The sequence below is a fragment of the Canis lupus genome, chromosome 4 (genome assembly GCF_003254725.2).
Source record: "Canis lupus dingo isolate Sandy chromosome 4, ASM325472v2, whole genome shotgun sequence".
NCBI lineage: Eukaryota > Metazoa > Chordata > Mammalia > Carnivora > Canidae > Canis > Canis lupus.
In genome coordinates this window covers 76,406,053-76,677,656 of record NC_064246.1, presented here as the reverse complement: position 1 = coordinate 76,677,656, position 271,604 = coordinate 76,406,053, and the positions used below count along the sequence as shown (strand labels likewise).

Genomic DNA, 271,604 nt, shown 5'->3' with positions numbered 1-271,604 from the left:
CCTGATTCTTTAAAATAACTTCTGAGCCACAGTAACCAAATAGAAAAGCATTTGCAAAATAAACAGTAAACACAAGAAAATAAAGGAACTTACAGGAAAATCATTTTTTCCTGAGATAAATTTCACAATATTAAAGAAATAAAAAGAGGCTTCCAACACACACACACACACACATGCACAAAATAACTTCTATTAACCAAGAATATACATAAAATAGTGTTCAATAATATAAAAATAAAATAAACCCAAGAAATCACTTTTGGAAACAATAAAAGTAGATATAAAACTGCAAAAAAATTAATTCAACAGTATAAGAAAAATAAACCAAGGATTAGGGGGAGAAAACTAAATGGAATGAGGAGGGAGATACTAGGCACAGAGAGGAGAGAAAACAGAGATGCAAAGTGAAAACACTATACTTCCCTAGTGAAGTTACAAGAGCAAACAATTTAGAAGTGATAGTCAAAGATACAGACAGAAACATTCCAGATGAGAACAAACTTTTAAAACCTGAAATTTTGCCTGCACATATTTAAATACATGTCAACAACAAGAAATATCTCAATAAAAGCTTAAATTTCAAGGATAAATAAGTAATCCAAGAAGCATCCTAGAAGAAAAAAATTAAAATAATGTTAGCCTCAGCCTTCTCCTCCATAAGAACAAATGTCTAAATGTAATTATATGTTTAAAAACCTTCATTTTTTTGGGCAGCCCAGGTGGCTCAGTGGTTTAGCACTGCCTCCAGCCCAGGGCGTGATCCTGGAGACCCAGGATAGAGTCCCACGTCAGGCTCCCTGCGTGGATTCTGCTTCTCCCTCTGCCTGTGTCTCTGCTTCCCTCTCTGTGTCTCTCATGAATAAATAAATAAAATCTTTTAAAAGAAACCTTCATTTTCAAAACAAGTGTTTCACTGAATAATTTTAGGCTAGCTAAACTACACTTTATACCAAAAAGATAACTGAAACTTATTGTAAAATCTGAAAGACTCAGAGTATTTATCACTACTATTTTTCTGTAGGAATCATACTTTTTTAGTTTATGTCCCATGCAATATCTGAGATACATTTATATAAAATAAAATTGTTTACTGAAATTTAAATTTGACTGAGCACCTTACATGTAATCTGGCAACCCATATTATGCATAAATGAACTGGACTGGAAAAAAGGAACCAAACTGGTTAATACTAAAGAATTTTAAAAATAGGTATGAATTTACTCTATGTAGAAACTATCACGTTGAAGTCACCATGGTGATACGAAGTAGCAACCTTTCCTCAATTAATTCTAAGATATCCAGATTCCCCACCACCACCACCACCAAGTATGGTTCTATTTTGCCTGGAATTTCTGAGCATTTGGGGTTTCCCTACACATTCAGGAATTTATTAAGACATATGAGAGAGGGGTGCCTGCGTGGCTCAGCAGTTAAGCATCTGCCTTCCTCTCAGGTCATGGTCTGGGGATCCTGTGACCCGGTGGCATCAGGCTCCCTGCTCAGCCGGGAGTTGGCTTCTCCCTCTCCCTCTGCACCTCCCCTCCCACCCCCCACCTCCACTCATGCCCTCTCTTCTCTCACATAAATAAAAAATCTTTAAAAAAAATGTATGAGAGAGCCTTATCCTAAATCATAGTCAGTTATCTGGAGCTGACTCCGAATGTCCAGAATTTGTTTTACCACCTACAGGACTCTCATGCTACATCATTGCTTTATTTCAGACAAAATTCTTAACAGAATCCACTTTTTTTATCTAGCACATAAGTCACGTTATTCTAAGAGTCCAAAGTAGAGCCTATACCCTCTTGCTTTCAAATTGAATATTCCCAAGGTCTTAATGCCTAGTTTACATTTGAACTACGTCTGCATCACCAGGTTCCGTCTTCCCCAAGGGGCTGAAGTCTTTGGCATTCTTTTTCTGTTTCCTGATAACTCCCCAAAGCCAAACTCACTTAATTCTCAGCATGCACCGAAGCACATTATCCCCACCGAATGGAACAAGTGCCAAACTATAGAAATAAATAAATAAGGACTCCCAACCAAAAACTACTACAAAGCTCATTATACAGTCCATGTCATAACAAAACAGCATCAAGCATCACAGCAGCTGTGAGTGTGCATCAAACTAAGAAAGTAAACCAAAACTAAATGCCAAGAATTTCACTTAGTTAACGTAAAATTCTCTAACAATCATGCTTTACTGTAACATGGGGGAAATACAGCTCTAATATTACTTACTAGTCGTGAGGTTTGTTCTAAGATTGCATTAAAATTATACTTTGCAGCTTTTTTAACATATAAGTATAATTTAACAAGATGGAAAAAACTCAATAAAATCATATGCTTTCTATAATACTTAATTGTACAATCTTAATTGATTAGATAATGATAATCCAGAAACTCTAAAATTTTGAAGTTTAATTCACTCAACATATACTGATCACCTGCTTTGTATGTAGGACTATGCTATGATCTTCAGAGATATCAAATACACGGCACTGCAATACAATCTTCCTTTGAATTATAATTATCAAAAGAAGAATGTATTATGATATGAATAAAAAGTGTCGAAATGTAAAATATCTTCAATGAAGTGCAACATGTTTCTAAAACTTTAAACTTTGGCTCTCAACATTTCCTACACAGGAGCTTTAAAAAAGAGAGATGTTAAGAAAAATTAATTAAGGATGGAATTAAGAATTCAGCAATGCACTTGCACCCTGCCATGCTTTCTGAAATGAGCTCTTCCTAATCTTACATATGCTTTTCTTCTTGCTCCTCTTGCATAACCAAGTTTGCTCAAGCCATAATTACTACAGAGTTTGCTATGTGGCTGCTGTATTGTGTCTGCTATTTTTCACAACATCTCTCACCTTTTTACAGCTGATGAGTTCGTCTTCAAATGTCTACATTTTCAATTCTGTTCTGTCAGGTTCAATTAACTACTGCTGGTAACAATATTGGATCTCATGACCTAGTTGCTTCTCCATCTCCTTAGTGACTGCCAAATGGAACAAATACACATAATCAGAAAATAAAGACTAGAGAACCTATTTGAGCAGCGGATAAATTAAGGGATAATCTACTACCAAACAGAGTAAGGAAAGCATCAGCATGCAGAGAATGCATTAATACCTTCTTAGAACTCCCTTAACATTTTCTGTGCCTCAAATGCCCCCCATGTGCCCATCAGGACCTCCAACATTTTCAGGCATAAGAAGATACTTTGAGTCTTTCCTGAAATTGAGGGATGCTTTTGCTTCTATCATCGCGTCTCCTACCCAGTACTATGTACTCAGAGGTCTATAGAAAATGTTTAAATTGAAAAGCTTTCCTGAGAAAAAAGACTATTGTGAACTGAGTAATTTAATTCTTTGATTTCTGGAAAAGTTTTAATTTTAAGGACAAATGGAAATGTGCATATCATGTTTCATGGTGTGATAAAAGACATTTGTCTATGCCCTTCAAAAATATATGTTTCATAATGCAAAAACGAAAAGAAGGTTTTTTTAATAGGTCACTTTCATGGCACTATCTCACTGTGCTCAAATCACATATTAGTTGGTCCTTGTATAAGTATTCATAGCCAGAAACTCACCTGTCAAGGTTAATATCCTAAATCAATTAAACTGTGAGTAAAACTCGGGCTAAATCTTACTGCGAAGCAGGAAAATATAATAATGTAATAAAAACTTCATACTTAGCTATAAAATTGCTAAATTTTCAAGTGCTCTAGTTGTTTAATGTAAATAAACATAACTCAGGCCCAAGCTCCCTCCTTTCACTCAACAGTATGATTTTTATCTAATTCACAGAATAATTGTCTCAGTTCCTCATTTCAAAATGCTGCTGGAGTTTGACTTAGCCAATTTTCACAGTGAGAAAATTTCTAAACTCCACTGGCCATATTTCAAAACAATAAAAAACAAAAACCAACCAAACAAAAAAATCTTCTTTGATAGTGATAGTACTTTTCTTAAATGTCATGCCATTCAAATAGTTAAAGAATCATTTAATTTACAGATACACTGATGACATACCAACTTAGATTCACAGCTGTAGTAAAAAGCAAACAAAAAGAAATGGTTTGCATATTTTAAAAATTCTTTTTGGAAGAGAACATGGGGGTCACAGATAGAGTCTAAGTTCTGGTGTCCAAGATGACACAAAACATTCTTTGATGAGGATCTTTATAAAAACATCAAAAAGTGCAAAATTTTCTACACAAGCTTTTTATTTATTATAGTAAAACCCAACTCATTTTAAAAGAGGAAATTCAGGACTCTCAATCAATGAAACAATTCTTGTTTTGTAAAAAAATTTGAGCTTTCACTTTTTTGAAAGGATGGAGCATTGCAAAGTTCACAAGGAGCAAATGGTATTTGAAGCCCTGGACCTCTTTGAAAAGTCTCCCCAGGAGCAGGGCAGATAGGCGCCTGCCAGTACCAGTTAGTGATACCATCCTACTGTGATGTTAATAAGATGAAGGATGCTAGTACAAAAAAGCCACAGTAATTGTAGAGGGAGGTAAATACTTTTTTTATTTTATGGACTGTCTCTCCATGTAGTCTGTACGTTAAGGCAAGAGCTTTTGTTATACTAAATGTACATGTTAATTAAACACTTTTTAAGAATTTTGCTCTTCACTAATAGGTCAGAGAAGAACCATGACAGGGACAAACCACTGTCAATTATATAAGATATTTAAAAATGCCTGACCTCTAAACCTTCTCATTTTTTTCATTCTGCCTTTCAAGAAAGTCGTTCTGCCACCAATTTTTCGAATACCTGTCACAAATGCAAATGCCAATAGGTTACCAGAAACAGCATGCAGATTAAAGGGGTAACAGACTAACTGGACAATTTTATGTGCACCTGGAAGTAAAATAAGGGATATGGGAAATGGAATACAGCTATGGAATTCCTATAAAAAATTATCTGGCTCTTGCACTGATTCTCTTCTGCAGGAAATTTATGTCAGAAAAGAGAGAGACAACCCTGGCAATCAGCCAAGTGTGAAATTCTGTATTTAGTCATTCTAAATTGTCACAATAATCACATGATTAGTTAGCTTAATATGGTTTCCCGAATATATAACTGAAAAGGAAAGAAGTGAATTCTGATTTGCTGAATCCAAGAATGCCTGAAATTCTAAAATGAAGTTCTTGTGCAGAATCTTGGCATGAGTGTATTCCCTAAATGTATCAAGTGAGAAGTTTGGGGATTGTCAGGAAGTAGGGATTTTTTGCAAAAGGAGCAAGCATATATTTAGATCCCCAGTTGCTTTGACTAATTGGTGTGTTGTGAAGTAAATTAGTGGCCCTAATGCAGACAGTTCAAAGCCTGATGATATGGGAGCACACAGGTTATGATCTGATGCTATATAATAGTAGCTGTGCCCTAGATACACATTCTGAAAAGACGTTAGATATAAAACAAGCATGTGTCCCTGACCCTAAGGAGAATCACTTCCAGTTCACTGTTTCAACCCTCTACATATAGGATTCCTTTAATATTGCCTGCCTTACAGAGCTTAAGAAATAGGATTTTTTTTCTCTTCAATGATAAAGGTTGAGTCACAGAGATGTGACCTGCTACAGATAATAAGTGAAAACAAGGGCTCAATACACCATAGACTCTCGCACAATTCTTCAGGAATATGCTCTGTGGTGTGCAATTGCTTCATAGGGTCAAGCTCAGAGGAGAAAAAGTATGGGGGTTACACTCAGGGTGAAGAGGTCAAAGGGAATGCCATTCTCATGGCAAGTTTCTGATTTCACTCTTATTGTAAGGAAAGCACATCTAGAGTATGCAGACATATAGAACCTCTTTAGAATAAAAAAAATTAGAATTGGAAAAGAAAGCAGTGGTCACCTAATCCAATCCCTCCCCATGAGCTGAAAATGACCGTAAAACATCCAGGATTTTATAGCACTTGTCACCCCCAGTGATGAAGAGCTCTCTGCCACTAACAGGCCCAAACCATTTTTGGACAATTTTAACCACGAGAAAGTGTAACCTTTTACAGAACAAATATCTGCCTCCCTGTGGCTTCTCGCCATTGGTTTATTCCCTGGACTTCATCCAAATTGCTGATGAAAGTATTGAACAGGGCAGGGTCAGTGGCCTCCCTCCAGATATGCAATGATCACTTGGTCAACATTCATTGCTTAATCACCTGCGGCTCACCTAATTGTACTGTTCTCTGTGTGAAAGCAGCTCCCTGAAATTCTTGAACTTCAGGGTAACAACCCTATCAGACTCAAGAGAGGGATTTGGCAAGACCATTCTGAGCAATTTCACTTTGGCTGTGAGTTATTAGCACTTTCTCTTTTAAGTACCAGTAGACCATCTTTCTAGAATTTGGCTGGGGATAAAGAAAGGGTGCCAAAACTGATTTCATACACTTCTCAATGTAGTCAGGGCTAACCTTGGGTATACAAAGAAAGGAAGAAAGATAGAAAGAAAAAAAAAGCAAGCTAGCTCACTCAAATATCAGCATTCTTACAAAGTTGTATTTATGGCATGGCTTGAGCATTTGAGAGAAAAAATTAATTTGACACTCAGTGTTTCCACATGGGAAAAAAATATCTTACAAGACTTTTAAGATGTCTTAAGATATTCTAAAACAATAACAACAAAAAATAAAAATCCTTCTGTGTTTTGGATGACCAAGTTTTCAGGATACTGGTTTAGACATATCTGCACAAAATATACATATCAACTGCTTGTTTTCTTCAGGCTCTCCCCTAAACTTCAGCATGTCTAGTCCTACTATTCTCCAGACTTTGCTTTGTTAGTCTCTCACTACCTTCTCTTCCTCCAACTATTAATTATTATTTTCTCCACATTCCTTCCTTCAAAGATGTCTTCCTAGAAAAAGTACCAAAAAATCAATAAATCCCCAAATCTGTATTTACAACCCCGACTACACCCTAGACTCATGAGTCTAAAATCCAATGCTGCTGGAACACCTGGGTGGCTCAATGGTTGAGCATCTGCCTTTGGCTCAGGTCGTGATCCCAGGGTCCTGGAATCGAGTCTTGCATCAGGCTCCCCGAAGGGAGCCTGCTTCTCCCTCTGCCTATGTCTCTGCCTCTCTGTATCGCTCATGAATACACAAAATCTTTTAAAATAAAATAAAATCCCATGATGCCTACAAAAAATAAATAAATTGAAATAAATAAAATAAAACAAAACAAAACCCCATGTTGGTCATCATGCTGGTCTCTTTATGGAAGGCTGTTTCCTCCCTTCCTACTAACATAATTTACCTCACTCTTCATAGGCAGCATAAATACATCCATTCACACATTCACATTTTTAAATTGGCTAATTTGTATCTCACTGCACTGTATCTACCTATACGAATGCTTTTCTCACCCCCAAACCATAAACGTCTTGAGGGCAAGAGCTGAACCATACTCATCTTTATATTTCTAAGATGCATAGCAATGAATGAATTATACTAGGGGCTTAATAAAATATTAGTTGAATGAAATAGAATATGAAATGAGTTTCTCATGAAGCAGTCAAGGAGCTACTGCTTACAACTCAATCACTGAAAAGCAAGTGCTTTTTCATAAGAGTATTTGGTGTGCATGCCTACAAAGCATGCATGGTTTATTCTATCAATGGCCTGTGCTTAATGCTCCTAGGTCCCCCGAGGCATGGTAATCTGTGAAAGCACTGCACCAAAGTTAAAATTCTAGCAAGCGTGCACAGATAATGGCATTTAAAGCTAGACCTTCGCCTTTCCATTAGAATAAGCCAACAACCTCATTCTCACAGTAAAACAGAATGTTTGTTAAAGTTCATATGATTTCTTGTGATATTCTGCAAGCGATGAAATGTAGCTACCTCTAAGTAAACAAATTGTTGCACTGAATCTCAGAGTAAAACAGAACCAGTCAGTATCTTTCAGGCAAGTTAACAGCGAGAATCCTCTGTCCTGCAAGACTCATGCTTTCTAAATTCCCAAGATTAAATGTTCCCAGTTTTTGTTTATTGGTGGAAATCACTGGATGTTAGTGACAGTGTTACAGTGAGAAACATGATAGCTCGGAGAGGACTCCAGGTCCTGAAGGGGCCACAGTGAAATGTGTGATGAGAGGTTGTAGGACAAGCTATTAAGGGCAGATGCTAAAATGATAGAGGAGATTTTCCAGGAAAAAGAACAGAAAGAGAGATTTGTGGCAGGATGAAGAGCATAAAAACAAAGAAAACCCACAGGTTATCCTAGGAAAGAATATCATATGTAATATGGGGCATATCATAGGCAATAATGGGAAACACAACAAAGTAAAAAGATGAAGGGGTTCGGAATCAAGAACAGTGGTGCTGCAGTTATGTGCTGGGCATAGACTGGGTGCTCGACACAGAGGCTCCATTTTTTAAATGAGAATATTTATTTTGAGAATAGCAACCTCCTCTCTAACAAATTTTTTTACAAATGTTTGTGTTTCCTCAAAATTTGTATATTAAAGTTCTTGTCCCCACTGTGATGGCATTTGGGGGTGGGGCCTCTGGGAGGTGTTTATACTTACTGAGGTTATGAGGGGGGAGCCCCCCCCATGATGGGATTTGTGCCCTTCTAAGAGTAAGAAAAGGTCAGAGCACTCTCTCCCTCCTGGATGTGGGAACACACAGAGAAGGTGACCATCCACAAGGCAAGAAAAGGGCTCTTACTCTGCCACCTGATCTTGGATATCTCAACCTCCAGAACTGTGACAAATAAATGTCTGTTGTTTAAGTCATCTAATCAATATTTTGTTATAGCAGCCCACACTGACTAAAACAAAGCCTCTGTATCCTACTGTTTGAGAAGCATGCTGCAATAGAAGGAAGAAGCCAATCAGTGTTTCTCTACCTCACCTACTTCCAACGTAGAGCTGGATATCTGGACTTTTCTTTCCTTTAAATTATGCCTATCTGGACAATATGGAAAGTATATGGCGGAGGATGAACAAGGTTATACATGAGCAAAATATATTCATTAGGAAAGAAGTTTACCATGTAGGATCAGCAATATTAGGTGGAACAATAAAATGAATGAATATATATATATATATATAACAGGAGGAAGTATTTCATTTATTTCTATTCCTTTTGGAACTTAAGTACACAAGGAATATGCTTTAAAGTCAGTGAGTGTCATCCATATTTGGAGGACATAGTATTAAGAACAATGCAAGAAAAAAAAGAACAATGCAAGAGCAGTTTCATTTTCTAAACTATAGATGAATAGCTTAAGAAATTAATAATGTACACAACACCACAGGTAAAAAATGAGCAATATAATTAAAAAACTTGAATATGCCATTATACGGCTTCAGATTTTTAACAATTATGCCTTCTTCAAACCTTGTTAGGGTTTAGGTATAATTGAAATGGCACTTATTGACAACAGTGATATTTTCCATCAGACATATGAAATAACAGCGGCAACGTAGTTGAGAATATACATAAAAATTATAATTAAAAGTGTCACATTCTACTTCATAGGAGGATAACTTCACATGATATTTCACAGATGGATAACTTTTTTTGAAAAAAAGTATCTCGGTGCGTACAATAATCAAGTAAATAAACATAAAACTTTCAGCTTAAGAATTCTCTAAGTGAGAAGAATGAATGCTGCTGTCAATTCTGTACTCCGTGTGACATTAGCAACCCTCTGAAATATGATGGCACTGGATTTTTCAACTTGATTTTATCAGCTTTTAGTGGTCCAAATGGAAGGAAATCCACACCAGGCCACTCTTAGACCAGGAATCCCTGGGGCCCAAGCTCAACTGTTGGCTCAGGATAGATGATTTTTTCCACTGTATTCTCTTCCAACCCATACCTTTTCCAGTTCTGAAAAGAGAGCTAAAATATCTAAGGCCAAAGTGAGCATGTTGCTTGCTTCTAATCAAGGTGTTTCATTGCTTTCTGAAACATAGACTGACCCCAGTTCTCCCTTCAAAAGGACACATCTTTCCTAATCTGCTTGTTGAAGGCATCACCATCCTCTACTCCGCACATCTTTCCGGGACAGGTAAGATAGCCCAGTACCGGAGAGCCTTTATGGATTTGCAACAAACATCACAGGATTATATTACCAAGGCTGCAAGCATGGTGAGGAAGTGCAAAGGCTAAATCTCCAGCCTACTGCCATTTCCTTTTATAACAACTTGCAGTTGTGCAAATTAGTATAATTCCTACATGCCTTGAAAGGAGCAGATAGGAGTTTAGTGGGAGTTGTGGCTCATTGACTTTAGTGAGAGCGTATGACTCAAATCCTCTGAGTTTTATAAGGTGATGAGTTAGGTTAGGTTAAAGCAAACCTTGGAGCATAATTTGATTGGTTTTTCCTCCATCAGTGATGGATGCCTGATAATCACTTTCTGCCTATTATATCAATAAATCAACTGCAATTCAATTTTAATCTGTAAATAAAGTTAAATCAGGGCTATGAGGATATTACACGCCTGCATTAGCTACTTAGAGGTGTCATTACTGTCTGTGGTTATTGAGCCAAATGTAGTCATTTGAGTTTTTAAGTTCTAGCCTTAAAGAAGCTTAGACAAATTTGCTAAATGGTATCTTACAAGAAACACCATACACTCTGAGAAATTTGTACCTGCCTGAAATTGCAAACATAAATTATATAATATCAGAACAAATAAGGGTTTCTAGCTTTAAGCACCAAGTGATATTATCTTCAGACTGTCAGCAGGTATGCAGGGAACACAACTTAGAATAAAGTTAAATGCTCCTCATGGAGAAGTGAAAATATAGGCCAATACTCCCATCTCAACCTAAGAAATTAAAATTAGAAAAAAATCCAGTCTGTCAACCTGCCACGCTATGCTATACTATGCTAGACACTGTCATGAGACAGTATTATAGCATGTAGCACATTACGGATACCTGATAAATGCCCACGGAATGCCATTAACCACTCCTTACACCATTGGCCAGGCACTGAGAACTCTCTCTGACATCATGGGATATGTCTATATAAATGTGAAGTACAGCAAGCTGGATGGAAGCAAATGTCAGTGCAGGAGACAGAAAGAGAGACTAGCCAACCCTCCATGAGGATGGTGAGAGAAGAAACAGCCAGAAGACAACGGAGACCTCTGCATTTGTCTCTGTCTGTGTCAGTGGATCAAACAACCTCATTTCTCAGCTAGGAAGATATCAAAGCAGAACTTTATACCTTTGACTCACTACACTTTTGTGTCAAATTACTAAGAGGTAAGCATTTTTATAATATTTATTTATGAGAGAGTGTGTGCGCACACACAGGGAGCAGGACAGAGGGAGAGGGAGAGAAAAGTCTTAGGGAGACTCTGAGCTGAGTACGGAGTCCAACATGGGGCTCAACATGGGGCTCAACCTCATGACCCTGAGATCACAACCCCAGCCGAAACCAAGAGTCCAATTCCCAAATGACTATGCCAACCAGATGCCCCACTAAGAAATAAACATTCTAGAATTGTAAGTATTTTGCACCTAAACTGGGCTATAGAAAGTCACACACTCACATTTAGAATAGGAATATAAACATTATATCATATGAATAAAATATTAAAAGATATCACCTATAACATCTGTTAACATATAATCCAAACTGAAACAAGAAGAAATAGAAAACTTGAACAGACCAATAACCAGCAAAAGAATTAATCTGTAATCAAAAAACTCCTAACAAGCAAAAGTCCAGGACCAGATGACTTCACAGGTGAATTCTACCAGATATTTAAAGAAGAGTTAATACCTATTCTCAAACTACTCTAAAAAGTAAAAAGGAAAGAAAACATCCAAATTCATTCTGTAAGATCAGCATTACCCTGATACAAAAACCTGATAAGGATACAAGATAGAGAAGTATAGGCCAATATCTCTGATGAACATAATTACAAAAATTTTCAACAAAATACTAACAAACCAAAGCCAGCAATACATTTTTAAAAAATCATTAACCATGATCAATTGGAATTTATTCCTGGGTTACCAGGGTGGTTCAATACTTGAAATCAATCGATATGATACATCACATTAATAAAAGAAAAGAACAATATGATCATTTTAATAGATGCAGGAATAACATTTGACAAAGTACAACATCCATTCATGATAAAAACCTTCAACAAGTAGGTCTAGAGAGAATATACTTCAAAATAATAAATCCCATATATGAAAACCCACAGCTAATATAATATCAGCCTCAAGGAAGAAAAACTGAGAGCTTTTATTCTATGGATAGGAACAAGACAAGAATGTCCACTCTGACCACTTTTATTCAACATAGTGTTGGAAGTATTAGCCACAGCAATCAGATAACAAAAAGAAATAAAAGTTATCCAATTTGTCGAGGAAGACGTAAAGCTTTCACTATTTGCAGATGGCATGATACCGTATATAGAAAACCTTAAAAATTCCACCAGAAACTTGCTAGAACTGATAAACGAATGGAGTAAAGTCACCATGATGCAAAATCACGTAATCTTGCATTTCTATACACCAATATTGAAGCAGTAGAAAGAAATATTAAGGAATCAGTTCCATTTACAATTACACTAAAAACAATAATATACCTAGGAATTAACCTAACCAAAGAAGTGAAAGACCTGAGCTCTGAAAACTACAAAACACTGATGAAAGAAATTGAAGATGACACAAAGAAATGGAAAGACAGTCCATGCTCATGGGTTGGAAGAACAAATATTGTTAAAATATCTACACTACCCAAAGCAATCTACACATTTAATGTAATTCCTATCAAAATACCACTAGCATTTTTCATAGCAGCTAGAACAAAAAATCCCAAAACTTGTACACAAAAGACTCCAAATAGCCAGAGAAATCTTGAAAAAGAAAAGCAGAGCTGGAGCCATCACAATTCTGGACTTCAAGTTATATTACAAAGCTATAATCATCAAAACAGTACAATACTGGCACAAAAACAGACACAATGATCAACAGAACAAAATAGAAAACCCTGAAATTAACCTTCAATTATATGGTCAATAAATGTTTCACAAAAGATGAATATCCAATGATAAAAAATACTCTTCACAAATGGTATTGGGAAACTGTACAGCAACATGCAAAAGACTGAAACTAGATCACTTTCTTACACTAAACACAAAAATAAAATTCAAAAAAAGATTAAAGACCTAAAATACCTAAATGAGACTTAAAACCCCAAAAATTCTAAGAGAGAGCACTGGCAATAACTTCTTTGACATCAGCCATCAGCCAAAGCAGTTTCTTTCTAGATAGGCCTCCTGAGGCAAGGGAAACAAAAACAAAAGAAAACTACTGGGACTTCATCAAAACAAAAAGCTTCTGCACAGCAAAGGAAATAATAAAACTAAAAGGAAACCTACAAAATGGGAGAAGGTATCTGTGAATGGCATACCCAATAAAGGATTAGTATCCAAAACGTATTAGGAACTTCTACCAAAATACCACCAGCATTTTTCACAGAGCTGGAACAAATAATTCTAAACTTTGTATGGAACCAGAAAAGACTCCAATTAGCCAAAGGAATGTTGAAAAAGAAAACCAAAGCTAGTGGCATCACAATTCCGGACTTCAAGCTATATTACAAAATTTTAATCATAACAACAGTATGGTACTGGCACAAAAATAGATACATAGATCAATGAACCAGAGAACCCAGAAATGGACCCTATTGTCAACTCATCTTTGGCAAAACAGCAAAGAATATTTAATGGAAAAAGACAGTTTCTTCAATAAATGGTATTGGGAAAATTAGATAGCCACATGAAGAAGAATGAAACTGGACCATTTTCTTACATCACACACAAAAAGAGACTCAAAATGGATGAAGGATCTAAACTTCAGACAGGAATCCATCAAAATCCTAGAGAAGAACATGACAGTGACCTCTGTGACCTCAGCCACAGCAACTCCTTACTAGACACGTCTCCAAAGACAAGGGGAAAAAGGCAAAAAAGAACGTTTGGGACTTCATCAAGGAAAAAAGCTTTTGCACAGCAAAGGAAACAGTTGACAAAACCAAAAGACAACCAACAGAATGGGAGAAGATGTTTGCAAATGCCTTGTCAGATAAAGGACTAGTATCCAAAAATCTATAAAGAACTTATCAAACTCAACACTCAAAGAACAAATAATCCAATTAAGAAATAGGCAGAAGACATGAACAGGTATTTCTCCCAAGAAGACATACTAATGGCCAACAGATACATGAAAAAGTGCTCAACATCACTTGGCATCAGGTAAACACAAATCAAAACTACAATGAGATCACCACTTATGCTGGTCAGAATGGCTAAAATTAAGTCAAGAAACGACAGATGTTGGTGAGGATGCAGAGAAAGGGAAACGCTCTTATACTGTTGGTGGAAATGCAAGCTGGTACAGCGACTCTGGAAAACAGTATGGAGGTTCCTCAAAATGTTGAAAATAGAGCTACCTTATGACCCAGCAATTGCACTACTGGGTATTTACCCCAAAGATACAAATGTAGTGATCCAAAAGGGCACCTGCATCCCAATGTTGATAGCAGCAATGTCCACAATAGCCAAACTATGGAAAGACCCAAGATGTCCATCAACAGATGAATGGATAAAGAAGAAGTGGTGTATATATATACAATAGAATACTACTCAGCCATCAGAAAAATGAAATATTGCCATTTGCAACAATGTGGATGGAACTAGAGGATATGCTAAGCAAAATAAGTCAATCAGAGAAAGATAATTATCATATGATCTCATTCATATGTGGAATTTAAGAAAGAAAATAGAGGCTCATAGGGGAAGGAAGGGAAAAATAAAACAAGATGAAATCAGAGAGGGAGAACAAACCATAAGCCACCCTTAATCATAGGAAACAAACTGAGGCTTGTTGCAGGGAAGGGGGTAAGTGCTTGATGGACATTGGGAGTGCATATGATATAATAAGCACTGGGTATTTATAAGACCTGATGAAACACTGAACTTTACCTCTGAAACTAATAATACACTATATGTTAAATAAATTTAAATTTAAAAAACATATATATAAAATATTAAGAACTTCTAAACTAAACACTCATAAACCAAAAAAAAAAATTTAAAAATGGACAAAAGACATGAACAGGCATTTTTCCAATGAAGACATACAGATGGCCAACAGACACATGAAAAGATTCTCAACATCATATATCATCAGACGAGTGCAAATCAAAACTACAGTGAGATATCACCTCACCCCTGTCAGAACAGCTAAAATCAGTAACACGAGAAACAACAGGTGTCGATGAGGATTCAGAGAAAGGGGAACCCTCTTCCACTGTGGGTGGGAATGCAAACTGGTAGAGACACTCTGAAAAACAGTATGGAGTTTCCTCAAAAAGTTAAAAATAGTGCTACCCTACAACCCAACAATTGCACTAGTAGGTACTTACCAAGAAATATAAAAATACTAATTCAAAAGAATTCATGCACCCTGATGTTTATAGCAGCATTACTTACAATAGCCAAATTAGGAAATAGCCTACGTCCATCGGTTAATGAATGGATAAAGAAGTTGTAGTGTGTTTACGTGTGTGTAGAGGGGGGTGTATTATAGCTCCATGGATGGAGCTAGACAGTATTATGCTAAGAGAAACAAGTCAGAGAAAGACAAATACGATTTCACTCATATGTGGAATTTAAGAAACAAAACAAATGAGCAAAGGGAAGAAAGAGAGGGAGGCAAACCAAGAAACATACTCAACTACAGAGAACAAACTGATGGTTCCCAGAGGGGAGGTCAGTGGGATAGGTGGTTAAATAGGTGATGGGGATCAAGGAGGGCACTTGTGATGAGCACTAGGCGATGTATGGAAGTGTTGAATCACTATATTATACATCTGAAACTAATATAACACTGTATGTTAACTGAAATTTAAATAAAACCTTTAAACAAGGACTTCTGGGTGGCTCAGTCGGTTAAGGGTCTGCCTTTGGCTCAGGTCATGATCCCAAGGTCCTTGGGGGTCCTTGGATCGAGTCCTGCATCAGGCTCCCTCCTTAGCAGGGAGTCTGCTTCTCCCTCTCCTACTCACCCTGCTTGTGCTTGCTCTCTCTCTCTCTCACTATCAAATAAATAAATACAATCTTTTTAATTTTTTTATTTTAAAAACCAGAAAAGAAAAAGCTGAATGTAGCACATTTATGTTCCAAATTATACTTGAATAAGACTTCATTCAGATTTCAGCATATTAACTAGAATTTATGTTAAAAAGAAAAATAGATCTGGATAGACAGTGAACTTTTAAGATAAATGTAATTTTCCTATATCCTATTTTTTTTTATTTTATTTATTTATTCATGAGAGACAGAGAAGGAGAGAGAGGCAGAGGGAGAAGCAGGCTCCATGCAGGAAACCCAATGTGGGACTCGATCCCAGGTCTCCAGGATCAGGCCCTGGGCTGAAGGCTGTGCTAAACCGCTGAGCCACCCGGGCTGCCCCATTTTTCCTTTATCCTATTTTAACTTTCATGTTGTCAAAACTATTTCTCTTTGAACTAATTATTTATCAAAACTTATACTTTGTTGTTGTTACATTATGAGCCAGAGTTAAGAAAAATAGAGCTCTGGAGATCCCTGGATGGCTCAGCGGCTTAGCACCTGCCTTCAGCCCAGGGTGTGATCCTGGAGACCCCGATCGAGTCCCACATCAGGCTCCCTGCAAGGGGCCTGCTTCTCCCCCTGCCTGTGTCTCTGCCTCTCTCTCTCTCTGTGTGTCTCTCATGAAAAAATAAATAAAATCGTCAAAAAAAATAGACCTCTTTAAAAAAGAAACAATAGAGCTCACCATCAGGATACTGGACACCAACGTCAACATACAGAACGTCTAATTCCAATGTTAAACCAGCAAAGAAAACAAACAATGACTTATGTGCAGAGTCTACAGCACAGGATAGAGAGCTTCTTTAAAAGAAATTAAAGAGTAGACTCAAAAGGGATTCACATCATCTGTATCTGGCTCTCTGGGTTACATGTTAATATGGATTCATGAATAAATCTTTAAGTGTATCTGTTGAAGACAAGCGGTTTTTATCCTAGGGCATGAAAAAAATAGTGGAAAGAAATGGAAAACATTATGTATATATAAAATCATATATATATATGATGTATGTATACACATATATACATATGAGGGATAGATATACGTATATTGGGAGATATATGATGAGATATTGAGAGAAACAAAAGCAGATAATCAGATATAATGATTAAACAAATTACAAGGTTCAAGTGGCCGACTCCACAACATTCAAGACAAGTTACATCCCACTCACCCCACAGAAATTCCTGGAGTTGATGTCTCTTAAGTTCTTGCTCAGACTGTTTACAAGCATGGCCCCTTTTCAAAATGTAATCAAAACAGCCAAAGCCCCAAAACAGCATTTGAGAGAGCAAATTTAAAATAGGATCATAAGAATGGTCCTAAAGCTGTGCCTCCCAAATTATCAAGGTCACATTATTACGTTAGGATTCCATACTGTTTGGGTACCAGGTATATTCAGTTTCACAGTCTAGGATACACCGTTAAAACCCTGGAATTACTAAGTCACCAGTGGGGCGAATCAAATTCCTTAGTTTTACTAATTTACCTCCAGTGGGAGGAAGGTGAGGCTCCCAGAGAGAAGAACCACTCCCCAATTCCGCTCGCTTCACCTACATTCAACAAATGTCGACTGTGTGATTTCTTTTTTTTTCTTTAATAAATCTATTTTTTATTGGTGTTCAATTTGCCAACATACAGAGGAACACCCAGTGCTCATCCCGTGAAGTGCCCTCGACTGTGTGATTTCTATGCATCAGGCTCGGTGCTCAGCACTGTCAGCACCTCCTCCCCCCACCTGCCCTGAAGTCCATCCTTCAGACCCCAGATCTCCACAGTGATTTCTTCGGGAAACAAACCATTCTTCAAACTAAGATGGGGCCACTTTTCACATCCAGTATTTTTTAGTTAGCTAGCATGTTAGCTTTGCCAGAAAACTCCAAAGCTTCAACTAATTTTGGAAAACTGGTATTTAACAAATTCATTCCTATTTTGCTTATCTGGCGTTCCTTACGCTCATGAGCAACCACAGCTTATATTCAAAATCTTCCATTCTCCTTCCTGGGAAAAGTGCCATAGAAAAAGAATCAATATACAATCTCCTTTCAGAGAAAAGAATATGATAATGCCCTCTGTTTCATGACACTAGCCACCAATCTTTGTCAAGTGTGGAACATTAACGAAAGTGGAAATGTCATATTCCATCTACATGATAGAACAAACTGAGAAAGGGTTCTAATTTCTCTTTACCATTACTCAAGTGGTCTCTACTCTGATATAAGAAAGTTAATGAGCAAAGGATATTGAAATCCCTCCCATTGGAGACCTCTCTGTTGCCTAGATATTCCAGCAACACTGAAAATAATAATTGCTTGCTTACAGCTTAGCTGATATATACCACACTCTTAATTTTTTCCTTAAAATAACAAAGGAAGTAATTCATAGACTGAGTTATAACACAAAACCTTAATTTTTACCAGAGATGTAGAATTTAAATATTGAAAGGGGTTGTAAAGGTCATCTTGCCCACATAATAACTCCAATAAGTTGTGGTTCAGCTCATCTAGGTAGGAAAATATTTCCCAGAAACGTCGATCATATCACTGGACAGCTTTAGTCACTAGAAGTCCTTTCCTTGAACCAGAATGCTAACTGTGGTTACCCCTAGGGAGGTGGGGTAGGGGAGCCCCGTGAAGAGGGCTTTCACTTATATATTATTTTAATTTTTCAGAAGGGTAATATAGTAGCCTGGAACTCAAAATAAGTGACTCAAAATCCGACTTAATTTACTTTCTACTCATTTATCCTTGTTTTACCTAATGAGAGCTCCAGGAAGCACAGATGAAATTCCACTTGGTTGCATGAAGACAGACATCAGATTCTCCTCAGTCTGCTTCTATATAGAGAAGAGTCTTAGTTCCTCCACAAGACATTTTGCTGGGTACTATCGGGAGACGGTTCTCTGTGGTTCTCGCACATTTCTGAACATCTTGCAAGCAGAGGCACTTGCTATAGCTGTTCCAGACAATTTTTTCCATAATGTTTGTATAATGAAGAATCTTAGAAGATAGAAACAACGCCTCCCTCCAGAACAAAAGGCAGGCATCCTTACTAGCCATTATAAAAAGCTTGGGTCCCCGGACCTTAGCGTTCTTCTCCTGTAAAGCAACACACTGTAAGTGCAGGTATTACCTGGCCCTCTCTGCATTGCCCTGTGGGAACTGGGGTCTGGGGAAAGTGCCAAAAAAATTCGATATTCTGGGTGCTACTACTCCCTTTAGTCGTAAAGTCCTTTATCTCCAGCCCAGGAGTCTCCCGCCTTCTGCCAGCATCCATGAAACTGTCAGGCTAACAAATAAGCTTGCAAGGATGGCAAAGTCTCAGACCTTTCCCAGTTTCAGGCAGGTGCTGTGCACGGTTGAGCTGAAAATGTGTTCTTGTTCTCTAGGAGATTCTAATCTAAAAATGTCAGACTTGTAAATTTTTGAGTGAGATGCGATTGAGAAGCTTAAAATTATACCCGAGCGCTTTAAAAATAAACAAAGTACAAAGAACTCATGGTGGTCAGAAAGTCTATCCAGCAAAAAAGTAAAACAGAGGCATCATATATATTAAGGTCATGAGAGGGGCATTTTTATTTCAATTATATAAGACAGACTGGAAAGGCTTTAGAAATGGCAATGATATTTTATCCCTGTAACCTAGAACTCAAAAGCTCCTAAACACCTTGCCCTTTTGATTGTCTAGAGGATATTCACGAGTCATATCCCAAATAACTCTTTCTCACCTGCCCTCCTGCTCCACATCCCAGTTACTACACCGCAAACCCCTCTGGTCTCCTGAGGTTTGCTAATGTAGCTCCTGCCACAAGCCCTTCCCCAGGGTCACCATGGGGGGTGGGGGGGTTGGAGATTGGGCAGTAGCTGACTTCAGTGACTCTCAGGACTTAAGTTTCAATCACACCTTACCACTGCTGAGCCATATCGCTTCTTGAACCAGCACTTGGGGTGCTCAAATTTCTTGAACTAACTGAGGACTTATAGCTGTATATCAGCTATAAATTAGTCACATTGAAATGGTGCTAATTATTTCATTAACTCCAAACCAACCCAATGTAAAGTGTCACTTCTTTAGAGCTCAACTGCTAGATTTCTTCTTTATTTAAACTACCGATTAAAAATATGCTATTGAATTACATATGCAGATAAATAAAGACTAAGTTTCTATTTAACTTTTGGGAGTTTCAGATAATGTGAAGGAGCATCTGTGTGTTTGATCCATTTTCTCTTCCGGCAGCACATCCAGCAGGAACTGTAGCTTGTAACCATGTGAATAAAGTGAGATCAGAACACATTTTCATCCCACTGGTCCCACAGCAGACTGATGAGCAAAAAGGCTCTTTGCTCTCTTTTTTTTCCCCCCTCTTTCCCCTGAACATCTTGACTGGCAGGTTGGTAGATAATCCTGTTCAGAGTTAATGTCTAGTAGCAGGATTGAGGGGAACTGATTTAAGAGGCTTTCATCTGGGTCGGGACACATCGATGCCATATTTAAATACGTTCTCTCTGTTCACCTTTGTGAGGATAAATATCTGAACATCGAGCTTAAAAACAAAAAGGAGAGAGGCACTCAAAGACGAGGGACGAATTGTCAAACTATGGGAAGGCGCTTTCACCAAAGAGGCATGCCTGCTTTGTAAAGAGGCATGGTGTAAAGGAGAAACGGGGAAGACAATTAAAATGCTCATCCTTCTCTGGGCTGTGTTCAGTGGAAACGAAACCCCTAACGTGAGTAGGAGAAGCTCAGCTATTTTAACTCATGAAGAGGGGTTCTCTTGAGCAACAAGGATGATCAAATTCATCCTCCTGTGCCCAATAAGATGGGCCAAAGACCTGGCCGAGCGATTCATCTGGCAATTCATCAGCTACTTTCCTGTGAAAAAAGCATCTATAAACACAAGATGCTATTTCAATCTTTTTGCAGCAGTTAACCTGATAAGTCGCTCTTATCTCAAGAGAATATACGAATCTCGAAAGGGACTGTCTAATGCATCTTTGCTTTCTTTCCCTTTAAAACCGAGCTCAATGGCTCTTCGTCAGGACAATTTCAACCAGCATAGGTCCATGTGATTTGCTGGTGGCATTTGAGAGTTTGCATATGGATTATTGGTGAGATTGAAACATTTAAGCAGGGAAATATAAAGGTGAGGATATATCCTCCTTTAAAACCCTATAAGCCACCAGTTACACATCTGGTTTGCCCAACCAAGCACAACTCTGAGTCCTGAAGAGACAGACCCAGCAAGAGGGTGGCATGGGGATTGTGGAAGCGAAAGCAGATGGGCACCAATACCCCCTAGTTTCCTTGAGGTCTGGATTCCCCATTATTCTGACAATATGTTGTTTCATTGTCCTATATTGGAATGAAATATGTTTTTTTTTTGTCAGTAAATACATTAACAGTAATCTTAATTAACTCCTCTCTGCAATAATCTGGCCTACTGCATCATCAGGGTATGTATAAACTTCTTGAATTCTCTGAATAAATCTATCTTATCATTTCACAATTCTCTCACTACCAGTTTTTGCTCTTAACTTTGGTGACTTTTTTTTTCAAAGACATGCCAGCCCCCATTTTTGGAGGTACATTTTAATCCTGCTAATATGCACCAAATTCCAACTTGCTAATGTGCTGCTAATGACATGAGGTCACATATATTATCACCATCTTTTCCCCCAGCATATAAATTGGTTGTACCATAAGCTTCATGAAAGCCGGCACTATGTATGCCTTATTTCCCTCTTAAGAACAAAGCACCCAGAATTGTACTTGACTCACATAAGTCACAATAAATATATACATGAATAAATAAATGAATGAAAGAGTGAGTTAAACTGATGTGATTGTATTTGTGATTTTTAAAACCCTGAATTAGTCTATTGTACTGGATAGACTTCGGCTATATCTAAATCGTCTTGAGAGCATTTCTGTATAAGGCATTTCCTTCCTGGAATTCCTCCAAAATTTGAGCTCTCTGAATCTGACAACTTCAAATATCTTTAATGATTTCTTTAAAGAGCAATAAAACGGCAGGCTACTAAAAAGGAGATAACTGTACCATCCCTGCTCGTGAATGGACTTAGCAAGCATTTAAGGAGCCTTAACATCAATCTTCCACAGCTAGATTTATAACGCATCCATTTTATGAATCGCTTTGACTTGGATCCTAAAGCCCCTAGGCACAATTTTGCAGGGAGTTCCTATGACACACATACATTAAACTGAGAAGCAGGAAATATGATTCTCCTAGAGGCTGGTATTCACCTACTTTGATTATTCTGCATAGTAAGTCAGGTTAGGTTGGCAGGTCATTATCTGATGGATATTGCCAACTATGGGAGAAAAATAGGGCAAAGGGGCCTGACACTGAATAAACCTACACATGTTCAAGTCATGGGGAATATGTTATCAAGCTAAAGGCAAAAATTAGCATTAGTGCTTTCAACATTTATTCTAACCTAATCACTGAATACTCATTTGTATCTAATGAATCCATGCTTTATGAAGAAAATAACATGATAAAATGAATAGACTTTCACTTTGCCTTTGAGATTGCAGACTGATTTAAGGTTCTCAGGTCTCCCTGAATAGGTAACAATTTCTAAAAGACACAGATGTACTGGCCAAATGTGACCTTAAAGGAGTTACTTGTCACAATTCATCTCTTAATAGTACACAAATCAAATATCTTTACCACATCTGTATAATTTTTAAAACAATGTTTTGATATATGCTCCTCGATATACATATTTGGCAAACCCGTCACCACTCCCTCCAAAGATGTTTTACAATTAAATACAACTGTAAATGAAACCAAAGGGTCAGGGAGGTTTATAGTTGGTAGACACCATGTAATCCTCTTGCCAATCATCACCTCCACTGTACTTGTCTCTCTATAGTGTGTCTGACAATTTCTGCTTTAATTTCCCCATATTTGGGAGCTTAGGAGTCAGCAAGATACCCTACTCCATTACTAAGCAGCAGGAGAGATGAAAAAGAATTTCTTGTAAAAAAATAACTTCCACTTTTACTGCACTGAAGTTTACAAAATGTTTTTATATCTATCTTCCTATTCTATCTTTATGACACTAATGCCAAGTAGAAATTATTAATCCCATTGTCCAGATAACAAAACTGAAGCTCAAAAACATAAAAATATAAAATAATAGAATGGCCTAACTTTCAAATTTTAAGCTACGTAATAAAACGGTTTCCAGAGCTGATAAATGTACACGTTTAGGATATACTTTCATTCCCTACAAAATGCACCCCTAGCTTCAGGCAATTATTGCTTATTTTAATTTTTATGGTGGCTCCAGAACCAGCATATCCTTCTACCTGCCAAAGGTAGGGAGTATAATTGCTACCACTGGAAGAAGCTTGGTACCAGAAGAGCTCTTTCTACAGAGACCAATATAGATTTGGCACGTGTATTTCAAATCCACAAAGAAACATATGACTGACTTATCCTCTCTTCACGAGTAAAGATGCTACATACAAAACAGTAAGCAAAACAGAATGATAGAAAATGCCCTTTTGGGAGGCTCTTCACAATCATTTTTAAGGAGACAAGCAATAAACGGTATCTCAAGTGCAATCACCATCTTAGAGTAAACTTCAAAGAGTAGATTCCATATTTTAAAGTATTTGCCCTCATCGTAGGTATTCTTGAATGTGTAATTGCTGTTCTACCATTCAGGCAGGAGTTACATATAGGAAGCCCAGTCACACGCTTACTGATTTTCCATCTTAGGATACAAAAGAAGTCACTTCTTCAATTAGAGTACAATGACACTAATGAATGCACTCTGGTTGTTCCCTTTCTTACAAGACTTTCTTATCTGGCAGCTCCAGTGATGTGATGAGAAGGCGATTTGCAAGTCTGATTTGGAAGTTTTTGATCACAAGAGACTAGGGAGTATAAAGTTTCTGCTTACCTTCTTAGGGACATTACAGAAAATTAGCTCTGGTAATGTATTGAAATTATTCAAATAGAAATAGACTCTTAACTTTGTGATCCTTCCTTCTTAACATGCACAAGGACTGTGATGTAAATGAAAACTCTTACAGTTATTCTCTAGGGACTTCTGTTTAGTAACTGAATCGCTTCAAATTTTGCATTATTCAGCTCTCTGGTCAGTGGGCAAGAATAGATATCAAGATTTTTTCACAGTTTCAAATATTCCATCCCCCCTCTTAACGGATTTGAATCAACAGGTTCTACACAAGTTTTAATAATCAATTGCAAGGTTTTTATGCAGAGAAGTGAGCTAGCTGATTTATTTTACCATTTTGCGCACACACAGGAGCATCCATCATATTACCCTCCCATATTATCTTGATTTTTTAAAAACTGAACATCTTGGAAGTAAAATAAACACTCACATCATTAAAAGAAGTGTTATCTCTGGTCCACATATATTAGAAGATAAAAAAATGTACTTAACTGGTGTATCAAGCAAGATACAATACTAAAGTATTATTCATGAAACTAGACATAATGATAAAAGCAATCTACTGATAATATCATGGGTAAGTAAATGTGGAAACAGTCAGGAAAATATTTCTTTGCTTTATGGTGCAAAACAAGAATATATGCAGCCTATTGGCCCCTGAAAGACAGATGCGTATAATGTAGACTGTTCCACTATAGAGCACATTCTATTAGACAGTGGTGAGGCTGAACCTCATCAGTTTTTGGAGGGGCCACCTAAACTCCCTTTCCATCTGGGTGATTGAGAGCACTGCCAGGTGGAGATTGGCCAGGTGCACTGAAGGAAAATAAGATGTCAGAAAGGCAAAAGGTAATTTGTTTTCTCCTCTGGGGTAACCTGGATATGTTCTTTTTCTCCAAACTGTTAAGTTTCAAGGAAATATGTCTATGCAAGTCTTGAATTATTAACAAGTTTAACATCCATGGGCCACCTAATGTGGATGCTTTTGGAGGTGGGTGAAGATCAATTTTCTGTTTCTAATTTTTAATTGAGTCTAATGACCAGAAATGACCTAGAAGGCCTTCAGCCTTGGGAGGAAAAGCATTAAGCAGATCTGGGGAATGAGATACTTCTACTTGCATGAATATTTTTTATTTCAGACTCTGTCCCTGAATCTGCCAACATGACAATGTTCTTCAATAATAAAAAAGACATGTTCCGGACTTTTGCAAAGATGACACCTGCTTGACTGACAGCCTACTCCTGCACATCAGTTCCTTGGCTCTAGTTACACAGCAATCTGTCAGCCATTTAGAAGACACGAACTCTTTAAACTATTAAAGAGTTAACATATTTTTTAATCTCTCCATAATTCTTGGGGTGGCAAAATTGCTCTCCAACATAAATAACACTATTTAAAGGTTAATTGCTTGATTAATGTATGGCTTTTAGGACACTTGCTCTTTATTTACACAGACAGAAGAATCTCCCACTGTATCTTGTTTTGAATCTCCTTATTCACTGCTTTTGTTTGATCCAAGAGATAGTTTTTCGTGGGTTCTCAACAAAGAAATCAAAACATTATCCTACTTTTCTGTTATTGTGGTTGTTTAAAAGATCTGTTTGTATTACTGACATACAAAAACTTGATTGAAAATGAATCAGCCATTTTCACTGCTCTCCAGGTGGGTAGAGCTGGAAATTATTTCTCATCATTAAGTAAAAAACATTTTACTTTTGGTTGGCATGACAATGACATAAGGGCTCTCGTTGGCTCTTTCCAAGGCAGCTGGAAAGTGAAAACCTTTCAGCTCAAGACACGGAGTCAATCTTTTACACTCTCATTAACATTAAAGGAGACCACGTGGGCAAATCCATACACATAAGAGTATGATTCATTCGGAATCAAATTAATAACCAGTATTGGGTTGTTTTTCCAGAGCAAAATTAAAAGCATAAAATAATGCCACAGACTCAGGTTGTATGTCTGGAAAGCATTACAGACATTAAGGGCAAGATAGTATTTATTTATTCCATCTGAAGATTTTCCCAAGATCAGCGGTAACTCTATAAGAAGACTCAAAATCGCCTATAATGTTGTAATGAATAGAATCCTTAAATAAAAGTGGTCTTCCTTTGCCTTCCTCTATCTCCAAAGACTCTGAAACTTTCTGAAGAAATGGACAACATATATGCTGGTATGAGCTATCAAGGGGAACTTTCACTTTGTAGATTATACTTCATAAGAAAATATCCTTTATATCACTTGAATAGTATAGATCTGCCAACTCTGGGTGATGAAACGTAATATGGTAGACTGGGAATGAGGGGAAAAAAAACTGGAAGAAGCAAAAGACAATGGGGAAGAGAGTAACGTGAGCAGAAGGGTACTGGATTTATTTTATATTTCTAAAGGAACCAATAGAGCATGGTCACTTATGATAGCAATGTCATCTTTTTTTCTCTGAAACATCTACAGAGCTTCCTCTCTCAATATAATAAATCCAGTGAGAACACACATTTTTATTGCCCTAAAAATCTGATTTCCTCTTTTATTTCTTGAAGAAATAATATATGTATGTGTGTATATCAATAGTAAGAACTAAGGGTAAAAGACCAGACAACTAAGAAACGAAAAAAAAACACTCAGAAATATCTTTTCTAGATAAATAGAAAACCTGGATAAACATTAAAAAATATTTTGGAAGGACAGAACCTAGGAAACTTCAAAATAACATAATTTGCATCCTTCAGCTTTTAGAGATCATGTTTTCCTGCCATGTGACCCTGTCTCAGTCTGTTTGGGCTGCTAGAACAAATTATCAGACTGGGTAGTTTATAAACAGTAGAAATGTTATTACTCACAGGAGTAATGATCACCTTGGAGGTTGGAAAGTCCAAAGTCAAGGTGCCAGGAGATTCAGTGTCTGGAAGGAGCCGGCTTCCTGGTTCACAAATAGCTGCCATCTTTTTCCTATGCCCTCACCTGATTGAAGAGGCAAGGGGATCTCTCTGGGGTCCCTTTTATAAGGGCATTACTTCTATCTAATCTACTCCTAAAGGCTCCGCCTCCAAATACCATCATCCCAGGGGTTAGGATTTCAACATATGGTTTTGAGAAACACACATTCAGTCTATAACAGACCCTCTTCATAGGCAGTTCCTATTATAGCACCTTGTTTTTCAAGGGTATCAGAAGAGTCTTTTTTTTTTTAACGTTCTTAGTTTATTAATCCTCTCATGAAAAATCTACACAATCACCACAGATAAAGCCACTGCAGAATCTTTACTCCTTCTGTTGTCCAATCTCCAGCTCACTTTTTGCCAGCACCAACGTTGGCTTTTGCAGTCCCCCTGACTTTCTTCATTCTGTTTTTGCATTCTTTGTGCTGTTTTCTTGAAGTCTTTTTCTCCTCATACAGGCCATGTCTTGCAAGTCTGTGTTTGGGTTCATTTTTCTTTGCATAATCCAAGGAATCATAAATCATGCCAAAGCCAGTTGTCTTGCCACCACCAAAATGGGTTCTGAATCCAAATACAAATATGACATCTGGTGTGGTCTTGTACATTTTGGCTAGTTTTTCCCGAATTTCTGTCTTAGGTACTGTTGCCTTCCCGGGGTGAAGAACATCAATGACCATCTGTTTCCACTGAAGCAGTCGGTTGGTCATGAACTTCCTGGTCCAGATAGTTACTGTGTCGTTCATGATGGCGGCCGAGCTTCAAGCAGCCAGGGAGGAAAAGAGCCAGAAGAGTCTCTTTACTGCATGCCAACAAGACACAATTATATGTGGAAGGAAGAGATAGATAGATAAATCTAATTACGGGAGAAACATCCCTTCACTTTTGCCATGTTCTGTTGGTAAGAAGCAAGTCACAGGTCCTGTCCACACTCAAGGATAGGAGATTATACAGAGCATTTCCAAGGTCTATCTGCCACACCTATGAAAAGAATTTTCCATAAGCTCATACTACAGAGAGGATTCCTAAGATTCCTAATTGTCCAAGGAGTCTTTTCCTGGCAAGCAACCTTCCATTTAAAGGTCAAATCAGTCCCACAAAAATAACTTATTTCTTGTTCTGACCACTTCTCAAAACAAAATGAGAAGTATTTTAGTAGCCAATGGAATATAGCTGTTCACCATGGTGTAACATTACTAAACAATGGTGATAAACCTAGGTGATAACTGTGTTTCCAAATCACTTCTGTTTGATATTATTCCAAGATTACTCAAAATGCCTCCCTAATGTTTCCTTTCTCTGATAGGAATGGTTTATTATGTGAACAGAGCTGTAAACATGCAATTAAACAATCTTACGAGGAAGTTAATGTCTCTATCTAGGGCCAGTATGGTAAAGGCTAGAGCCCAGTGGTGTGCTTGAACAGTTATTAAGGAATGTCCACGCCTCTGTTTAATTGCTAATGTACACTTCCTTAATATGTGTTGCTCTCACTGGATCTCTTGTCCATGACATTGAAACTATCACCTGACAGTTTGTTCAAAACTAAAATAGTTAAGTCAGAAATTTTCTAAATAGTGCATATTTTTCATAAACCAGAAATTTTCTAAATAGTGCATATCTTCATAAACATTTTATTTAATCCAAAACCAAAGATCTTTTGCTATTATTTTGATACAAGGCCAAGACTATTTTTAGTGTGTATATGACTAGTGATTAGATTTCCCCGTTGTCTTTCATCAACAAATTCATCCATAATGCATCATCGATGATTTCTGGTTTAGTTTTCTTCAAAACAGAACAAAAATATACAAACACTAACAAAATAAGAATTTGAAGTAAATCTTCTAGTTTCACTATTTATTTCACATATGTTTTATTCACATCTATTTGGATAGTAATTATTAGCAACTCATATCTACTGAGTCTTTCAAACGTATTTGACATGATTTTCAGAGAAATCATCTCCCTTACATTTTATATTTATATTTTATTAATACAATGTAATTAATTTTCAAAACCATTACAACCACTTAAAATGACATTATCAGGTTTGGGACCAAGCCCAATTCGTTTTTCATAAGGATTCAATGTGAGCAAGTAGCCTAGAGAGTAGTCTTAGCCAAGGCACTCAAAGTTTTTTGGGCAACAGTGGGCCTGCTTTAAGAAGGAATTAAGTGTTATTTAACCAGTAGATTGGTTAAGAGATCATTTTTAAAAGCTTCTGCCATTAATTGTCAAAGATGTAAGCAATATGCACAAATTAACAAATATTCTTAACCCCTACTCTGTGCTAAATTATGGAGGAAGATGCTAACTGCCCCCACATAAAAGGAAAAAAAAAATGTGATTTCAATTACTGTGTGAGGTACTCCTACACTTATGTAATGTTTACAGCATAGGAAGCATTGCTTCCTTAACCCTAAAAAGCTTTTGATGTTAGCCTGGAATTCCAGTAGGTGTTAAAGAATAGTGAAAAATTCACCAAGGTCCCAAGGTTATTGCTTAATGATTTATGACTCATCAGTCCTTAGTTGAATGTGCCCTGTCAAATTCATTTTTTAACAACAACAAACATGAGGTTGAATTGTAAAATAGTTTCCATTTAATCCAATTTATTTTATGCAGTTATGCTCAAGAATGCATGCCTAGAAAAGCTATAGTGGTAAATTCAACTCCCCTCTCCTGTACCCCATATATAATCAACCACCAAGTCAGCCACTCAAAACTGTCCATTTTTCTCCCCAACTTTATCATGTCACTGCTTTAATATATTCCTTCTAATCTCCTGAAAAATTCTCTATCCTTCTTCCTGACACCAACCTTCCCCTCTAGTCTATATCCACACTGCTTCTAAAGTTCACAAATCTGCTTCTACAATTCCTATTTTTAAAACCTACTCTGGATTTCTACATTCCAAAGAGTAGTTCCAAAGCTCCTTTAAATAGAGCCAAACAGGACCACACACTCTAGATTCACCATATTTACCATCATCATCTATGATTGTTCCCAGAGTCTCAAGTCCAACATCATAAACCTATCTCCATTCCTTCTTCAAGTGAACAAACACTGTGTAAGTTTGTATCATGGCAAGTCTGTTCTTGTTTCTAAAAAACCCTATTTCCTTAAAATCTTTGCATACATTCACTCATCCTTCAAGATCAACTCTTTAAACCCTTACTCAAATCTTCATGTAGTTTGTCAACAATATTTTGGGCACCTTTTTTTATTGCCCAAATGTTTTTGATGAATAGTTACTGAGTCCCAAACACTGGACTGAGTTCTAGTGCTATTATGCCATAAACTCCTTGACAGTGGGCATCATATCTTACTCATATTTATACCACTTCCAATTGTCTAATGCAGTATGTGCATACCAGGCACTGTATTTAAGTTCACTGCTTGAATGAATAAACATCAATGCCATTAAACATACCAATAAAGTAGTTTTGGAGATTTTATTAGAAAGTTCCCTATGCATTGTCCTCCGAGTGTTAGGAAATAAATGGGATCAACATCCTAAGTTGAACAGCCTCTTGGCTACCTTGGGCTTTTTGCTGTAATACAATGTTTCTATTCTTGCAGAGTTAAGATAATATGTCTCTGTTCATTTATTTAAGATTTTATTTATTTATATGAGAGAAAGAGCAAGCAGGAGCAAGGGGAGGGGCAAAGGGAGAGGGACAAGCAAACTCCCCACTCAGTGGGGAGCTGGACATGGGGCTTGATCCTAGGACCTGAGATCATGACCTGAGCCAAAGTCAGACACTTAGCCTACTGAGCCACCCACGCACCTCTGCCTCGGTTAATTTAAACATCTAAATGGATAAATATGTCTTCACACTATTCCCTCAATGTATTAAAGAATAGAAATTATAGTAACCAATCCACTTCTTGATATTACATACACATGGTAAATAATTAGGTTGACATAAATAAATTTTCAGTGAATTGGCCATTTCTTTTTTAACCAGCAGACTACAAGTCACGTTTACCCTTTCTATGTCTCCTATTTTAGTTGGGGTAGAAGATAAATTAGTTCCATTCCCTAATACAAATATAAAAGTTTCCATGTCAATTTCAATTCAAGGACATAACAAATTTCTTCATTTTTATGTCATGTACCACTTTTACTGATATTTACTATATTGACGGTATAATTGACAGGTGGTCAGAAGTTGTCTGTTCATTTTCCTTCTTAGTCTACTGAGGTTTACATCAAAGCTTTTAAAGATAATTGAAGATCACAACTTTGAGTACTCAATTTCTTTAAAATCTCATTCACCTGTGATTGTTATTTGGCAAACTTTTAAGGATAGGTGTTAATATACTGTATATGTTAATATCTTGCCATGAGTGTAGTCAGTAGTTTTAAGATAATCCTTTCTCTTTCAAAAAAGTAGAGAAGAGAAGGGGTAAAGAGCCAAACCTTCTAAATTAAGCTATAATAAAGATGAATTTTGTTATTTCTAAATATTTTGACAGAAAACTGCAGTGAAACAGTAGCTGTGAACACGAAGATGTTTTAGTGACTTGGAAACATAGATCGCAAGACCAACTACTATTAAAAATGTGCAGTTCTTTAAGCACTGCTTAAATAACAATTTGCGATATATTTGTTATTCAGTTAAATCCCCAAAGATGTTGGGACATTTTGATCATAAGAGCTTGTTATGGCCATTTATTTTCCAGTACTATTTCCAAACACTTGAATCAGTGTCACAATGGACACTCTGAAAAGCAGGATTATAAAATCTAGAATTTTGCTGAGGATAATGTTAGCAAAAAGACTTCTTGAAGTCTTTTTAAGTGGGGGCCCAGGCAGTGTATCATAATAGCTATTTGGCAACAAGGAGCAGAGTGATCTTTCTAAAACCAATTTTATCCTCATCAATAACCTAGCTATCTAGAAATTAAAATGTATAAAACTATCCTTGTTGAAAGTCAAGAACTGATGAATTGATAGTACCATTGAAAGGAACAGTGGAAAAATAAGCCCTGGATTATCCCAGCAGGATAATGCACATGTGGTAAAGGAGCATGGAAGACAGGGCGTATGAGGGAAGCACTGAGAGAGGTTGACAGTTCCAACAAGCCTGTCTAGTTGCACCCAACGTTCATCACCCCCCTCCCTTGGTAGACAAGCCAATATCTATAGCATAGTTTCTGTTTTTTTTAATTGAAATATAGTTGACATACAATATTATAGTAGTTTCAGGTGTACAACGTATGATTCAACAAGTTTATATATCATGCTGTGTTCACCACATGTATAGCTACCATCTGTCACCAAACAATGCTATTACAATATCATTGGTTCTATGCCCCATTGTATCTTTTATTCTTATGATTTATTCATTTCATAACTGGAAGTCTATTGTGCCCCCCCACCCCGCCTGCTGACTTTGCCAACCCTCTACTCCCAACCCCCCTGGCAACCATCAGTTTGTTCTCTGCATTTAGGAGTATGATTCTGCTTTTTGTTTGTTTGTTAAATCATTTGTTTGGTTTTTTTTAGACCTCATATGTAAGTAAAATCATACGGTATTTGTCTTTCTCTCTTTTATTTAACTTAGCATAATAGCCTCTAGGTCCAGCCAAGTTGTCACATATGGCAAGATCTCATGCTTTTCTGTGGCTGAGTAATATTCTGTTGTATATGTACCATATCTTCTTTATCCATTCATCAATCAATGAACACTTAGGTTGTTTCCATACATTGTAAACAATTATTGTAAACTTGTAATTGTAAATTTGTATCGTAATTATCATAACTACTGTAAATAATCCTGCAATAAACATGGAGCTGCATGTATCTTCAAATTAGTGTTTTCATTCTCTTTGGGTAAATAGCCCAGTAATGGAATTATCATATCATTCTATTTTAAATTTTTTGAGGAATTTCCATACTATTTTCCACAACAACTGTACCAATTTACATTCCCATCGACAGTGCATAAGTGTTCCTTCTCCAAATCCTCACCAATACTTGTTATTTCTTGTCTTTTTGATTCTAGCCATTTTGACAGATGTAAGGTGATATCTCATTGTGGTTTTGATTTGCATTTCCCTGATGATTAGTGTTATTGCATATCTCTTCATGTGCCTGTTGGCCATGTATGTCTTCTCTGGAAAAATATCTGTTCAGATCCTCTGCCCATTTCTAATCAGATTATTTGGGGGTTTTTTATGTTGAGTTGTATAAGTTCTTTACATATTTTGGACATTTACTCTTTACCAGATATATCATTAGCAAATATCCAATTCAGCTTTTTTACCTTGTTGATGGTTTCCTTTGCTATGCAAATGTTTTTATTTTGGTGTAGTTCCAGAGTTTATTTTTGCTTATGTTTCCCTTGTCATAAGAAACATATTTAGAAAAATGTTATGGCGATGTCAAAAAAAATATTGCCTATGTTCTCTTCCAGTTCTATTCTAGAAATCTTATGGTTTCAGGTCTCATATTTAGATCTTTAGTCCATTTTGAGTTTATTTTTGTATGTAGTGTAATAAAGTAGTTCAGTCTCATCCTTTTGCATATTGTTGTTCAGTTTTCCCAGAACCATTTATTGAAGAGACTGTCTTTTTACCCATTGTATATTCTTTCCTCCTTTGTCAAAGATTGATTGACCATATAAGTGTAGGTTTATTTCTGGACTCTCTATCCTGTTCCATTAATGTATGTGATGTGTCTATTTTTGTGTCAGCACCATACTGCTTTGATTACCACAGCTTTGTAGTATACTTTGAAATATGGAATTGTGATACCTCCAGCTTTGTTCTTCTTTCTTGATGTTGCTTGGCCATTTGGGGTATTTTGTGGTATTATACAAATTTTAATATTATTTGTTCTAGTTCTGTGAAAATGCTATTAGTATTTTGATAGGAATTGCACTGAATCTGCAGATTGCGTTGGGTAGGATGGACATTTTAACAACATTTAATTCTTTCAATCCATGAGCATGGAATATTTCTTTCATCAATGGTTTTCAGAGTATGGGTCCATACTCTTAACCACTTTGGTTAAGTTTATTTCTAGGTATCTTATCCTTTTTGGTGCAATTGTAAATGGAACTGTTTTCTTAATTTCTCTTTCTGCTACTTTGCTATTAGTGTATAGAAACACAATTGATTTTTTAATTTTGTACACTACAACTTTGTCAAATTCGTGTATTACTTCTAATAGTTTTTTGGTGGAGTCCTTAGAGTTTTATATGTACAGTATCATGTTATCTGCAAATAGTGATAGTTTTACCTCCTTACCAATATGGTTGTTTTTATTTCTTTTTCTTGTCTGATTGCTGTGACTAAGACTGTTGAATAAAAGCAGCAAGAGTGCATATCCTTGTGTTTTTCCTGATCTTAGAAGAAAAGTTCTCAGTTTTTCACCATTGAGCATGATGTTTGCTGTGGATTTTTCATATACAGCTTTTTTTATGTTAGGTATGTTCCCTCTATACCCACTTTGTTAAGAATTTTTATCATGAGCAGATGTTGACTTTTGTCATATGCTTTTTCTACATTTATTGAAATGTTCATGTGATTTTTTCCTTCATTTTTGTTACTGTGCTGTATCATGTTGATTGATTTGTGAATATTGAGGCAAATGAAGAAATTAAAGAAGAAACAAAAAATATAGGGAGACAAATGAAAATGAAAACACAACAGTCTGCAGCATAGTTATTTAAATGACTAAATGAAGGGTAGCATAAATAAGAGAGAAAGCTGCTGCAGATCCTTGAGCTGAAAATTACATAAAAAACAAAACTGTTTTAAAATACTTACAGCCTTTGCACTGCCCAAGCTTAGAATTCTTACATACTAAACTAGAGACAAGTTTCCAGAGGAGATGTGCAAGTGATTATCTAAACTGGACCACATTTGAGATTTCTCTTCAAAACTTTTTTAATCAGATACATCCATACATAACCTCTCAATCTCCACCCCTGCCTTCTTCATATAGACAGACAATGAAAAAGGAAAGAAGCAAAAACCACCAAAGTTGAGATGCTGCTTTATATAATAAAGACATTAGAGAATAGAATGGAGCTTAGTAAAATCTCACTGATACTTATCATCCAATTTCATTGGCAGTCTTGGGGTATAAAACTAAATTGTTTTATTGTGTTCATATTTATTTAGTAACTTGATCTAGGTTACTAATATGTTTCCTGGCTAAAGTATGGGGATAATGTATGAATAACATTTCTTAAATAATAGCACAATCTAAAGCATTGTTGACTACTATGCATCTGTCAGTTGCGTTGCCTATATGTGAGTCTATCCTTCTAAAATACTTAAAAATGTATTTGCTTTGGCTATTAAGTACTCCAAGCATTAGTCAGGACTTTTTTGGCTACAACTAATCATAAACTAATTTGAATTAACTAAAGTAAAGAGGAATCACTGGAAAGATAGTAAGATAGCTTTCTGAATCAAAGGAAGAGATACACAATAGGAGAACATCCCTCAGATACTCCAAATAACAAGAGCGCATTTGCCACCAAGTGCATGATCCTGTAAAGAGCTATTCAAACTGCTACGAAGTGGAAAGTCACCCTGGATGTATGCACTATAGGTCTCTTCATATCCTAGTTACTATTTCCTGATGACATTTTCCTTTGTTACTTCAAATTTTGGAGGGACAAAAACTAAAAACATACGCATATTTAGAAGACAGAGAAAAAATCTATCCTTCTTTCCATACCCCCTCTTTCTACCCCACTCTATATTGTACAAATTTGTACAAAGGCAAATATTAAAGGAAATTTTGTCTGATTTAACACAAATACTAAGGAAATAAAAATCCACATAGTAAGATAAATATGCTATTTATGCTCCATAAATTTATTCTTCATTCCTCATTTTACTCCCACTAAATATTTTCTCTTCTATGTGTTTTAGTTAATGTCTTTCTTCAAATGGTGTGTATACTTATAACAATATAAAAATGTACATATCACATACATTTGTATTTAGCACTTTTCTGTTATTCTCTAATAAAAAATAAAAGAGAAACTATTCTCTCTAACTTCTGCTACATGCAGCAGCCATGAGCTATACTCAGATGTCCAAAGAAAATGTAGTTTCTTTCTTATACAGTAGTTCTTATCCAGGATTTCACTTTTCATTACCTATGGTCAACCACTGCCTGGAAGCTGATGGTCACAGGCTACCTCACAATGCCTACATTATTCACCACACATCAAGTAGACATTTTATCATCCCATGTCATCACAAGAAGAAGGATGAGTATAGTAAGATATTTTGACAGAGAAGACACATATAACTTTTATCACAGTATATTGTCATAATTATTCTATTTCATAATTATTGTTATTAATCTCTGTGCCTAATTTATAAAATAAACTTTATCATAAGTATGTATGTACAGGGAAAAACAGAGTATATATGGGGTTTGATACTATCCACAGTTTTAGACATCCACTAGAGGTTTAAAATGTGTACTCCTTGGGGCTCCCTGAGTGGCTCGGTGGTTTAGAGCCTGCTTCAGCCTAGGGCGTGATCCTGGAGACCTGGAATCGAGTCCCACATCAGACTCCCGGCATGAAGCCTGCTTCTCCCTCAGCCTGTGTCTCTACCTCTCTCTCTCTCTCTCTCTCATAAATAAATCTTTAAAAAGAAAAAAAAAATAATTAAATTTAAAAATAAAATAAAATGTGTCCCCTTGAATAAGGGGAGACAACTGTATTTGATCATCCCCACAAGCTGCTAGATAGTCTAGGGGCAAACTTTACCTCCATTGGTACCCTTTAGGATAAATGCTGAAGCTTCTAGTTTTCTGCTCCCCACTCCATTTCCCCTGTTCTTGTTTGACATGACACCAAGGCATTTGGGGAGGGTGTGTTGAGGGATCTTCACTGGCCCCTGTTGGAGAATATCTAGTCAGGTCTGCTTAAAGGATCAACAAGGTGTCTGGTCCACATGGACCTGGCTGTCTGCCCTGTGCAAGTTGCCCACATTCTGGAACCTTCAATCCTATGCCAGGTCATGTTGGGCCCCTGGATCTTCTCAGGCTCATCTGTCTCACCGTTCCCCTTCCAGAACACCAGCCTATTGTCTTCCTGAGATGCTTGAGAGCTATTAAGGATGGGGGGCTCTTGTTGAGAAAACATGTCATTGACCTCTCCAGCCCCCAAGAGTCTTTGCTTCCCTCATGCTTTTGGAAATATTAAGCACCCCCATAAGTGAAGTAAAGTGGGGGATCTGAGAGCCTGAGCTCCCCTTATTTCTGGGTTTTTCTCACCACAATTTTCAAAATTGGGTAGGGTAAAGGTAAGCTTCCTCTTTGGTATCATTAGTTCTTTTTCTAGAAGAGAAAAAAACTCTGTGATATGAACACCCTATTTAAAGGAAACAGGTTTTGGATTAACAGATTGTTCTAAAATTGTCCTTGTTATAGCTATCATCTTTCAATGCATGCTCTAAGTTCCAGCCACCTTAAACCTTGACTTTTGCTCGTTTTCCCCCTTCTTAGAATATACCTGGCTCATTTTCCCACCTAAGTGATTCTTCCCTGTCCTCTGAGACACATCTGAAGAGGATCCCCTTGCCCCCAGATAACTTTTCTTTCTTTGTCCACGCTAGAATAGCAGCTCCAGTCAAAGCATCCTGAACTTTGCTCTCACAGTGGTGGGGCTGCTGTCTATAACAATGCCAAGCATTAGAAATGTAAGACAAGCCACAAATCATAGCTGCATATCTAATTTTACATTTTCTAATAGCCATTTTTAATTACAAAGCAATAGGTGAATTAATTTTAATAATATATTTTATTTAACACAATATATCAAAAGTATTACCATCTTGGGTGCATGGGCGGCTCAGTTGGTTAAGCAGATGACTCTTTATTTCAGCTCAGGTCAGGATCTCAGGGATGTGAGATTGAGCCCCACACTGGGCTCCTTGCTCAGCAGTCTTTTGAGATTCTTTCCCTCCCTCTCCCTTTGCCCCTCTCCCCATTTGCACATTCATGCACATGCATGTTCTCGCAAATAAATAAATAAATAAATAAATAAATAAATAAATAAAATCTTTTAAAAAACATATTACCATCTCAACAGGTTATCATTAGAAATTGTGAGTGAGATTTTGGGGGCTTTCCAATCTCCAAAATCCAGTATGTATTGACATGTATAGCATATCTCAATTCAGGCTCACCACCTTTCAAGGGCTCAATAGCTACGTGAGACTAATGGCTACCATACTAGACAACTAAGTCTCTCTGTGGTAGAGTCTTTGGAAGCTTGATTAGCACCATAAACAATCAGAACATGTTTACAGAATGAAGTGTAAAGAAAAGTTTCTTTGAATAAAAAGTTACAAATCTGGGTGAATTATTAAACACTTCTAGGAGTTCTAGTTCCAGGAAAGAATCCTGATTCAGTGTTAATTAAGTCATTCACAGGGGAAAAAAGTGAGAGAAATCCAAAAGAAAAATAGCAAAGAACAAAATCAGGCTAATATGGTATCTTTCCCACTCAAAAAATTCTGTTGCAAAACATTCAGAACACTGAGAGGGTTGGTCTGCTCAAAAGAGATAGGAGGCTGTATTGTTTTTCTATATCTTTCTGTTCTGACTTGGAAGAGGAAGAAAATTTACTGATGTGGTTGGCAAAAATATGTAGCAAATTAGAAATCTTGCTGGAATTAGCAGAAGACAGTTCTCCAGAAAGGTGTTAGCTCATGTGTGGGGTAAGCTCCTAATTACGGATCTGCTGCCAGAGGGAACAGACTGGAGTTCGCACAAGAGCCTTTGAACACATGGGATTTTTCAAGAGAGGCATTAAGGCCTCTCAAATTTAAAGTTGTTTGAGGCTACAAGGTTGTTTTTGCCCAGGTTATACGAGTGAAGCTCTTTGAAACTCTGGGCTCAGGAGGTAAAGGTATTCTAACTAAAATAAATGTGTTTAAAGTTTTAATTACATATGAATGGAATAGAAGGCAGATGCGATATTAGGGGAGAAGGCTCATTTGTGCCTTGGTTTTTACTTTATTGTTCTTATTTTAAATTGTTAATTTCTATAACATTTTCATCGTAATATTTTGAAACACTTATGCTATCCAGTAAAGTCATACCTTTGTATACGAAAAGCAAAAATTAAAAGCATGGGGTGGTTTTATCTGGAGGATGTTGAGTCTTTCTTTCGAAATTCTTGACATAAATAGGAAAAGAGCCAACTACTGGCGAATACCTACCACCTGCAGCTATAATTCTTTATATGAGTTTAAGGGAAGTCGTAACAAATTCAATCCATTTCATTTCTGGATAACATCACTGAATTTTCTCTAGTAAATGCCCTGCTAATTTTAGTAAAAGTGTTTGATTTGCTTTGTTTGCCAAATGCCAACATTTATTCAACTCTACAGAGGGAAAAAACAGGCCATTGTTTGGGTATTATATATTCATAGACAGCCTGATTAAAGTACCTTTATTTTCAAAATGCAGCAAGGCCCTTATCTGTTTATGTATCCAACTTTTAGTTGTTGAGAAAAAAAATGGGAACTGGAATAGCATAGTAATTGAAATCTATAAACAATCTAAATTTTCACTCTAGCAAAATGTTTTCTATCACTACTAAGAAGCAGCAAAAAGGACTGATTTAAATTCCACCATGGATTTCTTATGGACTCCATTACCCTTGTTATCATTGTCCCCATTAGCACAGATAATTGAGAAGTATGTGTATCTCACCACTAAATGATGAAATCTCATTCTTTACCTCCCACCCAGCACAAATTGCTGCTCATCCTTAGTAAATAGCTATTTACAAAAATGATTTACATGCTTATTCACAAAGCTGCATGCTTTATATTATGGTGACACTCTTTTTAAAATGTTTCTTAAAACTAGTGATATGGAAACTGGAGTAATAAGAGTCCTCCTGAATTAGAAGGTTAATTGCTTAAGAGAGATGCTCCCTTGGAAAAATGTCAAAGATTTTTATTCCATAAGGCACAGTGGCATGTGGGATGCGAGTCAATATGGAATGTGGGTCAAAAAAATCTTGTATTTAAACAGAGTCCAAGGCAGAAAAGGGTAAGAGAAAGAACTAGCTAATTAGGAAAGGCTCATGCAAAAAAAAAAAAAAAAAAAAGGAAAGGCTCATGTTACTCTTTTAATATATTGTTCATAATTTTGTCCTAAAAAATGGCCATCTGAGATGGTCTTGTCACTCTGCACAAGACTTTAGACATGAGCTAGTAATGATATTTTGTTGGAAGTTCAGGAAGGATCCTAAAAGAGCAATCCTATGAGGCAAACTCTGGGGAGGAGAGGTCCCAAGTGAGAGTATGACAGGCCATTGGTGGCTGGCAATAAGACTCAGTCATGAGTGTGTTTTAGAAAATCAGTAACAGATGGGGAATTGATCACTTAAGCGCAGGCCTTCATGGTAATAAATAAATCTAGGATATTACTACAAACCTAGGTCTGAAGCAGAGGAAATAACTGAAGGAGTTTCCAAGAGACCCGCGAAGTATGAGTCTTGTGTAAAAGTGGTTTAATTATTTTTCTGGCTTAAGTGAAAGATCCTGGCTCTCATGAAAACTGCTCAAATCCCTTCCGATATTTTAGCTATCCACACTCTGATAATCATCTTCTATGATCTATACAATGGTGATGCCTGCCTTTACTTGAAAAGTTTTAGGTTGGTATGGTGAAATAAGGCCAGACTTTGGGGTCCAACATCCTGCAGTCTCATCCCAGCCCTGCTCCTTTACGAGCTCTGTTGAGACTCAGGGTGTCACTACTGTCCTGTGTAGAGTGGGGATACTAACATCGATCTCACGGGATTGCTGGTGGAATTAAATGAGATCAATCTCTCTGGCAGATGATGAAAAGTACCCAGGTACTTTTTCTTCCCTCCTTTATCTGGTTTATCACTTTGGTGTCCCTATCCTTGTACTGAGTTAGGATTTTCTACATTTCAACATCTTTCTAGACTTGCCCTCCCATGTTTAAAACAATCCCCTAAATGACATTCCTTCCAGTCCATAAGGCTTTGCTCAGTTAAATGGATCAGAACCTTAGAATCACAGACATTTCCTTCCCAGCACAACCAGCCAGCCTCTGTGAACTACAACTCCACCTTTGAATCAAGTGGGATGATGGCTCTTTCTTTCTACTCCTCCCAGCCCAATTAGGCCCTTTAAACAAGTGAAGCTAGGGAGAAGGTACTAAAGGCATCAGAGTCTGGGTAAAGGCCAAGACTTTTTATTTTCCCTCCCTCCATCTGCTTCCAGTTGTTGCCAGGAAACACCTAGGGGAAGGAGTATCTGCAGGTTATAGTGATGAATATATAGCTTCCCTTTAATAGAATTTTTTTCAGAGGGTAGATAATTTAATGTGTTAACCCTTTTAGGAAGATATCTCAACTATAAGAGTTCTTGTCCAGAACCACAGATTTCTTAGTACAATTTCCTATAAATCAGCTCATTGAGTTCTTAGAAACTGTCTGTGTAGGTTTTGAGAGTCACAATTTCCCATTCAGTTGTTGTGATAGTTTTAACCTGTCAGGTTATAAATATCCAAGTGAGCTCTTCCCTATTTTTAAATAATTTTTTCAATCAGTTGCCCTAAAAATATAGTCAAGATACAAAGCCAGCAAATCTAGTAAATTCTTCCAGTTGCCGTTTTTCAGAAAAGTCATTTTTTATAGTTTATAGCTTGTGTATTCCTCATGAATCTGAATTAATCATAAATCCACATAAATGCTGTAACCAATGGAGGATAATTAATTAGATTCATTGATTTATTCATTCAGTACCATGTGAAGAACCTTTGTAACAAATACTAATTGCTTTCAGAGTGTATGCTAAGGGCAAATGGCAAACGTAAAGCTGAAAGTCACTAACATACAAATCCTAATCCTTTGTTCCAGGACTGCTTAAGTGTGGTCCTTGGAATCCCAGCATCGGAATCATCTGGGACTTGCCAGAAATGCAAATTCCAAGGACCAAGCCCAGATCCACTGAATGAAAAACAAACAAAAACAAAACAACAACAACCAAAAAAAAGAAAAAAGAAAAAAGAAACCTCTAGGGTTAGGGTCAAGCAATCCGCTATAATAAAGCCTTCAGTGATTTTGAATTTCAGAATTTCACACTAGAACTTTAGAACTATTGCTCTAAGAGTCTTTTCCTTATAAAAAGTGTTTCTTTTTCTTAATATCTCTATATCTACATGACAAATACACTTGCAGACTTATCAGAATTGAACTGTTTAAGAGTCTACATATTTCTCTGGGTTCCAGGCAGAACCAACACAGCACCTTCCTCATGATGCTGCATCTCAGGGGCAGTCCTGTGGCATACCTAAATCCTGCCCTGTCTTTCAGGGCACTTCCAAAGAAAAGTCCTTATGCCCGGTGGACTCTGTGGGGTCCCTTCCCCCCACATTCTCTCACTACTCGTGTACTAACCCCATCTTGGCAATTACTGCAATTCCTAATAATTTCTCTGTAATGGTACAAACTCTACATTGCTCCCCACTGAATCTCTAATGTCTACTGTAATGCTTAACATATTATAAGTGGTCAGTATATAATAATGAATAAATGTTGATATATAAGCAAGCAGATGTAGTCATGAGATTTACAGTTCAGGTATAGTAAAAGTTATATAAACTGTTTTCAGAAACTCTAGGATTAGAGGAAATAATGACTTCATTTAAGCATTTTAATCTGTTGTTTTTTCCCTCTAACAATTCGCTGTTTTGCTCTATTTTTTAAATTCAGTCAGCATTCAAAAAATAATTTATTTGAGTGTAATATTTGACTCTAGAGAAGTCAGTTTTCCTTGTGAAGCTTCAATAATAATTTGAACCAGGACACAGTTTGATTTTACCAACATCAAAAGATAATGAAAGTGGTAGGTATATGATATGGAAAATGACCCTGCTTGGATCCCAAAATATAGATTTCAGTCTTGTTTCCAATACTAGTAGTCTGTCTTGTTACTTTGGGAAAGTCAATTAACCTCAATTTATTCCATCTCAAGATGAGATTTAATGATATCTACCCAATCCACAATAAAAATCAAAGAAAGTGGTGAATATGAAATTGCTCTGCAATTTGAAAGCACAATACAAGATGAGGTATCATTATTTGTTACCATTTGGAAAATGGTCTAGTTGAGCTAACCAAAGCTTAATTAGCTTATTCAGAAGTAGAGCATCAAGACTGCACAAGGAGACAGACTCATTTTCTCTATGGTGGAAGATTATATCTAGCAAAATGCACTAATGGACTATTGGACTATTTATGTAGAAGATCCCATCCTTTTCATTACTAACACAACTGGTCTTCCACAACATGCCATTTTTTCCCAAACTTCCAGGCCTAAATGTTGCCTAAACTGTTCTAACAGTCTTTGATTAGTAACCATAAGCCCCTGCTGAGTTTTTAATGAAAATTCTACGCTAAACTAAATAAATGAATTTTCATTATACTCTAGATTTTTAAAAAATATCAAGCAGCATAAGTAAAATTATGAATCTGAAAGTTATATAGAAGCTAGAAAATAATCTTATATGAAGTCAGAGCTTAATTATATTTTAGATCAAGAAATGACTGGAATCTCTTCTTTCTCATTATCTAAATTCTAACCTTGTTTTAAATTCAGCTTAAGCCCCATTTCTGCCATAAAGCTTCCCACAACTCTGCCACCTGATAATATCATTTTCTTTTTACTATGTTCTTTAATGTTTTGTGGCTCAGATTGTTAATGTTCTCCAAATATCAGCATTTGGCCCTATATTTCCAAATCTTCCTCAGAGTTAGAGTCAATGAACTCTACGAAGAGGTGATATGTGGGATATTATGTCTCCTCCTCTTCTCTCCTCCTCTGATAAGCCCTGGAAGGCACAGATGGAATTCTCTGAAAATATAGAAGCAGAATGGAGCCTGGACATCTGCACAGAGGAGAGATGCCCTAGAAAACTGCCCCCAACATCACTGACTGTGTGTGAGTGGGAAATACACTTTATCATGCAAACTCACTAAATTTAGGGATGTATTTATCATCACAGCATAACCTTTGCTATCCTCACTAAGAGAAGTAATAGGCCCTACACAAATTTTCAGTTAAATGTATGTTATTCTGCAATCTACTCAACTTCAAAACGTTAACAGAAATGAATAGCTTGATGTTTGTCCTTAAGAATATAGGCTAATAGAGGAGACAGATTTATAAATTAATGGATTGATCATGCAAAGTTATATGTGACCATGGATATATACATATGGTAACCAAAGAAGTACTATGAGAAAGCATTTAACTTCCTCTATAATGATGAAAGGGAGAGATTCCAGAAAAGCTTACTAAAACAAGTAATACTAAATAAATGTTTATTCAATAAAATGGTAAAATGTGATGCTCACTTGCTTTGTGCCAAACACTGAGCTAGCTGTTAAATGCTGAGGAACAGAATTTACCAGAAGGAAAAAATAAAGAAGACATTCTAAGCACAGGAAGCAGTATGTACAAAAACTAGAAGATCAGAAACAAGAGGGCTCGTTCAGAATCAGTATACTACTTAGTATTGCCAGAGTATAAAATGCAATGGCGATAGGAAATAAATATGGAAAGGCAGCCAGTTTAAGATGGGTTATATGTACCACAATAAGGAATCTTGATTATAAGCTGTTAACAGTGGAAAAAAAAGCAAGAGACATATCAAGTCTGTGTTTTAAAATGGGGACAGTCTTATTATTCTTGTCTTATTATTCTTGCTTAAGAAGTGATCATGAAATAAGAGATCCAACCACGAGGCTAACCTAAGAGGTGAAAGATTAAGAGATGGGATGAGGAGACTGGCAGATATTCAACATCTGGCTCTCCAAAACTCTGATCTCTGGCCATTCTTCAGCTCCAAAATGATGTCACTGAACAGTAAATAGGGAAGAAAGGCTCACTGTTGGACAAACCAGCTTCAGCGCATAACTGATGTTGAGAGAGCACCACTAGATTACCTTCAAGTATCTGGCACACATTAAGTGCATCATGAGTAAACATTTGTTGAATAAATGGGGAAAAAAACCCCGAATGCTTACGGAAATAGCAAAAGAAACAGAAAAGTAGATTATAGAAATATATTTATAAGTAGAATCAGAAACATATGGTGATCAGAGACACAAAAATGATTAGTAGGATAACAACAACAGGAAAAATACTTAACCTCACTAAGCTTCGGTCTACTTATCTATAAAATGGGTATAATAATACTATCTTTTAGCACAGTGCCTGAAGTATGTTTCTCAGGCAGAGGAACAGCCTGTGCAAATAATATTAAAAATAAAATAGCTTGACTTTTTAAGGCAACCCTGCCTAGTTCATTATAGTTAGAGTGTTAGTCATAAAGAATGACTGGAGAAAAATGAATTGAACAGAAGTCAGGGTCCAGATCTATGAGTTATGCCACATACCAGCACTTGTGGACTAGAGACTCTAGGTAATAGAGGACCCTAAATTGCTGGGTAACATAATCAAATGTGCATGTTTGGATCATTCTGGGTACCATGCACAGGGTGAGAGGTAGCAGGGAAGCCTGGTGAAATAACAAACCTACATCAGTAGCTCCATCAATGTAAAAGTTTAAGCTAAGCAATTTGTAAAGGGTTTTGAAAAAAGGATATAAACACCCAGAAAACAGAATCAATAGGACTTGTTGATCTATTAGACATGGAGGGTAAGAAGAGGGGGAAACAAAGACTATTCTGCATGCTTCTCCTTCTAAGATTAAGCAGATGTATGCCACCCAACAGGAATGGTGGTAAAAGAAGAGAAGGTTGTATAAGAATAGTCAAAATTCATCTTTAAATCTGTTAAATTTGACGTTGTTACAGTTACTTGGGTGGCAACTCCAGGAAGTTTCAATTTCCCAGAAAGGGTTAAGGTTGAAGTTCCTTTCAATAAAAACTGTTTCCTTCAAAAACTCCTAGTATATTGGTGAGCTTTTCCAATCAATCACCCTATTTAAAAAAATTGATTATTAAGGAGTACCGCAAAACATAAATGTACCTTAATCATACCAAAATTCCAAGATGCTAAAAGAAAAAAAAAAATAACAGAAGTGGATGTTCCTTACCATTAAAGAAAATAATGCTATCTAAATACTGAGTCAAGTTACAAAGATGAAGTTGGGTGAAATGTCCTAAAATGTCTCTTCATTCTTCTATTCTTCAATTCTAATCCTACCTTTAGAGAAGACTAACGGAGCCTTCCCATATCTGCCTTCTCCACATAAAACTAGAAACAGTTTTAGAGATAATAGTTTCCTGGGTAGCTGTTCAAAACCAGAAAGTGGGGCAGTAGAGATCCAAGAGGAAAAAAATTTTTTTAAGTATGCTTATTATAGCCCACCAGGGATGTTATTGGAATGGTAGCAAAAAAGTCTTTAGAGAGCAGAGAAATGTTCATTGCTTATTTTATAAATCTCCCCCAAAGTTCCTGAGGCTAATTCTATTCTCACCCAGAGTTCAAAGTCTGACCACCAGACAGTGTGGTTTGAAGTAGAAAAGTAGGATGGAACAATTTCTATACTTTGAAGTCCAGAGAAAGGAGGATCATTTCAGGGGCTTGAAGCACACACACCAAACACTCTTTCTTTCCATCACCACTGCTATCAAAGAGCGAAGTTGAATGGAACTTTAAAAACCTTAGAGGAAAATTATCTTGCTGCTTTCATATCTAGATTTGCTTCCTCTCAAATTATAATTCTTCTCTAACATATAAGGCCTATTTTCATTGCCTAAAATATATTTAAGTTCATAAAAATGAGTAAGTGCCAAACATTGTTATTCCTTATATCTGGAGAGGCTGAAATATTTTGTGTAGTTTTGTTTCCAACAGGAAAATAAATATGTATATTTTAAGCCCAAGAGATCTAGAGAGGTACAAGTTACAGGTAATGTTACAGGAGACCACAGTAACAGCATCGACCTGCAGTTACCCTTTTCCCCAGCAAGCGAGGCACTGGCTTGTATGCTTCACACCCAATACCCTGCGTCAGGTTATTACCAGGCTGTCCTGTCTCTCCTCTTACACTCTCCAGCCATCTTTTTAAAGGCAATCAGAATTATTCGAGTTACACATCTTTATAAATAATGGTTAAAAATTGGGCGCCTGCCTGGGTCAATGGCTGAGCATCTGCCTTTGGCTCAGGGCGTGATCCCAGGGTCCTGGGATTAAGTCCCACATCAGGCTCCCTGCAAGGAGCCTGCTTCTGCCTCTGCCTATGTCTCTGCCTCTCTCTGTGTGCCTCTCATGAATAAATAGATCTTTAACAATAATAATAGTAATAATGGTTAAAAATTGACTATCAAACAATAAATGCTTTTTTGGAAACTGTGCAACCCATGGTAGGGTTTCAGAAGAATAACCTACCAAGTATTTGATTAGCAGTCCTGGTGGTTTTCTTTTTTCTTTTTTTTTTTTTTTAAGATTTTATTTATTTACTCATGAGAGACACAGAGAGAGAGGCAGAGACACAGGCAGAGGGAGAAGCAGGTTCCATGCAGGGAGCCCGACTTGGGACTCAATCCCAGGTCTCCAGGATCACGCCCTGGGCCGAAGGCAGACGCTCAACCGCTGAGCCACCCAGTGTCCCAAGGCCTGGTGATATTCATATAAATTGTTTGATAGCAGGAATTTACTTGTAGTTCCTGAGATCCATGATATCGTGAAGCTAAGTGCCTCGCACATAATTGACACTCAATCCATCTTTTATTTTTTTTTTTCAATCCATCTTTTAAAGAGGTTTAATATCACCATTCAAAACAGTGGCTATGCACTCTTCATTAGTCAACCTGCACAGTCAAGTAGTCTCACCCAATTATTTGAAACAACAACAAAAAAAGGAAAATGAGGAAAGATGGTTCTGACAGTTAGCGTTTACAGCTCCCAGAGCCAAAAAATAAAGATTGGCATTAACTGAGTTGATAGCTGAGCTAGGAGAGAGGTGAGGCTGAAGGAACAGTGAGATCAAGTGGACATTAACACAAAACTTGAAAAGGAGAATGCAACTTTTAAGCAGCATGCGGGTGAATGAGTTCTAAGTCTCTTGTGTGCTGCGTGTCTCCAGAAGCCCCACTGATCTCAGCATGATTGACATTTATGAGAATGACCTTAAGGTAGGTGTGAGGCTGGTGGGGTTTTTTGTTGTTGTTGTTGCTTGCTTGCTGTTTCCATGACTTAAAGGAAAGTAGTTTGAGGTGTCAGTTGCTGCACTGCTAATCTTCTCCAGGCCAGCAGGAATGGAGCACTAAGCCTAAATTCCTACCTGTCTTTGACAGATGTCTAAAATAGTCGGCTGCCCCCGGAATGCTGGTGCTTTCGGGTGTAACTTACTCATTTGCTGCATCCTCCACATTCCTCCCCAGATCTGCCACTTGGCTCATCAGGACTAGTGCCAGAATGTTAGCATCAGATCTGCTTAATGTCACCCTCCTGTAATTGGACCACAGTAAACATATTGGGCAGTCTACAAGAAACACTGGAGATGAACAATTTAGACTTACTATCTGTCAGTGAGAGCAGGGACCATCTGGACAGGCAGTTAATGATCAGCATTAGAGCAGCATGCACTGCTAGGCTTAAGTGTAATCTCTGAGCCTCAGTTTAACAAATGTAGGGGAACTGAGAGGGGATTTGAGCAATGTAGCAAAAGATCCCCTGAGGTCCTGAAAGAATGAGATGAGATTGAGTCTCACCTGGCAGCAACTGAAACATTCACACACCGTCACTCTCAAGCAACAACCACAGACTAGTTTTTAGGGCAAACATAGAAAAGGATTAAGGTAACTGATCTGAAAATTTAAATACTCCGCTTTGCCCCACCAAATAAAAAGAGAGACAGAGCATGTGCTTCTGCCTGAGTTACTCAGATACCGGAAATCTGCTCTTGACCACAAAGAAGCCATAAATTCTCACAGGGCTCCTGTGGAGTAGATTGGCAAAAAGAACCCTTTCAGCCAGCTCTACAGACAGAGAAGAGTACAGGAAGGGTAGAGAAGCTTTTATTCAGATAGAGAGGAAAAGTTGAGATGTATTGCAAATATTCCTTCAGGTCAAAGGGAAGTGACCCAAATCAGGAAAATCCATTTCTAAAAAGTATATTTAACATTTCTAAAAATTAATGCTACAGTCGTGTTTAGTGGTAAGTCCCTTTATTCATCATGATATAATTGAGTTTCAAAAGCATTATCTGTTAGGTTTTTTTTTCAGACTGAGGACTGAAGAAGTACAGAATGTAAGCCCATGTATATTTTGAAAAACAGAGTTCATCCTATTAGGGGTAATGACAATCCATTGCGGGGCACTGAGGGGGGCACTTGACGGGATGAGCACTGGGTGTTATTCTGTATGTTGGCAAATTGAACACCAATAAAAAATAAATTTATTATTAAAAAAATAAAAATAAATTAAATAAATAAATTTTGGTGGTTTTGTTTGTTTGTTTTCAAAGAGTTTAGTTATCAGCATCTCTAGTCTAAACAATGACAAAAATACAACTTCATTTACACAATCAAAATCCCACGATTGCAAAATTAGGCAAGGATCCTTGGGCTTGAGATTAGACCTTAAACGCTTGTGCATGTATTTAACAAGTGGAGCCTCTGAACCATTCCAGGAACATTTGTTCAAACTGAATAGCCACATGTCATCTATACACGACGACGATGGAAGACATATTGCTTGCCTGCTGCCACTGTCCCCATGGCACAACCATGGCAAATTTTATTAATTGACTGCAGCACTTTTTCCCAATGAGTTCAGACAGAGCTTTGCAATCCTTCTTAACACCGCCACTTCTAATCATTGTCTTGGGAGGTGAGTTGAACCTATTTGACATCCTATATAGGATTCTTGCCAGAAATATTTTAAGTTCCAGAGAAAATATTTTAGGAAAGAGGGAAGAAAGGAAGGAATTATTTACTGCCTGTTAGCCAGGGAGTATATACTTTGTATATGTTGACAAAGATTCTTTGCTTGACCAAAATTTAATTAGGCATCTAACACTTCTCCTAGGCCCATCTGCATATTTCCTTGTGAAATCCAGTTTTAGCAAGAACCCCTCCAAGTCAGGTTAACCAGAACCCCTACCCTCATTACCTGCCAAGTTCTTCATCCTCCACCATCCTCTAGGTGATGTTTGACTTGTGATTCAGCAAGAATCCCATTAGGTTGATTTAGCCTAAGTAGCTCTCTAACCCCTGATATTTCATCTTAGTAATTTTCCATCCACTGATCCTCACCCTAATCCTTGGCTATAAATCCACACTTGCCCATGCTCTGTTCCAAATTGAGCCCAATCTCTTTCCTTCACTGCAAAATTCCATCGTAGAAGCCCCTAAACCCATTGCCTTGGGCCCCCCAACTTGAATAAAGGCTTCCTTACCATGCATTAACAATAATGTTTTTTAAACAATGTTATCTAACTCTTATGGCAATCTTTTTATTCTCATTTTACCAACAGGTCAAAGGCCAGGAATCAGTAGTAACTCAAAGTCATGTCCTCCACCCTCCTCACCTACGTATGCATACACCTAAGCAACCCTCCACCATTAAGTCATGTGATTATAATATTAAATTCGTTTTATTACCATATGAGAGGAAGAGATGCTTTGAAACATGATTTTTAAAAGAATATCATGTCCCTTAGCAGTTATCTCAGATATCGAAAAGCTGACAAGATAAGGAAGGTTTTTTGAGAAGTACTCAACAAAGATGGGATAAACACCACCACCTGCACTCAGTCCATGCGCCAAGGACAGAGCTAAAGACAATGAGGAAGAAAGAAAATAGCCAACTAATGTGTTTGCTTCCTAAGCCTTCCAACCCTTAAATGACAGGCCCCACGTTTTTTTCTCAGAAGCACCCCTCTACTTAGCACTGCACCATTCCTGAGCCCGGCTTCAATGATGCACAGACTACTGGCTGAAATTGCTCTAAAATGAGAAACCCCAGTTCTAGAACTGGGCTAACAGCTGAAAACACTTCTTCAGGGTACCCAGGAAATAGTTTCTCCTTCATTTCTTACAGGAATCAATATCCTTTTCTTTTAAATTTCCTACAATTGTGTCATCTAAAAGGAGTGATTGATTCTTCACAGCACTGGTGCCTTTTATAACAGGTCCGTGCAAATCTTTACTGGTGAATTATTTTTTACAGGTAAGGAGTGGAATCTTAAAGAAGTAAGGTAGCTTAAATGCGGGCTCGGTGTTTAAACCCAGATTTGCCCATCTCCAAACACCATACAAATGTACTTACAAGTGATAGCAACCAGATCTCTATGAACTTAGAAGTAGACATTGTCAATTCAAAGATTCTTTTGACCACTGCCAATGGTGCTACTGACTAGTTCAAGTAAAAGTTATTATTTCAATCTTCTTGTCCCATTGAACCTTCAGGCATCACCTTAGTATCATATCCCTTTTCCGATTCCTCAAATACTAACAAATCACATTTGTAGAACTTCATAATTTAATAAGGATATCTACCTACCTTATCTCTTAAAAGTGAGAAATAGTCTCCATTCCTTGCTCATCAAGAAGGAATTAAATATCCTGCCCAAGATCAGAGATAAGGAAAAACTCAGACTTGAACCTAAACATGTGATGACAATTCCAAGCTGTCTTCTATTAAATTATGTTTTAAGGTAGAACTTGATGTGTGCCAGAGTAGAGAAAGAAATAAAAGGTAATGGGAGTTGCGAGGGTAAGATCGGAAATAAGTTGAGTGGCAGCATTTGAACTATCTTAAAGGATAGATAGAATTTTAACGTGTGGAAAGAATGCCAAGTAAAAATGAGGAAAAACAAAAAGGCTTAACAGAGCAATGTATTTAAGAAGGAACTGACAAGTTCAATGCTTCTACAGCATATTGTATATGAAAATGTTGGGTGGAAAATTTGTAAAATAAAGTTGTTTGAGGCCAGATTACGAAGGAGCACATGATCCGTGCCAAGAAATTTGGATATTTTTCTTTGGGTAAAAGATTTTGAAAGGACAGTATAACGAACAGATTTGTGTTTGGGGAAGATGTTTTATTTGAGGCAGTGCAAAGAATATGTTGGAGATAGCAGAAAGAATGAGGTGTCTGTGGTGTTAATTGGATAAGAAATTAAAGAGTCTGAAACGAACCAGAGTCCCTGCTGAAATGGAGATGCAAGAAAGAAGGATAGTAAAGAAGAGGAGATCATGAATGAGCTTAGGCATCAGAATGAATGGCAATGTAATTAGCTGAAGTAGGAAATTTAAGCAAATAGGAGTGAAAATTACTCAGTTTGGCTTTGGACTTACTGAATTAGAGAACTTCATCCCAGTTGGTTGTTGGAAATATGAAAATGGAACCCACGGATCAAATGTGAATAGATACATTCTAGTGTTACCACATGGAGGTGTTACGCACGGGCAACAGGGAATAACATATTTGGCTCTAAAATTGATCCACAGAGGGAGAGCTTTGGAAAATCTTATTGAAAGCTTTATTTGAATGTAAAGCATTCTTTGTTGTTCTCAAAAGTTTATATTGTTATTACAGGGAGACACCGAATGCAGTATTTAGCAGTGATGGTTGGAGACCAAGCCAACACTAAGAGCTAGGAAAGGTGGGCTGGGGAGTGATCTGTGAATATGCATATTAAAACCAGTACAGAAGGTGCCATGGCTGCTGGCCTCATGCACAGCCTGCGGGTTCCCTTCTTGGTTATAATAACATAATTCAGCTGTGCGGCATGTTTTCATTCTTGGAAAGAAGTTTTATTTCCAAAATTAGGTTTTTCATCTAAAAGCCTTTTGAGTCCCACCAGATAATCAGAAAGCCATGCCTCAAAACAAAATCTGACATAACCCACTTTGTTTTCACTTCCAAAGCATGGTTTTCCAGAGTTTGCCATATTTTCAAACAGGACAAAAAAAATAATTTTCAAATCTCAGGGCAGAGACTAGGAATGGTAAGACATTTTATTTCTCATGGCACCTTGCTCAAAACTAGTCATGAATAAATGAAAGAGAGAAAGACAAAGTTTCGATGTCAGAATTATGCCTTATTATTGATTACGATGAGGGATGGGAACCCAAAATACCTCTGAGCCTTAACAGGGAAAATATGCATTTAAGGACTAGCTCTAACACAGGTTTTGTTGATACTGCAAAACTTCCAATTGCTAGAACGTTTTTTTTCATCTATTTGAAGCAAATGCTAAGTGAAAAGTGACAGGATGCTACGCCTTGTAAGATAAGTCTGCGCCTGTTGGAGAAGAGTCTGCTATTACGGCTAAGACAGCACTTCACCAGCTGAGGTTGGCACGAAAGAGGAAAAGCTGTACCCCACCTGGAATGAAGAGTGCGTTTCTCTTTAGAAACTCAAAGAAAAAAATACTGCACTGACCTTCCTTCAAATTAGATTATAAGTGCACATTTTCAGCGGCACAAATCAGGACTCCACTCAATCTCTGGGATATGATGTGTTCATAATTGCTGTTGGCATCTCCTGGAGTCTTGGACTCTCTCCCCTCTCCTTCCTTCTCTTCACATTCTTAAATTCTCCCCATGTTTCACAACCTAACTCAACCCCATCCCATCTGGAAATTTTGTATCAATCCCTCCATCCAGCCTACTCTCTTTTCTTGCTCCTTTAATTTTTCGTTGTTCACTACATTCGAGAGAGACCACATGTAGTTGTGCTTTATGAACTAGCCTTTCCAAAGCATTTATATTTTGCCTCCCCGGTAAGGTCTGAAATAGTTTGAGGGAAATAATAGCATCTCATCTTATTGTGTACAATACCAAGAGCCCAATGAGGACTATCTGCTCAACTCTTAATCTCTTTCCCGAGAACACATCAATTTATAAAGAACCAACTATAAAGTTTTTTAATGCAACACCAACGTAAAGATTATTTTTCTCTTGGGCCATCAATCAGATAACCACTTTATAAAACAAATATTTTCTATAATCAGATGGGAAAACGGAACAAATCAGCCCCCAATGGGCAGAAGACAGAAGGATCACATACAAAAATGGAGCGTTTATTGGAATCTACATTTTAAACTTCGCAACTTTCATTATTTTAGGAAAGGTATTCCTTCTGGGCTTAATAAAAACTGAAACCAGCTACGAGTAACAGGTACAATAAAACCACAAGAATTGCAGGCTGATTCTTCAAAGCGCACTGACTATGCATGGCAACAGGGTGTGGGGTCTGTGCAAGTGACTGAGCATTTTTCCCGGTTTATTATTAAAAGTCCTAGAAAATGCTAGGACTATTGTGTCTGTAAAAGGCCTCTGAGGCTTGGCTCTGGCCAGCTCTAAAAACTGCTTGATTATAAAATGGAGTTTAATTTTCCCTTTAAAACTAGAGTTCACAAGCCACTTGAGTAAAGAGAAAAAGTAAAGAAGTGTGGTTTTGTTTTGTTTTTGTTTTGTTTTTTGTCCTCTCTTCCAATTAATTTGTAACAGGAGATTTTTGCCTCCCTTTTTGTGTTTTGGCCCCTGGCCCCACCTCAGGCCATGCAGGTGAAATGGCCTTGGGAAAAAATGAGACACTTTCTGTGCCTAATTGGAAGTAAGCCCACATACTCACTCCTCTAGGCTTTGCTAACACCAGCCAGTGGAGGCCAGCTTTCCACTTCCTCACCGTGTTCCTTAAATTTCATAGAAAGCAAGAAGAAAATAAACAAGATTACCAGAATAAACACAGAGCGATTGTAACAACCAGAAGTCTAGTCTGAAGTCAGTCACGTTTCTAAGAACTCAGTTATCCCAAACAGGGGAAAGAAAAACAGATAAAATGACAAATAATGTAAAACAGATTTACATTTTACTAAAACAAGTGTTCTACTCGTTGAGAAAGAGAAGCTGATTATTTCCCTGGGGGTGCTCATGGGTGAAAGTCAAACCTGCTTGCATCTTTGATAACCCAGGAAGGTGACTATAATAGTTTGAAGCCACTATAACACATCACCACAAACGGAGGGGCTCAGAACACCACAAATGTATTCTCTCACAGTTTTGGAGAACTAAAAAAACTCAAGGCCCTGGCAGGGCTGCATTCCTTCTGGAGGCTTTCGACAAGATTCGGTTTCCTTATCTTTTCCAGCTTGGAGAGGCTGCCTGCGTTCCTTGGCTCACAGTCCCTTCTTCTATCCTCAGAGCACATCATTCCGACCTCTGGTGCCATCATCACATCCTTCTCTCTCTGATTCTAACGCTACCACCTCCGTCCTATGAGAACCCTGGTCATCACTTTGGACTCATCTGGACAGTCCAATATATTCTCTCCATCTCAAGAGCCTTAAGTTAATCACATCTGCAAAATCTCTGCTGGCGTGTAAAATAACATATTCACAGCATCCAGGATTGTGATGTGGCTGCCTTTGATGGGTAATTTTTCAGGCTACCACAGTAACCACTTTCAATCTGTGATCAAGCATAAGTACAGAGAATCCATATAGCATACAAGTAATCAAGATTTGGCTATAATTAGCAATCTAGGTCTTCAAGAAAGTAAATTAAATGACACTTTAAGTTGCAAGATAACATGCAGCTGGACTGCAGATTTCTAACATACTCTCTTTATTTTTCTTTTTTTTTTCTCATACATTAGTTAGGAACAGAGAAACAGACTATGAAATATAAAGGGAAATGATCATCTAAGGTGATGGTTTGTATGTGGGAAAATTCTCTTCAGTATGACCTAAACCAGGAAGAAAGGAAGGAGGGAAAGGAGGAGGAAAAGAGGGAGAGATGGAGGGAGGGCGAGATGGAGAAGGAAGGAAAGAAGGAAGGAAGGAAGGAAGAAGGAAGGAAGGAAGGAAGGAAGGAAGGAAGGAAGGAAGGAAGGAAGGAAGGAAGGAAGGAAGGAAACTTTTTTCAGAACTTTAATGAAATGCTTCAAACTGCAAAAATGAAACTTATTCTTTTTTATAGAATTGAATTCTCATATCTCTATGTCCTGGGTATTTCTTTTTCTAAAGACACTGTTGTAGTGGAGATAGAAGCTCAGGAAATACTAAGCAAATTCCAGCAGATTAGCAAAGGTGATTTAGATATCAACATGCTATGAGAGATTACCTCCACTGATCACAGCAGCTAAGAAGACTGAGTATTAATCAGCCAATGTTTGCAGCTCTTGGGGGGAAAGCGGTAGTAGATAGAAACTAAGAATTATAAAGAGAACAAAAGGAGCATTAGTCAGATAGGTAGGAATAAGTAAACATCATAAATTAGGTTAATAGCAGGACTTTACATCTTCCTTTTCCTCTACCTGGAAAAAAAAAAAACTTAAAGTGAAGCTTAATACACTCTGTATATATTCACATATACTCATATAACACCTGCTCTATTCAATATTAAAAGCAGTTTCTATAGTCTTTAAATAAAATTAGGAAACTTGCTTAAAATTCTTGGGTACAAGGCTTCTGAACTTGTTCTAATCATTTGGAAGTCAGTGTGTAATAATGGAAATAATACAGTAATAGGTAGATTCCAAAAGACCAGGGTTATAGGCCTAGCACTTCTGCAAACTACTTCCATGATTTCAAACAACCTTCTTGTCTCCATGTGCCTCAACAGCTTCATCTGCTAAAGTAAAATATTTAAGTTGGTAAAAATCGTATTACTTAGTAAATCAGAAATTGAATCTGCATCCTCTTCACTGTATGGTAAATATGATTTCTCCATTGATGTCAGTTATACCACCTATACCACAAAGAGTTGGAACATGATAAAAAAAAATGGAATCCATTTTTAGAAAATACACCTGTTTGTTGGTCATGTGGGAAAATATAGGAGATGCCAATATAAATGTACTAGCTCTAACAAATATGTTATCTAGTAACAGACGTTGAACTACAGCCACTAGGTCAAATCAGGCCTATCACTTATTTTTTTAAATGAAGTATTATTGGAACACAGCTATGCCCACTCATTTACATTACGGTCTATGACTAATTTCTGGCTATAGTGACAGAGTTGAATAGTTATAATAGAGATCATATGGCCTGCAAACCGTATAAAATATTTATTATCAGTCCACATAGAGAAAAAATAATTTCCTGGCCTCCATCTAATAAAATAAAATGACACAAGACTACTGGCAAATTCCGTGTCACATGTTAAAATCAAATAAAAAATTTTAACACACTGTCTTAATTATTAATTTTCTCACTGTCTATATTTCTTCACATGTTATATGATAAGTACTGTCTCCTTTGCAAGTAGTTTGCGTTATATTTCTCTTAGTTGGTTTTCTCTTCTGGGATTGTAGCTAATTTGCTGCTTTTATTATTATTAAATTGAGTTAAGATACACAACATTATGTTACAGTAATAAACAATGCCCCAAATTTTAATGCCTTGTAACAACAAAGGCTTATTTCTCATATCCACTGTGTCGACTGTAGGCCCCCATGTACCCTTTCTCCAGGCATCAAGCTGACAAAGACTCTTCCATTCAGACAGGTGTCCATTATTGTGACAGAGGAAAAGAGAATATAGTAAATGGCACAGGCCTCTTAAAGCTTCCACCCAGAAATGATAGACCCCTTCCAATCACCTTTCATTCTACAAAGTAAGTCACGTGGTCATGTCCCATTTCAAGGAGAGTGGAACAGTACACTTCTACCACAGGACCAGAAGTTGAGCTAAAATATCTAGACAGGCTCTTATGACAGTCATTGTAGCTGCCAAAAATAATTTGAAAGAGAGATGGAGTTAAATGTTTTTTGCCTGTGGAGACTCTGCATCAAATATGGCACCACCATAAAAAGCATGACACTAAAATTCCACTGTAATTTACCAAAGTCTAGATTCTCTGGCTCTAATCCACGGAGTAGTGGAAAAGTGCTAAGCCATTTTTGCAAATCGTATGACAAAGATTTCTTTAGCAGTGTGGTGTTTTTCTTCAACTACAGTGTTAGTTTTAGTTTTCTGAACTCCTGGGCATTTCCGAATTCCATTTATTTGATATTCAAAATAATCCCTTGGTCCTTTCCAACATTTAAAAATAGCAGCTGACGTTTAGCTGTGAGTTCTTTTAATGTCTATAGAGATTTACTTGCCACACCGAGTAAAATGTATTTTTTAAAATATTGTTTCTCACTATTAAAAACAGCACTTAAATTATGGTCTATTTTAGTTTCTAAAATTACTTTCCTGCATTTTTAAAGACAGCAAAGAATCAATACAGAACTTATAAATGATGTGCACCTAAGGTTTTTAGGTTTTCCTCTAAAAACCTTACAAGTTTGCCTTTAACATACTGCATTTTCATATTAGCTACTTAACAATTTCACTTTAGGAGAATGGTCAGAGGGATCCCTGGGTGGCGCAGCGGTTTGGTGCCTGCCTTTGGCCCAGGGCACGATCCTGGAGACCTGGGATCGAATCCCACGTCGGGCTCCCGGTGCATGGAGCCTGCTTCTCCCTCTGCCTGTGTCTCTGCCTCTCTCTCTCTCTCTGTGTGACTATCATAAATAAATAAAAGTTAAAAAAAAAAAAAGGAGAATGGTCAGATATAATCAAGGAATTTGTGCCAAGACTCCCTTTTGAAAGTTACATCTTTAAGTTTTATTGACTAATAGTATTCCCAATACTACATATCAGAAAAAATGGATCTAAAAGTCATAAGCCATTTTTAATTGAAAAACGAAAGGTTTTTTTTCTTTTTTCCAAGTTAGTCAGGTATGAGACTCACAGAACCCACAGCAAATCCTTTATACTTAACGAACACTCTTAAACTCTTGTTATAATACAATTAATGTTTAGTATGAAGGCATGGAATTATTCTGTACCATTGGTACACAGTATTTTCTGCAATAATGGTTTAATGAAAAAAGTGTATCTATAAAATATATACTGCTTTCTTGGTCAAATATAAGTTGATTTTATTTAATGCAAGATTATTTTCAGTCTGGGTGTCTTCACTATTGATAAAATAGACTGTAGATGGGCTTCTCTAGCTGCAGGGACCATATGCATAAGAAAGTGCTTGCAGTGAAGATGACATATGTCATACCATGTGCCAAATACCATCCTAGATTTGGAAGTGACAATTTTCTTATATATACTGGCACTTGGAGCTCTCTAGCTTTGGATTTATTTCTTCTCCATAAGAGCTCAAGTGACACTATGTGTGTTTCTAAAAAGCTTGGTAGGAGGTTTTCTTGCAATTAGCTATTTTACATTTCATATTCTTTATCTGATATCTTTTAATTAGTATGCTTTATGAACTATTTTTATTGTACCTCTCAAATGTCAGACATGAGCTTGAATCATCTAGTCTACAGTCTTCAGGTTTCTAAGAAACATGCAACCATACCTTGGTGCACATAAAACAGACGTGAATTTTGCTCCTTTATCTATGAAACTTAGTCACTTTAGAAAATGGGGAAAATTCTGCTGTCACTATGTACCTTACCATTCTAGTCAGTTCACAAAAAAATCAACATGCTAAGTGGCCAACTGGCATATTTACTAATGTATCTATTTCTGAAAATATTTTTTAAAAGCAACTAGTTATAAAGCTTATAGTGATTTATATAAGACAGGATGGCTTATGACATTTTGAAGATTTTTGCAAAGTCTTAGTTGACTGATCTCAGAATTTCTTAAGGACACTTTGCAGTTATGCAGATGTCTTTCCAATTCTCTTCTATCAATAAGTACATCAACTTTAATATGTGATCTCTAGCAATTAGTTGTCAAAATTTAACAAGTAATGTGATTGTTCTTGTCTCTGTCTTGTTTACACTTACCCATCTTTTAGCATGTTTAAGGTTTTAGTATTTGTAAGATTTAATAAATTTATGCTTTTTTGTTCTTTTATTGTTCTTTCTTCATTTATACTTACTGTCTCATCACTGTCACCAAAAATGGTAGTGACACATATACCTTCCATGCATTCTCACTTCCTCTCCACTATTTTGAATGGTCTTCAGGTTTTGTAAATACCTTTTCAAACCATTGCCAGATCAACATATTCCATTTGTTAGAAGTCAAAATTTTTTTGTGAGTTGATTATTTTGGCTACTTCTTATTTCTATCAATTGTGTTTAAAAGTTATTTACTTTTCTATTTTTTAAAAATCTTACATATACTTAAAATTCCTGTGTCGATTCCTGAAATTAACATGCAAGCATTAATTTGTGTTTCTAGCAATAAATTTTTAAATTTCAATGTAATATGATTAATTTTACTCACATTTGAATACCTAAGTTTCTTGTAAATGGAAATAAGTGGGAAAATGACAAACTGGCTATTTGAAGAATTGGCAATTCAGTTAAATAATCATTTGTTGGGCTGGTTTTGGGCAAATTGGCCTACTTCACCAGACCGGGTATTTGTAGTGAAGAGTAAAATGGATGATGTAACCATTCTACACACACAAACACATACACAGGCAATGAGTTCTATTTCATTATCTATGCAATTCAACTATTCACCCCTAGTTTCAAGTATGACCTTTCTCTAGTACACTATGAAAGCAAATTTCTGTCATTTTTTTTACTAGTTGTCCACTTCAAAGTGACTCCTACAAACACGTGCACTTCCCCACCATGCCCAGATTCACCTTGGATCATGGTTCACCTAACTGTTGATCACCATGGAAATTCCTAGACCTAGAACTTCCTAGATCTCCCTACAAACCTCTTTTCTGAGAGAACAATTTGTGTGGGGCAGCCAGCACTTCCCTCTATAAGCTCTGTCCTCCGGCAATTAAAAGGAACTGCAGTATAGGATTTAGAAATGTAATGCTGGGGCACAAAGGTGAGTATTCCAAGAATCTGAGAGTTAAAAATAAAGAAGGTAAATCTTTCAGAGTGAGTACTCTTTGGGCATCACTCAGTCCCAACCTGGCTTCTCAACTTCTAGCCTCAATCAAATCACAAAGCCTTACCCCACCTCCTTCCTATGTATTTCTTTTGCCCACTTTGACCTCCCATATGCATTCCTCTAGTCTGAATTTCAGTCCAAAGCAATGGTACTCAGCCCTAGCATCACTTTCAAATCATCTAGGGAGAACTTTTAAAATGCCACTGCCCTGGTCTTATCCAGAAATTCTCATTTAATTATCTATTGGGCCCAGTAGTAGGTCTTTTTAGTTTAAAGCTCTCAGGTGATCCTAAAGTACAGCTAGGGCTAAGAATACTGATCTACAGAGAGCTTTACAAATATTTCCACATCACTTTATATATGATAATGGTATTCGTGAAACACACTGAGTAAACCTGAAAGACTGCCAGAGGCTGGAGATGGTGTGGTGGTTTTGAGGGGCAGAGAGTAGTAAGAAGCTCCTAACTAACCAGATCCCATCCAGCCATCAAGTCAACAAAGATGTAAAAACTCATGATCTTCATTCATGTTACCATTTTTGGCATCTGCATTTATTTGTAGGAAAACAGTTCCTCATCTTGATGAAGTCCCAATAGTTCATTTTTGCTTTTGTTTCTTTTGCCTTTGTGGATGTATCTTGCAAGAAGTTACTGTGGCCGAGTTCAAAAAGGGTGTTGCCTGTGTTCTCCTCTAGGATTTTGATGGAATCTTGTCTCACATTTAGATCTTTCATCCATTTTGAGTTTATCTTTGTGTATGGTGTAAGAGAGTGGTCTAGTTTCATTCTTCTGCATGTGGATGTCCAATTTTCCCAGCACCATTTATTGAAGAGACTGTCTTTCTTCCAATGGATAGTCTTGCCTCCTTTATCGAACAAGATAAGAAGCTTTTGCACAGCAAAGGATACAGTCAACAAAACTAAAAGACAACCTACAGAATAGGAGAAGATATTTGCAAATGACATATCAGATAAAGGGCTAGCTTCCAAGATCTATAAAGAACTTATTAAACTCAACACCAAAGAAACAAACAATCCAATCATGAAATGGGCAAAAGACATGAAGAGAAATCTCACAGAGGAAGACATAGACATGGCCAACATGCACATGAGAAAATGCTCTGCATCACTTGCCATCAGGGAAATACAAATCAAAACCCAATGAGATACCACCTTACACCAGTGGGAATGGGGAAAATTAACAAGGCAGGAAATCACAAATGTTGGAGAGGATGTGGAGAAAAGGGAACCCTCTTACACTGTTGGTGGGAATGTGAACTGGTGCAGCCACTCTGGAAAACTGTGTGGAGGTTCCTCAAAGAGTTAAAAATAGACCTGCCCTACGACCCAGCAATTGCACTGTTGGGGATTTACCCCAAAGATTCAGATGCAATGAAACGCCGGGACACCTGAACCCCAATGTTTATAGCAGCAATGTCCACAATACCCAAACTGTGGAAGGAGCCTCAGTGTCCATCGAAAGATGAATGGATAAAGAAGATGTGGTCTATGTATACAATGGAATATTACTCAGCCATTAGAAATGACAAATACCCACCATTTGCTTCAATGTGAATGGAACAGGAGGGTATTATGCCGAGTGAAGTAAGTCAATCGGAGAAGGACAAACAGTATATGTCCTCATTCATTTGGGGAATATAAATAATAGTGAAAGGGAATATAAGGGAAAGGAGAAGAAATGTGTGGGAAATATCAGAAAGGGAGACAGAACATAAAGACTCCTAACTCTGGGAAACGAACTAGGGGTGGTGGAAGGGGAGGGGGTGGGGGTGATAGGGTGACGGGCACTGAGGGGGCACCTGACGGGATGAGCACTGGGTGTTATTCTGTATGTTGGCAAATTGAACACCAATAAAAAATAAATTTATTATTAAAAAAAAAAAAAAACAGTTCCTGTGATCTATGGCAGTAATCAAGGCAGCTTCCACAGTTGATCAAGGATGGCTATTGGCACTCCAGTGCTACAGTACTGTCCCGCTCAGTGCATGGCATTGGCCCTCCTAGTATGTTTCATCTGAATATTACCCACTGATATGAATTACACACACTTTCCAAATCATCCATGGACTATTAAACCATCTAAGTTACTTACTATCAAAGGCAAGAGCCATATAAGTGCTTATTGCCTACCCTAAATAGAGACCTACAGTACATTTCTAACATACACTAGTTGACTGATTAAAGTCTGTGTATTCTGATCATCTACTATCAGTAAGAGCTCAAAATCAAAATCCTCAAGCAGTGAAATTTGAATAATGGGCAAAAGACTAGAAGTTCACAAGCAACAAATGATTAATTTTAGGAGATTCTTTCTTGCTCTGGGCAGGCAAAGTTCAGTCACTCCTTCCCCTCAGATCAGAACTAGGATAAAGGAATGGAAGGCCCAGTGTTGGGATCCCAGACATCACCATGTCACCCCAAGGGAGGGTAAACTGACAGCTCAGTTTAGGAAGAATCTGTAGCAGATTGTCTGGATTTAAATAAATTAGCATCATGGAGAGTGGCAATAGTACATGCTCACACATGGGCATGCCAACACAACAAGCTGCACAGCTTAAGGCGAAAAATCAAGTAATTATGGTAAACAGACCCAGTCATATCCTTTCTCCTTAGCCAAGATGGGAGGGCCACTTTGTTTTCATATACCATGTTAGGCCTGTGTATGGGTTTAGATAAAAACACAAGCCAATGATGTGAGGCAACTAACCTCTTAGGACTAACACTATCTCTTACTTTATTTTGTTTGAGTTTTTGTTTGTTTGTTTGGTTGGTTGGTTGGTTGGTTTAGTTTGGTTTGGTTTGATCTGACCCATATTTTTACCTATGAGAATTAGAATACTTAAAAGATCTCCCATTTCTGTGGAAAATTAATATGATTTTTTTCTAATAGTGATGGCACCAGCTTATAGGTACCAGCCAGAAGCAAAAGGTTGGGAATGTAGAGGGTAGCCCTTCTTTCAAGGGAAATTTGACAATGGAAGGCATGTTCATGTTTCTTCCTATGATAAATACAGACTTTGGTGTCAAAATAGCATTACCCATTCATGCCATCCTAACTCCTAACATCGTGGAATAATCAGAGCTCGGCTCAGCTGATGAAAGCTCAAATAAAGACTGTAACTCACCTGGAGTAGGCAACATCACCTAAAATTTTCCTGGTTTCAAATGTTATATGGTTTATTGAAAGTGGAGGAGCCATGAGTACTGTTCAATCAGGATACTGATTCAAGGAATTGATCCTCTCTATTTTTTAATGTTGGCCCTTGTTCTGTTTTCTCTAATGGAACTAATGTGGCTCAAGTTGAAAGTATTTGTGAACAATATGATAGAAGTAGAAAAACTCTGCTGCAAAAATATGAAAGTTGCATATGAGACAGAAATTGATAGCTCTGCAGGATACTATAAGCATCAAATATGAGGCTGTCTCCAGAACAAAAAATTGGGTGAGGGGAGTGGTGGTCTATGCAGTCTAGCTTAGTCAACTTTTCTTGAGTTCATCGGAGTCCTTTCCCAACTGGAAGCAGCTCAGGTTACAGGAAGAAGCAAAATTTGACCTACATCTACCCAGACATGAGAGAAGGAAAGAAGGAAGCAATTCCATGAAGCATGGAGCTCAGTGACATCACTTAAAAATGCAATATTACACAATCTCTTATGTTTCCTCAATTGTTAAAATTATCTGATGTAGCTTTGCAGAAAATACTTCCCTATTATTACAGAAACGAGCCCAAGGTAGAGTTGGGGTAAAGTGTAGCCCAATGCTGAGTGCAATTATCAGAAAAGTGTGATTGAGGGGCACCTAGGTGGCTCAGTGGTTGAGCATCTGCCTTGGCTCAGGTCATGATCCCGGGATCCTGGAATCGAGTCCCCATATCAGGCTTCCTGCAGGGAGCCTGCTTCTCCTTCTGCCTGTCTCTCTCTCTCTCTCTCTCTCTCTCTCTCTCTCTCTTGAATAAATAAATAAAATCTTTATTTTAAAGATTTAAAATCATGAATAAATAAATAAAATCTTTCTTTAAAAATTTTTTAAAAAGCAAAAGAAATGTGTGATTGTGATTCCAGTTTCATCAAGAAGAGCAGCAGCTCATCTTATGGGAAGTTAGAACAGTGACCTCAAACATTAAATCTCTGATTGCTCTAGGAAGCTCATATTGCACATATCTGAAAGACCTCACAGAAAATCCTCTCATCCTAGAAGGGTGAACAGAATAATTTCCTCCAAGCTCCAAGTAGAAGGTAAATTAGAGAAAACAAAGGGGAAGAGGCATATCAGAAATGATCTACTGCAAGAGCAGTGCAAATTTACAGTTAGAGGAACCAATAAATTACCAAGAGTTCACACCACAGGCTGCTTTTACTCTAGCCAGGTAGCTCAACCTCTTTAATTGTCCTGATCAGAACCTTACTACTGACACTCCTAGAGTGCACTGAAATGAAATGGAAACCAGGAAATTTGCCTTTCAGCCCCCTGGTAGTAAATGGTAAGAGAGTTTAATTTTAGAGGAGCTGTTACACAACCAACAATGCATTAGGGACACAGAAAAAACCCAACCTGTTTACACAAGGACACAGTTAACAGAAATGTTCACTGAAACACCGTCTATAATAATTCAGGACTGGAAAGACACTAATTGCCCCTCAACTAGCTAAATACATTGTATGAATATTCAACAGAACATGATATAAGAGTTAAAATATATAAATTTGAGCCATGTATTTCAAAAATCTTAATACTGAGCCAAAAAAAGAAGCTGCAGAATAGCACTTCATAAAATGTCACTTGAATAAAATGTTATATTTATGGATATATGCTTTTAATGATAAAAAGCATGCATGGAGATGATAATAAAGTTAAGACAGAGCTTATCCTGGAGGAGGCCAGGAGACAAAATGGAAGAAAGAAAAAAGGGTATGCAGGTTAATTTATATGTTTCTGCAGTATCTTATTCCCTCAAATTAACAGAAATGGTTTTGGGGAAAGTGTCAAGAAGCAAGTAGGTACTCACTACTATTTTCATACTGTTCTACATGTTCAAAATATGCTGTATTACAGACCTAAAAAAATAGACAGCAATAAATAATAGAAGGAAACTTTACTATCCAATTTAAATTAATGGATAGATTACCTAGACAGAAAATCAATAGGGAAACATTGGCTTTAAGTGATACATTACACCAAATGGACCTAACAAATATTTACAGAATATTCCACCCAAAAGTAAGAGAATACACATTTTTCTCAAGTGTACTGGAACATTTTTCAAGACAGATCACATATTAGGCCACAAATAAATTTAGAATGATTAAAATGTTATCAAGCATCTTCTCAAACCACAATGGTACAAAACTAAAAATTAATTACACAATAACTAGAAAATTAACTAATACGTGAAAAGTAAATATACATGCCACTGAGCAATAATGAGTCAAAGAAGAAATTAAAACAAAAATCAAAAAAATACATTGAGACAAACAAAAATGGAAATGTATCAAAACTTAGGAGATGCAACAAAAGCAGTTCTCAGAGGGAAACTTATTGTAATACAAACCTACTTCAAGAAACAAAAAAGTTTCTAACTTTATACCTCAAGAAACTAGAAAAAGAACAAAGCCCAAAATTAATAGAAGACAGAAAATAACAAAAATTAGGGAAGAAATAAATGAAATAGAGACTAAAAAGACAGTAGAAAAGGTCAATGAAACTAAGAACTGGTTCTTTGGAAAGATAAATGAAATTGACCAACATTTAGCTGCACTCTCCAAGAAAAAAAAAGCAAATAAACAAAATCAGAAATGAAAGAGATGTTATAACTGATAACAGAGAAATACAAAGAATCATAGGAGACTACTATGAAAATTATATGCCAAAAAATTGGACAACCTGGAAAAAATGGTTAAATTCTAGGAAACATACAACCCACCAATACTAAATTATGATGAAATAGAAAATCTGTACAGACTGATTACTAGTAAGGAGACTGAATCAGTAACCAAAATCTCCCAGCAAACATAAGTCCAGAACTAAAGGGCCTCAGAGTGAATTCTACCAAACATTCAAGGAAGAATTAACACTAATCCTTCTCAAACTCTTCCTAAAAATAAAAGAGGGAACTCCTTCAAACTCATTTTACAAGACGAACATTACCCCAACACCAAAACCAAGAAAGGATGCCACTGAAAAAAAAAAAAAATACAGGCCAATATCCCTGAGAACCAGAGATACAAAAATCTGCAAAAAACTATTAGCAAACTGAATTTAACAACAATGCATTATATGGTTCGTACGCCATGATCAAGAAGGAACCATTGCAAAGATGCAAAGACAGCTAAAAATCTGCAAAGTGTCAATAATATGATACACCACATTAACAAAATGAATAAAAATGATATGATCATCTCAACAGATACAAAAAAAGTTTTACAATATTCAACATCCATTTATAATAAAAACTCTCAATAAAGCACGTATAGAGGGAACAAACCTCAACATGATAAAGGCTTATATATGACAAACTCACAGCTAACATCATACTCAATGGTAAAAGGCTGAAAGCTTTTCACTCTAAGGTCAATAACAAGACATGGATGCTCTCTCTTGCCACTTTTATTCAACATAACAATAAGGTAAGAAAAGATATTAGAAAGCATCCAAATTGGAAAAGAAGCATAACTGTCACCATTTGCAGAGGACATACATAAAAAGCCCTAAAGATTCCACCAAAAAACTGTTAGAACTAGCAAGCAAATTCAGTAAAGTTGCAGGATTCAAATACACAACAAATAAACCTGTTGTGTTCTATACACCAATAATGAACTACCAAAGAGAAATTAAGAAAACAGTCTCATTTGCAACTGCATCAAAAAAAATAAAATATCTAGGAATAAATTTAACGAAGGAGGTGAAAGACCTGTATATTGAAAACTATTAGACATTATAGAAATTGAAGACAATATGAATAAATGAAAAGATATTCCATGCACATGGATTGAAAGAATTAATACTGCTAAAATGGCCACACTGCCCAAAGCAATGTACAAATTCAATGCAATCCTTATCAAAATTCCAGTGGCATTTTTCACAAAAATAGAACAAGCCATCCTTAAATTAGTATAGAACCATAAAGGATCCTGAATAGCCAAAGCAATCTTGAGAAAGCTGTAATCATCCTAGTCCCTGATTTCAAACAATATTACAAAGCTACAGTAATTAAAACAACATGGTATTAGCATAAAAATAAGCAGATAGATTAATGGAACAGAATAGAAAGCCTAGAAATAATCTCGTGCCTATCTGGTCAATGAATTGACAACAAAGGAGCCAAGAATATACACTGTGGAAAGGATACTCTCTTCTATAAATGGGGCTAGAAAAATGAGAGAGCCAGGATGAAGCTGGACCACTATCTTACACCATACACAAAAAATCACTCAAAATGGATTAAAGACTTGAATCTAAAACTTGACACCATAAAAACCCTAGAAGAAAACATAGGTAGTAAATTCCTTGACATAAGTTTCAGTAATGAGTTTTTTTAATCTAATACAAAAAACAAAAGCAACAAAAGCAAAAATAAATAAGTGGGACTACATCAAACTAAAAAACTTTTGCACAACAAAATGAAAAGGCAACCTACTGAATCATAGAAAATATTTATAAATCACATATCTGATAAGGACTTAATATCCAAATATATAAAGAATTCATACAATTCAATACCAAAAAACTCCAAACAATTTGAGTAAAAAATGGACAGAAGATCTAAGTAGACATTTTTCGAAAGAAGACATACATATGGCCAACAGGTATATATGAAAAGATGCTCTATATCATTAATCATCAGGGAAATGCAAATCAAAACCACAGTGAGATATCAGCTCATACCTGTTGGAATGGCTATTACCAAAAAAGATTAGAAATAACAAGTGTTGGCAAGAATATGGAAAAAAGCGGGACACCTGCGTGGCTCAGTTGTTGGGCATCTGCCTTCGGCTCAGGGCATAATCCCAGGGTCATGGTATCGAGTCCCACATCACGCTCCCAGCAGGGAGCCTCCTTCTCCCTCTGCCTATGTCTCTGCCTCTCTCTCTGCATTTCTCATGAATAAATAAATAAAATATTTTTTAAAAAAGAATATGGAAAAAAGAGAACTCCTGTGCACTGTTGGTGGGGATATAAATTTGTGCAGTTACTATGAAAAACAGTATGGAATCTCCTTAAAAATTAAAAATAGAACTACCCTATGATCCAACAATTTCACTTCTGGGTATTTGCCCAAAGAAAACAGAAGGACTAACTCAAAAAGATACACGCACCCAATGTTCATTGCAGCATTATTCACATAGCCAAAATACGGAAACAACCTAAGTGTCCAATTATGGATGAATATAAAGAAGATGTGTGTGTGTGTGTGTGTGTGTGTGTGTATGAGCACACACACAATGGAATATTAGTGGTAAAAAACAATGAGGTCTTGCCATTTATAAAAACATGGATGGACTTCAAGGGCATTATGCAAACTGAATAAGAGAAAGACAAATACTGTAGGATCTCTCTTTTATGTAGAATCATTAAACACAATAATTAAATCATATGCCAAACTCATAGATCCAGAAAACAGGTGTTGGTGGTTGCCAGAGGAGGGGTGGGGGTGGGGGGTGCAGGTTGGAGGGATAGGAGAAATGAATGATATATTCTTTTTGTTTAAATAAACTGATTTTTTTTTAAAATTACACTCTATTTCAGAAAACAGCAGAGGAAACAGCATTCCCCAACTCATTTCATGAAGCCAGCATTACTCTGATTTCAAAACCAGACTGAAAAAACATTAAAACAAAACAAAACAAAACTACAAACCAATGTCTCTCATGAATTTAGATGCAAAAAAAATCAAAAAATATTAGCAATTGAATCTACCAGTGTGTAAAAGGAATTATACACCATGACCAAGTTGGAGTTATTCCAGGGATGCAAGGCTGGTTCAACATTTGAAATCAAATGATGCAATCCATCATCATGTCAACAAACTAAGGTGAAAAGTCACCTGATGTCTTTGGTTGATGCAGGAAATGCATTTGACAAAATTCAGCATACACACACTAACACATACAAAACGTGCTATAAAAAAATGCCAGAAAACAGTACATGTGTTGGAGTAGAGAAGATCGAAGTGGAAGATAGCAACGTATTTTTAAATTGGGGCAAGAAGCAGAAAAAAGTAAATGATGATGGTCAATAAATACTGCTTCTAAGTTTAGCAATTACACCTGATAAAGAAGATGTCACTTTTATAAGAATACAATGAAAGAACTGCACTGTCAGACCATTCTTTTTAGCGTTATATTATAAAATACATAATAAAATAAGAAAAAAGGACTAATCAAAAAATATGTCCTAAATGGCATCAAATCAGGAAGATGTGTATGTTAGATGTTGCACAGGTAGACTAATCGGAGAGGAAATTCAGATTAGAGAGAAACGTATCAGAATTACTAGAATATAAATGTGTGAAGTTAGTGAATTCAGAGAAAAATATATAGATCTTTAGGAAAACAAAGACATGGAGAGAAAGCAAAGAAGTGTGAATGCTTTGCATTTTTACAACCAAAAAAAATGAGGCAAAACACGAAAGTAGGACAAGACTGTAGGAATCCAACCAAATCAGGTTCCAGTCTCCCCAAAGGCTGCGCTGTACCTGTGACATCTCTCCTGCTTGCCCCGGCTGGGTTGCTCCTCTTTCCATGGCATTTAAGTAAGAAGCCACCTGAAAGGCGGGAAGTCATTATCCAAGGCACAGAAGTACTTGCAGTTGAGGCCAGCTTAGAGGAAGTTCAGAGAAATCATTAGCAGGGATGTGTGGCAAAACAAAAGGCCACAGGGAGCCCCGAGAGGAGGGTGGTGGCTGTGGGTCTGTGCTCAGCACTGCTGCGGAAGGTCCTCACCCCGGCAAGCAGCCACACATTGGACTCCAGGAAGGAATTCAGGCTTCACATCAGCCTTTCCACAAGAACTCAGGCACACTCAGATACATGTGGGTAGGGGGGTAGCCTGTAGAGAAATGTAGAAACCAGTCTAATCCCTAAGAAAGCACCCCACTCCAGTACCCCCATCATCACCTTCTTTACCTTCTTGGTCTTCACTGTTCTTTTCCCAAGCAGCAGAACACAGAGTGTGAGACAAAAATCGTGGATGTTCATCTCAGCTCCACCACGAACTTGTGACCTTGAGGCCAAGGAAGGCTGAGGTGACTTGATCAAAACTCCATAGATAATTAATGGTGGGGGATGCATGAGTGGCTCAGCGCTTGAGTGCCTGCCTTTGGCTCAGGGTGTGATCCTGGGTTCCCGGGTTTGAGTCCCGCATCGGGCTCCTTGCATGGAGCCTGCTTCTCCCTCTCCCTCTGCTTCTCCCTCTCTCTCTTTCTGTGTCTCTCATGAATAAGTAAATAAAATCTTAAAAAAAATTTTTTTAATGGTGGGATGAGGGTTTCATAGCATTTCTCTGTGTGTGTGTGTGTGTGTGTGTGTGTGTATCACTACCTCTCATAACAACACTTTTTTTTTCTGGCACAAATTAATGAATAACTAATTGTCTCCTTTTTTTAGTCAATTGAACTAACTAAACAAAAACAGGTTTTAAGGGTTTTGTTTGCTTATTTATTGAACTGGCAAAGAATTTTTGGGTATATTTTACTTTTTTTTTTTTTTTTTTTTTGGTCTGGTGAACAAATTCCATGATGTTGCAAACAGTAAGAGACTTTTCTAGAGCATCAATTTCATATTGAATATATTTGGAAAATTTCAAAAGCCTTCCTGAAAATGGCCAAAATATTTTAATTGCATTCAACTCATAATATGCTATCACAGGGCAAAGACCAAAGTGACTGGAATTGAATGAAACAAGATGCTTGTTCTATTGTTTTAACAAAAGATACACCATGGAGAATCTTTTTCAAAAATGGGATATTTGAATCAGGCATCCTGGTAACAAAAAACTATTCTGTTTTAGCATTTATTTACTCATAGTCCTCAAAGCTGACTGTACATCCAAATCACCAAGGGAGCTCTTAAAATATTCTGATGCCAGGGCACTGCCCCTGACCAACTTAAACGGTCTCTCTGGGGGCGGGGAGGGGGAACTAGGCATCATCGGCAAATTTTAAAAGCTCCCTCGGTGATTCTAATATGCAGTCAGGGTTGAGAACAACTGATTTAGACATTGCTGTCCCAATTAATATTTAAACAGTCACAGCCCATTGGCTTCACTAATCCCATTGTATTACCACCGGCATATAAAAGATTATTTTTTAAATTCCATATGAAAAGGCAGATCAATGGGCTCTTGAAGTACAAGTTACTCTGTAAGCCTTCCGATGCACTGTCCATTCTGGTAGTCCTCTTGTGTTTTAATTCATTGCCTGTGCTTTCGTAGAACTGAAAGTGTTAATCCTTTTTCACCGACGCTAGTGCAAACCTTGATATTGAATAATCCACTGAGTTGTGTGTTTAAGATCTTTGCTTCATTAAGTCACCAGATATTCCTGGCAGCAGAAGAGTGGCAAGATGTCAACCTGAGCTTTGCTGAGCCAAAAGAATTAGCTTTTACCGTATTTCTAAAGATGAATGTGCTCTTACAGCATGTCCATTAGTCCCAATACTCTAATGAATGTGTGGCTTGACAGACACAATAATTGGCATAGTTCAGAGTGTAAGAGAATCACTTTGATGAATCAGAATAAGGTCAAGTGAAAGAAGAAACAAGGATTTAGTTTGCACATATTTCTAACCATAGCAACAAGAAAGGATAAATAGCAAAAAAAACAAGATTAGGTAGACTTTGATAATCCATCAATGTGGGACCCCCTCATCTCATTAACACTAATCAATAGAAAGGTGGCTCTGCTGTAAAACAGTGGCACTCAAGTTCCATGGAACTCATTGCGTATCCTAGCAATGTCTTTTTTTCTTTAGAAGTCTGAGAATCTTATCTACTGGAGCTAATCTCTGGAATTTCTGGCCTTATCTCCTGATTACTACCCAATGAGATAGGTCACTGAGAATAGTCTAAGATTTTATTTCCCCATGAGTTTACCATCAACATTTTCCTCTTAAAACATCATCCCTGGCCTTAAATGTAGCAGGGCCTTCTCTGTTGGCTCTGGAAACACTTAGAGCACTCAGGTATAATTCTTTTGATTAAAATATGTTTTGCTTCTACTCTTCAGTGAAACAATAAAGGTAGATTGCAGAGCGAGCCCTCTATTCCTTCTAAAAAGACCTGCTGTGAACTACAAAAGAGGAATACAAAAGTAAATTGCTTCAAATGAACATGAGACCTGCTCACTCATGCTGGGTCATACTAAAAAAGAGACTTCCCTCTGTCCAGGCAATAACGAAGGGGAGTCTAATTCTTAACCAAGCTTGACATGTGTCTGAGACAAGACGTTAGTCATGGTTGGCTTCATCTTCTCAGGAATCTCTTGTTTAATTTAACTCAACGACTTTGGATTGTGCAGGAGGAGCAGACTCTAAACCTGAATTAGATAAAAGACTCTAAATAGGAATCTGAAACCATTTCTAACCTCTTCTGGATTCCAAGCTTACCGTTATAATGAAAAACAAATCATGCCAGGAGAATGCGATCTTCTTTCGATAGAACCACAGATTCGAAAGTTTAAAAAAAAATAGAACTGACTGTGATAAGCTATTTGGAATTTTTGAAAGGTGTTTTGATATTTGATAATTATCACATGTCCTATTTTTAATCAATTCAAAACAGACTTGACTTGAAAACTGATATGTATGCTAATGACAGAGACAGTGGGCATAACTACTGGGCCAACCAAAATTATGCAAATCACGTATGATCTTCTTTAGCTACTCACATTTTTTCCAGTTGGTCAACTAACACATATGTTTTATGTAACCACTACATTCTCAGCATTACAAGACACATAGAAGAATTATATGACCACTTCTACTTCAAGGAGCTTAACTTCTGGGTGGGAAGCTCAAAACCTGATTAAGCAAGTTATGAACCGTCAGCAAGCAAAGCATATGAGGCCATGTTTGTGGGAATTATGAATAATGGACTCCAACACATTCTCTTCTATATTTCAATAATTTCCTACTTCATGGATATCAGTGACAACTTGACTTTGTCCTTATTATGGGACTGGTCCTTATACCCTTGGGAAAACTCTCTCTGAAATTATTCTTCATTTTATGTCAGATGAACCCAATCCAAACCAATTGAATATTCTCTGGTGGCTCTTATAGATTTTTGATCCCATTCACAGGGAGAAATGTATTTTACATGATGATGCCATACCTGCTACAATCACGTAACTGACAGGAAATGTTAATGAAATTGTTGTAAGTTTTATAATGTGTGATGCCCTATGATACCTTCTATATTTGATTCGATCTATTATATGTCCTTTTTTTTAAAATATATATATTTTTTAATTTATGATAGTCAGAGAGAGAGAGAGGCAGAGACACAGGCAGAGGGAGAAGCAGGCTCCATGCACCGGGATCCCGACGTGGGATTTGATCCCAAGTCTCCAGGATCGCACCCTGGGCCAAAGGCAGGCGCTAAACCGCTGCGCTACCCAGGGATCCCTATATGTCCTTTTTTTAAAAAAAAAATTACCAATCATGACACACTAATTGATTTCACAATCTACTAATGGGTCATCTTGCCATAGTTTGAATGATATCACTTGAGTCTAGATCTTTATTTTGAATGGATCTACTGAAATGTGTCATGGATTTAAGGATCACACACTCCCTAAATAAATTAAATCTGGCTTTCCAAAAAGGGTTTTAAAAACATGAGTTGTTTTTGTCAGCGCCTATAAGTATGGGTGATAGGTATTTGCTTGAATCAATCCTAAATCCATATATACCCTCTACTTTCAGTTTGAGTGGGTCATAAATTTGTTTTCCCAGCCTCACTACCTTTTGGGTACTACTTCCAACTTCTAATATTAAAATTGAAGCTTCATTAGGCAAAGTGTATTTTGATATCTGACTTCTTCCACAGTGCCAGTGTTATTTAGGGTCAATTTTTTAAAATAAGTGCTCCTGGCCACGAACAATCTCTGCTGGCTTCCTTGTCAGGTACCACAAACTCAAGGACAGACTTCTTCAGTACACTTCTCCAAAGTAGAATGATCATTAAAACATTTGGCCTTTGGATCCTAAAATTACAGCTATCTATGATTGAAATTAAAAGGAGAGATAGAAGGGAAAGATAAGATAATCTGTTTTGATGTTGAAGACTGAATACAATATTCAAATTAAATGCATAAAATTCCTAATGAAAAAGCTATCAAATTGCTTTCTGTTCAAGGGCAGTAGAAATTCAAAAAACAGAAGCACATTAGAGATACTCTGTATTATTATAGGAAAGTTACATTTATCACTATTTACATAAAGAACACAATTAACCCACTGAATTTACAACAGAACTACATTTGTTATCATTTGTTTATGGTCTTGCAACCCAGGTGAAAAATGTAAAGATGGTTATTATTCATTCAATAAATATTTACTGAGCACTCACCACATAGCAAATACTATTCTAGGCTCTGAGGAAACAGGTATGGTTCTCAGTCACAAAGACTTGTGTTTTATTGGTTGAAGGTGATCAAACCCCAATAATAAAAGCAATGAGCATCGGATAGTGGTAAGTGTATGTGAAGAATCAGAAGAGGTGTTATGATGGTATTGTGTGGCTACTTCCAGTGAATTGGTTGAGAGGGCCTATCTCCAAATGACACATTGTGACCAATAGCCGAGTGGCTCCAACTAGCCGTCTGGAATGAGGAAAGAACACTGTCCACCAAGGAACAAACCTGCAGGAAGAACCTAAAGAAAGCTAGTGATCCTGGGGTACAGTAGACCAGAGGGGGAGCAGGGTAAGATAAGTTTAAGGATGACGCAGGGGCAAAATCATGTTTGAATTTTACTTTAAATATTATGGAAAGCCTTTGCTGTGTTTTGGGCAAATCTAACTCATGCTTTCAACAGACCACTCTGAATGACATGTGGATAGCGAACTGCAGAGAAATGAGTGGAAGCAGAGAGACCAATCGGAAAGCTACTTTGGTAGCCAGGAGAGAGATGACATTAGTTTAGACTAGGGTGACAGTGGTGATAGCTTTATTACTTGGTGATAATGGATGATACAGCTGGTCTGAAGGTGAAGGTAAAATGATGCCACATAAAAAGTGATGTGTGCAGCATGTCTTCATGTAAATGCATTAAGAATAAAGCAGAAAACAAACACAGGGGTACAGGAGATATCCCCTCTCACTCCTTTGTATATTTTAAAGATAATGAATAATTGAAATCCAGGCACTGTCTTCACAGTGAAAGCCTCAAAAGCCACCACTGTCCTTGGGATCCTTGTTAAAACAGGGGCATCATACATGCTATGACTCAGGATAAGACTCTTTCATGAAAGAGACTTAGTCTCATGAGGAACACTTTCACTACAATAGAATAAGAGTAAAATGTCATAAAGAAAGCAGGAGAGCTGAATGAGAAAAATTGGGGTGCGGGGGAAGGAAAGAGACAGCAAGAAATCAAAAAATGTATCCAATGCTCTGGTCAAACCTTCCTTCACAGTAGCAAATCAATCTATTGCTCCTACGATTCAGAATGTTACTGTGAAAGGCCCCCAGAGATCATCTGGCCCTCAAAAATATTTGAGGATTTGAAATGAATTTTACAAAGAAAGAATCTTTGCCTTTGTCCCTGCTGAGAGTTTTATTGGAGATTTCCAATTCTATGCTAATCACAAAATTTGAAGCATTCAAATAATAATCTAATTTTAGAAGTGCCTTGGAATATGTATCTGCCATCCATTTCTCTCTATGGATTTATACTCTGGAAATCTCTGTTTGTGAACTTCTTTTGTTAGTCAATATGTGAAGATATACCTTCTTATTATGAATTAAAATACATTCAGAGTTAAATTTTCACAGTTGGAGGGTTTTGCACCTTAGGTTACTTTAGAAACCATTACTTAGATTACGTTTAGGTTTCATTACTGAGTTAAATAAATCATCCCAATTCCCTCCTCTTCTAGACTCACAATTTTATAGTCTAAAACTGTTCTTCCTTAAGGCATATACTTCATTTTGCCCTTACTTTGGCTGTCTGCCTTTTACCTTCATAGGAACAGGAATTAATTTTAATCAGACTTTCTCCTCTACAGGTTTCCATAACATCAACATTGTAGTAATGTAGAGTTTTATTCCAAAAGGATTGTAGTTAAGATTCCTTAGGCCATGAAGTACATAATTTCCTTAAAATAAGCTTTTCTAAAAGACAAAATATTCTATGTTGTTTTTTTGTTTTTTTAGTTTTTTTTTTTTTTTTCAGAACTCACTTGATCAAATTGTATAAATACTTTCAGGTCTAATACCATTGACATAGCTATGTATTTCTTGCCAACTTCAGCCTGATTCATTGCTCTTGGCTTGTTCCTAGGAATAATAACAAAACTGTTAAAAAAAAAAAAAAAAGAAAAAGGTTTCCTGTATTACCAAGAGCCAACCTCTGGTTCTTCTCAATTACTCTGTGATCATCTCAATCAGTATCTCAGGAATTAAACAAGCTAGTTTCAGCTTTCTAGCTATGTAATTATTCTTAGAAAAAAACTTTCTATACCTGTTCTTTATGATTGGATCTTCTGAAGGTAAAATTAAATAGGACATAAATGATCTTATATGTATCATTTAAAATAAAGGGGATTTGAGACCTAAATTATCCAATTAAGTACACTAATTGACCACTTTCAACTTGAGGAGGTGACAAAAGAAGAGGGAGAAGCAAAGGGGAAAGTCCTATAAATAAAATACTATTTTTTAAAAGCCTGAATGAGTATTTTCAAAAATAAATCCAAAATTTTTAATTGTATCTTGCCAAGAACATAACCCCAAACAAAAATTTTGGAAAAGGGTTTCCTAGCTAACCTATGGCCATCCTCTCCCATTTTGTGGTCAGTAGGACCTTATCATCTTTGTGTACTTGACTAGTGGCAGCCAGAAAAATAATAAAATAAAATAAAACAAAAATTAATGGATAAAATCTCAATTTCTTAAGTGCTAGAGTTTACAATGCACAACGGAAATTTAGCCTTTCTTTTTCTTTTTTTTTTTTTTTTTTTTAACTAAACAAGACCCTTTGCTTCTGCCCGCTAGGGTAGGTTAATTCATGCCAGGGAAAAACAACTCACCTGATTCCTTCTTTTCCTTTACAGGTAGTAAAGGAGGTGAAATGCAGTAAGAGTCACAGCAGATGATCTACCACCAACCACAGGATATGGGCAACTTTTCCATATTCATGTGGAAGTTTGGCAACCCAGAATGTTCCCCTTAATAAAATGGAAGAGGTTTGGGGATGGGAGGTGGAGGAGGTATTTCTAGGGCCAGGAGAAAAGAGAGATTGGGTGAGAAGCAAACATCTTGGAGACTAGAGACTACAAAGAAGGATTTTACAGAATATAAGAATTGTGTCTCAATCACAAGTTGTTTGTGTTACTACGCCTCCTACATCTGTTCAAATCATCAATATAAGACACAACACATGTGACCTTGTTAAGAGGGGAGAAGGGTTGAGGAATCAAGAAAAGGGAACCTTGTCATAGTCAGAACACCAAGGCAGCACCCTAGGAATGGTGAAATGACTTATAAAATTGACAGCTACAGTTGAAGGCAGAGACGACTAGAGAAACATAAGCCATCCCTCAGAATCCCCAGACACCTCAGAAAAATATTACAATTTAGTGATATATGGGTTGGGGTTAATCAAGCCAATTTCAATCTATATATGAGGAAGGAAGGAAAGAAGGAAGGAAGGAGGGAGGGAGGGAGGGAAGGAAGGAAGGAAGGAAGGAAGGAAGGAAGGAAGGAAGGAAGGAAGGAAGGAAGGAAGGGAAAGAGGGTCAAGGGTACCTTTCTGTAATTAGGATTATGGATTTCTCTCTAGGATCTTTATATGCTGTTAGTCCCCTTATAAAGTATGACCTCTGTGGCACAACAAGCTCAATAATCCCTCATACGGCATCAACATAAGAGTTTCAATGGCCTGACCTTTTTTAGTTGGTTCCATTTAATAAGAATTATTTAGGTAAACATTATAATTTTTTATTTTTTCCATATACTATTATTCACACATGTTTATTTCTTTCCACATATTTACTGACTTCATAAACACAATTCTGTTCATTCTGCTTGGTTTTCTCACTTTTAAGTAAACACTGCATTGGGCTTTAGAGGATGTTAAATACAAAGTCATTCACTTCATTCAGCCTGTTTTTACAACAATAGTGTTGAAATGACAAAAAATAAAATTCACAAATCCTATTGCAAGATGATTTTAATGTTCTAAGCCTAGATAGGGTAATTGTGTATATATATATATGAAATGTGCTATATTTTTCATTTGTTTTCTATTAGCTTTTGGAGTTAAGGGGGATCAATAACTTGACATCATTTAGTATGCACGGTATGTAGTTTTTGTTTTCCTATAGCAGAGAAGCTGGCAAACTGCAGCCCTTTGAACCAAAAAATAATCATTTTATGGGAATATGGCCAACTCATTTATTCATTTGCTCTATAGCCAGAGTTGAATAGTTGCAGTAGAGATGATATGGCCCATACTGGCTGAAATATTGCTCTCTGGCCCTTCACAAAAGAAATTTCCCCACACCTACTACAATCCTTTTAAGTTAACTAAATAGGGAGGCCACTAGACTGAGATGATTCTAATGCCACGAGGGCTTATGCAAGCAAACCAAAATCCAAGCCTATAAATACTTCAAGTTTACAAAATCAAAACGCTAAGGACAATCAGTCACAAACAGCCAACTAGGCTTTAAGCTATAGCCAATCAATAATTTCCTTTCTTTGCTTCCATACTTTTACCCTGGCTCCTGCTGGTCACGTGCACCTTACCATTTCTGGTTTGACACTGCCCCATTCAAATGGATACTCAAAGTCAAAAAAAATCCTAATATGCCTCAGTTTATCTTTTAACACATTATTACTAGTAGTTATTGTCATGGTCTGTGTAAATGCTCAAGATCACTTAATAAAATATCCTAATTATATAAAGGTTTATTAAGGTTAGAGCAAACCAGAATTTTGCCCTCTGCCCCTCCAGATTCATTCTCTAACCCTTCCCCAGCTCTGAGCCCCAGGAGATGACCGCTATGGATGCAACAGTAACAGGCTCCTTCGCTTCCTGTTGGATCTGGGAGTCATCAGTGAGGGGTCAAAGGGTGGAAGGTGGGATGTGCTTTAACATATTACCTCCCCCAGATGCCTTCCTGCCTGGCAGCTGTTGAATTGGCTATACCCACTCTGTGCTGCTGTCTGCAACCATCTCAAACTACAGCCATTCTTTTCTGGGTTCTGTAAACACCCCCTCCTCTGGCCCCCTCAGACCTAGCATAAGATCCACCAGTTCTTACTTACACAGGGGATTTTCCTCCTTCCTTGTTGATGTTGCCACCCTCAAATGTACATCTGAGCTTCGTTAAAGTCTCATCGGGTTACCTGATTAGAGTGAGCCTTTTCCTGCAAGGACCCCAACTGACTCATAATGTAACCCTCCAAAGGCTGTGCCCAAGTACAAAGAGAATTTGATGTTGATAAACCGCTTAGCACAGTATCTGGCACTCAGGAAGTCCTCAGGAAATGGCAGCTGTTATTGTTTTTAGTTTTAAGCATCTATCATACTTACATATCAAGAAACAAGTGTGTCAAAAATTAAGGAAGGAATGCACAGGAATGCAAGTATTACTTTAATAAGTTTATGGTCAATTCTACCAACATTATTTTATCAGAGTTCTTTTATTTCAAATTAGTACACTGTGTGACCTTAGATCAATGACACTCAATGTGGGCCAATTTTGCCTCCCCTGCCCTGGCAATGCTGAGAGACACTTTTGATTGTATCCACTCAAGGGGAGGGAAAGTGTGCTACAGGCATCTAGTGCGTAGAGTCAAGGAAGCTCCTAACATAGTACAGCACACAGGACAGTCCCCCACAACAGAATTTTCCAGTCTACAGTGTCAATAATGCCAAGGTTGAGAAACCCTGAATTAGATGTTTTTGGACTAACTTTTTGGGGGGGCTCAGAAGAGTGAGGAGTGTAGCCAACTTTATATTTCCTCAGCTCTCCAGTTTAGAGGAGAACTTCATGCCACGTGGAGGGTGAAGAGTATTTTTCCTAACATTTCAAATGTAACAAAAAAAGATTTTTTATAACTAGGCAAGTCCTTAAGACAATTGTTTTTAAATTTTAAGTAAATAAACGTTGTTTAAGATTTTCACCACCCATTCTATATGAAAGTGAGCAAACAGTACTAATCCATTTTAATAATGTAAAAATGGAAGAGAGTAAGAAAGTACGCTGTTTGTCATCACAAAAATTCATCACAAGTGGCCTCATTGATTCACTTTATCTTCTTCCCCATCTCGCACACCACTCCCAGTGGCCTCTTCCCCTAAATCCTGTACCACACTTCTGCATTTCTGCTGCGCTACATCACTTCCCACTTGGCCACACAATTTCGCACACTACCGATGAATGGATCCTTTGGCAGTACCTCAAAAGAGCAACGTTTTTGGTTTGAGGACTTGTTTGTTTTTGGTTAGGGTTTTTGTTTTTTGGGGTTTTGTTTTTGTGTTTGTTTTGCAAAGCAGGTGGATATTCCTCTTCCTACTTCTGTATTACATCTATTAGTGTTGGTACCAAAACAGTGTCTGAGGGAATCCCTAGTCATTCAATTCTTTCAGGTTTTAATCAAAATCATCCTTCCTCACAGGCCCACCCAGGTTCCTCACACATGCACCTCACAGGACTCACAACCCACAGGAAGGAGTCCACGGGGGTCTAGACTGGAAAACACATCAGCTGCAAACAAGACTCCATGCTGAATTCAAACTCCCTGCTTCCTTCTGAAGATTAAGTCTTTGTTATTGAGTTAAGCTTGACTGCTTCCCTTCTTCTGACCTCAGAAGGCATTCTCTCCCAGGAAACTTCCTCTGTACCTCATGCAGTGAGTGGGCAGGACTCTGCAGGGTTGCAGACGTGCCCAGACATGTCTGCATCCAAGGTGATCAGCTCATGCAAGACCCTCGCTCTAGGAGCATTTGTAGTACTTTCACCTGACATGTAATCAAAACCATTAGCTTCAACCTCTCCTGACTAGGAGAAATTAGTTAATAGACCACGTCTTTGCTTACTGAATTCTTTATTAACTCCAATTCTTTTCAAATAATCAATATCCAAATATTCCGTAAAAGTTAATAGTAGACGAGGAATCTCCCAAGTGAACATATTCAAGGGAAACTACGGGCTATACTCAGAGAAGGAACTATTCAGATGATTTTGCAGGTAAGTGCCTTTGTGGAAGCTGATACTTACTATGCAACTTTAGGGAAAAATATAATAAAACCCTATTAGGAGATACCTTCCTATATCACTAATCCAATTATACTGCAGGACAAAATTGTATTTCTGTGTTAAAATGAAATATACTTTATTTCTTCTCCTATGATATAGAAAGTATATCGAGTTATTTTCCTTGGTAAAAGTGACTTAATGGTGATGAATCACACTTGACTACCTTAAAATTAATTCCTGATATATTGCATTATTTTTAAATATGTGAAATAAGAGCAAAAACCTATTTTTTGTATTGAAAAACTTCTATTTTCTATTACTGTGTTAATGTGCAGAGCAAGAATGGTTCGTGTATTATAATTACATCTTTTTCTGTCTAGATTCAGCAGAGGATATGCTAAATTTTAGAAGCTCAAACAGAAAGACCTTTGAATAGGTTTAGAACTGCAAAGATGAAATGCGGAAGTGGATATACAAAAAGGTAATACTCAGGGTCATTCTTGGGCTTTGTCTCCTGGGAGTCACTTCCAATGGCACCAGAAAGATTTGTATAAAGCAGTACATTGCCCACAACAGCAGGGGGACTGTCTGTGATCGTGGAATCTTGGAGATAGTGTGCTGCCAAGGTTCAAAGAACGCAGAAAGAGGACTGTACAATGGCCTATGTTCTAAGATAGAACGCTCTGCTATATATAGATGCAGATGGAAGAGAGAAGTGGCATTTTAGCAATTTTATGAAAATGGAAAGTATTTAGAGAAACTGAGCCCGTGTTCGCAGGGTCAGCTAATGTGACTCCAAAAACCATTCTGCTCAGTTAAACATGCATGAAGAAGTTATATTTTGTGTAAATGTACTTCACAGCATGATTAGAGTTCTTTCAAGGAGATACCTTATTGAATAGGTTTTTCAACTTCACATGTTCACATTCTTGAAAGACTAATGGATCCTTCATTAAAGAGATCACAGCTTTTCAGGTGTCATGCTTGAAGACACACAATGAATTGGTCATTAAGAAAATTCAGCCACGCAGAAAGGACAGGAGAACAACTGGCCGACTCCTCTAATGACTCAAACAATGTTGGCAGAGCTGCTGTCATGTACAGGCGGGTTTATAGTTGCAGAACAAGTATTAATTTTTCAGACATAAAGACTAGGTGAAAGAATCCACCACCTCAAGAGGAAGTGTCCACCTTCTAAGAAAACAGTTTGTATACTGGTGCTTTTCATCAAAACAGGTCTACTCACAGTGAACGTTACTACTGTTTCAATTTATTTATTTTGGCTGTAAAATGTTCTGTACCTGAGACGTAAGTCAAAGTAAACACTCCTAGGTAACTAATTACTTTCTCATTAGATCACACACATTCAAGAGACCACACCTTTAAGATTATAAAATTTTGAAATAACATACATTTTGCACTGCCTTCATTGCCTCAGGTGGATTTCCTTACTTTAGGCTGAGTCAGTTTTCATTTTCTGACTAGTAATGAAAAACACCTGATTTGTCCATTGTGTCCAGTTAATCAAGCCTTACCTTGAAACCCTAAGGAATGAGTAGATTTGTGTTCCTTCATCTGAGTTTATCTAAATATTTGAACTCAACAGTTTCCTGTGTCTGGCTCAAGGATAGACAAGAATTAGGGAGGAAGCCCAGCCTCTGGCAGCAATTTCACAAACCCTCTCTTCCCCTTTGCCACTGTCATAGGGAAAAAGATTCTGGGAGAAGCCATTCTTTCAAGGATAAGCTGACAATTTGCTAAGCTTATGTAAAAGCACTCTGGGTAACTTCTCGATTAATTTTGAGATTTTTTTTTTCACCTTGTGGTGCTTCAAGGCCAAACGAGCCTTCAAGGAGGTCACAGGAATGTAAGATCATAAGAAATGCCATAATAGGTCAAATTAATGAGCCAGTTAGTCTGATGTGCTCTCTCTGAGAGTGGCAACAAGGTACATTTTGTGCATGTTGTCAATTTCAAAATATTTGAGGCCATAATCAGGAGCGTTTCTTAGATCAGGTATCTCTTTCAAAGGTCCATGGTTCCCTTTATTAATGTGTAATGCATCTTCACCCATAAATTCATTTAAACTCATCTGACAATATTTTAACCGTGTGCTTTTTGTGTAACGAGCTCTATAAATCTATTGCCTTTAATTTGGCCTAAACTACCTGCTTCACATACATTTCCAAGGGTTTCCAGACTGAAGGAGGCTGGGAGTTGGTAGACCAGTAACTGTGCTCCTGGACACTCTAATTGAAGTCTTTACATTGAGTTGATTAAATATTTAAATCCTCCCAAACAGGTGGTTCCTGATGGTCCATCTACAACTCCTAGCATTTCATGCCAGCTTTTTATTACCCAGGGTCAATAAGCTCCTTCTTATAGTCTACTTAAGTCTTTTCTGTTAGTTAGGCTATTTCTTTCTTTTTATTAGAAAGAGCAAATGATCAGGATTCATAAATAAATAAATAAATAAATAAATAAATAAATAAATAAATAAATAAATAAATAAGCAAGCCTTGTTTCTCAGGGCATAATAACAGGAGCCTGACCACCAAAGAAGCAGGGTGTGTAACCAGCATGGGTCCATGAACATCTGGGCCTGGAGAGATGTACTTTTAATTGACAACAAAATATTAGTGATCCAAAAACTCATTGAAAAAGCAAGAATAAGGAACAAGAATTCGTATTGTATTTTTTTATCCACAAGAGTAAAACAACTTTGGTACAAGATCTGTAGCATGTTCCCCTTAAAAGAAAACACACACACACACACACACACACACACACACAAACAACTTTTTTTTTTCAGCTTAAAATGAAGCAAATGCTTGATATAAAAAAGGAAGGGAGTCAGCCATCCATGTCATGAGTTGCACAAAAGTCCACATTATGGTCTCTCAGCCCTGGCTAAAATGCCATGTAGTTGCCTCAATCCTGTAAATTTTGGTTGGTCTCAGAGAGAATGGCTCAATCTCAGAGCCAGTAGAGACCTGAAAGATTTTTTTTCTTGCTTTATAAACTGGAGCACCGAGAGGTTAAATGGTTTTCTTGCAGCCACACAGATGTTGATGGCAAAGCTAGGTATTAGATCCAAGTGTGGCCAAGATGTTGCCATGGATAGCAGGGCTGCCCTTGCTCCAGGGGATCTGTTCTTTCTCAGGACCACTCAAAGTCACCACTGGGATAACGTCTTCTTCCAAGAAGACTTTGTTTTTTTCTAAACTCACACAACACATGCAGTTATTTAGTGAGTAATTAAAACGAAAAAGGCAAACCAAATACACCCAAATCCTACCTTCATTTCTCAACCCACCGAGTAATCCAATAAATTATTTACTTTGGGATTACTTGGGTTAAACAGCATTCCCTGCATACTGTATGAGATGGCTTTGATTTCAAGCTTGTTTTAAATAAATAGTTCTATCAAAATAGAATGGCCTTAACTTTCAGCCCTGGGAATAAACAAATAGTCTCAATCAATGACGCTGAGACAACCATTTAACATTTTTCAACAGGCTAAGAAAAGAAATATTTTCATGCCTACAACATTAAGTCAGAAATAGCCTTTGGCACATCTTTAGCTTGGTCTTTTCAAAGGTTGTGGGAAAATATGGGGGAAAAAATATAAGCAAAATTAGCAAGCTACCATGACAACAGCAAGTACTCAGAAGCAGAGTTGAAACTCTGGAAATCTCAGAGGGAAGCAGAGGAGGGTCCCTAGGACAGTTCATCAGGGAAGAGGCATCAAGCATAAAGAGAATTATTGCTAAATGGACAGATACTGGAACAGATATTTATTGTAATGGATTTCCTGTGGAGTAAAATTTTATCAAAAGGGCACTGTTACTGAGGAGAGACCATTTGCTTAAAATTATAAGTGTTTTTTGCTGTATTGAACTCAATGTGGAAATGCATGTCCTACATTTTTATTTCCGTGGGCTGTCATTTGTGTTAATGGACACAAGAAGCTGCATGTTTAGGAGTAAAGAAAAAATACATGGAGAAGTTTTTTTCATTCTGTTCGTCAGAGTAGCTGAGTCAGGACTCAGGAGTAGACACAGGTCTCCCAGCCTCTTTCTATCACAGCATGATTTTTTTTTTCCTAGTTATATTGTAAGCCTTAAATACTTACATTCTTTCATTCACTCAAAAATATTGACATGCAATTACTGCATACTGGTTTTCCATAGCTTTAGGAATATAGAGCTGAACAGGAAAGACAGCATATATTACACCCTAGTTGAAAAGAGCAAGAAAAAAGAAATAAGCAAGTAAACTAATATATAAACAAAAAAATGTCTAGACAGGAGGACCAACAAATACAAAGGCCTCGAGTTAGGAAAGAGTTTGGCATGTGTCAAGAACAAGAGGAGGCAAGTCTATCTAGGTCACAGTCACCAAGGGGAGTGTACTTTGCATCAGTGTTTGAGGTAAGGTTCAGACCCCTATAAGAGTACGCTGGGAATATTTCATTCTTGTCCTCAACCATCTATTTTTCATACATCTGTCAGAATAATCTAAAAATATAATCCTTCACCTGGACTGTTGCAGTAGAGGTAGATTCTCTATTCACAATGAATACTGAAAATAAAACTGGTAAGGCATGATGGTGGCGGCTTAGATGTGGGAAAAGAAAAGGGGACAGTAACAACTCCTAAGTTTCTGGTCCAAGACAATGAGTAAATGGTGGTGCCGTTTACTAAGATGGGCAAGACAGAGAGAAGAGATTTGAGGGAAAACTGCCTGATGGACAAATTTGGAGCATCCATTAGACATCCAGATAATAACAATATACAGTCCATAGTTCAAGGGAAAGGTCAGGTTTGATAATATAAACTTGTATGTCATCAGCCTATGAATGATACAAAGCAATGGCCCTAAAGCAGTCATCTGATGTGCAGAGAAGAGATAGAACCCGTAGCCGAGCCATGGGCTACATCAACATAGAAGTGGAGAGTGGAGGAGTCAATAAGGAGCCTGAAAAAAAGATGTCGCAAGGAGAAAAAGGAAATAAGGTTAATGTCTGTCACAGAAACCAAGTCTATTTCCAAAAAGATAGGGTAATCGGCTAGGTCTAACACTGCTAAGAGGTTCAGTAAGAAAGAATAAAGGGAAAAGTGTATGTTGGATTTAGCAAGAGGTAAGTCATTGGTGATATTTCCCTGGAGTGACAGAAATGACCACAGTTTTTTGAAGGAACCGCATTATGAATGAGAGGTGTGGAAGGAAAGGCAGCGCGTCTAGGTAAATGTTTCTTCAATAAGGAAGCAGAGTTTTGTTCTATAGAAAATAAAAAAAAAAAATGGGCACCGACTGGAAGGAAACAGAGAAGTGATAAAATCTGAAACCATTGAATTCATCCAAAAAAGACTCAGAGGAGGTAAACAGGATCAAAATTATTTTTTTACCTATTTATAGATTTTACCTAAAATCTACTCAGGGATTACTTGCTTCTCCTTTCCCTGGATGAAAATTCAGGCAATCCCATGACTTTTCTAATTATTCTTAGTAATTCCCAACTCCTACCTTTAATCACTAAACTTGATGTCAGCTTGATAGTTAAAATGTCCTATACCATATAAGAGTCAAAGCCTCCAATTTCATTCAAAGGAAAGACATTTATAAATTACAGTTTTGTGGAAATTTTGTAGATAGAGATCTAAGCTTAAATCCAGTCATGTCCATAGAAATAACAACCTGTAAATTCCTTGGGTGATATAAGAAATATTAGGGAATTAAGTGAGTTTATTCTCTCTTACTTACCTCCCCCTCTCATGGCTGGCTGTTCTTTCTCATCCTTTCTGGGGTTGGAGGGTGGAAGAAGGAGACAGAAAGGAAGGCGGATGAGGAGCATAGGAAAGAGCCCACATGCCAGTGCTATTATCAGCTGGCTTTGTGCTCTTTGGCTCAATGGAAGTTTAAAGTTGTCTCCTCTGTGGAACTTTTTCATGGGTTCCTGGGTGACCTCACAATACTTGTGGCCTCTCACCTGTATTTCCCTAGATCAGAGGAACACATACTCCATTTCTAGCAGTTCCTTCATCTCACCTCACACCATCTCCAGCTTCTTATCTGGTGAAACCTTTTCAATCCTCTAAAGATGATTCTATTAGGTCAAATCTGCAGCGATTCCAGAGCAGCCTCTTCTCACTTATGACCCCAACAAACCCACAAGAGACTCTCCTGAATTCTTTGCCCAAATAGACCCTGGGATTATACTTGGAGTTTGGGCAGCATTGGGGTGCCTGAGTGGCTCAGTCGGTTAAGCGTCTGGCTCTTGATTTGGGCTCAGGTCATGTTCCCAGGGTCGTGATCTCAGAGTCCTGAGATTGAGCCCCACGTTGGGCTTCCTGCTCAGCCGGGAATCTGCCTGAGTTTCTCTCTCCCTCTGCTCCTGCTCCTCCCCCTGACCCTGCAATCTCTCTCTTTCAAATAATTAAATCTTTAAAAAAAAAAAAAAAAAAAAGAATTTAGGCAGCATCAAAGTTTTTTCACTTTGGTTTTCTAAACCATTCCATCTCTGCCTGTTAAGTTTTTTTTTTTTTTTTTTTTTTTCAGTTTGGGGTCACACTCTAGGTTCATTAAGAAATCATCATATTCTCCAAGCCAACTCTCTGAATATCTTTTCACACATCTTAGATGAGGGACAGTAGAAGGAGGAGAAAGATTCATCTCACATGGGCTGCTCTTCAAAGAAATCTTCTCCAAATCCCTGCTTTTATATCTGACTTTTTTTACTCACATTTTGAGTGTAGTATTCAAGGGTCACATAACCACTTCCCTAAAACTCCTCTAGATTCTGCGTATGATTTAGCACCTGCTTCGGAATGCAGCATCTATTTCATTATGGTCCTCAACTGAAATTGCAACTTTAAATCTCATCGCAAATTTTTTTTAACGCAGAATAATCTAAAGCAAGCCCATAAGTTGATATGAATGATCAAGAACAAAATGACCCAAAACAATCCAAGAAGGAAAGAGAGTAACTACAGAAGGGAAATTCCTGAAGTAGGGAAGTGGGAATGGAATCAAGAGAGCTGGGGGAGGGATGTGATTATGTGTATAGCAGTATTCAATGTTTCTAATGAAAATTTTGTAAAATCTAAAAATATAATTTGATCTCATCTTTATAACTGAAGCAAATATTGATCTGGTTTAAATTAGTTATCAGCAATACTGCACTGTCTTTATATCAACAACACTAGAATACCAAAGGCTTCCAGATATGTTAGATATTATAAGCATTTGAGGTTTTAAAACAATTTACAGGATGCCTGGGTGGCTCAGCGATTGAGTGTCGGGCCTTTGACTCAGGGCGTGAGCCCAGGGTCCCAGAATCGAGTCCCACATCAGGCTCCCTGCATGGAGCCTGCTTCTCCCTCTGCCTGTGTCTCTGCCCCTCTCTCCCTCTCTGCCTCTCATGAATAAATAAATAAAATCTAAAGAATAAAAAATAAATAAAACAATTTTACAATGCCTCCTTTTATTGATAGTTAAAAGCTTCACAAAGTCTGCCAAGTTGTAGCAGAAAACAAAATTATACAGACCTAGAATCTCTTATCTGAAATCCCAAAATCTAAAACGCTCTGAAAAAATGGAGTCATCCATAAATTTTGGTGAAAAAGATCTGACCTGAACTGAAGATAGGTTATTCATAGTCTCTTTATCTTACTGTGGATGTTAAACTTTGCTGGGAAAATATTAATCTGTTGGATCGTGAGGTTTTGCCCCAGATCTTGCTATAAGTATTACATAGTATGCATATGAACAATATTACCTTTCCAAAATTGAGGGGCAGGTGGGAACTTGAATTCTTAAGCATTTCTGGCCCTAAGAGTTTTAAATGGCAGATTATAAACCTTTAGTATAAACAGACTGTAATATCTTCGTGAATTTCAGACTACTTAAGCATTTAACGAAGTCCAAATTTATGGAATTCAGTATAAAGCAGAAATCCTGCCTTGGAGAAAGAGTACAAAGACCTTTTTGTAACCTTGTCTTACGTATATCACCAATAGCATGCAAAGACTCCAAGGAGCAAATTAAAGCAAGATATAGTGCACTGTCTCCAAAGAAAGCTGGGCTTTTCTGCTAGCCTCCTTATTTCATCTGGCTTACAACATTAAGCATGTTAATAATCAGAGCACTCTTTGACCACGCCAGCCTTCAGATCCCTGGAGTTCAAGAAAAATTGCACAGTAAATCTACTGTGGTAATTTGGAATATGTATTACAAATACAAAGGGAATCTACATTTAATCCATCTGTAAAAATCATATCTTAAAATCATCAGGAAAGGAGGATAAGGTTTATGGTGCATAATTCTATCCTCAAAGAACTTTAGCTGACCAGCAAAATACCTTTTGATACCACATTATCTGTTTTAATCTTTAAAAAGTTCTACCCTTGACCAAAATGGTTTTTAAGAGCAATGGTGCTGAAACATGTTGTGCTGTCAACCATTGTATTTGGAGTCGAAACCCGCATCACTCACTGAGTTATCACCTAAGGGAAAGAACACATTCGACTGCCTGAGAGTCATGACCACACAAATGTCTCATATCTCAGGTGTTAAAACTGACTCAATTAAGGAGAGTCAACAAAGACGTGCATAAAGATTAGATAATACTTTTCAACCCAAGATGTGGAAACAAAAAACTTTTAAACCTTTTAAGGACAAAAAAAAAAACCTATTATAGGAGCTAAAGAATGTATGTGTTACAACACAGCACTGATTTATTCATTCCTTTGGAAGCCTGACTGCGGTAGAAACAGGATGTAAAAAAAAATAATAATAATGTTCAATAATGAAAATGGTAATTTTGCTGAGAAACTGATTTTTTAAACTCTAAACCTTATTAGAACTCATGTTCAGACACCAAATGTACAGTGGTCAGCCTGCCTTCTAAAATATAAGTACAAAAAAAAATAAAATAAAATAAAATAAAATAAAAGTACAGAGAATAAAACATAAGCCTAATACAAAGCTATGACACCAGTGCCAATTACATCCCCCCTCCCAAAGCAAGGTCATTGAGAGTGCTCCCCAGGAGAATGTTCCCTTGATGCCTGTATCTCTAGTGTGTCCAAAAATATTATTTTCTATTAAGGTGATTAATATTCATTTAGGTTTTGTTTATCAACTTTCTTTTCTGCATGAATTACTAGCAATTATCATTATGGAGAAGGAGGAGAAAAGGCAAGAGAAGGAGGAGAAGAGATGAAGATAGAGGAAGTAAATGGCCCATAAAACTCTCCTACTTACATACCCTAATCAACTGATGTAAACACTAATGACTGCTTTATCCTGAGATGCTGGAGTTGGGGCGGGGAGGGTGTCTCTGTCATCTCATATTCTGTTTTCCTTGGTTGTGTTGTTGTTTAGTCTACACTTTATTTGATTATAGACTCTACACCTTCCTGAGAATAAGCATTTCATCCTGCTTTTTGAATTTCTGGTATTCAGAATCAATAAAAATAAATACCCAAACAGGCTAAGGAAGTAATTTCCTAAATATCCTTACCAAATATGATTAAAAATAAACACAAACTAAGCATTCATCCAATGAGAGGATGTGTGCCTGGCACTAAGTTTCAGACTTTCAAACTCTTAATTCATTACCACGAAAACAGAAACATGAAATGACCGAACATACTAGAGTAACATGAAGACCCGCAGAAGCTATTGTTGGAGATTTACTTTTTTCTGGGAGATAAAATTTGCTTTTCCAGCTTCCCTTCCAATGACTTGACAAAATAATGACAGGATTTAAGAACATAAAGCTTGCAACTCAATTGTAGTAATTTCTGTTTTCCTAGACCTCATGTGAGATGAAACTACTCTACATATTAAGAAGGCTAGTGCCTCTGAGGTCAGAGCTATAGGTACAGTTTTATTTCACAAATTTTTAAGGGGGAAATGCTGGTTTCAGTGAAGCTCACTAATTTTGATTTCCAGTATACTGGCCTTATCTCATAATTTAAACTATTTTTAAAATTTTAAAGACAGAATCCACCAAAATAATGAAAACATCTATTCAGTGGTGACACCCCTTTCTGGTTAACATCACTGAAAAGAAACCTGGCACTGTCAGGAGGTACTATACAGCCATAAATGTTTTTTTCAGTTCCCAGGTGGGAATGGTAAGCAATCTTTTACATACCCTTTCTCCTTTTTCTGACTATAATGCTTTTAGATTCCATTTGGGAGTGTGTCTAATTCATTTTTCCAGCTTAGCAAGACTGGCCCCTAGTCATTTCCTATTTCCTCTCTTGCTGTGAGCAGAGATACATCTCTGTAGAAGCTTGTAGGTCCCAGTGATTATCTCCTTGGACCAAACATGTGCAGGTCCTGCTTTGTGCAACTAGGAGGAAGTCTGCTCCTGTCAGGAACAAGCCTTAATAAAGTGGTGATAAACCAACAGGGGAGCTAACTCACTAACAAAAGAGAACACCTCTGAAGCTTCAAAGTTGCTGAAAAACAAATGCAGCACGTAGGAGACAGTCTTATTAAAAACTTTTTAAGACTTTTAAATGACATTTTATAAAACAGAAGCCTAGCCTAGTGCCCTTTGTCTATTGTATAAAAATCTTTATTGTTGAAATTAAAAGAAATTAGAGAATAAAGGTCTGTTCTTTATTAAGAAAATAATTAGAGTACATCCATTTCTTGACCTCATTAGTCATTATACTTCCATTAAGGGCATTATTTTCCAATTGGCATATTGGTCAATTTAATGCTAAGCTTCTCTGTTCAAGAAAGCATATGCCCATGTTTTGGGTTTCTTTTTTTTTTTTAATTCATACTAAATTAAAATTATTTTATTTTGCCTGATATTTCTCTAAACCAGTTTTGAAAATAGCCTTTTGATGTGTACTCAGGACAATAAAACCTACCTACCACACAGGGTCATTCTAATTCCTTCCCCAAAACCACTCTTACTTGTAGCCATGACATTGTTTTAGTTTCTGTTTTTTTTTTTTTTCTTTTTCCTTTTCTAAATTTTTGAAGTCTGTCAGAAAACTGACACCAATAGAAAAATACAAGTACATCAAGTGATCATTAAACACACTTAACATATGATTGTTGACTTGCCATTAGGATTTTTTTATGGTACTCAGTTCAGAAGTGAAAGAGTATATGTGTCTTCAAAAGAAGTCAAGAGAGCACCTAAGAGAGGGGGGCTCTATCTCATTTCTTTTTTTTTTTTTATCTCATTTCTTATAACAAGGTTAAGGATCTTACTGTATCATTCCATCACAGATAATAAAAGCAGTAGATGCTGATGTCAAAAAAAATCACCATTTGATTATTTTAAACTTCACGCATATAAGTAAAGGAAACGATTAACTTGATGTGCGCAGATACCTCACTGTTTTTCATGCAGTACTTCATGTACTGCCCTCACACAGTTAGGCATTATTTATACTTCCCAAAGAAATACACAGATGGGGCAAAGTAGCTTGCATCACCTAAAGCTTATTTCTCTTAGTGTCTTCCCATCAATGCCCCCAATTAAAAATATCAACCCACAAAAACATAAAAGTCATTTGTCTGCTTTGCAAACACAGATTCAGGAAATGGCCCCAAACTCCTCTTTCCAATTGCATTTCCAGTGAATGTTATCAACAATGATGATGAGTTAAGGCTATTCACAGATGAATTAGGGCTATTCACAATTCTCTGTCCACTCTGTGGGAGAGCTGTCCTTCGTGCCCACCTGGCTGTTTATTGTGTCATATGACTTCCTTTGGACAATGAGAGGTAAGTACAAAGGACAAGTGTCACTTCTCTGGAGGAGTTTTAAGGCTGCATTCTCTTTTCCCTGGGAAGCTGATGGTCAGATGGAGCCTTCATTAGTTTGACTCCTGAGTGACCACATTGAGCAGTGCCTCCCTCTGTCAATCCAAAATAAACATATAGCCTAGGGGAGAAATAAACTCCCGTGGTATTAGTCCACTGAGATTTTAGATTTTTTTACTGCGACTTAACTTAGAGTACCCTAACACATCATCTCACAGAGAAACATGAGCATCCTAAAGGAGGCAGCAAAGTCAGCCATCACCACTGCATGCTTATTCAAAATAACATAAATCAACTACCCCTACAAATCTCTAAAAGGCCACTTATTCTTTCATTTTAAAATCTAAGCTGTGTATATTTTAAAAGATGCACTTTTCCATTAAAAATGGCTATTTATTATTATAGTGAGGTTTTCAGCAGTCATGAGGATTTGACATAGTAGTTAATAGTAAAAACATTTACATAGCACCCTAAAACAGTTTAAATAAATTCACATTTTACGTTAAGATCATTATGATTGAGGGAGGTCTGAATAGAATTTTCTTAGTTTTATTGTACATGGTTTACAGAGAATAACATGACAATTCCTGTGTCAATACTGATTGCAATGCACTTTGAAAATGGCAAAGTGAAAATATTAGGCTTAAATGTTTAAAAGAAAACTAAATACTACATCGAAGAGGGAAAATGGTTTTATTTTAGACGCTTGAATGCATGATCTGTAAGAAAAAAAATAACTGCATATTAGACTACTTGTCAGAATTCTAGAAATATCTCAGAGAAATCATTTGGAAGTTAAAGAACATTAGCTCAAGGTCCCAGTGTACACTCACAAGAGATGACAGCACTGCAAATCCTCGCTGAATGGTGTGGCTTCATCAGGCCTCTTGGGAAAGTGAAATCATAAAGTCACCAAATGCTATCGCCTATGAACCACTAGATATGACAGTGTCATGAAGTAACTGAGCACTCTATGAAGCTGGACAAATGACACTTCTTAGATGGTTTGGGGTGTGTAATTAATGGAGAAGTGTGTTAGCTTGAGGAAATACTAGAACGCAGAGAAATCAATATTATTTAAAAATTGGGTAGAGGAAAGGCTCATACATTCTTTTGGCAAATAGTAGTTCTACATAAGAGTGAGTGTGTGTGTGTGTGTGTGTAAGAGAGAGAGAGAGAGAAAGATAGAAAGAGAGAGCAGATGCAAGCACACACGTTCTACCTAACAACTGACCATTACTGGACAAGTATTTATTGAGGGCTTATTGTATTAAAGTTTCTAGATTTGGTGGCATGGACAACACAACGATGGTTGAAAAGCACCCTGTGGTCTCCAAAACTTTACAGCCTAGGCCATGCCAAGTATTTTATGTCTTAGACGCATAATGCATATCTGCTACAGCACTTTGCAACCCAGCCCATGCTCTGATAACTGTAGATTTAATAAATACTTAGTTGAATGAATAAAAAAAATGGCTGAGGGTGAAGTCTGTCAATGTTTTTATGCATAAATTTCAATTTCTGAAAACTTGCTACTCTTCACTTGGTAGATTCAGAAAGCCCCCTGCAATATGGGGCCTCTCTAACTCACAGCATGATGGATTTGTTAGTAATATTGTGACAATTTTATAATAATCATGATACAGCAATTTAAAGTGTTAACCGGGTTGCCTGACTGGTTCAGTCGATGGAGTGTGCGACTCTTGATCTCAGGAGTTCAAGCTCCACATTAGGTGTAGAGATTACTTAGAATAAAATCTTTAAAGAAATAAAAAATAAAGTATTGACCAATGCCTTATATAATAAAAAAGTGAACAGCTGAGTTACAAATGGCCAAGAGGGAAAAGAGAACTAAGGGAATCGTAATTCTAAGCAAAAACCTTGAAATAAAATACCTTAAAAGGTTTTGAATCAGCTCATTTTACTATTAATTTGAAACACTGACAAAAAATATTGGATAGTTTAGTCTTTAACTCACACTCTCCTTCCATACCTATAGAAATATAACAAAGAAGGCATGTGTATATACACATATATGTATATTATTTATTTTTTATCCCACTCATTCCTAACCTCAGCCTTATGAAAGATAAAGCACATTACCAGGATGTTTTAGGTTTCAAATAATTAAATTTTTTTTTATTTATTTATGATAGTCACAGAGAGAGAGAGAGAGAGGCAGAGACACAGGCAGAGGGAGAAGCAGGCTCCATGCACTGGGAGCCCGATGTGGGATTCGATCCCGGGTCTCCAGGATCGCGCCCTGGGCCAAAGGCAGGCGCCAAACCGCTGCGCCACCCAGGGATCCCGGTTTCAAATAATTAATACACAAAACCTACTCAAACTGGCATAAAGTTAATTAGCTCACGTATCAAGAAAGCTTCATTGGCTAATTCTGTTTTTCAGCAATGTCCTCCAAAACCTAGATTTTGTTGAAATTTTCTTTGGGTTATACTTAGTATATCAACTTTGTCTTCACAGTTTTAGAGGCCATCCCTGTTATCTGCTGTTCCAGGAAGGTACAAAAACTTCCAACAGAAAAGGAGAAGAGGTGTCTGTGTCCTTTTGTCAGCAGGAAAATCTCTCTGAGAAGCTTTGCAGCTCACTGCTCCTTTCCCGTCCCTCAGAGCTCATTAGCTACACTGGGTCACATGCCCACCCCCCATACCTTTCACTGGTAAAGTGACTGGTTCAGATGGTTATGAATTAGTAGGGGTCTAGGGCCTCCTCCCTGAGCACATGGCCACAGAAGAAACAGCGAACACAACTCCTTCAAAATTAGAAATCAGCCAACTGAGTATGGAGGGCAAGAAACTAAGTGTTTGCTATAGAATATTCTTTTTAATGCACAGCTAATCCTATTATTCACATATTCCTTATTTGTACATTTCCCTACTCACTAAAATTTATTTGTAACCCCTAAATCAATGCTTACGTACTTTTGTGGTCATTCATGTGTGGAGTAGTGGAGTAGTGAAAATTTTGAGTCACCTGACAGGAGCCCGTTCCTAGCTGAAGTCAAACAAGGTGATGTTTCAGCTCTATAAACAAGTATCCTTCTCAAGTCTATTTAGTGCCCTGTTTTCTGCATATTGTGCTATGTTGGTTATTTCACTATTTTAAATGGCCTCCAGGAATAGTGCTGAATTGCTGTCTAGTGTCCAGTGCTAGAAGGCTGTGATGTGCCATACAGAGAAAAATACATGTGTTAGGTAAGCTTCATTTAGGCATGTTAGAATGCTGCTGGCCAGGAGTTCAATGTTAATCAATCAATAATATGTATTAAGCAAGCCGTCTTTAAGTAGAAATAAACATAAAACAAGGTTATATATTGATCCATTGATGGAAATATATGACCAGAGGCTCACAGGAACCTAACCCTGTACTCTCCCTGTGAGTGATTGTTCAGTATTCACTAATGCAGTGTTCACAACAACTTGCCAGAACAGAACTACTGCAAATAATGGGGACTAACTGTGTAATGAAACTGAGATATAACTAGGTCAGGTCACGTAGTCATAACTAGCAGGCCGGACCTCAAATCCAAACCCTGTAACATTGCAAGGACTTTGGACTTTATCCTGAGAACAGTGGCAAAAAAATTGAAAGGTTATAAGTAGGGAAAGCCATGAAGAGATGTGCAATTCTAGAGCATTATACTAGATACGATCTGGAGAACAAACTAGAAAGAAAGAAGATTGAATTTGAGGAGAGACCCGGTCAGAGGGCTATTGCAGTAATCCAGGCAAGAAGTGATGATGAGAGAGGAATAGAATAGGAAGCTACGGACAAAGATATAAACTGTCTCCCTCTGAGATAACAGAAAACAGAACCACACACGACATAAAGACTGGTCACCAAGAGAGGATGTAAGAGGGATACAGTGAAAAAGGAACAGTGAAGTTTAAGAGGGAAAAAAGTGCATACTAGAAATAAAAAGAGAAGGATCCAACTTCAAAATCCTGGGTACCAGCTTAAGCCTGGCCCAATTTCAGATTCTCATCTGAAAATCTTAGCAAAACCCCAGTTCACAGCCTCTATTAATATTAGAGCATTAAATTTTAATAAGTGGAAAATGGAATTCATAAGGCCTCTCAGTTGCATCCAATAGGGAGTTGACCAGTCGTTTGTGATTTTACACATCTCTTGATAGAAACAGCGTTACAAATACCCAGCTGAGCATTGGGATACATCATGTAAACGTGTGACTCTCCCTGGAGGACTTTCTGTCCCCAAAGTAATGATTGAATTACAATTGAGTTATAAATATGATAGTCCCATCTGTGATCAACATCAAAATTTTCCTGATGTAGTATCTAAAGTAAAATTTATCCGAAACCTCCAGAAGTATTCAAAACTATCACACATTTGAATGCAGGTAAGTAAAATAAGAATTATGCTTCTTAATATTTACTATCATGTCATATTGCAGATGGAACATTTTGGAATTTGAAGTCTTATCAAGTCTCCATAGAATTATATGAGAGAAGAGAAGGGAGAGAGAGAAATCTCCATGCTTGAAAACGGTGAAATTTAGAATATTAGAGCATGTTAAGTCCTTTTCTCTATTACGTATTGATGTCTAGTGCATTGGCATCCCTAGTTCTTATGACATGTAAATAACCTGAAGTATCTCATAATAATAATATTATATTGTGCTGTACAATATCCAAACAATTAATGCTAATATATGGCCAAAGGTAAACCTTTCCATGCTGTGCATTTGAACCGTGGGCTTGAGGTATTACATAAATGATAAGCACACACTTGGATGACCCACTGTACTATAATCCTCTAAATAAAAGACCTTCAAAGCTCTTAGTCTTTCAACAAGTTCATTAAAACCTTTCAGATACACTCACTTAAAAAGATGATCAATGAAATTAGAGATTTGGGGATTATTTTAGAATATTTTCCAAGTGCTAGAACTGAAGAGATATACAGTAAGTGTATATTCATTTCTGTTCCTCCTACTGTTGACCATCCTACAAATGATTTGTGCGGAGTGTCTCATAACTAGAATATATTTTTCATATCATATTTGTCAAGGTAAATGCTAGCTGCTGTAATAGATAAACCTCAACTTTTCTGTGGCCTAACACAACAAAAGTTTATTTTTTGCAGGACAATTAGTGAGGGTGGTCTTGGTTGGGGAGTTTTCCACATGGCCACTCAGTGCCCATACTTCTTCTGTCTCCCTTAGGATGCTGCCCTCTTCTAGATCCCAGGAGTTCTCTTCATTCACCCGGTGGATACTGAAAGAGACTATGGCCATGACCCATCTGTTTCTCAATCACACGGGTCTGGAAGTCACTTCTCTTATGCTTCACTATTGAGAACTAGTCACAGAGGCCCACCTCTGAGGGCAAAGGAACTGGGAAATGCAGCTGCATCATTCCACACTGGACAGTTTCCACAGACCATTCAACCAAGTGTCTCTGTCTCACGTGTCATTTGCATTTCTTCTCAATGTTTTTTCCTTTAAAGACCTTGGTTACAGGGGGAGTCAAATCATCACACACAATTCCACATGCAATGAATCTTTTTTGTTATAGAACAGAAATATTGGGGCACCTGGGTGGCTCAGTCAGTTAAGTGTCTGACACTGGCTCAGGTCATGATCCCAGTCCTGGGATGGAGCCCCATGTTGGGCTTCCTTCTCAGTGGGGAGCCTACTTCTCCCTCTCTGGCTGCCCCGCCCCTGCTGTGCTTGCTTACTCTCCCCATCTCTCTCTCTCTCTTAAATAAATAAAATCGTAAAGAAAAAAAAAAAAAAAGAACAAAAATATCTGTTATGCCCCTTCCATAATACTAAAGTAGACTTCAATTGCATCAAGATGTTTATATCAGGGGATCCCTGGGTGGTGCAGCGGTTTGGCGCCTGCCTTTGGCCCAGGGCGCGATCCTGGAGACCCGGGATCGAATCCCACGTCGGGCTCCCGGTGCATGGAGCCTGCTTCTCCCTCTGCCTGTGTCTCTGCCCCTCTCTCTCTCTCTCTCTCTGTGTGACTATCATAAATAAATAAAAAATTTTAAAAAAAAAAGATGTTTATATCAAATAGTGCTAATAATAAGAATACTTTAAAATCGGGATGAGAAAAAATTTCAGCATTTATTAAAAAGTATTCATCCTTTATCACTCCATTCTTTACTCCCCTTGAAAGTTTTAGGTTTATGATGAAACCTGTTTCCCTATTTTCTAAAACAAAAAGCATAGAAATCTACCACTAGAAGAGTCTTTGATCCACCAGGGCCTCAGCATCTAGTCGGCTGAGGTACAGAAGCATAATGACCTTGTTTACTTACATTTTTTCACATCTTAATCAAATTGTTAACTGAGGTTCATACTGACATACCCAGGCTCCACTGTCCCAAACATCACCAATTTGCTCTAAATACAACTTTAAGCAGTTGTGAAATCTAAATCTTAGCCTTTCCATATACCTCAAACTAATACACAGTTATATATGAATTATATATCAATGAAGCAGGAAAAATTTTAAATAAATCTTAGCTTTTTTTTTCCCCACTGCTAGAGAAATTACTCATGAGTCAAGGAAAGTAAGTGGTTATACTTTGATTTCAAATAAATGGAACAGTGAATATAAGATTTGTGTGAACTATAAACATAAAAATTACTTTGAAACAATCCTAAAGATATTTTAAGTTAAGAAAAAAAAGTCCCATTTAAGATGAGGCAAAGATGACCTCAGATAAACTGCCCGGATGGCTCGGCAGTTTAGCGCCGCCTTCAGCCTGGGGTGTGATCCTGGAGACCTGGGATCGAGAACCACGTTGGGCTCCCTGCATGGAGCCTGCTTCTCTCTCTACCTGTGTCTCTGCCTCTCTCTCTCTCTCATGAATAAATAAATAAAATCTTTAAAAAAAAATCAGGCAAATAACTTATAGAGCCATAGGAAAGGAAAGAACATGCCTTTGGGTTCAAAAGAAATTATGCTGAACTTCAGCAGAGGGAACAGAATAGAAAAAATAATGCAAAAATATTTATGATCAGACTGCCAAGATTTTTTTTAAGATTTTATTTATTTATTCATGAGCTACACACAGAGAGAGGCAGAGACATAGACAGAGGGAGAAGCAGGCTCCCTGGTGCAGGACTCGATCCCAGGATCCCAGGATCCCAGGATCACACACTGAGCTAAAGGCAGACACTCAACTACTGAGCCACCCAGGTGCCCCTAGACTGCCATGATTACCAAAGAATGTCTTTACTCCCGAAGGCCAGTTAATTGGCACAATAACTCTTTTAAAAGTATGGTAATGATGCAGTGAAGTAAGTTTCTTATGAGCACTTTAATAGACAGCTGGTAGATGACATCAGGTAAGGACTGAACAGCAACTCAAGCACTAATGGGACAGACAACAAAAAGTGAAAGGAATATGAGACAAAACATTTTTCATCCTTGCACGGAGGTGTATCTATAGTTCAAATGGAACTCAGGAAAGAGGGGTCAACCTTAAACTGTAATTTTGCCTCTTTCACATTGTCCTGAAATTATGTTAAGCCTTAATCAGAAAATCTGTTAAAAGAGCTTTCTGTAGAATAATGAAATTCTCCCTCCTGGTCTGCTCTTTTCCACACCATGCCTCCATATAGTTAGTCCCCATCTGTACACAGTATGCATTGAATGGAACACTTTCAGGTTAGAAATTACATTTATCAGATATCAAGATAATATTTCTTTAACAGCACCATTTGGCATGCATTTGTTTTTAATTTAGAATGAGTTTAAATTAATTTTGTCTTAAAATTTTCATGCCACTTTCTGGGATGTTTGAAGCTACCCTGGAGGGCAGTAAAACCAGAGCTGGGAATCACAGCTTTAGTCTTTAGAGAGAAAGAAGCAATTTCCATAATTCCAAAATCATTTCATTAGTGGGTATGTATGGTCTGAATTTTCAGATCTAGGGAACTGACCATATGCTCCCTCTCCTCTGGAAAAAAAAAAAAAATAGTGGCAAATTGCCACCATGCAACACAGAAAGAACCGAAGGTATATAATTACGAGGAATTATAAATATAAATATAAGGGCACCTCATTATGCATATTACTTAATATAAATGTGTGGTCTCCGTGTTAATTACAAAGCTTTCTTCCCCCTAAAGTTATAGAGTAATGTATCCTATCTTCAGAGTTGCCAATAGGTCAGCCAAAAGGAAATGACCAAGAAAAAAAAAAATGCATTGCAAAATAGGCACTATGGTCTACTGAAAAGAGTTGTTCCACAACATAGCAGCATTACCTGTGATGTTTATTTTGTGGATTGTTAACAGGACACAGGTTCAGTGGTGGCAATATTCACTGGGGACCAGATTCACTCCCTAGGTTCAAATTAACAGCACAGTCTTACAGATTTCTAGAGAAAGATGTATAATGCTGTCAAAAGCACAGCATATTGTTAAATCATGTGTTAAAATAAGATCCAGAAGTCACAGTAAAAAAAATTTTTTACTGTAATTGTGTAATGGAAATATTATTTCTAAAAAAATACATTGTTTTCCAAAACAAAATACACTCTCTTACTTAACATTTTTGTATTAAGCTATTTTAAAAGCATTCTTACGTGGAATTCATGGAATTCAAAGCAACTTTCACACCTGATCTGAAAGGAAGGTAAAATTATATTCTTTTTACCATTTTATAAAGAAAGAGGCAGCTCGCAGATAGATTATGTGGGTTATCCAAAGTCACAATGTAGAAAAGTGGCAGATCCAAGAACCAAACCTCTAACGACCAGTTCTGTCATAGTAAAAGTCTGTCAAGCGTACGTGGGGTCTGATGCACACTTTCACCTTTCCACATGTCTAAAGCATGCTTGGCCCAGGCAAATAGAGCCCTAATTCATTCTTACATTTGCAAGGTAATAAGCCTAAAATGAATTAAAAGGCATATCATGCCATGGCCTTGGGAAAAAACATCCTCTCTCATTGCCATTACAGAGAGAGATGAAATCATATCAAAGTAAGCTAGACAGTTAAAAGGGAATAGGAAATAAAAAGGAAGTGGCCAAGCGGTGCTGGTGGCAGCTGTCTGAAAGGGAACATCAGCAGGATCAAATAACAGAACTTTCTTAGTTGATTCTTGAAAGCACAAACTAAAAAAAAAAAAAAGAAATAAAAAGAAAAGAAAAGAAAAAAAAAGAAAGAAATTTAAATTTAGAAAATCATACACACACCATTATGCTCAATCTAAATACACACCCGCACATACTTGGTTTAGCTTTAGAAGGTGTAATGGTGAGCCTCTCACAGGCAGATTAAGCACCAAAACTAAATGTCTTTGAAGTCAGTGTAGACAGTCCCTTGCATGGCCTCGCTTGAGATGAGCTGAGAGCTCGCATCTCTTGGTGCCTGACACCAGGGCTGAGATGGCCAAGAAAGCCATTTCTGAGGATTCCTGGCTCAAATGCAAATATGTGACAAGGGAGGGATAACTTTAATCTAGATTTACCCATTAATACAAGAGTTTGTATCTGGGAAAGAATCAGGAACTGTAAAAGCACAGGAGGGAAAAAAAGGAAGGAAGAGATCCAAAGGAATTTACTGCCCCTGGAAAGGGTAAGCCCTGCCACTGGGAAGCTCAGCAAACTGCTCTACTCAGCTGAGAGACCGTCAATTTATGAAGCCTGGAAAACAGCATGCTGGGTGGCACAATGATGAATTCTAAAGCTCTCACAGGGCTCCAGCGCAGCATGGTAAGTAGTTGGTCTAACTGTATACAATTGGCCACCGAGGCCATTATACACCTGCCTACCTTCCAGACTTCAGGTCCTAGCTTTCTCCTCCACATTAATCCCCTTCCTTCTACACATACACCCCACATTCCAGTCACACTAAATTTTATGAATTCACCATATTTTCTTATCTCTAGAAATTCACCCACAGTTCCTTCCACCTTCATGTGTTAAAAAAAAAAAAAAAAAACACGCATTTGGCAGCTTATACTGATTGTTCAAGATTCAACTCAAGACATTCTTCCAGGAAGCCATCACCCAGGCTAGACAATGTGTTTCTTTTACACATTCCAAGCGCACCACATACAGACAGATCCCAGTTAGAACTTTATCATACAGACTACTTCAGAAAATTGAACAAAAACAACTACAGACAGTTACACTCTAATCATTGCACCAATGGACTCACAGAGTTCCAAAAACACAAGAAGAACTGAAGAAGTTTTGATAAAAAGCAATACACCATTCCATAATCCGGGTAATTAAAGTAAAAGAGTTCAACCTTAAAAACAGAATCAAAATGCTTGCAAAGGACCCACGTACAAGAGAGAGACCCTGTGAAAGTTCTTAGTCTATTTCCGGAACTCGGCCTTGATCAGTTAAAATAATAATCTATGGGTAAATGTAAGGGGGCTTTTTAATTCTCCATACACCAGCCTTGGTGACAAGAGAAAGAAAAACACAGCATGTAGCTTAAAGGTGGGAAAACTATAAGGTTTTTCCACCCATTGTACAAAACTTTTCTTCCCTACAAGAGCATATTTAGCCAACTAGGTCCTCAAAATAGGAAGAAGGGGATTATCTTGACCTTTGAATTCAAAATATCGGCTTGAAGCTGGGCCTCTAACTTCAAAGTAAATAAACCAATAGAGGCGAGAGCAAACAGCAGTTCACTTTGAAAATAATTAGCTGGAACAGCTGGATTATCAAAGTGAACCTTTCTTCAGGAACGAATCTGAGAAAATATAAAATATTATAAATTGTTTACTTAGGCTTTTGGTTCTCTAAACAGTTAAGTGTGATTTTTTACTTCAGTCTCTTATGCATCCATGACAGCAGCCTTTTTCCTCCTCTACTTTGTAAGCATATCCTATGTGCCCAGGAAGAGGTATTTGGAAAATAGTGAATAATGACAATATGTTATCGTGTACTCTGATTATAGAGCATGATGTAGAAAAGGAAAGATACGATGACCTGACTTTTATTTCCGATTCTGAATTTGACCGCGTACAACCCTTTAATTTAACTAGGATTCTAGTTAGCCTGTTTTAGTTAACACAGAACATTCTAGTTAGCATAGAATGGACAGATCATGACCCATAACCAACCACTGAAATAAAACTGTGTCTGATGATGAGTATAAGAATACTCATTACTGGTGATTGCAATATTTGAAACACGCATGTAAGCACCAGGGTCAATTTTTTTAAGTATGGGTAGACTCTTCTACAAAGTAAAAGATTTCATTTCGTCTTCACTGATCATAAATGGAACTGCAGATATGTGTGAGAAGTAAAAGCTTCTCGAAATTTTGTCATGAAGGCCACTGAAGAGGGTTAGCTATTGGGTGACCTTCACCCATTGGAGACTCTGACTATCTCTGCTTTTCAAGTAGTTTTCTGTATCTACAGACACCATCCGCGTTGGAATTAATAGCCTGAACATAGGCATGATTTAATCAAAATGTCCTTGGTGCCTAGTCCAGCATTTCAATTTAAGAATTGAAATCCAGTTTCTGCATTTTAAAAATCAAATCCATTCTCCACGGAGAATTTTTACAAAACATCTTGGCACCTGCAATGCTGAAAATAGATCCAGCCCTATTTAAGAGAAAGTAACAGCAAATCGGGGATTTGTGTGATGGCAGTAAAATGCAGTTAAGTGTGGTCGTGCCAGGTTTTAGTCTAGAGACAGGGGGTTTTTATAGCACATTATAAACTCCTGAAACGGGAGGTTATTAGAGGATCAGTTCCCTAACTGTGTGGTTCTAGCAGGCTCTGCTCTGTTGCACTCTTTATTCTCCTGCTGGGAGCTCTGTCTTCTGAGGTGCGGAGCACATCCATCAGCCTTTTTCAGCTGTTAAGGCACTTCATTTATTCCGATGTTCCCTTCAACTTATTCCCTTGCCTCTGCCCCCATGGACCTGAGAGATCTACAGTTCTCTTTGGCCTCTTAACAGGCATAATGGATCACCAGCTGAACCATCATCACATAGCCCTTCTTGCTAGGAAATTATTTCTCTCTTGCTTCAAACGTTCTTTCCTTTCACTTGGCAAATCCCTTTGCTGCTGTTCTTGCCGTGTATTGCCTATATGCAAAGAGAGAAAACTTGGTCAAAAACGCTGACTTGCCTTTTGAAGTTGTCTCTTGAGTATTGGTCCTTTGATCTTTTCCAACAGAAAACATGAACATACTTGCTCAAGAAAAATAAGTGTTACTATCATCAGGTCTCTATTCTTTGGGACCTTCACAGATTATTATTCAACTATTTGGAAAATTAGCTCTATGTGTCTCATGTGAGCCCTCTCATATTGAAAGGCACTTTCCTAAACACAATATTCTGTTTTAGGAAAAAAAAAACTACTAAACTTTATGAATTAGACAAAATAAAAAGTAGCAAAATCCCTGTAAAAGAAGCAATCTCAAACCCTTGAGATTATTAGTCATCTTGCTGTACTAATGTCTGTAACTGTTCTACACTAATTTCATTAATTAATGATGACCTTGCTGCTCTAACACCTCCTGAAAGAACTATGTGCAGTAGAAACATCACTGGGTTAGACCTGAATTCAGTCTTAGATCTGTGTTGATTAATCGAATGGCTTTGAGCACGTCACCTAAATTCTTGGGGCCTCGGCTCTCTTATCTGTTCTAAGAACAGGATGGAGAGGATCACTGATCCATTTCGTACACTAGGAAGAAGTTTAAACGAGCTTCTCCTTTATTTAACTGTCTGACTCTCTCCTTTATTTTTTTATGGGCTCTGTTTCCTGTTCCTCTCTATACATGGTCTTTCCCTTTTTCTCTTTTATTTCTTCTTTGTAAGCCACTGTCTTCCTTCTCTCTATCCACAGCCCACCCACAGAAAAGCCCACTCTCTAGGAGTTGGGTTTCAGAGCAGCAGCCCAGAAGAGCGAAGTTGCTTAGTTCTCAGAGCTGAGGCCCTATCGGCTCCCTCCAGGACTGATATCAAACCTAACCTCACCTACCGAGTGGGCCTTTAGAATTAAGAAAGGTCTTGTGATAGAAATAGGATTTAGGCGTAGGTGACAGTCCTCAGTTCTCCCCCTACACATCATCCGAGGATTGAAAATTAGGACAAATCATTCTCTCCTCCTTGCCTCTCTCTACCTTTTTCTTTCTCTCTCAATCTCTCTCTCTCATACACACACACAATTATGCTAGAAAAATCATGTAAAATAAGAAATGGAAACTAGTCTTTATATGTTACTTCATGATGATACATATCTATTACTTCACTTTTCAAAACAGAAATGGCTTGTTTTTTATTGTGCTTTTTAATGTTTAATCATAAGACAATTAGAAAATGTCAAAATGGGTAAAGGAAAACTAAATGCTATTTTGATGCTACTAGTGAGGTAAAAATCACTGTTTATAATTTAGAGCATAAACTTCCCAGTTATTTCTAAATATAATACTTTTTTCTTACAAATATTACATATGCTATTCATAGTATTTTATGCCTTATTTTTTTCAACTAAAAATATATCATGGATCTCTTTTGATATCCGAAGACAGATAGGTGCCTTCTCATGACTAAATACTATTCCACTTTATAAATCTACATGGATCATTTAGCATCCTCAGTTTATGAATAATGAGTAATTCTTTTCCTAATTTTTTCAGTTAAAAATAACATTGTAATATTCATCTCCATATAAATTATGTGTGTCTTGAACTATTTCAAGACGAAAAATTCCTGGAAGTAAAATTTTTTGAATAAAGAGTACTTGCATTTTAAAGAGTTTTGGTTCATAATGTCAAATAACTCTCCAAAAACACTAATCCAATTCTGATATTGTTAATTGCTTTAATTTCTGCTAACTTTGTTGAAACATGAATTCATTTGATTACTTTACAAATGAGATTAACTTCCTTTCATATGTTAATTGGCTATATCCTGTCTTCTTCTGTGAATTTTTCTCTATACATACTAAGAATGTTAGCTCTTTTATTTTATATATTTTGCAAGTGTTTTTCCAGGTGGCAATGTATTGTATTGTGATTGCTACGAAGAAATCACTAGTATGTAAAATTACTTTTTACATACTAGTCTAGGAATAGTTTTCTCTGTCTTTTTCACTTTGGTGCCATACTTAAAAACATTTTATACAGATAAGATCACATAACTATCCACCTACATTTTCTTTTGTTCTTTTCCACTTTTCATTTTAAAACATTTAATGCCTTTGGAACTCAATTAGTGTAGGATGTAATTTTTTTAATCAAATGGTCAGCAGGTGATCCCCACAAATTGGTAACATCTACCCCTTCCTCTGCTGTATTAAAATTCCACTTTTGTCACACTCTCAGTATTACACTTGGGTGGATCTATTTTTGGAACTTCGAGTTGACTATTAATCTGTATGTCTCTGTACCTATACCACACTATTCCTATTACTACAGCATTCTATTACATTTCAATACTCAGAACACATATCTCCTCTCACTATTCCTTATTTTTTATGTTTTTCTCATACATTTCTTCATCCAAGTTAACTTGAGAATCATTTGCACTTTCAAAAAAATATTCAGTGCTGTCTTAAAAAGCAAACGAATTCACTAAAGTGGAAATCAGATTGAATTATCGGAAAGAGTTGAGAGAAATTTTGACATAGTAGAAAGAGCCAAAACCTGCTCTTAAGGTTTGATTCTCAACTAAAGCTATAAATTTGGCAAGTTTTTTAGCCTCTCTGAACCTGATCTTCAACTGCAAAAAGGCATTAATAAAATCCACATGTGGTGACATCTGACATGCTCTTTGGACACCCATCACTGGACTGTCATCTCTAAATTTGGAGAATTCTTTACCTAAAAATTCTTCTAAGACGCGCTGTCCCTCTCTAGAAAGCTAATGATGCCAAGTACTCACTCTTCCACCTTCTTTTGAAGCAAAGTTCAATCAAGAGACCTAAAGTCTGCCAGTCTTAGGCACACACTCGTTCTAAATCAGCAGCTGGTAAAACGAGGAAAAGGGTCCATGAGAAAGAATCACTGGCTGTGAAGGCAAAACTAGCAGTTACCGGAGTAGCAGCAGCAATAGTGTCTCTGACGAAAACTCAGAGTAAGAAGCAGTGGTGTCCCCCCAGAACCTGGCTTTCCAGGTGTCCCAGGGCTTCCAGAAGGCTCTCTAAATCCTTTCCTGCTTTAAGCCAGCCAAAGTTGGGTTTCTGTTGTTGCAACTAAAAACCGTGCCCTACACTGCGCACTACTCCGCAATGAACTGAGAGAAAACGTGCATCCTCGGCATTCTCAGGACATTCCCTTTCTACTGACCTCCCTCTACACCCTGATCTGTCCACCAAAATGTGCACCCACAATGGACCGCATCAACAGAGCTCCCTGCTCCTCCCATTTCCAATGGAGTTCAGCCAATAGAAAGCCCCAGCATGAGATGTGATGGAGGAAGGAGAATTGGGGGAAAGTGCTTACTCTTCCAGCTTTTTCTCTAAAGGCTAACTGTTCAGTATCCCTCCTGATAGAACTCCTGAGGGTCAGTCCTTCCTCTGACTTCCAACTTCATTAAAATGAAGACATTCTAATTCTATACTTCGTAGCCCTAAAGTAACTCACCAGCTCTCAGAGTTCTTCTACACAAAACCTACATATTTTTTTAATTGTCCTATTATTATATCCTTCCCAAATTTCCTATTTTTAGGGTGTTTTCTGTTGCTTGGGCCCCAATAGGCAAGCAAAAGCTCCTGGTCCATTGCTTGGCTTATAAGAGGGCTCCAGAAATTTCCCATGAGTGAAAATGTCAAATGTACATTTTTTTCTATTTTGTTAATGTGGTGATCTAAAGGAAGCCAGAATGAAATGAGCTAATTTTATGGACATTTGCAGCCCTCTGGTGTTTTCTAACAAAGATTAGTGGGGTCTTCCCCTTCCTAAAACAGAGCAGAAAATCTAAAGTATGCCCCTCAAACAAAAATTTGCCTAGTTCATCATTCTCAGTGGACTCTCATGCCAAAGTCCCTCAAACTTTTGTCCATGCTCATTTAGGCCCATAATAGGTGTCAGAAGACACATACATCACCACCTTCACCCAGGGCCGCTCCTCAAATGCAATGGTATCCTTCCTACTGATCAAGAACCTCCCAAGGCCCGTTCCACTCACTGGTGTCAGGTCTGGTTTTCAATGAATCATAGCACTCTATCAAACTGTGTGCAAATTCTTGCAGAATTTTTGGAGCAGCAAAAACTTCCTTTCAAATGTTCTCTCCATAGCCATATAATAAATGATAGTAAGTGCTACTTGACTGTCCAGTTTTTTGAATCAATATGTGGGTATGAAGTGCAATTAGGCATCAAAATAAAATTGGTAATGAGAACCAATTACTTCATTCTATGGGTTTTGGGGTAATTTCCTCATTACTTTGAGAAATTGAGAGGTGGCTCTATGGTGATCCACAGAAATTTTGAAAAGTACTTAAAGCATCAGACATTAGCTAGAGCTCTGTATAATTGGATCTGTTCTGCACCCCTTGCATATAAGTTTTCTTGATGCAGAGCCCTGAATGCATAAAGAAAGGAGAATGTAGAGGGAAGAGTGGCTTCAATCTGCTTTGCTGTCATTTGGATCTTTCGAGTTCTGAATTCTTTGGCAGCTCTAATATAACAGAAGAGCTTTTCCTTCAGTGACTATAAAATCCCCATTTGGAATATTTTTCTCACACATTTATGTGAATGTTGCCAACGGCTACTTTTCTTAAAATTAATTCTCACCCTCGATAATGATTTACATAAGTTTACTAAAGTGCTGATAGTAAATAGCAGAAACTATAAAATAGATCTCTTCACTACAGAAGTACTGTCTCTATGTACTCAAATACTAAAAAAAAAAAAACAAAAAAAAACCACAATTTCACTAGATTCTGAAATAAGAAAATTAAAAAGTGAAATTTTCAATTTGAAATATCATTCCTAATGATTAATCATATTATCATCAATAATGCCTATATATCGGCACAACAAAAGCAAAATGAAATTACTCTCTAGGGATAGAAAATTCCTGACATAGGGAGGATGCTAGTTTGGGTGATTACAGAGAAAACAGAAAACTTTTTCTTTTCCTCATCATCTAAAGTAAAGCTAGATTCTGATTTCAGCTCCGCCACTATTGACCTTGAAAAGTCACTTGCCTTGTCTTGATCTCTGTCATCTGGAAGGCAAATTAGCCTCACTTATTTCAAGAAGCCCTCCCCGCACCACTTTTTAAATAATTTCCCACAGATATCCAGGGAATTTCACCAATGGGGAATTACACTAGATCGAATCTAACCCCCTCCCATTCTTTAGCAATAGGATCTTTAGCAATAGGATTTTTTCCTAAAGTAAACAGGAAAGTTTACTTTAATTCTTAATATAACGATGGCAACACTCTTTAGATTGGAAAGTTTAGACGGAAATCAAAGTGGACATGACATAACACATGTTTTGCTTTTGTACCCAAAAAAAAATCTGTCGTATCACAGGTAAGAAGACACTTCTTAACAGGTGCTGTATAGTCTCCAGCAGGAATGGCCTGGGGGAAAATGTCCACATTTCCCTAAGTTTCATTCTAATCATAAGATGTCAAACTCGGGGTCTTGGCAGCAATCTTTGGTGCTGCAAAGTTCATGCAGATCTTCACAGAAGGGCCAAGGCAGGAGGCACAAGGCAGGACCCTGGCCAGAATCCCACCTCCCATCATTGGGTTCTGGAATGCCCCAGGCTGTGAATGAGCGACTGTGGAGAATGTAATGCGTGCTCCGTCTGCAGCCCAGGACACCAGCACAACTAGCCAGTTGCTCAGATCTTCAGGATCGCCAGACGATGAATAGCGCAATGTGGAGCCATATTCTGTTCTATTCTAGTCCATTTATTTCTGATGAGCTCGGGAGCAAGTGGATTGAATACAGGAAGGTCAGCCAGCACCGTGGCAGGGTGAGAGAGATGAGAGCACTGAACTTCCAGCTCTCAGCACTAGTTAATGGAAATAATAGAACCAAGGAAGATTGGTAACAGTTTGCAATGAGTGACCTCCCACTGCAAACCAATACATACATGTTTCCATTTCTTTCCTTTTCAACCACTGCTATTGATGAAATACCTTGAATGAATCTATCAATCCATTAATCTGCTTTTTTTAGGACCAAAACATGCCCAGGAGAAGGTTAATTTGCGTGCACATGCTCTCTCTCTCTCTCTCTCTCTCTCTCTCTCTCTCTCTCCCTTCTCTCCCTGCAAACAGAAAACAGCACTGGCAGGAGCGGCAGCGGAAAGGCAGGGAAAATCTGCTCCAGAATAAATTGGCTGTGCTGAAACATTTGTAATTAAGCATGATAACCAATTACAGAAATACCTGGGGTAGTTCAGTGATTCTCTCTCCCACATCAGAGGTCTCCTAATCAATTTGAAATAACCAGACGCTGCTATACAAAATAAGCAAGATCACAGCGTTTGCTAATGAGTCTCAAAAATGGATTTCACTGCATGAAAATGTTCATTGTCAGGAGAAAGAGTGTTTTCAGAATCTTGCGGGTCATTTTCATTTGCATTTGATTGGAGAAAAGTCCTTTGTTCTTTTTTTTCCCCTTCTCACATCCTCTACGATACTACTTTTTTGGTGTTTTTTTTTTTTTCTCCTGGTGATTTAGTATTTTTGTATCAGTGTGTCGTACCAAGCCCTAAAAACACACCAGAATAAATCCTTTTGTGCTGAAGTATATCCACTTAAATTATTACTTAATTTCACTGTGTTGAATGGGTTCCCTTGAATTTGAATTTGCAGATGTGTGACCTTGAGAGCAACTGTTTGACAGCAGTCGCAGGGGTGGGAGTCGGAGGAGCAGCATGTAGGACAGCCCTTCCCCGATTCCCCACTGCAGCCTAGAGATGTGAACAGTGGTGGGCGAGCATTTTGAGGGCCACCCACCAAAATCATGGGTAAGACCTTAAAACAGGTGTGACCAAGCCTGACGACTACCTGCCTTTTCACAGGACAGGAACATGGGGAGGACACATCTACTCAAAAAGACAAGAGAACATGACACTTTTGATTTCTTACAGGTAACCTTACTCAGACAACTGCAGCTTGGCAGTGGTCGGCGTTACCAGATCATCTGTGACCCGCCCGTGCATCTCTTCATGAGTTCGTGGCCTAAACGTTCTTGCCCAGGTCATATCACAGGGAGTCATGGGCCTTTCTCCTCCCTCTCCTCTTTCTCTTCGGTATGTTGCTGCTTGGCCATCATATCCGCCCCACTTCTCTCCTGCCACTCCCTGTCCCCACTCCGGTCTCCCCTCTTAGCTGTTCTGGCTCTTCGTGCACACTTGCAAAGCGTGTGTGCACAACTGAACGTGTTTCATCTCTTCACATCTCCCCCCGGGCCACACGAAGCAGAAGACACGTCCTCCACGGTGTGCACAGCGTGGTCATTTCACAGTCTTTCTTACCGTGCTCTTTTCCTGTTACCTCTTTTAAAAGAAAAAAAAATGCCACACTCACAAATAAATGTTCTGCTCTGAGAGGTATACAGTTTGTGCTAGATAATTCATCCAAAAAATGTTTTTTTAATTCTAGAAATTTTGATCCAAAGCTATTATCGCAATCCTTGCTTATCTTTTTTAACTTGGGAAAGTAATCAAATTTTCCCAGGCTGGATAGGAAACTATTCTTCAGATCCATTACAAGAAAAATGATCTAATGTCATTCTTGGTAAATACTAGAGTTCCATGTCTTTCTAAACACTTTTTGCAAAATTCTTAGGTTCAACCCTTGAAATGACTTGGTTTCTATTTTTGTCTTTTCTTTCTTTGCTTTCTAAATAATCTTCCTTCTCCCTTACTACCTGCATAACACATTCGCTTGCTCGCTCTCTCTCTCTCTCTCTCTCCCAAAGGAAACTAATAGAATATTAATAATTAAGTACAAAAATATGTAGTTTGGCTGCCGTGTTATTTCTTCAGTTCTTCTCCCATCTGCTTTCTTTGCATCTTTCCAGCAAGAGCTCCAATGTCTGTCTACTCCATAGAGACCTTGCCTGACCCCCCTTGATGAAGCACCCTGCTTGTGTCATTTCCATTGATGGATCTATTTTATTTCCTGAATAGTGCTTATCAGTATCTAAAATTATCCTATTTATTCATGTGCCTATGCATTTACATATAAACATATCTGTATGTGTGTATATATGTTGTAAGTGTGTCTATATACACACACGTGTGTGTACATGTGGGTATGTATATGTGTGTGTGTGTATGTGTGTGTCAGTGTCCATGTGTGTAGCATATCCAGAAAGGAGTCCCCTAGTTTATTGTGAATTGCCCAGAGACAGGAAGTTCAAGGCCAGCCAGCCATTCTACATGCCTTTGAACCAGCTGTCCCACCTCAGAGTCCTGAAGCTATGACAACTTAACAACTTGCTATGCTTTTGTTTTCTATCTTGGAGGCTTCCTCTCCTGTTGCCTGATACTCTTCCGTATAAATTCCTCTTTATTTGCAGTTCCCATCTGTGATCTCCAAGTGTCCTTTGGACCTGACACTGAGCACTGCTCCTCTGCTACTGAGGTCTCTTCCTCCACTGCAATCTCTATGAACCCTTATCAAATACCATAGGAAAAGCCTCAGCCCAGTAGACCCCAGTCACTATGCCCTACCCCATCACTAGCTCATGGATCCTTTTATGAAAGAGTCGTTTTAGGTGCACAGAAAGTACAGAGAGTTCCCATATGCCCCACCAACCCCATACACAGGTTCCCCTATTATTAGTATCCTGCACTAGTGTGGTACATTTGTTACAATCTGTGAACCTACATCGACATGCCACTGTCACCCAAAGTCCATAGTTCACATTAAACCTCACTCTTGCTGTTGTATATTCTGTTGGTTTTAACAAATATAATTATATGTACCCACCAGTATAATATCATGCAGAAAAAGCAAAATGATAATATGCAGAAACCATTGCTTGAAAGCCCCCTGTATCCCACCTAGTCATCCCTCCCCATTTCCCATTCCACCTCTGCCAACCACTGATCTTCTTAGTGTTTCACAGTTTTGTCATTTCCAAACTGTGATATACTCCGAATCATTCATCACGTGACCCTTTCAGATTGATTTTTGTCACTTAACAAAATGCACTTAAGGTTCTTCCATGTCTTTTCATGGCCTGATTAGCTCATTTCTTTTTATTACTGACTAATAAATAAAAACTGGATGTGCCACAGTTTGTTTATCCATTCACCTTCAGAAGTACATCTTGGTTGGATCTGAGTTTTGGCAATTATGAATAGAGCTGCTATAAACATCTGAGTGCATGTTTTTGTGTGGACATAAGTTTTCAACTCATGTGGGTAAATATCAAAGAACATGGTTGCTGCGTGGTATGATAAGAGTATATTTAGTTTTGCAAGACACTGCCAAGCTGTCTTCCAAAGTGGTTATACCATTTTGCATTCCCACCAGAACTGAGTAGGAGTTCTCGTTGTTCTACATCCTTGCCAGCATTTGGTGTTGTCAGAGTTTTGGATTTTAGCCATTCTAATAAGTATGTAGTGGTATCTGTTGTTTTCATGCAGCCTTTTCCTACTGGATTTTTCCCTATCTTGGAAAGAAATTGGACAACTTGATGTTTTCCTGGGCAATTTATGATTTAATTAAAAGCTGGTTATTCAAAAGTTTTTCCTGAGAGTTAACCATACTTGTTTTCCCTATAACTGACAGATAGCTAAATGCTAGTCAAACCTTTGAGAACATGCAATACCAGACAAATCTCTTTTCCTTGTGATGGTATTTCCACTGCTAAAAAAACAAATACCAGCATATATCCTATAAAATTTCTCTTATCATCAAAAAATATTCATTTCACAGCATAGATTTCAGAACCAGTGACATCCCCTACCTAGATTCCAAGTTGTCTATATGTCTGTGACAGTAATGAACCCAGAACTGCACACAAGGCTTCAGATGGGGTCTAACCAATGCCAATGGAGCAACCTTCACCTCCTTCCTTCTATTCTCCAAATAATCTATGACTCCATTGGCCTGTGGCTTCTGTACCACTAATGGTGCATTCTGAGAATCTTCCACATTTCTACATGCAGTTCCTCAGCAGAAGTTTTCTGTTTTTTGTTTTGCTTTTAAGGTAAGCTTTTACCTTTATCCCTATTAAATTTCATCCTGTTAAAGGAAGCTTGTCAAAATGTTTTCAGATTCTGATTCTGTCATCTAATATATTTGCTATCCATCTCAGCCTCAGGTCATTTGCAAATCTGATAAGCATACATTCTATGTATTCATACACATCATTGATACATGAATTTAACAAGATGTGGCTAAAAGCAGAGCTCAGCAGCCCAGTGTCAGAACCACCTCCAGGCTGACATCTCCCAGTTAATCAGCATCCACTGAGTAACTGCACAAAGCGCCATGCCAGCCACTGCAAGGGATGCAAAGTAGCCCCCTTCACCCCTTCCTAATGGGGATGTTTCCAAGGATTTTGAGCAAAGATGTAATAGAAGAAGCAGTTCTGAAAGAGAAGCCTGACTGAGGAATCCAGTAAGATTCCACAAAAATACCAAAAGTGGTAACTTAGAGCACGACCATAGTATTACAAAACAAGGAAAGGAAAGCCTGTACTACAATCTTAATTTAAGAAGAGAAATTCTTGCTCATGAATGAAATCATTACTGACAATTCATCTTCATGTCCCTATTAAAATTAAGCAACCATAGTAAGTTTTTAGATGAGACTGGGATTTACTTCAGTTCAACAAGCAATGGACAATGTGTTTCCTCTCTACCAAGTACAGGGCTAGATAATGGATAGACTGAGGTACAACGAGAAATTTCTTCTTTCCCCATCAAGTCACTAATAAGCCAGATGCGTACTCAACATACACACAATCAACCATAACACGTGTGATATGTTTTTCTTTTTTTTAATTTATTTTTTATTGGTGTACAACTTACTAACATACAGAATAACCCCCAGTGCCCGTCACCCATTCACTCCCACCCCCCACCCTCCTCCCCTTCTACCACCCCTAGTTCGTTTCCCAGAGTTAGCAGTCTTTACATTCTGTCTCCCTTTCTATGTTTTTCTAATAATGTCCCAGCAGTCAGGTAATACATCCTAGGAAAAAAAAAAAAAATGACATCGATATTCTGCTGAATCAAACACTAGAAGGGCAACATTTTGCTTAATGATATTAAGATTTGCACAAGGTGGGATATTGTGATTGAGCATAATTCATTTGTAACATCTATAGTGTTATCTCAAATTCCAGATAGTAAAACCCTCAAGCCCACATGTTGGTGAGGTTGTTTCCTCATTTAATGTAAGGATTTCTTGCCCCTTAGTTAACCAATGCTTAAAAACTTTCAAGGACAGAAGCAATTTTATGCTCCCAACAAAAGGAAACCATGAATTACTCACATTCTTAGGAGGAATTAAAGATGAAAATGATAAATGTTTGGCTAAAAATAGGAACATAAATGGAAATGAATGAGGACTCCCTTTTCCTGTGTTTTGTGTCTTTCTTGGAATCTCCTCTTTTTAACGCCTCACCCTAGGCTAATTTGTCTGGAGCAAAGTTCACTTAGGATATGCACAAAAGAACAAAGGGTGTGATCCCCAAGCAGGAAGTTTCTGAATACATTCTCTATGTCCATAAAGTCTAAAGGCTCTGGAATGTCCATCAAGGCAAGTTGTAACTTTCACTTCCTGGGGAGTGCATTCAGAAGAAATGAGAAGAACAAGGAAAAGTGAGCCTGTAGGCCAGCAGTAAAGCAGTAACTCAGACTTGAAAGTCGGCAAGTAAAGCATGCCACTGAGTCACCATGGCCTGAGACCAGTCTGTGATTACCCATGCCATTCATAGACCATTCACTAATCTACAGCAATTTCTCTTCTCATGTTGCCTTTATAAAACAGGCTGGCTGAACTTCTCCAACTATAAGCGCATCAGTACTTAAACCAGAGAACCAGAGCCCTTTCCCCATTGTTGCCCAAACTCAACACAAGATATCTGAACAAAACTTGAAGAAATCTAATTAAGTACTTGCCTCTTTTTTAGTTTCATGAAGTTGGTATTTATCTCAAGCAGGCATTCTGAAATTTAGTCTGATTTTTCTACTTTAATGAACTAATTTGATAAGCATCATTAAGACCGAAAAATTAATATAATCCAATCAAATAATTCTATAGCTATTAAATGTCAAAACATTACTAAATAGTTTAATGCAATGGGAGAAAGAAAAACACAAGAAACATATACTAATCTCCTAAATTTTTATTGACTTTTTCCTGGTTATATGCAATTATAGAATTTTTAAAGAAATATGTAATATTTATCCCCAAATATATTGTTTTCCTCTACACATAACGAATCAATAATCATTTCCTTTTAATCAGATTCTGTGGATTTTATACAAGCCACAGTTGATTTGAATAATGTTATCCTAGTCCATCTTTCACCATTGAATCTAGTTCAAAAACACTGAACACATGTGTGTGTGTGTGTGTGTGTGTGTGTGTGTTTGAAATAAGCTCCATGCCCAGCATGGAATATGGGACTTGAACTCATGACCCTGAGATCAAGACTGAGCTTCCAAGGTACCCCAAGAAACACTTTTTTAAGTCTTTCTACAGTACCAGGTACCCTCTTAAGCCCTAGGAATACAGAAGTGAAGGTCAAAATTCCTTGCCTTAAAGAACTTACTATTTTTAGGAAAAACAGACATGTAGAGAGATAACCAATATGACTTATGAAAAAGTACAAGTAAGATTGGAGTAATACACAACAAAGAATAATTAATCCCTAGATAATGATCAGGAGACAAAGGGATAGTGGGATTTATATAGACCAATTCTGAAAATTCAGAATCTTACCTTGACTAGTCCTGGGCATGATGCATCACCTTCCCCACTTCCCACTGACTCCAGGCCAATCTGGTTCAAACACTCTGGATGACAACCCAATCAAAAATGATGCTGGGGGATTCTAACTTGATTCCAGTTCAGCTGCCTGTATTCTTTTGTTAGAATGACATGGTCTTAGGTCATAAGAATAATGACCAGTATCGTCCAATGACCTTAGATCATTATAATGACCTCATAAGAACCCCTACAAGGGCTCAGTTGGCTGAGGTTGGCACAATTTAGGGTCTCAATAAGTTTTATAATGATGTTCTGTCCCTCTCACACCTCATATTTCTAGAAAAAAAGTTTGAGAGTAAGTAGGGTATCACTAGAAAAACATAAAGTTACTTAAAGACTACAATTTTGTGACAGTGGAGAGAGAGAGCACACCTAGATAGGGAGCATCTTAGATCCTTGGACGATTTAAAGGAAGGAGGAATTTCACACATGGAACCTTCCTTATGAAAGGAAATGCAGTACAACTCTTTAAACTATTGTAAGCACCTTAAGTTCAGCGGACTGGCAGGTGTTTCATCCCCCACTAGGTGACCCTGCCTACAATTTCCTCACTGTTCGCCTTACTGATAAGTCCAAGAGAAAGAGCAGGATGGCCTCAGCCCCCCAACTCCCCACACAAAATATCTATTAACACATCTTGATGTTCTTGCCTCCCCACTTCCCAGTCTAAGTCATTCCATACAACAGAAAAACGCCCCCTGGCTTGTGGTGTGGACAGGAAAGATTGAACTAGCTGTCCTCAGTTATTCCTTCTGAAATCAAAGTCTCGATTCAATTATTCAAAATAAACTGGGAAGCCTAAGGCTTAGCAGTCAGCTGCAACACCACACTGGAGGCGTTGTCATCCTGGTCTCTGTGACCCATGGTATATCTCACGTGGGAGGGCACAACAGTAGAAATGCTACTTTCTTTCCAAAGACACCACTCGTGTCCCCAGGACCATACTGCTTGTTGGGAAGCCAAACATTTACATACCTCCATCCCCAAAATACCTTGACTTGCACCTTGGGAGTGAGTATAAAAGATTTACAAATGTCGGGAAAACACTATCAGCAGACTATGTAGCCAAAGATGACTGTGAAGATCGTTCCAAGATGAGCAGAGTCTTGGTTACTCTAGGGAGTTTCCTGGAGGAATAACCAACTTATCACTTATGCACCTATGAGCAGTTATCCCTACAGCGGGAGCCATCTCATTAGAAAACTTTGCACAAAATCTGTCCTTGACTTAAGGAATCAATGTCACCACCTCAACCTGGATTGCATTTGGGTCAGCGTCAACTCACTGGCTAGGGCTGTTAGTAATGATGGACTTAGCCTAGATACCATCTTAGTGGGGCAGGGCAAAGTCTATATAATCACTAATTCATCCTGCTGTATCTAGATTAATGCTTTGAGCCAAATGGAAAGTCAATATAAGATAGACCCTGATGATTTATGGGCTGTGTTCACCCAGAGCAGCCTTAATCTTGTAAGTTGGAAGTTTCTATTTCAAAGTCTAATTCTGAAGAGAATTTTTAAAAAATTAATAGACCTTATTTGTTAGAGAGTCTTTATTTAGGTTTACAGAAAAACTGAACAAAATAGGAGTTCTCATACACCTACCTACCTCTCTGCCCACCACCTCCTCCTCACACACACACACAGTTTCCCTTATTATTAACATCTTGTATTAGTGTGGTATGTTTGTTACAGTCAATGAACCTACACCGACAAGTCATTATCGCTCCAAGTCCATAGTTTACATTATGGTTCACTCTTGGTGTTGTACATTCTATGAATTTTGCCAAAGACATAATGTCACATACCCACCATTACAGTATCATACAGAGCACTGTCACTGCCCTCAAAAATCTCCTATGCTTCATCTATTAAATCCCCACCTCTAACTCACACCCATCACTGCTCCGGTCCCTGGAAACTGCTGATCTTTTTCTGTCTCTATAGTTATGCCTTTCTCAGAATGTCAAATATTTGGAATCATACAGTGTGTAACCTTTTCAGACTGACCTCTTTCACTTAGCAACATGCATTTAAGTGTTCTCCATGTCTTTTCGTAGTTTGGTAACTCATTCTTTTTATCACTGAATAATATTTCATTGCATGGATATACCAGTTTGTTTATCCATCCACCTACTGAAGGATATCTTGGCTGCTTACAAGTTTCGCCCATTATGGATAAAACTGCAGAAGAGATATTTTTTTTAAATCTCTCTCTCTTTCTAAGGATCCTACCTTTCTAGAAAAGCCAACCTAATGGAAAGCCCTCTGGAGTTGTGCTTTTGTTCTGGTATTTTAAACCATGGCAAAGAAAAAACAGGAACTTTTAAGTGACCCTACAGTCACAGAATACAAAAATTTATTTTAATTTTGAGCTGATACTGAGGAACTTGAGGAACTTGAACTCAATTATTTCTATCTGAGTTTTATTAGATTGCCTGAGCAGTTCATATTTCCTTTCTACATAGGAAATTTATAATGACATCCCATAAACTGCAAACAAATCGGTCTCATACACACGTGTTTACACGTCAAATATACATCTGCAATAGTTCCACTTGCAAAGAAGAAAGCTATTTTTCTCTAAAAGTCTACCTGTTTATTAAAAAAAAAACTTAACAAAATATGCACTTGAATTCTCACACTCAAACTGACACCTTTCCATAAATTAATTACATTAATGTCTTAGACTTGAATTCAAGCTAACTATTCTACATAATTAGGATTTCATTTATAACCTATTAATGGCCTCAAGTCCTTGTTTGTTCAAGGAGGTTCAAGCTAAGGCCTCATTACCCATTATTGATAGCTGTCAATAAGATAACATTATTTTATCTTGTAAGTCTTGTATTGATTTTTTTAACCCAATGTCAGCTCCGTTGAAAATACAAGCTCTGAATTAAGCTGACAGATCATTTCCTGCCCAATAAACATGCAAACCAGACAAGAGAAGCCTGATTCCTGAGCACGCACAAGAATGTGGATGGCGTATGCCCTTTCTCATCCACTACACCAGGTACACAGCAGCTTCTTTGCTCACGGCTCTGTTACTCCTCTGAATACTTGAGTCATTTAAGCTCACTCTGTGCTGTGCAAACCCTGGTAAGCAGGCACAGAGCTGTCCCTTTGCATCAATGGCTGTCACCCTCAGTCTCTACATAATGAGTGATTTACTGTGCCTCCATTTGTCACTAGGCCATTCTGTACATACATCCCCTTAGCCTGGATCTAAATGTTTCCATAAACTTTATTATATCGTATTGCTTTTCACTTAAAATAATGTCTGCATCATTTCATTACTGAACCACATATAAATTATTTTTATCTCAAGTTCATTCAGTGGTATCACTTCAATGTTACTCCAACAATTTTGTGCCATTTTCCCCCATCTCCGGATTTCTAGCCAAAAAAACTGTCCTACATCCAGAGCTGACATCAAGGACCTTCCTGCTTAGAATCTGAATTACCACTACTAAATCTGATCCCCAAAGTGCTTTTAAAACGACTAATTTTTACTCTCATGTATAAAATTTGTATACAAATATCCACTTAGGGTCAATGTCTCCTGAAATTTGCCTTGGTTTATACTTCACTTTTGTTAGCTTTTTAATGTCTGTTTTTGTCTTCCCTCCTTTTTTTAGAGGAAATATCAAGAACATTACTGATGTAAGGATCATTTTTCCTTGCGGTTTCTCCTTGAGCAATAGGTGAGCTCTTTCAAGGCCTGTCCTGCACCAGAGGAAACCTTCTCTTCATCATTCTCTGGCCCTTTCAGGTATTAAGAGGGTGGTAACAGATTATTAGAGAAGATCTGGGGCATATGTTTTATTTTACTTTACGAAAGCCAAGAGATGCTATAGAATTAAAGTACTAAAGAATCTTGAATACCAGATTGACAAGTCAAAAGCAGCATCTCAGAAAAATTGATCTCCATAATTTCTTCTCTCTAGGTTTTATTTCTAACCTAGTATTGGGCAAATGCCATAATCACTCCCCAATACTGATTGTTTAAATTCGGATTTTCACTTACAATTTTTCTATATAGGAATATTTCTTAGAAGAAATGATAATAGAAAAGTTGGATATAAACAGAAGAAAAGCTCACAACCAATTTAGCAATAAAATATCTCCCACATAAGGGATATCACCTTGACATTATAACTATAAATTAGAATAGCAATCATGGTAAAAAAAAAAACTTCATTTAAATATGAAAATATGAATGTCTGTTTTGATGTACACTACATAAAAGTAAAGAACAAATCTGTTCCAGAGCCAATAGCTGAAAAATGTTACACAAAAGAAAAAGGAGTGGGAATGAGAAAGAAGTGCCTTTAAAAACAATTTGGTACTTTAGAAACTAATTCTTTACTCTAAGACATCAGAAGACATATTTCCATGCTGTGTTATAAAAACATGAGTAGAGAGAACAAGTTTTGCATTTTAGTAATTGAAATTTTTGCTATACCTCTTTGAGGAGGCCACTGATTCTCTTCTTGATTCAAATGCCAATTTGACAACATGAACTACTAAAACTGTTTATGGAAGGAAGTACAAAAAAAGACAGACAGAAAGAGAAATGATGCTCTCATTTTTAAAAAATTTTCACAGGTTATTGGGTACCCGGGTGACTCAGTGGTTGTCTGCCTTTGGCTCAGGTCATGATCCCGGTGTCCCAGGATCGAGTCCTATGTCGAGCTCCCCATGGGGAGCCTGCTTCTCCCTTCTGCCTGTGTCTCTCCTCTCTGTCTCTCACGAGTAAATAAATAAAAAATCTTTTAAAAAATAAAAATTAAAGAAAAATTTAAAAATCTTCACAAGTTATTAAAACGCGGAACTAAAAACCCAAACATTTAAAAAAAATTGTTTTCCAACTGACAATCACATCACAATGTTGATATTTGCTGAGAGTCACTTGACGGTATCATATGTCACCACCACCAACAAAAAAGAAACCAAACACAAAGAACTCTGAGATTAAGCATCAGCGACAAGAAGTCCTTCTCCCCACAGACACTTAATAGTCACGTTCCTTCTGCCCATATTCCAGCAGGCACCTCTCAAAGCCATGTTGGTGCTTTGTACACTCACAATGGCCTTCCTTGCCACATCCGAATTGCTTCTTCAATGGGTTGATGATCATTCTTGCTTTGGCCTTATTGGAGCAACGGGAATTGACATGATATGCTGCAGTACGGCCATGCAGGCACAAGCCTATCTCACTGAAAAGCCCGAAATCTCATGGCCAGAAAACTACCCATGTTTCCATCCTTCTAAAGTTATTTAAGGAAGCAAAAGTCTCACCATGCCTTCTTCAATTCCACTCACCCTTCCAACTGCTTTGAAATTTTAGCTGCTTTTAACAATTGGGGACACAGACTTCTCAATATTTTCCTAAGGTTATACAGAAATACACACACACACACACACACACACACACAAGAACTGTCTGTCATATTGCACGTTTTTTCACTTGACTTTTATAGCACAAATATTTTTTTCATGTTAACACGTATAATTCTACTCCATTCTTTTCAATGGTCACATAGAAACTGTTGTAAAAACATGATGTAATCTATTTTACAATTTTCTTATTAATAGACACTTATGTTTGTGATGGGCACAAATGTATGCTTTTGAACCCACAGCTTTAGATGAGATCCCTCAGAATGGTATTTCTAGGTTATAGAAAATGTGCATTTGAATTTTTAATGGCTATTACCAAGCTAACCTCCAAAAGTTGCGTAAATTTCCTTTAACACAATAATGTGAGAAAAGGTCATTTTCATGCCACAGCATTGCTTAGCATAGCACAGCACAAATATCTTCAATTTTCTTTATATTGTCCAAATCTAACAGTCAAAAAGAGTATCCCTATTTTCATTTTCATTCCTTTCATTAGTACTTACATTGAATGACTTTTTATATGTTTATCAGTCCTTTCTAGTTCTTCATCTCTGAGTTGTCTGTTCATAGTCTTAGTTCAGTTTTCTATTAAGAGGTTGATATTTCTCCTCCACTTGCTGGAAGAACGCTTCATATATGAAGAATATTTGTTACATACACCTGTTACGTATGGTACGAATGTTTTCACATTACCTGCCTATATTTTAACTTTGGATTTGCTATCCTTTACAGAAATTAGAATTTTAATATACTCAAATCTGCCCATGGTGCTTTCTTTATGGGTTCTGGTTTCCAAATCTTACTTAGGAATACTACTCCAAACTTACATTTTCTTCGAATACTTTTATGATTTTTACATTTAAATTTCTGATCCATCTGTAGTTTATCTTTTGTGTATAGTGTGAGGAGGGATTCCAATTTTGTGTTTTGCTTTTGAATACTTAATTGTCCAAACATCTCATGGATTTGAAATACCATGCCTAACAAATACCAAGTTTCCATATGTGGGGATGTGTGTATGTGTCCACAGTCCCATTGGGTTCCACTGATCTGCTTGTCTGTTTAACTTCCAGGCTCATATTATTTTACTGCAGTAACTCTTTTGTCTCTTTCAATATTATTGTGTGTACCTCATTATTATTAATTCTCTTGGAATTTTTCCCTATGGATTTTAATATCAATTTTTTGGATGCTGATTGGGATTGAATTATATTTTTATATTCATTTAGTAAAGACTGACATCTTCACATTATTAATTCTTCCCATCCAGGGAAAATTCTTCTGGACTTCATTTTATGTAGAACAAAAATGTTAAAAAATACTCTAATGGGTCCTGAAGGACAAGCACTGATGAGAGTAAATTTTAAATCAATTCTCCAACACAGTAGGATATAATTATAAAGAAACTATGAAGCTAATTCCATGACTTTTTCAAATCTGGACTTTGCTCTAAATGATCAGAAGCATCTGTCATTTTAAAGACTATTTTTCTTTTCTGACACTGCTTTTGCTTTTGTCCCTCCCACCAGGGGTGAAGGTGTTGGACTAAATTTGGCATATTACAAAGATTTTGTCACAGAGATAATCAAGAGAATTAAAGAAATGTCATTTAAGATAGGCTCAGTTTAACTCAGGTTGCAACAATGAATGCATCCCTCTTTGCCTAGCCAATGGGATGACCTGGTACAATGAGCTCAATAAATGAGCGATGGTGTGAAAAGACAGAGCATTTTGTCACCCTTCCTTATGACCTCTTTAACCCTGTTTCTGAAAGTATCAACCAGGGAAACAATTAGTACCGGTTACATTCTAGTCTTGTGACATGGACAGCTATTCACTAGGAAAGAGACCAATTCATTTCATTCAGGTCGCTGAACAATCACTGGATCATAAAGACTTTTAGTCACTGCCAAAATGAACTACATTTGAACCACTGGACCCAGTTGTGTGAGTCCATCTATCATTGCCAAGCCAACTGGTCACCCATACAGACATTGCATTAAATGCAATATCCTCCAAGATGATTTATAAGTTCTCCTCTAAATATAAGTCTATGTCTTGAATATGGAAAAAAATTGCACAGAATAGATACATAGATATTTTTATGTCTCTTGTCTTCTTATTCTAATCTCTCTTATTAAATGTGTCATTATTTAATGTATGCAGGTATAAAGCTCAAATCACAGATAATCCTTAACTTCTTCTATTCTATCTCAGTTTCTCTTGGACCTTATGTTGCCAACTTCCCATAAATAAGGCATAGGGAAAAAAAAAAAGATTCAGAGTTCAAAAGCCTACCATGACTGTCTTAAAAAAGATAGACGGTTATAATAACCAAAGGTCCAAGTTACAAAAGTTTTAGAACTCATCTTTTTTCTCTTCTTCAGATCTAGATAAAAGTTCAGTGAAGTGGTTAATTGTCCATCCAGAATGGACAGTAAAAATGGTGGTTGTATAAAATAATAGAAACCCGAAACGTCTCAGACACTGTGCTGTGCTAAAAGAATATGTATTTGGAATACTGGCTGCACTTCTAAATAAGATACGAGGTCTGAATAGGATAAATTTTCTGAGCCATTTCTGAGGAATATCTACCAGTGTTTCATCTTGCCGGGCATTGAGTTTTACTGCCAACCAACACAAATGAAGATAAACCAATCCTCTAGGTAAAAGAAAAGAACAAAATCTTCTGGTTTCTTGGTTTGTTTGTTGGTTGGTAGCCAGAGTTAATCTTTAATCTTGAATGGAAAGCAAGTTTTGAAGTGGGAAGAGAATATTTGTCATCTATCTTCATCATCTTTTCAGATTAATATTTTAAAATTTTGAATTAATTTCATTTTCTGAGGAGATTAAAAGATATTGTAACATTCAGTACAAGTTCTAAATGAAATCATAAGTAGTAGTTCTCTCGTATCCCCGGTGGACGCCATAATAGAAAGGGCCAAAGCACCTGTGTATCAGTTGTCAATGTACCATCCAAAGCAGCCAAGTGGATGCACCAAGAGAATCAAAACTGGTAAAGACCATGGTAGGGAGGGGAAGTGGCCCTGAGCTTCCACCAGCCAGTAACACCTTGATGAAATTCAGTGTATAGAATCCAAAACCAGAAACCTCCAAGGAATGAATGGTTAGCATTTTCTCCATTATGGTCATAGTCTTAGAACAAATCACCCATTTAAAAATGTAGAACCATGAGGAGGCCAGGGTGGCTCAGTCAGTTAAGCAACCCACTCTTGACTTTGGCTCAGGTCATGATCTCAGAGTCCTGAGGTTGAGCCCAGTGCTGGGCTCCCCAGCCAGCAGCAAATCAGCTTAAGATTCTCTCTCTCCCTCTCCTTCCACTCTTTCCCAAACCCCTGCTCACACTCACTCTTTCTCTTTCTCTCTCTATCTCTCTCTCCCTCTCTCCAAAAAAAAAAAAAAAAAAAAAAAGTGGAGAACCGTGTTTATTATTTCCTTTGCTCATCTCAAAGGAGCCCTCTGAGGTTACTGATACAATGCACTTAATCTTCCAAGAGGAAAAAAAATCTGTCAGTGACAAGAAAGGTCAAATTTGAGAAAGAATCATGAAAATCCAAACTCAGCCATGCTGTATTTTTATAAAATTAAGTTCAAAGAAATAACCAAAAGTTACTTTGTGCGGGAAGGATATTTTTAAAGACTACACAAATAAATGATACCACGTATAAGCCCGAGGTTTCCAAGGTTTTAAAATACTGCTCCATGCTGCTATGAAAGGAGCAAGCAGGTTAAGTGAAGGAAAGCCTTGGTTGTGTATCAGGAGCACATTACATGGGGGTGGGTGAAAAATAGTCTTTAGTAACCATTGCTCAGTACAAGCAGCAGCATCTACTGAAAAGAGCACAGAATTTACACTGTAAATAAAATACAGAGCTTCAAATACAAAGCTATGAAAATAGGAAAATAATTTTACCTGCTTAATGGGAAGTCTATTCAGGACATTTATTGTTTTTACCCCTGCTCCACAGAATATATTACTCCAGTCCATGTTCCTGTCCCAGTAGAGAGAGATGACCGTCCTCCTTGTGTTGTACATGTTTGTTTTCATCTTCCATAATGTAAGAATAAATGCATAAAATGGAAATGGACTTGACTACGTTACAGGATTGAGAAGAATGATTTGGAAATGCAGAACAAAAAAGTATTGCCAGGTTGAATTAATTTTCATTGACCACTTTCTACGCCCTACATACTATAGGCACCTTACATTAGATGACCTCAATTTAACTTTTTTAAAAGATTTTAAACATTACAACTAAATCATGGGGATGAAAAAAGTGCTTAAGCAAAGATTTCAGATATGAAAATGGTATGTAAGGGCAGGACAAATCACACATGCACATAGAAAGCAAGGTCTCGGGCAGCCCGGGTGGCTCAGCGGTTTAGCGCCGGCTTTGGCCCAGGGCATGATCCTGGAGACCCGGGATTGAGTCCCACGTCGGGCTCCCTGCATGGAGCCTGCTTCTCCCTCTGCCTGTGTCTATGCCCCCGCCCCATCTCTCATGAATAAATAAATAAAATTAAAAAAAAAAAAAAGCAAGGTCTCTTTTTCAGGCAAGACTAAGTAGGGAGTGATTAGTTTACATTTATTGGTAACCTACTACATGCCAAACAGCCCAAGTGCAGTGTTAAGTATTGTGTTACTACAATGGTGAGTTAAGACAAGTAAGAGAGGAAGGGTTGTGCTGTCAGAACACATACAAAGAATGGATTGAGTGGTTTGGTTTTGTTTTTCCAAACTGTAGTTTTATTTCTCAACTGGATCATAAGTTCTTGGAAGGCAAGATCATGTCTTATAAGTCCATTATCTCCAGCACAGTCACAGATATACTCAATAAAGGCCAGTTTATTGACGATTGATATTAGAAATAAGAGAGACGGGTATATTTGGATAACCAATACTCAACATGTCTTAAATTTAAGGACATAATCAAACAGGATTTTTAGACACCTCAGTTATACAGCATGATTTGTCCTCGACTGCAAAGGGGTAATAGACTCTTCCCAGTGCTAAACACCAACTCAAGGACACAGTTATAAGAAAACAAGAAGAGATGAGGTACTTTCTGTTTTCCTAGCACTTATTACCAAAGGGAGATTATTCTTTTAGGACCAACTGATACTCCCCAATGGACATCTAGACTTGTGGTCATAATTGTCCCATTTTATGTGGTAATCATCCAGTATTGTTTTCTTCTTTGGCCCAGAAGGGAATTGTGAGTTCAAGCCCGTTGGGTGAAAATCTACACTGCTACAGAAAAATGCTGCTGGTGTTACCTGGCTATGTTGCTCCCAGACTTCTTGGCTAAATCCTTCCTGGCTCAGGCATGTTTGGTTACACTATACACAGCTGTAGGGAGAGAGTCGGGACAAAAGCCAACAGCCAGGAGGAGTCTTTTTAGGGAACTAACATTTACTAATATTATGAGGGCTCACAATGTACCTGTGACTTTTCCAAGCTCTTTACATAGATTGATTCACACCATCCTTAAGCAACCCTGTTAAATAGTACCCTCACCTCCAGTTTAAGGTGGAACTAAAGCAGAGAGACATTAAGAAATTTATTAAAGTCACATGGCTATTAGGAAGAGATGCTAGAATTTAGACCCAGAATCCTGCACTACATCTGTCCTCAGATCCCAGCTACCGTATCACTTCTGATGAGGGCTCATGCTCACCTCTTGCTTACTGGTCTCTCTATGCCTACTTCCCAGTATTGGGGTCCTAAAAACAGCATTTCTTCATTCCACTGTCTTAAGTTCTTCCTTTACACTTCACCCCACATTTCATGTGCCCTCTTCACACCTGTCACATTTCCCTGTTTGTACTATGGCCTGTGGAATCTTCCTGTTTGACCCTCAAATTTTCCTCACTTTTTTTTAAAGGATTTTATTTATTTGAGAGAGAGAGAGAGACAGCACACGCTGCAGGAGAGGCAGAGGGAGAGAGGAAAGTAGACTCCCTGTGGAGCAGGGAGCCCATCATGGGGCTCGATCCCAGGACACCAGGATCATGACCTGAGCTGAAGGCAGATGCTTAACCAAATAAGCCACTCAGGTGCCCCAAGAGTGTTTTCATGGTAGGGACAAAAAGAAAGCATAGAGAAAGAAGGTAATGAACAGATACCAAAAATGTAAGATGTGGTCTGATTAGGCAAGCATGACACCCAGAAATTTCTTAATGGCCTCCACCAAGGGTAAGGCACATAACCAGCATATTCCAAGAGTGAATGGTAAAAGAATATGCGTTATGCCAGAGAGTGAACATAAAATCAATAAGTAGGGATTTTTAACAATAGAAACCCCCTAAAAGCAACTCTGTGACTGTTGAGAGACAGACCTTCATGTTCTTGTTTGTAAGGATAGCCCTGGTATAATGAATATTGCCCCAAAAGTCACTTTGAAAAATTCTGAAACTGCTTTCCAGACTCATTCATAAAGAGTGTAAAAAATTTACTGTCCACTCTGGTTGGTGTTAATGACTGCCATAGGATGACAAATTCATTCTAATAACCTCCCCAGGGCAGCCCGGGTGGTTCAGTGGCTTAGCGCCACCTTCAGTTCCAGGTGTGGTCCTGGAGACCCGGTATCGAGTCCCACGTCAGGCTCTCTGCATGGAATGGAGCCTGCTTCTCCCTCTGCCTGTGTCTGTGCCTGCGTGTGTGTGTGTGTGTGTGTGTGTGTGTGTGTGTGTGTGTGTGTCATGAATAAATAAATAAAATTAAAAAAAAAATAACCTCCCCAGCTAGTAGTATGGGGTGGGCTGCCAGGGGAGGAACACTACTCAGGTAGAAACAGCAGGCTATAGTTTGGGGATATTAACATTCCTCCGGACAGATTCTAAGGACTTCATTTCTTCCCCTCCTATTCCTTTTGGAATAAACTTGGAATACACCTTGGAAAAAAACACAGAAGTGCAGCATTGTTTTTTTCTACATTTCTCATCCGAAAGGTTCATCTTTGCCTAGTTATTCTCAATTTCACAGTGAACATAGGTGGCTCCATAAAACATAAAGGCAGTAGGGGGAGAAGGCTGTAGGCACTGTAGAGTTTGATGTCATTTCTTTACTAGGTAGGAAACTAGACTTACGACTGTCAGGTGCATTTTTATTTCACTTGTAAGGAAGTAAGAGGTTGTGAGTAAGGATATCTGTAAATGATCAGTTCCAAAACCAGCTCCATGTTTTCTCTTCTGTTTCATTCAAGATTAAGTGGAGTAACCACGTAATTATTTAATGTCCCATCCAGAACGTTCTGAACAGCAAAATAAAGCCCTATCAATAATTAAACCAGTACAACAGGCACACGCTGGAATTGTCCAAGGCAAACTAGGATGGGTGATAACACTTTAGCTAAGCAATCCTCCTACAAAATGTTTTTCCAGTTGGAAGGGAAGTTGATAGTGCTGACCACCTCCAACCAGTGGACCACCTGGCCAGTTGTTTGCTTGATTTCCACACTTGCTACAGCCACAGCTTCTCCTTCACCCCTTCTGCAGCTTCCATCGCCTCTCCCTTGTTATTACTCACAAGAAGCATCGTGGCCCATAGAGGTATGGGCTGGAACTGCATGTGTTTAATATTTTCCCACCTAACTTCTGCAACATTGCCAATCCTCCTTGAGCTTTCCTTGCATATAACTAAATGCCATTCAATTGCGAAGTTTGGTTTTGCCATTGTAGTTATCATTAACCCACTAAGTTGTCATGTTGTCAAAAAGAGCGACCAGGTAATTCATCAGCTACAGTGAGCGCTGTGGATGGATTTTCCAGTTCATCAGACCTAGATGTCTATCCCCTCAGAAGGTGAAAAGGAATGTTGCACAGTTGTGTTGTAGAATGGAAGAAGCTGAGTTTACTTCAAAGTGTTTTCCTCAGTACCCAAAATAGGGAGACAGTTTTAGCTCAGGAAACAACTAGGTGCCCATCCTGTGTAAAATTCTTACAAGTATCTAGCTGCCAGAGTAATCTAATAAATGTAATTCCCATGGATTTCCAGAGTACAGTTATTTGACCTACAGGCATTTTAATTTAAATAAGGAGGTTAATGGAAATGAAAATGCCTTCAAGGCCCAAAGGAATGAATCACCAAGTGAATAATTTCAGATATTTGACCCACACCGGTATTCCTCGAATCATTACTACCCAGGGAGGGATAGAGTATTTGATTTGATATGACCCAACTCAAATGCAAAGACACCTAATGAACTGCATCACTGGGAATCCACTATTCCACATAAATGAATTTTCCAAATTACCGAAGCATACCTATTCATATGCCAAATGTCATCACCAACTCATTCATCAGCCTCTAAAAGAAACCATTCCTAGCTTTCTAAGGGAAAGTGGCTATAATTTAACTTTTCTTGAACTGCAGAGCCATCTTCCTGAGGATGTATCATTGTATTTCTGCTATAATACCCTCAATGTCTGCTTTTTTGCGGGGCTGGTTGTTATCTTTCCACTCAAGGTCAGCTGTCATTTCCACTGCCATTAAACTTCCATCTAATATCATGTCACCCTCTGTCCTTTTAATTTATTGCTGCAAAACTGCTAAGTGATCAAAAACTAGATGTCGAGTATAATTAAGGGTGGTTTGTTAAGAAACAGTCACTTGGATACTGAGTAAGCCTTTACTTTTCTTGTTTTGGATTTGGAACAAATTACCAGGAGTTCAAAATAGACCTTCTAAGTGGAATATGACTCTCATCCCTTACTATGTCTGCTTTCCAACTCTATCTGGGAAAAAAAAAAAAAGATGCAATTTCTTGTTTTCTTATGCATTAGTCATTTCCTATCTGTTTACCATTTTATGTCTCTCTTATTAGTCTACTAGGTCCAAAAAATAGGGGTTTTCTCCCCTTCCTTTTTTACATTATGTTTTAAGAACTTCGTAAGAATAAGAAAGTCAAAAAATCAAACAGATAAAGAACTATTTCTAAACACCTGGTGTATTCAAAAAAAAAAAAAAAACACCACACCACGAATTGCGTCTCTGTACGCTGGGCTTCATGATTGAGAGATGAACAGGAAACTGGTGTATACCACTGCCAAGTGTCCCATTTCACTCTGTGTTCCAAATTTTAAAATTCTTGTGCTTGAGGCAAAGTCATGCTAAATTCCCTAATGCCCTCATATGAGGCATTCCTGAGTTACCTTTGCTTGTGAGTTATCCTGAAAATAGCACTACAGAAGGTCCAGATCACTGATCAAAATAAAATCGTGATTGGCACCCCATGGCTGAAATACACGGGTCGCAGGACAGCCATTTCATCAACATGAACTTGACTTTACCATCATCTCTCCCAACACGTACGAACCAGAATGTCATCAGCAAAGCAAAGCAGAGCACGAAAGTAATTACCTGACTAATTCAAACAGAAATAAATTTGTTTTGTTTTGGCTACGTTATGGGGGAATCCAGGCAGAAGTGTCTCTGCTACCTGGATTATCTAAGCAATTACCTCAAACCCAGACTTCGTTCTGAATCCTGTCAAAGAATATCCACTCTTCAAATTTATAAACAATAGTATCTCTAAGCAAATTACGAAGGTAACATTTAAATCCAGCTGTCGATCCCTCCAAGGTAAAATTCTACAGCTAGCTGTAGAATTTCATTCTACAGCTAGCTATGCAGAAGAAGGAAATGGCTGAGAGAAATGCTAAAATCCCAAGCACAAATTTGCTATAGAATTAATATCACAATTTGTCACTGATAATGAAAGCATATAAAACAGGTCCTGACAGCATGTTATTTCTGTTGCAGATCATTCTTTATAAAATCCAAGCGAGGTTTTCCTTTGCAACTGTGAAAATGATTTTTTTTCTAAATGTACAAAGCAAAATAATATTAATATTGTGGTTAGTAGCCATCTGCTTCATGAGAATCCTGTACAATCATTAGTCTCAACTGATGGCATCGTGGCAAGTTGCCACATCCCAAGAGGCCAGCCTCTAAAACCCATCAGCATCTTTGCATCAGTCTCTACTCTGAGAGGGCGAACCACAAACCAGGAAATCGGCTCTATGGAAAGATCCAAACCACTAAGCTCTGTTTTTAGGTATTGAGCCTCAAAACAGTATCCCACCCAAGTATATATTCAGAAGCATGCATCAGAAGGGCAATCAAATGGAGACACAAGACACAAGACAGCAAGGAATAAACATGAGGCATTTGGGTCGAATGCCAGGTCCAGCAGAGCAACCAGCAACCTGTGTTCCACTCAACAACAGTGGTTTTCACTACAAAGTCAGAAAAGGATCAAGCTGTGAGGAGTTCAGCTTATCACAGAATCTCACTGAAGTCACTGTAACTTTTTAGTAAAACGCTGCAGAGGCAGCAACATGCAGAGGGATTCAAAGGAGGTGTGAACTAAGTCATATTTCTCACACGGTTTCGACCATAAAAACTTGCACCAGAAAAATCTGAATTTAAACGTTTCCTCCGATAGGCTATGTACTTTCCTGCCATTTTTAATAGCCTGTTCTAATGATGTTCATTTAGAAATGCAAAAGGATGCTGTATTTTTCACATTTAATCAATCTTCAAGAATTCTGTATGTTTGTAATCACGGGCCATATGAATGCTAAGGGAATAAGATATGTACCAAAATTGGTCTAGTAAGATACACCATAACAACTTTTCTCTGGTATCATAATCACATAATCATTTTCTTTTTGAGTAGCCTAGATTCTCCAAGCAGAGGGAGGAAAAGGGAGGAAGGGGCAGTAAGGAGACAAACTAGAACATCACAGTTAGATGTAGTCTTGCAATACTTATGCAGATAATTCAAGTTCTCCCAATCATTTTGCCATATTTAGAATTTCATGGGACAGTCCCAAGTGCAGAAGCAAGGGAGTGACATGCAGTGGGGGGTGGAGTCTGACTACAGATAGGCATGAAACAAGTCACAGTTCAAGAATCTACACATTTTCAGGGTACCTGGGTGGCTCCATTGGTTAAGTGTCTGACTCTTGATTTTGGCTCAGGTCATGATCTCAGGGTCATGAGACTGAGCCTGCATCAGGCCTGGAGCCTCTTTGAGATTCTCTCTCTCCCTCTGCTCCTGGCCTCTTTTGCTAATGAAAGAAGGAAAGAAAGAAAAGAAAGAAAGAGAAAGAAAGAAAGAAAGAAAGAAAGAAAGAAAGAAAGAAGAAGAAGAAAGAAAGAAAGACAAAAAGAAAAAAGAAAGAAAGAAAGAAGAGCAAGTTTTCAGTGCAAAAATGTTGTTTCAAGTAAGTTTCAATAAAGCTTCGATGAAAGCTACATACGTGTGTAAATAACTGCACAAATAAAAATGACCAATGTACCTACAATCTTTAAGCTCACAATATAATTTGCATGTACTTACCCAAAACCTTCATGGACAAATTGTCACAGATGAAAAATACCAACAAGACATAATCAGAACTCTCCCCTCCCCACCCCACCTGGTCTTCCAGAAGCATCTCAAAGAAGCTACGGGGATTGAAGAAGACAGGCTTTGTGCTTCCTTCCTCCCACTTTAAACAATTATTGTATTCAAATGAACAAAAAGTAAAATGAACTTTGAAAAATAAAAGGCTGAGCTGTGGGGGATCAAGCAGGAGACAGGAAGATCCTACCACCTAGTTGTGGGGGTGGAGGGAGCATTAAGTAGATATTATCACACCAGTAGACAGTCCTTGCATTCCAGCTACGTGATTCACTGCTCAGAACCAATCATTCCAGGGATAGGACAGCTCTGTCTTATTCTTCACTAAAAAATGATCGTATTTTGCAAAATAAACTGACAGAAACCTTCTCCTCCCCTTCTACCTCACATACTTCTTCATAACCACATAAAGCCGCAGGCTTCCTGGCTTACCATCTGCAACTTGGATCATATGTATAGTTAAGAGTAGAAAGTGTCACCACACCATCTCAAACAAATATGATTATCTTGACCCTCATTATGTGTGTTGAGTTCAAGTCATACTTAAGATCTGGGTTCAAATTCAACCGTTTGCTGGCTGTGTGACTGCAGGTAAGTCACTTAATCTCTCTGAGGTTCGTGTTCCTCCTCTGTAAAATGGGATAAATACTGACCTTGGGAAGTTGCCATGAGCAATCAAACAAGGCAGCTTAAAAAGCACTGACGGGCATGACAGGCATTTGATTAACGGGGTGATTACTGATGTTCAAAAATGGGAATTGGAAGCTTTCTGAGGATTTTAGGGTCTTGTCTTTAAAGTTAGAGACAACCAGACTATAAGCATAAGCTTTTCAAAATCAAGAGCTCAGAAAGGAGAAGTTTCCTTCCATTCCGGATTCTGGTTCTAACAGTTGGAGATAAAATACTCTCGTTTCTAAATGCATTCTGTTGAAGTCAAACTGTAGATTTTTCTTTAGGACTCTTAACCTTCCTGAGTTGGCCTGCTCTTGCAGAAAACACAAAGGCTAACAACACAGGCACCCTCTGTTAAAAAGAACTGTAGTAAACATGCAAAGCAGTAATTAACATGAAGCATTTTATAATTAAGAAAGGCCAATTTGCATCGGCTATTACCAATGGGCATTGATATAGTTGGTGGGTAAGAGCACGTCCAGGAGTATAAGAGGACGGGCCAGCAGTGTAACAGGCATGGTAATGAAACCCTAAATCACCATTTACTCGCGGGCATGATCAAGTAACTACTTCACAGATTTGTGGAGAGAATCAAAAGAGTATAAACAAAAGCTTTATTTATAATTATTATTATTGAAGTATAGTTGACAAACAAGGTTATATTAATTTTGGGTGTACAACAGTGATTTGCCAACTCTATACATTACTCAGTGTGCACCAGAGTAAGTGTCGTCACCATCTGTCACCATATAACATCATAAAAATATTAGTGACTATATTCCCTGTGCTGTACTTTTCACTTCTCTGGCTTATTTATTTTATAACTGGAAGTTTGTACTTCTTAATCCTCTTCACCTATTTCACCACCCCTCCTTCCAACTCACCTCCGCTCTGGCAATTCCCAGTCTGTTCTCTGGAAAGCCAAGGTAGGGAAGCAAACCACATGGTCATCAATAGATGGATGGACAAAGAAGATGCGGTATATATACAATGGAATATTAGCCATAAAAAATGAAATCTTGATATTTGTGATAACATGGATGTATCTAGAAGGTACTATGCTAAGTGAAGTCAAACAGAGAAAGACAAATACCATATGATTTCACTTGTATGTGGTACCCCCAAAAAATTGGACAAATAAAAGCTTTTAATGCATTGGGTGACGTGTAGTAAGTGTTCAATAAATATTAGCTACTAAATTGCTTTTAAAGATTATTATATACTACGGACCTTTTTCAGTTACAAAACATTGAGTTTCCTTTCAACTTTGCAATTGGAAATTTCTTATTTGTATTGTTTTAGTTTCTGAAAATATTAACTAATTACTACCAACTCTGATAACTACTAAAATTTTTCAAAATATCCTTTAAGTGAAAAAAAATTTTTTAAATATCCTTTAAGTGTCTGTATCTCCATTCCTACAATGTTGTGGCTTGTGATACTTTTCAAAAAGCTCATAGTTTTAATGAACTTAGTGAAATCTCCTACGTGGTAATGTTCATGGAGATACATGATTATTCTTAAAAGACTTTACTGGTTACAGAAATAGTAATACAGTAGTTTCTCCCTTATCTGAGATTTTGCTTTCCATGGTTTCACTTACCCACAGTCAACGCAGTCCAGAAGCAGATGATCCTCCTTCTGACGTACTGCCAGAAAGTCGATAGTAGCCTAACACTATGTCACAATGCCGAGTCATTCACCTCACTTCATCTCATCACATAGGCATCCTCTCTTTTCATATCATCACAAGAAGAAGGATGGATACAGTACAATAAGATATTTTGAGAGAAAGACCACATTCACGTAACTTTTATTACAGGATACTTTTATATTTGTTCTATTTTGTTATTATGTACTATTGTTATTATTAGAAACTATTACCAGCTACTATTTTCTTACTGCCTAATTTAGAAATTAAACTTTATCATAGGTATGTATGTATAGGAAAAACATAGTATATTTAGGGTTCAGTACAATCTGTGGCTTTAGGCATCCACTAAGGATCTTGGAACACAGCTCCCACAGATAAAGAGAGACTACTAAAATGGTTTTCCAAAAATCCCCGGATTTTACGAAGAAGTACTAGTTCATAACACAGTTTAATAACAATCAATAAAAGGCATTTTAAAACATTCGATGTCTCACTAAGAAAAATCCGCTTTCCCTATGGTTGTTCTGCGAGACCATTATCATAAATTAGTAGTTTTTCAAAAGAAAGGTCTGTTCTCTGTCCCCCTAGTGGCCACAAACAAAACAGCAACATGTAGTGAAACGACTGCAGAAACCACTAGAGTAGAAAACTGTATCAACACCTTCATCTTACAGATAAATAAATTAAGGCCAAGAGACAAAGGGTTGGTCAAGACTACATAATTTCTCAGTAACTCATAAATATATGAGAATTTTCTTTTACAATTTTGAATATTACGAAGTCTAAAAAGGTACCCTCAAAATGAACCTAACTAAGGTCCTTTAAAAATTTTCTTCATCAATTGACACTGGGCAGCTTTTTCTCGTTTTATTTTTCCTTATAAGAGAGCTAGTAAGTATAGATTCCCAGGGGGCAATGAGAAGACCTCAGCTGTGACCAAGGATTCTGCTTGCATCCTCTATGAAGAATTCCTTTTTGAGAAATAAAGACTGATCCTGAGGCACACAAAGAGAGCTTTTCCACAGAAAAGACCCGTAAGATTCAACACATCTTTACAGAGATGGCCAAGGGCCCACAATGAATAAGAAATAGAGGTCAGGAAATCAGTTAAACACTGATTTTCCTCAACGTTAGGGTACTTCCAGATAGGAAGAGAGTAGAAGTAGGCATGGGTTGGGTACACACGGCAAAGAATAAAACCACATTTTCTTTGCTTCCTGCTAGCCCTAAAATTTAATGAAAGCACTTAAGGTTTTGTTTTGTACATAAATGCAGTGGAGAACTGAAACCATTATCCAGATATCTTCAGGCAAATAATAAAGAAGATAATAGTGTAACATCCAAACCATGTTTATCTTAAAATAAAAAATTTTGGACTATGGCAGATTTTGATTTGCACATCACTGCGTATAGATTACGCAATAAATTCTGTGAATCTGTTAAGTCCCTATATAGTGATTCAGAGTACAGGAACTCACTTTAAATGTGTGTTTGAATCTCAATCTGACTCATTTTAGCTATGTGACCTTGAACAAATTTTTCTACCTCCCATTGCTCAATTTCCTCATCTGAAAACAAGAATAATAACACCTAGCACATAGGGTATCAGATGGATTAAATGAAATAATACTTGTAAAGAAATGTCATATCATATGCATGTAGTAAGTGCTAATCGCTGCTTTTATCAAAATATTATATCTCATTTTCTATACATTAAGCCTGAAGAGAAAACAAGGATAAGCATTAAATGAAAATATAGTCATATTAGAAAGTAGGAGGCATGGATAGTCCAGTCTTGGCCTCTAAAGAGATGTGTGACTTTGGACAAAGCATGTAACCTTTGTGATCTTATTTTCTCATCTTTGTGATCTTATTTTCTTATCTATAATCTAAGAGAGCTGGATCAAAATTCAAGCAACTCAAGTTTACCAAAGATGTAGAAGATCATACAAACCCAAATTTGATGCTTGAGCTCATTTATGACAAGTGTTTGTGTAGTCTGTGATTGAATGCCTTCATCTCTATCCGGAAGCTGCCAGTACCTTTCATCTTGAACAGCACTAATAGTTTGAAAATTCTTCCATATGTTAAGCTGAAACCTACCATCTGCATGTCATCAGATCTAAGATGCCAATGGTAGTAAGTTGCACCATTATTTTATGTGTCATTAAGAAAAGATACTGCCAATTATACCATGACATGATGCTTCCTTATCGTGTCGATTGTAAGAAGCATCATAATTTCAGACATGTTAACATATGAAAATATGGGTGTCTTATCATCAGTGAAATGCAGTATCTTCCAGTGGCTCCACCAGTTGATATTAATGGAAGCTTCCATCACAGAAAAGCCAGTCTAATTTTCTCCCACAGCACCATTCAAGTACTTGAAGAGTGCTCATGGCCTGCTCGAACCTTCCCTTTTCCAGTCTTATTACCTTTTGTTCATAAACATGGTCTAAAGTCCATCTGTCACCTCTAGATTCTGTCCACCAAATCCATTTTACTTTGTCTGTATCGCTAACTTATTTACACATGCAGGTACCAAGCACTCTTCCAAGCTCCAGGAGATAAAATGATGACCAAAACAGACAAGAGCTCTACCTTCATTAATTCAATGACATCCAGTCTCGTAGATGAAAAGAATATGTAAACAATGAGGTCGAGCTAAAGTACTACAGGTATTTTACAGAGGACAACGGAAACACACGAGAAGGGGCAAAAAGAGAAAGAGGGGATTTAAGTGTGGTACCTAAGGGGGAAAAGAAGGCTCTAGGTGAAGTCTGATCTATTCTAAAAAGAACATTTATACTAGTACAGAGGATAATCATCTTCTGGTCTTTGTCCTTGTCTTCTTTTTGACAAACTTTATAAAATTTTAATGCTCTCAAAGATCTATAAAATCCCAAAATATTTTTGAACATATGTTATTATATTGTTTTTCCTACTCCAGCCTGCCACTACTCCCATCAAGTGCTTCTATATTTGAGAGAAGAATTAGCAAGAGAAAGAAATTATTTTACCCTCCGGATGCAAGTATAGGATTTTCAATTCATCCTGGTCTACAACAATTATTTAAGGAAATACACTGTGACTTACTCTTAATGGGTCTTTTTTTTTTTTTTTTTTTTTTTGAAACAAGGACATGTCCCTTCATTGACGTGGTACAATCCACCAAACTTGGATTGTACACATCTGATCAGGCAAGTTTAGACTCTGCCACAAAGCCATGAATAAGATGTAAAAAGAATTTAGCAAAAAGTTGAAGTCCACTCTACTGACCCTGAAATTCCCAGAGCACTAAAACACCTTGGGTAGGTCAATAACACTGTGTCGCTGTGCATTTATCACATTTGGAAGTCTCCCGGCTAGCGTAATCTACCTATAGTGATGAGTCAAATATAATGATCAAGAGGGAAATGTCTTAATGCATCCTGGGATCCAACCCATTTTAAATACAGTATTGGAACCTCTCCCAGGAGTAGAAAACCTGGATAAGCACATGAAATTTGTGTGAATTTATTTTAGCTTGTATTGAGATGTCTATGGCTCTTACAAAAGGGGAATTCCATTGAGGTTTCCTGTCTCCTTGTTTCAGTTCAATAATACCCAGAGTGGTTAAATCTTTTATCCCCCTTAAACACTGCTGGGGCGGGGAATGGGGGAGCGGCCTCTGTGCACGCTCGTGTGCACATATACACACAGGGCAGAGCGAAGGCCTAGGTATTCGTTCCTCAGTGAAATCTCTTCACTTATGCACACCGTGGTATTAAGTAATAAGCATTATAACATGTGCATTTTTTCTAGTAGCAACACACTCAAGGTAAATTTTAGATGGAAGATTTGGATTGGTTGAAACACATCCACTCTTGCCAAGGTTCTTAATTAGGCGCATGGTTTTAAAAGTGAACTTTTTCTTCTAATCAAGAATAATTGTTGATGATCATGAAAATGTTTTTACCAGATAATCATTGCATACAGATGTATATTATTGAAAAGAAAGTCAGAGAACTTGTAATTATTTATTTATATGCATCCCCATTATAAGGATAAGATGGCCTCTTAATCATCTGAAGAGAGATTTAGTGGAAGTTGAAAAATCCGTCATCAAAATTAATATCCCTAGTAATGGTCTATGAAGGAGTTTTCTTTTTTTTAAATTGAAACTTTGCAAGCTGTAAAGGGAAGAAGTACAAGCAATTTTGACTGAAGCATATAAAATAATGAAGTAACCTAAAAGCTGATGAGATACTTCAGCTGTACCGAATTACTAAACAAGAGAGTATGTGAAATGGGACATTTTTAGGGACGCCTGGGTGGCTCAGTGGTTGAGCATCTGCCTTTGGCTCAGGTTGTGATCCCAGGATCCTGGGATCAAATCCCACATCGGGCTCCCTGCAGGGAGCCTGCTTCTCCCTCTGCCTGTGTCTCTGCCTCTCTGTGTGTCTCTCGTGAATGAATAAATAAAATCTTAAAAAAAAAGAAAGAAAGAAGACATTTTTAGGGATGTCTTCCAGTTCACAAGGACATTCCCTAGCTTCGAGGGGACCCAGCGTGTAGGTAATCCTGCTGCCTCCCCCTGCCCCAGCGCCAGGCCACGCATCCAGAAGTATAGAATGCAGTGAGGAGAAAAAAGTAGCAGTAGAAGCAGAGTGCTGGTAGCTCCTGAGTGTCTGCGTCGAGGCCTTTCCAGGGGCCCTGCAGAATTGCCACTCACATTTCAGAAAAAGAGCCCACATGATGATAGCAGAGACGCTCCCCACATTTGTTTAACTGTCTCTAGTTAGCTTCTGTGACTTGTCACCATGCTTTGGTGTGCCCGAGAATGAATCGGAAACAGCACTTATATGACACCAGGTAACTAACCATTTAACCTTAGTTCTTTCATCTCTGAAATTGGGATAAATTATGGATATTTACATCCATATTAATATCAGTAATTGAAAATTAATGATGATTGTGATAAATGTGACGAGAGATCCTCAAGAATCACACAAAAACCCTTTTTAGTATAAAAATACCATCCTTCATGTGACTCAAAGCTGCCACTTAAAGTGTTCAGAAGCAAGTTGATTATTTATCCATTCTAAAGTTAAAAAATAGTTGTTTTAACCACTTTTGACATGTAGCTTAATGGGGTTTGAAGAATAGAATATTGCAAACAATTAGAGATTTCCTTTGTGAGATATTAACTTGTTCAACGAGTAGAACATCAACCCCACTATTACCCCACTTTTACCATCAAAATTAGTTAATTTGCATATCTTTCCATAAAGGATAGTCTTAAAATATGACTTATTTTTATTGGCATACTTATAAGTACATAATCCTCTATATTACATATAAATTAAAGACAGGATGCGTATCTTATATGTATACATATACACCTGCGCACAATTTTACCAGGAATATGTCTTCCTCTTCTGCTTACCAGTTATATTGCCTTAGACATGTTACTTAACCTGTGTGATCTCTTCATCAATCTATTTCCTCCGTCCTGATGAGGAAAAATCATACCACTTGCAGAAAGAAGAATTAAATAAAATAGTCTATGAAAGCACTCTGTAATCTATAAAGGACTATACGAACATAAAGAGCTAGTATTTCCCATTAAATATATAAGAAATTCATAATCTGAGGAATGAACCATGAATCAAAAGCAGATTTCCTCTCGCCTATCCTTTCTCCACAATAATTTAAATAGCTGCATGAAGAGAAAATGTTCAGTCTTTCTTTGTAAATTGGTGGCAATTCTTCGTTAAGGGAAGATCTTTTCAAGAAAGAAATTCAGAGTCTTTCCATCTTCCATGTGTGGAACATCTGTGCTAAAACCATTCCATGCATACTTCTTTGAAGCACTGGCTGCCTAGAGGAAGTACTTTGATTTTGGCTTTATCCAAATGCCTGAACTTCTATTAGTGAAACAAAAGATTTTCTAGTAAGAGCTCAGTTGGGAAGGAGACCGGCCTGCAAACAGTGTAATTACTCAGGAGCCAAAGTAGCCCCCCGGATTTTGTTTTTAGAGCACCATGCAATGGAAACCCCCCCACCCCCCTTGAACTTGCAGCTTACACAAACAGCTGGCTTGGGATGCTGCTGACTCTGGGTGCAATCACTGTGGTAATTAGATTTAATTTTCCTAATCCGACAGTCCCTGGCTTTCTCATGTCTACATCTCCTATGTAGAGAACCGTAACTCTCGCTTAATAGTCCTTTGGCGTGCTTAAAGATTTTTACAGCTAATACCAGAAATTACTTTTCTGTAACTGTGAATAGAGCTGTTCCGACTGCTAGGTGTAGCAATGAGTCTAATTTAGAGGTCACCCTGCCGCAGGAACTTTCCTGAAAGATCTTCAACCCTTAGGCAGACCTTGAATATCATCACACACGCCCCTCTTCCGCAAGTCTTTTGTATCCTTGGATTAATTCCGTTAGAAAGATGCAACCAGCCCCGGGTCATCGGCCAGCCTGGGGGTTTGGGTTTCCAGTGTTCCTGCGAGCCCCGGGGAAGCAGGGCTTCATGCTACAACATCTGGAGGATGCTCACTCCGGGGGAGAGTAACAGGGATCACAGGATTGTGCAAAAAAATAAATAAATAAATAAAATAAAATAAAAAATAAAACGGTCTCCCTGGCAGGAGGGAAGGCAAGACACAGTCAGACGTGTCCGGGGAAGCCTGCTCAGGTTGTGCGGAAGGGCCCCGGGTCTCGGGAGGCCGGGGTGGTGTGCAGGGTGCAAGCCCTGAGCAGAGCTCCTGCGTCCCTGGAAATTGCAAGTGCTCGGTCGGAAAAAAAGGGGGGAAAAAAAAAAAAAAAGAACATCCGACTCTTGCAATAGCACAAGGTGCATAAAGGAGGAGGCAGACGGAGTCGCACAAGTTCTGTTTTAACCCCCCCACCCCCCACCCCCTAAAATAAGGGAGGGAAGGAAAGGGAAGCCTGGGCCGGGGGCGTTCCCGGGAGCCGATGGCTCGGGACTGGAGACACAGGGAGCCCTTCTGTCGGGGGGAGGGGGCAGGGCCTCTCCGGCGGAGTCCTCCCCTCCGCGCTCCCTCCCACTTCATTCACTTGCAAATCAGTGTGTGCCCACGAGGGCCGGCTCCGCTCTCCCGAGCCCGTCACCTTCCAGCCCGCGAGCTGCAGTTCGGGGCGCGGCGGCGAGGACGGCGGACGGAGCCCGGGGCCGCGGGAGCAGCGAGGCGGCGGCGGCGGCGGCGGCGGCGGCGGCCCGGGCCGGGGCGAGCCAGGTGGGTCCCCGCCGGCGCTCGGGGCTGCGGCTGCTGATGCCTCGCTCGCTCGCTCGCTCTCTTTTTTTTTCCTCCCTTTTCTTTCTTTCTTTCTTTTTCTTTCTTTCTTTCTTTTTTTTTTTTTTAATTCTGTAGCGTCTTTGGAAGCCAATCAGCGCGGGAGCCCGTCCGCCGCCGGGCGCGGGCGTCCGGGGATGCTCAGCCCGGCGGCGCGGGTCGGGGCGGGCGCGGGTCCCGGGGAGCTCGGCCTCGGGGCCGGGGCCGGGCCGCGGAGCCCCCGCGTCTGCCAAGTTGGCGGCGCCGCTCCCAGGGCGCCGGGCGGGCAGGACCCGCGGGGCCGCGGGGGGCTCGGTGGGTCCCCACCTGCCCCCTCCCGGGGCTCGGTGCGGAGGCCGCTCGGCTGAGTTACGTTTCTTGCCTTTGTGGGGTTTGCGATGGGGGGTGGGGGGTGGGGGGAGCAGAAAATCAGGTTTCGCTTGCGAACTCCTGAACGCTCCGGATCAGGGAAACTTGAGCCGCGGGGGCGACCCGGCGCGGAGCCCAGGGAGGCGCGGGGAGCTGGTGCCCGGGCGCGGCGGAGTCCGGGGCAGAGTCCTGCGGGCGGCGCAGCTCCTGGGGCGCCCCCCCACCCCACCCCCCCCCGCTCGGGTTGCGGAGCGGAGCCGCGCTGCAGGGTCCGAGGCGGGCAGAGGGCACCCCCGTGTGCACCCGGCATCTCGTGCTGCGGCGGGCCCTGCGCTGCCCCGAGCTGGGGGCGCCCCCGGAGGTGGGTGTTCTCCCGGCGGGGTCGCGGGAGCTCGGGCGGCGGAGGCTGCCGGGGAGGTCAGCTCGCGGCTCCGAGGTGCCGTCGCTGCTGCAATGAAATCCATATTTTATGGGGAGTCACACGCAGGTCCTTGTTAGTGCAAAGGGCTGTTCACCGGAGTTAACTACTGAGAAAACGCAAGTACCAAGAAGTTTAATCGTGTGGAAGAGTCACACGTTTCTCTCTGTCTCTTTCGTTTTCCTTTTTTTTTTTTTTTTTTTTTTGGTCAAGCCATCTTAACTATGCTATTCCCACTGTAGAAGTACATCACCCCTGGTTGTCCCTGCCAGTCTTCACTTTGACTTGCTGAAGCCCCTAAAGTGGGAAAGAGGAGGTTTTTTTTCCCCCCCATCTGGAATATTGCTGGAGTGGCTGGTTGTGTACACGTTTGGGGGCTCTGGAGGGGCGCACACCCGAAATATGGGCTTTCTGCTTATTATCTGGGGGGGGGGATAATAAACTCCTCTCTGTGTCAGAAAAGGAGCACAGAGATATACCTAGAAAATGTTCAACTCTTCTAAGAATGAATAACAGATATGCTCATACACATGGAAGCCAAGGATTGCTTATTTCCTTTTTTTTTTTTTTTTTTCTTGCTGACACGTTTACCTGAAAAGGAAAACCTTTAGGATTCTACCCTGGAGGGAAAAAAAAATATTTCCTCCAGTTTAGCTCGAGTGTCATCCTTTGTGTAATAGCACTTGCATGGCTCTGTGTTTGCTTATTGGAGAGACTCGGAGAGTTAAGTTGTGTGAAGACAGGGGATATGATCAAGCAGATGTCTTCATTATGTCAAAAGGAAGAGGGCAAAGTTTATGCCAGAGGCCAGGTTTTCAATGCAGAGCTCAGAAACTTAAAAGAAATCCAACAATTTACTGGAAAATAGAATTGCACAGGGATTGTATCTCCCTTTTGTTCTTTGGTATGTTCTAATTAAAATGGTATTGGGGGAAAATAAAAGGCATATCTTTTCTACCTATTTTGATGGTTCATGGCATACTTTTGTAGCAGAGGAAGTAACCAATTTCTTCAGAAAAACATGAGAAGCAGCAGCACATTTTTTAAGGAAAATGGCATGGTTTAGTTCTACTGTACTTGTCTAAAAATTATCTTTTACTGCCATTATAAGTGACAGACTGGATTCTCTATAGGGACTTTGAGTCCCTTTACTATCTGGCTTTTAAATCAATTTATTGCAATTACGTTTCTTAATGCTAACTTTGCAAAGATAATGTATAGAAACAAAATCATTTTCAACCAAGTTGCCTGCTATCAGAAAACATGCACCTTACCTCCTCCACCCACCACTTCCATCAGCTTTGCAAGTAAAAACTCACTTTAAGGCACTCTTCATTTTTTAAGAAAAAAAAGTCTGTCTTGCAAAATACTGCTCTGAGAAACCTGACACAGAGAAAATTTCTAGAAAGCGCAAGTACAGTTCCAGGACATCAAAAGATAATTCCTTTTGGCAAATGTATCAATAAGCTAGAACAACAAGTTCTGAATATCTAATTAAAGCTAACTAAGTGAGTGTCCCACATAGGGATTTTAAAAAGAAAATGTGACAAATATTCTGGATAAAACCCTGTGTCTTCCTAAGGAAATGAAACGTGTGGTCCCCCCTTCTGGCCCTTACTTGCTTTGCAGTCATGAATGCCAACTCACTAAGGCTGCATCCTTTGAACTATCGAAACTTTTTTTAGTTGGAAGGGACCTCTAGTGGGTCACTCCATGCATTTCTCCCTGTAGCTCCGTGGCATCACGGATTTTGTGATCTAAGATAATACGTGTATAACAGCTTTTTCTTCATAGATGAGTTAATGTCCTCCAGGTACTGCCTTGACATCTATGCCAGGTTAAAAAATCATTATTTTTGCTACCGTGTGTGTAGTTCCTCTAATTTGAGGAACTCAGGAGTATCCGCACAGTTTTCTGGTTATCTAGGCTTTCGGTAACTTTTCTATGATTCCAAACGAAAGCATTAGCCAATTAATGAAGAATTCACCACCATCAGTATAAGATTTTCCTCATTCCTGCCTGGCCTTACCAAGACTGTTTTGCCTTCCTTCAAATGTATCCAATAATAAGAATAAGCATTATAGTTATGACGCAAAAAGTTCCATGCAAAGAACCCCCACCACCACCAAAGAAATATTTGCTTAAAAAAAATCAATTAGCCTTTCTGAGATCCATAAACATTCACTAGTGTATTGAACTTAAAGACTTCTAAATTAAAGGAATCCCCCATTCAAATAAGAATATATTAAAAGTCCAAATCTTGTTTGGACGCATGTATCACCTTTATTCCGTGAGGTGTTTTTATTTCTTTCTTTGATGCACCACAACACCTGTTCGGTAACCTACTGCTTAGAAAACTCTGCCTGGGACTTAAAGTAAGTTCTCTAGGGGTGAATCAGCTTCTTCTGCTGACAGTCTGCAGGTTTCAACTTCCAATTTAAAAATCTGTTCTAAAGTTTGAAATGTGTTCCAAATGAGATAACATCCGGCAGAAGCCGGTTGCCTTGTGCTGCTTGCTTAGTCACTGCAGCCCATTCTTTGGGGTTGATCAGAATTAGGGTCTCGCTTATAAAAATAACGAACAGTGACTCAGTCTGAATGGCATTTTTAATAGTGTTTCAGCCTAGCTAGTGTCTACTGAGCTTACCTTATTTGCTTCACAAAAAGGTGAAAATGTAGATAATCAAACCTCCTCTGGTCTAAAATTTTTTTTCTAAATAATAATTCTAGATACAAAGACCCAAGAACATCATGCTAATAGGGACACTGCTGAAAGAAAAATAGTAAAACTTGCGCGCGCACACACACACACACACACACACATACACAGAGCGAGAGAGTGTACAAGCACCCAGTTGTGACACTGTTCCAATAATAGCAGTGAGGAAATATTTCAGAAATGTAGGACTTGGGTTGGTTTTTTCCTCTTCATTCCTCTATTTCTCTTTTTGTTCTCCAATGGGATTTTTATTTTACTTTGAAGACAGATGAGGTTGAGGCACTTCCCTGGATCTGAACAGTAATATTTTTGTTTGAGCTTTCCTCTTATGAAGATAACTGGCCTACATTTTAAAAGTCCTATTCCTAAGGAATGCTCCCTTTTTGAAAGCAGTCATATGAGGAACTTCAGCTTGTCCCTAATTAACTGTAGAGCCAAGTGTATACAGTCCTTGTAACCGCATCACTCGCAAAGTAGGAAGATAAGAGGGGGAAATTTGTACAAATACCATTCAAGAAGCTGGTACACCTTCATTTACTACAAAAGGTAAAAATGGACTAAAGCCAAAACGGTTGGGGCAGAGAGGACCAGAAACAGCCAGCATCTAGTTGTACTGTCCTGGAAATTTTTAACTCTTCCAACAAATAAAACTCACTGAAGAAAGAATGCTGAGCACATGTGCATACATGTAAATTAGATGCATATGCAGAGGGTGCTGTGTCCCCCATCCCCACAGATTCCAGATTATATTACCTTGTTTCATCTGTTTAATATCTTCATATTAACACTGTTGGGTGCTTATTTCCTCTATTAATCAGATCACCTTGCTGAGATTTATAAGAGGAAGGGTTTAATTAAAGCCAGAATGTTACTATTAAATTTGATGTGCAGTATAAATGGGCAGCATGGGTCCCAAGCTTCACCTACCATATGCATCTTGTGGAAGAGAGCATCTCATGAAGATGAGGAGGCTACCATCTCATGGTAGCCACCACAGGGTACGATTTGTCTTCATAGATCATATTGAAAGAGCACTGTGTTTTTCTCTTTCTATAATTTCCTAAATTGGTAGATCTGTCCAAAAGATGTTTAGGAGACCTAATAAGTTACAGGAATAGAAGACAGCAAGAAAAAAATAAATTGAGGAGGTGTACGAGTAAAATGAAAAGAGAGGAGGAGGTGAATTTGTACAAAAAAAGGAAACATAAGAATAGAAATAGAATCAAAATTGCTGATTTCACACAGTGTGCATTTTGCACTTTATAAATCCTGCTACTATTAAACTCAACTTTATAAGTGCAACATCATTAACATGTTTATAAACACTATCCTTCTCTATTACGGAATGCAAATTTGAAAATTGTCCTTTAAAAAATCACCATCTAAAGGAAATGATCCTGCATGAATCATAAAATAACCAAAGAAGTACATTTTTTAAAAAGTGATCTGAAATCTCAGGAGAATCAAAGAAAGAGGTTCTCTTAGTGCTTTGAAGAATACAGACTCTTTTCCTTCTATTATCTTTATTGTCCTGCAAGCCAAATAGATATACCGTGTGATCTTTGGGCACCTGCAAACCAAAGTCTGTAATACTGATACACATCAAATATAAGTCACCCATTTGGATTCTGTATGTGGTACATCATGAAAGACTAGCAAGAGAGTCCACCCCCACCCCATAATGCCTGTTAACAAGTATGTCATATATGTGTGTGTGTATATATATGTCTGTACATACACACACACACATATAATATGCATATGTGATAGCCAAGATAAAAAATTCTGACCATTAGGCTCAGAATTTTTATACATTCAAAAGATAATGGTGATTATAAAGTAAATGACAATAAACTTTTCATGAGCTTTTCTGCATGTTACACGCTGTTCTAAGTATTTTATAACATTCTGTACAGTAACAATTACACACTAAGTCCAAAGGAAAATGCTATACTTCTGTCCTTTGCAGTTATCCCTTTTTTGGTTTGAATTTCCAGGGAATTCCTGCTTGAGCTAAGCATTTAATGAATGTGCTATTTACAAACACTTGTGATCTTAGAATTTAGTGTGACACTCTGAGACATGCATAGCAGAAGAGTACATGGGAATGATCTGACTATTTTGACCAAAGCGATGCAGATTTTAAGGCTAAGGAAAATGTTTGTAGGTTATTCAGTTTTGAGAAACTACTTGCAAGTATGCTTACAATTTATAATTGTAGTAAAAAGTACTATGTGAGCCATTTGAGCACTTTTTGTAAGAGAATAGATGATCTTCTCCGGCCTTCAGAAATAGCCAGATGTTGGAGGAGTATTTGAGGAATGAGGAAGGTAGCTAAAAGTGACAACAACTCATTTCATGATGGGGCATCCCACCTGCACAGTACCCTCTGAAGGTTTGAGTCCTTTCTCAGTGCATTTGATATGCTCACTCTGTACATAGCATTTAGGACTGTGGGTAGAGCCGAGTAAGGCCATATATGATAAGTAAAAGTAATTACTTTCTTCTTTTATGATCATAATTTTGTTATTTCATTACCATCACAGTTTAATATCTGTTCTGAATGATTTCTTTACCCAGTGAAATTTCACACCAAAAAAAAGGGTGGGGGGGATGCCTAGGGAACACAGGTGGCTGGGTGCCCAGCTCTTGGTTTCAGCTCAGGTCATGATCTCAGGGTTGTGAGATTAAGCCCCCTGTCTGGTTCCATGTTCCATGCTGTGAAGTCTGCTGGAGATTCTCCCTCTCCCTCTGCCCCTTCCTCTATGCTTTCTCTCACCATCTCGCTCTCTAACATAAATAAATATATCTTTTTAAAAAAAAGTTGAGGTAGAGACAGAAGACATCCTATTAACAATATAATAATATCATATATGGTTGACTTTGATGAGCCATTCTCTATTCTTTCTATTGCCAATATTCAGAAACTCACGCAGTTAATCTAGCTTTCATGAACAATGTGATAATTACAAATAAAATCAGAGAATGGGAGACAGACAGGAGCTCAGAAATAACTTTACCCAACACCCATCATTTGCATTTGAGATACATGATGACCAGAGAAGTAAATGAGTTATCTCTATCCCTCTCTTTTATAACTTCTAGTTGCTCGGCAATATTGCTTTTTAAAATCACCATTTAATTATGGCATTAAAAATTAAAGAGGAACTTTATAATATTATTTTTTACAAATATGCTGTGAAGGAACAGACATGGAAACTTACAGAGAAAATGAGGATTTAGACTTCTTTAGAAATTTCGTGTCTTCGTACCATTTTGTAAAGCTCCTGTTGTAAAGAATTAATTTTTTCCTTCAAAATTTTGATCGCTATTGGGGCAGGGGGCACATTATAAAACTTGGGTTTGCATTTTATTTTTAATGGTCTGATGGTTGTTTTGAGTGAGCTCCATCTAAGTCAGTGATTCTGGGCAGCCCGGGGGGGGGGGGGGGGGGGGTTTAGCGGTTTAGCGCCGCCTTCAGCCCAGGGCGTGATCCTGGAGACCCGGGATCGAGTCCTACATCGAGCTCCCTGCATGGAAACTGCTTCTCCCTCTGCCTGTCTCTGCCTCTGTGTGTGTGTGTGTGTGTGTGTGTGTGTGTGTGTGTCTCATGAGTAAATAAATAAAATCTTTAAAAAAAAAAAAAGTCAGTGATTCTCCAGACTAGCCAAAGTGTCCATCTTTGAAAGCAATAGTTTATTGGTCAGTGATTGGATATGAAAAATTATGACAACCTATTGTGTTTTTTTTATATATCTCAATTTATTTAATTTAAGTACTCAGTGACCTTCCCACTTCTTTGGAGTTCAAATGTCAATTCTTTCATGAAAGTGTACGGATAGATTATGTTGGAGTTTCTTCCCTTAGCAAAATTAAAATCTGGCAAGAAAACCAATGTCAACTCTACCCCCTTAAAAAAAGAAAGAAAGAAAGAAACTGTTAATGTTCCATGAAATCCAAAAATCTGAGGACCACTGAGTTAGATAATGAATAACATCATGTTGAAAAATGATTGACCTACTTCTCTTCCTTATTTGGATGAATAAAAAGTAAAGGGGAATTATAATGATATTTAAAAGCCAAATAGACAGCCAAAAAGACAAACTAAACAAAAGTCATTCAATCAAAAGGTATCCTTGGATCCCTTAATTAAACCTTATAGAGATTAATACTAATGTTTGCAGTGCTAATACAGTCCTTGATTATATAGAAGTCCTCCAAAAGTATGCTTTGCTGAGCTCATGGCCAGAATGTGTCATCAACAATGAATTTGTCTACTCAATTACATAGTGGATTATTCCGTGGAAAACAAAATAAAGTTTTAAATTCGTATCTAATTTGATAACTTGAAGAAAACCCAGCTCAATTTAACCATTCACATTACAAAAAAAGATACCTATTTTTTTCCATAAAAGTGAACTTTACATAATTGTGGACAAACACAAATTTTCTAAGGTGCTGCATTGTATTTTAAGGTTTGCATTTTTACTTCAAAAAGCAATTGCCTTCTAGCTTATAGTGTAGATTTCAGTCATGAAAATGAGCTTATCGTATTTTTAGCTGCAAAGCTTAAACCTCTTTTGCAGGATTAAAAAAAGAGAGTTTCATTAATCTACTATCATCCATTTTATAAAATGTTTGAAACTGCTCAATTTCACATTCAACTAAAATATTCTAAGCTCTCCTTAGCAACAGGTTCTAATTTAACACAGATCAAAATGGTGTGGTCAGACTAAGTAATCACCAATGCAAAATGATAAAATCCACCAAGACTGGAGTACTACTGCTGAATCCTAATTTGAGCCAAGTCGAGCAACTGTATCTCCCAACAATTATTCTCATATTAAACTACTTGTTTAAAAGTATCTAGTTGGGATTTTTGTCAGCGTTTCATAAAGAATGAATTCTATGATGGAGGCCTAATGATAAATTTCAGTACCACAGTTTCACTCTCTTTCTCTTATCTGCCTTTTTATCCAAAAAAAATATTTGGGGCAGGCCCTAATTAAGACAGCAGAACCAAGGAGCCCATTACTGCTTAGTGTCACCAGGAGGAGGTGAACCCAAACCTCCAGATCCAGAAAGAGACACTAACAACTCTGCAGTAAGTTTTGTATTCAGAGGAAGTATATTTACCTGCAGGTCAACTACCTTTGAAAGGAGTACAGGCATGCCAAATACAGATCTCATATTTAAAAATTTTATCTCACGAGACCTGCTTTTCTTCCTCAAGTTTGCTTTTAATTCTCGGATGCCACATTCCAAAATATCTCTCCAAATAGCACCATGGTTTGTTTTTCTTAAAATCTCTCCCCACTGAATTTAAATGTGTGTGTACCTTATGTTCTAAAAAACAATGGAATTAAATTAGAGATGACCACAATAGAAGGAAGGACACTGCAAGATGTCTAGTGATCATGTGAACATCCACTTTCTCACCAAACAGAACACTATATAGGACTGTTACTTTATTTAAGATAGGAAGGTGAACACAGCTACCTAAGAGTAAAATGCTCTCAAGCGATGGCGTTTAACATGATGTAATGGAAGAGTTTTACATAGTGGACAGAGAGAGGAGAAATCATTGAAACGCTATGCTGGATTAATTGGGCCCCGAAGAGCAAGAAGTTTGCTTTGCACCCTGAATGTTTCAAACATTTATAGAACATCTGTTTCTTTCCCAATTTGTCAGTAAATTAAAATGGGTTTTTAAAAGGCTTATTTTTTTCTTCTTTTCTTTTCCTCTATATGACAATCTTTTCATCATAGCTGATTAGAGAAACTAATCACAGAAAACAAGAGCCAAACTTGCCCTGCTTTGTAATTGGGAAATACACACTAATATCCATAATGTTATTAAGAAAGACTTTAAAGCAAGCAGCGAAATTTAGGTTTTTAAACTCAACCATCCAAAGAAGCAGCCATGAGGCTCCACCAGCTAAAAAGATACTGTGCTTGTCAAATACTTTCCAATTTAGGTTTTACCTGATTGACAAGTGCTCCTAAAAACAATGCCAAGACTTTTAGAAAATTCTTTACTTGATTCTCTGCACAGCAAGAGCCCACCTGATCCACATGTAAGATGCCTTATGGAATAGATAAATCCAGGCTGGGGAGAAAGGAGAAATGGCTTTAAAATATCACTTCTCCATCCCCAGATCACAGTCTTAGATGAAACCATCACTAGCAAACATAAGCACATAGTGAGGGCTCAATAAGCTTACTTAGTGAAATTGTCATACAAGCAGCCAAAGATTCTCTTAAATAAATATTTTTCCAATTTATTTCATTTTCAAATTCATTCACACCAGTGGAAAAAAAATATAACTTTTCTATCCCACGCTAATCATTCTTAGTATTTTGACTCCTACAAAAGGAGCTGATTTCAAAGGAAACCCTATCCATGGTGTCCCAAGAGCTAGAAGGGCTAAGCATGTAAACAGAGCTGCCCAGCGTCAAAATCGGGCCACCAGACCTCTTCTTCCTTCAGGCAGACTTTTTATTAAACTTGGTATGAAACAATGTTGCCTGGAGCCTGATTAACAATTTATGCCTTCCTAAGCAGATTAGCAAGAAGTCTGTCATTTTGATTTTTTAATTCTTAATTTCTGTTTGGAAACAGGAAGTGGCTCTGAGTTGACACTTTCAATATATTTTATTTTTAAAAATTCAAGCATAAACTAAACATTGTTATTCTGAGGTTTTTTTTCTTTTACAGTCTTAGTATCTATGCGTGTATGTTTTCTATAATAAATAAAGCAGTTGCTTTTTTGCTAAGTGAGTGATTTTTTTCAGCTTGCATTCAAATAATCCTTTATGTTCTTTTAAAAATATTGTGAAATAAGAAAATAAGAAAGATGATTGGGAAAACAGAGTAGAGTAACAATAAAAACTAACACTTAGCACTTAGAATATTCTAGACACTCTTCAAAGTGTCTTATAGGGATGTAACGTTCACATCAATACTCTGACCAATCCTCCTGATTTTAAAGACTGGAAAACAGAGCCGTTAAGCAACTTGCCCAAGGACACACAGCTAGTACAGTTGAACCCTTGAATAACGTAAGGGTCAGGGGCACCATCCCCACACAGCTGAAAATCTGGGTATAACTTTTGAGTCCCCCAAAACTTAACTGCTAATAGCCTACTGCTGACCTACTAATAACATAAAGAGTCAATTAGCACATATTTTATATGTTATATGTATTATATACTGTATTCCTCTAATAAAGTAAGCTAGAGAAAAGAATATGTTGTTAAGAAAATTTTAGGGAAGAGAAAATACATTCACAGTACTGTACGTTACTTATCAAAAGCTCCACGTATAAGTGGACCCACACAGTTCAAACCCATGTTGTTCAAGGGTCAGCTGTACCTATGAGAGCTAAAGTTAAATCCAGTTTTGATGGCCAATACTCTTTCTTATGCTTTTTATGCTTAGTATGTATGTATGTATATATGTATATGTATATATACTCAGATGATAGATACAGATAGGTGGGTGGATAGATTCAAATGTATATATCTCAAATCCAAAAATAAAGTGTGGGGATATGCAATGTATATAATATATGTAACATGTACACATTTCTCAGGATTCAGAAATACAACTAGGAAGAAAACAAGAAAACACATCCTTCCTTTTCATCCCTCAATGATTATATCGGTACGTTTGCATAACAATTAATCATCAATTAATGATAGCCCAAAACACCAGATATCATCAGCCCCATGAAAGCATTTTAGTTTTAGGCCTGGCTATTCACTGTAATTTGAGTTAGTCTTGCAACCACTTAATGCTGGTCCCCAAAGGGAACCCAGCAAGAGTATTTGGGAGGTTCAGATTCATCATTCATTAATTTATTCATTCTATAATATTTACCGAAAGCCTCCTGTGTCCCATGCAGAAAGAAGAGCCAGCGGTTGACAAGACAGACACGCACTGGCAATTTGGGGGAAATAGATGCTTTCTTCATACTCTATACCAGATAAATCCTATAGGGACTACAGGATTTAGGAGTACAAAATAAAACTGGAACTTTACTAGCCAACAATTAGGTAAATCTCTATTCACAATGTTGAGAGAGTAATAGAATTGCTAAGCATGAAGCCAGAACTTAAAAACAAAGTGAAGGAACACAGCACCATTAGAATGTATGCTCTACCAATGGTAGGCCAGTAGGACCAGCTTGGTCGATAATGAATGGGACTTTCAGAGTTGATTATGTCTTGTCTTCTCCCAAGTGACAGTTTACATGGATATAGAAACTAGCCACTAATTTCGGGTTACATCATGATTTGTAGGGAGAAATGGAGAAAAATCTAATCATTTTTTAGGTTTGGCTTCTGACCTTCCACCCCAGCGCAGAAACAACCACACAGCCAAAGCCACTCATACCAAAAGCTTATTAGAGTTTTACTCTTGATAGGATGCCTCAGAGTATGTTCACAGTGTTTCTTCCCCCAATCCCTGCAATTTCACCAATGAGCTTGGTGTGCAGCAGAAAGCCTTACATAGATTGACCAGTAGAAATATATTCAGCAAGAAGTCACTTTACAGAGGAAGACCAGCTGAAATTAAGGTTCCGATGATAGAATTTCAATTCAATTCAAGAAGCATTTACTAACACTTTTGTGCAAGGCGTTGTCTCAGGTGCCACGGGTAATACTACGCTAAGATGTCAGGTTGGTTCCAATATGTATTTAATATAAAATATGACTGCTCATAAAATGCCATTTTAGAAACTTACCTAATGAACAGATAGATGTTCTGTCAGGATTGAGTCTTTTAGTCACGCAACAGATTAGGGTCTCCTTTTGCTCAATGGTTGACACCTAAACTGTGTAGAGTATTCAGCTGGCGCACACTGGGACAACCGTTCGGGTTGCTGCCTCTGGCAGCCCCACTCATCATCTTCACGTGGCCAAATCTTATTGGATCTTCAGGGAAAAAGGGCAAGAGTCTATTTTTCCCAGAAGCTTTCCCTGACCTTCATTCAGCTGGCCTGCTCTCGGCTTAGACTTCTCACTGTATGATTCTCTAATAGCCCTTACTTCACCTCAATGCAACTGTAAACGCATCTTTCCCAAAGTCTCTGCATGATCATCTGGGTCTCACCTATAAGCATCACCTACCTGTGAGCTTCTGGAGAGAGAGGCCTCTGGGTCTTACTTTTACCACTAAGGCCTAGCACTGTTTTTGACTTTTGGCAAGAACACATTATTCTAGACTACATTTATGTGTTTTTATGTTATTCATGTTGGATGTTCGTTTTCTTTACTTATGATCAGATTTCTTTTTGGACCCACATTGTAGGAATACACTTAAGCAGCAAGAAAGTCAGTGCCAGCCTTCCAGACTGTCCAGACCAAAGCGATACACCCAATAGAAGGGTGATATCCCTAGGACAACCTTGGTGACTTTGGCCCAATATGTGAAATAGTTACAGACCCTGTAACTGGTAGGTTTCCCAGTACAACACTTGAGGTTGTTTTTATTTAGGATGTTTTCTTATCTACAAGTTGACATTTGGTCACTCTACACCAAGGCATAGAATCGTTTATAGTTTTTATTTATGTGTTCAGGTTGAAAACTGTGGCCATATATTTTCTCTCTTTTGTGTAGGCTAGTGTGATAAACCTTGATTATCTTTTGGCTTATAATCCACCCATAGTAGTACATCAAACTGAATCTACAAAACAATCTGTGGAACATTCTTGTGTACATGTTTTGTGAGCAAAATAGTTTTTCCCTTAAATTTCTACCCTGGAAATGTGCCTTGAGGTTCTATGACGAAGCTTAATACAAGATTCTACATACCTTGTTATAACCTTGAACATGGCTGCACAAAATAGATTGAATTAAATTCAACTGATTATGTAGTCCTGTTTCATTCCTTAAGTGGCAGTCAATGCATGGGATAGAATCTTCATGAATATTGCTTGGCAATGAAATATGCACTTAGCCCAGCTCTATCTGAGCATGCCAAATGTTTTGTAAAGTTGTGAGATGAAGTGGGAGAGGTTTGGATGATGTTCTTTATACTTTCCCTTTTAATGTGATATCCATCAGCCTGAAGTCAAAGATACATAGAGAATTTTAAACTTATTAATCAATACAATACAATGATTTGTTTTATAGAAGTGGATTTTCTAGACTAGGATAGATATGGTGGTATATCCTATCAAATTTTTCTATTACATCTCAAAACTGTGGGACATTGTAACTTCTGAGGAAGCAGAGTAGAAATTAAGGTTTCAGAAAAATTAAAGCAGTGGCTCCCAAGATTCTTCTCTGCCTCTCAACCATTCTCTTGATTAACACCTTCCAATCAGTAACATCACTCATTAACACAAATAATCTGCACCGCTTAGGGGCAGTCCTCTCCCATACTCACATCCCCAACCTGAGAATGGTTAAGTAGAGAATTAAAGGATTTTCAGGAGTGATTAAGCTAGTGGGGGTAAAGGGGAAGCCAATAAGTAAGCCTATTAACAGAGGAAAGGCGATCAGAAAAGCAAGCTATACTAATTCATGTTCAGCATCCTAAAGATCTGATTACTTCGTACGCTTTCTCACTAAGTGTTTTCAGCCTGTGTTAGGATGCTTTGGGTTATGGGTAAGAGTAAATCCCATTTCAAACTGCATTAAGAAACAAATAAAATTACATTTTACATGACAGCCCATAGGAAAGCAGGCTTCAAGTGACTCACACGCCTAAGTGGTGTGATCAAAAACTCAGGATCTTTCTGTCTCTCCATCCCCCCACCTGAGGCATCAAAATCACTCAACCGGGGATTTTAAAATCTCAGCCTTTAACATGGTTGCTGGTGACAAATGGGACCACATACTTCCTTATTCTTGTGTAGCAGAAGACAGAGAAACCTCTCTCACAATCAAGAATTAAGGGTAATGCCCTTCGGTCTGACAGTCCGATTAAGCCAGTTTAGGTCATGCAACCACTCTTAATACATTAACTGCATGGAAATCCCATATGCTAATTGGCTTTTTAGACTAAAGAGCCATTCTTGGGATCAGCTTCCCTTGATTCCCGTACTATATTATATAAGTGAGCACTTCAATGGGATTCAGTTTCACAAACTATAGCTTTAAAAGTAATAAAATAAATAAGACCAAAATCCACCATTTCAAGAGAGGGTTACCTGCAAAATGGCAATCAGAATGATATTTAAACCATTTGAATGACCTCTATTCCTATCTCAGTTTACTCTGTGCATAAAGCAGGTTTTGGGTGTATTTGATTTGGGAATAGACTAGAAATTCATCACTGTCCAAAAAAGAAAACATTGTTTTCATCTAGCCATTTGAAGCTTAACTAGCTGCAAGGAAAGTATAATTTCATTTTGTTCCTACAGTCTCATTTAGAAAATAATCTTAAGAGATTCAAAAGACATTATGCCATGTGAGCACTTTCTTTCCTCTCCGGGGGCTTGACTCGGACTTTAACTTTTCTAGCATGTTCTGAAGTGTTTTCTAAAGCAACGTTTTTGCCTTTAGCACTGTCCTGACCACTGGAGCTTTAACAAAATTTTTAAAAGTGTTTAAAAATAGCATCACAAAACAATTTTCTTGTCTCTTTATTGCTAAAAATAACCTGAATCCTTCCTTAAGAACCCTTTTTTTTAAGGTTTTATTTGAAAGGCAAATAAGCTGAAATGCAGATGTTTATCTAAATCCAACTCAAAACAGTAAGAAATAATTATAAAACATAAAATGAAAACCCAACAGAGCTCTGCCCCTGTTGTCTGGATAATTTTAGGCAAAAGGTTCTGAGATTGTGTTGTGTTTTTTTTTTTTCCAAATGCATTAATGTGGATGTGATGTATGCCACACAACAGGATGTTATGAAACATCCTGTAATAAAGTCTAAAGTCTAAAATCTTATATTTTTTTCCTAATCTTATTTGTATTCCCTTAGAGCTGACCTTGCCACAGTGTGAGTCCACCTAACTGCAAATGTTTATGACGAAAATGTCTCACTCTCTTTTCTTCCCCTAGCAATTTGGGGGCAGAATTAAGGGACTAAGACCATAACAGCTTTGTATTTAATCAGGAGATGAGTAATGAATGAAATATCAAGGAAAGGGGGCATCTTTATCTTGGAACCTCTAAGCTGCCCTACTTCTGCGTAACTGAAAGAATCCCAGGTTGACTGTTGGTACGCCAGACAGATAACCCTGTTGGACATTTCTCATAGCACAGTTTCCTCCAATAAAATGAGGATAATGATAGTTTCAAGTCCATAAGGGTGTTGGGAGGAGTTGCCAAGGGAAGGCTGAGAAGAACCACAGCAGAGCGCTCAGCGTGTAGGAGGCGCCCCCCCCCCCATGTGTTAGGGGTTTCTGTTGCTGTTACTACTGTTGTTACCACTCTTTCTTCCAAATTTTCAATCAAATCGAGGTTTGGGGGTTATTGTTAACATGCTGCAAGCTATTTTTTTTTTTTTCTTAATTTCACTGATTGGAATGAAGCACATTTTTTATGTCACAAATGTAATGTGCCACTGGGGGCAATGTGCCCATAATTCTACGCACTGAATCGTGTTGTGGCTGACACAGTGAATGTGCCAAATGTGTCTTAAATTCGGAATTTCCTCAGAGCCTCTGCAGCATTGTTCCCCAGAAAAACCTGCAACCTGAGCTGGGCTCCTCATTCAGGCTGCAAAAGGTGCCAACTAACTAGGGTCCGAAGGAGGCAAGGGGCAGCCCGGGGGGCGCAGTGGTTAGCGCCGCCTGCAGCCCGGGGCGTGACCCTGGAGACCGGGGATCGAGGCCCGCGTCGGGCTCCCTGCATGGGGCCTGCTTCTCCCTCGGCCTGGGTCTCAGACTCTCTCTGGGTCTCTCGTGAATAAATAAATATCTTTAAAAAAAAAAAAAAATAGGCGCAGCTTCTCTGGCACCAACATGCGCCGGCCCGCGGGTCTTCCTCTCTCCTGGTCGCCCGCCTGCCCGTGTGAACGCACCGGCGCGGGCACGCGCACACCTTGCACACGCACTTGCACATGCACGCACTTGCATGCACTTGCACACACCTCAGCTCCACCAGCAGAGACCCCTCAGGTACAGCGGTGATAAGGAGGCTCCGGCGGCACCAACTCCCCAAATCCACAGCCGCACGTGGCCCAGCGGCCTGGGAAGGGCCCCGGCACCCCGGCTGGGTGCCTCCGGGAGAGGCCCTGCGCGCCAGCCCCGCCACCCGCGCCCCGGAGAGGCGCCCCAAGCCCCGTAGCCCCCCGGCCGGGCCGCGAGGTCCCCGCGTGGGAGCGGCGCCCTGGGCCCGTGACCGCCGTGACCCCCGGCTCTGGTGCCCCCCCCCCCCCCCCCGCGCGCTTTGCGTGCCTGGGGGGCTCCCTGGGGAGGGTGCTTGGCGCAGACCCAGGGCCTAGGGCGCGTCCTCGGGGGCCACACGCGAGGCCCCGCCGGAGCTGCTACGGCTCGGCCGGGGTCAGGTCTTTGCACCGGCCTGGTGCCTGGCGGGACCCAGGCTTGCAGCCCCTGTGCACTGTATACATTTGCATGAGCCTTTTTCTTTTCTTTTTTTTTTTTCTTTAAGATTTTATTTATTTATTCATGAGAGAGGCAGAGGGAAAAGCAGGCTCCCTGCAAGGAGCCCGATGGGGGACTCGATCCTGGGACTCCCAGATCTCGCCCTGAGCCGAAGGCAAATAGATGCTCAGCCGCTGAGCCACCCAGGCAGGTGTCCCCATGAGCCTTTTTCATATAAAGTTACTTTTATGTGTATAGATAGAATTATATAACTACAAAAAATTTGCAGAGTTGCTTTGTGTCGTGATAAAGTTAAATCTGCTCAGAACAAAATTATTAGACTTCCAGGAAAAATATATTAATTTCAGATTTTAATTCATGTACATAATTTTTGCAAGGCATATGTGATCAATATGAGATGTTCCAGCATAAAAAGAAAAAAAAAACTACATTACATTAAAATATGTGGGGGAAGTTGAATGGAAATGAATTCATGAAGAGCAATGGTGTAAAATTTCAGACTATTAAGATGATCTTATTCACATATTTTTAAATGAGACATTGTGGCTATTGGATTGCGACTGCATTAAGATTCCACTGGAATCTTTTTTAAGGGATTTGATCGTTTGTTTTAATGTTAATATTCACAATTGGCCAGGAGGTGCATTATTTTTTAACAACAAATTTAGAGTAAAATATTTTGGCCGTAAATGGAAGAAATACATAAATTTTTCAGTATTATTTTCATTGACATGCAAGCAAAAAGTCAGAAGTAGGCTATGGTAGACCACAGAAGACTAATGCGAATGTATTCATGGTACCAGCGTAGCTGACGTGATTTTGCTCCGAGGCTCTGGTTCATCCCTAAATTCATCAGTTGGGACATCTCAGAAGCCGACATTAAGATTTCCCAGAAATATAATCCGGGTAACTCTGCACCAAGCCCAGGATAATTCCTTTGCAGTCATTCCCCTAACATGAGTGGGGAAAACATAAGGCCCACAGGTCCCTCCAGGCAAGTTTCCAGTTGTAAGGTCTCCTGAAAATATATCGCTCAAAAATAAGAATAGACGAAGACACACACAGAGCCAGATGAGTCTCATTCTCTATTTCTCTACCTCTATAATGATACGGTTTTACTAATAGCACAGTCAACTTACATTCCTAAACACCATACTTAAAATTCTAGTTTTCAACCTATGAATTCAAATGTTTTACATCTTTTTTCCTAAAAATGAGCAGCTCCATGTAGTATGTTAGTATATGGGGGACTGTATCAGATATCACCCAGGTACCACTTCACATCTGGTTGGCTTCACCTGTCTCTCATTCCAGCCACTGCCATGATGACCAGCTCTTCACAGGTTCTGACACACTTCTGCAGGTGCAACCTGATGGTGCTTTATGTCGGACCTGGGTCATGCACACCTTGCCTTCCACCCCGGGGCTTCTCTGTTGATGGCACAGAGCGAGACACCACAGGAACTTGTTTCATGCTAAAACCATATACAATCCTGAAGTGCTGGCAGTTTGTCCCATGATGCATTTCATAGGGTTTCTAGGATGATTTCATGAAGTGGTAGCCAACTTAATAACACTTCCTTGAACTGGTTCTCCTTCTTTCTTGCTTTGCTGCCCCAAAATTCTCTTTGGGAAAACACTCCCCAATAAGGTATTTGCATATGAAAAATAAATGAGGGAGTTACAAGTCTAAAATCAATGCTACCGGTTGGCTGGAGCTATTTTTCTAGCCCAAGTATGTGCTCCTGAACACCTCCCCTCACTATTCCCAGCTTGTATTCTTCTGATATTCATATTCACTCATTCATGTATTCATTCTTATTTTCAGCAAGTACTGATTGCTTGCTTACGAAATGCTAATTACAGCAGATACAATGGTGAACATAATTCCTGTTGCCATCACTGAGAACTTTGTCTCAAAAAGGACTGATAGGGTCTACTTTGAACGCATCCTTAAATCTAAAAACACAGATGCAAGCTACTTGCCGGCTGGACAGTGGATGGTGGGAAAGGTCATTAGAATGCAAACAGTGAACGTGCAGAACGAAGGCTGCAATATACCATCGCAAAATCTCCCAAGCAGTACACGTCGCAGATATTCAGAGGTGGGACAGATACATTTTACGGTAAAAATGAAAGAGTAAAATTTGAGACCACGTCTCCAGGCCACACATAGGGGAATAGCTATTGGGGTCCCCCATCCTGTGTGGAGTATAGGCAGAAAAGAGAGGTGCTGCTTAGCTCCTGGGTGAAGGGCTCTGGAGAGTGGGTGTTGATTTGGGGGGTAAAGGGAAAACAGCAGGCTGTAAAGTGAAAGAAGCCCAGCCTGAGCAGTAAGCTGCTGCTTAAACAGACTTACGCAGAATGTGATTGTATGTCTTTTTAACAGCCTCTAAAAGTCTCTTTTTAAAGCCTTTTCGGAAGTAGTTTCCTCTTTTCCTGTTGTACTGTCAGTTGGCAGATGCCTCTGGAAAGGGGGATCTGCTTTCCAAAAGGCTCTTAAAGAATGTTGGTTAAAAATTACTTTTAAAGCTATCTGCTGGAGAGCACCTTGCCCTCTTCCTCCCGCCTGCACTGGCATCTTTCATTTTTTCCCGACCCTAACTGATGTGCCAGTTACTTTCTCAGAAACCTCCCTCCTTGGCTGACACTTGTGCTGACATAACATCCTGTCCTGGCAGGCAACTGCCAATTCTCATTGGAAAATGATTGCTAAACATTCCTGGGTTCTGGAACAGCTCAAGGGGCTAGGGCCCATCTTTAATGGACCATGGCTTACCAGAGGGTGCCTTGAGGATGATAAAGGTGCACAGAGGAATTTGTGCCAGAAAGAAAGAAAAAGAAAGAAGAAAGAAGAAAGAAAGAAAGAAAGGAAGAAAGGAAGAAAGAGAAAAAAGAAGAAAAGAAAGAAAAGAAAAGAAAAGAAAAGAAAGAAGAAAAGAAAAGAAAAAAAGAAAGAAAAGAAAAGAAAGAAAAGAAAAGAAAAGAAAAGAGAAAAGAAAAGAAAAAAGAGAAAAGAAAGAAAGAACTGGTCAGGAGGCATGTAAAAAGCCAAATGCACTGGGCAATGTTGATGATTTGAGAAACAGGTCATGGGGACATGTCAAACAACTAAACCATTCTTGTTTTCAACATTTTTCAGGATTAAATTCTGCTGCCATTTTCATACATCCTAAGGGGAACAAAATATCATCCATATATTTTTAAAAGGCATTAATTAAGTTTAGCTCTGACACCCAGGAGTAATGGTCCCTGACCTGAGCCCCGACCTCCAACTAGAGATTTCAGATGAGGCTAATGGTTGTTGCACAATCAGATCTGTGTCACGTATTGAATATAGGTCAAAGGATGACTACTCCCTGCAGAAAACAAAAATAACCTTTCTAAGACACCATTTCATATTAGCATAGACACATATGCTCAGGATCAGAAAGAAATTGTGTTATATCTAAAAGAAATCACGTTGAAAGAAAATTACATTTGAAGCTAAAGCATTTGGCAATGGAACTACATTTCTGTAAGCTTTTATTTACTGATTACAGAGGAGTCCTGACCTGAAATTAATGAAAAATGTGAACATATCCTAGTAAAGTTTTAGGAACTCCTATGAACTACCAACTTTAAATGATTTTATACTATGACTTTCCTTTTCTTAGTTTCAGAATGTCTAGTTTCAAAAAGTTTGAAATTTGGGGTTACCTGGATGGTTCAATAGGTTAAGCTGATGCTTGATCTCAACTCATGTCGTGATCTCAGGGTCGTGAGTTCATGCCCCACATGTGGCTTCACGTTGGGCGTGGAGGCTACTTAAAAAAAAATAAAAAGTTGGACATTTTAATGTAAAAAGCATTACAATTCATATTAACTGACTCATGAAATCTAATAGAAATGAATCGTCACAATATGAATTATTAGATTTGGTTTTTTTTTTATCTAGTTCCTACAATTGAAATTACAGTCCCACTGATAAAGAGATATCTTACCCAATTTAGGACAAATTGGCAAAAAGGAGAACAAGAAACTCCTTTCTACTATAACTCTCTCAGAATACTCTTCTGAATGATGTCTATCCTTAACTTTAATATATTTTAACTATAATCACAAAAAAGTTGTTCAGTAAGCACAAATCAAACTGCTTAATGATGCATTCTTTATATAATACTTTTTTACTGAAAATATTCAGTGAAGTTTTTTTTTTTTTTTTAAAGATTTATTTACTTACTTACTTACTTATTTGAGAGAACAAGAAAGAGAGAGAGAGAATCTTAAGCAAACTGCTCTGAGCATGGAGCCCGACTCGGGGCTCAGTTTCACGACCCTGAGATGACTTGAGCCAAAAACCAAAAGTCAGACGTTTAACCGACTGTGCCACTCAGGCACCCCTGAATCCTTAAATCCTTTAAATATATTTATATGTTTATATATTTATATTTAAATATAAATATCACACAGAATTAGATCTATAGTTCTTGAATTATAATAAACTTTTATGGATGTGAATATTATCCAACTCATGTTTCAATATACTTCCTACACTGGCTCCCTGAAATAATGTAAAACATTCTTTGTTAGTAAAAACATGCTTTTAAGAAGACAGTGAAAGTGATAGACTTGGGGGAAACCATCAATATTTAGGTAATAGAAAATGTAAAACCAAATAGCTTGGGGCCAATTCAGTTCTACTATGTAAAATCATGCTGATTGGAGCAAATCAATGCTTTGAAGACTTAGTCTAATATACTATAGCTCTAATAAAGTTAGGTAAATTGTGAATTCTGTGTATGGTGTATAGAGGACACGTGACTCATTCCAAAACAGTGATTTTAATGCTTCACGTCTCAACTGAAGAGCATTGTCGTATGGAAGCAGTTTCAGGTGGTGATCAAGTCAGAACCTTATCTGGATTCTCACCAGTCATGTGACCTTGACTAAATCAATCACAATCATTTTTCATCTATATCCTACCTCTTTATATTATCATGAGGATTAAGTGAGATGTATTATAAAGCCATCACACAATCCTTGGCTCACAGTAGGTACTCCATAAATCTTGGCCATTTTGATTAATATTATTATTATATTTTTATTATTGCATATTATATGCAAATAAAATTGTGATTTCTGAATCCTCCAAATCCCAATTTGATGGTGGAGGAAGAAGTTCCACATGAGGACCAAGAGACAGATGACTTTAAAAGCTGTTTTTCCTGATAATGACTATACTTTAAAACACAATTCCCAGTGTAAAACAGGAGGCAAGCTTTTGATTTTTTCAAAATCTCTGCCTTCCTACACCAGGGATGTGTGGATTTTACATGATTGCAAATTCTACCCGATAGTCTACTATATTTTTTAAATCACTTATTTATGCAAACATTCAGTACATTTTTAGAACTTAAAATATATCATCTGACATTTTTTTTAAACTTAAGGTTTTTAAAAAATAAATGAGACAGTTTCTGGGCTTAAGACAGTTTCTAATGCCTTATTTTGTTGATTCAGTCGTACAAAACCATTACAGTAAATCTCTTGGGAAAAAATATGTTGTTGCTCTAATACAAGGTTTGCAATCTGTAGCTTGGTTCGAATCCAGCCACTGCCAGTTTGTGTATGTCCTGCAAGCTAAGAACATTTTTCACATTTTTAAATGGTTGAAAAAAATCTATAGAATAGTATTTCATGACAAATATATAAAATTCAAATGTCAGTGTCCATAAGTAAAATTTTATTGGAACAGATTGTTTGAGTATTATCTATGGCTGCTTTCACACTACAATAGCAGAGTTGAGTAGTTACCGCAGAATCCGTGGATAGTCCACAAAGCCTAAAAAAGGGCCAGAGAGCAATTCTCATTAGCAAGCCCTGCTACCAAAAAAAAAAAAAAAAAAAAGTTGTTGAAGCAACATCCAACTCAGGAACAGGTTTTTTTCTTTGGTTTTTTTTTTTTTTTTTGAAGATGTATTTACTTGAGAGAGAGTGTGCATGAGCAGGGGAAGGAGCAAAAGGAGAGGAAGGGAGGAAGCAGACTCCCGGTTGGGCGAGGAGTCCAATGCAGGGCTCTAAGCCACGACCCTGAGACCTTGACCTGAGCTGAAACCAAGAATCTGACACTCAACCGACTGAGCCACTCAGGTTCTTCGGAAACAGGTTTTAGACCATAAATTCATTTGGAAGTCGGTTGTCCATGAGAATTAAATAATAAATGGCAATTTGATTCCTGGGCTAACCCACAAATGCTGATTAACTTAAAATGTATTTTAACTTTATTTAAGATCCTGAGTTATGAAGTCTGGAAATAGGTAGCCATAAGTTGCAGAGAAGATCTTTTCCTGACTGAAAACATGCAGCTCTTCTCGCTGGGTGCTCCCACAGTCTTTGAGCAGAGGGACCTGATATTGGTATTTTTTATCTTCCTCACAATATTCAGCCAAGAGCACTTTTAAGTGCATACTGCATACTTGTTAAATGAGGTGAGATCCACTAATTCTATGCTAATGTATGTTAAATAGTCAAGATAACCTCAATTATGTATAGTCCCCTCTTTGTCTCTTATTATTAGGCACAATTTTTATAAATTTTGGATTTTTTTAAAGCACGGTCATTTTAACTTTAATACCGAGAGCAACTTTTCAATGTTTTTATTTCAAACCACAGTGAAAAATACATTTTATATATTGACCTAATGCACATATTCCTATATATATTTATAACTTAAAAGTTTTCTGCATGCATAGTTGTCTGTTCTATTATATTCTACTCCATTTAATTATTTTTAAATTCTCATCAGACTTACTAAATTGGTTTCATGACTGACTAATGGGTCAGAATCCACGGTTTGAAAAGCTGAGTCTACAGTATTTCAAAATAAATAGCTGAATACTCACAAGTGAATTGAATGAATCAGTTCTTTGAGAACTGTTAATTGAGCACCATAATAATTGCCTGGACCAGACACATGCCAGACACTGAGATATTATGATCAAAAAGATGTCCTTCCTCACCTCAAAGGGCTGAATGTTTGGTTAGGAAGGTAACCAGTAAAGAATAAATGATTTGGAGTTGGAACACTGCTCAGTTTAACCAGGATATATCCAGATTACAGCATCAAATTCCCAGAAGCAAGTAAAGAAACCCAACTCCCAGGCCCAGCTTTGCTTCTATTTCGCTAATATTTTAATTAACTGGATTTAGGACATGACTTCCTGTTCTGCTATTTAGATGGATCTAATCACTCCCCCAAAATTTAAACCAGCTTTTGAAAGCAGAAAAAACTTTAAGATCTATTTAGCTTAAATATAGACATAATTTGAGTGTAAGTATAGATGATACTGGAACAAGCATTTAGAAGTTTGTTTGCATCAGTAGCAGAGAAGGCATTTGTTTTTCCCATCATCATTAAACTCTTTTAAGTTCGTTTTTATAACCAAATTATGAAAAATAATAATATTATTATTATTATACATTCAAAATTGCAGAGCATTTGTAATTGTGGAAATACTAACTTGAAATATACCTGCAATATCTTTTTGTAACCATTACTATTTTAAGTTTAATTATACTATATTATCCAATGATGCAATTAGACATTTTATAAGCAGAAAAACTCACACAAAAAAAGCAAAAAAAAGGTACACAATACTCAATTGTTGCATTTGAAATCCTAGCTAAAAGAAAACTATATCTGAAAGAGGTTTATCTCACATGTCTTAAAGATTTATAGTTAATTAAAGAAAAACATGGGTAGGTAATTCCAAATGCACTGCAGCTTCATCCATTTAACAAAGAACCTATTTTACTGATATAAATTGTAGATGTAAGAAAACAGAGGGGTTTTTTTGTTGTTGTTGTTGTTCTAAAGACATTACACTCACTCCCATTTTCAGAAACTCCTAACTATGTGCTTCCCACTCTTCCCCATCTTACTTAGGCCCCAGAAGTAGGCACGAGGCTCCTTGGGATTAGCCCCACATCTAGTCTGTCAGAGTCCAGTCACATCTGCTTCCCAGATATGCCCAGAATCCTTCTCCTTTTCTCTCTCTCCCTCCGCTACCGGAACCCAAATCCAAACCACCATTTCTTCTTGCCCAGACTACCACAGAAACAAGCAAACTTGTCCCTCTGAGTTCTCTCTCCTACTTCTGTGAAATCAGGCTCTACATACAGAAACTTCTGTAAAATTTAAAACAGAACATGTTAAACATACTGCTTCCAAAGCTCCAGTGGTTCCCGCTGCACTTACCTGCTCTCCTTTTCCACCACCACCTCTTTTCTTGTACACTGCACTTCAATCACATTTCACTTCTTTTTCTTCCCCAAATGGGATGGTTAATTTCATGTATGCGATGGTTAATTTTATGTCATATTTCCTAACCAAACCCATGACTCTGAATTTTCTATGAAAGCGATTTTTAGATGAGATGGCCTTTTAAGTTGGTGGACTTTGAGTAAAGCAGATTACCCTCCACCAGGTGGGTGGGCCTCATCCAATCACTCGAAGGCCTTAAGAGAACAAAAACTAATACATGCATCTGCTCCCAGCAAAAGGTAACTTGCCAGCAGATGGTCTTCGGACATGCACTGCAGCTCCTCCAGAGTCTCCAGGCTGTCAGCCTACCCCAGATTTTGGATTCACTAGGTTAAAAAAATAAATCTAGAGATGATGATAACTAGCTAGCTAGCTAGATATCCCATTGGCTCTTTCTTTCTGGAGAATCCTGACTAACACATCAAACACCAAACCTTTTCTCCCTATAATACCTTCGACACCTATAATACTAGAACACCTTTTCTCACGAGAACACCTTTGCTCTTGCTGTTCTTTGTCTCTGGAACTCTCTTCCCAGGCTCAACATATAACTGCCTCCTCATTCATGTCTCAGCGTAACATAGCTCTCCAAGACACTCCATTATATCACCTCTTTTCATTTCCTCTCTAGTACTGAAATGATCCTTACTCATTTGTTTGCTTGTATATCATCTATTTCTCCCTGACTGATTCTATTCTGTCAAGGAAAACACCTGTTACATCTTGTTCCCTGTTGGGTCCCCGGCACTTAGAACAATGCCTGGGACATAGTAAGCGTGCTGTATTTATTGAGTAAATGAGTGAACAAATTAATAAAGAAAGCATCCTTGTTAAAGTTCAAATTGCTTTCTTGGCACCGTTGATCAAGCATCAGGTTCTATTTAGTCCAGGAGGTCATTCTGCATCTAGAGTCCACATAATGAAGTAGAAAACTAATTAAATATCTCATGAAAAAGTTGTAGTTCGTCTGTTAATTTTCACACATCGTTGTAGTACTTAAGTCTTAAATGGGAAAACTCAACTCTATGCCAAACTTGTCCTAAATCTCTCTTTTTTTTTTTTTTTGGCATAGTTTCATCTAATAAATCTGATTAAATTGAGTCAATAATTTTATTCTTCCTTTGTAAACTTCCACAACTAAAAGCAGTTCTTTATATTTCCCATGGCAAATCACTCCTACTGGAGAGCACTAAAGGGTCTTGTCAGAGTGTGGACCTAGTACCAAAGACTGAAATCACTAATTTCTTTTTTTTCTTTTTTGAATTAATGAGATGGTATTTCCTATATTGCCAAAACGAAAGCAAATACTGATTTTTTTTTTTAAAGCATGAGAACTCAGGAAGCAGGACCAACTCCAGCAGATATGCTAAATCATTTTACAAGTGTTTAGAATATTTTTGCTTTATAAATATATTCCACCACACACCTTGGATCTCGTATCTTATCAACTTAATGTAGTTGATTACTGTGAGGGTGGCCAAATTCTCAAATCATTCATTTATTCCTTCATCTGTTCATTTGTTGCATTATAAAGCACCGCTGAGTATCAGGTAGTGAGCTAGGTGAGAAGTATACCTTGGTGAATAAAATAGACATAGTCCTTGACCTTCAGAAACTTACACTGTAAAAAAAAAAAAAAAAAAAAAGAAACTTACACTGTGATAGAGGAAAGAAAATACAAATGAATACATAATTTGACATATAGACATGTTATTTAAGTACTATAATATGTGCTATGAAGGAGACAGACTTGGGTGGGATGATAGAGAATACAGTCTGATTGGAAAGTTACGAAAGTCTTCTTTGAAAATCTCTTTGATAGTTTATTCCCCACCCTGAAGAATAAAGAGAAGGAAGCCAAGAGAAAAGAGGGTGGGGAGATGGAGATGGAGAAAGGGTACCAGGAAGAGAGGGCAGTATGGGTAAGGACTAAAGGGACAAATATGTTTGATCCAGCTTAGGAATCGAAGGGGTCTTTTTCCATGGGACATCATCCTTAAAATCATCATGATTTTTCTCTTTCCTTTAATTTTCGGGAAGATCTTTGCCTATATTACCCTACCCTGGACACAAGGTATGAAGGCTGGTGTGGGAAACATGTAAATAAAAACCATGTAAGGCAGCCTGGGTGGCTCAGAGGTTTAGCTCTGCCTTCGGTCCAGGGCGTGATCCTGGAGACCCAGGATCGAGTCCTACGTCAGGCTCCCTGCATGGAGCCTGCTTCTCCCTCTGCCTGTGTCTCTGCCTCTCTCTCTCTCTCTCTCTCTCTCTCTGTCTCTCATGAATAAATAAATAAAATCTTAAAAAAAAAAAACCCAACCATGTAGTTTGCCATGTAAATTGAATCTCTTCAACAAAATTCAGTTTACTAGATGTCTTGGTTGTCCATCCTGCAAGCATAGCCTGGCTGTGCTTTGAGGAAGCCCTTTGTCAATGGCAACAATTCAGTTTGTCCCCGGCCACTCTTCACTCCCTAGTCAAGCATTCCAACTCACTGCCAGAACCCTTTAGGAAGTAAACACTTCCGACTGGAGGGGTTGCATCAATAGTTCTCTTCCTTACATACCAATAGTGTTGATTGTGGCACACTTTTAGAAGCCAAAGTCAGAAACCTATTATTGGTCTTGCACTCAGCCCACTTGCATTTCAGATGATCTGAAATCAGCTTTAATTCTATTCTGAAAGAATTAAGGTATCACACCTCCAAGTCATAGAATCTTAGAATTCAGTGAGAATGGTCCTCCAGACTTTTAGAAAATTCATCTCACTAATTAATACTTTACCTTTTTGAATGTATTTTTATTGACCTTTATTGAACATTTTATTAAATATACCTGAGAGAAGGCTGCCATCAAAGATTGGTGACTCACAGAAGGAACTGGAAGAAATCAAAAGACCCAATCTAGTGTAGTAACAGAACTTGATGACTGTGTGCCATCTTGCATTTGATTTCTTCTACTCCTCATTTGTTCATTGTAAAATACAGTATGTCATATCTCTTATGAAAAGTATGAGTTAACAGATTCGGGCATGTTAATCAACCTGAATGTTTGAGGTGTTTAAGGGGAGGGATGTGAAGGAAAGGCAGCATGATGTAGTAGGAAAAGCTTGGGTTGTAGAGGATTATACGACAGTTAAGCCTCCGACTTGGCCATTATTAGTTTGAGTCTTTGAGATAAATAGTTCCTCAAGTTCTTTAAACTTAACTTTTTTTCATCTATAAAAATAGGGACCAAAAGTTCTATCTTTGTTGTATGGAGTATATGAGAAGCCGTATGCAAGACCATCAGGGACACTTGCTCTCAAAAAGTAAGCTCTCAGTATATTTTACTTTGCCTTTCTTTTACCTATTAACATTTTCAGTAAAACTATGAAATATCTTTCTCATTGTATTTTTAGGAATAGGAAAAACTTCCCAAATCAGATTTTCTATCTCTATTTTAAGAGAAATAAATTTTGGGCAGCCCGGGTGGCTCAGCGGTTTAGCGCCACCTTCAGCCTAGGGCATGATCCTGGAGACCCGGGATCGAGTCCCACATCAGGCTCCCTGCATGGAGCTTGCTTTGCCCTCTGCCTGTGTCTCTGCCTCTCTCTCTCTCATTCTGTCTCTCATGAATATATAAAATATTTTTTAAAAAGAGAGAGAAATAAATCTTAAAATGACCCAAATAACTTTTTTTTTGGACAGAAATATACACTGCTGTTTTAATATTTGAAATATATAGCTTCTGATATATGATATACAGTACAACCAAACTGATACCACGCGAACATTCTTTAAAACCAATTTTCCTTACTCTGAGAATGCAATCCCACCATCTTGTAAAAGTGATTGATACAAATATAAAAGTTAGGCCTGCACATAAATCAGACAGAGCAAATTAGATGTAAGTATCTCAAGTCCCTTATTCTTCTATTTGTCACACATATCAAACTTTATGAATTTGTATTTTGTCTGGGATAATGCTACAGAACGTCTTTTAATTAAAAAAATTTCCAAAAGAGTCTATTAGGTTGAGGTTAACATGAAAGTGTTTTCTTCTGATGACTCAAACATCAATACCATAAGAATCACCTCTTGGGTGCCAAGTTCAACGCTAAGACTTTAGTACACTTTTATCTTACTTAATCCTCTCAATATTTATAAGGTATAAATATATAAGTATTTAGATTTCTCATCATCTGTACAATAATGAGAAAATTGAGATGCAAAGAAGAAACTTACTTAAGGTGGAACAATTAGTTAATGAAGGTGTTATAACTTAAAGTCTACTTACTTCCACATAACCTCTAATCATTAATTGCACATGGCAAAAATAAAATTAAGCCAATCTAATATAAATTGACGCCATCTTCTGTTTTTAGTAGTTTTAGTAAATTAACCTGATTAGGGGATCCCTGGGTGGCTCAGCGGTTTAGCGCCTGCCTTTGGCCCAGGGCGCGATCCTGGAGTCTCGGGATCGAGTCCTGCGTCGGGCTCCTGGCATGGAGCCTGCTTCTCCCTCTGCCTGTGTCTCTGTCTGTTTCTCTCTCTATCATAAATAAATAAAAATAAATCTTAAAAAAAAATTAACCTGATTAATGTCATGATCATTACTTATTTTGAGAGACTATATCATTTTGTGAAGTCCTTTTTTTTTTTTTATAAGAAAGAGAGAGAGAGAGTGTGTGTGAGCAAGCAGGGGTAGGGGCAGAGAATCCCAAGCAAGCTCCATGCCCAGCAGAGAGCCTGATGCTGGGCTCGATCTCACAACCCTGAGATCGTGACCTGAGCCAAAATCAAGAGTCAGACACTTAACCGACTAAGCCACCCAAATGCCCTACAAAGTCTTCATTTTTTTTTTTTAGATAAAATCTTTTGTCCTTCTGCGACAGCTTCAACTCAATCTCTCACTCTTTCACTCCCTCTTTCTCTCTCTCTCTCTCACACACACACACACACACACACACACACACAGCTTTCTTTTTACCAATCTCTTCACTCCTTCTATCTATATAGTGTTTTTCAGTACCTGAGGAAAAATATCCCCCATTTTCTTTCCCAGTTGACTTTTCTGCAAGCTCATTGATGCCATCTTCATCTTTTGAGTAGTGGAGATTTGTTTAGAAGCCCTTTTGAAAATGAACCAGAATTTAAGGACATAGTTTCATAGTAGAGGATAAAAGTTGCTCTTAAGGCTTCCTTGATGTATTTTCATCTCCCTTTCTTTAACTGCTTTGCTCACATTGCTCTAACTTACTATTTATTTCTCCTTGAAGAATTTGTTGTCACAAAAATTAATTACTTTGCTGCTAATAAAATTAGGATTTCAGAAAAACGGAAGCTTTGTAACATTATCCCTCCTTCTGGGAAACATACTTGTGCTCTCTAATGTGGAACTTAGGAGTTTTATAAATCCAGTACTTTGTTTAAATAGTTTAATGAGATTCTTATTTTATTCTTTTTTGTAATTATTTGTAGAATGTGCGGCTCCCGGTGATTTAATTCTTAAAAAACTAATTAGTGTGCTATGGAATGATTTGTCTTTCGTTAATTTCCATTAACATTACATTTTGGTTTTGGTGGTATATGTTGCATTGGGTTCCCTGTGGGTCTCACTGGATGAAATGCATATTTAACAGTGTCCAGTATAATGATTCATAATGAATGAATGAGTCATAAGGAAAAAGAATAGATATTTTGATGAGCCTTTCATTTAGAAGGCTGACATTTGAAACCCTATAAAGAAGTTACAAATGTATTTTCTGAAATAATTATTTTTTAAAACTATATGTAGTCTCCTGTTAAGAAACACTTCAGTGATGCTTGGAGAGGGATCTACCCATAATGTAATGGTGGTGATGGTAGTGGTGATGACTACTAATGAAAACAAATGCCAACATTTACTAATTGCTTCTGTGGGCCGGACATCACAACATTATCTTGTTTAATCCTCACATCAACCTGTTAGACATATATGATCATTGTCTCCATTTCACAAATGAGAGAGCTTAAACTTTGAGAGGTTCAGCAAATTCTCTAAAGTCACATAGATAGCTAGTGGCAGAGTGAAAGTTTCCAGAGACAAACTTTCAACCAATTTTGCTAGTATTTTCAGTCTTCATGAATATAAGAAGTTATCTCATGACATTTATATTGCATTGTAGTTCTCTGTATTGTTTAGCTCATAATTTTAAGGCAGTGGTTCTCAAGGGGGAGGAGAGTGGGCTTTGCCCTCCAGGTGACGTTTGGCAATGTCTGGAGGCGTTTGGACTACGCAACTAGAAGGTCCAGCTGGCACCTAGTGAGTAGAAGCCAGGGATACAGTTAAACAGCCTGCCTTTCACAGGACAGCCCCCACAACAAAGAATTGCCTGCCCCAAAAGTTAGCAGTGCTGAGGTTGTAAAATCCTGTTTTAAGGAGCTGCCCAGTGAAGGGTTTTCTGGTAATCATGTCTTTATATGGCTTGATTTCTGTTCTGTTCTGTTTTAATCCGTAAATGACTCTGTATCTTGTATTTGTAGGAGAGACTGATAACACAAATGTAGAAGGCTTACATCATCCCTTAGAATCATGGAGAGTAGAAGTAATGTAGCCTTCAGGCTTGATACTACTGTTGCTATAGACACAACATGAGAGCCCATTCTAGACATACACTGTCCGACTATGTTATATATTCAGGTGCTCATGATGGCATTGCATGGCAGGTATGATTTTCCCCATGTTGGATATACGGAACCTGTACAGGGGTTAAGTTACTCTGCTAAAGTCGTATAAGCTCGTAAGTAGATGGACCAGGATTCACATCTCAGATACCAACTCTGTTCACTATATTCCAGATATGTTAGCAAGAGAAATGCCGAGCTCTTGAGTTCTGCCCTAATTCTTTACTATACTAAGGTGGGATTTTTTTTTTTCTCAAATAAACACTAACACTTTTCAGTTTAGAGATACTTGAGTAGCCCACTGGACATAAGAATTTGAGAAGAAATCTTCTCGTTTCACCAAAAAAATACACTCTGCTATCTCAAAAACAGCATATAAAGATAGAGTGTTTAGAATGGCGTATGAATGATCATCTCTTCTCATCAGATGCTTCCCTTCCTGGGAAAAGAAACCAAGGCAACAGAGAGGTTGTGCAACTTGATTCTGCTCACACAGCAAGTTAGGGGAAGTGTGTGCCCGAGCCCAGCTCACCTACCTCCAGTCTCTTTTTGCTTTTTCCTGCATATGCCCACCTCCTTGACTTGCTCCCCCTGCAGTGGGGCTGATGGTAGGAGACCTGTTGGTTTGTCCTCCTCTTGAACTGGTAAAATGCTTTTACAAACTAGGGACACAAACTCATTATCTTCATTATTTTCATAAATTGTGTAGGACCACAAACATGTTGCAGAAAATTAGTCCTTTGAAGAAGAAAGATGACAACGGTAAATTCCCACAATCCTAATTATTATGCAGTCAAATCACTCCATAAAACTAATTAAGGATTTTGCAGTATTGTATGCTCCTCAGAATCAAATGTGAAGAAATATGATCTCATGACTTTCATAAGAAAATGGTAAGTCTGTTCAAACTACATAATTTCAAAGCCTAAAAAGTCCTCCTCCTGGGAAACTGTGCCTGTTCTCCCAACAGAGCATATTACCTGCAGACACGTTTCCCTTAAAGCAAGACTCCCCAGTCTTCAAAGTTCACAATCTGTCTATGTAGGGGGTCTGCTAACTCAGAAAATAGTGGAGGTTTCTTCTAGTCCTTTCCATCTTCATCTCCTTTCTTAAACTAAATTGAGCAAGAGATGAGGAAAGAGAAATATGAAGGGGGCACCCACCACCCATCAGATCACATTTCGAAACCTCCCTCATGCTTTACATCACTCCATGGTGACCAAGGAAGATAATCTATTGGAGTTTGGGAAGAAGATATTTGAACTTCTGTATTAATTATTTTTGTCACATATACTTTCAATTTATATTTTTTGTTTGCTCAATACCATATACTGTATGCTAGTACAGAAGTACATAGATTGTGTGTGTGTGTGTGTGTGTGTGTGTGTGTGTGTGTGTGTGTGTGTTTGGAGGCTATGTGCTTTACAATTTTTGGAAGTTGCCATTCTATGTGTTAAGGAACAGGAGCATTTTCTCTTTCCCAAGGTTCTAGAATGCAGACCAGACCCCCTCCCTGCCCCAACAGAACATCAGAAGTCAACACCTTAGTTCCTTCACCTCTTGCTAAACCTCAAAGGCTGAGGCTTCCTCCAGAATTTACATCTCTGTGGCTTCCGACCCCAACTTTATTTTTTTTAAAGGCAAGTATAGGTCCCATCCCAGCCACAAGATGTGGTTATACTTCTCAGACACTCCTTACCTATCAACTGCTCTGCCTCCATGACCCATCCACCTCCCGAGGTAAGGGACTCAAGCTAAGCCACCCTCCATCTAGATAAGCAAAGCTTGACAGCCCCAGAAAAGATAGGAATCCTGCATTCGTTGCCTATTGCTGCTGTGACAAATATTATCACAACTCAGTGGCTTAAAACAATACGAGCTTATTATATTACAATTTCGAAGATCAGAAATTTCCCTGGACTGAAGTCATGTCAGTAAGGCTGGGTTTCTTTTGGAGACTAGGAGACAATTCGCTTCCTCAACTCTTCAACTTCTAGAGGTCACCAGCATTCCTTGGCTCAGAGCTCCTTCCTCTAACTTAAAAGCCTTCAGTGTAGCACCTTCAAAATTCTCTAACTTTTGACTCTCTGTCACGTCCCCCCTGCCCTCCTGTCTCCCCCTTATAAGGACCCTTGTGATTACATTGGACCCATCCAGATAATCTCCCTATCTCGGGATCCTTAACTTAACCACATCTGCAAAGTCTCTTTGCCACATAAGCAACATATTCACAGGTTCTGAGGATTGGAAAGTGAAACCGTTGGGGGCCATGATTCTGCCAACATAGATTCTCTCTCTGCCAGGACTCATGAGTTGAATCAGCTAAAGAAGGAAGCACCATTCACCTTGATCCCAAACTGGGAGGAATGGAAAAAAGTATAATCCCAGAGTTAGAGAAACCTCGATTCCTACCCCAGTTTTGCTAATAACAAAGCTGTATGATCTTAAGCATGTTATTTAATCTCTTTGTAATTGTTTCTTTGCCTGTATCATGGAGAAAACCAGACCTCGACTAGGGCATTAAAATGCAGAAGGACCTAATGATAGACCTTTAGGTGTTCTGTGCATTCTGATGTTATAGCTCCAGTCTCACGTAATGCTAACTAGCAATTGTATGGCATTTCCAAATCATCTTTCTTAACCCACACAACAATCCATGAACTCTACTCCATCTCCAAAACTGGAATCTAAGGAAGGTTCAGGGTCTTACTCAGTGAAAAAGGAAGAAGTGTCAAGGCAGGAACTGAAAACCAACCATTTTCACTCCCAAGTCCTGTGTTTTTCTATTCTATATAGCATACTTCTTGTTCTCTACTTCTGGTCATCTGGTTAGAGATTAGATATTTGGCCAAAATAGATTGGTGTATGGCAAGTGGGGCATATTGCCCAGTATCTTTGGGAAGTTTGTGGAAAAGCAAAACAGATGAGAAACTGTGGGCTCAGGAAAATATTTTCTCTCTGGAGCTGTTAGGCATTTGTAACAAGTTGTTAAGGCAGCTTGGCTCTTATGAGTGTATGGCTGGTGCCAATTTGGAAGCTTTTATAGGTCTCTAGTTCCCCTGATATTATTGGCTAAACCAATAAGTGTGGTTAATTTTTGATGTAAAAAGAATCAACTCTCAAAATACTTGTGAGAATTAAAGAAACTCCAGAGTTTCACCTAAGGATTTCTTAGTGAAAGAATTAACTATGAGAAAGAAACTTAATTGCCTACCACCATCTTAGTAATGGCATAATTATTTCCCGGTACTTAATGTTACAGAAAATAAAGAGAAGTTTTTATTTGTTTTTGTCGTTTTGTTCCTAGTAGATATTTTAAGGCGCAGTGTAACTATGGCCTGATGCTTTTTGCCCTCGGTGACGTAAGATGTTTTGCTATCCATTCTCCTGGCTGGTGATTAACAGGCCCTTGACTTGGATCCTGGTATGACAATTAGGATTGAGTGGTGTCATCTGTTTCATAATTAAAATCTATCTTCCATATCCTTTGAATACTGTATTGGAGTTTAATTGACTGATGCTATATCTCTGATGCCACTGTGGCTTGTCTCCACAACAAAGTCAAGATAACAGTCATCTCACTCATTGCAGAATAGCCCAGTTGAAAAGAATTTGCTTTTTCTCTCACACAGAAAGCACTAAAGTCCCAATGTAGAAGCAGTGGTTACAAAGCCTAGGGCCTCTGTAGTCCTCCAAGTCCTCATTCAGGGTAACATTTAGACTCTCCATTGCAAATTAAAAGATCAACTCAACATATGTAGAGAGAAAGTCCTGTCTGACCATTTGATAATGTCTCCAAGAAGACGTAGGGAATGTGCCTGTGGGATGTCGGATATTGTGTAAACAGATTGTGCACAGGCTTGTCTGTGTAGCCATCACAGACAGAGAAAATCTCCAAAAAGCCTGGCTCATTTCCACTCACTTGCCAGAGAAACATTCTCTGTGCGTATGTATTAAACTCTTTGCGTTAAATACCGTTAAAATACACTTCCAATTTATTTTTTAAGAAAGACTACAGAAGCATTAGGCTTGCTCGACAGGCATGCTGTCTTGTTTCATTTTCAAGCAGGCAACACAAGGTGGTTAAGACATGAGGTAATGTACTTATGGAAACAAGAGGAGAAACTTATAGGCAAAGCAAAAAGAAACAAATGCTCCATGAGAAATTGAAATTATTTAAAAAAAAAAAAAGATTTAAGAAACCATCTGCAGGATAATCCTGATTCTGTTCCCAAGTAGCACAACAGATCCTTTCAGTTTAGTCAAAATCAGGATGTTTGAGATGTATACAAAAGTAGCTTAACAATATAGTTAGCATACCATTCAGGTAAAAATGTTATACATTAATTAATGGAGAAACAACTGTAGGAAATTTCAGGAACTATGAATGAAAAGATTGATATGAATCTCTGTATGAAATGCTTAAAGCCACATTAAGACAAACTTCAAAATTTAAGATCTAAGCATATAGAGAATATGCTAGAAGCATGATATGTTCTTTGTAATTTATTTCTAATCACATGATTATATTTTAATTATAGTTTTCATTTGTTGAAAGTATTCTAATGAATATTTTCCTTTTCTTCTGGGTAATAGTCTCTATTGCCTTATTTTCATCTTTCGATGATAGCCTATGGTGATTTAAGGGCCAAATGTTCAAAAAGTTTTAGTAGTTTACTCGTGATGCAATAAAAATTAAAATCCATGCATAAAATTGATATTTTAGGTAAATCATTGTGTATCTATGCAGTGGTTTAGAAATAAGGAGAGAGAGAGAAAGAGAGGCCTGGAGCCTGCCAGACTGCGTCATTGGATTTGGAGAATTTCTTATCTTTTCAGTATCCTTAATAATTGGCTGCTCCTTTGGTCCAGAATTCCCATAAATCATATTCAAAGCAATCCCCACTTTGTTTTGAATATTGTGTGTGTGCTTCCTTTGTAGCTGAACTACTAACAAAGAGAGACAAAGGGGCATTATCATGTCCAGTTTTAGAACTCTGCCCTCAAGGGAAGAACATTTGGGCAGAAAGGAGTGGCAGTAGGCCTACCATAATTATATATATATATATTTTTTAAGATTTCATTTATTTATCATGAGAGACGCAGAGAGAGAGAGGCAGAGACACAGGCAGAGGGAGAAGCAGGCTCCCTGTTGGGAGCCCCATGCGGGACTCGATCCCAAGGCCCCAGGATCATGGCCTGAGCTGAAGGCAGATGCTCATCCGCTGAGTCACCCAGGCATCCCAAGCCTGCCATAATTATATATATTTTTTAATCACCCTGATTTGTTTCTCTCGTTCTACAGGAATTCTTTTGTATCTTCCTATTCTTGACCTCTATGTCAAATGACTTTTCCACAGCTTAGACATTACCATTTAGCTTCTACTTCTGGTCTCCCACTACTTTGTTTCCAACTCTTTAATTAGAAATGGTTAATTTGACTCCGTGTCTTAAGGCAAGGAGAAAATGAGTCTTAAACAGTATTAAGCTCCCATAAATATTTCACTTTATGCTAATTCCTGTGCTTCTAGCTGAGCTGTTTGAAGTTCTCAAAAAAGTGTTTCTGTTCCCCTCAATTAAATACATAACTGGAAAACAGTAAAAATAATTATCAGTTTTATTACCTGGCCCTTTTTCCCCCCAAACTTCAACTCTGGACGCACACATTTTTCCTTCCACCATGAATGTCACCCAAGCCCAGCGTCATGGGCACCAGGTTGCAGGCCTGAAGAAACTAAGACGCCGGCTTTGCAGAGATCTTGGAGCTCCCTCAGGTGGGCACATGTTTAATGCACCCTTACCCTCTAGAAAACCTGTTTGGCTGCACCTTCTGGTCAAGCCAGAAACATGGAACTGCCCCAGTTTAGAAGCAGAAGAAGTTTCCACTTTAAGCTTGAAATATTCTACAAATAAAGTTTGAACTAGTTTGCCAACTATATGAACACGAGTGGCCAATGAGGAAATATCAAATCAAGCTCTTTCACTCTTGATTTTGCCTGTGGGAGTGTAAATTGGAATTAATAGTTACAATATATTCTACTTATTTGGATAAAATGTCAGCTGTTGAGGAAATTATCAGAGTAATCCTGAATATTGCAGTCATGCGATTGCTACATACACTATGTGCCAGGCACTGTTTTAAGAGCTTTACATATATTAGTTCATTTAATTCTCACCACATCCCTCTGAAGCAGGTCCTTTAATAATCTCTATGGTACAGATGTGCAAACAAAGGCACAAAGAAGTTAAATCAAAGATCACAGAGCCAGAACACAGAAGAGACAGGACGCAAATCCAGGCAACCCAAAGTCCACTATGCCATCCTCCTAACATGAAACGAACAGATGAAAATACACATACATGCATACGTAGATATATTTATGTATACACGTGCACACACATATATGCACATGCTGCACACACATTTAAATACATATACACAAACATACAGAGACTATATTTTATCGAATATTTTTTAATTTATTCATTTGAGAGAGAGAGAGTGAGAGCATGAGCAGGGTGGGGCGGGGAAGGTCAGAGGGAGAGGGAGAAGTAGGCGCCCCACTGAGCAAGGCGCCCAATGTGTGACTCGATCCCAGGACCCCAGGATCGTGACCTGAGCTGAAGGCGGATGCTTAACTGACTGAGCCACCCAGGCACCTCAAGAGACTGTATATTTTAAGGAGTATATTTTATATGAAAAAAATGTAATCTTTTAAAGTATAAAAGCTAAGAGAGGAGAAATGTGTTGTAAAATTATCAAACTCTGCTTATCCTGTTTCCTTATTATTACTTATTGTTACTCATTATAGTTTCTGGTTATCTCACCTTCTAGTGACCTTGTTTTATTAAGATTTTGGAAGTTTGTTTCCTCCTCTGGCCATGGCAGTTGCTGTTTGCTCTACAAGAAACTTCCACCAGTTTTTCCCATGAGTGGCTCATCATGATTCCAGTTTCTTCACAAAGAGGCCCTCCTTGCTCTTGTGAAATAGTCACCCTTCACTGTCTATAACTCAGTATCTCTTTTATTCTGTCCGTTTTATCTCTATGGGTCTTATCAATGGTTCAAAATGTGTTATTTACCTCCATCCACTTGTTCATAGTCTGTCTCCTACACCAGAATGTAAACCCCACAAGGTTGGACTTTGTGTCTACACGGGCATAATAGAACTCAAAAATAATTCTCAATAAATGATTGGATTATAAAATTCAATTTTGATGGCTTTTAGGTAAATGGGAAATTATGGTGATAGTCAATATCTCAAAACCTCCTTTTTGTAATGCTATTCTTTCTATGTGTGTGCTTAATAAATATTTTGAGAGAATATTATATTTTAAAGTCTAGATGTAGGGGAGGGGCACCTGGGTGGCTCAGTGGCTGAGTGTCTCCCTTGGCTCAGGTCATGATTCCAGGGTCCTGGGATTGAGTCCTGCAGGGGGCTCCCTGCGGGGAGCCTGCTTCTCCCTCTGTGTCTCTGCCTCTCTCTCTCTGTGTCTCTCATGAATAAATAAATAAAATCTTTAAAAAAATAAAATAAAATAAATAGAGTCTAGAAAAGTATAAGCCTCCAATCTAATAATAATTATATTTAAGAGTATATTTTTGTTCTTTGTTAATGTTACCTTGTCTGATGTTGTAACAAAAACTTATGATACGTTAGGTTTCTAAATACACACAAAGATTATACTAAAATAATACCAGAAAAGGAAATGCTTTAATTTTATGTTTCTATACACTGGGAGAAAACTCGAGGGCTGTGTCTATATTTTTTAATGGATTGTGTAATGACTTCAGAGTCTTATCACATATATTGATTGTATATGTGTCTGCTAATTACGTCTTTAAACTTAGTAAAACTATTACAGGTTGAGAATGGGAAAGTATCCACAGAGTAATGACACCAAATAATAGGAGCTGAGACGCTATTTTCCTAATGTCTGCCATTAAGAATCTTATCTGGAAGCAAAGGGAAAGTGGATGGGGAATCACATTCCCATCCAGCACTTGTGTTCCCTGTCAGCTTGGGGATCTCACCATAAATCACTGAACATTGGCATTCCTTCATTTCTGCTTCTTTGTTTCACTTCTTCTGTGGCAACCCTCTCCTCAACACCCCCCATGTGTTCAGTCAGAGTTCATACATATAAACCTGTCTTCTCTTCTAGGCCCCAGGCCTTCTTTCTTAGGCCTCCAGTATCACAATGACTAACCCACATTTTATATACACACACACACACACACACACACAGATCTGTAACACATGCATATATACATACACATATATATGTGTGCATAGAGATACCCACATATGTATATAGACCTACATACACACATATATTGTCTTTATGTATATTTATAACTACATATATAGTTATAGTTATATGTACTCTTTATAGTTTTGAAGTTACATAACAAGTATATTCTGGCTCTACTGAAAAGTTAGAAAAATTCCACTTTTTTAGCCAATACATTGTATCAAAGACAACAACAACTAAAGAACAATTTTGTGATTGAGTGGCTTTTCTCTGTGCTCATATATTTATAAGGAAATATTGTCCTGTGATTTCATTTCAAAGTCGACAGTTTTATTGCTATCTGCCATCATGGTACATTTAGAGTTTTCCTGTATCTGATTTCTACTCTTCTCCCCCACCCTTCCTCTGTCTCTGGTTTGCTGTAATGACAGTGAGAACTAACTACTCATACAATTTCTCTCAAGCAGCTACTGGACTGAGTGGGGGAAATAACACATTTTATGCATGACTGATTGCATAAACCCTTCATTTTAGAGAAACAAGCCTCAAATGAGTAATTTATTTATAGAAATGAAAACCAAATAAATAATACTTGTTTTCAAGGAACAAATGAAAGACAATCTCATTTCCAAACATATCTTCTTTTTTTAATCCAAAATGAAAGGCCAAGAAGATACTGTAACACATGCAAGAAGTTACACGTTAGTGACATTTTTAAAAATTAAGAAAATTACATGTTAGATTTGTTATAAATACCTGCTTTACAGGTTTTGTATTTCTTTGATCAGAAAAAGGGAATCTGTGGACATTTTGCGACATTAGTCTACCTTATTTGTATTAATTTATGCCTACTGTCTATACTAACAGAATTGATATTTTCAGTTTATTTGCTTTTAATTGCTAAGCATTTTTTTTTTTTGCCATTCATGTTTTGAACAATAGAAAACAGTTGCCAGGCTTTTGCATAAGAAGCACGTCTTAAAATATGTAACAATTTATTATGAAGTATAGATTTTATTAATGGTTTAAGTATAAATAGCAAGTTTATATTTTGGCAAATGATTTTCCTTTTCTATATTTAATTGGCTAAGTGTAGTTTCTTTAATCGTCGGAAAATTAATGGGAAAATTTGAGACACTGCTAAATAATGATAGCGCTCACACCAATTATCCTCACTGTACTTTATAGTTTACTAATAACCACCTCAATCAAGGTGTCTTTCACTGAAACAAATCACTCAACTTTATTTCAGTTATATAGTTTGTAATGACCCGTTGAAGTATAATATACTCCCCTAATTAAGAAATGATGTGAACACGGTGTGAATGAGGCTGATGTGAAGCAGGGGGGAAAGAGGCAAATTTCCATCTGATCTACTTAGTATTCAGGGGCACACAACCCTTCCCAGGCTCAGCCATGTGGTGAACTCATGGCCACATGCTCTGTCCAACCGCAAACACCATTATATCCCCTCCCAGCTTCTTCGGCCAGCCTTGCTGCTTTTCATCTACTGGGACACTTTGTGGATAAAGAGAAAGGCTCTGCTTGGAAGGAATCCCCTCCCCTCTCCCCCTGCCTCCTAGTGTCATTTTGTCCTCTATCTACACTTGAATGTGCTGGCAATAAACCTGTTTTGATAAGCAGGATTTGCAAATCTGGCCTCTCTGGGCTGCGACTTCACGTCAATATTTGTGCCCAACATCTGAATAGAGTGAGGGTCCCAGTGCACTGTTCTCTCCCCTAACTGTCTTTCATCATAGTTAGTACCTTATTCAATGTGATTTCAGATGCATGGGGAGTACTGTGGAATCATGCTGATAAGATGATAAAGAACAAAATTTATCTCATTTTTGAAGGAAATCCACTTAGATTTGTATTGTTTAAGAATACATTGCCATTTAGCCATCTTACATATTTCAAGACACAGAAAAATACCTGTTTGGCAAGGTAGCATGTTTAAGTATAAATGAACCCAGTTTGTTTGTGTAAATCTCGTCTTGTTCTGGAGAGGATTTAAGGCAGCTGAACAAGGTAGGTGAACATATTGAATAACGTTTAATAAATGGTTAGCAATCAGAAACATGTTGGAAAGGCATGAATCAAGCACAGGGTTTGGGGTCTCTGTTATCACAAGGCAAAACGGACCCATCAGTAGGCTCCCAAGGATGTTATATGACCCGAGCACATCTATGCCCCCAAAAAGGATGGTGTCAGCAGATGGTGATAGCCACATGATTTCCCACACTTGATATCAACCTCAGAATATATGGCAGAAAGTTTGGATCATGCTCTCCACCTACTATTCATTTATTGTCCCCAGAGATCATGCTGTTTACCTCAGGGCCGAAGGCAGGCTGGAGGCAGACAGATTCCAGCCTTTCTTACAAACGGATGTTTATTTCTTCCAAACAGTAATAAATTGAACCTCTTTTTACATTTAATCTCCAACCCTAAACTCAGCATTTTTGATAAGTTGGCCCCTGGTCAACCTTACCCATATAATTAAAAATTGACTTTTCATTCCTGAGACAGAGGTAAAAGAATGGATTCGACCTTTTTTTCCCGATATTTCTTTGCATGTGAAATATGTTCCGCACCTGCAATTCTTCTCTTCCATGCAGTGTTCTTCCTCTCACATTTTCTCTTCTGCAGAAGAAGAAACAAAGTTAAATGGGCTCTTAAGGCACAAGATACCAAATCCATTTCTGACTCTCAGTTTGCTCACTGTGCAAACATGAGCAGCTTATGCAACTTCTAGAAAACCCCCAAGTCTTAGTTTCCTCATGAGTCAAGGGAGATGAGAATGTCTGCCCTGCAGGATTGCTGAAATAGTTAAAAATTCCGAAGATTCTCAGTCTCCTTGCACAATGCCTGGTACAGAGAAGGTGCTCAATAGGTGCTAATTCTTTCCTTTTCTCAGGCTCTTCCCCTCCCTAAAAACTTGAAGGCAGAGAGAAAGATACACTCTGAACTTAGGGCCACCTAAATCTTTATTCAAATATTCCTGTATTTGATTTTTTAAATAAGTAACCAATTGATTTTTTTAATGGAGGCTTCATTACATAGGCATAATTGATTAAGAACTGAAATGAACTCATTGCAAAGTACCATTTTAAAGAAAAGCCATACACAGCTGTGATGAGCACCGGGTATTCTATGTAAGTGATGAATCACTAAATTCTATTCTGAAACCAGTATTATACTGTGTTAACTAACTGGAATTTAATAAAAACTTGAGAAAGGGAAGAAAAAAAAGAAAGAAAGGCCATCTAGAGGAGTGGCTTTCAACCCCTGTCTGTCCCCACACCTTAACACCCCAAAGTTGTTCTACTTACATCCAACCTCAGAGCAAGCTCCCTTGGTCCTTTCGAAAGTGGAAAGGAGTCTCTCCAAATTCTGTCTCTATTTCCCTTTTGTTTTAATGTTGCATATCAAAACAATCACTGTACTTGTTTATTGGCAAGAAGTAAAAAAGAAGTGAAAGAATTACATATGTCTTAAAGAGAAAAAATGGCAACTGTTGAAGTAACGAGAGACATAAAAGATTTAAATCTCTGAAAATGCCCAATAGTCCTCTGAAGGACCACGATGAAATTTTCCATCTCCTTGTATTCTCTCTCAGCTGAACAGAATTAATTTCAGCCTAAATAACCAAGCAACTGGGTGGCTCAGTGGTTGCGTGTCTCCCTTTGGTTCAGGTCATGACCCTGGGGTCCTGGGATCAAGTCCCACATCAGGCTTCCCACAGGGAGCCTGCTTCTCCCTCTGCCTATGTCTTTGCCTTTCTCTCTGTGTCGCCATGAATAAATAAATAAAATCTTATTCTAAAAAAAGCTAAAAAAAATAACCAACAAAGATTTATTTATTTATTTATTTATTTATTTATTTATTTAATTACTATCCTAATATTTTCATTACTTATATGTAATATTTTAGTTGCATTAAAGGTAAAATAAATTTTAGAATTAAGCTGGGAAACTAACCAGTCTTTCATAATAATGTTTTGATTTTTTTTAATCATTCTAATTGAGAGAAGAGTGACATAAAAATTTGAAACAGAGCCTACTTAAAAGTGTGGAGCTACTTATATTGATTCATGTTTCTATGGGGATAAAGTAGAATTCGTTGTTGGTATCTAAAGCACCTTTCCCTTCATTAGCATAACAGAATCCCTTAGAACAGTGCTGTCCACCTGAAATATAATAAGAGCTACATGTATAATTTTATGTTTTCTAACAGCCATATTTTAAAAAAATAAAAGGAAACAAATAAGATTAATTTTAATAATATCTTTTATTTAATCAGATTACTTATTTAATCCAAAGTACTATCATTTCAACATGCAATCAATATTTTTAAAATTAATTGTGATGTATTTTATTCTCTTTTTTTTAACCAAAGTCTTCAAAATCTGGTATGTATTTTAGTCACATCTCAATTCAAACTAGTGACATCTCAAGTGCTCAGTGGACACATGTAGCTAATGGCTCCTGTATTGGACAGCACAGCTCTAGAAATTTTTGCCCCTTCCCTGTGCTATGAATATATCAGTTTGTGCCTAATTTTGTTCTTAATTGCATTGTAGCATATTCAAAAGTTAAAAGTTAGTCTGATTTTTGAGCCACCAATTTATTTCTCCATCTACATATAGGGGGAAAAAAATGGACATAACTTCAGTAGCCAAACATTCAAACACACTTTTGACCGATGGTTAAAAGAACCATGCTGGCTCCATCCTTTATAAAATAATGGGGTAGGATGTTTCTGCTTAGGTCATCTATTTCAACATACCATGGATCTGTGGTTCTAGAAATCATAACTGTTCCTCTGCAGGGCATCACAATGACAGATACATATTGAAATCTGCTAAATGTGGAAATCTGGAGGAAAAAATAGTATCAGAATCATAGAATGTTGTAGCTTGAAAGATCCCTAGAGGATATCATCTCCAGTATTTTACAGTCGAAGAAACTGAGGCCTAGAAAACTAAAGAAACACACCAACGGCCACAGAACTTATTAGAAACACAGAAGAAATGGAACTAGATTTCCTGACTCCCAAGTTCAGAGTTATTTTATTTTTTGAATAATGAGAATTGACTTAGTTATTGCTCCCGTATTTTAAGTAATTACCAAATCCATATTTCTAATCCCCATACTACTTCAGAAGAAGATGATCACTCCACTTATATTCAGAATTTTTAAATAAAATTTAGCTCATCAGAAATCATTGATATAAAGATGTGAAATTGTAAAGAAGAGCATCCCCTGAAGTATATGGAAATAAATATTTATAAATGAATGGTTAATAAACCCAGCTTTAAAAGCAAGGTGTGGGGCACCTGGGTGGCACAGTCGATTAAGCATCCAACTCTTGGTTTTGTCTGAGGTCCTAATCTCAGGGTCTTGAGATCGAGCCCTACGTCAGACCCCGTGCTCAGTAAATCTCTTTTTAAAAATTAAAACAAGGTGAATTTAGGGTCTGCTCTGATTATAACAAAATGTGTGACTTGCAGGTGCTGCTTCTCTTGTCCACATGGGCAGTTTAAAGGCGGTGCATGTGATGAAAAGTGAAAAATCTGACAAGGGAAATGCATAGTATTCATTTTAAAACTCACCTGCACAAAAGATATATATTAGAAGAGTCACAGAGGAATCCATAGCTCTTTGGCGTTGGGATGAAACATGCATTCCTGTTTCACTGGAAATTCACTTTATCAAGGGACAGTCTGCCCTCTCTCTAGTTCAGGAAAAAAAGCACATGATTTTTAACACAGACAGTTCTTCAAATGGTCTCTTAGATAAATGAATAGAATTTTACCCTTTCTCTTTTTATTCACATCAATTCATTACTTGTGAATTTTTCTGCAAAAAGGGAAATGAATTGGAGCAGCGGATCTCAAAGTATGGGCTGATGAACATTCAGTCCTCTGGGGTAAAAAAAAGGGGTCCCCAGATGTAGAAGTCTGTGAAATGGTGCTCTTGGGATCTCTGTCCTAGGCTCCACCACACACGGTAGCCTCATAAAGGCTAAGAGAAGTTCTGTGGTTAAAAAGAAAGAAAAACACTCTTCCCCTTTGTTTAATTCAGATTTACCCAAGTGAACTGATCATAGAGAACTGTTTTCCTCTGCAGCATCTCTAAACATCCCATGGAACTAGAGCCCTATGGAATGCTCTTTTAGGAAATGCCAGCTTTGTGTATTCTTTCTTCAACCTGAGGAAAGGGGGAGAAGCAAACGCGGTGGGCCAGACCAGAAACAATGGTTCATGGAGGGCAGTGAGGGAATATATTCGCCAACATCAGCGCCTGAGTCATCTTGACCTTCACTTAGAGATAAAGTGTGGAAGGACACAACCAGATCATGTAGGTCTTTCTGAGAATAGAAAATATGATGCTGAATGGAAGACACCCTCACCTTATATCCCATGATGCTCCATCTTTCCCTGATGAAAACCTCAATCTTCTCAGCCCACTAACTGCCAGATAAAAAATACACCAATGTTTGTTTACTAATATGAACTAGTTTCTCCCACAATTAGAAAGCATAATGGTATGATTCGTTCTGATTATTCTCCACGCTCATCTGGCAACACACAGTGCAAAGTAGAGAGTGTGGAATGATCACGTCACTCTAACTCGTGTTTAGTAAAGTCGAACAGTAGGAAATTATTTTCTTTTTCTTCAATTTCTACATTCTTTCATGCTTTCTTGAATCTTTCTCCCTCACCCTATTTATCTTGGGCACCTTCCATAACTTTCTGGTCGCCTTGCTATTTTACGGTCCAGGCTAGTCCTGTCCAATCGGAAGCTCCAATGTCAGATCCGACCTCAACCCCTCTCCTACTGCTTTGCCCTCAGTCAGGCTGAACATGGGTTGGACCCAAGCTATTTCCTTTCTCCTCATTCTCACCAATCTTCTGGCTCTCAATCCTCTTCACCAAGAGAAGAGAGAGATGGATGAAGCATGCATCTCTTGTCTTACTGGCCATGGTGCCCCTTGACCATCAATACTGTCTGTAGGGCAGACATTCAAATAAAGCTCTCCCATAAGAACCAAGTGGGGGTGCTTCAAGTGTCCAGCAAGGGTTCTTCAATTGCAGTTTCCTCAGGTGAGAGATCTACTCCAGCTCAACCTCTTCCAAGTGTGTTTAGATCTCCTTGTGGTTCTTGCTGTTTGGATCCCCTCATCCAGAAAGCATTCCCCTTGGGTCGAATACAGGCATAAAGGCCTGTGGTCAGGCTTTCTTCTGAAGTGTGCCATTAACTCGTGGGACAATCATGCGTACTTAGTTGGGGTAATGCCAGCTGCTATAACAGATACATCTGAAATTTTCATTGGTTTAACCCCGAAGACGTTTATTCCTTTTTAAAATAAAGTCCGAAGAGACTGCCCTTGGACTGATGATGATGTCTACTGATATCTTAGCTCCTTCTATCTTAGAGCTCTGTCCTCCTCTACAGCCCTTCCGTTCTCAGCATTCAGCTTGGGAGGAGAAAGGGCACAGAAGATCGCACGGGAGGCTTTTATAGGCTAGGCCTGCAAGTAGCATATAATGCTTTGCTCACAACCCACTGAAAGATCCCAGTCACATGTTCACATCTAGCTTCAAAGCAGGCTGGAAAGTATAATCTAGCCAAGGGCCTAGGAGGAAAAAGGAAAAGTGTTCTCGTGATACCACAGTCTCTGCTATAGGGTTGTTCCACTCTTCCTTTACTTCTTTTACCACCTTCCATGGCAGTACTGGGGATCATTTAAGAGAATCCCTGGAACACTCTAAGCCTCTCTTAAAGAGCACCAACCTATTTCCCCCTAGAATATTAGGCATTATCCCACAACACAGTGACATCTTTTTCCCCTGTTGGCCCGGTGGTATATAGAGCCCAATAACCAGGTGGCAGTCTCAACATTCAGTTAAATGGACCTATCATTATGTCCCTTAGTAGAGGCAACTTGTTTTTGCATCCTGAGATCTTTGAACCAGCAAAGTTCAAATCTGTGAGGCTGTAAAATATTATAAATACTATAAAATAATATGTGAGATTTAGACATAACAATGAGAGCTATCATCCTACTCCAGGAATTCTGTTTATGGAGAAACCACCATATATTATTCACTAGATCAGAGCATCCTGTAGGACGTAACCCAGTCTCACAATGATGTCTCCCAATTGTGTCTGTAATGGAGTTTTCAATTGGCCAATCCGCCCTTCTTTAAGGCCAGCTGCTTCAGGATAATGAGGTACATGGTACCATCAGAGAATCCCATGGGCATTCACCCAGCACTTGGCTTTTTGTTGTTGTTGTTGTTGTTGCTGTAGAAGTTTCTTACTCAGAGCAGTATTGGGTGGATTACTATGATGACAGCAAATAATGCAATGTAAGTCCACGGATGGTGATGGTGGTAGCGGCGGAATCATGGCATGCAGGGAAAGCAGAGCCACAGCCAGGATAAGTGACTGGAGGGAAGACAGCTGATAGAATTGAACTGCAACCAAGATGCTTCCTGGTCCTCCTTACGGAATGGAAAGAGGGTTTTTTGGATTTTGTTGACAATATATACCTCCAGGTATCCCAGAGAAATATTCCTTTCCTTAATATATTGAGAAAATATTATACCAGCATTGTTGCAGAGCGCCAAGGAGTTGTTCTCTGTAGGCTGGTGATGCATATGGTGATGCTAATCTTGCCATAGTGATTATATGCTGCCAGGATGGCAGAGGCAATGCGCAATATATGACTTCAGGAGACAAGGTGGGAATGGCATCATAACAGACACTTGGACGGGAGTGATGATCAAAGAGGGGTGACCTGCAGAAATCTTTGGTGGTGGCTAAAGGATCATAGAGATCTTAGGACTGAAATAGTTTACTAAGATCTTCCTTGATCTGTAGAGCTGAAAAACTCCAGATTTAGCAAGCAGAGTCACTCCATATAGCGACCAAGCCACGAACAAAATTCTAAGACTTAAGGCAATTCCTAAACCTAGTAACTGTGAAAGAAGAGGTTTGAAATCTTTGAGATCAGGCCTTCTATTGACCCCAGCATTCCCCGAGGGTTCTTGTAGCCATTTACCAGAGTTACTTTGTACAAAGAAAGAGAGAGATCCCAAATTCTTTACACTTTTAGTGGTGGCCTATCTCTGAAATCCCTCTGGCCACAGTATTTCTTTTGGTTTACTTTGTTAGAGAGAGGGGTCTACACTGACTTCCACTTGACTCCTTCTCTTACAATGCTCCCCTTCCAGGAATCAGGGAGCTAATGTAGAGGTTCAGTTCTTGAGTTTCTCTCTTCCAACTATATACTCAGTAACTGAATTGTGGTGGGCATGTGGACACTGGCTCTACGCTGAAGTTAACACTGGGGTCTACCACTGGATACAGGTCTAGAGGCAATGACGCTTGGTAAGGTGGGACATGAGGAGAATTGTCATCCCCTTGCAGGCTAACTATCCCAATTTGGGGTTACTAGGCTGTCTTCAGGCAAGAGTGTTTCAGTCTCAACCAGACAGAGGAGGTGCTGCTTCTTCCAGCCAGGGAGGCACAGGGGGCAAATGAGGTTTGGGAATATTCAGGTCATCCAAATCCTCAGTGTCTCAGAAGATTTTAGTGAAAATAGCTCTTTCAGTTTCTTCACAGCTCCCTCCTTCCTAGGACTCAGACCTGAGTCCCTTAGGGGACAAATCCAAATGGCAGCATCATGCCGTGCTCAGGATCGTTCTTCTCGTGTGATGGCTGAGGCTTCATTACAGGTTTCAGCTTGTCTGCTTGACACTTGCCTCCCTGAAGACACTCTCCCTCCTGGGAGGCATCACGGTGTCTCATGCCCACAGACTCTGGGCAGGCTGACCCCAAGGGCCTGCCAGGCACACGTAGACCAGTTAGAATCCCAGAGGTAACCACGGCTCACGCTCAAACCTGGGGCTCTGCTGCATGACTTTAAAACAAACCAGCATCTTACCCATCCTCTGTTCAACATAATCAAAGGCACCTCACGAAAATGTGCAAAGGAAATGTTTGCTCAGATGGCACTTACAGGGCTGGCACCAAGCCTATAAATACCACTTTTAAAGGAAAAGTTCACGATGTGAATTTGATACAGTTTTAAAGTTCATTTCTTTTTATGACAGTTTCAGACTGATTTTGTGCAGACTTGTTTTATGGTCAAATCAAACTCTTAAGTACTGGGTTACCTGCCAGAGAAGTTAAACGTGTTGCAGTGACTTAATTTTAATGACGTATTTATACATTTTTTAATTGTAGTTATCACGGAGAGCCTGCTTATTTTTCCTAACTGAATTAAGCCAGATTTGTGTCTAGGAAGGAAGAGGACTCTTCCTGACCCAGTAAAAACTCAGCTACCAAGATAATATGGGCAATAAGGATGTGGATTCAACTCCCATCAAGGATGTGGATTCAACTCCCATCAGGTGCTAAACTCGTAAATGGCTCAAAGGCCAGCCTCGCCAGGGAGAGAAGATAAAAGGGGATCAGAGTGAGGGCCTGGCAGGATATTACTGGCAGATTCTGTGGTTGCCTGAGTCCCCACCCTCCTTTGTAAGACAGGCTGCCATCTTCCAATCCTAAACCTAATCAAGAGAGACTTTGGCATTAAAAGAAACATCCACCAGGCCCCCAGATTGTTGTGAGAGGTGCCCCTGAAGCTGCGAAACATAAGGAAGGCTAAGGCTAGTTCCTGACTCATGCTGTGGGAGGGAAAGCAGGCTGTCAACTGAGGTCTCAGAAGGGGCTGCCTCACGCTCTAGGCAACAGAGCTGGGGCATTCCAAGGAGTTTATCAAGGTATGGATGTGAGTGCTTCCTGGGGATACATGTGAGCCTAAGGGGAAAGAACTGGTGAGGTGACAGTCATTGGGCTCCATACAATAGAGCCACCTGGAGGATCAAGGTGACCTCAGCAAGAAGAGTGTAAAAGTGTTCAGGGCTGTGAATGGTCCTTTTAGGCCATCCTGAATAGATCACATATGCCTGGAGCAAGGGACCTCTGAGGAGCCCAACAAAGTCCCCCAAAAGAGGAAAGTCCATTATAATCCTATACCTGAGCCACCCAGAAACATCAGCTTGAACAATTTGACAGGCCGAGAAAGCATAAAGTACAGTCCCATTACCTTACCCTTCCTCCCTACTAACAACTTTGACACTGACAGGAGGCAGACAGTGAAGCTAATGAATTGGGGGCTCGGGGCTGGGAGACCGGGAGCAGAAGAGCCATGTCCCTATCTCCACCACACACTTCCAGCAGGAAGCAAGCCTGCGCTGAGAAAGGAAGATTTACACTAAGACTGAATTGAGACAACAGCCCATCTATGAAGTAAGAACGGCCAAATACGTCATAAGCCCCAACAACAAGTCAATGTTACTTTCACTGCATAAAATGTAAACAAACAGCGGGAGGTGAGTTGAGCCATCACAAAATTTGCCCTTATTCTTCCTGTCTTTCTCTCCCTCTCTCTTCTTCTCTCTACCTTATGGGCCTTTATCCAGGATGCAATGTTAACAAGTACCATTGTTACCTCCATAATTTCTTCAACCTATATGCCCCAGCAACACACGGTTAAAAAGGCTGATGGAGCACAGAGGACACTATGGGGTTTTATTTTTAAGGTGGATAGTTGTTTTAAACATCAGGGTACCTATGCCCCTTCAAATCTGTGTTCTTGCATCCTGTGGGTAAATACCCAGTAGTGCAATTGCTGGATAATAGGGAAGTTCTATTTTTACCTTTTTGAGGAACCTCCATACTGTCTTCTCCAGTGGCTGCACCACTTTGTATTCCCACCAACAGCGCAAGAGGGGTCCCCTTTCTCTTCATCCTCGCCAACATCTGTTGTTTCTTCTGTTGTTTATTTTAGCCATCCTGACTGGTGTGAGGTGATATCTCATTGTACTTTTGATTTGTATTTCCTTGATGATGAGTGATGCTGAGCATCACTTCATGTGTCTGTTGACCACCTGTATGTCTTCTTTGGAGAAATGTCTGTTCATGTCTTCTGCACATTTTTTAACTGGATTATTTGGTTTTGTGGGTATTCGGTTTTATAAATTCTTTATATATTTTGGGTACTAATCCTTTATCAGGTATATCACTTGCAAATATCCACTATTACTCCATAGGTTGCTTTTTAGTTTTGTTGACAAACAGCCAATTTATGGCAAGAGTCCAAATGTCCATCAACTGATGAATGGATAAAGCAAATGTGGTACACACACACACACACACACACACACACACACACACAATGGAATATTACTCAGCCATTAAAAAAGAATGAAATCTTGTCATTTGCAATGACATGGTTGGAGCTAGAGAGTATTATGCCAGACAAAATCAGCCAATCAGAGAAAGATAAATACAAATTCACTCATATGTGGAATTTAAAAAACAAAATGGGGGGAGTGGGGAGTGTGTGAAACAGAGAGGAAAGCCAGGAAACTGCCTCTTAACTAAAGAGAACAAACTGAGGGTGACTGGAGGGGGAGTGGGCAGGGTGATGGGCTACATGGGTGATGGATATTAAGGAGGGCACTCGTGATGAGCACTGAGTGTTGTATGTAAGTGATGAATCACTAAATTCTACACTTGAAACTAATACTACACTATATGTTAACTAACTGGAATTTAAATTGAAACTTAAAAAAGGAAAAAAAAAAGTTGGATAGTGGTTTAATCTATCAGAGTGACAGAAGGTTGAGAACTAATATAAACAATGATTTTATAATTTATATCAAGGATTTATTTATTCATGAATGAAACTATGATTTATTTTCATCTTCCATTTTTACTTACAGGAAATGTTATTTAGCCTCAGCAAAGACTCAGTTATCTATATTGCCAGCCACCCAAAGCATGTTTTTATCTTCCTTCCCACTTAATCTGTAAAACTACCCACTAGTTTTTCCGAGAGGATGAGATTCAGCATATGTCATAATTTCTAGAGCGACACTCCTGACTCTAAGGCTATCTTAGTATTTTCTAAAAGGACACCAAAACAGGGATGGGTAAGGGGCCAATGTACAGTGGGCATATGTTTTACTATTTAATATCTTGGTCTTATTTTTTTTCACTAAGAAATGAAAAGTTGTTCTCTCCATGCCCTTTCCCCACCCCAATGCACCTATTTCTCAGCCAAATCAGCCAAAATTTTACATTTAAGTGGCAAGAATATCCCATAAGAGAGAACCTATCCTGCCTATGTTTCGATTCAGAATGAGATGGAGTGATCAGAAGGAGGGAGCTCCACCTACCATTGGTACAAGGGCACTAGAAAGCAGAGTTTATAGAAGTCTAGGTTGTCTGATTTTTCTCCTGTGTGCCCCAGGCCGGCCATTCTCATACCCCACAAGGTACCAGAGGCTGGGCAAAGCCACAGTGTGATGGTAACACCAGAACCTCGGATTTATAAGATTTGAGGGGCAAATCATAATTTGGGTAATAAAACAATTTAGATCTATTATTGAGCAGAATGCAAAACATGCTTAAGTATTTAAAATAAAGTTGAAGACATGAATACATTGGGTCCTGACTGCATACCTCCGAGGGATCTTTCCTCAGTACATGTCTGCAGAGGAGGTTGAGGAACAAGTTGCTACCATCTCTGAAAGGTTATGATGGAAAAGCAAAGCATCTCAAAAGCTATCAGTCCCTTAGGTCTTTACCAAAATATGACCTCATAATAGCTACCGTGTATCTACTCCCTCTGTACACCCTGTCATTTCATCCCCACATTAATACCCTAAGACCTGAACATGATCATTCTCAGTTTAAGAGTTAAAAGGCTAAAACTTAAAAAGGCTATCTAACGGGTCCAAAGTCATGTAAGTAAATAAAAATTTCAGCTTCTACCTGGCTGATTCCAAAGTCCATTCTCTTAGCTGGAATGCTCTGGCTACTTCTATCTGGTGGCATATTGGTTTGCTATTCCCGCACCAACTGGAGAGGACTGCCTCAGATAGCCAGGGATGCTGTGGCAGGTGGCTTGGTGTCTCACAGGGCAATTGCAATAACAGTCTTTCATCAAACAGATAAAGTGCCAAAGTCATTTCTCTTTAGTTATAAGCAGTGGGAAATGTCGTGCGTGCAGACAGCAATCTGTTGAGCTATGAAAAGTGCGGTTCATTCTATTTTTTTAGAAAGTTTTCACAAAAACAAATATTCTTCCGTTGGTGGGAGCATTTCAAGACATGGGAGATTTCAAAGCACTTGCTTATGGAATTTATGACCTAAGTTTCGTGGTGCCGCCTATCTTGCTCTTAGGAGTTTTTCAAATTTATAGAGTGTGGCTTACTCTAATTGTATTAGAAAAATTAAGGATTCTATAAAACTGACCTGCAGCCTAAACAGATATAACCAGGGAAGTCAGATACAACCAGAGAAAGAGTCGTGAGAGATTAATTATTTTGCTAAAATCTTATTTTAGAGACTTTTCCATACGGTTCGATGTAGTTTAGTTACTTTAAAAACTAAAAGACTGTCTTACATAAACAAAGGTACCTAGCCAACCATAAGGAAATTGTTTTAAAGGTCTGAATTAAATATGTATACCATATATCTCTTCTTTTAAGCAATTACACTATTCACTCTGGCCTGCGAGGCTTTCTTCTTAATGATATTAAAACGAGGAAAAAGATTCATTGGCATGAATATGATATTTAACTGTTCAAATTAAAAGCAGACCTCAAAGCAGTCTTTCAAAGAAAGTATTTGAAATAACTTTTCTGTGAACTAAGCTGGTAATGACTTGGGGGGGGAGGAACACCTCTCTGTCCTTTTTCCACTCCTATGCAACTTCTCTGGGCCCAGGTATTCCCTGCTAATCATACATATTTTATTTTCACCCAACTTACCAGGCACCTTAATTTAAAAAAGAATCCCATAGTAAAGTACTTACTCAACACGATGAAAGTTCCCTTGCTTGTCCAATTTCTATTTCATGACAGCCTTCACTTTATACGATTCTTTTCATCTCCTTACTTGAAGGACTTGTTTTAGACTATAATTATTCTTGAGACTCCGGGTTAACACAACCATTAAATCTTGGATAGGTAGGTGATAAATTGGAGGCTAACAAGTTGTACTGATCTTTTTCTGAGAATTCTTCTTGTTTGAACTCAACCACCATAAAGCAACATGAAGAAATATCTACATTCTGGAAAGCAACACACACACACACACACACTGACACTGCCTCCCTCCCACCCCGAATCTAGATATCATGACAGATTGTAGATTGTCTCTTGAAAATAAATAATTTCTATTGGCCTGTTGGTAAACGATTTGGGGAAAAATTTCAAAATAAGGTATGTAATAGTTTACAAATTTCACATTTGGTGGCTTTAACCATTTCAAAAAGATGTTTTGCCTTCCCCCTCCATCTCTCCAAAAGGAAATCACTGAATCGGTGCTCCTTTAAAATAAAGATAACATGGAACGTTAACGGCTTTTCTTTTCTATAAATAAAAATCCTTAAGTAAGATTATTTTCATCTTCATTTTCAAGAATGACACTTCAGAACTTTATCAAAAATTCCAGAGCAAGCAAAATAAAGATTGTACCCAATTCCCTCTTTTCCCATATAGCTGAAACTGCATTTTATAGATATTTCAGTCCATACCCATCAAAAAAAATTCTGGGACAAAAATCCTGTATTGGGGGACCTTTAATGCTGATCCTTTGCATCTTAATTAATGGTTGCCCGTGACCTGGTGCACCAAGTATTGCACTTCTGGCATTATTTGTAGTTGGCTGAGATTCAATTAATTGAAATTTTTTGCTGTTGCTAAAAGAAAATGTGGAACTAGAGTATTTATAATCGTGGACACTTGATTTTTATTTACAGTCATCTGAAATAAATTACACATCAGTGACAGAGTTGCAACATCTTCTAAGGTCAGGATGTTGGAAGCACTTGACTCTCAAATCTCAAAGACGCTTTTAAAGTGTTTAAGTATACATCTATACATATATGTATATGTACATATATTCATTTTACAAAAAGAATTTCTACTGTGTTTTGGAAAAAAATCAGTCACATTAAAGTCCGTTAATCAGTTGCTAATCAAATAATTTCTAATCCTTCAAATGGAACTATAGCTGAGTTTGACAGTAGTTTATAGGACTAAATTATATTTTGGCTTAGTTTTAATATCCAGGGAAACTCATTTCATAATTAGTAGGTGAGCAAACATGCTGGCACTTCAGGTTCTTATTTTATTAGGAAAAATTCATTAGGACATTCTATTTCCCCTGCCAGCTGAAATTACAGAGCAAGTCAGTGGCATGTTTAAGTATCAAACACGCCTCTTCCTAGAAATAAAGTTTTCTTCTTTAAAAGAAAAATAACATATAGAAGAAAACGTTTTTTGTTTTGCTTTTTAAGTAGGCTGCCTTTTACGACATCTTGATTTCATGCTCTTTACTAATATTAAATGGCCCAAAGACTGCAGATTATTACATGTGCCATTCTTGCACTGCATAAGATTGGCTTTCCGTAAGCAATGAATGAGCTTACCAAAAAGGATACTAGCTCATATTCAATGCCCATTTACATGGCAACATGCTGAGCGTTTTGCATACTGTATCATATTTAATTTTTATAACAAACCAGTCAGGCTTAATTCAACCATCTCTACTGGCCTGGCCAGACCCATCAGTGGAACTTCAAATAACACACCCAAGGGAGACCTGATCCTAAGTCTCTGTCATTTCCCACACTGTGAGCACAAGGTGGCTTCTTACAGGATTTGAGAAATTTGGTGATCCGTTTCAGCAATATGGGAGTAAACGATAATAGTGTGGGTTATGCTATTTAAAAGAATAAGTTTCTTAACTATGGTAGAGATCATTAATGGGATATGTGCAATTTCTATCCCTGAAGATTTTCAAAATTACTTCGGGTACTTCCTCTGATTTTTCACAAAGCTACGAATATAGGGCATATCCCAGAAAGACTGATTTCATTTGGCTTTTCTAGTAAATTATCAAATGCTTTCCCATATCGGTCTTTACTAATGCAAGCATGGTTTACAGTAATAGGAAAGATTGGGATTCTAAAAAAATAAATAAAGTAAAAGAGTTGGTGGTATATTAAAGTAGGAACTAAAAACTCAATACTATTAAATTTTTTCTTTGCCCATTATGCTGTTTCTATTAAAAAGCATTTTTCTGTAGCTTTAAACAATTAAAAGGCCACCTTAGTACCATCTGAACATTCCGATCGTCTACCACGGAATAAATAAATAGATGCACAAAATCGAAAAGTGTTTGATTTGATGACTACAGACTGCAGAACATCAAGTAACAAAGCACAATTATTTTGAACAACAACTTCCAGTGGGAATTAGCTTTCCACTGGCCTTCATCGCATTCTGGTGCCCCATTGTTTATAATTACACATGTACACTGTAACAGCACAGTTGTTAAATTAGAAATTGAACTTCTTTGACAACTGCAGGAAAACTTGACAAAAGATGAATGTAATTTTTTTTGTTTGTTTGTTTCCCTTCTTTCACTTATTTAAACATGTATTAATTAACTCGTTCTGGCAAGTGTTTAGTAAACATTGAGCGAGGGCATTTCTTTAGTGGTATAATTAAAATTCCCTTTTAAAATGTTTTGCATGATATTTTATGCGCAATTTGACTCAAGTAAACAGAGGTTCTAATTAAAGTTTTTAAATAAAGGCAATCAAAATTGATAAAAGACCCAGCAGCCCATTCAAGCACATTGTCTCCCTGTCTGTGCAAGTTTAATTTGATGGTCAGTTAACATTAGGGATTAGTTAAGATGCCATTACCTGCACAGACCTCCTTCCACTGTAGTCAGGCTCAGGGAGCAAACCTCTAAACGTTGCAGTACCCCCTTCAGGTTGTTATATAGTATTTATTTAATTACATGTCTTCTAAGTTATTACACCAGGATATTATGAGAAGCATCTAATTTAGGTTATGAATCCTCTACAAACCAAGTGTTACATAAAACTCATTGAATGAGCGAAGCTACCCAAACATCAAGTCGGGGTTCGATTATTTTTTCCCATTATAACTTGATGTAAAGAGTTACACCTCTGTAAATGGTGCTACCCCTCTGGGTGAGAATAGCATGTAGTTTCAGTGCTAACAGGCAAACGTCCAAAGCACATAAAAACATCTAGATCATTATCCCTTTTTGCTTGCTCGTGCCCTCTCTCTCTCCCTCTGTCCTCTCCCCACTATGTATGTGTGTGTGAGTGTGTGTGTGTGTGTTTGTGTGTGTGTGTCTGCGCCCGCACAGTGGGAAAGCTGAAGAGAGATGGAAAAAGAATTCATTTTGCAGGAATGCATTGATTGTCCTGAAGTGAAAGATATTTTAAGGGAAGCTTCAAACTCCCTATCTGTAAATTATTCATACATTTTCCTTTTAGTGATGCTGTAAACTCCAAAAAGCAAATCTCTAAATACAAGAATTGTTGGTAATTAATAAGTGACTTACTGGCCCTCAAGATCATGAATCTCTCTAATGATCTTTTTTAATTAGCGAGGATTAAAACAGATTTCTCAGGATCATTTCTTCAGACCCCTGGGCTCTGTACCTTAGCCATCCGCAGGTGGGAGCAGAAAGTCATCCCCTCTGGCTCTGCACCATAGAACTGGAGCCACCTTGTGGGTTTCTGTAAAAGAAAAAGTGAAATAAGATGTAACCCTGACTCCAGAGGGCGTCTGACTAATGCGGAGGGTGGGGTGGGGGGGGTTACTCAGCAAGTCTGCTCTGTGCTCACACTGAGCTACCTTTCCAATCTGCCTTTTATTATTTTAGTCATAAATGTGATAGCTGACTCCTCATCTAGCACTGCTTTATTTCTTAATTTCTTTGGAATTTTGGGTGCTCTTTATCAAGTGCCTCTACCTAGACCCCAAAGTTTACTATTCCCAATATGAAGATGAGAAAGTTGAAGCACATCATGTCAATTCACTTGACAACTACTCAAGACAATGAGTATTGACGCCAGGATACACATGGGTGAAGCGGCTGTGCTTCCAACCACAATGCGTTGTCACCCTGTGATAGCACACCGGCCCTAATTTCAGACCTAAACTCAGAGGGATGGAGTAGCTTGCCCGAGATAAAATAGGAAGCAAAAGAAACACAATGAGGCCCAAAACCCAGCCCTTCTAAATACCCCCATAACAACTTTTGACAGTCACGGGGTTCAGAGGAACTCTACGGATCTATTCTCAAACATTCAAGAGAATGTGGACCCTTTCTTAATGATCCGAGGTCATCATTATGAATATTCATTGCTGGATTTGCAACACGGTAATACCCTCAAGTGCTGTGAAGAATTCATATGCTCACCCTGATGGCCATGAGTCATCCTATCATTAATTCAGGCACTTCTACTGGGTCACCTGTGCCCTCATCCATAGCCCTTACTTTACAAATGCCTACCTACGGTCACAAGGCACAGGCGCTGCTCTTGGCCTAGGCACACAGAGCATCACTAACCCACCAGGCCAGCCCCTGACTCCATCCTTTCCGTCTAGTTCTGCTGCCCGTTTGCAGCCACCCTCTGCCCCTTTCAGCGCCCCCTCCTACTCAATATGGCTGCACCAGCTTCCAGCTCTCCTGACACCATCCCTTTAATGTGTTGGGGATTTAGAAACCTGCTGATACATTTGTTCAAATTTTGTGTGAAATGAGAGTAAATAAAACCTAGATGCTGCTTCCATGAGTGAAATACAAATGAGACAGTGAAAGTTATAGTTAAGAAGGAGCCTCCAGATTAGCTGGGCTTTATCCAGCTTCTGCCAACCAGTAGCTAACGTGCCCTTGGGCAAAGGATCCAGTCCCTCTAAACCTGGACTTCTCCTCTCTAAGGCAGAGAAAGAGGAAGACAGTCTCCAGCTCAGAGGATTGTTAAGACTTACATATAGATAGAGCATTTATCCCATTACAGGGCACAAAGCAAACCTTTGTTCTTATTTAGCTTTATATATCTGACAACCATTTTTACCTCTAGAAACCTGGACTGCTGTTACCACTTTAGGGAAGTCATGAAGACTCGAGTCTAAGGTCACAGCCACACTGAGCTCTGATCTTGGGCTGTGACTCCTCAGGGTGTGTTCAGAGCAAGGACTGAGGGTTGTGGTGCCGAGGCTCAGACTTGGCTTTATTACACACTCGTGGTGTGACCTTGAACCAGTCACTCCACTTCTCCAAGCTTCAGTTTCTCATCCATAGAAATTATAAGATTACCCACCTCACAGAATGGGCATGAGAATTAAAATAAGACGTGTTTGTGGTATGTTTAACACGGTGCTAGCACAGGGTAAGGTCAGGGATGGAACAGGGCAGACTCACCAGTGTTATCATTTATGAGTTAGACTTCATGTAGGTGATAAAAGGCTTAGACATTGTATCAGGAGAAGTAAATACAACATCTCCGCTCGTCATAACACTTTGTACCAGAATGAGCCTTTAAAAATCATCTGCGATATGCCAGGTTTTGCAATGACATGTTGATAAACCCAACCACGTGACTTCTTTTAGGGTTTAATAAACTTAAATCTGAAAATAAATAAATAAATACATACATACATACATAAATTTAAATCGTTTTGAACTTCTCACACCCACTAAGGAACCCTAGCCTCCTGCCAGCCCATAGCTCCCAGCCAGTACTCTGAGGCTGCCCTTTCATTGAGCTATTGAAAGAGCAAACTCACTGAAATCACTCACACTACTGTGCCAGTGGGTTTTGACATCTTGAAGTCTTATCGAAGCTTCATTGTCTTAAATGGTTATGCATCTAAAAGAATTAGTGGAGCTGCCAAGGAGCCTGACTTACAAGCAGGAAGTAGTATGAAACCAAGTCCTTCACATATTTCTGCAACCTAGATGTATAGTTTGCTACAGAAATTGTTTGAAATTCATGCTATGACTATCTAATTAAAGGTGTAAAGTGCATTCTCTTCTCCTCTGTTTCCCTGAGTAAATCTTTTGGGAAAAGACAGCATCCACAAGCCCAGACACCCTCGGGAACCAGGCAATATGCATAAAGGAATGAAGAGAGCAATTGAATGGCATCATGAGGGACTGGTGGGGAAACACCTGCAGTGCTTTGGGAGGGAGCTCCATCCGCTCCAGAAATAAAAAAAAGTCACCAGAACTTCTGATGTTTCCAGTTGATCCAAAAATGAGCAAGCCCTGATCTTTAAAGATGGATAGCTGATTTCAGTTTAATTGTGAAAGGCAAAATGAGAAACACATTAAGACGCAAACTCTGTGCCTTGGGTGGTCAATGTGTGTGTCCTCTGCTAAGGCTTTTTTTTTTTTTTTTTTTTTTTTTTACAGTTTAGGTCATCCTGGCCATCTTAATGTTAGGATCTCACATAAATTCATTCTTTTTATCCTCACAGCCATCCTATTGGGTAGGTACTGTTTAATATCGTTCCATTTTATAGACAAACAAATTGAGACACACATTGATCCCCAGCCAGTGTTGAGTAGGGTTGAGCTTCTAATCCAAATGTGTGGCGTGCCAGAGTCTGTTCCTAACCACACTCTGATACTTTCTCTCATGATAATATACGTTGGAATTTTTTCCCAATATGTGGAAAAATACCTTCATCTTTATTCTCTGATTCAAGTTTTGGGTTTTGGTTTTTGTTGTTGTTATTGTTGCTTTTTTTTTTTTTTTTTTTTTTTTTTTGGTCTCAAATGAGTAATTCAAATCCACAAATATTCCTTGAGCCTGGACTACACATAAAACACCATTTTATGTGCTGTAACACATTTGATTTTATCTTCATTAATGCAATGTGTGGAATATGATTTTAGAACGAGGGTAATACTGTTAAAATAGCTTCATCTGGAAATACATCAGTTTGCAAACAGATTGGCATATTATCCACAAATATAAACATTTACAAAAAAAAAATCAGGCATCATTTGATGGCTGTTGCCATAATGATTCATTGGCACAAGAGAAATGCTACGTGATGAGAGATGCCAAAGCTGTTTGACACATTTCAATGGAGTTCATTACACACATGAAACAGAACCAATTTTACTCAACAGTGACTTTGACATTTACAGAAAAATGAAATGGAGGTTTAGAAATGAAGACTTCATGTGAAATCTCTACCAAAAATTGCAAATTGGTTATGTCCTTATGCCACCACTTCTAGATCAGCCATGTTCTATAGATTTTTTATTCACAGCAGGTGGCAACTTACTTAAAACAAAGTTTCTTGGTAGATCAGATAATTGATCTTGAACAAACTTAATTGATTGTAAAACTCTTCTCTCAGAATAAAGAACATATATATTTTTAAAGATTTACTTGTAGAAAGGCATGTATACCTTTGGCTTCGCTCTGATTTCACAGTTCTGCTTCTTGAATTTGCTGGGTTTTAATGGAGTAAATATTTTCTTCATGCCCACTGCACCCAAAGACTGTGGGACTAGAGCAATTTCAGGTTTAGAGTTGGAATGAGAAATGTTCAAAAGTTGTAAACAACCAGTTGTTTTCTACTTCTTTAATGATATAATGTGAGAAAATATACCAAAACTTAATAAGAGAATTATAATACTTATATTCCCTTAATAAGGGCATTGTATTATTAATGGGGTATGCCGATGGTTAGGATGACTTATGTGTAGACGATATTTTCAGAGATGTTTTTTGTGAGCAGCATCATGCAAAATACCATCCTACAGCATTTATATGCAATGCCATTTATTTGAAGAAACAATTTCCTACCAGATTTTAAAACATTCTCTTACTATGGTAAATGGTTAAAGTATATTAATAATGTTGCTTATTAAATGCTTACTGTGCTTTCAATGCCCAGGTTAAAGTTCTGCATACCAAAGAATGAATGTGCTTGATCTAATTTGTAAGCCTAGATAGTATTCTAGTATCATTGCACTGATTAGAATTAATCAAGAATACTAGAACAAATGTATGCTAAGTCTGAATTCTAAAACTTTAAAGTAATTATATTGCTTTTAAATCTGCCTAGTATTTACTTATTTGTTTGTCTGTAAAAAGTATAATAAAATCAGTATCTCAAACCTAGATAACACAGTTGAGTCATTTAGACTATTATCAAACATAAGTCACTAGAGAAGCGATTCAATCAATAGAGAAGTTTTCTAATTAGCATATTAATTATTTGCAAATAAAAGGTGGTTTCAGAGTACTCCAGGGAACTTGAATACATTGCAGTTTGTCTTTTTATTCTATATATCCCTATGAAATATTTCTACATTGTTAATTTCCAACAATCTAAGGGAAAAGGTTTTGCTAATCAAAGGAAAACTTTACCCCAGCTTCTGCATTAATTATCACATATTCTAAACTGGTAGATCATGAATTAATGAGGTCTAGGCTCCTCCTAAATGACATGGATTAAATAAGAGCTGGACTTGACCATGTATGTATTCTTGTGAAGATGGAAGTATATGTGCATATTGGCTGAATAAAGTTACAAAGTATACAATTAACCCTGTGTGGGCCTTACCCCCCTATCCATAAACATCTTAATTACCTTCTACACATCACTGAAAAGGGGCTACTGTAAAGATGCAAACTATTTTTTCTGGATCAATCATTTCTGCACATCGAATTTCAGAGTATACAAATGACTGCCTATAAGAAACAGAAATTCCCTCCAAAAAGCCAGATGCCAGCAAAAAAGAAAATAAGAAGTAGAGGTGTGATCTATTAAGTAATCTTTTAAGTCTGTTGCTAAACGATCATTAGGCTGCAATTAGGCAGTTCAAGTTTTATTTTTATAGAGTTTTTGATATTTCTAAATGACTTGCTCTGAGTGCCATGAGGGGATGGTGGCGTAAAGGTCCAATATCCACTTTGTTTTGCGTTCTTTCCCCTCCCACTCTCTAATCTTCTAGTTCTTTCCTGATTGAATACCACACCTGCTATTTTAAAATTCACTATGTGTGCCCTACTTCTTTGTCCTTTTGATTTACTTCTTGACGTCCACAAAATGACCCAGCACAGTTGATTACTACTTGCCATGTAGTTCCCCTGTATTTGGACTGCTCAGAATTCAGCAGCTTCACCATATTTCTCAAAGTTATGCTACACGGGGGCCCTTTCCCTCCTTGACCTATGGCCATTTTGCCTCCTAAGAATCCTGTATTTTGCATCTGAGGTTTTGCTTGTAATATTTTTTTCATCATATTTTTTAGATTAAGTAAAGTCTAAAATATATATACATCATTCATTCCTCATTCACTTAAACTTTATCAAATTCTTATCCCATGTAGCATTAGAATAATAACAGCATGTTAATTATAAGAAGACACATTTGTCCAGTACCATTTTTACAAGGTCAAAATTACTACCTTGAAACTGGTTCTGATTTTTTAAGATTTTATTTATTTATTCATGAGAGACACAGAAAGAGACATAGGCAGAGAGAGAAGTAGGCTCCATGCAGGGAGCCTGATGTGGGACTCGATCCTGGGACTTCAGGATCACACCCTGAGCTGTAGGCAGAGGCTCAACCACTGAGCCACCCAGGTGTCCCATGGTTCTGATTTTTTTTTTCATGTGAATGAAGTAAAGATGATTTTTAAAATCTTAACATAACAAAATGGAAAGGGAAAAAAACACAGATTCTATGAATGAATCCATCCTCCAGTGAACTTTCCTTTTTGCCCACATTCTTCATGCAGCCAGCAGGCATAAAGCTTCCACCTTCTCTGTTTTTACACTACGACTGTGAAATCCCGAATTGAAGTCTACACAGAGGAAAAAGATCAACAAATGGCATAATTCTGATTTTTAAAGTGCTTCTATTTTTTAATTTTAAAATAATTTGTCTCGCTCAGAAATGCTTGTAGAAAAATGTTCAAGCAGAAGAGGGAAACCTATGCTATCTTTTGCAGACTCTTGTGGTGTGCTGTAGATGGATTCTTCATGCATCACAGTAACAATAGCAATAGTGATAACAATAGTTATAATAATAATAGCAGCTGATACCTATTAATACCTTACTAAATGCCAGGCACTGTTATAAGTGCTGTGCATGTAATGACTTAATCCCTACAACACCCTATGAGGTAGTCACTATCATTATCCTCATTTACAGAAGAAACTAAGGTACGGTGAGATTAAGCAGTTCACAGCAACTAACAGAGCCTGGATTTAAACCCAGGCAGTCTGGCTCCAGCACTGACAATCTTCACCACTGGCAATCCTGCCTATCACGAAGTATTAAATAAGAATTGCTAAGTTATACATTCAATAGTCCAGAGTTCGTTGGAGTTTTTTAAACTATGATTTTCACACAGAAGTCTATCCCTCTAAAAAGCTAACACTAAATATGAGTGGATCACAGTAATTTTAGTAATTTTGCATATTGAGTTTTTAACAAGGACACACCCTGCCAAGCTGATACAAAATGAGCTGGGTGATGGCAAATCTAGATGTTCTAACACACTTAGAAACACTGCTTAAATTTGCATCACTTTAAAAGCTCATTACCAACTAAGCAAAAAAAAAAAAAAGAAAGAGAAAGAAAGAGAGAGAGAGAGAGAGAGAAAAGAAAAGAAAAGAAAAATAAAAAGAAAGAAAGAAAGAAAGAAAAGAAATATTTGACATTTTGGTATCTGTGATATTAAAAAGAACTAATATTTAATATTCAAGTGGCAACAGCTTGTAGAGTTTCCACACAATGCCCACAGGGATCGATTTTTCTTTAAAATGGCCCTTAGGAGTCTGTCTTTTAAACAGCTGACACCTCCATTCTCTGAATCCCTCTTTCCTGCCAGCACCATGGGGCACACACTGAGTGCAGCCGCAGACATGTAATTCTTCACTGCAGGATTTGTCTATGCAAATAATGGAGAATATGAGAAATTAAGAAAAATGTAATTTCCACTGAATCGACCTCAGTGTAATCTCTACTACTAAAAATGAATAGATGTCTTCAGAGGGCTTTTCTCCATATGCTCCCCCAATCCCCTTTATATACTATCCAGGAGAAGAGAAGAATTGTCATGGCCTAATTGATCATCAGTTATTCCACACCTGTACCAAGGCTATCTAATGACAAGTATACGATTGCCTGGCATTTTTCCAGGATGACTAATTGTCACAGTACTAATTTACTCACCTGTGGAATTTTCAACTCCCCCCACCCCCCACCCCGCCTGCTGTCAGGAAGATGCATAGTAATGGAATAAAGGTTTAAAAATGCTGAACAGTATGAAATTCTTCACTGATATTCCAATAGAAAGCTTTCACTAAACCGCATGTTCGGTTGACTATAATTACTCATTGCTGGAATAAAAAAAAAAATCAGAACACTGGTCATATATACTTTACTAGGTAGAATAATAGGAGACAAGTGAACATATCTTTTCTGACATAGAGAAAAAAACAATTCTCATCAGATTACCTAAAACAGATTTCATCTGCATTTATTCAGTGAAGCTACCAAGTTAATTACTCTTACGTTCTACATTACCAAGCGCTTCATTTTTAGTGCTAGTATTATCTAAGAAAATAGTTTTCTCATATCGAATAGTACAACGAAGGAGTAATTTGTTGGATTTCCAAGAAATGTGGAAAAGTTTAGGATGGAAATATAGGTATGTATTGCTCTAATTACAGGAAATAGTAAACCACACCGTAACATCTTTGCTAGACAGTCTGGCCCAAGGATTTTTTTAATGCGAGATTATGGTCTTGAAAATTAATATTTGTCATGGAAAATCATTATACACCAGTATAAGAGCTGACTTTTCTGGAGACCTTGTAGTCGACTCTCCTCACTGTGATACTGACATATATTTGATGTACCTGTGAAAATTACCTAGAAATTATTTGACCAGTTTTTTTATATATCCTTGATGACTTATGATACAAGTAAAATTTAGAGATGAAAGCCCAGGATTTCCTACAGAAACTTAAACAGAATTGCTCACTTAACTCCTATATTCTGCTATATACACATTCTATAGGTTGTTCAGTAACCCATCCTATAGTGTTATTAGGTCACATGAGGGGGAAAAAGCCTCCTGGTCAAGTTTGGGAAACCCTTTATTAAATGTAGGCTTGCATCATTGTTATAAAATTTTCCTTCAGAAACTTCAATATGCTAGCATGCATTCCGAAGAGAAGATGGTGTGTGTTTTTTTTTTTTTTTTTTCTAACCTTACTTGACCTGGGATAGACCCTACAGGCCGGTCTATTCCCACCCAACACATCTTTGAAGCCAAGAGTCTGAAGAATAGGCTCTGTCTTGACTTAGGCTGATGCATCACAGGTACTCAATACATTCTAGTGAAACTTCAACGTTATCCACTTTCAATCGAACCGAAATTGTCTATGATATTCTTTGCCTCAGACTTGTTCATGGGGATAAATATGCAAATGGAATCAGAAACACAGACTCGTTCCTTCTAACTAGATCTCGGCCCACATACGCGAGAGGAAAAAGAGTAGTGAAATAATCGACTCTGGCATGTTGACCTACAGCAACGCTATGACTTAAAATAAGATTTTTAAGTGATAGAAAAGGAGAAAGGAAAGCAGCAGCTTCCGACTCGGCACATGCCTTCCATTTAGCATATCTGAAAGAACGGTTTCCTCACTTCGAAATTGATAGCCAACTTATTTTTGTTGTTTCGCTATTCAAATTTCTGTCCTCTTTTTCCAGAGCTTATTTGCTCTAACACTGAATTTTAAGCATCTCTAAAAATGTTTGATATGTTATTATTCTTTCCAGATATCCTCTGAGAGCCAAGCAAAGAACATTAAGGAAGAAAGGAGGAATGATGCTGGAAACAGTGCAGTGAAAAAAGACACTTCAAGGAGCAGGGTACCCACTACCCAGAGACTGGACTGTGTCATCAGAATGAGAACTTACCGGTACTTCTTGCTACTCTTTTGGGTTGGTCAGCCCTACCCAACTTTCTCAACCCCGTTATCCAAGAGGACTAGTGGTTTCCCGGCAAAGAAACGGGCCCTGGAGCTCTCTGGAAACAGCAAAAATGAGCTGAACCGTTCGAAAAGGAGCTGGATGTGGAATCAGTTCTTTCTCCTGGAGGAATATACGGGATCCGATTATCAGTATGTGGGCAAGGTAGGATTCCATTGGGCGCTTTGACATTCTGGTTTTAAAGCCTGAAGAAGTTACTCCTAATAAATAGATGGGGAGGATGTGAACTGTTCCCCCAATACAGTAAGAATTGTTGCTTATCTGGTAAGACCTTTTTTTTTTTTCCCTTCACTTGAGTAGTTTCGGGAAGAAGACTGTAGCAAGAAGCTGGGAAATGTTAGCAATGCAACAAAGAAAGAAATGCTTCAGTTGAAAAAGAAACGCCCACAACCATCCACATAGGATTATCATAAATCCTTTAATTTTTACTTTAGCTTGAAAAATGTGGTCCGGCTATTCTATAAAGTAGGATGGTATTAAAAATAGGAATAGAGCGATTAAGCTGTAAGGGAAGGAAGGCTCCTTTTTCTCATTCTGAAAGCAAACATTCTGAGCGTCAGTCCTTTGGCCAGGTTCAAATTAACTACTGCTTAACACTGCTTCCGACAGTGCCATCCATTCTCTGACCAAACGGAGCCCTTTGTCCTCAAAATCCACCACTGCCTCAGATTTGGTTGCCGTTACTGTTGCTACCGCCGCTGGGTTTGTCTTGTCTCAAATAATTGGCAAGAGCCAGGCATTTCGCAAACTTGTGATTTAATTGTGGCAAGGTTCACAAAAGAGACAAATGGTTATGTAAAGGTGCTAGTTCCCAATATCATCTGACCATTTTATTGACTCTAGAAAGTAGAATGAGGAGGCATCACTTATCATAGCCCTTCGAGGTTACTGGAGCTGAGTCAGGGAAACAGCTCGGTTAGACTGTCATCGTGAGTTTCACTGAAATTTTATCATCAGCTACATTCTTGTTGCAGAGTCTCTGCATACTGCAAAGATGGGGGAAAAAATAGAGACACGGATTTGCACTTTTGCAGGGTTCTGTGTCCCACAATATGGTATTGGTAGGAAATGTAATTGTCACATACCCTTTATGTAAACAGGATGAACATAACAGAAATGATAAAATGTCTTTGTTTATGATTGCAGCTATGATTTTGAAACGACTATGTTGGGATATCATGCAAATAGCGTAAATTTTGCAGATTCCAAGGGCTGCATGTTCACATTCCAATCTGTTATCAGATATCCCTAAATAAGGAGGTGCAAATATTCTCTTTAAGTATTTACCACTATAAATGAAGGAAAGCCATCCATGGCTTGGGCTGAGGTAACCAGGCATTGTTCCAATGAATGAATTATTAATGTGGAATAAAGTAGGAGAGGAAGTATTCAGTGAAGGGGTGAACGTCAACACAGATTCCCCAAGGGTTTAGCCTTGTATTTGATGTGAAACTCACACGCTGTGTGACTGCTGGAGAAAGACAGTCCACTTACCTGTACCTCACTCCATGTCCGTGTGAAATCTGACTGGCAAGCACTGTATCAACAGAGCAATGGTTGTAAATAATAATAATCATCATCTTGCAATCTTTAATCTTTGCAATTTTCTATAGTACAAATAACATTGTCATAGAAGATTAAGTCGTTTTAAATGCTTTAAGTAATTGATTCCCCGTTCTTTCCATTTTTCTTCTAAAATCGTGATGCCATTTTATAGCAAAAATACTACGTATTTTTAAAGAAAGGCTAGGATATTTCAGGATGCTAGAAGCTGAAATGGAGGAAACTGCATAGGAATCAGTTTACCATGATCATTGTGAGAGGTAATCTTGCCACGGGGAAAAGTTTTGAGCTGTGGACTCCAGCAGATCTGAGGCTCCGTCACTGCACTGCCATTTGTGTGGCCCCAGCCAGGTTGTTAACCTTCCGAGGCTTTAGTTTCTTCGTCGAGAAGATGCAGGAGGCAGTGCCTACGTCATGGAATCGCAGTGTCGTTAAACTAAGAGAACTAGTGGCTGGCACATAGGTGCATAAGGATGTTCTTATTATTGGTGACAAAATCCATGTCTACACTCTATTAATGATTATCTGTAATGCATTGAAGTGGGATATTGATTTTTATATCACTGCAGAAGTAAAATGAGGAAATTAAGGGATCTCTCAGTGGGTGAGAAATGTAGAGGATGGTGGCAAAATCCCTTCCCAATCACAGCTTCAATGTAACTAGTCAGAGGTGGATATTTCTTTTGGCAGCTAGACATATTTCCCTACCTCACCATCATCCTTACCTCATTCCACTTCCTTGTGACACATAAGAGAATATCTGTTGGGGAAAAAAAAAGGCCAGGGCAAATCACTGAGGTTGCCGTGGTCCCCAGCATTGCTATGTCAGATGTGTTTAAGAGGTGTTCTTGCTCTATTAACAGGGCATTTCCCCCCGAATCTACCTTTGGGGTTATGTTTGATCAACACATGAAAGGATTTCAGTATAACATACTTTTACTAATTAAAAATAGACCGAAAAAAAAATTTTTAAGAAAAGTCTGTTCCTCATGTGGCAACAGGTTGGTCTACTTTTAAGTAGATCTGGGACAAAGCATATACCTGATGTTAAGAAACTTTTGGAAAAGAACAAGAAAAAATAGGATTAGACTATAGCAGAGGTTCCAAAACATTCTTGGTTCACGGTACCCTTATTATCTCAATAATTGGTTTCACAGTGTGCTCAGGACACAAGAAACAGGTCCAAACAACTTAATAGGTATTTTTGTTCTAACAAATAAGTAGCTATTTGGGGGTGGGGGGGTGGGGAATACACAGCAATTAACAGAAAAAACAGTATTTTGATCTTATTGTGAAATAATCAGAGTTCCTTACTGACCGGATGCGGGCGCCTACTGGGCACTGCACAACTTCTAAGGGTTGACCCTGCGCCTTATTTCCTTTCCACATTGATTTTGCACTGTCCCCGCCCAGCACGGACACTGTGGGGCATCCGGGGACAGATGACATCACCGAAAGGAAGGTAGCACCACCTACTGTTGAAACTGTGAACTACCCTGTGAACCACCCGGAGCCCGACGGAGCCCAAGTGTCGCTGTTTTGCTCGAAATCCAAAGAAATCCGAAAATGCCTCCGGCCCCCGTGGGCTCCCCGATGCTCAGCGCGCTCGGTCGGCGGGAAGGGGTGTCCCGGGGCCAAGGGAACCTTAAGCCCTGCTGTGGGCCGAATTAAGTGGCAGTTCCCAGAGTCTATCCTTGGGGCCCGGAACGAACCAGGTGAAGACTGACCGCGCGGAGGGCCCGAGGCCCTAAGGGAGACAAGTGCGGCCGCGCCTGGGGGCGGGTGGCCGTGCGCTGCGGCTGCGGCTCCGGTCCCGGGGTGCAGGAGGGCGGATCCCGGGGTCCCGAGGTGCAGGAGGGCGGATCCCGGGGTCCCGAGGTGCAGGAGGGCGGATCCCGGGGTCCCGGGGTGCAGGAGGGCGGATCCCGGGGTCCCGGGGTGCAGGAGGGCGGATCCCGGGGTCCCGGGGTGCAGGAGGGCGGATCCCGGGGTCCCGAGGTGCAGGAGGGCGGTGGTGGGAAGAGGGAGGGAGGGAGGGAGCCCCGAGGCCGGGGTGACGATGGCGCCGAGAGACCAGGGGACACGTACAACCTGGAACACGGGGCGAGGCGACCGGACCCGTGGGCCCCCCGGCCTGTCCCTGGGTCCCGTGGCCGGTGAGGCGAGCGCAGAGCCGGGGCGCAGAGGGCGAGGGAGGGAGGGAGGGAGGGAGGGAGGGAGGGAGGAAGGGAGGGGGAGGGAAGAGGTAAAGGGGGGAGGGGAGAGGGGGCAGAGAGGGGCAAAGGTAAGGACAGAGGGATAAGGATGGGGGAAGGATGGGGGAAGGGGGAGGGAGGAGAGAGGGAGAAGGGAGTGGGGAAGGAGAGGGGAAAGGGGGGGAAGGGGAGGAAGGAAGGAAGGGGGAGAGCAGTAGAGACGGGAGGGATGGGGAGGAGTGGGGGGAAGGAGAGGAGGGAGGGGGTGGAAAGGGGAGGGAGAAGGGAGGGGAGAGGGGTGGAGGGAGAAGGGGAGGGGGGAAGGGGAAGGAGGAAGGAAAGGGGAGGAGAAGGGCAGTGGAGGGGGGAGGGGGAAGAGGGGAGGAGGAGGGAGGAAGGGGGGAGGGAGGGGGGAGGGAGGGGCGAAGGGGGAGGGAGGGAAGAGGCGGGAGGAGAAATGGAGGGAGCGGGGAAGGAGAGGGGGAGGGAGGCAGGGGAGGGAGGGGGGAAGGGTACACCTCCTGGGCCCGAGGGTGGGGAAGGCCCCTTACGGGTGAGGGTGAGACGTTGACCGTCCAGATTCGGGTTTAGGAGCAGCCTCCGCGCCTCCCCAAGAGCAAGGCGCCGCCCCAAGAAGGCGGTGGCAGGTAGGGGAGCGAGGGAGGAAGGGAGGGTTGCCCCGTATGGGTCAGTTCCTGGGCTTAAGACTGAGATACACAGACAGACGGGGATAAGGGATGGGATTCTGTTCCCCGAACACCTGACCATTGGGGGCAACTTTCGGCGACTTCAAAGGATCTCGTCATCCTTTCGCCGACGTCCTCTGCCCCCGGATCCCCCGTAGTATCTGTGATAAGCGAGGACGGTGCCAGATCAGAGTCCCCTCCGCCAGAGAATCTTAGTTGGTTTTGCGTTGTTTAGGATTCTGATATGGACTCGGCCGCCTATAGGGGCCGCGATGGTGAGAAGGCGCCAAGGTCAGCGGCGACACGGCCAAGGTCACGGGGAGGCAGCGCGGAGGGCGGACGCCGAGACCCTCCCGACCCCGCAGGCCGCCCGCGGGGGGAAGCGGCGCTACCGCTGGCACAGAAGACCCGGAGGCACCTGCCCTCCCGCCAAGGGGGGACAGGAGGGCGGGTGGATCTCGTTCGAAATCCGCCCAGGTTACCTTTGGCTTGAGTAGACTAGCAGCATCGTCGTTGGCAGAAGGGCCCTGCCAGCTGCACACAGTGTCGCAGCTCCTCGATGATGATTGCGGTGGAGACGAAGTTCAATACGAAAAGAAGAACGTAGGTCCGTAGAGACTAGATCCTGGGCTTGTGGGCATCATTAATACAAAGATGAGGCACGCCTGGGGGGCTCAGCGGTTGAGCACCTGCCTTCGGCCTCGGTCGTGACCCTGGAGACCCCGGATCCAGTCCCACGTGGGGCTCCCTGCATGGACCCTGCTTCTCCCTCTGCCTGTGGCTCTGCCCCCCTCTCTCTCTGTGTCTCTCATGAATAAATAAATAAAATCTTAAAAAAAAAAAAAAAAGATGAAAATATTGAAAACCTCAGACCTTGGCCCAGTTTTAGGCAAAAGATTTGCACATGCTCATTAAACTGCCCACAGCAATGTGGAATTCCCTGGTCTTCTCCGTTTTATTCTTTACAATGTTCTCTCTGTTCTCTTTCCACATAATATGTATACATGAGATGAATCTCCATTAGAAGCATTCGAGATACTTCTATTTGTACCGGCATACCAGGAGTTCTGTTTTCATTTGACAAACTGTGCATTTTCATAGATATTTTCTGATGTTGCCCTTTTGGAAGTTGATGCCCTTTTGGAAGCTGATGATGGTTTTCTCTTGTGGAGTTTTCCCCAAAAAAATAGATATGCTGTGCTTTCTTTATTTTTTTTTAAGATTTTATTTATTTATTCATGAGAGACACACACAGAGAGAGAGAGAGAGAGGCAGAGACACAGGCAGAGGGAGAAGTAGGCTCCGTGCAGGGAGCCCAATGTGGGACTCAATCCCAGGTCTCCAGGATCAGGCCCCTGGCTGAAGGGAGGCACTAAACCGCTGAGCCACCCCGGCTGCCCTGTGCTTTCTTTAAACAACATGAAAATTTGGGTTCTGTTTGAGGCTGTAATGTACAGGTCCTCCTAAGATGCCTGTCTCCTGAGTCTTTAAAATTAATGTCTACCCCATTTAACAAAGGATAATTAGACAGTAGTTTATTTTGTTTTGTTTTGTTTTGTTTTTTGCTTTTTTGTGGGGTTTTTGTTTTTGTGGGGTTTTTGGGTTTTTTTGTTTTTGTTTTTGTTTTTTTTGAGCCAAGAGATAGAAGTTTATTAAGCAGAGAAACAGAGAAAGTTCTCAAAAGTGAGAGGGGTCCCGACAGGGTTGCCCAACAGTAATGTTTTAACGGTGTGTAAAAATAAAAGTTGTCATCCATATACCCCCTTAAAATTAGTAATGAACAGTTATTTGTTCCTCGAATCACATGGTCTGAATTCAGTAAACACGAAGCAATATGATATTCATCCTGGAAGGCCACTTAAAAGATGCTATCCTTAAGATACTGCTTTCTTGTATTCCTTTTTTTTTTCTTTCTTTTTTCTGAAAAGAGCCTCTTAAGTTTCAGTATAGAAACCTCCTGGCACTAATTTGAAGGGTGATTTGGAGAGTCATTTCACCACCGTCAGTCACTTCAAACAGCAGCATCTGATTAAAAGCATCGTCACGGCTAACATTTCCTGAGCATTATTGCTTCTTTCCAGACACTCTGTTCAGGGCTTCGAGTGTCTTATCTCATTGATCCTCATAGCAACACTAATGCCAAGATATGATTTATATCCCTGTTTTACAGATGAGTAAACCAAGGCTCAGAGTACTCAAGTATTTCCGCCTAAGTGCTCAGCCTGCTAGACTTGGCAATGAGCTTGGCTGACCTCACAACTGCTCACTTAGAGTCCTTCCCCTTACGTCCACTACTCACAGAGCCATTGCAAGGCACGAATGAAAAAACATTCCCAGAACATGCTTTGACATTCAGTGACTGCATGTGGCTCAATGCCAGAAATATCTGCTAGGAATCTGATGTGTGAAACCCAAGGGTAAATAGAAAGGGAAAAAAAAAATTAAGACTAATGTTAAAGAGCTACACAAATATGTTTGCATTATGATTACGCACATTCCCTTTACTTTCTCTTGATCTTAATTTTCAGACTACATCAGTGATATTCAAAATAGTTACATGTGGGCATTTTAAAACTAGATATGCAATTAGCAGTCTTTTTGGTCATCGTGGTGAAAGTGTGTCTTTTCTTTTTATTTCCCTTGATAACCTCTAAACTTCTATTCTGGTTCAATGACCTGCAATAATCTTTTCTCCCTGAGTCAGGACAAGTGCCTTGGGCACATCTTTCTTTTTCATCATTTAAATTTAATGCTAGGCCACTTAACATTTTTATATTTCAATTGGTTAGTGTATTTAAGAGACCGTGGAATGGCTGGTCGACTGTACTTTGAAAGAAATATTTCAAAAAGTAACTTCCCAACTGCCAATATTGGCAGTAATCCTCATTGTGTTTCCATTCTCGCCAACTGAGTTCCCTTTCTTAATGACATAAGCTTCAATTTGCTATTTGATGCTAAGATGTCCTGTGTGACAGCAGTTCTCTGAGTCTTAAACGTTCCCTCTCTGCACAGCTGCTCGTGTAGAGAGCAAAATGGTTAGAATGTCTGACCTTGGTCATAAACCCAAAGGCAACACTGTTCGATTGCCCAGGTCACACAATCAAAGTAAAATATAACAAGGCAAAGAAGGACCCAACCCCAGATCCTCCAACTTCCATGTCATTTATGTCTGTGGAATCCCATATCCTCCTGCTTGTAATTCAATTTGTTGAACAAAATGGAGGGATCAAGGTGAATAAAAGAGAGTTAAGGAGTCAGATCCTTTTTGTTCCCACTGAGCTATATTATCTCCTAACTCCACAAACTGAACAGTTCTAGGGGTTGTTGGAAAGTTATAGGCACTCTACATGCTCATTATAACAAATCCCCTCCAATCTATACCATAGGCATTCCTAAGTATTTATTTACTGATTACCTTAACTTATTTGTGCAGTTATCAAGTAATACAAATACTTGATTTGCACCAGAATTTTTTTTTTGTCATATTATCAGCCCACCATAGGAGATGGGAATTTAAATATGCAAAATGCCAACATCCCGGTTGACATTTCTTTTCAAATCAAAATCCTTAATTATCATTTTGGCTAAATTTTATTGCAAAATTCAGATAAATATCCCTGACTTATTGATTTTTTTTCATCTCCACTGATTTAAATGACATTAATTTCAACACGAGAAGCCAAGAATATACTGTAACCAGAGTTATAAGTTTAACTTTCAGAAGGCTTTATCTCTCCCGTCAAAATTAAAAGATGTCTTCCTTATGCTCTGTCCTGTTTTATCAAAATAAACAGGGTTTTTTTGGTAGAGGTTCTGCCTTTGATAACCTTCATCAAATTTAGACATTATCTTGATATGCTAATGTGTCATTGGAATCTAAAGAAGGCATCTTTTGTTGCGTAGATGTAGTCTGCTAGTAGCAAATTCCACCTTCCTATAAGCTTTTATGTTGTCAATTATTAAAATGACAATGTAATATAATCCTCATGAGCATGCTAAATATATCAATATTCTTTGCAACCTATCTTTCCATCTGGAATTAAAGAAGAGGTTGAATGAAAGTACAGAATTCTCCTAAGACAAAGAGATTTTTTTTATTGCTATTTTGATAAATAAGTAGAAAGAATAGATATTCTCAAAGGTCAATGTGAGGAATCAAATTTGAAATTACGTGACCTGGAATAAAAAAGAAAAGCAGCATGACAAAATATTTCACCAGGAAAATAGTCACAGCTTCTTCCAGTTTTCCATTCACAGAGAATACATACACACTCTTTTCTTAAAGAGGGGCATTTTGAAAGATTAAAATGTCTAGATGTGTGAAATATATGAATATTTGAATTGATATGTTTCAGAAGACCTGAGGGCAGGAATGGGGCTGGATGTGGGATTTAATGGTGACTAGAGGACACAGAAATTGGAGATAAGGAGGCAATTGAAGAAGTTATCTCGGCTACGACATTTTTTAATAGGTTTGGAGAGAAAATGCTTTTCATTCATTCGACAATTATGCACTAGAGAGTTAAGCTAATAGCCAAGGAGGCTGCCTGTGTCTGTGCCCCCAGCTACACTATGACCACCTGGGTAATACTGGGCAAGGTAGTTAACATCCCTGCTCCCCATTTCTTCGACTGTTACATGAGGGAGTAAGAAAGTTATTGAGGTGAGGATTTAATAAATTAATACACAGAAAGGCTTAGAACGGGGTCTGGCATATACTCACAAAGGGAAGACCATCTAAGAAGGGAAGTCACCCTGCAATCAAGTGTGCCTTCAAAGAATGGGACCAAGGAAGAGAAGGAAGAAGCAAAGGTGCCCAGCGGATTACTGCACTAGGGTTCAGTCTCCTTCCGTGAAGTCAAGTATCACGGGCCAGAAGACGGTGCCAAGCCGCTAAGGCAGCTGCAGATATGACTCAGAACAGCAATTCACAGAACTACGCATGTATAAAAATATGAAGTCTTCCTTATTATCCCAACCAAACTAAAAATAAAATGTGCACTACTCTTCACCTTGTTTGATGATCCTGGTAACTTTTGTAGATCCTTCTAGTAAGGCTATTTCTTATTTCATTTTAAAACATCATCCCCTTACGGCACAATTTGGAGTTCATATTATTTAAATCACTATGAAATGGTAAAAGTCTGATTAGGTCTCATTATTTTTTCAGTACAAACTTGAATGCATCCAACAATGCAAGAAATGACTATTGCACTTAGGGTATACTCATGTTTTAAGTTGGAATAATCGTAATTAAGTTGTTAGGTTGGAATTAATATCATAATCTCTTGTGTTATTGAACCAAAGTTTTACTGAGGGAAAATCACTCTTGACTTAATTTCTTGCCCTGAATGCTTCACCTTTTTAAGAGCAAAATAATTAATTCTTTGTTTAAAGTTCAACTCTGACCTTCAATATATTGAGTAGTGTTTTATGTCAGGTCCCAGGGCTCCTTTTTCAATTAGTACTTTAGATATTGAATTTGAATCTTCACATACTTATATCTTTGTAAACTCTGCAAGACCCTAGACTACATGTTTTATTCATGTTTGTATCCTTAAAAGTGCCTGGCACAGATATGCACAGTGGAAACAACCAAATATTACTTGAATTAAGCTGCAATGACTAAAGAGATAAAAACCTGCCATGTAATCTAGAAGTGTTTCCCAGTTTATTGGTGTGCATAGTTTGATATGGATATCACTGATAGTGTTTTGTGTCACTGGGTTGACAACTGAAAATCTAAAGTCTTTAAAGTTCAAGGATATATTAGGTAGTAAACATATAAACTAAATTTATTATGTCTTTCCATGGAAGCTACCTCTGGAAATTTCACATCAAAATGACACAAATATTTTATGATACAATGGAAAAAGCTCAAGCTACCTTAGTGCAAACCAGAGAAACTGAAGACAACACAGTTGTATGTGCATAAACAAGAAAGATAAAAAGAGAATATACAGCAAATAATATCATATCATAAAAGTTCGTTCCTTTAGGACTTTTACAAATGAAAACCAGACATCATTTAGGGTCTCAGTATAAGAAAGTTTGAAGCAAAATGGGAAAAAGTGAGAGTTGACCAATAGAAAGCACATTTTTCCTAAAATTCCTAGAAAGCTACATTGTGCAGACAATTCAAGGGCCTGGCAAAAAAGAAATCATTTAAGACCTGAAAATGTTGATTGCAATGATTCACACACAGAAAATCAACTATGGGGGAAAATGTGATAATATAGGAAGAGAAAAATTCTATATAATGACCAATTCTTTTCTTTACCAACTGTATGTTCTCCTAATCAACATATTTTGAGTTCTCAGAGGAAAAATAATCATTTCTGGAAAATAATCTCATCTTAACTCTTTCTACCATTTATAGATGAGCACAATTCAGAAGAGAAACAGGAAAAAAAGATGCCCAAAAATTCGGCTTTAACATACAGTCATGCAAAATTTTAGCATGCTTTATTGTTTTCTTTCTACAAATTGGGAAGCATGAGACTGGCTCATTTCCTTACTTAATCTATAGCCTACAGCTTCTTCCTCACCCTCACCCCCTTCCTCACCTCACCTCCCAGTGAGGGTAAATACCTTCCGGAAAGCAAACTTCCACTTTAGAAGTCAAGTAAAGCAGAATGGACTGTAAAAAGTTACCTTCTTGTCCAACTGTATCTTTTTTCTCCACTTTCATTGAGAAATAATTGACATACACCACTACTTAAGTTTCAGGTGTAAGGTATGATGTCTTGATTTACATGCTGTGAAACAACTATTACTACACGAGGTTTGGCGTGGCTAGGATTCATCTCATATAGACAAAAAAAAGAAAGGAAAAAAATTCTTTTTGTAATGAGACGATTTGTATCTTGAGTGTCCTATCCATCTTCCCAACTATGGGTATTATGTAAAAAGAGTAAAAAAGGGAGGGGCTATTTATCTTGTGCAAAAGCTCTGATGTTGGTCATCACCCATCCACCTTCCTTTTTAAGGAAAATATTTTTAGAGCCAAATCAAGAAAAACTAAGTGACTTGGTCCAACTTGAGTGGCAGTATTTTACTCCATTTTATCTCCCTTCCAACAGTCTAGACATCACTTACTTCAGTTTTAAAATGATAATGCAGCAGTTGAAACTTTACTACAATGGCAAACCATCAAGTACTTTCTAAAGAAAGGAAGGGTACGAGGATACGGGATAAAGAGACAGAATAGAAAACACAACACAAAAGGAATCAGTGCCAGGCAGGCAAAGTGATTGGAGTAGCAGAAAGTATTTTAGACATGATGGACAGATGAAACAAAAGCATAATTGCTTAGAAATTGGAACTGTATGAGAAGAGCCCTCAAATTCATGGCATTAGCTCACTTGTGAACACTGTCTCCAGCCTGGCCATCCAGATCCTACACATTTCTCTTCGCTGATTGTTTCATCGGCCTCTTGAAGGAAGGAAAGAAAGAAGGGAGGGAGGGAGGAAAGATGGAAGGAAGGAGGAAAGGAAGAAAGAAAGAAACAAACAAAAAAAGAAAAAGAAACTGTTCAAATCATAACTTATAAACTGGTTCCCAAGCAAGGAAAACTAATAAATGAATGTGTTTATAATGTTATCTCCTAGAATCAGTCACCAGAACTTTATGAGTAGGTTACAGAATTCCATTTAGTCATCATTTATTGAGTACATTCAGGATGCTTGAGAGTTAAGATTTGAACAAGAAATAGTCCCTCTCTCAAACAAACTACTTGTTTTATAAAAATTGTAACTTGAACTTTTTAGATTCTAAGAGTCAATATAAGAATATTCCTTCCTACATATCTTTTACTGCTGAAGAAAAACACATTTTAGGAAAAGTCCATTAGCTAGTGAGAAACCTTTTTTAAGAAATTTCTGCCATTTGAGTCATCATGTCTCAAATGTCTGCATTTATATTTTAATATTTTCTTCCAAAGTGTATGTGTCAGAGCGAGAGGGGAAATCAGAGAGAAGGGACCCAGGGAGCGTCCATGTACCTTTGTGTGGGCATGTGTCCTTAGATATGACAATTACTAAAGAGATGATACCATCAGGCAAAAAGGTAGGATTGTAACCAGTGAGTTACGGTGCCTTACTAAATCAACTTTTGACTGGGTATCTGGCTCTCAGCTTGATTTACCACTGGCTTTTTGAAAATGAAAATGTTAGACTAAGCAAGAGCTGAGACTAATGTCACAGTCTGCCAAAGACCTTGGCCATCCAGAGTCAAGCTAAAGGCAGTAAACAATGCCTTTTTGGGGAAATAACTTCATGTGATGAATAAACCAAAAGGCATTTGTTTAATTGATAAATCCCAAATGAACAATAACATCTATTACAGTTTGTATCATTTGTGCCAATAGAATTTACAAATAACTTAGCCTGGGGTCTAATATAATAAATACAATGAATGCAGAAACCTCTGTAATCATCCTGGGGAGTGCTGTGTGGCAGTATGCTCTGGTGTGAATTAGCATAGACACTGGAGACAGGCAGATCTTGGTATTCCCTCCTGCCCATGCCCTGAACTTTGGGTAAGTTACTTAACCTCCCTGACCTCAGTTTCTCCTAAAGAAAAAAAAAATGGAGAGAGTAAATGTTAGCTCCTGGAGTCATGAGCATTAGCTGATGTAACACACAACACTTTCTTGCAGTATGTGACACATAGTAAGAGCTCACCAAAGGTGAGTGTTCTTACTTTTTGCTGGGATTCTTGAAGGACCACATTCAATTTCAGACCACCTTGAATTCCAAGGATAAGGAACTACTGCCTTAGTTTCCTATGGCTGCTGAAACAAATTACCTCACGCTCAGTGGCTTCAAAGAGTACAGTCTTATTATCTTACAATTCTGGAGGTGAGAAGTCTGAAATGGGTTTCACTGGGCTAAAATCAAGGTGTCTGCAGGATGTTCTTCTGGGAGCATCCGTCTGACTTTTTGGGCTTCTAGAGGCTGCCTGTGTTCCTTGGTTCATAGTCTCCTCCTCCATTTTCAAAGTCAGCAGCCTACTGTGTCTCACACACACACTCTGAACTCTGCTCCATCATCACATTTCCATCTGACTCTAACTCTCCCCTACCTCCTTCCCTTATAAGGCTTGCCTGGATAATCTAGGGTAATCTCCCTGTGTAAAAACCTTTATCTTCATCACATCTGTAAAGTCCTTTTTGCCAGGTAAGGTAACTTAGTCACTAGTTCCAGAAATTAGGACATAGACATCTTTGGGAGAGCTATTATCCTGCCTCCCACAACTATTACAGCACTAAAGTTTTGTTCATTTTATAGTTACTCTGGTACTTTTGACATTAAATTCAAGGTATTGAGTATAAAAGATAAATGTCAAGGGAATTAAAAATTTTCTCCTGAGTTTAGATTTAAAATTCTTTTGCTTTTAGCACTTTGTCAGAAATTCTCCTCCACATAACACAAGGTCTGTTTCAATGGTTATTAAATCTAACAAAAGATAAAAATTGAATTGAGTGGGGTCGTGTAGAGTCTCTGCAAATGCAGAATCTGTATAGTATTATTTGAATGTATTTTAAATTTACAAAGTACACAAATGAGAAAGAAATGGAAGAATAGAAAGACAATAGACTACAGACAGATGGATAGATAGACAAACAGAATTCAATCAGTGGTTCTCAATGGAGGCAATTTGTCCCCCACTGGACATTTGGCACCATCTGGAGACATTTTTGATTGTCTTAACTTGAAAAGTCCTACAGGCATCTAGTGGGTAGGGGCCAGGAATGCTGCTAAACATCCTATAATGCATAGGATAGGTTCTATTACAAAGAATTACTCAGCGCAAAATGTCAATATTGCAGAGGTTGAAAATCCTGAATTAGATAGATCTTTGTAACTCAGCACTTAAAATACGGTTTGGGAGGGGCCTGGGTGGCTCGGTCTGTTAAGCACCCGACTCTTGATTTCAGCTCAGGGTCATGAGATTGAACCCCAAGTCCAGCTCCGTGCTTAGTGGGGAGTCTGCTTCTCTCTATAGCTACCCCTCCCCCCCCACTAAAATAAATAAATAAATAAATAAATTTTTTTAATTTTTAAAAAATAAATATAATATTGTTTGGTACAGAGTAATCCTTTAATGAACGTTCATAGATCTGAATGCAAACATTCAGAGATAATATTTGTGTTGTAGTTAACAGAATACATGGAGGTATCAGATCATATGGACTCAAATACTGCTCGTTGGTTGTATGATGCTAAGAAATTACTTAACTCTTATTTTGCCTCCGTTTCCTCATCAGTTAAGAGGAAATATGAAGAGTGTCATGATGCGTAACAATTTATGTATCTATGTAATGAGTTCAGCACATTTCCTGGCCCACAGAATAGGCTTAATAAATGTCTGCTATTATTATTTTCCCAAAACCCAGCCAGACCAGTTGTCAAACAGATGAATCATATAAGAGAATGCTTTAAAGATAAAATATTTCCACTGTTATAAAAATCAATCAAATTATTTATATTGTATAGAAGAATATAATTTTTCAGGTCATTATAAAAAAGCAACATAGTCCACTTGAAAAAGAACATGGGATATGGAGGCAGCTTGATCCTAGGTTTTGTCAGAGAAAAAGAGATTTTTCTTGATTTTTTTAAAGCCCATTTAATGTATCAAGAGATGGGCCCAACCAACTAGAATAAAACTCATGAATTCCATTTATAAATATAGTCACCAAAAATTACTGGTTCCAGGCTCTTGGCTGCAGGTCATGCTTCCATTCCATTCCCACTGACTTCTTAATTTTTTATACTGGGAATTGGCTCTTCCTGTCACCAAAACTCATTTTGCTATTTCTAAAATCAAGGGAGGGATTCCACAGACCTGAAGTCCTTTCTATATATACTTGAGATTATGTATCTGAAGTCCCCAGGGAGCAGTGGCAGGTTTATGGGTTAAAAGTGAAAGTAGACTGGTTTTTGTCCATTTCCTTTTGGGGCAATCATGTGGTGAAGGAGAACCCCCTCTTAGCCCCCAGGAGACTTCCCAGGCTTCTCCAGGGCAAGGAAGGGATGGATGATCCCATAGTTGGTACCTATCAAAGACAAAGCAACCCAGTAGCTGAGACCACAGGAGCCAAGGGTAGTGGAAGTCACAGTCAGACATCAGGAGCTTTTTTGATGGCAATGAGGCATACAGGATGGAGATACTCAGCTTTGATCTTGGAAAACTGATATCATGCTTCCACCTGCCAAAAAGCACAGATGCCACTGAGGAAAGTAATGGATGAGAGATATCTCCAAGAAACCAGTGGGCCAGAGGGCAATACAAGGACTGCCCTTGACTCCAAAAGCCCCCAAGTTTCCCTCTGACAACAGGCCATCTGAGTCTCTTTTCTTTATACACCCAGATGGTATCTTGGACTGGATCAGGGGTAAGGGGAGAAAGCAGAAGCCAGAAAGACTGAGATTTATCTAAAAGAGTTATCTAAAGAGACTCTATTATTGAATCAGGTAGACGTTATTGGATTGCACTAAATTATTGACTCGATGTGCAACCTAATATTGAGTTCCTAATACTCAATAGGATTAGAGCTTAAGGGATAAACTATAAAAAAAAAAAAAAAGGAAGCTGCATCTTCCCTTGCACATCTGAGTGCAGTGTGCGAAAATATGTGGCCCAGCAACTCAAGGGAAGCAGTGTTTCTATTTTAGCTGACTTTATTGCTTTTATTACCCCAGGCACATTCTCAAAGCCTTCTCTGATTTTCTCCCACACTGAGCCTTGAAACCATGCCACGTGCTCATGCTGGATGCTAAATCATTTCTCTTCCATCAGTAATGTTACCTCATCCAGGAAGTCTCCATAAACCATCAAAGGTTGACATGTTCCCTGACTCTAACTTATCCAATATAGAAGTGCCTTCTATGCTATTCTCCCGCTTTTTACTTATCTTATTATTCCTAATACTTAATAAGAGTACTCAAGTGTCTAATTTCTGCTTTTATTCAGAGTCAGTACTTCCAAGCCAAACTGCAAGTTTGTAGAAGGCATGTGTGCTGCGTTTTTTTTATTATTTTATTCACTGTCTCATGCAGCTCTTCAGGCCCATATATGTTTTCAAATGGTCTTGGTTCATAAAGTTAAATTAGTTTTATTATTGGAATAATGTTTCTGTGAAATGGAGCATTTTCCATTCATTATCCATTAGTTTCTACAACAGGAGGATATTTAAAATATAGCACCATAAGTCTTGAAGCTCCTTCACCTTTAACAGATGACTTCTGTCCCAACACTCAGTGTACTTATAATGTTCAGTGCACTCACTGTATTTATAACTTGTCTACTTTCTTCACCAAACCCAATACATGTTAGCTTTATTATTGTACTAAGATTTAATTGATTATTAAAGAAAGCTTTTTAGATCTAAGGCAGTACCTTGAACTCCTCCCTCAGACTGCTCAGATTGGACCATGTGCCTGGTGTTTGGTAGTGATTGCTAAGTGATCTGGCAACTTCAGGAATGTATAATCTTGGTACATAGAGTCACACTAAAATCCAGTGAGATGGGAGATGGAGGACACTAAGATTTATTGATTACTTTCTATATGTCAGAACCTTCATTGATTATTGATATTTTGTTGAATTTTATCTTTACAAAATTCATTCATTCTTTCTTTAAAATCATTCATTATTGAGGACCTATAATGTCCAGTATGTCAGGTGCTGAGAATATAGAAATGAACTGGACAGTTTTGGTACCTTCCTTCACGCAACTTCCAATCTAGCTATTTACTGATTAAAAAACATGAAAACGAGTCATCAAAAGGATAGAATCCTCTAATGGCTAAGTGGGGAATAAACTGAGAATGTATAGCAGAGGAATCTAACTTAGACTAGTAGCTTAGGGAAGGCTTTCCTGAGGAGATAGAGATTATGCAGACCTGATATAGGAGTGGGATCACCAGGTGAAGTTCTTCAAAAGGACTTTATGCCAAGGGGACCATATGCAAGGAGGCCTAGATATGAAAGAGATCAATGTATCCTTTAGGAAGAAGCAGAGTATGCTGGAATATGGGTGTCAGGGAAAGAATGGTGGCTGAGGAGGCTAGTGAAGGGGCAGAGACCACTGTGGACTTTGGAGGCCATGTTAAGGAGTGAGGCTGGGCACTTTTAGCCTGAGAGTAAAGAGAAAACCCTGGAGGACTGAATTAGAATGGCATCCTCAGAGTTGGTGTTGTTACTGTTTAAGTCGGGCCAGTTGTGAAAAGAAAAATAGACTGAGAGGAAGCAAGACAGAGTATGTGTCAGGGCCTCACTGCGATAGACCAGGGAGAAATGGCAGTAACTTGGACCAGAGTGGTGGAAATGAAGACAAGCAGGTGACTCCAGATAGATGCAAGAGGTAGAACTGACAAGAGTTTGGTGGCTTAATGAAGTGGATGATGGAGGCAGAGGGGAGGGTCTAGAATGACTGTGGTGGCCTTTACGGAGATGGGACAGAGGAGCAGGTTTGGAGAGAAGGTGATGAAGTAGGCTTGGAAGTACTGAGTGTAAGTTGTCTACAAGTTGTCCACAAGACTCACCTGGAAATCAGATGCATCTTTGACTCTAGATCTCCAGAAGATGGTCTGCCCTGGGGTCATCTATAGGTTTGGGTATCGAGGGCGCACAGATAATATTTGAATGTAGAAAATAGAGAGATGATCTCATCAGGGGAAAAATATGTGAAATGAGGAAAGACAAGGATCTAAGACATCGGCTTAAGGGTGACCAACTGTTAAGCAGCAAGTACAGGAGGAATAGCTGGCGATGTTCCTTATTCTGAGTTCTATCTTATGGATGACAGAATTATACTAAGCTAGTGTCATTAATTTAGTTAATTAAGCAGGAAAGTCAGAATTCAGACCCAAATCTTTCCACCTTCTGAATACTTCATGTTTATGATGTGAAAATGATTTATTGAAGCATTTCTCTGAGCCGTCCTTTGAGGCATTTTACATATGTTATTTTATTAATTTTCAGAGTAATGTCCCCATAAACTAAGTATCATTATTATTCCTAACATAGAGATGAGAAAACTGAGACTCGGAGAGATTAACGAAGTTTCCCAAAGTTACACAGCTAGTACCTAGCATGCATTTCCACCCATATCTCTTTTTTTTTTTTAAGATTTTATCTTTTTAAGTGATCTCTACACCCAACATGGGACTCAAACTTAGAACTCCAAGATCAAGAGTCACATGCGCCACCGACTGAGCCAGCCAGGCTCCCCTACGCCCATTCCTTTCCCTTGCCCAAGTCCATGCTTTTAACTATTGTGGTTATACTAGTTAAGGCAGCCCCAAACTTGAACACTCATCAGAATTACCTGGAGGGGCTTCTTAAAACACAGATTGCTGGATGACACTCCTTGAGCTTCTGATTTGGAATGTTGGTGGGGCCTGAGAATTTGCCCCATTTCCAACTAGTTCCAGCAACCTGCCACAATAACATGCTGCCATCAGCGTTTTAATTTGTAAAGCAGTCATCAGATATAAAGTAGTTAACTCATACTAAGTCATTAACATGCAAATTCAGCATATTAAAACACGTACGTAACATAAAATTTTATTGAAAGATATTTTTATTTACCTGACCCTATAATCTCTAATACAGAACCTACTTCCAATCCCCACCATATACTTCAAGCAAGGCTGAATTTCTTCCTGGTATAAGCTCTTTACAGCCTTCACAAAATTAAGAATATTCACTAGCATTGCAGAGAGCGAAGTATGTACTATACACATATATACTCAATATATATATGTGTGTGTATATATATTGAATTCAGTGAAGCCTCAGTTTGTCCTAACTTGATTGTAGACTTATTTTCTTAATTTAAAATAATATTCAATCTGTTTAGCAGAAAGATGTTCTCTCTCTCTGCTATAACTCCTTTCTCTGTCTCAGCCCCATTCAGACACCTTTTCACAACTGTTCTCTCATTGCCCTATGACATACCTGATTATCAACCTTTAACACTTCCTAAATGGCCACATAACATTGGCACTATACTCTATGAGCCTATCAGCCATAATCTAATTTTTTACTTCAGCAAAAAAATCACCTAACCCCTTTTGGGCTGTTGTGGGTAGTTCTCCAGGCACACCACAGAGGTAAGCTACGGTTTACACTGTTTTCTGTCTCGATGATTCATATGCTTAGAAGATTCAGTTTGATTACTGAGCCAGATAGTTACTTGGTGACCCATAGGTAATGGGAGGAATAGGGCAGCATTAGCTAGTTTCATAAACCATGAAAAACCTGCACAATTAGTGTTATACTTTTGAATTGGAGTCAAAATCCAGATGAGAGCTGGCACACGTAGCGGGTAAAAAGAGGCTGGCACTGCTTTGGTGTTACCCTCCATGGGGCCATGTCTACAACCCCAAATCCTTGTATTTATTTGTCAAGGTGCTGCACTTTAAAATAATAATAAATCAACAGAAAAACAAAGACCACGAGCTCCTTCTGGAACAAAATGTTGCAGGTACAGTAGTAAAAAGTCCTGCCAGCCCCAGATGAGATGTGACTTTCTGAGGAAAGTGGATAATTTTTACTTGATGGTGAATCGTTAAAAGTGAGCCAGATGATTAAACTTAATGGAACAGCCACATTAAACTGAAATTAGTAAAAACATGCCTCGGGCAGCCTACAACCTTTTATTTGTTGTTGTTTAACTTCTGCCTTTTACAGTGGCCATGATGAATGACATCACAAAAGAAAAAATCCAATTAAAATCTAAGTGCTCAATAAACCCCTAATGTCTGGTTGCCACCACCACGTTCACTAGCACTGATGTGTTATGTTTCCTCTTTTCTCCAAGAAGAGAGACAAGAACTGGCCCCAGGGGAATTCAGTGGAAGGAGAAAGAACACATAAAGGCTTCTGGAGGTTTCTGCTCTCTGCACTCTATCAGACATAGGCACTGCACTTCGAGGGGGATGAGGTTAAACTGTTTTATTATCAGACAATGCCTGAGTAAAGAGATGCATTTTCCCAGTAGTTTTCAAATATTGATAAATCAGAATTGGGATCTGGAGAGCAATCCTGTTCATACTCTTAGTTGGTGTCTCCACTGCCCTTTCATACTGTCTCGGATGTTTGTTCTATAAGTCATCGAAATGGTCTCTCCTGACAGCTAAAAATAAGTTTCTGATTACTTTTACCTGAATAAATCTTGTGACCAGATGCGGTATTCACCTACTAAGTTGCAACAATTACAATATTGAGAGTGATGAAAGAACCGGCCAAGGGAAGTCTACAATCTTGTGGAAGGTGGAATCTAATATATCACATGGAAAGACAGCAATTGCCACCCGGTAGAAGAATACTAGCTTTTGATGACAGATTTTACCTTAGAGATACCATGTGTTTGTAAAATTGGGTTTTCAAGGTCCTCACGACAAACTTCTCAAAGTCAAAATAAGAGCCAAAACGTTCTTCTTACGAACGAGGGGCTAATAGGAATGATATCTTAAAATGCGCTTTTACTGCATGTTTATATAGGAATTAATATAGTATTTGGCCATGGACTCTAATTAGATCTTCCTGATAGCCTGGTCCTGTGCTTCTATTAACCTCATTTTATTGATAAGGATCTTGGCTCAGGGAGGCTAATTGACTCTGCTATGACCTTACACTTGGTGAGTGAGAGAGAATGAACACAACTCCTATTTGGGACTCTGGTGCGGTGCCCCCTGCCCTGTGCCAGGTTTGCTAACCATGGCTGCCCGGAAGCCAGATCCAATGGGCAGTGATGTTGGTTTCATTACTCATGACTTAATGAAATAGCTTTTTAAGAGCTCTCTTCAGTCATTAGAATTTGACAATTGAGAGTTAAAGTTTCCCCAGTGGCTCTTTCTGTGTAATCATGGTTTCAACATTTCCTTAGCTTATCACATTACACAAATCATGGAGTCCTCTTTTGTTTTACATTTCTTATTGCGTTTGTCTCACTTCTAAGCAATCCCTCCCCGTTGCCATTTATCTTCCATTATTTCTGCCAAATTGCTTTCAAGGCTACTAATTGTATGAATAATATTCTCTTCCTCAAACTCTGCTATTAACCAGCATTAGCTGTGTGGCATTGGACACAGTATGCCTATCTCTAAAAACAAGAAGGTTGCACCGAGTAATCTATGGGGGCCTCTTCTTGTGCTCAAATTCTAATATTCTGACTTTCACACAAGGTGTGTATATGACTTTGAAAACACTCCATAAACCGGAGCCTTGGTTTTCTTGACTCCACGATGATGGATTCAGTTAGCTCACATTCCCCAAAGTGTGTTGGAAAACCGTCCTCAGGAATGCCAACACCCAAAAAGGTTTCTTCACACAAGGATGTTGGGAAACCTAGATTAAATAAAATCAAGTACAGTTTTAAACTGTAGGCATTCACTGCCTTTAATATGTTAATGTACACTGGGTGACTCCCAAGACAAAGACAGAAAATGAAGTATTTCCCAAACATGGGAGCAAAGAACCCCTTTTCCTTAGCACTTTGTATAAACGATAGTCCATGAAATATACTTTTAGAAAGACTGGATGAGCTTATTTTAAAAGTCCCTTTTTGGCTTGAGAGTCTGTTTTCAAATGCCTCAAAGACACTACTCTGGGCATTTTGTGTAGTATGAATCAACAGGACACAGTTGGCTTACCTGTTGCTAGTGTTGCCGCTCTTGTAACACAACCCATACTCTGTTTAGACAGAGCTAAAATAAGGTTTAAGAATTACCTGCCTTCCCAATAAATTATCTGGTCTGTATGTAGCTGATACTTATAATTGTGACCTTAAAATAGCTTCCTTGATTTTCACTTCTGCAAATTCGTGAATAGGGTTAGCTTATCTGAAGACCTAGGAAAAATACTTTCTAAACTTTTGCTTAGATAGAGAAAAGGGGATTTAGGGACACAACAGGAACTCAACACTCTTGAAACCATCTCTGAGATAGGCAACGTGGGCAAGTGATCCAAGATAGAATCATTATCTTCTACTTCAATGGTATATGAGCATTTGCTTAATTCAACCTTTAACCCAGACCCATTTCATTGACACTTAATCTCATCAGAGCCTCTGCTTGATTACCTTCAGGAGCAGGGAACCCACTACTTCATAAGGCAGACTATTCCATTTTAGTCTGGCTCCACTTTTTAGAATATCCTCACCTATATTAAATGAAATTCTGAATATTAAATGTTCTTGTTCAAAGTGACCTTGTAAATTACCTAGTCAAGGGATTTTCAAAGCACTGTTCATGGCAACACTTAAGATGTTTCTCAAGTGCTTTGAGTTGAATTTCATACATAATTAAATAAATACATATCTTCCCAGAAAAGTGATTATAAACTGTCTTATAAATAAGACTCAAAGAGACTGAGTAGCTTCCCTAAATTCACCAAGATAGGAATATATAGAGGCAGAATGTACTCAGGTCTCTGTTTCAGAAATCAAAATCCTTTCCTCAAGAGCATATCGTTGCTCTTGTATGTCCAGATACATAAAAGTGAGGAGGAGAGTGTACTTGTAGAATCTGAATGCTGTCGTGAAAATAAGAATATAGTGAAAAAAGTTTCATTCCAACCAGGCTAATATGTCCTTGGGTCAATTGCTATTACTCTGGCCTTTAGAATTCCCTTCTTCAAAACAAAGATTACTGCATTTTCTATAAGCTCTGTTCCAGTTCTGGAAAGTTCTATAATTGTAAGGAAACATATTCTTTAATGAATGGCATTACTATTGAGGGCTTAATTAAACAGTAAAAGGAAAAAAGAAAACCTCCAAACCTGTATCCCTCAGAAAGGATTGAATGAAAGTTGACATAGCAAGCATCATAAAGACAAACAGTTTAGAATCACATGCTTGACTTTTACTTTCTTTAATTTTTTTTTTTTCTACACTAGTTACATTCAGACCAGGATAGAGGAGATGGATCACTTAAATATATCCTTTCAGGAGATGGAGCAGGAGATCTCTTCATTATCAATGAAAACACAGGGGATATACAGGCCACCAAGAGGCTGGACAGGGAAGAAAAACCTGTTTACATCCTTCGAGCTCAAGCTATAAACAGAAGGACAGGGAGACCCGTGGAGCCTGAATCCGAATTCATCATCAAGATCCATGACATCAATGACAATGAACCAATATTTACCAAGGATGTTTACACAGCCACTGTTCCCGAAATGTCTGATGTTGGTGAGTGAGATGCAATTTCAACCACACAATGTTTCTCCTCTAGTACATCAACTGAATAAGGGATCCTATGAGTGAAATTTGCTGAGCTGAGTGAATTTAGATGCTAAATTCTAAAACTATCGTATTTCAAACAATTCCTTTATGACCTTTTTGTAAATGCACCTGCGTTTCCTAATGTTACTTTAGTCTCATTTTATCATTATCTTTAAGAAAATAGCATTTCCTCTCATGATAAAGGGATGAAAAATGGCAGGCAAGAACAGGAGGAAGAAAGAGACATCACCTCATCTACTTCCTACCCCCCAAGTGCCCACTCTGCTCCTCACACTGAGAGACAGCAGCCCTCTCCACCTCTCTTAGCACATATTGGTACTGGGCCTGAGGTGAAGATCTCCCCAGTGTAAAACAAAAGCCTAATTTACAATCCAGACTCAAGAGTAATAACAGTTGCTTTAATTAACTATGTATTTGAGAAAGAGCCCCAAAGAAAATTTTTTTTAAAAAATCCATAAACAATGTGCAGATGATGTTGTCTAGGGGATATATCCTTTATTAAGTGATGGATATTAAAAGATTTTCATGACATTAATACAGTGAATTAATATTTTGTGCACAGTTTTACCAATTTCAAAGTTAATAAAGTTTGCCTCTAATTTGCTTAAATTGGGAGAAGGTCAACAGAATTTAAATTTTAAAAAATCCTACTGACATCAGTCTTAGCCACATTAAAATACTTCATGGGAGACAGTGATAAATTTTAAGCTACTTGAACCAAGAGTTATTTTTATTTTCATTCAGTATCAAACTCAGAAGGGCTAAATTACATAATAACTTTTCTATAATTCTGTGAGTCAGATATCAGAGGCGTTTTGGGTCACAGTTCCAAGACTTGGAAAAACCTAATCCATGGAAATTATTGTAAACCCTCTAAATCTTTCTCATCAAGAAGTTGCTCATCTCATTATTAAAGCCACTCTGTATTTTCAGAAAAACCACAAACCATCAACAAAGCAAAAAAGAGGGATTAGAACTCTCTTAAAAGGAAGATTTTAAAAGGAAGATTTGTTAGGAAAAAGTATTTTTCCTCTATGCGGTAAAAGGCAGGAAGCATTAATGAAAGATAGTCTCATTGTGAGCACCACCCAATAAAACAGTTTCTAGAAAACAAAACTTGATGTGCAAGGTGTCCCTGCACAACTATGGGGGTGCCATTCACTTTTGAAGCCATTATAGAATTAAGTATGTATTACAAATATTTGAGGTAGCTAGAATTAACGTGTCTTGAGGAAGGAAAGTTTTTCTAATTTGCACACAGGCACAGTTATGTTCATATTAACCATTATCATAAATTAACATGTCATTATTATGATAGAAAAAGGCATCTTAAAGAAATTACATCATGATTGGGGGACAGCAGCAGGGTGGTATAAATGCACTTTGATGTTAAACAGACCTGAGTTTGAAACTCTACTAATAAGCAGCAACCCGATGTCTCCAATCCTTCAGTTCCGTATGTACAAAAATAATAAAGGTCAACGCCTAAGGATTATCATGAAGATGAAATGAGAAAACAGGTGCAGAGCCCCCAGTATAATATCTGGCAACTAACAGGGGCTTAAAATCCAGACAATCATACCTTAAAGCATTCAAACTTAATAGTGATGTCAAATAAGAATGTGGGTGTTTGTTCATTTCTACTCTTAGCTCTTGCTCTAAAATCATATAAATGCTTTCATTCTCCCCACCTTCCTTCCCATATTACAAGGACGGGTGGTCTATCTCATGCATCAACATGCTAAACCCAGAGCATCCAACCCTAACACGGCACAATATACTTGCCCAACAAATGGGATTGTTTAGCTATTACAAAAGCAATGTAAAACTTCCATATTCCCTGATTGTACCTTCCCTGCCCTTTCCATGGACTCTAACAGTAAGCTTACTGTTTCTCTGATATGAATATTGAAAGTCAGCCATGAAACGATCTTCATCAGAGGGTCTTACCCTTTTTGGAAGTTACAGATCCCCATGAGAATAAGGTAACATCTATAGATCTCCTCTTCAATGAAATATACATGTAAGCAAACACACACAAGCTTGTGTGGAATCTCATGGGGGTTACGAATACATTGATGATCATTAGGTGACAATGGTCCTTAAAAACAGAATGCTTTTCTAGGGATCCCTGGGTGGCGCAGCGGTTTGGCTCCTGCCTTTGGCCCAGGGCGCGATCCTGGAGACCTGGGATCGAATCCCACATCAGGCTCCCGGTGCATGGAGCTTGCTTCTCCCTCTGCCTGTGTCTCTGCCTCTCTCTCTCTCTCTCTCTCTGACTATCATAAATAAATTTTAAAAATTTTAAAAAAATTAAAATTAAAAAAAAAAAAGAATGCTTTTCTAATATACCATAACCTTCTTTGTGTTTTTTTTTTTTTTTTTTTTTGGAATTACAGTTTCCAGATGCGAATGCTCTAGTATTCTAATTTAATCCAACACTATCTCTTTTAAGGTTTAAGGTCTTTCAATCTCCTAGAATTATCAGTGGGTACTTTTATTTGCAAGTAACAGAAAACCCAAATAAACTAGTTTAAACAAATACAAGTATTTATTGACTTAAGTCATACTTAAGTCAAAAGCAAAGTGGGCTTCAGACATGGTTTGGTTTGGGTTCAACTATTCCTCTGAAATTTTCGTGTCCTACTCAGCTTTGTCCTCAGGCAGGCATCTCTGAGGTCACAAAATAGCTGCTGCACTGACAGGGTCTAGATCAGCACATTACAGTATAGGAGAAAAAGCACCTATGACACAGAATTCCCAACAAGTGGCTTCCTGATTGAAGAACCCCAAAAGTAATCCCTATAGACAAAGTAATGCAAGATGCTGACTGACTAGGTCTGGATAACTTCCAAGGATGACTGTACCAAGAATCCAATCAAATCTCATCCTTTGGAGATTGATTGGTATTGGTTCCACCCAAGGTCATGACCATCCCCATGCTTCTCTTTAACTTAACCTTTACAACATTTAAAAATGTTGATCACACTCCTTCAGAGAAATCCAAGGCTATTTAACCTAATACTGTCCTGAAGTTCTCCATTCCCTTGCCATGAGAGTTTTGTACAAAAGTAAGATCATGCTTTCTCTTTCTGGCTATGCATCAAGGATCCATACGAACCCTTAATTCATTTTCAATTCATGTTTCTGTCATTACAGGCACATTTGTTGTCCAAGTCACTGCAACTGATGCTGATGATCCAACTTATGGGAACAGTGCTAAAGTTGTGTATAGTATCCTACAGGGGCAGCCCTATTTTTCAGTTGAATCAGAAACAGGTTAGAATTCCTTTTTTATCTTCTTTTTACAATCTATAATGTTAATCAACATGTTCAGCTGAGCTGGCATATTTCTTAGTTTAAAAAGTCAGTGTAATTGAATTTTCTTAGTCATCTGCCAGATATCAACAATATACTTATAAACATGATATCTACATAATTTCAACGAAGAAATCTGACAATAGATGTTTCATCCATTATGTTTATATAGGGTAGATTTAGAAAAACTTCTACAATGTTCTTTTTCCTTCTGGTTTGGGCTGAGGTTAAAGACCAATCCCTTCTGATAGCCATTAGGGCTATTTACAAATATTCCAATTCCTCTTTTTCTAGTTATTTGGTATCTCTTTTTCCTCCTCTGAAGCTAGAAATGGCTGCGAGATTTGTTTGGGTAGTATTTCAAGTCACTTCCAAGCAGAACTTTTAGACCTGGTGCACAATCCACATTCCTATCCTCCTGCCACAGAGATCATGAATGGAAACCAATGTTGACACTGGTTTCCAGCCTGGATGTCTGTTATCCTTAGCAGAGCTTCTTGCTGGTGTACTCAGAGCATGAACAAAAAATTAATGTTAGCTGTGTTAAGCGAGTAAGATTTTGCATGGTTTGTTATGACATTGTCTAGCTCATCCTCACTGATACCGTCCTAATCAACAAAATGGTTTCCTTAATGGATTCCTTTTTTTAAACATCTCATTTTTCTGCATTTTCTCCACAGAGCGGCATATTATCTTATGATGAATTGTTTCTTAGGAAATATTGCCTGTGCTGTACAGTAAATTCTACATATATTTTTGCTACCATAATAGGAGTCGGGTTCCTTTTGTACATTTTTCAAGCATCCATTACTGTTAGTAGAAATAAAAATTTTTCTAGATTACTACATCCAGTTGGAAATCGATGTGTTAAGAGGTGCAATGAACTTGGAAAGAATCCTAAGGAAAAAGAAAATGTTGAGTTGAAAAACAATAAGGATGAAAAATTAGAAATATGCAATGTAAAGGACAAAAGGCTAAGGGGAATCTCCTGTGTTTAAATGGAGAAGTACTGTCCTTGGAGAAGGGGGGTGCAGCTGCATGGTCACTGAAGCCAGGACTACAGGAATAAGATTAACCTGTTGTCTACTCATGTTTAAAATTAAAAAAAAAAAAAAGATATTTTCAGCTTCATTAGTTGTTAAGCACTGGAATGTGCTACCAGAGAAGGTTATAAAGCCTTTAAAGCCTTCAAAGACTTTAAAGCCTATAAAGATTTTTGAAAGAATGTTGTTAATTTAAGTATAAAGCCTACATAGAGATTAGGCAAACTTTGAGAAGTTCTTTCAACTACTTATTTTATAACTACCTGACAACAGAGATAAATGTAACCCAACATAAGAACATTGGTCACTGCTGGGACCAGTTGAACTAATGCTCACATCAGCTTTAGGAAAACTTAAGTCCTCTAGGATCATACAGGATGATAACTGTGGGAGAACTGATGCTGTGTTTTCTAAAGACCATAGTTTTGTAGTTTAGAAAATCCTCCCAACATTCATTACGGTTGGTATAGTTGATGAGCAATTAAATTAGCTCATTCGATAAAGCAAAACTCAAGCTCAGTTCAAATAAATGGCATAACAATTTCCTCATGGTACATTTAAATGTCTTTTATCAAGCAGCTATAGGAGGATAACATTGTACCACATGCCAAGTTACATTTTGCTATGTTATCTTATAACACATGATTTTTGTACTACCTACAATCTATCCCATTGTAGAATTGACTTGCACTTAACTCTCCTTGTGTGATAGGTGTTTTTTGTTTTTGTTTTTTTTTTTTAAATAGACTATCTCCCCCATGTGGTTGTAATTTCCTTCAGCATGAAGGCTATCTACAATCAAACCATGTTTGTATAAATAAATAATTTGATAAAGTATTTTTAATACATCCCTTTCTACTTCTGAATTTCACATCTATAGGCATCATCAAGACAGCTTTGCTCAACATGGATCGAGAAAACAGGGAGCAGTACCAAGTGGTGATTCAAGCCAAGGATATGGGTGGCCAGATGGGGGGATTATCGGGGACCACCACAGTGAACATCACTCTGACTGACGTCAACGACAACCCTCCCCGGTTTCCCCAGAGTAGGAACATTTGATTGAATGAACTTCTTCAGTGCACTTTTGTAAAACTCTAACATTAAGAATGATATTTATTTTCCATTGTTATTATCAATATTGGTGACCTTAGTAAGAACCATACCTTTATTAGATGGGCAATTTCTGTTATGGTTATTGTTGTAAAGGCAACACAATTGTTTTATTTTTCCTTATTAAAAAGACTACCACAGACATGAATTTGCTTGTGCAGAACATATGTACACAAGCGTGCTGCTATTGGTTAGAAAAAAACTGACTTTATGTTTTGTGAATTTAATCAGTCATGTAATCTCTTTTAAATCCTCATAAAGTTTTATAAGGGAAGGATTTATCATTTTACTGTTTCTAAAAATACAACTGGGGAAATAACCATGTACTTAATCCATTTGTAATCATAAATAGTTTTCTACATTACGGTTAATTGAGATATGAAAAGTCATCTCTAAAATCATTAACTCTCATGACTAGGTAGAAAAAAAAGAAGGAAAAACAACATTCTTAAATGCCCACTTTGTATCAAGCAGTATACTAGAGCCCTTCATAGAGAGCACTTCAAGTGGGTACTGGTTGTAATATAATATCTCTTCCAGGAACAAAATTCATTTCTGACTGTGATCTAAGAAAACTAGCTGAATCCTGTCTTCCAGGAGAAAATAGCTGCCCACCATTTAAAAGAAAGCCCACTTACCCAATCAAGGCATTTCTTTAAAGTTGGTCAGCTAACAGGGGCTTCTTTTATAATGGAGATACATATGGATCAACAAGAAATTGTTGAATTTTCTTTAGTTTTTTTCAAGCACTTAGTCACAGTGAATTGCAAAAAACAGAATATCAAGCTGATGAAATGGGTAGGAGAAAGAATTTACAGGCCCTAAAATTCCCAGCCCCACCCCCAGAGGCCTGAAATGACAATATCAGGTTTGCCCACGAACCTCCTTTCCAACATGGGAATGCCCTGGGGGAGGATAACAAAAGTATTCGCCACCACCTAGAAAACCACTTTCCTCTCCTTGGAGAGCCCGAGATCATTGCTGAATAATGTGCAGAAGGGAGTCACTCTAGAGGAAAACCTTGGCTTGTGTTATCATTTTGCCAAGGATGAGCCCTACACTTACTGAATGGATTAACACTACTGCATGACTATATTCTAGTGGCGTCATAGTCTGTGTCTTTTCCAAAATAATTTTGTTCTTCTCTCTCTCTCTCTCTCTCTCTCTCTCTCTCTCTCTTTTGTCCTAAGTACATGATGGTCTGGCATATATAAATTGAAACCCACACACAGTCTCCTTAAACTCATTTTGCAACATGAGGACATCAGAAAAATGTGCATCATAAAAAAAGGAAAAATGTACATCTACGAAATGCAGGTTTCAAATCAGCAGTACAGATACAAGAATGGGAGAAACCTACGCATAGAAAAAATACTGTATTGAAATGTAAAAGAAAGGATTAGTAAGGAAACAATTAGGAGCTTTCTCTCTCCATGCCTCTATCTGTATCCCTAACTACAGCCAGACCAGCTCCCTGTATGAGAGAGACAGTACTTGGTTACACCCTCCAGATCGCTGTCATTTATTTTCACCTTCAGTTGTTATTAGCAATGACACAAAGAACCCTTTTAAGAACTATCTCGTAATTGGCTCAATCACAGGTCAGGTTAAATTCTTCCCCATTCTTTCTGCTAGATGAGTTAACGGGGGCTTTGAAACCTTCTGCACCCCCCTCTAGCCGCTTAGTCTCTCCTGCCATCATACCGTGAACCTGCAGGCCTATTTACAGGACAAGAAAAGTGTTCTCCATTTGCAAAGAGACAGGTCATGACAGGAGAAATATTCTGAACAATCATGAAAGTAAGGATGTAAGGAGGCTAGAGCACCATTAATTATTGTGAGAAAAGTACCAATCTGCCTGCATCCCAGTAATGTCTGCAAGAACTGTTAGAAAATAGGTTTTGTCTTTATTATGATAGAGTATCCTTCATCTGTGCTTGACTTGTATCTGTCTGGTGATTAATAGGTACATACCAGTTTAAGACCCCCGAGTCTTCTCCACCGGGTACACCAATTGGCAGGATCAAAGCCAGCGACGCTGACATGGGAGAAAATGCTGAAATTGAGTACAGCATTACAGAGGGAGAGGGGCTGGACATGTTTGATGTCGTCACCGACCAGGAAACCCAGGAAGGGGTTATTACTGTCAAAAAGGTAATGCTAAAAATAAATAAATAAATAAATAAATAAATAAATAAATAAATAAATAAATAAAACAGGTAATGCTGTTTGTTAAATACCATGCAAATGAGACATTCACTTTTCTCTGCCTCCCCCCGGCCCCCGAGTAAGTGGGGCAATTACACCTCACATGAACATTCCTCTAGGTTCTTCTGTTACTAATTTTTTTTTTAAACACCAAGTCTAATGGTTGGCTTTTAGAAGTCCTTGAGAATCTGATGCATTCATTAATTTCATACTTTTAATAAATGTTAAGAACCTTCTAATAAGTATAAATAAATGATATAAATAATACATATTAAAGTACATAAAATAAATATTGTTAATGAATAATAAATGAACAGTGTGCCAGACACTATTTTAGATGCTGGAGGTACAATGGTACCTTCAGCAGAATGGTCTCTGGTTTCGCAGAGCTGCCAATCTAAGGCAGAAAGAGACAAGGAAATAAATTAACAAACAAACAAATGTATAGTTATAAATCCTGCTACATGCTTTGAATGAAGAGAGTAACACAAGCAGTGATAAAGATGGCCTGAATTAAAAAAAAAAAAAAAAAGATGGCCTGAATTAGAGAGAGGCTATAAAAAGACCACAAAAATAAATTAACACAAACTTCCAATGAGTTCTGTAGCTACTTTTTAGAACAACAATAATTTTTGTTTAATTTCTGAATTCCAATTTTTGCCCTATGTACTCATTCACTATTTACTCCTCAAATTTATCTAGCACCACGGAGCAGTACACAGAAGTGTGAAAAAAATTTAAAACCAATAAACTGTGTGCTTCAATAGAAATATTTATTCAATATAAAAATATATTAATTTTGGTCACTTTTTTTAATCACTGCACTGTTATCATGTGTGGTATAATATTTTCTCTCTCCTTTAGCACACTGTTATCTTTGCTGGTAAATATAAGCATAGGTGGACATAACTAACAAGAAAATTCTTTCCTCTTAAGCTTTGGATTACATGTCTCAATACCTGGAAACACAATAAAACATGTTTAAGCGACACTCAGACCAATGTTTTATACTATAATATAATTAGGAAGCCCATTAGTGTGCATTAACCTTTTTAATTTTCTTAGTGCCTTATCAGATTCAAACTGAAATTTTGCCTAGCCAACTAAATCACATTCACTAATGCCTTGATTAATTGTGTTTCTAGTGAGCCTTGTCATATCATCATCTAAAACTAAAAGTCAGCAATAAGCATTTGGGTTCACTATGTCTCCAGAAGTAGAGATACTTTTCCTAAAGACCTCTGACAGCAATGATCATTACTTTCGTTGGCAAGTAATTAGCCCAATGCCCTTATCAGGATATCATTTGGAATATTTTATCAACTCATGCACATGCAAAAAAAACCCCACAAAAAAACCAAAACCATATTAAATCTATTTTATCTCAATGAGGAAGAGGGGGTCATGGTACAAACGTGGTTCTCTATTCTGGGTGCACATCAGAATCATTCAGGGAGGTATTTGAAGGTATAGATTTCCACCCCCACTGCAGATATTTTAGTTTAATGATCCGGGGTGGGGTCCATATACTAGCAAATTTTTAAACACTCATTAAGTGTTCAATTACAGCCAGATATGACACAGAATAACATACTATGTATCTGCCAACTTGCCCCTGACATGGCTCCCTCCAAATACAAGAACTTTTTTTTTTTTAAGATTTTATTTATTTATTTATGAGAGATACAGAGAGAGGCAGAGACACAGGCAGAGGGAGAAGCAGGCTCCATGCAGGGAGCCTGATGCAGGCCTTGATCCCAGGACCCCAGGGTCATGCCCTGAGCCGAAGGCCACTGAGCCACCCAGGCGTCCCTACAAGAACCTTTTAAAGGAGATCTTAAGGGCAGCCCTGGTGACTCAGCGGTTTAGCGCCACCTTCAGCCCAGGGTGTGATCCTGGAGACCCGGGATCGAGTCCCACGTTGGGCTCCCCGCATGGAGCCTGCTTCTCCCTCTGCCTGTGTCTCTGCCTCTCTCTGTCTCATGAATAAGTAAATAAAATCTTTAAAAAAAAAAAATGTTTAAAGGAGATCTTATGAGATTCCCTTCCAGGTTCCCTTCCTTGTCCATGATACCTTGCACCCTTGCACCCACCTGTAAGGCAACAGTTTCAACCCACATTTTTCATCAGGATGGTGTAGTATCTGAACTCCCATGCCTTTGCCCAATATCACACTATGGGGTGATGTCTCTAAGCAATACAGTCATATTCATTTACCCATGTGATTTGCACTAAAAATGGCTCATGTGTTGTCTTTCTGTGTGTCTTGGTTGCTTCAAATATGTCTCTTTCTCCTACCCACCTCAAGCTCTTAGACTTTGAAAAGAAGAAAGTGTACACCCTCAAAGTGGAAGCCTCCAATCCTCATGTTGAACCCCGCTTTCTCTACCTGGGTCCATTCAAAGATGCGGCTACAGTCAGAATTATGGTGGAAGATGTGGATGAGCCTCCCGTCTTCAGCAAACTGGCCTACATCCTACAAATAAGAGAAGATGCTCAGATAAACACAACAATAGGCTCAGTCACAGCCCAAGATCCAGATGCTGCCAGGAATCCTGTCAAGTAAGCACACTTCTGCGACACGTCTCTTTCATAAGCTTTAGCCACTTGCTGTGCAAGTATCATCTACAAGTTAGAAAATTAATCCTTTTTTCCAACGAAACACTTGTGTCTTCCTGAAAAACTACTCTAAACAGCATCTTCACTCTCCTTGCTCAACATAAACATTATTTTGGCAGCAGTGTGAATCTAAAAAACACAAAGTTTGAGGGGAAAACACAAAATGATCTATAGGAGTTTACTACTCACATAAAAATGGTATAAGGAAATACAACAGAATGGCCTGGAATTTTTCTCTAAGGTCTTAGATTTGTCAAAGAGTGACATGGAGAGAGCTCTGTGATTTTTAACAAACAAGACACAGAGCTGAGAGTCTGTTTCTCAAGTTTGCAAGAACCTCTCATGTAACACTTACAGGCAGAATTATGCTCCATTTGGATGCGTAATTTTTTTCTTTTTCAGACATGGATAAAAATAAGAACCATTTCATGATTATGTCTGTGAAATCCTGGGGAAATTAATAGAGCTGAATCATAATTTATACTGTGTAAGCAAGCTCTATTTTCCCTATATATTCCTTATACCTTAGCTGTAAATCACACTGCAAGAAAACCTCATTGATCTTTGAAACCATAGATGCTTTAGTATTCTAGAATTTTATCATGAAAGCGCCGGAGTCAACAACTTCCAGCCTTGAGTCAGTAGTTTAGTTGACTAGATGAGAAAACTGCTAAATCAAAATATCATTGTATCAATTTGCCCCCATTAAAAAAAAAAAAAAAAAAGGCAGCAGACTGACAAGCTAGCGGAACTCTTGCCAGTGAGCCCATGGATAAATTCCAATCAGGGCACCTGCCATATGCCAGTTATGCTCTAGGCTTTAGAGATCTAACAGAGAACAATATCAAGTCCTGATCTCATGAAGCTTACTTTCTTATTGTGGCAGACAGAAATAGGCCAACAACAAATATGCATTATTTCAGATAAAATACATTGCAAGCAGTAAAATAGGACAGAATACGGAAACAAAGGGTTTCCATACCATGGAAATGGGGTACCATTTGACATAATGTAATCAGGTCTGCCCTTGGTAGGAATTCATCTGAGTAAACATTGAAGGCATGAACCACGATGATACCTGAGAGAACATTCCAAGAAGGGGGGGGAAAGGGTAAGGTCTGATAACAGAGCTTGCTTGGCATGAAGGAGTAGCAAGGAGGCTTACCTAGAAAAGAATAAGCAAGGCGGGGAGTGGTTGGTAGGGTAGGAGGCAAAAGGGAGGTATGGTGGTGAGTGTGGCAGGTCCTATGGGCATTTGTAGCTCTTGGTAAAGACTGGATTTTATTTGACTGAGGTAGGAAGCCGCTGCAAAGCTTTGAAAAGTAGTATTACCTAATCTAAAACTACTTTTTAAGAGGATCACACTGGCTGCCGCATGAAGAATATTATTGCAGATAAAAAGAGTTAGAGCTTCTAAGGCAATCATTTTCTAACTTTTCAGCCATAAGCTCTTTGTTCAAATGAAACTTGATGGCAAGTCCCACATCTAAAACACAAAAATGGCTGGCTTATTCTCAGGGAATAGTTTAAAATCATTGGGAAAATAGACTCTGTTGTCTTATCATTCTACTGAAATATCTATAGACTCCTTGAACTGGACTATGGTCAACCCAAAGCGGCCACATCTAAGCTCCATGGATCAAGTGTTCTTCCATATACATTTAATATTATTAATAAGGAAAATGAATAACAGACTTTGTTGTGCAACACAAATAATTTTAAGTACTTTCACAATGATTCTCTCACTTGAAGTTTGTCCTAAGTGTATGGAGAAAAAAAAATCTTAGCAAGTCAATGTCAAGACCAATTTAAAAGTGTTAATGCTGGAAGTTTATATAAATATGAGCTTTGTTACCTCTTTAATCAATCCACATGTTTTTAATTGAAAGAGATAATGTCTCCTGGGAATTCAGGCTACATTTTTGTCTATTTTGTTTCTTATAATGAATACCACTGCATTATTTTATGTTTTATTAAAAGAAGTAGTTAACTTGTCAGACTGGGTTGGCTGTCAGCTAATTTTAAAGTTTTTTATGCCAGCCTTTTCTTGGTACATATGGATTTCATATGTAGATATAGATTTAAGGATAAAAATACTAATAAGGGTATATTGGTATATAAATTCTATTCCAATGAGCCCTTTTTTAGGACAAACATGATTCTTATATTGGGAAAGTTCATCCACACATAGTTTTTGGTTATCCAAGATGTAAATATTGAACAATTAGGTGCTAGACAATATGTTAAGTACATAATTAATACTAGATAATCTTTCCCAGAACATTGATGTATTGTTATGCAGACACAAATATTTAATTCTTTAATTACATAAAATAATTTTCTTCCAGTAACTTTATCACAAATGCCCTTGACTTCCATGAGTCTTATAAAATGTCACTCTGAATAGACATTATGAAAAATTATATGCAAACATACTTCCTTTCATGACCCACAAATCTCCCTGACTTGAGAGGCTACATTAGAAGACAAATTATTGAATCACAGAATATAATAAATTTCTGGGGGGGGAGAAAGAGCTACCTAGCAAAATAATCTGCTATAATCATGTTAAGATTGATTACCTTGTTCCTTATCTGTTATGACTACAATTAATGTGACTGGGCGGTAAATATACTAGATATGAATTGAAATGACTTTGGAAAGAAAAACAAAAAACAGATAAGGCTTCATGTGCAAACATCTTTCCTAAACAATGTAAACATCTGAAATTTCCTATTAATTTTTAAATCTCCCAATTAAGGGAAATACTCAGGTACAATTTTGGTATTTCCTAAATAGTTACTTTCTCTTTAAAATCAAAAGCTGGCTTCAACTAAAAATTCCTCACCCCATACTCTTTATTTCAAAGGCTTAAACAGGAAAATATGACTACTTGTAAAACTTAAAATTATAGCAGGAAGAAAACAAAGAACAAGAAAAGATTACTGCTGTATATAATTGTAACAGCTTATAAAGGCAGTAAGCAGCACATCTTAAGCTTGAACTTTTCCATGAGGGAAAAAAATATTTGTAGCAATTATTAAATTTCTTGCAACATCTATGAATATTGAGATTTCTTTTGGGGTAGTTAGTTATGTGCTATAAATATTTATCATTCTCAAGTTAAAAATGAAGGCAGGTGATCAAGTTCAATGAGTTGCCTAAATTCTTAATAAACGTTGATTCATGACATAAATGGCAAAAATAATAGCTGTTTTATCTGCAGGAGATGAACCCTTAATAATAATATTAGGTTTACATAAACTAAAATTAAAATTCTAACCTAACTTGAGATATATACATATATATCCTTTTTTTTCTAAGATTTTATTTATTTATTCATGAGAGATACAGAGAGAGAGAGGTAGAGACACAGGCAGAGGGAGAAGTTCGCTCTATGCAGGGAGCCCAACGTGGGACTCGATCCTGGGTTTCCAGGATCACACCCTGGGCCAAAGACAGCACTAAACTGCTAAGCCACCAGAGCTGCCCAATATATTTCTTTGAACTTCTTAATTCTCTTTAATATCAGGTTCAAATAGCCTCCAATAATCAAATATATATTTTATTTTGCCCTGATAGATGACGAAAATATATTTTATTACAATATAATAATAAAATATATTATTTATGATATATTTATATTTTATAAATATAAATAATAAAATATATTTATTATAATTTACCAGTTACCAGTTTTATTTTTTTTACCAGTTACATTTTAAAGCAAAATAATCAATTGAAATAAAACCTTGAACATGATACACTATTACAAGTTAGTAATGTGCTTATTTTTCTTATAGCATTCATAATAAGTCTACATGTATATGACTAGTTAGTTCATTTACTTAATTGTATTTCTACTGAGCCAACATTTTTAAATCTCCCATCATGACATAAATTTTGAGACTCCAGCTGAAATGAGCAATTTTTTTCCTCTAATGACCTTAACATATCAAATGTCTCCTGAGTTTTCTCTTTAATGTCCCCTACATAAAGTAGAGTGCAAACATATTTTCCCCATATATAGCTATTCCAAAAATTGGTAATAAATGTATAATGAAAATAACATTTCTCAAAATCTCCTAGTCTTCCATCAATTTCGGTGTTGAAAACTCTGTCTTCCTTTGAATTCTAAGACACTTCTCAGTTTTCTTTGAATTCTCAAAACTCCTTAAATAGTTATCAAGTGCCTACTCTGCTCTGGGCACTGCTTTGAGCACTGTGGGTCTCCATTTTCCCATCATCTTTTAAGTGATCAGGTCCTTAATGTTTTTCTCTGTTCCCTAGACCTTTTCTTCCTAAACAATCAAATGAGAAATCTAAGTTGTCAATCCAGACCTTTTCCTTCCCGGACTTTCCTTGGACACTTCAGCTTCAATATATCAAAATGGAAACTTAGGATCTTCCCCAAATTCTGTTCTTCTCTTCTATCAGTGTGTGGTCACACCAACCAACCATTCTCCTCAATTCAAACCAGTGATCTTTACTAAACGTGACTTAGATTGGAACATTTCCCTGCTTAAAATCCACTGTAGATTCACATTGCTCTTGGAACAAACTTCAACTCCTTGCCATGGTCAGCCCACTCTTCTACAGTCCAGACTCTGAATCTCTCCCCAGTCTCATTTTCTTTCTTTTTTTTTTTTTTAACATTTTATTTATTTATTCAATGAGAGACAGAGACTCAGACAGAGGGAGAAGCAGGCTCCCTGTGGGACTTGATCCCAAGACCCCAGAATCACAACCTGAGCCAAAGCAGACACTCAACCACTGAGCCACCCAGGTCCCTCCCAACCTCATTATCTCTCTCCCTTTTCCCACCTCACTAACTGTAGCCACACTGGCCAGTTTTTGCTTCTTTCTACGTAATGATTTTAAAAATAAAGTGAATAACAGAAAACTAGACAATAACCCTACTTATGCACATAAACACTCATGTACACATTAAAGTTCTAAGGTTCTAGAAATTTGAGTTAAAATGTGACCATTACTATATAAACTTGATACAAATTACATATACAAGAAACTTTATTGGTGATTCTCAAACTCATGGAACTTGTCTAATGGGTTTACCATTAGGACCTCAATTGTAAAGAATTTCCCAGAATATTTTGCTTAATATTAACTTATAGATATGCAATATGTGCTACAAGTAGAAAAAAAATCACGTAACAGGCATTCTGGAAATAGTTTTAGGATGAGAGAATAACAAATACAAAGAAAACCTTTCTGGCATTGTATGGGGACAGATGGTAGCTACACTTGTGGTGAGCATAGCATACATGTAGACTTGCCAAATCATTATGCTGTACACCTGAAACTAAGGTAACTGTGTGTCAACTATATTTCATTTTAAAAAGAAAAGAAAAGAAAACCATTCTAAATTCTACTCTGCATTTTTAGGTATTCTGTTGATCGACACACAGATATGGACAGAATATTCAACATTGATTCTGGAAATGGTTCAATTTTTACGTCGAAACTTCTTGACCGAGAAACATTGCTGTGGCACAACATTACAGTGATAGCAACAGAGATCAGTAAGTTTAACCTCACACTGCAACTGTCCCCCAATTGACGGAGTGAGTGTCCCGGCAAGGGCGGGTTGAAGCAAGGCTGAAATTCATCACCATGTACAGATAGCCTACTCGATACATATTGAAGGAAAGAGCCGCATAACGATTTGCAGTAGTGTTTCTTCTAGGCAGGTGTTAACTCATTCACAAATGCAGAGGTACCTATGGATGACCTGTAATTCACAAATAATGAAATGAGAATGCATCTCTCAAATGAGGTTGAACTGGTACATACTGGATTTGATTCCACAAAGCTTTATAAATCAGAACACCACAGAAGAAGCTGAAAAACATGGGCTCATGGTTAGAATTGGGAGGGGAGGGGAATCACATACATTTAAAAATGTAGGCATTACTTAGAAGTCTTTCAGAGATCTATCCTCCAGCTTTCTACAGAATTTCTATTTCAAAATCATTACAGAAGTAAGAGATATAAATTTTTGCTTTTCCACTGTACACCAAAGTGAGCAATCCAAACCACCAAGTAATCAATAAAATGTTTAGAGCGAATTTTATGGAAGTCCCCATGAAATTGAAGGCAAAGAAAAATAGTGCCAAATGAATGCTTCAAATAAAATGATTATACACAGAGAGAATTGTGTAATGTAAACACAATGTGTAGGCCTAAGTACATGAAAGAAAAAGTATTTTTAAAATAACATTTAAATGTTTAAATATAGGCTTCCAAATTATAGCTCATTTTTTAGTTTTTGTTTTTGATTTTAAAAGTTCAAATATTTTTAGCTCAGTTGGGTATCTAGTGTGAAATATTCCATATCTAATGGTATATTACAGCAGTATTCTTTGTCAACATTACTCATGAGATTTGAAATGTCTGAAGAATATTGAGTAGAATAATAAATAACCAATATGGACAAAATGAAGCATCGCTTTGTGATAGCATTAAGACCTCCTAATTACAAATTTGTTAGGTAGGAATTTGCTCTTCAGAATTTATGTGGAGGGATTAATGCAGATACCAATGACAGAGCATACTTAAAGCTTTAAAATCACAAAATCATTTTTCACATTGAAAAGGACCATTTTTTATAACATCATGAAATTTTATATTTTATTGAAGTAGTCATTTTTGTGTATTTTAAGCTTTGTGCCTAAAAAGTTTTTTTTAAGATTTAATGTTTCTGTGATATATTTGAAAGTACTAGCGGTAAAGACCTTTTAAAACCTCCTCTTCGGCAGCTCTAACTTTGGAAGAATAATGTGAGCAACATTTTAGAGGCAAAGGAGCTTAAGAATCTTATTGTCTAAACTTCTTAACTATCTTTGATGCAACAGAAGCCCAGAGCTTACATAAAACCAGCCTACTCCCATCCCAGGGCCTTGGCACTTGCTGTTCCCTCTATGTGGAGAGCCAGAAATAGTCACATGGCTTAATTCTTCTCTTTATTTGTGTCTGTGTACAAATGGCATCCCATCAGATGAGCCCGAGTGGTCATCCCACTCAAAGTAGCACCTCCACCTCTCTCCAGTCCCTTTCTCTGTTTAATTTCTCCACAGCATTTACCATCTCACGCATTATATATTTATGTGTTTACAGCTTGTCTGCCCCCAGTAGAATAAAGCTCTGAGATGCAGGATCTTTGTCATGTTCCCCACGTGTCCCAGCACCCCAAAGAGTGGCTGGCATATATTAGACACTAGATGCTCACTAAATATTTATGATGTGAACAAACAGATGTATAAGTGAAGTGAATGAAGAGCGCTGAGCTCAGAGATTCCAACCCCTGATTCTCAGACTGGGAATCTGTCATCCACACTACCCAAAATACTCATTTACACCCCACCCCACTCCTCATCTTCAAACACGGATGCTGCTCTCTCATTATCCTGGATGAACACCTGGGGCCTTGGAGTCAGACAGACCTAAGTTGAAATCTAAGTTCTACTTCTTATTTATCATCTCTGAGAAGATGAACAACTTACCTAACAGATCTGTGCTTCAGTTTCCTCATCTATACGGTAGGGGCAATAACTGTATTTACCTCAAAAGTTTGCAAGGATTAAATAGGATAGTATAGCAAAGGGCTGAGCCCCATATCTAGCTTGTATTCAGCATAAAAACTAAAGAACTAAGGCCAAAACAGCCAGTTGGTTTCTTTCATTTCCCCTTGCTCTTTCTCTTGTCCAAAATTTCCCCATCTCCCTGCTTCTTTGGCTTCTCTTAAAATCTGCCTCTAAACTGCCTTTCCTAGATAGCTTTTCTTCATTTTCTGTGACTCCGGGGTTTGCTATACAAAATAGCACTACACTGACACAAGTAGCTTTGTCTCCCAGGTATTTCCAGCAGGTGTATCTAACCCCAGAAGTACCTATCTAATTCTTTTTTGTGGCTAAGTTGGTACACAATGCCGTGTGGTACTCAGAGCAGCCTTGGGGAAACTGTGTATGAAAGGAGGGAGTGACTATTATCTTAAAGGGGATTGGTGATCAATATATAAATGCCCATTTCTTTTTGACATGTTGCAGATAATCCGAAGCAAAGCAGCCGAGTCCCTCTATATATAAAAGTTCTAGATGTCAATGACAATGCCCCAGAATTTGCTGAATTCTATGAAACCTTCGTCTGTGAGAAAGCAAAAGCAGATCAGGTGAGTTTCATAAAAAAAAAAAAAAGTAAATTAATTTAGTCAGATTAATTTAGATCTTCTAATACGCAGAGCTGAGGGTGAGTTTTAAATTATCTATGAAGCAAATGCTAACAAAATTAATACTATAAATAAGGGCCAGAATGAATGTTTAACTTGCATAAGAGAACAAATAGTTTTTAAGAACTGGAAGTTCATCATTCTCAGAGACTGATGCTGATTCAAATCAGTCTTATGTTTTCATTAAAATAGATTAGTCACAGCTTTATTGGAAAAATCTTAATTGGTGAGCAGATACTTTTAATTACCATATACACTGGAAAGCAATAACCAGAACATATTTTACAATTGCCTATAATTCATAGTTTCACTTATTTATATTGCCCATCTGTACAAGTAATACAAATTCGTGAATGTTTTCCTGTTTTATACATTTGTCCCTACCTGAAGTAGGTCTTTTCTGCCAGCGATATAAAAATTATGTTACAGTTTGTCGAAATAGAAGGGCACTGTTAAAATACATGTGAAAGAGGGAAGCTGAACTTGTATTTTATGTGCAAACTTTCTTTTAGCTTTTATGCAAGTCAGTGGCTTACATATTTGTCAAGACTGCATTTCTAAACAGGCTGCATCCAAAGAATGCCTGGATTTTCTTTTAGCTGAAATGTTATCATAAATCATTGTGATATTTTATAGCTTTGTATTACTCTAGGGCAGGGTTTCCCACCTCCCGTGATTTTGCCCCCAGGGGACATTTGGCAATGTTTGGGGACATTTTTGATCGTCACAAAGTGTAAAGTGTGACTGGTGCATAGTGGGAGGAGGCCAGGCTTGCTGCTAAACATCCTACAGGACCCAGGACAGCCCATAACAAAACATTATTCCTAGCTCTGTTTCAAACCCGTCAGTTCATTGCGTAAAGCAGATTCGTTGAAAATTCTCTAGAGGCTATTGTTTTTAAGTTAAAATTAGAAATCATTTACTCAAGCAATTTACTGCAAAACCATAAGGAACACTTTTGAGTTAGCAAAACTTTATAGCAGCTTTATGGTTTTGATTTTAGTTGATTCAGACCCTACGAGCCATTGACAAAGATGACCCTTACAGCGGGCACCAGTTCTCATTCTCTTTGGCCCCTGAAGCAGCCAGTGGCTCAAACTTTACCATTCAAGACAACAAAGGTGAGTCCAAGTGATCATCTCTGTCGATACATTTATACCTCTGTCTATCTATTAGCATCACAATTGCTCCAATCCATGATGTGGTACGAACATAACTTTCACCACTTTGCTTTCTGGTTCCAGATAACACAGCAGGAATCTTAACTCGGAAAAATGGCTACAACAGACACGAGATGAGCACCTATCTCCTGCCTGTGGTCATTTCAGACAACGACTACCCAGTCCAAAGCAGCACTGGGACAGTGACTGTCCGGGTCTGTGCATGTGACCACCATGGGAACATGCAGTCCTGCCACGCGGAGGCCCTCATCCACCCCACGGGACTGAGCACGGGGGCTCTGGTTGCCATCCTTCTGTGCATCGTGACCCTACTAGGTAAACTGCTTCTCCCTGCATCCTATCTCCCCATGCTGAGGGGCACACACTGTTACTGTGACACCCTAGATTTATCTGCCTCCCCCATTAAGGCATACAGCCCAATCTAGGTGAGTAGAGTTATATGCTGAGAATTTGTTTTGTTCACTCATGAACTAGTTTTTGCTTGAAAATAGCTTTAGAGGATGAACAGATGTGAAACCTGACCATGTCTTTACCTACCCAGGGAATCATTCCACTAAAAGAATCTCTCATCTGGCAGACTGGGAATGAATCCCAGAGGGACTTGAGGGCACCGTCAATATGCCCTTTTCATTTCGTTTGTTGTTTACTATTTAACCTGGCAAACATGTTAAATTTTAAAGAGAGAAAGTCATCTGGCATGGAGGGTGTGGTGATGGCCCTTTCTAAGAAGGTAAAGTTTAAAGATCAATGGGAAAGTGGAAAGAGAAATGTGATGACTTTTTCTCTCTCATATAAGGAAATAAAAAGCGATTAAATTTTCTTCCAGCCAACTTGCTTTGTTCTACCCATTTGAATAACTACCTTCTTAGCATTGCTCCCTGATTGCCACATACACAATGTCTATTATTTCTCAGACTCTGAATAATAAACAACTTCTGTGACTGAGGAAATAAATCTGAGACCTAAAGGAAATGAATGCAATCAAAGTAAAAACCGAGGTCCAGCAATGATTCGAATGAAATTTTTTTCCCCCAGCCCATGAATTAAATACACAGGTTGGGCTCAAAATGCTCAATAGGCCATTGACTGTTGTGAACTAAGAAATCAAATGCTAGTTAATTCAGTCTTTCCAAAAATCAAAGTAAGCTTGCCTACGCAAGGGGAAGAAAGGTACGAAGTTAAGTGTCAACCTGGACTGCACAGGGGAGAAACCTCTTTTTTAAAATGACAGTATAGCTACTTTGAGAAGAATAAAGAGTACAAGACCTACATTTCTCCAAGAAGAGAATGCCTAGGGATCCCTGCTTAAGAGCTTCACATTCCATATCAATTTTGCTAATTATAAGTCTTGAAACTTAAACTACAAAACTGTGATTCTCTTTGTCAACGAAAATTTGGGGAAAAGTATTTTAAGATATGAGGATAAATAAAAGCTGACAGTATGCAAAGACAAATCAGTGTTTCTAATGGTGTGAGTCTGTAAAAATTGTTTTGGAAGAGGAGGATATGAATATTCTTTTTGATTAGAAAAAAAAAAGGTTGTTTTTAGAAGGGCTGAATTGGCAGGGCTGTAGTCAGTGAGAATTCCATGGACTCTTCTGTGGTCTATAGAAGGCGAGCTGACTCTCATCTCAAAGAGGTGATGCTTCCTTTCCTTCATCATTCACCCATTTTCTCCGCCACCACCACCACCACCCAATTTTTTTTCCTCCTCACCAACTCCCTTTATCCTCTCTTTATCATTTTCTTCCTCTAATAAATTCACTGTCTCCTCGTTACTCCTAACTTGTCTCCATGCTCCCTACATCGGGTCTAGTCTCTTTGGAATTCTGTACCTATTTAAAAAGAAGCTAAATGGGACTGACCCTTTACTAGACTAATACTGTGGGCTACACACTAGTCAAGATGCTTCACAACTGTTCTTCTCATTTAACCCTCAGAACCATCTGGTATACATGTATCTGCATCTCCAATAAGAAAACCAAGGCTCCAAGATGTGCAGTCATGTAGTCAAGTCACACAGCCAACAGGTGGTAGAACAAAGTTCCAAACCCAGGTCTTCTCCCCCTGAGCCTTGGTGCTTCCACACTGCACTCTACTTTCTTTGTGAGCTTACAGAAGGCAGGGCAATTTCCAGGCTGAAAGAGAGCCCGAACTGAAAATGAAACAATTGAAGAAGGTGGAAGCAAACCTGAGATTTTTGTAAGAGAAGGAAAGCCACACGGATATAGGAGGAAATCTGCAGTCAATAAAGTGGATCATGTGGCATCTCTTGTTTTATTTACAAAAATAAAACCACGGTGAAAACAACTACTACATCTCGTGTCTCTATGGTGCTTTAAGAATCTACAAAACTTTCACATTTACTAACTCATTCCTTTTTTTTTTTTTAAGATTTTTTTTATTTATTTATTCATTACAGACACAGAGAGAGAGAGAGAGGCCGAGACACAGGCAGAGGGAGAAGCAGGCTCCATGCTGGGAGCCTGACGTGGGACTCGATCCCGGGTCCCCAAGATCACACCCCAGGCTGGAGGTGGTGCTAAACCACTAGGCCACCGGGGCTGCCCTACTAACTCATTCCTCTTTTTTTCTGTTAATTTTTTTTTTTTAATTTATGATAGTCACACACACAGAGAGAGAGAGAGGCAGAGGGAGAAGCAGGCTCCATGCACCGAGAGCCCGACGTGGGACTTGATCCCGGGTCTCCAGGATCATGCCCTGGGCCAAAGGCAGGCGCTAAACCACTGCGCCACCCAGGGATCCCCTACTAACTCATTCCTGATGACAACATGGGGCACTGTGTTATTGCCTCTTTTTTACAGAAAGAAACGAGACTTAAAAGGGTCAAATTCTTTAAGGGAGCCTAGGCAGCCTGATTTCAAATGCCTTGCTCTCTTCTAACTTTACAATGGGATTTGAGCACAAATTGGTCCAAGCATCCCTCACCCCAAATCTCACTGCTGTCCTCTGGCTTCAGCGGGTAGAGAAAAGGGAAGAGAATAGTTACTGGGAAGAAAGCTATTACTTTCTCAGAATGTATTTCTGTTGTTGTTGTTCCATGTGCTTAGAACTCACGTCTTCAAGTCTATAAAAGTTAGCTTTAAGAAAGATCTCCCTTCTAGAATTTCTGTTCAGATGTACATTGGGCTAAAAAGAAAAGATACAGGCAGTTGTAGCTGTAGGGGAATTAGGAATTAGGCAGTGAATGAATGTCTTTGAATTATCCAATGTGCCCTCTCTCTTCTAGACATTACACTTTCTCGGACTAAAACAAAAGATACAGATAACTTAAACTGGGGCAGAATTAGGAAGTGATAAATGCCGCTATCTTGCCTTAAATGATGGCATGAACCATTGTACATAGGGTTTAATGCTTTGAGAGACAGTCATCTTGATTCTATTCACTAACCCCAGAGGCCATCCTTAGTGACAGTCCTCTTGTTTTGCAAATCCTTCTCATTGGTCACACTGGAATCCACCATAAAGAATAGATTATTAAGCATCCCTCCACCCAAAGCCCTGCAGTTTTCCACCCACCCACCCACATCTCAGGGTAAAATGAAGACATACAGCTTCCAAGCCCCAAAATACATGGCTTTTCCCTATTCCTTTCCTGTCCCCTGACCAGGGCTCCCTGTGGTCCAGCTGTAGCATCTCTTGGCTGTTTGTCAAGCACTCCAGGAACCCTCCCATCTCAGGGCCTTTCTTCTAGCTCTGTCCATTTCACCCGACAGCTCCTTGAATAACTCCCCACACCTTTGCTCATATGTCACTTCCTCAATGATGCAATCTCCTCCTAAAAAACATATACAGTCCCTCACTCATACACAGAAGCACTCTTCATCTTCCTTCCTCTGCTCTACTTTTTGTTTATGGTATACATATCACCTTCTAATAATTTCCTTATTTATTATACACATTATTTGTCTCTGTCCACCACCCCCACCGCTCCTGCCCACCTCCTGATTAATGTTTTCCATTGATAGTGCCTAGAACTGCCCCTGGCACAGACAGAGTAGGAACTACATAAATATTTAGTGAATAAGTAAATATATAAATGCCCTGAATGGCTGGGACAAATGAGGCATGAGGATGCTCTTTGGCAGCAAGAGAGGATGTGTACAGTATGTTATACAACCACGCACTTGAAATGGCAACATTGGATATCCTTTAAAAGTAGTCTATAATCCAAACATGCTTTAACGCATGGTGATTAAGAGTGTTGGCTTTTTAGTCTGACTTGGATTTCAATTGTTTGTATATGTGACATCTCTAAAACTCAATTTCTCCTATGAAAGATGGTTACTATATTATATAATATGTATATAATAAAATGATGATACCTACTTTGTAGGTCTGCTGTGATAATTACATGAGATTCAGTATATAGAGCACTTAGCACAGTGCTTGGCACACAGAACTCTCTCAATAGATAATTATTATTAATACTATTAACACTTGAAATTTTAATATATAGATATATATGGGTATGGATATATCCATCATTATATAGGTAAATATACATATCCACCAAAAGACATTATTCTGTAACTCTTACTACAATATTTCCATTTTTATGGCTCATAAAATCAGGACCATGACATGGATGAGAAAGTAAAAACAGTTACTAGTACTTCCTGTAATAAACACCCCTGGACCAACCCAGTTTAACAGTGCATTTTCTGCCCTGCATGGCTGTTTCCTCTCTAAGCTGTCGCTATGCTTTTATTTCCCTACCCTTATGTCCATTCCTAGATGCGTCTCTCTACAGGAAGCCAACTGCATTTGACCCAGCCAGCTGTGAAAAACCATCAGGAGTTATTTAAACACAATTCTTGTTGGGCCTCTAATTTGAGTTGGGGTGGGGGGGGGGGGAGAGAAAAAAAATCAAAAGAACAAACATTCCAGGCAACAAACTTGGAGAATGTGACCTTTGAAAGATTTTTTTTTTTTTTCTTTTTTAAAGTTCCCTCTTACATGTGTCTGTTTGGCTACAACAGAAACAAGCCGGTGCGAGTCTTAGGACCTGCCCCCTTTCAAGTGGGCTGATCTTGAAGGTCAGGATGGCTTTCTGAATTGCACCTGGGCCTCTCCGGGTCTTATCTGCAATAGTGTTTCTTCCATGTAGAAAGGCATGCAGACATTCACATCTCTACTTTGGGCCTTACACTAATTTTACACTTCTCTCAGGGGAAAAAATAAATAAATAAAATAAGGGAGGCATGGTGCAAAAGTTATTTTAGCTGCGGAGTTATGCAAACCTTCAACACATCCCGAAGGTGCCAGCCTTGTGCTTGTAAGCAGTTTCAGAGCATTTTAGGTGTTCGGCATAATTTGCACTCTCGCTGCGTTTGAGCCTTTTTATGATCATTATTGTCCTTCCGTTCTTCTTCCCTTCCCTTGAAGCTAGTTTGCCGTGTCGGAGCCAAAGGGAACTAAGTCCTGACAACCCGGGAAGGTGTTTGTTTCATCCTCTAGTTAAATCGTAACTTTCTTGCAGATATTCGCCCCGCGCGTTGGGGTTGGGGGCGGGGTGGGGGGGGGGGCGCGGGGTGGCAGCGCCCCGAGGCCCGAGGCCCGAAGCCCTGGCCGGGCGCGCGGGGCTGGTCGCGGGGCCGGTCGCGGGGCAGGTCGCGGGGCAGGTCGCGGGGCCGGTCGCGGGCCTTAACCCCTCCCGCTCTGCTCTGTCTCTGCCCCCAGTGACGGTGGTGCTGTTCGCAGCTTTGAGGCGGCAGCGCAAGAAAGAGCCGCTGATCATATCCAAGGAGGACATCAGGGACAACATCGTGAGCTACAACGACGAGGGCGGCGGGGAGGAGGACACGCAGGCCTTCGACATCGGCACCCTGCGCAACCCCGCGGCCCTGGAGGACGGCAAGCTGCGCAGGGACGTGGCGCCCGAGGCCCTCCTGCCGGCCCGCCGGCCGCCCGCGGCCCCCGACAGCACGGACGTGCGGGACTTCCTCCGCCAGCGGCTGCAGGAGCACGACCGGGACCCCACGGCGCCGCCCTACGACTCGCTGGCCACCTACGCCTACGAGGGCGCGGGCTCGGCGGCCGCCTCGCTCAGCTCGCTGGAGTCCAGCACCACGGACAGCGACCAGAGCTACGACTACCTGCGCGAGTGGGGCCCGCGCTTCCGCAAGCTGGCGGACCTGTACGGGGCCGCGGACGGCGACCGGGACTCCTAGTGCGCGCCCCGGGACCCCACCCCCACCCCCCGCCCTGCAGGACGCCCCAGGTCTGCGGGCGGCGCCCCCACCGCGCGGCCCACGGCCCACGGCCCACGGCCCACGGCCCACGGCCCGGCCCTGCCTGCGGCGCCCGCGCTAGACACCTTTTTCTAGCACACTTTTATGAGCTTCCGAGACGCACAGGTTTAATTTTCTAGCGCATCCACTCAACCGACCGGCCCCGTGCTGGAGGAGGAGGGCGAGCCCGAGTCGTCCCCTTCCCTCCCTGGCTCTGCTCACCTTCCCTGGCCCGGGCCCCCCGCCACACTCCGGGGGCTCGGGTCAGCCGGCTGCTCTGACCGCACACTTCACGCGCTCAGGCGATGAGGGACCGAGCTCTGACGGTAAAGGTAGAGTTTCGGAAAAGAGAAACGAGGGGGGCGCAACGGCCAGGTGGGTCCTGCCCTGGTACATCAGCTCACAAGGAGATGAATGCGCTGAACGTGGGTGTGTATTACGGGTGTGTTGCAAAGGACTTAAAATGGCATTTGCCCGTCCTGTTTTGTTCTTCAAGAACTTCATCTGGCACCAATGACTATTGCGAACATCAGACCCGCCGACGTTTTAAGATTCTTGGTCCTCTCTAGGACTAGAAGCAAATGCAATGGCGACGTTCAAAAACAGCAAACAAGCAAAATGTAATAGTACCTCGTTCCTTGCCACTAACTCACAATTTCTTATATACGATACCTGCAAAAGTTTGCCCTTGCACCACATAAAGAGAAAGGGAAAACAGCTAATGATGTTAACGGAGGAAATATTTGGCATATTTTAAAGTTCGGGCCACCAAAAGTACCACAGATCACTCCAAATTATTTCAACCATCAGTAGGCTGATTACAAATAAGTCTAATTGTTAAAAATTCTTGAAGGAACTCTTCTGAGACAAATTTTAACTCCTTGTCTGTAGTTGTTGTCAGTATTATTCTAATATACTTGAAAGTAGCAGCGTGAAGTACAATAATCCATATTCTTCAGATACTTCGTACACAATTAAGTTGCATTAGTAAAGATAGATTAAATAAAACTCAAATCCCGCCCTCAGAGTTTAATGGGGAAATGAGAGCCGGCCACACTTGAACTTGATATCCTGTCCTCCACATCTGGGAACATCTATATATTTATATGACATGACAGATCTAGATATATTGTTGAGATCATAGTGCAAAACTACGTATTACATGTTTGGAAGACGCTTACATAGGGACAAATTTGATTCTCTTCAGTAAGAGTGTTTAAGATTCTATTAAAATGATAGTTGACTTTCAAAAGCATTAATATTTTTTCATTGTTTTTGACTTTGTTGCTATGGCAACCCTGCCATCCTTGTCTTTCAACTAATGATAAAGTAGTGGTCTCATACTACAACGGAAAAGTAATGTACAATCCATCCAATCTATTATTTCTCTAAGTATGCAATTAGCATCATAGTTATTATCCAGAGGACCCAACTGAACTGAACTAATCCTTTTGGCAGGTTCAAATCATTTATTTCATATGGCTGTTCTAATGATTTGTATCATTAGAATCCTACATTGTTCGATCATCAGAAATTTCCAAAGTACTGTAATGAAAACATAGTTGTCTTGAAAATTTAAAAAAAAAAAAAAAAAAACCAAACCCAGGCTCTATATATATATATATATATATATATATATATATATATATATATAAAATGTACTTAAGAATATGCTGACTTCAATTATTAGTCTTAGGGATTTATTTTCAATTAATGTTAATTTCCTACAGATAATCTTAATGTCATTTCCATTTGGAGATCCTGTCATATGAGCACATACCTTCTATTTGGAAACACACTTTTATTAAGTTTTAAATAGGTGTGTTACCCAGGAAGTAAAGACGGCACTTTCAAAATAAGAGAAATGTAGTCTTTTGGGTCACTCAATTAGAGTGAAAAGGTTTTACAACCATATTCTTCCCTGCGTTTACCGAATGGTTTCCTATTTTGTAACGGACTTCCCCGTATACATACTAACAAGTATTTCATGTTTTCAGGGTTTACTTTGGCTAGTTCTTCCTACACATGCAGGAATGCAAACAAAATACTACAGGAGGGTTTCACTATAATGAATATCTTAGTCACAGTTAAGTGTTGCAAAAAAGATAGCTTAGGGAAGTTAATTAGTAAGAACTAGTTATTTATAGCAATAGAAAACCACCTTAATCACATGACTTACTGTAAAACTAAAGAGCTCTCTGTCCTTATGTTTCATGTCATGTAATAAATTGAATCAAGAAAGATAGTACTGTAAAAAGAAAGGTATCATCAGAAGTCTTCCTTTTGAACTTTTGGGTTAATTGGAATGTCTGAGGGTCGACACTAGCAACTTCCACTGTTTAAGGGTAAGGTTTATTCTTTCCCTGTAAGTGAAAGTAAGCAGTTCTGTAATGGAATTCGAGATATAATTGGCAGGGTATATTATCCCATCTTGAAGATGGTACAGTGGACCAAGAACAAGTTAATATGACTAAATATTGAAATAACTGCCTAATCTCTTGCCACAAAACCTGATGATGAAGTGAATCTCTAAGAAATTGGACAATTTAAGACTACAGCTGAATATTTAGTACAAGGTCCTATAAGTATTTTTCCTATAATTAAAACTCTCTGATGTCATGGAGATCATGAGAGCCATACTTCCATCATTCTGTGTGGGTCTCACTTCCTTCTCACCAAGATATCGAGTCCAAGACCCCAGTCAACACGAATGATTACTGGAGAGAAAAAAAAATTAGTTTTTGGCTCAGTTTTCACAAAGTCCCTGTCCTGATATCAGATGTTAGTGACAAGAAGGATGGAGGGAAAATGGGAAGAGGTAAAATTTAATATCTGCTTTAGTAAATAAGAAACTAAAATTCATTAATTATAAGCAGATCAGTTTAGTGGATTGCTTCAAGGACTTTGAGGCCCTTCTGAAACTTTGTTCCCTTCCATTCAAAGGGGAGAGTTTCTTCAAGATGTTCCCTAAAACAAGCTGCGATTTTTTTAAATGTTAAGCTATCGTGCATAAGTTTACAACCTCTTCACTTCATAGCCACTTTCTGCTGAAAGACCTAAACATTTGTCCCCAAATTAAAAAAATGAAATCAAATGGAAGAAAAGAAAAGATGGTTCCATGGAACCATCTGACAGGAGCTCTGAGCACAGTAAATAAATGTTTTTTTTTACAGAGCTTTCTTAGCTTTAAGTTTAGTTGCATACAGGGAGTTTCAGATACAAATTGACTCCATTTTCAAATGTAACAAAACCTGGCAATTCAATTTTAACTCATTAAAAAAAATGTTGGCTTAGTGTTCATTTTTAGCTTCAAAAAAGTTGTACAAAAATTCTTTAAAAGTTGAATCTCTATCTTGGAAGCATCCAAATTTTACGAAACCAAATTAACTTCAGAAAATCTCCATTACTTTCATTTCTAAGTACATAAATATTAGATGTCCTGATTTACTGAGCAATTCCTTTCATCAAACACTTTGCCTTGAAATGGGCATTTCATTGAAGATAATCCTGTATAAACTAAGAATTAAGAATTCCTCAATTCTACATACTTGAGGGCCATAAAAGTATGCAGTTAAAAGGGAAAAACAGAGTTGATCCGTGGACACAAACTAAGTATTTAAATCATCCAAATTCATCTTCCCCAGGAACCAAACCACCAAATCAATTATCTTACCCTAGTCACTAGTTTTGAAGCAATATAATTACTTTGGAAGAACACTCTAGAAAGTCATGATGCCCCACTATTTTGAAAGATATCCTATTAAAAAGGATCATTTTAGTGTAATTTTATTTTTTATGATTTCATCTAGATGAAATCTTTTTTGAATTGTGACAGGGGATTAAACAGCCAAGCATTTACATTTAACACTAAAACCCAGCCTCCTTTATCAGATTATAAGAGTGGAAAGAGTAAGACTTAGTGTACAGACCTTCAGGAAGACGAACTATTTTCCAAAGTCCAACAAGCAGCTTTCTTTTCCAGAGAATACAGAATTACAGTATGGTCACCTTAAAAGTTCAGTGACTATTACGTTTGTAGCATTTTTCATCTCCCTTTGGCATCTTTATGGAACAGTTTTCTAAAGGGGCAATTCTCTACTAAAAAACATCAGACCCTGATCATATTCAATGTGCAGAAGAAAACCCTCTTAGAAAGGAAAGACATTGACTCACACACTTGTTAAAAGTTAATAAAGAAATAGCTCATTTTTAAAGCCAGAAGTTTATGGTCTCTGCATCGTCAATTTAATTTAAGCATTGCTGAGACGATCTTTAATCTACTCCCCATTTTGTAATACCTTATTTATGATGCATTTTCATTTTTTTAATTTGGGGGGAACGTTAGTCCGACAGAAGCCAGCAGATGAAAGTGCCAAAAGGAGGTCAAATGGAAACAAAGCCTATTACCCACTGTATTTCAGACAGGACCGAGGCACTTAGCCTGAGAGCCACTGGGTTATTAGATTAATTTCAAAAGAGCTTTTACAAGTTGCTTAATTCCATTTTTTTTTTTTAAACCCATGGACCACAAACTCAAATTTCTCTTCAAATGGGGTTAATTTGACAAATGAGGCATGGACCCAGCGTTGTGGAAAAAGCATTCCACTATAATGAGATCTTGGTCTTTCTTGCGAGACTATGTTATTTATGTAAATATGTCTAGAGGCACCTTCTATAAGCTTTTAGTTTTCTATGATCTATTAGTTTAGTGTTTATTAAGGAATCAGATGTATAGAATTGCTAGGCATTCAGGGGGAATGCTGTGTAGCAAACAAACCGATCTGCTCTCGGAAAAAAAAAAAAAAAAAACATAGGAACACTTCAAAACCACCATATTGTTTTGTTTGTGATTATTTTCATTGCTTTGAAAGTAAACTGCATAAGAATAGGCCTTATAATAAATGCTACGTGCGTCTTCAGTAGTACCAAGCTAAGGCAATTTGGCATTCTCCTACTGTAATTTGTGATTTTAAATCCAGAAAATAAAAGCTTTTTGGTATTGATTGTTTTTAATTAAAAATACTCCCAAGTATAAATTGAAGCTGATGCCACCCTTGAAGATTTACTGGCTGGAATGCTCAGTCATACAGTTTTTCTCAGTATCGCCTATATCTGGCGATGAGAACACCTGAGAGAAACCACCACTGCTCAGCTTTCATCAACATTTCTAGTTGGGGAGATTTCCATAACTTCACAGTTTACATGAGAAAGCTTCCTGTATTAGAAGGAGAGGTAAGATGATTACCTTCAAGCGCAGTGTGGCCGGGCCTTTTGTGTAGTCAAATGGCAAATACACGCTCCTTGAAATGGCTTCTTTTATTTTCCTTTGTTTTCTTAGACTATAAATTTGAAAAGAATGCAATTTAAAAAGTGATTTCTCACAAAGAGTAAATATGCCTTTTGCAAATCAATTTTTGTAACAAGTTATTTATATGATATTACTTAATAAACTGTTTTTTTCTAAGTTGTTTTTTCCAATTCTCTCAAGCTATTGTTTTTAATCAGAGATTTCAAAAAAATGTACCTGCCGATACACACTTTATCTTTCCAAATCTGCTGTTTGAACCTCTCAAATAGCTAACTAAAGCCAACTTGTTATACGATAATTAGCTTGTAAACAATAGTTTCTCCCAGCCAGCAATATACATCATTGGTGCTGCCCTGCAGACTCCTTACTGCTGGGGCATCAAGAATTTTACTGTTATTTATGGAATTGCTGTATTAAGAAGAAAGCTGTTTTTCCTCATAGTAATTGCTTTAGATAAAAAAAGACAGTTCTATATTTTTGCCCATCCCAAATCTCCATCCTTTATTTCACTCCCATAGAAAAAAAAAAATGTCTATGGATCTCTGATTTAAAAAAGAAAAAGCAAGAGCCAGAACAGAGGGAAATAAGGATAAAATCCTTCCAGAATTCTGATACTATGAGTAAATAAAATGTTTTTAGCATATTCAGAGCTATAATATTTCATATGCTTGCTCTCTTTTAAGCTGTCTCCTATTCTCCTATTTTTACAGAGGCTGTTTCATAACTTTTTAACTGAGAGAATTCATAGCTTTGCAAAGGAGACTTCCATTAATTCATTCATTTGTTCAGTAGTAGGCAATCCACTGTGTGCCATGAAATATTCTACAGTAAGCCAAATAGATATATTTTCCCTTCTCCTCAGAAGTTCATGGTCCAGGAGGAAGGGCTGCCACAAACTCCTAACTATAGTGTCCACCAGAAGGTGGTGGGGAGATGTCTTCAGAGAGGGAGAGATGCAAATGTTCACAGGAAGAAGAAACTGTTTCTGCCCAGGTGGAGGAGTGTGTGGGAGGTTTAGGAATTCATAGGACTGAGATAAAGGGAGATAAGAAATAAAGAAGAATAGCAGGGAAAAGAAAAAAGAGAGAGGGATGTTTAAGCAATGCCACTGATCTTAGCTGAGGCTCCCTCGAAAGGGAAGAAGCTTGGAAAAGTCACGGGGCACCAGAACACAGAGGGTCACTTACCATAGCAACTGATTTTTGTTGTTTTTTGTGGAGCTTTTGCCACTGGGTTTAAAGTTAACTTGGTGGGAGCCAGAACCCCGTGGAAAGGAATGATGGTATTAGAAATACACGTTTTTGAAGGATATGCACATTGCACAGTAGTATGCACAATGTGCTAGAGCGAAGCCCCTCCCCTGCACACACACACACACACACCCAGCTCTTCACGACTGCAAGGCAAGCAGAGTCTGCAGGATCTAGGAAACTTCCTTGATGTGATGGTAAGGTAGGCAGGAAGGGCAATGTGCTGTCAAGGACCCAGTTCAGGAAGCGGTTTCCTGCAAACATTTAGACAGCCTAACCCATCTCCCATCACCAAAACAAACCACTTCCCGTAACAGTGGTTTGTATTAGTATGTATTAGAATAATTCACTCTAGCTGCTGCAACAGACAAAATCCAAAATCTCCATTAAAAAAAAAAAATCTCCATAAAGTTTGTCTTACCCTTATGGTGTTTTGGGTTGGTTGTGAGCCTTTCTCCTTGTAGCTCTGCCATTTGGAGCACACTGCCTCCAGGGTTTACATGGCAGGAGAGGAGAGTTTGCTGGGTGATCATATGAGATATTTCTAAGGGCACAGGACCTAGTCATCACTTATAGCACTTCTGTTCACAATTCATTGGCCAGAACTCAGTCGTATGGTCCCACACTACATGGACAGAGGCTGGGAGATGTAGACAAACACCTGTGTATTGGGCGATACATTCTGGTGAGTGTAACTTACATGTAAGATATATTTAATATGCATCTGCCACTTACAGGCTCAGTGTCTGTCAGTCTTGCAGTATTGTTCCCAAATCCCTCCAGTTTCAGTCATCATAATAAGCCACATCTCATAATAATCATGAGGTTGTTATCAAAAGAGAAAGTTAGGAAATCATGCACAAATTCAACCTTCAACTTGAAAACCCTTCTAAAGGAAGTTCGTCTACCATCCCTGATCTCAATGCCCATGGCAGATATTTCTAATCAGTGCATTCATAGATCTTCCAGATATAGCATTAGAACTCCTAACAGGAATGCCCCAACGATAGAATAATATTGACCCATTTGGTATCCCAAACCTAAGAGATTAAGTTCTCCAGTGAAAGACTAGTTTTCTTTCATTCTAAGTTTTGTTGACTAACCACCAGTGATATTTGGGAAGAGCATTCTCATCCTGAGATTGTCAAAAATTTGAAATAATTAAGGAAGCTAAAAAGCTTCACTTGCTATTATAAGTAGCCCACATCTTTATTTCATCAATCTGAGCCAACAAGCATATGTGTCTTTGAACAATTCAGATATTAATTTCGGCTTGGGGAACGCATATCCCCTCAGTGATACTCCTGAATTTCTGCATTCATTCTGCAAAATTCATTTGAGAATCTATAATGGGCCAGGCACAAATCAAGGTGATTGGGTTATAGTGGTAAGAGACAGATACACTCCCTGCTCTATGCATACCCTTCTCTCAAGGACTGCCATGATTTAATCTCCCATTATTAATCTTAGTTTGCTTGACTAAACATTTTATACTGAATGACACCCTAATTCTTTAGATTGCTTTTCTAGGTCTCATATTCCTGAATTCAATACTTTTCTAAATATGCTATGAATAGATATGGCTCTTTTAAAAAAGTAGATTGTCTCCTACTTCTGTCTATAATATACTTATTCCTTTTTTT

The 271,604-nt window shown here is 38.3% G+C and overlaps 2 protein-coding genes and 2 long non-coding RNA genes across 5 annotated transcripts; 2 read left to right on the top strand and 2 right to left on the bottom strand.

The window, feature by feature from the left end:
- Positions 1–27,274: 27,274 nt before the first annotated feature.
- On the bottom strand, positions 27,275–27,834 carry LOC112652737 (40S ribosomal protein S24-like). Its single transcript, XM_035715419.2, has one exon. It carries the CDS (start codon positions 27,776–27,778, stop codon positions 27,386–27,388), a length of 393 nt encoding a protein of 130 aa, XP_035571312.1. The 5' UTR covers positions 27,779–27,834; the 3' UTR covers positions 27,275–27,385.
- A 54,155-nt stretch (positions 27,835–81,989) lies between these two features.
- LOC112652740 (uncharacterized) lies at positions 81,990–100,006 on the top strand. Of its 2 annotated transcripts, none has more exons than XR_003131660.3 (3): positions 81,990–82,325; positions 82,715–82,815; positions 99,343–100,006. It is a non-coding gene; the product is annotated as an uncharacterized LOC112652740 (long non-coding RNA). The 2 variants fall into 2 exon arrangements; XR_007410425.1 differs by lacking the exon at positions 99,343–100,006 and adding an exon at positions 91,505–91,710.
- Positions 100,007–145,277: 45,271 nt separating this feature from the next.
- Positions 145,278–268,867, top strand: CDH6 (cadherin 6). The gene is made up of 12 exons (XM_025436254.3): positions 145,278–145,467; positions 213,504–213,860; positions 237,074–237,368; positions 240,582–240,701; positions 242,664–242,831; positions 244,863–245,050; positions 247,413–247,666; positions 253,130–253,266; positions 255,790–255,911; positions 256,972–257,089; positions 257,213–257,464; positions 262,853–268,867. Exons 2-12 carry the CDS (start codon positions 213,633–213,635, stop codon positions 263,341–263,343), a joined length of 2,373 nt encoding a protein of 790 aa, XP_025292039.1. The 5' UTR covers positions 145,278–145,467; positions 213,504–213,632; the 3' UTR covers positions 263,344–268,867.
- Positions 186,413–191,841, bottom strand: LOC118354483 (uncharacterized). Its single transcript, XR_004815053.2, has 3 exons — positions 191,361–191,841; positions 190,535–190,623; positions 186,413–188,389 (listed from the first exon to the last, which is right to left on the bottom strand). It is a non-coding gene; the product is annotated as an uncharacterized LOC118354483 (long non-coding RNA).
- Positions 268,868–271,604: the final 2,737 nt, after the last annotated feature.

Excerpts from the sequence above, each read along its gene's own strand:
- LOC112652737 (XM_035715419.2), bottom strand. The coding sequence starts at position 27,778 with ATGAACGACACAGTAACTATCTGGACCAGGAAGTTCATGACCAACCGA.
- CDH6 (XM_025436254.3), top strand. The coding sequence starts at position 213,633 with ATGAGAACTTACCGGTACTTCTTGCTACTCTTTTGGGTTGGTCAGCCC. Across the intron at positions 253,267-255,789 it reads AGTGATAGCAACAGAGATCA|ATAATCCGAAGCAAAGCAGC; the intron begins GTAAGTTTAACC and ends GACATGTTGCAG. Across the intron at positions 255,912-256,971 it reads AGAAAGCAAAAGCAGATCAG|TTGATTCAGACCCTACGAGC; the intron begins GTGAGTTTCATA and ends TTTTGATTTTAG.